A 288358-nucleotide genomic window follows, 5' to 3' on the forward strand; every position below is an offset into this window, starting at 1 on the left:
CACCCCAATCTCCTGGCAGACTGCTCATGTCAGCTGGCAACCCTACAAATAGACGCCCCAAAATCAAGCCCCCTGATATCATTGCCTCTGGAAACTGGTTTTCAGAGCTAGAGGTTCCATTTAGCCATCATGGACAGTACCATTAATAGAACTATCTTCTATGAATCTGTCTAATCCCATTTTAAAACCATTTAAACTAATGACCATTGCAACAGGAGTGAACAGCATCAGTTTTATTGTGTGAAAAAGTACCACTTACTATCTGTTCTAAATTTACAGTCCATTAACTTCACTGGGTATCCCAAAATTCCTGTTATCACAGAGGAGGGCATAACAGTTCACTCAAGCTAATCAAGTAATATTAATTACCTAGATGCCTATACACTTCAATAATGCAGTTGCTATAATGATATTCAGATGGATAGCATATCCAGTGGCTAAGGCAGGGTAAAGTAATACATATTCCTAAACTAGATAAATCCTTCAAAGGCCTTCAAAGAGTTTCCAGGGCTTTTTTTTTTACTCCCCCTAAGAGTTATGTGATAATTTTAATTGGATTTCTGAGCTGCTTGATAAGCAGGGGTCTTGTAAAAAGGCTGATCCAGGAGGGGATGCCATACAGACACTTAAGACGCCTGGAACAGAACATATGCTTGGGTCAGGAAAGGAAGGTAGCCCAGTTATTACTTGCTAATTGACAGCAGTTTATAGCACAAGCTGAGTACCAGATTGCTGCTGATAATGAACATATCTAACCATCAACATGGCCCCATTTGTGGAAACTTAAATCTGAGGATTGGGGCCATTTAGCAACACAATGCATTTTTCTGCAGATGTAAGATAGGGTCGTCGTCCCCGAGTCTTGCAAGTCCCATCTTACAAAAATATGTGTGTGTGTGTGTGGGGGGGGGGGAGTAATTCTCAAACAGACAAAGTACCCAAGCAGGAGTTGCCACCTAAATCACGGCACACCTGAACACAGAGCCTGCCAGCTCTGCAACCTCTTCTTCTCACTGATTGGTGAGTGAGCAGAGGAGGGGGGCTGGGAGCCACTGAGACCAGCCCTGCTACTGCCAGCTTTCCACTGTAGGTGGGAGCAGAGTACTGGGAGCCACTGTGCCCCTGCTGAGGTGATAGTGGCCATTTCTGCACTGCATAAATAAAACATCTTGAGGATGTTAAAAGAAGCATTTTGGGGAGGAACTCCACACAACTTTTCCCTGAAAATGTCCTCAGGACATTTTATTTCAGTTCAACCCAGGTTTTTTGGAAAATGCTAAATTAGTGATCTTTTCCCCCAAGTTGGGGTAAGATGTTTTCCTTGCCTGTGCAGATGAAGGAAACGTTTCATTTCTCCCACCCAATTTTAAAACTTTTACTTTCATTTTTGTCACAGCTCCTGCCTGCCATTTTCTCTCACTTGTGATTCATTTGGTGAAGATTTCCCCCAAAGGTTTCCTCTGTTTGCTGCTCATCAGCCTGCTATTTCCATGTGAAAAGTACATGAATAAAGTTAGTTTTGACTGCTGATTTGGTGCATGTCTCGTTTTTCCTTTATTGTTTTGTTTTGAGGGAGGTGTCTTTGAAGCTACAATGACACGATATGAGAACCTGCAATATGTGCATATTTTGAGTTGCCACAGCTTTGAATACACCTCCCTCATAACAAAACAAAAAAAGGATAAATGAGACAGGCACTGACTCAGCTGTCAAAACTAACTTTATTCATATACTTTTCACATGGAAATGGCAGATGGAAGAGCTACAAACAGAGGAAACCTCTGAGAGAAACCTTCACGAAATGGCGGTCGGCACAAATCACAAGCGGGAGAAAATCATGGGAGTGAGCTGTGGCGAAAATGAAACTAAGAGCTAGTGGCAGACCAAAACAAAAAAAAAGCCAAAACAGTTCTTTTTCAAATGTCTGCAAGACGTTTTATTTATGCTGTGCAGAAATGGCCAATGATGTAGGTCGGAGGAGGAGCAGGGGGAAAGATGCTGTTGCTCAACACCTCTTTGGTTGATCCCCCCCGGGCAATTAATTGTGTGATACTCCTCACTGACTGAGCGACGAACAGGGATTCATCCCGTTTCTGGCACTCATTCTCCCCCTTATCCTATGTCCCAGCAGAACATGCTTGAAAGTACAACTTTTTTTCTTAGCACGTTTTTGATCCAGTTTCGAGGGGAGGAACAGGGGTCCAGTCTTTGTTTAAAATTCCTGCCATGGAATGTGACGGAAATGTCTAGCAACCAATCAGTGCTCGGTGGGCGCTGAGAGAGGCGCGTGCAGCCTCTTCTGGGTTTCGATTTTGCTGTTGGCCTCGGCAAGCACGTGTGTGAGGAGACGTTAGCATAGGAGAATGAAAAACTGCTTAAACAATTAACCGTTCACCCTTCCAAACGAGCGAAAACTCGCTTAAACGTTTATCCTTGCAAACGAGCGAACCTCAGGTTGCAAGTAGCAGGGAAAAATTTCCTGCCCCAACACGGCACACCAGCCAATCAGGAGAGACCTGCAAAGGAGATTGCGTGGTAGTGGGTATTGCAAGATTTCTAGAATCCAAGATAGGCCTACATGTCTTTGCTGAATACATGCTGCGGTGGGAAGGTTGAAACCCCGATGAAAAGGTGCGGTTTCTTTACAAACTTGGTTTGATCTAGATAGAATTTCCCTGTGGGGAATCGATCTTTGTGAGCCAGGGGAAGAGGGATAGGTGGGCAGTCAGAGTAACAGAAAGGGGAATGGCTGAGCAGCCAAAGTGGGTGTGGTTGTGTGGGAAGGCAGAGGAAGAGAGAGAGACCAGAAGAGATTCTTCCCCCTTCCAATGCACATGAAGTGGGTTTCTGCTGGAGGGAATCAAATGATGCAGTTGGATGGGATACTGAGCTAGGGGAGAAGATAGGGTCCCCCCATGAGTCTTGCAAGTTCCATCTTGTTTAATTTAAATTTGGATCAGTAATTTCACCACATATCTGGGGTGAGGAAAGGGATTTGGGCTGCTTTCACACAGGGCTGCTAAAGCCTCCCCTGGCAAAATAGTAGTAGCAAACAGGGTAAGACCAGGTGGAAAAGTTGGTCACAGACAACCAGAAGTGGATTGCTAATTATGGCCACCAGGACATATCCTGGTGGGCTGATGGCCTTCCCCTATTGGGTTCACTCCAATGGCAATAAGGGCCTGTGTGGGAAGGCAACACCTGCCCTACCCATGCAAGGTGGCACCTGACCCTCTAAAGCCCGTATGGCCAGTGGAAGTGATGTCCACCCCTTTTAAGTCCATGTGGCAAAGAGGAGATGGTGCCTAGCCTAAGTGAAGCCTGCACAAACTGTGGGAAACAATGTCCAAGGCAGACGGTTTTTCCCTCCCTTCTGTTTTTAGGGGAGCTTGGCCAGGACAAGCTAGATGCAGGGTCATTTTCTAGGGCCATTTTCCCATCTCAGTTTACCCCCCCCACACACACACACAAACAAACATATACACACACCTGTCCCTTCAGTATATGCTGCCACCACCACACCCAGCTCCTGATCCTCCCCCTTCCCATGTGAAATCTGCACAAAAGCACACATGCAACAGCAATTTGGGTGTCCTTCTGTGGTTGGAACACCTCTGGTTTTTCCTTCCTTTTATCTGTTCTGCCATGCTACAGTATGGCTCAGCTAGTCAAAGAAAACAATCCCTTCAAAGGGCTGTTAGTGACAGAGGAAATTCAGAGCTTTGCTCCACTCCATAGAGGGGGTGGGTTGTTCAAACTTTCTGAAACTGCCTGCAACTATCCACAGTTCCCCCTTTGAGCTGGCTTTATTTTGAATTGGTTCAAAGGAAAAAAAATACGGAAGGCTGATGAATTAAGCAGAAATGGGGGACAATATACTTTGGATGCTCCTGTATATTTCCAGAGGGGGCCTGTGGGGAGGGGGCTTCCTGCTGTCCATATGAAGCAAAATTCCCAGGAGAAAGAAGTCATAACATCAAAGTTTTGCCCTGCAAAGGCCAAATTGGCAGTGTAGGGAATCTCTGCTGCACTAGTTCTCACGGGCATCGCTAGGAATTAATGTAGGGATTGTAGTGGAATTACAGAGTGGAATTACAGGGATTTTTCAAAATGAGCAGATGGGTAAGACCTCAGAATGAAGTGCAGGGTATTCAGAAAGCACTGGAGTTCTTAAGCACAGGGAAGACAAGAGCAGCAGAATCTTCTAGCAGCTGTAGCAATCTCTGTAAGGGGAAAAGGCAGATTCATATGACAGGCTTGGCTTTTCTTGCTGAACTGCCCTTCCCCTGAAGAGTAGGTTGTCTGAATCATTTGCTAAAAGAAAACGCTGGCTTCTAAGTCAGTATAAAATTACATGCAGCAAAATGATTCAGGTAATCTTTGACCTGAAGAGGGGATAAAATGCAGCTAAGTCCAGCTGGTCAAAGTAGTCAGTATATTTTCATAGTCAGTAGTCAGTATAGTCAGTAGCTCCAAAGCATTTATTTTTTTTAAATCTACATTTGTATGACATTGTTCCTGAAAGGACATGAAGGCAGCAATATATGTATTCTACCCTCCTTCATTTTATTTTTACAATAACCTTATGATAGGGTTAGGCTGAGAAGGTATACCGGTAACTGTCCTACAGTTATCCAGTTAGTTTCAGGGCTGAGAGGAGAATTTAAACCCAGGCCTCTCCCTATTCCTACTGTTACATTCCATCCACTGTTCACACTGGCCCTCAGTTCCTGCAGAGAAGTCTGTTGTGCTGCTTCACATTTTCAGAACTCTGCTCTCCAGGATCAGAATAGTTCTTGTCAGCAGTTGGGACCCTGTTCTTCCACATGCACTGATTTTACTTGTATGGGAAAAAAATTCTCTTCCTCTACAGATTCTCTTTCAATATCTTTTCTTAATTGAGAAGGCTGCTTTGTGTTCGGATATAAAGTATGAGGCATAAAAACCATACTATAGTCTTTTAACTTGAAGTTTGCCAGCTTGTATCCAGCCATAAAATTCATTCATTGGATTGACATTTCTATTGGAAGAAAGAGGGGGATTGGTGAATTCTACTAATCATTTCCTTCCCCTGCAGACCACCACTTTTTCTCCAATGCTGTGGGGGTGCCTGCTGACCTCTCCCCGGAACAAAATTCCAGGAAATTCAGCAAGTTGCAGCAGGAAAGAGAAACCATCAGAAAGTAGGAATGAGAAACTCTGCAAAAGCCACAGATGGTGGGGATATAAGCCGCTATATACGCTTCTGGGTGTCACCATTCAGGTATCTATACTGTTGAATCATTCTTCAGAAAGCTCAGAAGGACTTGCTTTGGTCTTCTGATATTCTGGCCAGGCTCTGATCTGTTCTATGCCTGTTTAGGTCCCGCTCTCACCTTGCACTGGTGGGATGGGAGCTCCTTCAGTGAATCACTTCTCCATCGTCAATGTTGCGTGACATCAGAATTCCCTGACTGGATCGCTAGATCCTTTATTAGGTTCTTTGCAAAAACACCTGCAAAGACGCCCCCACATGAATTCAGGCCATAGACTAGGGAAGAGTCGGGTTATTCTTTTCCATATCATTTGATGCAACAAAAATGGTCACCCACTTGTCCATTTCCAGGGAGGAAAGACAGGACTATGTGTACCCTACCAGGACTTAAAGCTCAGCGGTGGGGGCATTTTCTGATTGGGGAGAGAGCATGGGAGGAATAAACCTCTTCTGTGTTCTTATTCCATAACCTCCTCTCAAAAGCAGTTTCTTTTAATGATCAAGTCATACATCTGGAAGTTCATGCTGCACCACACATCGCTTGCCCCTGTCCCATTTTGGGGAAGAATGATGTTGGCATTGGTTGGGATCACAACAGGGGCTCTTCCCGAATGACTTGATGTTAACCTGCGGCATGTGAAGGAGCCGTTCTCCAGCAGCCTTCCCTTTGCAGGCGTCATGTAAGAAAGACGTTCAAGCTTCAAGAATATTGCCCCTTTCATTGCTACCTAACCATTCACATCCAGCAACTGTTCCAGACACCTCCAGGGCACCATTCCCCATGTTAAATCACTAGGAAAAGTCAAGTTGAAAAGCTGGTGTGTGTGTGTTCCTAAGTACTTTATGCATGAAGTTCCTGTTCCTTTCCAGTGCCTCCACTGTGTAAGGGTGTAATTCTTAATGCTAAATGTTCCGGCTTGCCAAAGGTCAGGCTCCTACAGAGCATGTCAGTTTCCGTAACAAAGAGTTGTCAGGGGATTAGCTGTGCTATGACAATTACACCCTAGCCTACAGACATGAGATTTTTTTCGCTCCCTGCTTACATGTAGATCTTTGAGAGAATACTATGAGGCATTTCTTGTCTGAGATTAAAAAGCCAATAGCTAGACTTGTGATAAGCCCACATAGCTATAAGACTAATGACTTCTCTTTATTGGGCTGTGGTTGAAGTCAAAAGGTCAAAGCTAGAGAACAAGCCTTCGGCAACTGTTGCAGCAAAGGCCCAAACAATGACAATTCAAGCAGGAAGGGTGACATGAGGAGTCCCTGTTCTTCTTTTGAATAAACACTTATGTAATACTGTTTGTACAGGCCACTTCTCAGAAGGATTTATAGCTTAACACTCAGGTTCCAGCTATATTGACCTGAAAATATTTCACCTGGGCTTGCTGAGATCTTTGTTGTGACCAGGAGAACCTATTTTGTTCAAATTTGCCTAATTGCATGCAAGGTGGGCTTGGGTTGACTTGGCAAAGTTTGCCTCATGCTGAGCAGTTTTGAGGCTGTGCAGTAGTTGCTTGGTTGTTGCAGCTTGTGGTTGCTTTTACCTAGTCAAAGAGATAAATCAGCTCAGATACCAGAGAAGAAGAGGTAACTACACGGGTTATGAAGATTCATTTGTTAAACTGACAGATGTATATAAATCAGGGGATCACCTGCAGTTCATCCCTTCTTTGCACCTGAACAGTAAGATGCCTCCATTCAATAACCATTAACAACACAGGCCATATTGCATTTCCTGCCACTTGTCATAGTCATTCACTTGCAGAAGGCTAGTTCCTACCTTTCCTAGACTCTCGGACCATGGTCAGTGGTACCCATTTTTTGCTCCCAGCTTGGGCCCAGGGCCGACATCAGCATATCCTGAGGTGCGGCAGCTGCTAGGGCCCAAGTCTTTTGGTTGGGCTCACTGCCACCAACCCTCCCCATCCACATACCTTGCTTCCTAACTACCCGTCCCCACCAGGTCACCAATGTTCTACTCCCTGTGCTTCCAGCTAAACATGAGGCCTAGCATTGTTGGGGAAGAGCATGCAAATGGTGCATGACAGTGGTGTTTGTGGCAGCTATGGTATCAGCATTCCCTAGTACCATCAGGCATAAGGCATGAAAGCAGTGTAGGGCACTGTGAGGGCAGGTGATGGGAAGGCTAGTTGACAGGGGAATTACACAGACAAGTGGGGACCACAGGTGCCAAACGGAGGGGTGACTGGCAGTAGACAGAGAGGGGTGCATGGAAATTCTCTTCCAAGCCTCATACAACCTGGAACTGGCCCTGCTTGGGCCACATTCCCTCAGACTGTCCTGGTAGTGCGCCTTGCTCCCTTTCCCAGGAGAACTGAGAAGAACATAAGCACTTCAGTCTACCAGCCACATATTTTTTTCTCCACTTTGCAACAGGTATGAGGTGATTATTGGCATATGAGGCATATGGAGGTGATTATTGTGTTCACGCTGCAGGAGGGGGAACTGGGGAAAGGGGTCTGGCATGAGAAAGAAGGATGAGGTGAGAAGAGAGTGTGGAAAGGAAATAAGGCTGGGGAAATAGCTCTTTCATGACTACTAGGCTAGGTGGTGGAACTGAGAGAACACAGAAGGGGGGAAAGCTGGAAATGAGGTAGTAGGGTGGTTCTTGGAATTCACTTCATATATTTAATCTGTTCTGGCTACAGTTGGAAATGTGAATGTAATTGAAAAGGTTGCATTTTAATTCCACATTTCTTTCAAAATGTCTTTTAAAGAAAAAAAAACGAGTCAGCCTTGTTGAGTAAGATGGATAGTCAGGGTATAGTTTGTGTTGCTTGTTAAAAAGAAAACCTTGTGAAAATATCAATAAAATTGAAGTAAGAAAGCAAATGATGATTTGGGGTGTTGGCAAATAAGGACCAATGCATTTTCATGCAGCCTGTAGACTGATTTTTTTTCCTTTAAAAAGGTGAATTTTCCCTTCAGTACTAAAATGCATACTATAATTTCTTCATTTTAAATTGTATTTTAAATAAATAGAAACCATACTACATTCTTATGGTAAAGTTTCCTTCCAATGAGGACTAGGTCATCAGAACTGAATATATGAGTTATTAGGATTTTGGTGGCAGGGGGAAAGTTACGTAAAATGGGGAAGGGACATTTCTCAAATGTTCCCCTACAGAGGGGGGAGGAATCTATATCCCTGAAGCTAACCATATGGTCAGACTTTTCCTCAATTGCATCTCTTCAGACAGAAGTTGGGAAATTATGTTTGAGTGGTCATTAAAAAAATATCCTGGCACATTTAAAAAATTGAGCCTTGCCTTTGACATGTTGGATTCCCCACCTATGCACTGGTTAGGAATTTTTTTAAATTTCTCACCTGCAGTTGGTTGTGATACCACCCATGATCAAGATTTACTTTATGGCTGTTTTTGCATGGTGAGCATGGAAAATATACCTGTGCGGCGGGAATTCCACACGGTTCCTGAAGCTGCACAGTGTCTCCCCCGGAGTTGCACCGCGATATTTACCTTAGCCTGGGATTTTCAAAAATCGCCAGTTTGGAGGTTTTTTTAAACAGTCCCAGTGTGACCTGGCTTGTGCCTATACCATGCAAAAACCAATCAGGAGTAGGACCAATCAGAACAATCACTTGGTCTATTTTCCTCAGTACAAGCTTTATTTTAAATCAATTAGCAGACCTATTCACTAGTTTTCTCCCTCTGACAGCAAAATCTTATTTTGAACCATTAAAAACACAAATCAATTTCTTCTATTCCCACAGCACATACACAAAAACACCAACCTGGAGCAGACCAAGTATATTTTCCTGCCCAGCTGCCTGATCTCCCCCGTGACGTCCATTCAAGCTGCCACTAAAAAACAACAGCCAATCAGAACGCGGGACACTGGGCATGCTTAGACATGCTTCTGAAGTAAATACAGAAGTCCAGCTCACGCAGAGTAAACTAGAGCATTTTCTAATGGTCCTAGATCTGCTCCTGGGCAGAAGCAGGGAGATGTGCATATGCAGAAACCGGGATAAAATAGCCCCAGTGTAAAGGATTCAATAGTGTTGATGGTGAAGTAACCTTTGAGTGTATCTCCATTGAAACCGGGCGATAAATACGCATCGGGCGGAGACTTTATCTCAAGGCTGAGATGAAGCCTCTGTCTCATGGGAGTTGCAGCGTGGGATGGGGTGACTGGTATTATAACCCCGTGCTTCTGGCGGAAGTGTCATTCCTGTTACCGCGCGGTACTTCTTGAGCTTCTAAGATGTCTTAATAAATGGACTTTTACCTCGTGCCTTTTATTTCTAAGGCCTATACCCCTTGCCATTGTGGCAGGAATCTTAATTCATCTATACTCCTGTGTAGTGGACCCCTTATTCATGGCGGAGAGGTTGAATGTTAAGGAAGGTGCGTAGCCCCAAAGAGGGCTCAATTCTTGATTTGGAGAAACCCGCAGGGAGAACGCCTCGCTGGTGGTTCTTCTTCCCCGCCCCTCGTGATCAGCACGAAGTCTTCTTTAATTCATGGAACGAGGGACGCGACGCATCTAATCTTGAGTCGCTTTTGGGGCGCCACCATGGATCGAAATACCAGGATCTGGATTCTACCCGCCATGTGGGATTTACAAACCTCAGATGCACCTGTCATGAGTGAGACGGGCTTGACCACCTTCGGCGCGGCAACCCAGGGAGTCCATTGAATCCATTCCTGGGACTCGCATTTGCGTGATGCTCCTAAAGAACCACCGTGGCACAGCATCAGCCCGCCCCAAAGACACCGGACTAAACCTGAATTGGGAGGGTATCCGCATCGCTTCCCAATCGGACTTCTGATCCTGGTCAGCGATCGCGACCTGAGGTGCCTCGGGAGCCACCGGTGGCGGGCGGCTAATGTTCCTCGATGCCTCGCTTCCAGACGACGAGGGAGTCCGGCGAAAGTTTTCCGCGCTCCCAGCCAGACCGGTTTCTCTCCCATCGGTGGCACTGGCGAGGAAGTGGGGATCATCGCGAAGCCTGCTGCATGAACCGCGGAACGCCAGTTATGGAGGAGGAGCTGGTACGTTGCAGCAAGAGCGCCAAAACCTGCAGAGGACCGGGAACAGCAACGCAAAGAAGTTCAGCTCGAAGTTGGACCGTACAAAGACGCTGCCTCCAACAATATGCCTAGAATCATCAGTTCATGATAAAGTCCTGAAACAGTCCAGACTGGATTTACAACGGTAACGCCAAAGCGTTTGTACTCTGGCGACGAAGTGAGTTTCACGAAGCCCTTAAACGGGACCTAACTGGCTAAATGGAACGGAAAAGTTGGTGCTTGCATATACCAGGATGCATTGGCTCGCAAGGAGAGGGATCTGGCTGGCGCTGGAAAGGAGCTAAGGGAGGCAGCAGACCGGAAGCCCCCGTTGGAGTCTATGTTGTTATTTTCGATGTCGGGCGCTTCAGGGGCCACGCATCGTCCTGCCACCCAAACGCCAGCGCACCGCCAGCTCTCGACTCGCTCCCCGCATAACAGCTGCCTGCCCAACCCGGGCCAACCCAACCACCTCAGCAGGCACCAAGAGCCGCCGAACGGGCTACTATCGCCTCGGAGCACCAGCCCTGCTTTGATGGGACCGCTCCAAACTTCCTACCATCTTACAACTCAAATGCCCACTTGGAAGACCATTATGATGATCTATACCGGTCTGAACGCGAAAATACGGGACATCGGCTCAGTCCTGATGGGCAGCAGTTTCCACTGGTTCGGGTGGACTGTTTTGGACGGTGGATGAGACTCTCGCGACAGTGCCCGCGATTCCTCCAAGCTTTAAGAGCCGCTGCCAAGATCCAGGCCGAGAATGAAGCTATCCGGCACTATCAAAACCATCCAGCAAGGCAACCGCCCGGGCTTTGCAGACTTGTCCTGAATTGCGGCGGGCGGCTGCTCGACTTCCCCTGAGTGGCCTGAACGCATGAAATGCTTAATACCTCTCGGATGCTGTGGACAGTAAGCCGTGGAACGGTGTTTCTAATTCGAAGTCTTCGCATCACATTATGATTGGATCCAGTTGGGGTCTCAAGTGGCGCCTCGCTTTGGAATATGCTCGGCCAAGGAGGCTCTAAAACCACTACTGTGTCCACCAAGTCAGTCATTCTACCGAAGTCCACACCTCCTCGACCGCCGCCGACTTGGGTTGTGTCTTTACTTCGCTGGCGGGCCAGGTCATCTAGCCGCCTTAACCGGTCCCAAGAAGCAAAACCAACGACCCAGCTCCGCCAAGAGACTACGGCTAAACCACCAATGAGTAATAGCCCAAATTTGGTCGCCCAAAGGCATCGGCGGCTGCACCAGAGGAGGGGTAGCTGCCGGTTTTCTTCGTTCCCATGTGGACATGTGGGCCACTCCTGACGCCGTGTGAGTGAAGGCAGCTACCCCATTACTGTTCGCTAATTTCTGGCCAAATCCCCTAAACACACGATTATAGCCGCCCCTTGTGGATTCCGTGCTGCCCCAACAATGCGCCCCAGGTGGCAGAGGAGCTGGGTCTGGACCGACCACTGGCTAAGCTTCCATACCATCCACCCAAATGGATTCTGCAGCCCCCTCGAAACGTACACCCTGCCCAGTTCAAAACACAGCCGCTCCTCCGCTGCCGACTCATTGGGAGAAAATTAGTTTCATTTCTTAAGCCAGTGGCCAAACACTCCATAGTTTCGCATGCCTTGCCGTTGTTACATGAACTAAAATCATTTGGAAAGACAGGATCCTAGAATTACCTCGACCCTCCCTGCGGTGAACACAAGTGAATGGGAAGAAAACCCAACGCCTCCTGACACACCCCCCCTCTCTGGCTTCCCAGTGATTGCTCCATTCTATTGGGTATCCCACCGCATATCGCTGATCTAGCCAGAGTTTTCAGAGCAGGGAATGTGATCAGTTGCCACCCCACAGAGACACTGACTGTAAAATTGTCATGACAACCAGGGGCGAACTACCCAAGGTAGAATCTAACAAGATGATTCCCAATGAGGAGAAGGGAACTGCGGCTCTTCTGGACAAGAACCTTGTCAAGGTTTCCACGGGCGGGCTACCAAACACACACACACGCTGTTCCTGCTTTGTTTGTCGTGTGAAAGATGGGTCTTTAAGGCTTTGCACAGATTATCTAGGTCTCAATGCGTTTCCTGTCCAATAAATATCTTGCCATTGATCAAGTGGACCTTTTAGATGCACTCGCAAAGGACGATTTTACCAAATTGGACTTGAGAGAAGCTTACTACAGAGTCAGAATTGCTGAAGGATAGGAACACCTGATCATGCTTAACACAAAGTTTGGACAGTTTGAATACTTAATAATGCCATTCGGTTAGCGTGGCCCCCGGGCTTTCTTAAGCGGCCCTTTATCAATGAAGTTCTCCATGATTTACTGTACAAGGGAGTTGTTGTATACTTAGATGACGTTTTAATTTACTTGCAAACAATAGAAGAGCATGAACTGCTGGTTCGAGAGGTGCTGAAACGCGTGCTTGACAACTCTCTTCGCACAAACCTCCAAATGCTGTTTTCATCAGACCTCCATTGACTATTTGCTACCGGATCTCACCGAGGGCTTTAAAATGGATCCTAAATTGACGCAGTCCTCCAATGGCCTGCCCCCACCAACCGCAAAGAACTCCAGGTCAGCTTTTGGTTTTGCTAATTTCTATCGATTTTATACCCCAATTTGCTGAACTGACTCTCCCTCTCACAGACCTCTTACGCATCTAAGCGTAAGGATCCACTGTCCGCCAAGCCCGCACCTTTCTGGTCTGAAAATGTCAAACAGCCTTTTTTGAACTACTAAAATTCATGCTACTCACCTAACCCATCCTAAAGCAATTCCCGGGACCGACTTCCCGCCAGGTTCACGTGGACGCTTCGACAAAGCACTTGGGGCAGCCCTGTTGCAGAAAAATAAAGATGGTAGACTGGTTCCGCGGTGCTTATTTATCAAAAAAATCTTCTGGTGCCGGTGCCTAACTGGACTGTGGGTGACAAAGCAGACTCGGCGCCATCAAAGCAGCACTTCCACTTTGCCACTGGCTGGAGGGGGGGCTAAACATCCTTTCAAGTTTGGTCGATCATAAAAAACCTGCAGCTCTTCACCAAGATGTCCGCAAAACAACTTCGCTGGGCCGCACTTCTTTCTCGCTTCTTTACAGTCCATTTTTCCCGGGAAATCCAACAAACTGGCTGATCGGCCTTCACAGCCAATTGGGAGGGGGGGTGGAGCTGCCTTTACTTGTGACATTCCCACGACTGTTCTTTCCCTCCCAGTTGGGGTTGGCTGTCACCGATCTCAACATCCACTTCTCCTCCGCCTCCCCATTCCCAGTCTCGCCTCCTTTCCCCAAGTGGAATTGGAGGAGGCGGCCGCACCAGCCTCCAGCCGTAAGGACTCCCACCGCGCTTGGAGAATGGAGTTTGGCGGAGGGGGGAATGTTGGCATCGCCTCCGCAGTTATAATTCTTGAAGTTTGCCACGATGCCCCGCTCGGCTGGGCATTTGGCTTGAAAACTCTCTACACTTGGCCCGCAGTCTTGGTGGCACGCGCAGCACATTGAGGCATACATTAAAGGCTGCTCGGTTTGTGCAGAAGCCAAACCATCTCCGGAAAGCCCTATGGACTATTGCAACCTTCTCCGTAGCTTCCTCGCCTTTGGGAAGTCATCTCCATGGATTTTCATTACAGATTTGCCCGAAAGTCATGGCAACACGGTTTTATGGGTGGTGGTAGATCATTCTCTAAGCAAGCCCATTTTATTCCATGTGCTTCATCCCTCTGTTCCTGCTGGTACGGCTGTTTATTCAACATGTTTATCAATCATTCCGCCTGCTAAGGTGGTGGTGGTCTCTCAGATCAGCGTCCCACCCATCTCCCGTTCTGGAAAGCGCTTTTGGGGTTGTTAAATGCCGCCTGCCGTCAGCCTACTAATGCTCAAAAGTGAGGCGAGATCTGAGAAAGTCTTAACAACCTTAGGGTTATATTTACGCAGCTACACCAACTACCACCAAGACAATTGGTGCGAAGCTATTCCTCATATGAGTACTTACAACAATGCGGTTCATAGTAGTACAAAGAAAACCCCTTTGAAATTGTGTCTGGTCGCCTTTCCGCCAAGGCTACAACCACCGCAGCTGCCCTTTGACCCCCCAGAATTTCTAACAATGGATCGCTAAAAGGACTCCTAAAAACTGTAAGCGATAAACACCAGCCGATTTCCCTCTGCGCAGGGGTTCTCTGGGTGTATTTATCTACAAAAATCTCAGAGACGCATAAATTTCTAAACCCCTGGCAAGAGATTTGTGGGACCCTTTCAAATTACTTCAAAGTGATTAATGATGTCACTGCTCCGCTTAGATTGCTCTAACTCTCTAGTAACATCCATCCTGTCTTCCATTCCAGCTTGTCGCAAGGAGGCTCCCGCCTCCGATGTTCTTTCGGCACGACTCAAATGAGAGGCCCCCACCGACTATTATTGATGGCCACAAGCACTAATACTGGATGCTATCCCTGACTTTAATTCCAAACGCTGTAATATTTAGTTTCTGGGTGGATATTCTCTGGGTATAATCAATGGGTCTATTCCTAAAACATTGAAGCTCCCACCCTTATTGTTGAAAGCTTTCCAATCGCGACCTTTTCCGCGACAAACCTGGGGAAGGGGTCTTTAGGGGAGGCAGAGTGTAAAGGATTCAATATGTTGATGGTGAAGTAACCTGAGTGCATTCCACAGCCCGGGCGATGTGGGCCAGGATGCACGGGCGGAGACTTTATCTCTCTGGGCGCTGGAGATGAAGCTCTGTCTCATGGGGAAGAGGGAGGGATGGGGTGACTGGTATTATAACCTGTGCTTCTGGCGGGAAGTGTCATTCCTGCCACTGCGTGTACTTGAGCTTTCTAAGATGTCTTAATAAATGGACTTTTACTCTCAAAGCCTTTTATTTCTGCGTCTATGGAATTCCTTACACCCAGTATATATTATCCCGGTTCAACCCCGGTGCAATTGTGCCATGCAAAAATGGCCTATGATCAGATATTTGTATTAAAATTGACCTTACTTCCAAATTCCAAGTAGGTGTTTATGATTATTTTTAAAAATCCATGAGATAACATGATGGATGGGTGTATAAAGAAACAGAGGTATGTGGGTTTTTTTAAAAAAAAACTTGCAGTCTGTTGGCCTCTTGTTAATGAGCTGCAATCTGTGAGCCTATTCACTGCTGATAGTAAGAACACTACTTTTAGTGTGAGATGCACTATTTATAAATGCTTTTAGCATGTGTGTTAATGGACTGCTTGTCAGCCTGAAAACTGCTGAGAGGTAATTTATTAATACTTAGCACATCCACATTTTGTGCTGAAGCCTAACTGACAGAGCTGCTACCACCACTCTTACTTGTTTATACCTCAATGGACAGGGATTTCTGAAAGGCTAAAAAGGGTCAGGAATTAACTCTCATTGGCCAGTGCCCATTTCTCTTGCTGTTTTCTATCCACACTACCTATTCCTTCTTTGTAACTGTAACCCAGAGGCGTAGCTAGGGAAAATGAAGCCCCGTGCAAAATCTGAGCCCCCCCCCCCCCCATGGGCGGCCACTGTGATGCTGGAATCCACCCCCAAACAGCATCACTTTCAATGGTGTTTAAACTAGGGAGCCCAGATTCTCCTTTTAAATCTACCTCAAAGGGAGAATCTGGGGGCTCCAGTTAAAACAACATTGAAAGTTATGCTGTTTTGGGGTAGATTATCCCCCATCCTAAAACAAAATCACTTTCAATGTTTAAACTGGGGACCTCAGATTCTCCTTTTAAATCCATGCTGAAGGGGGTGGATTTAAAAGGAGAATCTGGGGAAATCTGGGGGGTGCCTGCTGTCAGGGGTGCAATTGGTAAGCTAGCAGCACCACAATTTCTGAGAACATGCATCCAGATACTATGAATGATCTTAGCCAAAACAACAACAACAACATATCCCAGTCAAGGGGGCAAAGCATTCCATGGTTACTTACACAGAATATGCCTTCCTCTACAGTCTGCAGGCTCATTCTGCCAAGCCACAGTGTGAGAACCCAGATGGGCATAACATTGGTGACCTAATTTATAACATTAAATTTTCCTGAGTGTTTGAAGATGCTATTTACAATTCAATTGTTGTGATTTAAACAGAGAAGTTTACCCAATGTTAATTACTAATTGGGTTGCCAACTTTTTTACTCATCTTCCCTGTTAAAAGCTGACATGATACTTCTATTTATCCCGTTAAGATTCATCTTCTAATTTCTTCCTACAAAAGCATGGCAAGTTGTGTTTCTGGTCAGTTGCTAGCCTTCCCTTCCCCTTTCAATACTTCATCCTTTTAACTACAGCAGTGGTGGGATTCAAATCATTTAGCAAGCGTTTATTTACAAGCACCATTTTAACAACCGGTTCTGCCCAAGTGGTGCAAACCTGCTGGATCCCACCACTGAACTACAGTCTGAACATCTTGAAATCATTGTAGTGTTATTTTATTGTATTTTCGTCTCACCAAGATGATAAAACAAAAAGGTACTCATGTTTCTCACATCTTCTGTCATCTTCACAACAACCCTGTAGGGTGGGTTATCTTAACAATGATTAGAACCAAGCTCATCCAATGAGATTCAGGGCAAACAGGAGACTGAAAAACCCTTATCTACCCAGTCGTAGTCCTGGGCTCAAACCTGGTTCTTATTCTAGTATGTGTATTCTCGAAGCAAATGTAATTGCTCTGATCACCACTGTATCTGTTTAGAAATTTGGGGAATTACAAAAATGAAAAGTCTCTAAATAGTATTTCAAGGAAAGTAAAGGGGTGGGCTGACCTAAATATTTGAGTGCTTTTTTTTCTTTTAAAGATCTGCCTTCTAACTGTTTCAAAACAAATAAGCATTATTTCATAAGAAATAGAATATAGGAATAAAGCAAACTTTTTGTGCTAAGTACTTAAGAAAGACTGTCTCATCTGTCTGATCATCAAACATGATTTCGGCTTTGTGCACAAAACATCAAAGAAGGTTTGGGTAGCTTGCTTTGCAAAAGTATGTCAGAATACAGACTCTTATTTTTCATTGCAAAAGTGCTTCTGGTTGTAGAAAGAGAAGCTGCTCTAAATATATATTCTCTGTTCAATATTCTCTGTCCTATTTGTATGACTCTCATAGTATTTTAGTCTTTGTTGTAGGAAAATTTTCTGTAGAAAACCTACAACAGCTTGAAGAAGTACAAGGCCATGATTAAAAGATTTAACAGTGTTAAGTTTAGCACCATCCAAGTCTTCCCTTATCAGCTCTTCAATTAAAGATAGGGAGAGGCTGTCTTTACACTCTTAACCAGCTTTGTATTCTGCAAAGTTGGATCACTGTCATCCTAAAATGCTGAAATATAAACCACTACAGTTTCAACAATTATTTCTTAACTAAAGTGACTTGTTTAGGAAATTCCTACATCACCTCTCCAAAGAACCAGTTTGATGCAACTTACAACATAAAAACATCATGAAAACCCAGAGATTTCAATGAGCAGAGCTCCAAGCCTTTTCTCTCTCTCTCAAACTCTGGGAAGGGAGGGGTCAGGTTGGACCCATGGTATGGGGAAAGATGGTTAAAACCCTTCCCATATAAGCTGCTGTTTATTTATTTAAAACATTTAGTGGTCATTTTTTCCCTTGTGGAATATAAGGCAGCTCACAATATTAGCAAAACATAAAAAACACAGTAAAAATAATTATAAAAGTCATAATTAAAAAAACAACATTTAGGACCACCAATAATAAAAGATAAATCAAATGCAATCCTAAACAAAACTATCTTCAGTTGCTTCCAGGAGATCAACTATGAGGGACCATAATTGTGGGGCTGCCACGGAAAAGGCCCTCTCTCAAATACCCACCAAACACTTATTTAATTAGTGGGGCAATGAGGAGGGCATCTCCCTGCAATCATAATTTTCAGGCAGGAACATTTGGGAAAAGATGACCCTCCAGATATCCTGGCCCCAAACCATGTAGGGCTTTAAGGGGCAAAACCAACATGGGAGCATGTTGGTAGCCAGTGTAATTGCTGTAGTATCAGGAACACTTGTTCCCGACAGCTGGCCTTGACCAGCAATATAGCCACAGCATTGTGCACTAGCTGCAGTTTCTGATCACTCTTCAAAAGCACATGGCCATGGGGCAGAGCAAGAATCCCCCAATGCAATCTTCTGAGACTGCTCCCCCTCAGATAGAACTCAAACCACTGTAACATGGTGCCCATTTGTCCTAGTCCTGAGAGCCAGCTCAGAAGGATACTATGGTCAACAGCATCAAAGGCCACTGAGATAGCCTGCAGAATGAGCAGGGTCATATTCCCTTCAACAGTTCTTGAGAGAGGTCATCAACCGAGGTGACGAAAACAGTCTGCACCCAATCATTCCTTGAAGTCAGACTGAAATAGATTCAGAAAAGCAGTCTTGTTCCAAGAACCGTCTGAGCTGTTTTTCTGACCTCAGATGACTCCAAGGGGTCACAATGTATCCACCTTGGTTTGGGTTTCCAACTGTATTTTTGCTCCTCCCTCTAATCAGTGATGAGCACTAACAAGATCAACCTCTAACAGCTCTGGTTAAATGAATATCAAACCAGATAACTTTTCTTCCTGGGCAGGTGGTACAATCAGAATAGATAGTACTAGCGGGCCCAGCCACGCTCCGCTGTGGCTTTAGAGGGGGTGGGGGTTGGGACGGAGGAGGAAGGTGAGAGCCATACCAGGTTTTTCCCGCGGCTTGGCTGGGGACGCTCCTCCCTGGTCTCCCGGGGTTCGGCAGCAGGGGGTTTGTTGGCGCGAATGTGCATGCCGCGGCAAAGGCGGGCAAGCCACGCCCCCCCAGAACGGCGGGCCCTCATTGGCCCAGCGGAGGTCTGGGGAAATGGGCAGTTTACGGGGCTCAGGTGTGACCTGGTACTCCAGCGAAGGGCGCATTACCTGCTCGCCACGGGAAGGGACGTCGCATGAAAATTTGGGGGGCGATCCTTCCAGCCATTTCCGCGTTAGACCGTCACCAACAAACGGACGGTTAGCTTTTTATATATATAGTCTAGATAGACCAGTAGTTGGGCTAAGTTTAAAGCAGTTCTGTGACTATTATACGGCTGTGAAGTTAGTGTGAATGAATTTGGCCTGAGGGGATGGGAGACAGGGCCTATAACAAAGAAAGTTGAACATTCCTTGATGATAGTGAATGTTTCCTCAGTGGAGGATAATTTGTAGGTAATAATTTCCCAATGGCTATGTTCAAATGGAAGTCAGACATGAGGGCAAGGGCTGAAGCTTGTGCCTGACAAAACAGTACTTTGAGTTTTGGAATAGGGTAGAGAACAGATAAACATAGAATCATAGAGTGGGAAGCAACCACCAGGGTCACTTAGTCCAACTTCCTGCACAATGGAAATTCCCAATACCTCCTCCCTTCATCCCCAGAAGATGGCAAAAAACCTCTAGCATCCCTGGCCAATCTGGCCTGGAGGAAAATTGCTTCCAGGCTCCAAAGTGGTGATTGGCATTACCCTGTGTATGTAAGCAAGGGACATCAGAGTCAAGCTGTTACGCAACCCTTCCTGCCCTCCCTCTCATGATCTGCCTAAGTTCACAGAATCAGCATTGCTGTCAGATAGTCACCTAACCTCTGCTTAAAAACCTCCAAAGAAGAAGAGTCCACCATTTCTCAAGGAAGTCTCGGAACTGAGGAATGTCTTCCTAATATTTAGCCCAAAACACTGATGATTTAGTTTCAACCTGTTGGTTCTAGTTCTCATGCCTTCTGGGGCAAGAGAAAACAAATCCACAGCATGCTCTCAGCCTCTCAATCATCTCCTCTCCAGGCTAAACATACTGAGGTCGTTCAACCTGTCCTCATATGTCTTGATCTCCAGACCCCTCACCATCTTCATTGCCGTCCACTGGACATATTCCAGCTTGTCTACACCCTTCTTAAATTATGGTGCTCAAAGCTGATCACAATACTCTAGGCATCTAACCAGAGTTGGACACTATACTTCTGTTGATACAGCTCAAAATTACATTTGCCTTTATAGCTACCGTATCACACTACTGGCCCATGTTCAGTGCATAATCTACTCGGACTCCTAGATCATTTTCAGGTATTCTACTGCCAAGACAAGTCTCTCCCATCCTATCATTATGCATTTGATTTTTCCTATCTCAATGATACTTTACATTTATTTCTTTACGTTTATTTTTACTGTTTTAGCCCAGTTTTCCAGCTTGTTCCTGTATTCTATCTCTATCTTCTACCACGTTTACTCCTCCTCCCAATTTAGTATGTGTAAATTTAATAAGCAACCCATCTATTCCTTTATCCAATCATTTATACAAAAATGTTGAACAAGACAGTGCCCAGGACAGATCCCCGAGGGACCCCACTTGTCACTCTTCTCCAGAAAATGAGGAACCATTAACAAGCACGCTGAGTGTGATCTGTCAACCAGTTACAAATCCACCTAACAGTAGTAGGATCAAAACCACATTTTATTAACTTGTCAACAAGAACATTATGTGGAACCTTACCAAAAAGCCTTACTGAAATCAAAATAAACTATGCCCACAGCATTCCTCTGATCCAGCAAGGTAGTAACTTCCTCAAAAAAGGAGATAAGGTTAGTCTGACATGACTTGTCCTTGAGAAACCTGTGCTGGGACTTAGTAATCACAGCCATCCTTTCTAAATTCTCTAGGACTGACTGCTTGATGATTTTTTTCTAAAACTTTTCCAGGTATAGACATCAAACTTATGCATTGGCAGTTCTCCGGCTTCTTTCCCCCCTTCTTGAAGATGGGGACAATATTTCCCTGCCTCTAATCTTCTGGCACCTCACCTGTTCTCCAAGAATTCCTAACAATAATGGACAGAGGCTCAGGAATTACGTCTGTGAGTTCTTTTAGTACTCTTGGTTGCAATTCATCTGGCCTTGAGGACTTAGTTTCATTTGAAGAAACTAAGTGTTTATGTATTACCCCATGCCGATCCTAGGCTGCAATTCCCTTCCCTCCTCATGTGTTCTGTTCTTGCTATGTTGAGCACCATCTCTCTCACAAGAGAAGACTGGGGAAAAGTAGGAATTGAACAGTCCTGCCTCTCTTCATCACCTGTTACAATTTCACTTCCCTGTCTTTATAGTGGGCCTATCACGTTTCTATTCTTTTTCTTACTTCGAACATAACAACAGAACCCTTTTTTTGTTGTGTTTAGCATCTCTCGCTAGCCAAGCTCAAACTGAGCTTCAGCTTTTCTAACACTCTCCCTGCAAGCACTGGTTATTTGTTTATATCCATCCTTGATAAGGCTCTCCTTTCATTTCCTAAATGAATCTTTTCTATTTCTCAAGTCTTCAGAAAGTATATGAAGCCACCTTGGCTTCTTTAGGATCCTCCCATTTTTCCTTCTCGTAGAAATCATTTGTGATTGTGCCTTTAATAGTTCACTTTTAAGAAATTCTGCCCCCCCTCCCCCGAATTTCCCTCTTTTAAGTATTTCTGACCACGGCATTCTACCCCACTTAACTTTAAGTTTGTTAAAATTCACTTTCCTAAAGTCCAACCTATGCATCTGACTACATATAGCTTTTTCTTTCCTCAATATTCTAAATTCCAAAACTACATAGTCACTACTTCCTAGGTCAATCATTCCTCAGCTTTCTGGTACAGAGTTTCATTCTCTGTGGGGGTTTGATGTGGGGAGGATATGCTGCTCTGAGGTTTGTTTCTTCACTTTCCACCTATACTTGACTACCAAAATGTCACAAGACTCTAGTGTTTCCCCTTCAAAGAAAAGCAGACCAGGTAAGCATGACCACGGGCATTTTTTTACCTCATGAGAAAGCAGGAGTGCATGACAATACTGTTTGAGACATCAGCCCCAAAATGAAGTCTTCATGTTCCCAGTTTTATTTCCTAAAAGGAAAATTTAATATCATGAGGCAATACAAAATAACCGCATCTTCTTTTTAAAAATTTTTCCCTGCAGCATCATCTAGCAAGGCACATGAACTGGTTCTATGACAGTATTTAATCACATAGACGACTCTCATTTATACCAAAACAACAACAACAACGGGAAAAGCATGAGCAGCCCCATCGAAACTTCAGGTGGCTGGCTGCAGCACAATGACCGCACGCCCCCAACACATCAAAAACAAAATCTAAACTTTTATTTTTCCTAAACCACAATGTCACACAAACACAACTGATTCAGCCTTTTATAATGTGATTTTGAAGACATCAACGAAAACATTCAGAGAACAAGTCCACTTAAATTGAACTGCACTTTGGCCAGTAATTCACAAAGCAATATTATTATTTGTGGTCGCTACATTTTCCCAAGTTCCCTGGCATGCATAGAAATGTAAGGAAGGAGAGTTGAGGAAGTCTGTCTTTCACTCCACGCTGAACTTTGGAAACACTTTGCTCTTTCACTGTTTCTGAGTGCCTCCAGTCTGGTTAATCTCCCTCCCACATGCTCTGTGATTAAGGGAATAAACAAACTGTGCTGAATAATCAAGCACAAAACCTGCTCCAATCAATTGCAAATAAGAGATCCAAGAGATCCCTCCTGCTTCTGTTCTCTGTAATGTGATCTCTCATTTCATGCTGGGCAACCAGGGGCAGGTGGTTGCCAGAAAAAGATTGTGATTGCTGTTGGCCACTAAGCAACCATGCTTATCATCCACTGGTTACAGCTATTCATTTCATCCCTACATCTGTTAAAAGTATCTTGTGTGTGGGCTGCCATCCTGAAAGTCCGAAGCAGATTGACTTCTGTGGTTTTACTAACCAATTTAAAACCAACAAAGCACTGCTAGCTTTAAAAGATGTGGCTGTTAGGGCTTGTTTAACATTTTTCTTGCTTGAGCAACAGGTTGCTTCTCAGGCTGTATCTACACGATTGACTTCTTCAGTTAAATACCGGTAGTGGATTTGAGAAAGATCAGATTAGAGCTGGGAAAACCATGGGAGGTGTGTGAATGCACCATGATGTTGTTGTTGTTGTTATGATAATAATAATAATAACTAGCGGGCCCAGCCACGCGTTGCTGTGGCAATTGTTCTTCTCATCACAGTCCACAACCCACACAGATGTCCATGCAGGTCCAATGATCCCCAGCATAGCCTTTTGGGGTGTTCAAATGGAATCCTTCTTTCCCTGTTCAATGCACATGGGTATATGGTGCTGTCTTGTTTTTTTAGTATAAGGTAACCCTTCCCATTTCACAACTGAACTGTCCAGAGTGTAAATCCCGCTGTCCATGAGGCTGGTTGACATGCACAGTCCTGGCTTGGGTAAGGCAGAACTGGGGCAAGGAAGCTATCCCAGTCAGGCAGCAGAGGCAGGGTGGTGAGGCGCTCAGATCAAGGCCAGCTCTCTGGGTTCGTAAAGGGCCATGTGCAAAAGAAGTGGAGCCAGTAGTGCTGGTTCGCCCCCACCCCGCGGATTTTCTTAGAAGAAAAAGGCAAACTCCAGCTCGCTTTTAGTAAAAGAGAGCTGTGGCCAATATGGGTGAGGAAGTGGGTAAGTGGTGGTTGGATGTGACGGAGGGCAGAGTGAGGTGTGTGAGGATGAGCTGGATGTGTGTTGTGTGGTAGCAGTGGGTGAGGCACAGCGAATGAAAGTTACCTGCGTGTGAGGGGGGGAACCCCACCTGACGTCTCACACGGCAAAGTGTGTATGTGTTTCACTTCCACTCGTATTACCTAACAGTATTACCTATTTACTGTTTCCACTGCTCATCTCTGCCCATCTGCACGAACATTCTAAGCCCTCAGGCCACAGACAGACAGGCTGCACGAAAATTCTAAGGGTGACAGTTAAACAGAGGCAGCTTCGTGGCCTGGTGCGCCAGGAAAAAGACATTTTACCTGGCTCAGGTATGGACTTTTGGCAGTTTGAAGGTCCGAGTACCTGCCAGCAAATCAAAAATCAAAGAAAATCAAAGACAAGTTAGATAATGAAAAGACCCGGCTGTGGTTAACAACTGGAACTCTGAAAAAGGAAACTGAATCCCTGATTTTAGCCGCCCAAGAGCAAGCCATCAGAACAAATTCGATCAAGGCCAAAATCGAAAAATCCTCAGATGCAAAATGCAGATTGTGCAAAGAAGCTGATGAAACTGTAGATCATGTCCTCAGCTGCTGCAAAAAGATTGCCCAGACTGAGTACAAACAGAGACACAATTCAGTGGCCAAGATGATCCACTGGAATTTATGCAAGAATTACAACATAAGAACAGCTAAGAACTGGTGGGAACATTGTCCAGAGAAAGTAATGGAAAATGAGAAGGTCAAGATCCTGTGGAACTTTCAAATTCAAACAGACAAAGTGTTGAAACACAATACACCAGACATCACCGTGATTGAGGACAAGAAAGTTAACATCATCGACATAGCAGACCCCGGTGACAGCAGGGTCACTGAAAAAGAACACGAGAAGGTCACTAGATTTGAAAATCGAACTTCAGCGTCTATGGCAAAAACCAGCTGAGGTCGTCCCAGTGGTAATCGGCACGCTGGGCGCCATCCCAAAAACACTAGGGCAGCACTTGAAACATTTTCGAATTGACAAAATTAACATCTGTCAGATTCAGAAGGCAGCCCTGCTGGGATCCGCACAAATACTACACTGAAACATTACAACTTCCTAGGCTTCTGGGTGAGGCTCGAATTGTAATGAAGGCCAACGACCAGCTAAAAGATCTGGCAGCTGTGAAATCTACAATAATAATAATAATAATAATAATAATAATAATAATAATGATGATGATGATGATGATGATGATGATGATGATGATGATGATGATGATGATGATGATGATGATGATGATGGATCCACACGAATACTTCGTTGATACATTAAAACTTCCTAGGCCTCTGGGTGAGGCTCGAAATGTAGGTGTCAGGGTCTGTTCCCCCCGTTGTGTCTGACAGTGAGGATGATAGCCTGTCATGCCAGTCTTTTGACTCAGCAACTCCTAGCTGCAGTATCTCATTGGAGGATGAGGACCCAGCTGCGGCCACACCGGCCTCTGATGGCCTTACAGACCTAGGACCAGCTCAGCCAGCACCCCCAGAACAGGCCCGGAGTACACCTCCAGTCCCCCCAGCTTGCAGTCCTCCTAGTTCCCCAACCCAGCTAGAGCAGCGCCAGCAACGGCTGCGGCAGGACCTGACAGAGCGCCGGCGATCAGCTAGACTGGCTGCTCGCAGGATGTGAGTGCTCACAGACTCGGCTCCCTAAGCAAGATGTGTGTGCTCACAGACTTGGCTCCCTGAAGCTTGGCAATTAGTCCTACATGGGCTGGTTGCTGATTCATGCTTTTGCAGAGGACAGCAGCTCACATTTCTGGCTGCCCTGCTCTGACCCTTGTGTTAAACCTGACTTTGCGGACTTAGCTGAACCTTGAGTTACACCTGACCTTATGGACTTTGCTGAACTGTTTTTTGGGAACTGAGTTCGTGCAACCTTTGCTGCACCAATGGAGTGGTGAGCTTTTTGATTATTTTGTATCAGTAAAGCTGTGAGTGTTCCCTACACTTTGCCTCGTGCCTCCTTTGTGGACAGCCCATGACAGAAATGGCCAACAATCAGCTAAAACACTGGCAGCTGTGAAACCAACCAATAATAATAGTGTTCCTATAACTGGCTCTGAATTTTTTAGAAAGGGGAAAGAATAATGGTATGGTAAAGTTAAGTAATGATATGGTAAAGTTCAAGTTTGTGCCTTGTGATTTTCTAAAAGTTAAGGGGTGATTCCAAATACCTCAGCCAATTTTTTTAAAAAAGTAGACACGAATTGGAATAATATTATGGAGGGAAGCTCAGATGAGAATTTTTTTAAAAAGAAAGATTGAAAAAAGGTTTTAAAAGAAGCTTTTTTGATAAGCAAATGTGATATGCCTAATAAGGGTCAGTTGAAGTTGAAGATAAGCAAATGTAGATGGAAATAAGAATAAGAGCTATTGTGAAAGCACTGTAATGAAACCTAGTATAGAAACAAATCATTAGACATTTATGTAATAAGTTCTACATATAGATGTGAAATTTACAGCTTTTTAATTCTGTAATAAACTCTTTAAATTAAAAGAAAACCTTCTTAATAAACAAATTAAAAAGAATCTACAGTTTGTTTTGGTGGCAAGGGGATCTTATGGGAAAAGCAAATTTTGATTCCAGAGCAATAAAAATATTTACAGTCTTATGTCTGTGTGATCTTGCAGTGCTCCAGTTTGCACTACTCTGTGGTCTTGTTTCTCTAATGCTATTATTCATGAAGTGTTACACCCAGCTGGGGGTAGCTTTAAAAAGCCACACCATACGGTGAAAAAGATGCTTAAAAGGGGGTTGAGTAGGAGGGAGGGGATTGCAAGAGAGCTCAGCTGCTACTGCTGCTTCAGTGTATCCACAATACTGGGAGACAAAGTTGTCCATTTAGAGCTGACAGTTGGGAACTCCAACTGCCATGCTTTTTGTGCCTTGTGATTTTCTAAATGCATATTTGTATCTAATGCTGTTTGATTAATTTTTTAGGAGCTGCTCACAACAGGAACATGTGGCATAGGGTAACTGGTTAACTCAAGTCTAGTGTACTCCCTTGAGATTTATTGTGCAAATTTTGCTGTTCTCATATAGGTTACATGTATAAAAGTAATATGTGAACATGTTTTATACTGAAGGGAAAAAAACTGGTGAATAAGTATTGATGAAAGAAATAGAGGATTACATTTTGGAATGCTTCCCTATGTTAGAACTCCCTGAAATAGACAATAGTCAAGTGGGAGTGGGGAATCTTTCCATTTGCTGATATAGTTTTCAAATTGCATTGAGTTTCTATCCACGGGAATAATCATAGTTCATTTTTTTACCTGCATCCACAAGTGACACAATTCATTTTACCACTACAGGCCTCCTCCACCTGAATTCATTGTTTTACGTACATGAATCAGGCTCAAACAGTTATGACAGGAAAGAAGAGAAGAATTTTGGATTTAAACCCCACCTTTCTCTCCTGTAAGGAGACTCAAGGTGGCTTATGAGCTCCTTTCCCTTCCTCTCCCCACAACAGACACCTTGTGAGGTAGGTGGGGCTGAGAGAGTTCCAAAGTTAGTTTGATTAGCCTGAGGGTGTTTCCAGATAATTAGGAATCCAGCACTTATCAGTTCTACCAGCATGGCCAATTGGCCATGCTGACAGAGGCTGATGGGAATTGTAGTTCCTGAACATCTGGAGAGCCGCAGGTTCCCTACCCCTGGACTAGCCCAAGGTCACCCAGCAGGGATGTAGGAGTGCAGAAACACATCTGGTTCACCAGATAAGCCTCTGCCACTCAGGTGAAGGAGTGAGGAATCAAACCCAGTTCATAGAATGGTAGGTTCTCCCCCCTCCCACCGGGCAATTTATCAAGATTTAATAACCCATATGTTGTATATTCACACTGTTTTTTTACCTCAGAGTTGGCAAGCAGTATGGCATGTCTAACAGGCTGCCAGTTTTGACCTGCTACTCTGCAGATATGGAGCACTGAAACAAACAAATAAAAGGGGTCATATTAAAGAATTTTTAGATTGGACTGATTATCCTTTAATCACCATGGTCCAAAGTATGCTGAGAGATTTCTAACAGATTTAAAGCAGACAGATATTTGCAACATAGATATTATGCTTGTCTTAACTAGACTACAGAGCTGTATGGTCAACACAAGCACACATTTTAAAGGGCCTGGAAGCTGAGATGGGTCTGAGGAATTGTTCATTGTACATATTATACTTTAGTACTTTTAAAAACGTTGTATTTTGCATTGCATCTCAGCAAGGAAGCCAGATTATGAAATAAATTATCACAAGTAGAGAAGATTCTAAATGCACATTGACTGAATACCTGTGAATAGAGATTTATGAAAACTTCCTTTACAAGAATCTAAATCCACACTGGTTATCATGAGCACAAATTAGCTACTCCGTTGAACAAACTTTGCACATAGAGCAGCCGACTTTTAAACTGATCCCTCCCTCTAATATCAGCTGGATCTCCACAAATTATGGGGGATGTTATTTAGCTTCCTACCATGAAAAGTTTCAAGTCCCCATCACTGCATATTAAATCTGAATTAAACGGACCTGGAATCTATTTTTGCCTGGCCAGCTAAGCATCATATTTCTATTAGATTCTAATAGATTCTATTCTATTCTATTCTATTCTATTTGCACAGGGAATACAGGATTAACGGTTCATTGTGCCCATTTGTATGCAGTAAAGGCACTCCACTTGAGTATGGCTGCCTGATTTTTAACCACAAGTCTGTGCTTCTTTCCCAAAGGATGCAAACAGTAGATATACAGGATGGAGCTGGAGGATAGCTGCACTAAGGTTTCATCTACCCTACACCGCTGGAGCTTTGGCGAGCCGTCGAAGGACAGCCAGAGCTCGAGTGCAGCCCTCCTTCCCTCGCCTGCCTTCAGTACATCACTCCTTTTTAACCCTGTGATGATGATAACCTTGGGCAGGCATCCTTCGAGGGAGGCGGCGAAACCCGCAGAGACAGACTGTCAAGTGCTTCACAACGGTAGGATTACCAGGACAGAAGGACCCCGAGGGCGGGGAGATATGAGACAGCTATTCCATTGGCGAGGGCAAAGAAGGCGGCGACCTCAACCCTAATCGCCTCACACCCAAACTTCTCAGCTGTTCAAAAGGCTGGGAGGAAGAACCGCCGCTGCTCCTCCCACCCCCTCAGCCGGTCGTGTGCGCAGGCGCAGCAGCGCCCGGCGACTGTTGTATCCGGCCGGCGCCTTTTTCTCCTCCTCCCTCCCCCCTCCCCCTTTCCCCGTAGAAACCGCCGTTGCCGCCGCCGCCGCTCGCGCTGCTGTTCCCCCCTTTCCCCCTTCACCTGGCCGCGCCCCGATCGCAGGCTCGCCTCCTTTCCGTCCCCCCCTCTATGACGCGATGGCAGCGGCCAACTTCGGAAAGATCCAGATAGGGATTTATGTAGAAATCAAACGCAGCGATGGTGAGCGCGGGGGGAAGGGGGGGGGGAGTGTGGGATGGACGGACCCAACGGTTGTGAAGCGGTCGCGGGAACAGCCGCCGCCGCCGCCTCCTCTTCTCCTCGGCAATGGGGGAGGAGCCGGACTGGCCCCCCATTGTGCTCGCGGGGCTCGGCCGGGGGGGGGGGGTCCGGCGGGCCTGTGGCGTCAGCTGCGGTTGTTAAGGGGCTTTTTGTGTTGTGTCCAGTGAGGGTGTTACTGGCGGGGGGTGGGGGGAGACAAGGGCTGACAGACACCATCGCTGTTGCGGGGGAAGGTTGCTGGGTAGTGTAAGGAGGAAACGGTGAGGAGGGTGTGTGTGATGTTTTGTGGTGGGGTGGATGCAAGGCCGGTGGGGAAGGTGTGCAGCGTTATGGAAAGGAAATGGGGGGGATACTGAAAGGGTAGACAGGAGAACTGACAGGCAAGGGCACAGGAAGGAGGTGTGGAGATTTCTGTAGGGTGTATGGAACACGGGAGGCGGGAATCGATGGGGCTGAAGGGAGGGTGGGGAGAGAGGCCTCTGGGATAGGGATGGGGAGGCACGGCTGGAGATTGGTGTGTATGAGGCATGCAAAGTGGGAGCCTGTGGTGGGTTTCATTGATTTGAAAAGGGGCGACTGTTCATTCATTCCCCGGCCCAGCAGTCTTGCACTCCCGTCTGCTTCACCATAAGCCTGATGTACAAAATCAAAATTGCGATTCTCTTGAGGTGTGATGAAGCAGAGACACCACTTAAGCTTCAGCATCTCCCCCCCCCCCCCCCGCCACTATTGTACAGAAAATGTTGTCTGATGATGGTACACTGAGCAGAATTGAGAGGGATCCGTTTGGACACCCGGATGTGTTTGTATTGCTCCCTTTTTTGTAGGGATGCGATGCCTGTGTTTTTGGCTCTGTGTTTCCTGGCAGCAGCATGTGCGGCGCTTTCTATAGATGCAGATGAAGTTCGTAGGCGGGTAAGGCTTTTGAGCGATCATCCTTCAGAGCTGCGAATACAGCTGCGAATACAGCGTATATAGGAAGGGTTGCAAGCAGAGTGAATCGATGGGCCAGCCTCTCTGTTGCTCGGTGATGGGTGTTCGTTGTTGGTTTTGCTAATGGTGGGGTGGGGTCAGCTTGGGATTCATTCTGGAAAGGTACTTGGCCAGCAGTGCTGAATGTAGGAGGACATCAGATGTTTGTGTGGTAACCCTGGGGTTTCTAACACTGCTTAAAAGGAGGAAAAAGCACATCATATTGTTAGCTGTGCTTTTTCTTTTAGCTCTACCAATTGCATAGGTAAGGACCGGGTCTTTATTGCTGCTGCAAGTGCTCATAATGAAATTGGATGTATGTGTGTTCGGGGGAGGATTAGATTACTCAATTAATCTGTTGGATAATATAACTGGGTACATTTTTCTTATTTATTTAGTTGCAGAGTGACCCAGGTTGTTGAGAAAGGAAGAAATGTCTGCTTGTCTCAAATGATGGCTGGGAGATACTGGTGTTTTCTGACTGAACAGGAATCATTTCTACCTTGGTATTGTTGAATTGTGTTCTGCACCACTACCACCCTAACACTTTTCATTGCAAGCAACACTGTGGCCTTCCGTGCTACAGGAATAGTGCTACAGGAATACTGGAGGAAGGGGAGTCCCTGAATGAAAAATTGTTATTGAGAGATGCTGAAGGCTTTCTTGCTATTCACAAATAGTTTACAGCCTACATACAGATGTTATAGTTCAAGATATTAGTTTTAAGGTTTAACTGGGTATGTGTTTGATCGTGTAATTTGGGATATGGTCATTTATAAATGCATTGCTCCTTAGTGTAAAAATTGGTTTCTGACTGAACTGTAATGTGTATAGATCATTTTGTTTCTATTTGGTAGAACTAAGCAATTTTAAGGGTCTATAGTGGATGGAAGAATGGTCTGGTGAATAAAAACTTGTTCTGATTCACTATAAGGAAGCTTCTTGTAGCTTATATCTAGGGGTCTGTTATTTTGGCTTGTCTTGGAATGACTGAAGGGGAAACTTTCCCTTTTTTCATTAAAATCAAGGCATGATTATTTCCTGTACCACAGAGGTGAATGTAACAGCCTAGTGAGGAGGGTTTACATAGGAGAAATAGTAGGTGTTTTTGTATGTTGTAGTGATAGAACATAATGTTTGGATGCAGAAGGTCCCAGGTTTCATTTCTGGCAACTTCAGTGAAAAGGATAGGTTGAGTTTAAAGTGGAAGATTTCTGTCTGAGACACTGTAAAGCAGCTGCTAGAGTACACAGGACAGCTGTTGGTAGACCAGTGGTCAAACTGACTCGGTATATAATGCAGCTTCCTATGTTTCTAGTCACCCCTCTTTCCATACACAACAATGATGCTGCATCCAGCACAGGTTCAGACTGGCTTATTAAAAAACTATGGTGTCATGCGCTGGAGTCTTCCGCCTCAACTGATTATCCAGGTGTCAGTTGTCACTTCATAAATAAGCATGCAATTCCATGGTTTTATGATATGGCTACTGCAGGCTGCCATAAACAAGTTTGTTGTTCCCTTAGTAGGTTAATTCTAGAAAAAATGTTTGCTTAAAACATTTGTAAACCCATTTTAGTCTCATAACCGGGAATCAACCTGTGTAACTATAAAAACTGCGTAACTATAAAAACAGAATTCTGTATATATATATAGCTATCCCAAAAACAATCAGCCTAAAGAGCCAAAGGCTATTCTAAAAAGGTTTTGACTTGAAAAAGCAAGGGGGGTGGAAAGTTGCTTTCCTGTAGCACAGTTTTGTTCACACTGCTTAGGACCCAAGCCCATGTTATGGTTTTTTGAGTTCTGGCAAAGGTGCTGGTAAAATATGAATTGGATTATTATGAATTGGCATGTTTTTCAAAACTGAACTAACAGTGTACTGACTAATATAATTTCCAAGACTATAATATTTCTATCTGTTATAAGGTAATGTGAGATTGTTCGTCTGTGAAAACACATATCTGCCTAACAATTATTTTGATTCTTCCACAGTATCTGGAGTGTCTGGATTTTTGGTACACAGTGCTGTTTAGCACATTTTTAGAACTGCCATAATGTATTTATTTAGGTACTTTTATTGCTCTGTTCTCCACTTATTGTGGACTCCAAGTGGCTATTGCCACTCTCACCATTAGAAAAACACAAGTAGCAAATCTACCTGTTCTCAGCAGATGAGGGGCAGACAAGGTGGTAGGTGCTTTGCCTTTGATGGCAACAGTCTGTTCGCAACCCAAGAGGAATCTCCTTTATACTTCCAGAGGCTGGGGCAGAGCAATTGACAGCAGTTTTGCCGTTGGTGGCAAACAGCCGGCTCTCCCCAGGTTAACTTAGCAAACACTTGCTGAGGCTATCTTCTGCACAAAGTGTCATGTCTGTAGTTTTGATAGGTGAGTTTAGTATGGAACTGTATGTCCCTGATATGGGAGGATTAGTTAGCTTGGGTGGTGTGGGAGTACATGTTGGTATGGTGCTGTTAGAACTGTGTCAGCTTTTCAGTCTTTGGTTGTCAGTAGGATGTCTAATGTATGATATCACTAAATGGAGATGTTTATAAAATCTACAACATTGTCAAAACATTGACAATACTTAACACCAGTGATATGAAAACTATTTTAAAATGAAAATCAAATTCCAACAATATTGGGAGCAGAGTAATGACACAGAAAAGGTTGACTACTTAAACTCATTGAAGAGCTACATAACAGTTGATGTGATAATGAGCTATATTGAGTGATGGTTACAGAGAGAACTTTGAGGAGGTGCTTTGGGTGGAATTTGTGAGTCAAGGAAGTTAACATTTGTGCAAGGAAATATGGTGTTCGCAATTAGAATGTTACCTGACTGTTCTGTGGCAAAAGATAAGTGATGAGTAGAAGGCTAGACATACCAGTGATACCTTAGGAAATGCTTGGATCTATTAATCTCCAGTACTGCATGTGTTTGTAGAATAAGTATAATGTTCAAGACTGTGGGGTAAATGCATATTAAAGAGAAACATTCTTGGTTACATTGTGATAGCTTCTCATGGCTTTTGTGCACCTTTTGCTAAAGTATGTACATTCTTCATTAATTCAATAAAAATCAAACTACATGAGATGTGCCTGTTTTACTTCTTCTATTGGAGCATTTTTTTAATGAGGAAACTGGGTGTACACAGATATTTTGCTCTGCCTTGGCATCCTTCTATCAACACTGTTTTGAAGAACATCCATGTGATGTCTTTCTCTTTTTGTTTTGCTTTCCCCCCTGCCTCACTGATATTTCTCAAACCTAGTAGTATAATCCTTTTGGAAAGATCACAGTGAAAGCATCCATGAGAAGATGTTCATTTTTGCATGCCCATCTGCACTGGCTCCTTTTCCCTTTCCTCAGCCCCTATGGCTGCTGTTTTCTTCACCACATCAGAGAGCTTCTTCTGACTTAAAAACTATAGCTATCAGTAGTGTTTGACACCATAATGATCTCTTTCAGTAATATATTCGTTCCCAAGTGTTATATTACCATGTTAGCCTCCAGCTTTTTTTCTCAGAGTTATGAGGTAAAAGTGAAGGGCACACATGTCCCCTTATGAATCCACAAAATAAGTGTAGAGACTTTTGTTTTAAAAATGATGCTATAGTGACCTAACAATTTCATTTCTTAAAGTCCTCTAGAAGTTTAAGTCCTCTAGAAGCTCAGGGAAAGCTGTTATTTGAATGTGCTTGGTTGCCACATCACTGCAATTAAAGTTTATACTGGTAATTGTATTTATACTGGAGCAGCCATGGAGGGAAGGATTATTTATGTTATTTATAATCTGTCTTTCTCACTTACACAGGTTGAGTCGGTACAATCATGAATGAGACATTCAGTAAGCAATACAATAGGATTAGGATTATAGAACCAACCAAAGTCTAAAAACAGAAGTGAAGCAAAGCATAAGTATTAACATGAAACATTAAATGATGCAAAATTTCATAGCAAAATCCTAGCTTTAACAAGCTATACACAGTAGTATAGACCACAGTCCCTAATAATTTTAAGTATCTTTTTGAATCATTTAGTACAGTTCAAGTCTATTGTCTGCATAGAAATGCCCTTTTGAATAATTGAATAATTCAATTTTGCATAATTTGCAGAAAGCCTGGAGAAAGGGAGCTTTCCTGACCTCCACAGGCAGGCCATTCCACAGTGTGGGGGTTACATGGTTAATTTCACCCATTTGCAGGTTAGCACCTGCAGAAGACCTTGCTCAGATGAGCAAAGCTGTCATGGCAAAGTGTAGGGGGAAGGGTGTTCTCATAGGTATGGAGTCCAAGGCCATGAATTGAGCCCAAGAACTGATGGGCATCCAGTGAAGGGCCTTCAGAATGAGAGTGATAAGCATATTCCCTCTAACTCTTAATAATAGCTGAGCTGCTGCATTCTATAACAGCTGAAATTTCTGAATGGATTTTGAGGGAAGACCAATGTACTGTGCATTGTAGTAGTCTAACTTGTTATTGTGGTTTCGATCCAGGTGGCTAGATCAGCTGTATCAAGAGAAGGGACCATCTTTTGCCTAGGCTGAGTTGGAAGAAAGCATTTTAGCAAATGCATTAAATTGCTTCTCCAGTAATAAAGTTGGGTCCTGTAGTACCCCCAGATTCTTAACTGAGTCAGGAAGGGTCAGCTGAACTTCACTGAAAGTGGGCAGCACAATGCATATGCATCTCTTCCCCCTCCCACCTCAGAAATGGACAAAACAAATAACCAGCTACCCAAAATACTTCACGTGCCATGGAGCGAAATACATCTTAACATGACATCCCTTTGAGGATGCCAGCCATAGATGGGCAAACCGTAAGGACCTAAAACTACCAGACAAAACTTTATAACCTGGAAAATCCACAGCAGCCAATGCCATTGATAGTTTGCACTGGAAGTCAGCAGAAGTTAAAAGACTCATGGAGAATATCTCCCCTTCAACCATAACCAGGGAGCCTGATCCACCAGTCCTTTGCCTCAGTATGGCTGGTCTTTAGGAACTAAATAATATTTCTGAAGTTTCAGTCATGCCGCTGCATTTTGCAGATAGGACAAGTAGTTCAAGTGAAAATAGACTGTAATCTTGTATGAATATGAGTTTATTTTCTCTTAAGCTGTTTGTCCTATTTCATCACTTGTCTTACCTGCTTGAACCACTGACCTCTCATCATCCATTATGTGTAACTGCTAATTCTGTTGATTTATGATAGGATTCACACCTAACCTTTCTACTTCACTGGAGTGAAGGCTGAAGTCTTGTGTGTGTGTGTGTGGGGCGGGGGGAGCCCTGTGGAAATCTAAGGTATTTAGTTCAGGTAAAATATTTGCCTCCAAACAAGCAACAAGGAACATGTGCTGCTGAGTTTGCTGTGTCATTCTGAGCAAGTGTGCATACTCCTGCAGCGTCTTTTCTCTTTTGTACAAAGTGAAAAGAGAGCTGCAGAAGATGGGCAACATACTTAGCTCATGATATGGTATTTTAAAGGTGGGGGCCACTTATCCTGGTCATCTTTCTCTGGATGGGGGGAACTTCAGGCCATATGAGTAGCTTTGGAGAGCTGTATATGGCTGCTTCCCTTATTCATTTGCTTTGTCTCTTGCCTCTTGGCTAAACCAGTCACCTGCTTCATACATGGCCAACCAGACAAGACAAGGATCAAAAACCAGTGACTTGTGCCTATTGCAGACCTTTTTTGTATCGTTAAACAATAGTAAGTAGTTATTACAACAAAAAGTAGACACTCAATGAGAGATCTAATGCATATTAGAGTTTTGTACTGGAATCTGAGTGATCAAGGGTTAAATTGCCACTTAGCATGAAGCTTATTGGGAAACCTTGTTATCACTGCCTCTAAGTCTAACCTACTACATGTGGCTGTTGTGAAGATAAAATGGAGTAGAAGTGAACTATGTATGCTGCCTTGGACAGCTTGGGGGCTAGATAGGATAAAATGATATGGATAAATCTAACACTACAATTGCCTGTAAGCAGGATCGCTCTTGTGGAATCTATTCCTTTTTTATCCAAGGTAACTATAGTGACAGTTTATGTTTGCGTCTTTGTCTTCTGCTTCCTTGTCTATTCCCCTTGTTTTGAACAGTTTTGCTTCCTTTGTTTGTGCTGTGTAGTATTGCCCAATTCTGTACAGTTACTAGAAGTGTGCTGATAGTATCTGTAGCAAAAAAAAAAAAGCAACATACTGTATTGCAGCAAAAGTGTTTACTCAGAAGTTAGGGAAGTACCTGGGAGGGTAACATATATTAAACTTCAACCTTGGGGCTGCCTTTCAAGCACCCAATTATCTGGTTGCCTGTGATACAGGGAAATCTATATAGTTCACATGTGGAAGTTTCCTTGGCATGTAGAAAGTCCAAAGACTGGGCTACAGAATTTCTAGTTAAATGGATCGCTGATAGCAAGACTTAGATCTTCTACTAGAGACACAGAAGAGCCATTGCCATTCATTGTAAACAGTACTGGACTAGATTGAGCTTATAACCCTGTTCAGTATAAGGAAGCTTTATATATTAATGGTAAAAATGGTCATTGCACCACTTCATCTCACTGTGTTGGTACATAAATATGTCTTTAAAGAGCTGTTAGGTCCTGTGTTTTTTCCCTTTCAGCAAAAAAAAAAAAGGAATGGCTTGGTCCCATGCCTCCAAAATGTATTCTTTCATTAAGGCAACGTTTTGGAAGTTGTGCCCTAGAGCTCTTCTTTCTCTTTAACCTCTTTCCATAGAATTTCATACTCCTAAGACCAGAAGGAAGTAACAGCCCAGCATGTGGTTTTTGCAGTGCAATTCTATCTGATGCAAGATGGCTGAACCTGCTAATTGAGTGCTTTCTCAGATGTCTTCTGCCCTGCCTGGGGCTTTAACACAAAGCGTGGAAGAAAGGAGGGCCCTGCTTGCAATTTCTCTAATGTAGCCAAATATATAACACCATTGCCATAGCTGTCCTGTGGAACTTCATGCATTGTGTAGTAGTTTCTTGTCCTCTATACAGAGAGTTGGGGTGGAAGAGTGGCAGGGGATGGATAGAAGTAGAAGACCAGGCCTGCCATAACAGCAAGTGGAGCAGGAATAGCATCCACTTGCTCGATTTCCATGTCTCTTGGTCTTCTGCTGCTGTTGCAACCACCCCTGCTTTTCCTTGTCTACACAATGTACATCCTCCCAACGTAACTCCCACTTTAAAGGGGATTTTTTCTTTCTTTTTTCCACTCACACTATATTGATACAGTGTAGTTTGGTGTGGGAAAAGGCCTTTAAAGACTGAAAGTGCATTTTGTGAACACCTGTGAAATGAAGTAGTGAAACGGCCCTACCAGGGTTCAAAAGGACTCTATAGTAGGGTTGGATCCAGGCAACTTTTACGCTCAGTGTTGATGAATTCTGTCTCTCCTTGCAATTGCTATTCTATAAGGTCTGTGCAGGGTCTGTGATTGTCAGGATGACCTTTTAGTAGTCTTCCCATTTTCTCTAGTGGAAACTCCGGTTGGATCCAACTGTGTCACTTTCTAAAGTAGTAAAACTATTATGGTGAATGTTTAAGAAGCCTACAGTGCCCTGCGTTCCATAAAGAGTATTCAGTTTTAAATAACTATGTCTAGTCATAGAAATCTGATTGACTTAATGTTGACATCACTGTCACTAGGATGGACTATTTTCAGACAAAACGGTTTCAAAATTGCAACCCATAAGAACAAGCCTGCTGGATCAGACCAGAGTCCATCTAGTCCACCACTCTGCTACTCGCAGTGGCCCACCAGGTGCCTTTGGGAGTTCACATACAGGATGTGAAAGCAATGGCCTTCTGCTGCTGTTGCTCCCAAGCACCTGGTCTGCTGAGGCATTTGCAATCTGAGATCAAGGAGGATCAAGATTGGTAGCCATAGATCGACTTCTCCTCCATAAATCTGTCCAAGCCCTTTTTAAAGCTATCCAGGTTAGTGGCCATCACCACCTCCTGTGGCAGCATATTCCAAACACCAATCACACGTTGCGTGAAGAAATGTTTCCTTTTATTAATCCTAATTCTCCCCCCCAGCATTTTCAATGTATGCCCCCTGGTTCTAGTATTGTGGGAAAGAGAGAAACATTTCTCTCTGTCGACATTTTCTACCCCATGCATAATGTTGTAGACTTCAATCATATCCCCCCTCAGACGTCTCCTCTCCAAACTAAAGAGTCCCAAATGCTGCAGCCTCTCCTCATGAGGAAGGTGCTCCAATCCTTCAATCATCCTTGTTGCCCTTCTCTGCACTTTTTCTATCTCTTCGATATCATTTTTGAGATGTGGCAACCAGAACAGAACAGTGTACTCCAAGTGTGGTCGCACCACGGCTTTATATAAGGGCATGACAATCTTTGCAGTTTTATTATCAATTCCTTTCCTAATTATTCCCAGGGTGGGATAGTTAATTAATAGGGATGCAAACATCAGCAAACCATTGGGAACAAGTGAATTTTTGGATGTATTGTCAAAGGCTTTCATGGCCGAACTCAACTGGTTGTTGTGGGCTTTCTGGGCTGTGTGGCTGTGGTCTGGTAGATCTTGTTCCTAGTGTTTCGCCTGCATATGTGGCTAGCATCTTCAGAGGTGTATCACAGAGAGAAGAAATGTCTTGGACTCTCTGAAAACTATTTTTTGTTAAGTCTTTCTTGGAAAGCATTTGCCTTAGCACAATTAACTGAACAGTGTCAACAAAGATAATTGAAAATAACTGTTTAGAGAGGTTTAGACAGAATAACAAGCTGTGCAAGTATGTAATGACATAAAGAACTGACCAGTCTGTAAGAAAACATATTGTAGATAAAACCATCCAAGTGTATGAAAGCTGCCACTTGAAACTACTGCTGGAGTTTGTCTAGAAATATAGTTGCTAGATATACACTTTAAAATATCTGAGTCTTATACTGGAAAACTACCCCTTGGTATGACTAATATCAGACACTGTGATGCAACATTTTTTGTTTGTTTATGACTTTGCATTTTACTAAAGAGTGTCCACAGCTAGTAATTGGTGTTTGAAATCTTTTTTTCCTTTTGACTGCCAACTCTAAAATACATGTCTTCTTATAAGTAAGGTAGCTTATGAAAGAATCTGAATAATATTTAAAAAATGCCCTTAATAGCAGTAAAGCTCACTTTAAAATTAAACAAAATGGGCTTTAGACAGGGGGAAGAGCAGGTGTGCGAGGGACCAGCTCCCATACACAACCTCAGCCCCAGCCCCAGTCCCAATCAGACTTACCTGGGGCTGCTGTTCCTTGTCCTTGCCAGGTAGGTCTTGCTTTTTGTTTGGGGCAGTGGAAGGGTAATGGGGCAATGGGAAGACTGCTGGCAGGCCTGGCAGGGAGGGCGGGTTCTCGCCACTCTTGCTACCCCTGCCGCTGACCTGATTTTTTGTTTGGGGCTGGGGGAGGGTGCTGGCAGGCCCATAGGGGAGGGCAGTTTCCTGCTGTCCTCCCCACAGGGGCCAGCTTGCTCCTGGGTTGGGGGTAAGGTGGGCAGGGGACTGGTTGGAATGTGAGGGGCACACTTCCATTGGTTGGAGGTGAGTCGTTTACTGAGTCCAACTCTTAAGCAAAGTTATAGCAGTGAGAGTTACAGTACCTCTTTTCCTTGCCATTCCTTTGTTTTCAGTTTTGCTTTGTTGCATTTTGACACAGAAGCTGGAAACAAGGTTGTCAGCTTTTGGCACAGACCTGTAGTTGTTAAGAATATACACTGCAAATTGTTACATGTTTTTTTTTACAGGGATAGTATAATTGCTGCCCAGCTGTGGCTTGATTGTTGGACTTTACAGATTGCTTATGGCTGCATTCTGGCTGCCTTGGTGAAGTCATCTCTGATCCTCTTAGTATTCCCCCTTCTTTAAATGGTTTATGTCATTTGTAAGTTGGGAGGATAAGTTTTCCCAGGGCTTTCACTTGCTTGTCGACGTGGAACTGTGCTTATGGAAAAGTGGGTCTGGCTGTAGGGTTTGGGGTTTTTTTACTCTTTCAAGTTATGTTCACCACATTGAACACTATACTCTGGAAAATAATTGCTCAGTTTTCGATGTTTTCCTTTTTATAATTTAGATTGTCCTGCTTGCTCTGTGAGAAAAGGTGTTTGCCATTTATTATTTTTTAATGAAAAATTCATAGTTTTGTCAAAACTAAGATGGATAAGATGGATCGCTGGGAGGCCAAGGTATCAGCCAAATTGATACTTATTTTTGTATCTGCATTTCAGTGCTGAAACAGATCAAGATAATATCAATATTTTGCCTAGACATGTTTTAATCTGGCTTCTGTCCCGGTTTTGACATTGATATAGCTTTGCTTGCTGTGATAGGTGACCTGTGCTGTGAGATGGGGAGAGTACGGCTCTTTTGATTCCTCTGCCCTTCTCAGCAGCTTTTAATTGCTACTGCCCATAGTATAGTATCCTTCTAAATAGCCTGTCAAGAATGGTTATTGGTTTAACAGCCCAATCCCATGGGAGGTGCAAATGGCCTCTTGGAGCCGGCATGGGGTTTCACTGGTGCATTTGCCCTCCCTGCCGGCTAAGAGAGCCTGGCTTCCAGACCTGTGTCAAGGTCCAGGAAGATGTCAGCGCAGCTGGGCATGTTCCAGGGTGGAACCGACTTCAGGCAACTTTCACTGGGGTTTGTAGCTGGGAATGCCCCTGGTGTAGTCCTTGGACTTAAGTCCATTTTGTGCTATGGAGTGCTTTCAGGAGGCTGTGGAGTTTCCAACGTTTGCCACCTCCTAACACAGCCTGGAAGCTCTCTGGAGGAGGTGCAGTGGTGCAGCAGCAGTGCCATCTCCAGCCCACTGTAGGATTTTCAAGGCAAGAGACATTTGGAGGCTTTAGCCATGATTTGGAAATTAAAACTTGTACAGAATGTGGCAGCCAGGCTCCTCAAGGGGACTTTGAGCAGGGACTGGATTACGCTGGTCCTATATCATATGCACTGGCTGCCGATCGAGTACCGGGTCATGTTTAAAGTGTTGGTTTTGACCTTCAAAACTATTCACGGCCTTGGACCTGCATACCTGAGGGACTGCCTCTCCCCATATTGCCCCGTTAGACCCCTCCGCTCCTCGGAGGAGGACCTATTGGTGATCCTTGGCCCAAAGACAATCAGGCTGACCTCTACACGGGCCAGGGCATTTACGGCCCTGGCCTTCACCTGGTGGAACAGGCTCCCAAGGGAGATCAGGGCCCTGCGGGACTTGCAGAGTTTCTGCAGGGCCTGTAAGATGGACCTGTTCCGCCAGGCATTTGGCCAGCCTGGCTAAGTACATCTGCCACCATTCCATCTGGCCTCCTATGGGCGCAAGGATGGGGAGGGAGACGGAGTCCGACGCCATCTGATATTAATATGTATATGGTTCCTGTTTTAATTATTGGGGTACTGTGCTGGTTTTATTGTGTTTTAATGCTTTATTGTGGTTGTTCACCACACTGAGCCCTTTGGGGGAGGGCGGTCTATAAATGTAATAAATAAATAAATAAAATAAGAGATGGTTTGCCATTTCTTGGCCGGGGGGGGGGGGGTGTCACCCAGCAAGTTTTCATGGCAGAGTAGGGATTTGAACGTGAATTTCCCCAATCCTAGTGCAATACCTTAACCACTGCACCATGCTGTCTCTGCCAGATATTTTACATCACCTTTCCCCCCTGTCAAGTCAGTGCTGTCTTATGGCGATCCTGTGGGGTTTTGAAGGCAAGAGGCACTCAGAGGTGGTTTTCTGTTGCCTGCTTCTGCACTGCAACTCTGTATGTCCTTAGTGGTCTCCCATCCAAATACTAACCAGGGCCAAACCCTGCTTAACTTCTGAGATCTGATGAAATAAGTCTGGCCTGGGCCAGGTAGGTCAGAGTTTTGTATCTCTAGGGTATCTTATTCATTTTGAGAAAAGGCACTTCAGTCTGTTCTTGTGAGATCTGGACTCCCTCTGGTTGAGTACATTTGACTGGCTCCCTTACTGCATCTTTTTTGGTGCATGTTAGTTTTTTCTGTGCAACGGTTCTCTTAGGAGTTTTGTTTGTTCTTAATGTCAGAAATGTAACTTCTGATAAATATTTAAACTTCTATTCTGGTTGTGCAAAGAATCAATACGTTACTAATATATTTGAAACAGTAGAACATCAGATTAATTTTTTTCTCTTCCAAATAACTAAGACAACAGCCAATCATCTATTGTCTCTAAAGTTGCAAATGTATACTTCGTATATATTATTAAATTATATTTAAATCTTTATATCATTTAAAAACTCAATGATTAGTTCAAAATATCTGGGGTCTTTCAGCATTTTGGGGAGATACTTTTGACTCCTGTGCATCTGTGTCTTTCACTTATGTGCTTAACAAGATTTGTGTATGCGTAGATTTCTAGGCATACCCTTGATTTATCCCCTCCCAGCTTCCTATTCAGAAGTGACCCCCTTATCCAAGCTACTCTTAAATTCAAAATGTTCTGGGAGTTGGGGTGAGAATTTTAAGCTGTCACTTGTGCATGCATGATATTTTCCTTGGAGTTAACCAACCTTTTACTCTCAGATCTACAAATTACATTTGAAGGCTGAGAGAATTTGAAGCACAGGTTGTTTTGTGGAGCAGATGCTGGACAGGAAACCCCAGAAAAACAGTTGGAATTAGTGAGTGTAATATGCACATGCTACTTTGAATTATGTCTGCTACTTCAGAATATCAGGATGGACTGTTTAGGCGCAGAAATTCAGTACTACCTAATACCTATGAGTGTTGTAACTTATATTTTTATATTCATCTTGAAGTGGGCAGATAGATTATACCGGAACTGGATGTATCCTGGTCTGCAGCTGTGGAACAGTTGCTGCTTCTTTTATGGCGGGAAATAATACTTGAAACAAATAAAAATTGCCAGTTGTTGAATCTGCAAACTCTTTTACATTTGTTTTCTAATATCCTCTCACATGGCTTTTTGTATCCCAAAGTAGGTCATTATCCAGAAGGGATGCCTTCTCACTGTTTCAGTGTAGAATGCTTAATTCTGCCATTGTGTTATTGGCAGAGATAACATCTCTGACCAGAGTCCATCTAAGCAATGGAAGGAGCTGCATTAATTAGTGCCACATTGGTTCAGGAATAAGTGGATATTTGTTTCAGTATCTACAAAATAGAGGTTATTGACTGCTGTAAAGAAACTGGAAACTAATAAGAGGAAAGCAAGACTGACAGAGCAATACTAAGAACGCTTCCCGGGGAGTAAGCATATTGAATAGATAGGATTGTGAAAAGACGTGCTTAGAATGGCACTGTGAATTTCTTAAACTTCTTCTGAGTAAATCTGTGAGCCCCTAGAAGAGCGGAGAAAGAAATTTTTTACACAGAAGATTAATGCTTGACTGGGTGTTTTGGGTGTTGTCCTGCTGTTTTGTGTCTTCTAAAGAGGTTTGGCCTTGATCAGTCAGTACCTAAATTATATTTCTAAAAGGAGACATTACTAACACTGCTCTTTAAGTGAACTTCTTAAAGTATTGTTAGTTTTGAAAGACATTGCTAATAGCACTTCACTTTTTAGTAAGATTGAATTCTGCCAAGCGTTAGTCATTGTATAATACTGCATTATGAGGTTTTAATTATAAATGGGGAAAATAGTATACCCAGGTTTATTTAATGTTGCCATGTTGAAAATGCTGTACATAGTTTAATATTCGTTGCGTTCTATCTGACACTATGGCTGATTTGATGGTTGTTTTATTTTAATCTATGTTATTTGTAGTCCACCTTTCTCACAGAGACTCAAGGTGCATTAAGTACAATCAACAATGTGAAACATTCATTAAAAAGTGCATTTGGATTCTCCTGAGGGCGGAGTCCATCTCAGATGGGTGTTTCTCAACCTTCTGTTAGGGAGGCAGGTCTAAACTTTCAATTTCCTGTCCCAGGCTCCTCCTCTTCTTTGTCTCCAGATACTTTCCTGCCTAGCTAGGGAGAGCAGCTATAGCATTTGGCTCCGCTATTTCTCTTTACTACTTCTCTTTATATTCACAACCTCCTCTTAATTCTTAACTCTTATTTACTCTAGCACTCACACACACACTCTGTCACAGAGACAGATAGGCTTACTAGCCTAAGAGACCAGCTTCTCTACTCTCTGCTTTCCCGCCAAAATCGGAACCCAAGATGGCGGACGGCTCTTTTTCGCCCCCTAGGCAGCAGTTTGCCAAATCTGCTGCGGAGGCCACCAGATCCTCCGTCACCAAGGCACTCAATCTGGTGGGGGGTAAGAACCCTCCCCACAAGATCAGAGCCGGAGGGAAGCACAAGCTGACCGACGAAACCTCAGCAGCCGCGTCTCTTACCGCTCCCGTTTCAAATGCGGAGCTGAAGAAAAGACGCCTCGAGCAGCAGGGAATGCCGGCCCCTCACGAGCTTCAAGCTCCCAGAGCGAGGCATCGGCCGCTGCTCCTCCGTCCCCCCGAGCCTTCTCCGAGCCGGACTCAGAAGCCAACTACAGGCAAGAGATACCCGACCAGGAGGGGAGCGGGTTGGAAGTAGAGCCCAGGGAGGAGGAGGGGATGAACCATTTCAATCTCCAGGAGTACATGATCGCTGCCTCAGCTAAATTACCCCTCAAGGCTCTTTAATCGAGGCAGTAAGGGGAGCATTTTACAGATTCTTTCCTTCTTTCTGTAGCAGAAGGACGCTTCCTCCCCCCCTTCCAGAACTGCTACATCACTTGGCCAGAAAAACGCCCCATCCCCAGCAGCAGGGGCTCATTATTAGCTCTTCCCAGGAGAGGAGGGTTTTAGCCATGGGAGGAGCATGGAGAGAGCCAGAACAATTCTCATGATCAGGAAGAGCCCCCAAGCCTGAAACCCTATGCACCACTTTTACTAGATTTTTTCAAACTTGGAAGACCTCCCAATGCTTATAAATAAAACTAATATCTCTGCCCTGGATTCAAGAGGGATGAGGAAGGAGCCTAGGACCCCTCAGCCCCTCCACCTCCTCTCTAAACCCATCAGCAAGGGCTCCCCCAAGGGGAACAAAATTCTTTTCCTCCAACTGATTCTACAGCCATAATTACTTCCCCATACCAGGAATATTCTGAAAGAAAGATCAGGAAGGAGTGACAACAGCCTGGTGCCTCCAGGGGGACTCCCCATCCACTATTAAAAAAAGCTGTATCTAGTAACCCGAATATGTGGTGGAAGGGCCCCATTAGCTGATGCCCCGCAAGCAAGCCAGCACTCCAAAAGTCAGGCTGGCTTGGGTCTCTCCAAAGATGGTGATGGGCCTCCCATCACGGAGCTGCCATGGACAACGCTTCTGATGCTTCCTCTCTTTAAAAGGGTCCCTCAAGTGGGACAGCCACAGCTATGAAAGCACTAGCCCCATCAGCAGTAGTAGCACGCTATACTAGGGTCCCGGACAAACAGAGTACTGGATAGGGCTACCACCAGAAGCACTGCCCTAAGGGAAGGCATTCAAAGAATCCCCTCTCTGCTGAGTTTCCTTCCTGGCAGACTCCAACCCTAGATGCCTTTTACTCCTTTCAGCCAGGATCCATGGTCAGCCTTCTGTGGTAGCCATAGGCTTAAACAGCTGGCTGAGGGTGCATGGCAGGCAGACCCCATTCCAGGGTCTTGGTATCTAACTATTCCTTCCAAGGGGAAAATGCGCTTTGCAAGGAACTCCTCACTCAGGTAATTCTGCACCGAGATCGCAGAGACAAACAGAAAATAATGCCAAAAATTGTCAGGCCTGACCATACACAATTCCAAAGAAATACATCCAGGTCCCACCGCACTCTCCCAAGAGCACCAAGGGACCCTCCCCGCTCTAACTGAAGACCTAACAACTCCTTTCGTGGCGGGGGTTCCTTTCAAGCCCACAACTACTCTACCACAGCCCAGGCCCGACAAATTCGGGAAGTTTGACAAATCAGGAAGACAGTGACGCCATTCATCTCCCGGTAGGCGGCAGACTCTCATGCTTCCTCAACCAATGGAGAGGTGGGGATGTAGACAAGTGGTCACAAGAATTCATCTCAACAGGCTACTTGATAGAGTTTGCCTACATCCCAAAACCACGCTTCTTCACAACTACAAGCTGGCCAAAAACTCGCTACAAATTCTCGGCAACCAATTAGGGCAGTGCATCACCTGCTAGACATCAGGGCAATAGAGAGCCGGTCCCCTCAGCCGGAGAGAAGGTCTTCAGGCATATACTTCACACTTCTTCACCGCCCCTCAAAAAAAAGCAATGGGGACTGGAGGGCTTATTCTGGACCTGGAAAATACATCAATCGGTTATACATCAAACTCCGCTCACACTTCCACATGAATCCCTATGCAGCATCACAGAGGCACTCCTGGCTCAGGGGAGTTCCTTCTCTCTCTCGACCTAACAGAAGCTTATCTTCATATAATGATACAACACAGCACATCGCCAATTTCTAAGATTCACGTCGCAAAACAATCATCACTATCAATCTCCGAGCCTTTACCATTTGGACTCTCCACTGCACTCCAGAATTTTTTCTCAAAGATTCTGTTAGCACCAACTCACCCTCCTACGCTGAAGCTGGGAATTCACACTCCACCTCCTCATCCGGGACGGCGCATCCTGATCCGCTCACCACCCAGGGATCAGGCACTCAAGGACGTCCAGATGGTCACCCACACCCTAAAACAACACGGATTCTTGGTAAACATGGCCAAAAGCTGTTTGATTCCATCACAGGAAATGGAACACCTAGGAGCCACCATCTCCACTGCCAAAAACAGCCTGTTCCTTCCTTAGAAAGTGCTAAGATCCTTTCAATCCAGAGAAAACCTCTGCGCAGTCATCAATGCCAGAAAATCATCTCTCCTTCTGTCTCACAAGCCTACTAGGACAGTTCATCGCAGCAATGGACATGGTCCAACGGGTCTTCGACTCCACTACCACTTCTCAAATTTCTCAGCCTCTTCCTACTGGATTATCATGAGGAAGAAGGACCAAAAGATCCTCAGCGCATTCACCTCCTCACTAAAAACCAAACTCAAATATTGGACCTCACGAAAGAACCTGTCACAAGGAAAGACCTTCCTACTTCCCACTCGGCCTTACAAATCTTCTCAGATGCCAGCTTGAAGGGATGGGGAGCCACACTAAACAACAGCTTCGTCCAAGGGACCTGGAATCACAAGGAATCCTTACTACCCATTAACATTCTGGAAACTCGGGAAAGCAGTCCCTCCATGAAGCTCTCAAACACACTTCCAAACCTTCAATAAATACAAAACAAACATGTTCTAATCAGGACAGACAATGTGGCCACCAAACTCACCTGCATGTGAAAACAATCAGGGGATTCCTCGATCATCGGTGGTGATCCTCATCAAGCTAATCCACAAGAATCCTTTCAGTGGTCAGGAGAAAAACCTACTCTCCATAAAAGCAGACCACATACAAGGGAAGTTGGAACGTGACAAGCCGACTGGCTGAGCAGGTCAACAATTCAGGAAGCGGAATGGTCCCTCAACCAGGAAACGTTCCACCTCATAGCGCAATCCTTTGGAAGGCCAGGAAGCTCGCAATCGACCTATTCGCCACCGCTAAGGTATGGAAAACTCACTACTTTCTACCTCATTCATGTCAAGATACTTCCCATCCAAGGGCATTAGCAACAGACGGCATTGACAGCAATTCCATGGCTACCCAGCTTTTTCTGCTATATAATGCCTTCCCACTCATTCTCCCTCAGCTTCCCAGATTTCTTCAGGAGGGCAACACTGGAAACGAAAGCAAGATAGTGATACTGATAGCGCTCATTGGCCATAGGCTACCTCATGGTTTTCAGCCATAACCGAGATGTCACAGAAAGTCCGCTCATTATGGCTCCCACTGACCCCGGACCTCCTTCAGCAGGGACCAACTCGGCAGCATCCCAGCCCAGGATGGGGTTCATTAGCTGACCGCCTCTGGACATTGAACGAAGCATCTTTGGAACACCAAAGGTTCTTCTGACAAAATAACCAATACCCTTTCTGACTCCTCACGCCACCCTTCCACCAACAAAGAAATAAATACAATCGCGACATGGAAAAGCCTTCTACAGGTGGTCTTGACACAATAAGATAAATCCTCAAGCCCCATCCATAACAAACATCCTAGAGTTTCTTCTTCAGGATCGGTCTGGATTCAGGTCTTAAAAGCTCCACTCCTCAAGCAGACAGATCACCGCTGCACTAATCCACACAGTGTGGCTAACGTTTCAAGGGTACCAGCATCCAGACACACAGAGACATCATCAGGATTGGTCCCTCTCAACGGGCATATCAGCTACAACCCCCCCCTATACACAGGTTGTCCGCCTTTGGCTTTACACTACGCCTTAACCACTTCCTCACCATGTCACACTTTTTCGAAATGCCGGTGCAATCTATACATATAAGATAGACTCAGAATGAAGACACTTCTTTCTCGTCAGCTTCTAACATCAGCGCAAGATCGAGTGTCCTAACTCCTGTCACTCTCGCGGGTTAACATGAATCTATGCATTTTTCACTTCAGACAAGGTCGCATTCTCTGGCCTAACAGACCTCCCTCAATCCTTTCCTACCGGAGGCGGCCTCACCGCCAGCTTCAGGGCAAGAGATCGTGAGTCCCCAACTTTACGGTCATAATCCCAAACACTCCTCGGATAAGCTATGGTATAACCTTTCGAGATGTAAGACGCCAACCTCGCAGGCTACTTCATCATAAGGACCGAGAGCATTCATAAAACGTGAAAGCCTCTTTCTAATCAATGTCACTGAATCCCAAACATAGGATGTCCACAGATGTCCACAGCTGCCATATCAGCTCAACTCTTAAAAATTGCAATCAGTAGGAAGCTAACACAGGGCATCGAGCCTACCGGTCCCAACCGGAATCACAGCTTCCATTCAATAAGGTGCATGGCCACCAACGCAGCACTACTTTGCCACCAGGTCTCAGAAGAAGACATATGCAGAGCAGCTATCATCTGATCATCCCCTTCCTCATTCACCAGACATTATAGACTCCACTCGTGGTAATATCCGCAGTCAAAAGGTATATTCGACAGAGGGTCTTGGAACAACATCATGGGAGAATGACGGCCCCTCCCGATTTCGGGACACTGCTCTGGGAGGTCCCATCTGAGATGGACTCGGGCCTGTAAGAACGTGCTCCATTGGGCAATGCTTACCGTGAAGGGTCCCTCCTGTGGGCTAGGAGTCCATCTCTAACCCTCCCTCAGTCCGCCAGCCAATTCAACCTTGAAGTGTTCTAATCTCCCGGAAATTCCTTCCAACTCAGGTGCACGACACTACTACACATAATAATAACTCTCATGAGCATCAGAGGTACATCTACAAGATTGGTCCCTGAGGACCCTGTTATAGTTTCACTTACAGTATTTTGATACTACTTACACCTCAGTTATATGAGCACTGTTATTCGTTTCTTTCCTGTTCCTTACTTATTTCGCTATTCTTAGTTACTGCTTTGACAGTCGGTTCTGGAGACAAAGAGGAGGAGGAGCCTGGGACAGGAAATTGAAAGTTTAGACCTGCCTCCCTAACAGAAGGATGAGAAACACCCATCTGAGATGGACTCCTGGCCACAGGAGAAGGACCCTTCACGGTAAGTGCCCAATGGGCCGTTTTCGAAGTCTGGAGCCACCAAGAAGAACTGATGCATGGCATAAATATTAAAATGGCACATTAAGCTATACAAAAATTACTAAATAGGATCCTACTTACAGTAAGTTATACGTGGCAATATAGACTGCAGTCCTTAGTCATTTACCCAAATGAGTTTATGAACCCTATTGCCCATGCAGAAAAGCTCTCTTAAATAATTTTGCACAGCTTGTGCAAAGCTAGGGGAATAGGAGCTTTCTTGACTGCCTCAGTGAGGCTATTCCATGAAGGTGTGAGCCACAAGGGAGAAAGCTTGTGTGTGGGCAGTTGTTGTTTTTGCCCATTTGAGGGTTGGCATCCACCGAAGTCCCTGCTGACATGAGCAATGCTGTCATGACATTGCATAGGGGGAGAGGCAGTCTTGCAGACGTCAAGACGAAGGCCATGAAGGGCTTTGTATACAATAGCCAGTACCTTCAACTTAGCCCAAAAGCAAATGGGCAGCCAATCAGAGTTACCGGTACATGCATATTCCATCTAGCTCCTGATGCAACTGAACTGTGGCATTCTGTGCCAGCTGGAGTTTCTGAACTGATTTTGAGAGGACAGCAGTGTATGCTGCAGTACAGTAGTGCAGTCCAAACGTTACTATATCAAAAATCCAAATGGTCAGAACAGCCAAGTCAAGGTATGGGGGATACTGTACGAGCCAGGCTGAGTTAGTGGAAAGCCTTTTTTGCAGCTGCATTAACTTGCTTCTCCAGCAATAACACTGGATCCAGTACAACCCCAAGGCTCTTCACTGAGTCAGATAAGGGTCAGCTGAACTCCATCCAAAGTGGGAAGCACAAGGATATTTGAATCCTCCAACTTCCCAACCTGCATTACCTCTGTGTTTTCAGGGTTTAGTCTCAATTTGTTCACTTTTAGCCAGTTAATCACAGCAGTCAGGCTGCAATTTGGAACCTCCGCTGCATCAGTGGGAGATTTGTAAAAGGCAGTGGTTCTCAACCTTCCTAATGCCGCGACCCTTTAATACAGTTCCTCATATTGTGGTGACCCCCAGCCCTAACATTTATCCATTTTACAGATGGAGAACACTGATGCAGAGAGTCTTAGGCGACTCCTGTGAAAGGGTTGTTTGACCCCCAAAGGGGTCCTGACCCTAGGTTGAGAACCACCAACCCCAAAACTATGAATATTGAAAAGTTATGGTATTTTTCCTGTGTCTTTTTCCCCTCTGAAAATGCTTTAATATGTTTACACTTTGGTAATGTTCCTTTCTTGATTTTTGCTGGCCATCTTTTAAACTGAAGACATTGCAGTCAGACAGGCTTGTAAATACTTTGCTGCCTGGTTACCAGTAGTCGGATGAACCACTTTCTTGCAACCAGACAAAGAAGCTTTTGTAAACAAGAAAATACTTGGTTGTCACATCACTAATTATTAGCATAGGTATGTGTGTGGAGGTGGGTTAGTAAGTAGTCTGGGATTCTTTGCAATGCTCTACTTACAGGCTGGGATTCAAATAACATATTTTATTTCAGGGCAAGGGAACTGTTTACTCAGCCAGGACATTCTTCGTAGTTTCAAACCTGCAACTCCCAGCAAAGAAGTTGTTTTGAAACTGAACAACAACTTACCTTATCAGTTGTAGGAATTGTAGATGTGAGAGTAACAGTGACAACTCCAGCTGCTGATGTGGCTTCTGCATATGCACACATGTGTCTGCTTCGATTCTCCAAAATAGGCGTTAGCTTTTCTGTTGATTTCCATGTTTAAGGAGTTCTTTGTATTTAGATTGTTCACATGGAATTGTTTCCCAAATAGATACCTGTCTGGAGATTATGACATGCAAAACATCCTTTACTTGTGTAAGACTCAGCATGCATCACTTGTGCAATTAATTTTGTGATCTTCTGCTTACATATACCAGGATCCTCATTGAGGACAGCCCTTCAAAAGAATGAAGGACAAAATAGCTCTTAAATAAGAAATCACTTTATTGCTGTAACAAGATACAGAGTGGAAGCAAAACCAGCACAATGTGGCAGTACAATCAATGAGTGTCAAGTCTTTTATGTAATTACGTGAGCTATTGTTTGGTGGACGAAAGCCTGAAAAGGGTTGGGGGGGTGGGGGTGGAATTAAGTGGAGAAAGAAAACATGAGCCTTATCCTGAAGAGAAAAGATAAACAAGAGTCCAGTCCAGAAGCGGGTGTGGAAAAGCAGGTCTGGGGATGTCATTTTAGAGTTCAAAGGAAGGGAAAGCTCAGTGATTTCAGTCAAATGGGGGGTGGACAGAAAGTGAACCAGGCATAAGGTTTTCCTATGGATGTCTATCAACTGCTGATCTCATGGTATATTTTGAAATTCACTATTGGTCTCTGAGACAGCTTTCATTGGTAGCCCTTCTCTTGACACCCTACATTTAATATCAAAACTTTCTTATAGTGGGCAACAGGTATGGGGTAAAGTGATTATTCTTTGGGGTTTTTTGGGAAATGTAATTCATTATTACATAATAACATTTGTGATACATTTTTTTTAAAAAAAACTCAGTAGATCTACAAATGAAATAATAAGCATAGAAATAAATAATTTCAGGGGAAATTCTATAACTTGTTGATGGAGTGCTTTTGATTCCCTTCTAGGCCGAATACATGAAGCTATGGTAACATCTCTAAATGAAGATAATGAAAGTGTTACAGTTGAGTGGATTGAAAATGGTGACACTAAAGGAAAAGAGGTACAAATTACCATTTTATCAATCAAGAAAAGGCGTGTTTGAAAATACTAGGTTGAATCCAAAAGTGCCTTTGTGAAGTGAATAAATTTTTGCTTGCAGAGGCTGAGCTGGGGGTCATTGTTATAGAGTGTTTCTCTCATCCTCAGGAGAAGCTTTTAGTGTCTCAAAGGAGTTGCCGAAAATAGAGAGAGGCAGGATAAATCCAATACAGATCCAGTCTGTATTGGTTCTCATTGATCTAAGCCATAGTATAATGGATAATAAACATTTATGATGAATTGGGCAGTTATTTGAAAACATTAAATGAATTGTAGTGAAGCAAAGGCCATTAGATCAAAGTACTGCATTTGTGAAATCCTAGGAAAACCCCTTTGGTATTAGTGTCCCATTCTTACTTGAAGCTGCTAATTGATATAAGAAGTTCATGTGAAAAGAAATTTCCAAAATACACTTACCGTTTATACTCGTGTATAAGTTGACCTGCATATAAGTCGAGGCACCTAATTTTACCACAAAAAACTGGGAAAACTTATTGACTCGCGTATAAGTCGAGGGTGGGAAATGCAGCATCAATTGAGGCATCAGTAGGTTTTTGAATATTTTTGAATATTTATGAATATATTTATGAATATATTTATGAATATATTTATGAATATTTATTTCAAAGAAAAACAGTAAACTGGCTCTGTAAGTGGAAAAGAGGGTCAACAAGAACAATATGGTATCAACAATAACTTTAAAAGTATAAAAACCTTAGCTCAACCAGCAACCAAGCTAAAACACAAGAGTTAAAATCCTTCAAAACTGGATTCCTCATCATCATCTGTATGTCCAAATGTAACCCAACTCCTCTAGATTTTAAGAGTGGATATTATCAGAAATGAAAAATTTACTATTAGCTTCCATTGTAAACAATGGGGGATGGGGCATCCCTTTTGGGGGTTACAACAACTTTGGGATCCCCTCACCCAAACTTCACTCAAGCAAACCTGGCTGGTATCATAAAGCAGACACTTCCTTGATGAAGTCCCCAGCCAGGTTTGGTGTGAAGTTTGGTTCTAGAGGGTCCAAAGTTATGTGTACCCTCAAAAAGGGTAGCCCTCCCATCTATATCTAATAGCTCCCATTGAAAACAATGTGAGGAATGGGGAGCACCTCCTTTGGGGGGGGTCCACAACTTTGGGACCCCTGAACCAAACTTCTTTACTCAAACTTCTGGCTGGTATCACTCAGGAGAGTCTTCTTGAGGGTACTCTCCCGCAATTTTTGGTGCCTTTAGATTAAGGAATCCCATGCGGTTTCAGATAAACCAGGAATCCAGCAATTCCCTATCAGCTTCGTCAGCATGGCCAATTGGCCATGCTGGTAGGGGCTGATGGGAATTGTAGTTCCTGAACATCAGGAGAGCCGCAGGTTCCCTACCCCTGCTCTAGCATAAAAACTGTGCCCCCTGCTGGCCGGCAAAGTAAAAACACACAAAAATTTAATGACCCGCATATAAGTCGAGGGGAGCTTTTTCAGCATTAAAAATGTGCTGAAAAATTCAACTTATACATGAGTATATACGGTACTTTTGGCTTCTTTTAAAATTCAGTCTTTTAAAGTGAATATGCAGAAGAAATAAAGAGATAAATTTCACCCCAATGAGAAATTACATAATGTGAATCAACTATAAAATCTAAGAGATGTATTACATCTGGGTCTTGTCCAGTTCAGCTATTTTTTTAATGCGGACAGATGAAATAATTACAATTCTGTTATTGACTGAGGACACAAAAACAACATTGGCATTCAGCTTTTAAAATTTCAGTGGGCTTATTGGTTATTTAAAACAGAAACACAGCTAATAAGTATTGTCATATCTGATCCTTTTTTGTGCGTGTATGCAGATTGACTTGGAAAGTATATTTTCACTTAACCCGGATCTTGCTCCTGAAGATGATGATCCCAGCCCAGAGACCCCACCACCTCCAACTCCGTCAGCTAAAGTAAACAAAATTGTGAAGGTTAGTGCTATATAATCCAATATAATTTGACTGAATTTTTCATAGTTTGCTTCGCCTTTTAGCGTGTGACCTTTGTTTAAAAAAAGTTTGTTTGACCTTTTTCTGATAGAGTAATAAATATTAGAGGCTATTGCTTGGATATGGCCACTGATGAAAGGATATTTGTTACCCGAACTTCTGTTATTATGGCATCTTCTTTCCTTTTGCTGCGACCTCTAGGGAATGGGGAGTCTTTGGTACAGCAAGAGATGGTTGTTGGTGAATACTGGACCCTTTCTTCCATCTTCTTCAGAATCCAACCCAGTGTCAAGAGGATGGAGAAAAGTCCTATTTTACTGAATGCCATTTCAACATTGAAAAAGGCTAAAATGAACGTGTCATGACCTGGATGGCCCAGGCTAATTTGATCTCATCCATTCTCAGAAGCTAAGTAGGATCATGTGACGAAACCAAGCCTGGGAGGTCCACACTTGTTTCTGTAAGACCTGGGTTCTTTCTCCAAAGCTCCACACCAGCTGAGTTCTCAAGGATTTTATTGTGAAAAATTCAAATCAAAGAAAAAAATAAACTTCAGTTACAGAAATCTCTCAGCTAAACGTGTTCCTTTGAGATTCCTTTGACCTTCTCTCGGGAGCCCATGGCCCAGAGATGGTTCTCTGGCCAAATCCCAAGGTGGAATCTCTCAGCCTTTGTCTGTCATGGCTCAGGAAAACTCTGTTCCAGCCACGAGGTAATTTAGGCCTTTAAAATTTTACTCTGGTACATTTGCATTGGCTTTCCTGTTCTCCATCCGGAGATGAAAGCTACCCTTTTCACAGGCAGGTGTGATTTTGATACAGTAACAGAACCACTTCATCACAGATCAGTTCTAGTTAGTACATGGATGGGAGACCAGCAAGGAAGTCCACAACTGTTATGCAGAGGCAGGCAATGGCAAACCACCTCTGAGTGTCTCTGAAAACTCAAGTGGGGTCACCGAAAGTCGGTTGTGACTTGATGGCACTTTTCACCATTACCAAGTTGAACATAGATTGAAATAGCACCTTTTATTTGTAGCCTGTTAAGACATTTGGTTGTAAGAATTGTTCATTGTTTGTCTTGGATATGCAAATAAGACCCCTACTAAAGTTTAGCAGTGGTTCATTGTCAGATGGAGTATCTTTAGTGGAACATTTGAGTAGTGTCTGTTTTTTCTAATGTTGCCATGTTTATTCAGGTCTGATCTGTATCAAGACAGGATGACAATGTGTTGATATTATTAGTTGCACAGTAGGAAATGGAAAACTTCATGCTGATTATTTTGAATGCACAGTGCAGATGTTTCAGTGTGCATTGTAATAGATTTATTGCTAAAGTTTAAAAACGAAATGAATTTAAATGTCTTATTTAATGCATTTGTTTTGCAGAGCTACATGAACATATCAGTTGTTTAATTTGAGAAAAATATGATTTAGTGAAAGAGGGATATTGGTAGCCTTAAATTTCACACTCCTAGTGTAAAAATGTTAAACTTGAATCTCTGCTTAGGTTCTAGTTTGGGCTCTTTTGGGAGATTTGTGTTGATCAACATGGTTAGAAGGTGCTATTTCAGGCGTTATCACAATTTATTTCAAATTTAAGAATTTAAAAAAATGAGAATTTCTGAGTGTGGGAGGACATCTCACAGAGTACAAGTACAGAAAAGATGTTGATAATTTTTAACAATTTTTGTCTAATTGATATAAGAATAAATTTAAAGATTGATAAAGCTCCTTTCCAGCTCTTTGAGAGAGGTTTTTGCACAATGGTAACTTAAGAGTATCTCCTCTGCATTTTGGAACAGATCTATCCTTACAAACAGGTGATTGCAAGAAGTCATCTCAGGTTCTTAGGTGCTAGATTTGAGTCCAGGAGCACCTTAGAGCCCAACAAGATTTTTGGTGTCCAAGCTGTCAAGAGTCAAAGCTCCCTTTGTCATATACAAATAGGAACTTGTATCTGATTATTCTGTATCATACTACTTGCATCTGATAAAGGTAGTTTTGACTCTTGAAAGCTTATACCCCTCAAATCTTGTTGGTCTCTATGGTGCTTCTGAACTCAAATCTAACTCTGCTGTTGCTGACCAGCAAGACTACCCTCTGGTAGTATTTTCTGGCTGTTATGTGATGACTTTTATTCAGCCATTTGTCCATGGAAGGCACATGTTGTTTTCGGGCATTCTTCTCCTTTCCTGTAGTTCACCACGCCCCCCAGAAGACCATTGCTGGGCTTGTGGTCAGTGCAGGGGATTGGAGTGGGAAAGAGCTAGGCGGTGAAATCACCTCCTCCCTTCAGTTGAACTGCACCTGTGAAAAAGGTAGAGGAGCGATCTCACTTTCTTGCTCCTCCTCAATGCCGTTTCCATCCCATTCAACCTTGGGGAACGATTACTTGGAGGAGTTGCAGGAATGGGAAGGAGTACAGGAAAACTGCACCTTGTGCATGGATGGCTGAATATAGGCCAATATTTATTACACTAGAACAAAACCTATTTACCCTACCTCTTTCCAGTATTTTCATGTGTGTTGTTTTGACCAAAGATCTTGGATTTGGATTTGAGAAACAAAATTTGGGACAAAAAGAGCCGAGCTCTTCAACATGTAAGATGTAGTTTTATAACTGTAATGTAAATGGAAACCTGAGATAAAATGTTGCAAATGGTTCGAATTCATTCCTGAACTGCCCTTCTCTCCAAACAAATATGGTATTTTCCTTATAGGATTGAGCTGCTAAACTGTGAGATATAAAAAGCCAGTCACTGCTTCTGAAGTGGGGAAAATATAACCTGGGTCTTTGAACCCTCACACTGGCAGCCCCATCCAAACCCATAGATGGTGGGATGTAGCGTTGCTTTGGCGCTGCCCCGCTGCCTCCAGTAGGGCTTTCTGATGGCACAGGGAGCTTGGGAAACCCCCCAAACTCCCCCATCGCTGGAAAGCCCCATAGGATTTAAAGGACATACGCCATGCAACCGGTCCTAATGTCAACTCTGACCCCAGGAATGTCCTGGCCCGCCCCCCTCCCCCACTGGAATCCAAGCAAGATGCCAGCGCAACTCACTGTGGCCCAAACATCCAGGTTTGGAGGTGGCGGGGCTGTTAGACGGGTGGCTACCAGCATGTCTGCCCCCTCTGCTGGGGAAGGTAAATGCGCTGACTCAAGGCTGTGCCACTCCCTCAACCCCTTTCGCCACCCCCCCACTTTGGTTGGGGCTGTTAGATGCCTAAACTGGTGAGAAAAGGTGGTAGAGCTGAACATGATGAAGTATATAAAACTCTTTCTTTGTGTGGAAGGAATTCTAATAACCTTTTTAAACTTTCAGGGAAAGTCAAGTTGTTGAAGTATGTTCCTGTTGCCTATTTTTTTTCCTCTTAATGCTTTATTGGCAAGTTGATCTTTAGAGATCTTTAGAAAATCCCATATATATTTGCTCCTGTCGTGTCGAATAGATTAAAAGTATTCCAAATATGAATTGTGCTGATCTCGTATTTCCTCTTAGCTGTTCAAGGAGTATGTTTGCTAGTTTTTAATCTATTTTGTCTCTCTTTACAGCAAATAGCAGAGCAAATAACAAAGTACTGAACAAGTGCTATAAGCAAATTATAGAATGCCTTTTTTCCCTTTTAGAATCGGAGGACTGTAGTTCCTTCTAAAATTGAAGCTCCTACTAGAGACAACAGAGGTAAGTTTAAATTAGTTTATTTGCCAGTTTAGAATATTAAAAGGTAATAAATTCCGCTTTGTTAATTATGTAAAGTACACACGATGCGGGCAAATATTTTATTTTTTTCTTCCACTTTAGAAGCTAGTTGTGTATGCACTGCCTACTTTCCACATGCTACTAAGTGATTCATTTTCAGTTTTCCCCCCTTTCCTATTCATGCTACAGTAAACTGGAAAAGGTTCTCTGCAACTCCACAGTTGGGTTTTCCAAGAGAGGGCATGCTCGGAGTCTTCTCCCTCCCATTTTGCAGAGGAATAGCCTCTGTGTTCACTCTGATAGGCGGGACAAATTAATCTGAAATTCTTTTCCAAAGACTGTGATAGTGTCATTGTTCTGAACCTTCTCTGTGAAGTATTCGTATTAAAATGCTTCTAGCTTGGGAGAATGTGTGTTAAGTGCCGTTAAGTCTCTTCTGACTTACAGCAATATCAAGTATACTGGAACTGGGCATCAATTTTTTTATCTGTATGGACATTTTGTGTAATACCTGTACTGGTATGCAGATGGGGCCTAAGCAAGTCATAGGAGGTGCTCATGAAAGATATGAGAACCTCCAGCCAGCTTTCTTTGTAAATGCTTCTCTGCCAGCTGTATTCTGGTATTGTATTGGGGAACTGGACTGTCATAAAGCAAGATAGGATTTTGCAGTTCAGCTCACTTTGAAATGAATCCTGACTTTAATAAGAATGTGACACTGAGCCACGAATTTTCACATAAGGATGCTGATTTATGTATTTTAGTTTTAATACTGATTTGTCTCATGGTATGATTTCCTGATGTACCTCTTTTTATTGTTTGTTTTAAAAGTTAATGTAATAGTCTTGGCAGTATTGTGGTAGTTTACACAAACTTGAGAAACCAGGACATTTTTTGCTTTTCTGTTTTGGCTAGATTTTTAAGATATGTTTCTTTTTTTAAATTTCAGTGGTTGGTTCTGCACGTGCGCGACCTACTCAACTTCCTGAACAGTCTTCCTCTACACAACAGAATGGTATTGTTTCAGATATATCTCCAGTTCAAGCTGCAAAAAAGGAATTTGGACTCCCTTGTATGTAAATCACGTATCAAGGATTCATTCATTTTAGGCGTTACATGTATGCTCTCTTGGACAATTATATAATACATTAAGTAGTGACTAGTCTGTGCCAATGTTATGTCTTCATTGAGAAATCACAGTGTGATCGTCCTTCCATAGTCATGTTGGTAACAGAATATTTGTAAAATTTCAGCTATTCCAAAACTGTAGACTGAGAGTTAAAATTGACCTGACTTTCTAGTAGGTCAAGCCAAGAGAATCACATGTATTAAGTCAGCTTGTGTTTAAGGAACACTGTCCCTAAAATATGAGGTGTTAAATCTACAGTCACATTAGAACTGTTAAACCCAGTTTATGCTAAATTGCTCAGGAAATTAGTTAATGAAAGCAGATAAAATTTTTACTAAATAAATATGTACTTTTATGAACAGCAAAAACAAAATTACTTTTTTCCTCTTAAGCACGTAGAAAATCTAATTGTGTAAAAGAGGTTGAAAAACTACAAGAAAAACGTGAGAAAAGACGACTACAACAGCAGGAACTTCGAGAGAAACGAGCTCAGGTTTGTATTACGTCATTTGTAATTGTGCTTATATTTCAGATATTCATTTAATATTAAATATTCTCATTGTTTTCTAAAAATGTAAACTTGATGATGAGCTTTCTAAAAATACATAGATAAAACTTGAGCTATACTTTTGCTATCAAAGTTGTTATGTTTTAGAACCTGAGACAGAAGAAGTTATTCAAATAATTTTGCAAGCATCTGGGTTTTGTTTGGTTGAAGTTGTAGCAGTGTGCTCTGTTTAAAAAAAATAAAAATAAATTGCTAATCTTGTAATAAAATGAATCTTGTATTAATGAATTCTGGCACAAAGCAGATGCTGTAGTAGAACCAGCAGCATAATCTTGTTGGCAGGCTTGTGTATTATGTTTTCTAATCTAATGTGAGACTTGCAGTCTCCTACTGATGTAACGTTGGCACTAATGTAACGTGATAGTTGTACTGATAGTGCTAACCTTGGGGTTTTTTCCCCCCTCTGGTTGTCAAAGAGGAATGAAAATTCTTTTTTTTTCCAAAGAGTTGAACAGATTTCTATCCAGTAGCACCTTAAACTCCAACCAGATTTTGGGAAGTCGGAACTGTTGTGAGTCAGAGCTCATGTCATCAGATACAAGGGGCCATTGCCCAGTAGTAGATCATCTCCTTGGCATACAGAAGGTGCCAGGTTCAATCCCTGACATCTTAAGTTGAAAAGATGAGATAGTAGGTGATATCACAGACCTCTTCATGAGATACTGGAGCACTTCTTGCAGCCGGAGTAGACAATACTGACTTTGATGCACTGGTGACCTGATTCAGTATAATATAGCGTCATGTGTCCATGGGCCATTTGCATATTCAGATGGTGTGGAAAGTAAGGGGATCAAAGTTGTATATTGGAAAGTGGTCTGGGCTGGAGTAGAATGAATGATCCAAGCTGTAGTATTAGCAAGCGTGATTTGGGGTGTGTGCGTGCATGGGGGGGGGGAGTAAATGTCAACTGTAATAGAGATGTACAAGATCCCTTTGAGGTGGAAATTCTAAAATTACTTCTATTAAACTTGAGAAGAATTTATTATCATGCAAATATTTTATGTATGCCCGTTTTATTTCAAGCATATACAGTTGTACATGCAAGCCTTATAATAAATGTTGAGGAAAACTAAATGTTGAAATGTTGGCCACCATTTTTCCTTCCTTTCAGGATGTTGATGCTACAAACCCAAATTATGAAATTATGTATATGATTAGGGATTTCAGAGGAAGCCTGGATTATAGACCACTGACAACTGCAGATCCTGTAAGTTTTATTTTAGCACTTGTATGCTGCAAGAGTTTTGGAAGCTTAAACTAAGTTATAGGCACATATTTGATATCTTGAAAGAACTTGATTAAGCAAAGGAAGGAGGTCCTCATTTTCCATGGATTCCCCTCCACTCTGTAGAAACTCCATCTCACACTATATTTGGATGGCGTGGCAGGTGCAGATGACTGAAAAGGACAAGGAAAGCTGCATTCTGTGGGCAGAACTGCACTCACAGTTGTTGCCATCTAAGCCAGCATGTTGTGGCCAGACTTTGTGCACACTGATACTTATTACATGATTTGACACTACAGGACCTATCTTGTCCTGCCAGTTTTTAGAATGATCTGAAGTTGTTTGAGAACTATATCCTAATTGAAAAATCTGAGGCTCACTTTCAGATTGCCAGATTTTTTTTCTCTTTTTACTATTTGATAGTAAGAACTGTCAGTTACAGAAAGCATAATCAGAATTTACTTTGTCAATAACAGCTTTGTTGTTTCCATATAGAGGTATATTTGTTCTGTTGTTCAGTTAGTAATAATGTCTTAACCAAGAGTGTCAGTTCAGGTACTGCTCTGGGCTGCTTTTATCTCTCACGGGTAAAGCCTGCTTTCCTGAGCTGGGAACCCAGAGATCTCAGTCATGGTAACCTATGATCTCAGACTCTTCAGTGTACTTATATTAGTATAGTACAAGCTGACAGTGTGGGATTCTAGCTATTTTAAAAACAACAACAAGCCTATTGGTATCCAAAGTTACAAAATAGCCCTAGTTGTAATAAAGTTGCTGTTATGACATATACAGTGATATCAGGTGGCTGAATTATCCCGTGCACTCTAACCAGAAAACCCACATCACTGGTGAGAATTTGAAAACCATAAAGAATATGTTGCCACCCGGAGCTTAGTTTATGATGGTGAATTTCTTAAGCCCTGCAATATTCCAAGTGTGGTCTCATTTATATAAGGGCTGTATGGTAGCAGCAATTTTATTCTCTATTCCTTGTCTAATTATGGCTAGCATGGAATTTGCCTTTTCACGTGGAGTTCTGAGTTTGAGTTCCATCCCTAATAAAACCATAGTTTTGATGATTTATCCTCAAATACCTCAATCTGATCTTGCCCCCCCCCTCTTTAGAAGTTACATTTTCTTGTACATTTTTCTTCTACATTGTCTCTTGTGGAAATTTGGATTAATTTTGGTCCTACTTCAAAATAATTGCTGTTACAGTTTGCCAATTGGGTTAAAGTTTGGTTTATAATTTCTCACTTGATTGTCATTTTTTTTAAGATTGATGAACACAGGATATGTGTTTGTGTTCGAAAGCGACCACTCAATAAAAAAGGTATGTCTTTTAATATAGTGTGGGGGATGAGGGATAATCTTAATTTCATGTTGTGGAATATTTTCTCTGTTATCTGTAGCATAGATGATCAAGATAAATGGTAATAGGGTAGAACAACTGGAGGGAGGGCAGCTCTGCTGCAGCCAGGGACAGTGCAGCAACAGTGCTCCTGAGCTTCCTCCTAAGTGGTTTGCTGTGCTGTGGCCAGCTTCAGGACTGCAAAGTAGAAAAGCCAGTCTGTGGAGCTGTAATTGCAACATCAATGGCGGTGTCTAGGAGGTGGGCAGGGGCCCTGACAGACTGGACTGCTGCCATCCATCAGGAGGATGGAGAGATGGGAAAGGAGAGAGCCAGTGAAGCCAGCCCAGGGGTGAGGAAAGGCAGGATATGATCTCCCAGGCGGCATTTAACCCCCATCCCCTGAAAAAGATGAGGAGAGGGCCGGGGGATACTCCAAAACCAAGGGGAGAAACAATATCCCAGACATAGCCATCCTGACTTCCATTATAGTTAACCCCTCCAGAGCACTCCAGCCCTCCATGATAGTTAACCCCTCCTGGGAGGGACATGCCCTATTGCATGGTATTCAGCAGGCCCCGAAAGGAGCCATGTGGACATGAGGAGCCTGCTGCCAGGAAAAGGGTCTCCTATGTGCTCATAGGCAGCCCCCCTTCCCACCTGCACGTCTGATAGACTCCTTCCCTCCCAAGATGGCATTGGAGTTCTGGCATTCACATATGAATGGGTTCCTTCCCACCCCACATGTATTGGAATCAGACCTGTGGTACTTAAAGAGGTGTCTGAGCACAAAATGATGGCTTTAGGAGTATAAAACATGTGGTATTCTGTGAGATGGGATTCTGTGAGAGTTTAGTGCTGCAGGAGGGCAAAGAGCACTTTTTCAGAGCCTTACAGGAAGAGTTCCTTAACTCACAGAAGTTTAAAGTTCCTCAAAAGTAGCCTCTACCCTGGATGAAATACTCAAATTGCATTTGTTTGAAGCTTTCATCCAGATTTAGAGATAGAAGAGTCTCTTGCTGATACATAATAAATGTATTGGAATTATTTTGATTATCTGAATATGTTTTTGTAAGCTCTGCTGGCTAGAACTAGGAACCTTTTACTTGGACGTACCAATAAAATGTGGTTCTAGGGAAATAAACATTGCAGTGTTTTTCAAACAGGTTATCATACCTTTTTTTTAAAATTAATTTGAAACGTTTGTTCCTGCTTTTACCAAATCTCAGGATGACCTATATACAATTTTTAAAATAGCAACAGCCAATCAAAACTACAAAAGAAACCATTTGCTAAAATACAACTACTGCAACAGAACAGATCTTGATGATAAAAAGTCTTTAAAAATAGAGCGCTTTTTCATTCTCTCCAAATGCCAGGAGGGAGGTTGTGGTGGACTGCTGGAATGTTCCAAGTTCAGCTGATATGCCAAAAATAGGTTAAATGTTAATACCATTATTTTGTCTGAATTGTTTTGATTAAAACTGTAAATGCCTAACTGTGTGTAAATAACATTTCTAGCACCTGAATATTTAGAGACTCCTGATATCCCTGTGCTGTGTCATTAGATGAGGTATTAGTGTGATAAAGAGAAACATTGGAGCTGTAATGAAATTTTAGTGACGGAGAGATTACCCTGTAATTATGTAACTAGATGGTTACATAATGTCCCATTTGAGTGTCTTGTGAAGAGCAAAAGAATTGCAAAGCTGCTAAATGATCTGTTGAGAATTGCTTCACTAATTGTAGACTGCATTTTAAATTTAAGACATATTTGGCCTCGTTCCTGAAAAGCTGAAGATCTTTTTAAAGATATGTGGATATTATGGGTTGAAGTCACGCCTTTGATATTGTGCTACGTAAGGAAGCCACAGGGTGTACTTTCAACAATCTTTTTTTTTAAAAAAAAGCATGAATAACACAGAAGTTAGAGAGAGATACAGTTAGGGCCATTGTCCATAGACCTTTTGCTGTCATTAGCCTCTTTTTAAAATGTTGACAGTTCGTTAGTTTGGAAAACAAAATGAGTACTAAATCACAGCAAAATCTTAAAACTGGTTTTCAAAGGCTAGTGCTATGTATTCAGGTGGCAAACATGATACTTGTTAATTATTCACTATGGTTCTTGTGGCAGGTTCTCGAATGTTCTTCAGTACCTCCAGCAGTATTATTTTATATTTTTCCTTTCAAATGTGGCAGAGATGTTTATTTTCCCTGTAACACAGTTACCAAATACACTAAACATCACTTGCTTTCTTTAACTGGGTAGTTCGTGGTAGCAATTCAGAATCTGAACACTTGTTTTAAAGGAAAGATCTCTGTATGAGAGTGTAAACAACATGTTCAGTTCTACGCCTAAAGTGATTCCCCTCATTCCCAGAAATGGGGCACACAGACACATGTGACTGTACATACAAAGCACCTTTGTTTGCGCTTGGAAGATGGTCTTTGTGTATGTTATTGCTGATTCAGGCATTTGGAGTACAATTAACCATCACTATTGCGAATTAATACATGATGTGATGAAATCAAGCTAGATGCCTCTTATGTGACTGAAGACAAGTAATGTTCTTTAAGAGTGCAGAGATATATTATAGTGCTGTTCAGTTTATTGAAAGCTTTATAAATGTATATGTTCCCTGACCCTTTTCCTACAAGAGGACTATTCTATAAAACAGACTATTTCAATGCCTTTTGAAGGATCTATGACTAAGTTGTGACAATTATAGGGCCTTCAAAAGATATTGATATAGCCTATTTTATAGAATAGACTACTTTTAGTAAAAGGACCAGGGAACATATACATTTATAAAGCTTTCAGTAGGTTGAACGGCTCTATTGTAGTGTAATGGATAATAGTAGGCGCTCTAGCTACATTCGTACCTCACAACAAACTCTAATTAGATCGTTGAAGGCTTTCACGGCCTTCAACTGGTTGTGGTATGTTTTCTGGGCTGTTTGGCCATGGTCTGGTCTGGTGGATCTTGTTCCTAACGTTTTGCCTGCATCTGTGGCTGCCAGCCACAGAGGCAGGCGAAACGTTTGGAACAAGATCCACCAGACCACAGCCACACAGCCCAGAAAACCCACCCCAACCAGTCTAATTGGTATCTGGCATGATCACAGCTTGTTTGCTGTCCATTGCTGTACCACCTCCGTTTTCTTTTCTAGCCCACAGAGCATGATCAAAAACTTCCCCATCTGAATAAGCTCCATATTCAAATGCAAGTGCTTGAGCAGCATGCCAATTTGCCAGGGCACCTCTGCATTCCGTTATTATGGTAGATTAGAGCTTAATAAAACTGGTAAGTATTCAGTCAAGCTTGTGCACATTAGAGGAGGAAAGTGGGAGCCAGGGATGTGCATAAACCCACCAGATGTGCTGCAGTCATGCCTGGCGCCAACAAACCTCTGATAAATCAGAATTTATGTGATGGCTGAATGAAACCTGTGAATACTGGGCTAGATGCATTCTGTCGTAAATTGTTTCAGACTCTTTCTGTATCTTGGATGTGTATGTTTTGGATCATTGAAATTCATGTATCTTGAGCAGTAATGCTATTTTATTTCCTTTTTAGAAACTGTAATGAAAGACCTTGATGTAATAACAATCCCTAGCAAAGATGTTGTGATGGTACATGAACCTAAGCAAAAGGTAGATTTAACAAGGTACTTAGAAAACCAAACTTTCCGCTTTGACTATGCCTTCGATGACAGTGCTCCTAATGAAATGGTCTACAGGTATGTGTTTCACACTATCTGGCAGTAGTTTTGTGTCCTTGAACTTGTGCTGCTGTTTGTAACTTGAATACCTGGCGCCTGTGCATTTCTGTGGAGTGTGCTTGTTTGAATTCCCATTTACTGTTGCATATCTTGTTTTTCTCACTGTGTGTGTCCGTGTACATGCATTATTTTTTTATCCGTTTACATTGGCTATGTTGGCTGAGGCAAGTCAGCTGTCTTCCCTTAGTCTTCAGAATGTCCCAAACTTCCTCCAATATGACTTCTAAAAAGAAGGCTGTTTTCAGTCTCCCCAGAAGCATGACTGGAATAGACATGTCCTTGTGCTAGGATTCTTTGTGTTGATTCTCTGGTCTTTCTCAGTCGGCACAGAAAAGCTTTTGGTGTGAAGAATGACAGGTTATTGTCTGAACCCCAATTGATCTACCAGAAGTTCATGGCAGACCAAAGTTAGTTTGCTGCTTGGCTTTTGTATGGACCTCAGCAGAATCTCCAGATACCATCTCATGTTTTCTTTGCCATTGTCTAGGTGCTGGCAAATGGTCACAACATGCACAAGGCCTACTTGAGTGACTGCCTCTTCCGTTATAACCCCAGCAGACATTAAGATCTGAATTAAAAAGGCTGTTAACAATCCCTGGGCCACGTGAGGTCCAGTTGGCCTCGATGTGGGCCAGGGCCTTTTTGATTCTGGCCCCGACTTGGTGGAACAACCTCCCAGAGGAAATCAGGGCCCTGTGGACTTTCGCAGGGCCTGTAAAACAAAGCTGTTCCGCCAAGTATTTTGCTGAGGCCTGACCTAATATTACCATCTGCCCTATGGTTATGTATCATCTCTCTGTGGATGGATGGCTCTGGAGATGATCTTCTGCATTCAGGAATTTTAATTAGATTTTAATTTAATTGAATTATGAAATTTTTAGCTAGTGGGTTTAGTCACTGTACTCGATGTTAAATTATGGGTAGTCACCTTCAAGTCAGTTTTACTGCATTATTCCTTTTGTAAATTGCCTCGAGCCAATTTGGGAGGGACGATTAAGAACTTTGATAAATAAAATAAATATATAAAGCAGCTTGCTATTGGCTGGCTACAGTAAATAGATGGCAAACCCTGTGATAAGTCAAGCTTTGTTTAAAGTCATCTGGTTCCTGTTGCCTAAGACAATCAGCCCCCTGCCCACCATAGCTGCTTCACTGCATTCCCTGGCCCCTCTTTTTAATTGCAAAACAAAATAGATCATTTACAGTTTGCCCTCTTGCCATTTGCTGTTTTACAATATTTACTAATATTGAAAAGCCTGAGAAGACACACATGGTCGTGGCTAGCTTACTTGCTTACTTTTTCTCCTAGCACATAAAGGATGGTTTGAAGCGGGAGGGAAGCAGGGCGGTAGATGATATGCTTTTGACTATTTTGTGTGGGGTAATTTCTGTAGTGTGCGTCAGCAAACTGAATGAAAGCATGTGCTTAAGTGAGATTATTTGTCCCATTAGTTTTTAAATTTCCCTTTGGGAGATGATGGAAGCCACTCTGTCTTGCTGGTGAGTCATCACTAGGAGAGAAGGTGTGTCCAGCCAAAGCATAATAGCTACATTTTTCTTTTTCTCTGTCAACAACATTTTGTATTCAGATGTTAGAGCGGTTAACAAACTGGGATTTCTCAATTCAAGCATAGAAAGCATAGTTAGAACTGCGATGGTACTTTGGCTAATGCCCCACCATAATAATTTTGCCTAGATTTTCTTTAACTTTAGTCTAATTCACATATTGAAAATTTCTTTTGGTGCCTAAAACACCCTTTATCCCGAATTGTTTGGAAGGCAGAAAATGTGCTCGAACTGGTGCTGTGTGCAGTGCTGAATATAATTTGTGTCAAATTGCTCTGCTACTGTCTGTTTTCCTAACTTCAGTTGGCACTTTCCAAAATCACTTTGATCCTTTTAGTTAGTTTTTTTACTCACTGATGCTGACCTAGAAAAAATACTAAAGCTATCTTTGGGGGGAAAAATTCAAATCCTATTACAAAGAATAAATGTATAAAGGGAAATAAGCCAGATTCCCTTACGCCATCATTACAAATAGAGCTAAATGTTGACATGTAATGACTGTTTTTCTCGTTTAAGGTTTACCGCAAGGCCTTTAGTAGAAACCATATTTGAAAGAGGAATGGCGACGTGTTTTGCATATGGACAAACGGGCAGTGGAAAGACCCATGTAAGTGCTAAGTTATGCAGTCCTACCCAGACGCATTTTTGTTGCATCTTAACCAGTTAAGAAAGATCTTAATCTGTAGATATCATGCTGGTGTATTTGGGCATTATAAAGTGTAGTTTGCCTCCATCCTTCATTGTTTAGAAAATCTGTCCTTATGTCATTCAGAATGCTACTGTCACTTAAAAATTGCTTTTGGTCGTAGAAATGTAAGAAAGCAGATGTACTTATTAGTGTTCTATAGGGCTGTTATTTCAGAAGAGATGAGGGTCGTCTGATCATATGGAGTTTGTCTTCATGCTGTTCTTTGTATCTTATTGTTTTACCTTTAGACTATGGGTGGTGACTTTTCAGGAAAGAACCAAGACTGTTCTAAAGGAATTTATGCACTAGCAGGTAAATAATTTGTCTGATCATTGTGCAAGATATCATTGCTTCTGTATGGGTAGCAGTGGGTGAGAGATAGATAGCTCTTCTTGAATGGAGGTTGGCCATATGCTTCTCAGGTCAAAGGCCAGCACTCTTTCTCTCTATACTACTGGCTATATTAGCTGTTGCTACCGTCTTTTAAATCTCTTTATCAGCTTACTCCAAAATATGTTAATTCATAAATGCATGAAACCTGTGAATATATTAAACACATAAAACATGCATGTGTCAATGGTTCAGCAGTTGTGCATTTAAAGGTTTTTCTGCTGTTCAGTTTTGTATTTTTAATTTGTTCACAGCTAGAGATGTCTTTTTAATGTTGAAGAAACCAAACTATAAGAAACTAGAACTTCAAGTATATGCAACATTTTTTGAGATTTATAGTGGAAAGGTATGTGACATTTTTAATGAGAAGGAAATCACTAAGCATTCTGCATTTATCACCTTATTTACTTCTCTTTGCTGTCTTATTTGGCTGAATTGTCAGACAACAAATTTGATGTGCCAAACATCTCTAACTACACACATCTGTTCTCCCTCTCTTCCCCATACCGCTTCCATAAGGTCTTTGACTTATTGAACAGGAAGACCAAGCTAAGAGTTCTAGAAGATGGTAAACAGCAAGTCCAGGTGGTGGGATTGCATGAGCGAGAGGTTAAGTGTGTTGAAGATGTACTAAAACTTATTGAAATAGGCAACAGTTGCAGGTATTTCTATTTCTTTATTTTTTTGCTTTTTGCACTGTCAGCTGTAGTAAATAGAAACTTTCAATATTTTGACCCCCCCGCCCCCGCCCGCAATATACTGCTTTTCTGGAAGACAAAGTTTGAAGGAAAAACTTTTGGTTTTCCTCCAAAATGTCTATATAGAGTGATGTAATGGCTATTTCTCTTTACGTTAAGTGCTCTGTTCAGCTTAATATATTGGTAATTCCATGAAATGCTTGATCATGCCATATTGAAAAGCCAGCCTGTAGGTAAAGTTTAATACTAACATTCAGACTTTGCTTCTAATAGACACAAATGTTCTTATTCAAACTGTATTAAAACAAATAACGTTTTGGATCCCATAATAAACCATCAGCTAAAGATGTGGTATTATTGATCTTTCCGATGTTCTTCTCCCTCCTGTAACTGCCCCACTTGACCCTGGGAGAATCATGGGATCTAGGTGGATGAGTTGGGAGGGTAGAGTGGGAAGAGCTCAAAATCACCCTTCCTTCCTGTTCTGTCAGAAAAGCCAGCCTGTCTTATTGTTAGTTTATCTTTGGCTCTCCCAAGGTTGGGATAAGAATGTTTTTGATAGGGAAATGTGTGAAAAATTCTTGATTTTTATCTTCACATAGATTATGTCTGAAAAGCAAATAGTGCTGCAATACTGTGTAGAGTTATAAGAGTCTATTGAACTCCTTGGGCTTACAATGGAATTGACTCTGCATAGGACTGCAGCATAAATACCTTTGTTGACTTGTATTTTGATAAAGTCTAAAATATGCTTTAAGCTGTCTACAGAAATGATGGGCCTAGCCTTGATGAAAAAAGTTGAAGGTACTGTGACAGTAATTTATGACTCAGTGGCATTTCGTCTTGTTCTCTCCACTGGAACTCTTCCCTGAAGAACATCTGGTCAGACATCTGCAAATGCACATTCATCTCGGAGCCATGCAGTGTTTCAGATCATCCTCAGGAGAAAAGGAAAACTGCATGGTAAATTTTCATTGATTGACTTGGCTGGCAATGAAAGAGGAGCTGATACTTCCAGTGCAGATAGGCAAACACGACTGGAAGGTGCTGAAATTAACAAGAGCCTTTTAGCACTCAAGGTAAATAAAATGCCTTTATTATGTTAGAGCTAATGGAATCCCTGCAAGCATTCCAGTAAATGTTTATGGTTCTGTATGCTGTATTTTCACCTTTGATTTACTATAGATTCACATTTAAATGCCTGCCCATATAAAGTCGGTACACAATGTGATTTTGTTACAGTTGTATCCCTCCCATTTTCCAAGGAGCCCAGAGCAGTATATTAGCCTCACAACAGTCCTGTGAGTTAAGCTCTGGAGAAGGACTTACTCAGTGACCCACCCAGTGAGCTTCATAGCTGGGCTGAAATTGAAAGTGAGATTCCCAGTGCAGTATAGTGGTCAGTGTCAATTTAGGATCTGGGAGATCCAGTTTCAGATCCCCAGTCAGCCATGATGTTTGCCAGGTAACCTTGGGCCCATCACTGGGCCCATCTTTTTCTGTTGCCAACTTACCTCACAACATTGTCCCGAGGAGATAAAACGAAAGAGAGTATACAGCCCTGAACTCTTCGGGGGAAGGGTGAGATGAAAAATGTGCTAAAGAACATGTCCACGCTTAACATTCTAGCCACTCAACTATACTGATGATATAATTGCTGTTTGCCTAGAATCAAGATGTAATGTTGCCTTCTGCCTGTTTTAATATACTATTTGCAATGTATGTCACATAATACACTAGGCCAATTTGTCAGTCAAGTGTGGGAGGGAAGGTTTCTGGCCTCAGATGGTAGTCTCTATTCCTGTTGTTCCAGGTCTTGTCCGGACCCAGATCTTCATTCACTTCAACTGTCATTTGTCAACTATCTTCCTTTTGAATTGCAGTAGGATTTAGGTTCTCCTGTGCCCTTCTTTCCCTCTTCCCACCCCCTTAGGTTTATTTTGCTGTCTAGATGTTTAAGCCTCCACCCAGAAAATTGAACTTCTTTAATTCATTCAGTTCTTTTACTCACTTGGACAAGTCAGACACAAATATAAGGTTACAAGATTATACAGTCTTTTCTGCTTTAAGCTGGTGCTGCACACTGTGGCAAAATCGCAGCCTTGTTCAGTCAGTGGGAAGCTTGAAGCAAACAAGCTGGTTTAGGCCATCTGGGGCATGGAGAGCCTTACTTCTGCTTTTGCAAGCCTTGTGGATTTTTCTTTTATAAGACCGTTTAAAAGCTTAGGGGAGGCTAGATAGAACCCCTTAATAAGTAGAGATATTAATTCATATCTCAGTATTGGAAGTCCCATTCTTATGCAGTTTTTTCTGCTACCCCTCTCAATATTTTAGTCTAAATCTACTGCAGATAACTGGAAAGTGGGAATGGTCTTTTCTCTGTTTCTCTGGTTTATTTAATTTATTTATTGAAACCTTTGTTCTGCCTTTCCTTGTGGTTCAAGGTTCTTAGCGTCTGTTTTTTGGAAAGCTAGATAGATAGGAACATGTAGGGGAAAATCAGAACATGCATGTACAGGGAAGCTTTTGCTTCCATTGTGTTGATTCCTTCATGTTCTGATTCTGTCTTCTACACATTCCTCCAGGGTTGAGGGTGAGCCACCCCCACAGCTTGGAAGAAAGCTGGAAGGGCTTTCTTTGGGGATTTTGATGTGTAAAGATGCTGGCTATTGAGGTAACTAAATTGTCATCTGAGGAAGAGAAAGGGTATTGTCTGTGTTTTATTCGACTGTGTATATTTTGGTTGCTCACAACAGATGCAGGTGAGTAATTAGTAAATGCAGTGCATAATAACACGGTTGTCTTCAAACACTCATCTGACTTACCAGAGAAACAGAAACTAAACTGAATTAAATGCTGACTGGTAGATTGCAAGTAATGCATGACTTCATTATGAATTCTTTTCAAAAAGATGCAGCCTTCATACATGCTTCATATACCTACTTGAGATATACTCGTATAGTTATGTTGCTTTTGATAGTTCTGTATTGCTATCTTTCATTCTGCCTTTAAAAAAAGTCTAAGACCTTTTGGAGGAAGGTTCTTTATATCAGATCCAAGTTAACAACTGAATCCGGAATAAAGTATTACAGATGTTTCTTAGTAAAAACTGCACTTTCATCATTCTCAAGCGCAAACTTGTTCAAGTTGTGTTATTTGCTCTTAGAATAAATCCTGCTATAAATACTCATAATACTGAAATTTTTACATTTGGATTTATGTGCCTCGCCAGCACAAAGAGAAAAAGGATTAATTTAAGATTGAGGGTTTATTTGTACTTAACTGCAGTCAACTGTTGTGCTGTTGCTGTGCTGTGTTTGTCATCTTCTAAATGCCGTTAATTATATAGGAGGATTAATAGAAAGCAAGCAACTACAGATGTTCCCAATTACTATTTCAGGGAATAAGTAGGAGTGTTCTAACTGAACAATTTCATTTTCCTTTTACGGTTTCTGCCTTTTGAGTTCCTTGAATCCTGAGCTTGTTTCTGAAAGTCTTAAAGCTTTATTAGTAGAAGGGTTTGCATTGCATAGCATATGGTTTACATGACAAAAGATCCAAAGTTCAATTAATAGAGATATAAGATCCCCCCACCCCCCTGGCTTCTTTTTATTTTTTTTCTTTGTGCCTCATAAGTAGAGGACTTTGCTGGGTTGACCTCAGGCTGTATGGCCTCCTGGTAAACAGGTGTTAACTAGAGGCTGAAAAGGAAGTTTGTAAAAACCAGCCCAGACTTGGTAGGAGTTGTTGTGCAGCTAAAAACAATCCATACAGTGTTAAAAAGGTACAGGTACTTCTTGTGGTTCTTTCAGTTGTATGTGCCAAAAGAGGACTCTTATTTGGATGGGCCTGGCTTTGCTTGTGCAGTCCAAAGGATGGGCCCAGCAAGAGAATGAGGGGTATCCAGAAACCATGGACAGAGCACACAGCTCCCCAAGAGAATAGGGTTCGAGGGAAAAGTCAGTAATGGCATTAAAGTATTTAAAATTGGTTACTGTATTCTTAAGTATTGGGTGTGTTCAGCCAGTGAAGAGGGAGAAGGCTGTTTCAAGTCATATATTTTTCTGCCATTTCATAAGCATTGTCCCCTTCAAGCATTTGGTTTTCCTGTTAATCCTAGTCTGGACTGGACTGGATTTGTACTCAACTAAACAAATTACTGAAGTGTTAGGGGGACTCCCATTTCACAGTTTCTAGAGGCAAAGGTGTCTGGACAATTTCATAAGGCAGCTACTATATTTGAGTTTACCAAAGGATTATTCGGTAATTATTTCAGTTCTGTACAAGTGGAACTAAACTATAGTATTACCTGTATTGTCAAAGGCTTTCACGGACGGAATCACTGGGGTACTGTGTGGTTTCCGGGCTGTATGGCCGTGTTCTAGCAGCATTCTCTCCTGATGCCAGCCACAGATGCAGGCGAAAAGTCAGGAGAGAATGCTGCTAGAACATGGCCATACAGCCCAGAAACCACACAGCACCCTATAGTATTACCCATTACTATGTGTGGGTGTGAAAGTTAGACAATGAAGAAAGCTGAAAGGAAGAAAGTGGATTCATTTGTAATGTGGTGTTGCATGAGAGTATTACAGATACTACGGATCTCCAAAAAGACAAACAAGTAGGCTCTAGATCAAATCAAGGCTGAACTTTCCTTAGAAAGCTGAAATGACCAGACTAAGCCTATCGTACTTTCATCACTATGGTCCTTTCCACACGGGCCAAAAACGGCGGCCTGGGGATGGCAAAAACGCTGTCCCCAGGCCGCCGTTCGCACAGGCGGCGCTGCTGAAACGCAGCAGCGCCGACCTGGCTCCCCTTCCCCTCCCTCAGGGCGGCGTCAGGCTGCCCTCAAAAACACCCGTTTAAAGGGTAGTTTTTGAGTAAACAGCGTGTTCGGTAGCCGGTGCAAACAGCACCGCCCGGGAATACGCTGTTTCCGTCCCTCTCCCACTTACCTCGCCGGCTGTAGGTCGCCCTGCTGTCCTCCTAAGACCCTCCCTCGCTGTCCTCCGACCCCTGGAGGTCGGAGGCTGGCGTCAGCGGAGCTTAGGAGCCAACTGGCGATGACAACGGCAGATGGGAAAGACGAGAAAACTCTCGTCTTGAGCCGCCTCTCCTGCGCCGGCCTCTGCTGGGGCCGCTCGCATGCTTGCGTGCGAACGGCCTCCACCCCCACGCCGGCAGAATTCTTGCCAGTGTGAGGGCGCATAGAGGCCCGTGCAGAAAGGGCCTATGAGAAAACAAGAGTCACTGGAAAAGACAGTCATCTTAGGAAACACTGAAGGCAGCAAGAAAAGAGGAAGATCCAACATTCGATGAATTGACTCCATAAAGGAAGTCGTGGCCTTCAATTTGCAAGAGCAAGGTTAAGATAGGACATTTTGGAGAACATAAATTCATACCATAAGTCAGAAGTGACTTGACAAAACTTGACAAAACTTCACACACATGTGCACACACACAGACACAAGTGGAATAAGATTGACTTTCTAATACTCACCCAGCATGGTTGTGGTAGAGTGTGACGTTAATCTCTTTTTATAAGCATTCTTATACATGCTGAAGCTTGTTGTCTAAGGCCTTCTTCTGCGTTTATGGTATGAGCTTAAATAGCCACACTGGTCTGCTATAAATAAAAATATGGATGAGGCTTGGATTCAGCAATGCACAAGTGCATACTTGTGCAACACCCAATGCTTTCCACTGTGTATATTATAGCGTCCAGAAAAGGGTTGTACAACTGCTTCTGCAAGTGGAAATACAAATGGGGATACAAACAGCTACTGTCATTCTTTTTCTTGTGTTTCTGTTTGTGCAGGAGCTCTAGCACAAATGGAAATTTTGCACTGGATCCAATGCAGGAAGTGTAATATAAGAACTCGGGGATCCTCTTCAGGTGGAAAGGCAGCATAAAAATGTTTATGAAAGATATATGAAAATTTTATCAAAGCTATATATATAGCTTTCAAGTCACAACTGACTTATGGAGATTCCTGGTGGGGTTTTCAAGGCAAGAGACATTTAGAGGTGGTTTGCCATTGTTTGCCTCCATGTCATGACCCTGGTACTCTGTGGATGTCGGCCATCCAAATACTTGCCAGGGTTGATCCAGCTTAGCTTCTGAGATCTGATGAGATCAGGCTAGCCTGGGCTATTAGGATCCACTAAAAAGTGCAAACCAGTTATCTGGCTTTTTAGTTTCAAAGAACTTACCGTTAGGCTTGATCTTAAAGAAGAAGAGATGGAATATGGAAGAGGAAAAAGATGGGGCTGGTTGAAGACATGAGTGTCGCTTTGCCCAGTATATATTAGCTGTAAGATGGCAATTCCATAATCTCTCTGCTGACTTCATTGAGTGAGTTTGCACAGTGTAAGATATCAAAGATTGCTCCAGAGTGCACTAGGCTAGGAAGCAGTGGTTGTTCACTCCTCAAAAAATAGAGAAGCTTGCTGTTGTCCATCTATCTGTCTACTGCTTATTGAGATTTTTGGATCTGTTAATTTTTTTGCATTAGCCAAAAGTAATACAGAATTGAAAAGTATTTTTTGGAAATCAGAATGTGCATAAACTGAGCTGTCGGACTGATGTCTTCATCACATTTATAGTATCTTGAAAATAGCCTCTTGAACATAATTTACTGTCTTGTACTTCAGATTTCCCTGAAGTTTAGTATGCTTGCTGGCCCTGTAACTTACATCACTGCTTGCAATGAGCCTTCACATTTTGGAAAGCTTGGAAAGTGTGAGTCACTGGAGTGCTAACAGGGAGTATTACATTATTGTGCAGATTCTAGGGTAGGCTCCATCTCTTACTTGCAGTCATCGGGGCTCACAAGTGCGCACAGAGCTCTCTGTGGTCACCAACACCCAAATTATAGCCTCCATGTATGTTGTTAATGCTGTGGTATGAGTGCATGTTCTATCACAGGTCACAAGAACATTCAGGGCAATCCTGCGCATTTCTACTTAGAAGTATGACTCTCTGTGTTCAATGAGTGCACAAAGAAGCAAACCCCTGGTAGCTATCATCGTGTGTCACTGAAATATTCAGATAATCTTGACCCACTGCCAGTGTGGTGTGGTATTAGAGCCTCAGCCTGTTTCCGCATGGGTGGAAGAAGTGGCTGGCCACTGGCATAGTCACTGCATGGTCTCATGCGGGTAGTCCTGAAGCCACCATGGGCTGCAGGGGCAGCTCCACTCGGAGCCGCCTCCAGTTTTTTTTATTTACCTTTTCTCCCTGCAAAGCTCTGGCCGAAGGAAGGGACAGCGTGGGCGTGTCCCTCCTGCCTTCTGGAGCTTCGCAGGGAGAAAAGGTAGGTAAACAAAACAAACCATCAGTGCCTAAAAGTGGTGCCCTCATGCCGGTGCGCTTTGCACAGCGCTGGCAGTAAGATGCTGTTTTCCAAAAGACTCGCTCATTGAGTGAGTCAAGAAAGCAGTGTTTTCCCCCCATTTTTGGGGGGAAAGCACGGCGCTGCTGTTCTGTAGCAGCGGCAGCCATGCGAACAGCGCCACCGGGACGGTGTTTTTGCTGTTCCTGAGGTGCCGTTGTTGGCCCATGCGGAAACTGCCTCAGACTAGGATTTGGGAATCTCAGATTTAAATCCCCACTTTACCAAGGAAGATTAATGAGTGACTTTGGACCATTCAAGCACTAATCCTACCCTATCGCCCAGGGTAGTTCTGAGAATAAAATGGAGGAGAGGAGAACTGTGTACACTACTTTGGGCGCCCATTGGAGAAAAAGTTGAAGGATAAATATAAATAATAATTTGTGTTTTATTTCCATATTAGCCTTAAAGTCCTTTAGAAGGACTGCTGACAATTGATTTTTTTGGTGGTGTTGGGGGGGTTAAGGTTGGGGGGGAATCCTTTTGATGGACAGGAGATACTAGTGTGTGTTAGTTCATGTCTTGTACACTTATGCAAAAAATTAGCCCAGCGGCTTTTCTTCTTAAATCTAGTGTTTCAGCTAATCTGAAGATCCCTTTTTGGCAGACCTTTTAGAAGTGTCTGCAATAGCAAACAATGTCACATTAAGTGCTGTCCTTCAGTCTGCGGCTTTAGCGACTTGTGTAATGCTGTGGGGCAATGTGCTGCAAAAGGCATGAAGAACAGTAGCAATTAAAAGTATTTACCCATCGCTCCATGTTTCCAGTAGACTCGGGTGGTAATGTTACGTTCAAGCTTAAAGTCTGGAGCTCTTGAAACAGCACCGGCAGTATGATAGCCTTGAGGTTTAATGTCAGATGTGTATTTTCTTAATGAGATATAATGAAAGCTGACTTGCAGTATTTTCGTATTAGCTTACAGGAAAACAGCCTGTCATCTAGTATTTGTTTTTCTCCCTCCCCCCTTCCCCCCCCCCTTGTATTAAAATATTTTTAATACAATGCTCTGGTCCTGAGGATGGAAAAGCATAAACCTGTTTTTTCTTGCAGGAGTGCATCAGAGCCTTAGGCCGAAATAAACCTCACACTCCATTCAGAGCAAGTAAACTTACTCAGGTCCTAAGAGATTCATTCATAGGAGAAAACTCTCGCACCTGTATGGTAAGTTTGTTAAGCATGTTGCAATTCTTCGTACTGTTGTAAACACGGCCTGTTGGGGATCTGCTCTGCAGGGACAGAAGTCTCATAGTTCTTCACAACCAAACCTCTTAAGTAAATTCTCTCAGGCTTATTTATCTGACCTTCAGCTGTCATCTGTAAACTTGAATTTAAAAATCAGAAGAGGTTCATATATTCAGTATGATACATTGTTTTTTTGGTCAGTTTGAAGGTGGTTCCAGGTGTCTTGGTACATTATTATCAAATTTCAGTGTGGTTGTGAAAACTAGTCACTAGAGTGACAGAGGTGCCCTCTGTAGAAAAATGTATATATATACTGCTTAGATATCAGACGCTTTATGTTGTGTTCTGATCTGTGTTCTATCTGTCAGGCTTCAGTGACCCAGTTGATTGTTGAGATACTTGAAAAATTAATATTAACTTTGAAATGAAGGAATTAGACTACAAGAATAGCTTGCAGCTGCAGGATGGTGTCAAGATTATTTCAAAAATTATTGTTTCAAAAGTATGTGAGACTGTAGTGGACAGTGAACTTAGAAAGTTATTATTTTGAACACACGTAGTCACTTTTATTGAGCCAGACTGCTGATTTATTGAGGCCAATATTCACATACTTACTATCTGGACGGTTTAACTGGAGGAGCTGGCAATTGAGCCTGGGATCTTTTCATGCAAAGCAGGTGCTCAAGCTACTGAGCCACAGTTGTATCCTCATGAGTGCTCAAATGTTACAGATGGAGTTTGCTTGCTATGTTAGATATTGCACTGGCTGCCATGTTGAGATTTGACCATACATCTTACCTGTTTTTACATATATCTATTTTTGATATTGTCGTGCCCTATTGCATTGACGAAGAGCTGCGTGGTGTAGTGGTTAAGTGCTTGCCCTGCCACTCACATGGTCAGGAGTTGGAGCCGCCTGTGGGTCAGATATCCTGGCAGCTGGCTCATGGTTAACTCAGCCATCCATCCATTCTTGGTCGGTAAATGAGTACCTAGCTCATAGCTAGGGGGTAAAGAATAGCTGGGGAAAGCAATGGAGGCTTGCCTATAAAATCACTGCTCGCAGTGATACCCCAGGGTCGGACACAACTAAAAGGGAAACTTTACCTTTTATTGCATTGACAAATTTAAATGTTTTTGACAATATTAGTATAATTGCCCAATCTTCATTATATTCTGATGAATGTTTATATTTAATATTTTAGTGTGCTCCAAAATGTGATTTCACCTAATACACATCACTTGGCTACAGAGCGCTTGCTGGTATTTAAAAATATTGTTTTGGGCATACTTTTCTGAAGGTAACTGTTATTCCTCTTAAATAAAATAACTTGCTGTCTTCTGGCACGTTTCCCTTCCAGATCGCTACTATTTCTCCAGGGATGGCATCTTGTGAAAACACTCTGAACACACTAAGATATGCAAACAGGTATCTGAAGCTTCTGTTTTTAGATTCTATTGTTGGGATTTGTAGTGTTTCCTTTTGTTACATTTTGTTCCTTCAGAGTTGACTGTCTTGACACTTGTTTACATGCCTGGGAAATTCACATTTGAAGGTGGATCCAACCATTTTTCTTGCTCTTACATTTGGATGCACTTTAAAATGAAACTGAAAGAATGTAAACCACCCTCACAGTATTTGTGTAGATTTGCGGTTTGTTTAGTAACATGAAGCTGATTCTCTTGGGCTTCCTTTTTACTTACACTTGCTGACTATGAAGATGACCCTGATGTGCTCTCCATTTCACATTACACCCAAATACTTTTGGTCAGATTTCAGGTTTGGGGTGGGGAGCGGGTGGAGACTTTGGCTTTAAAACTAATGAAGTGTGGTGAATCGGCAAGTGAGCAACTGCAGCTGCCCTCTAAGGGTGCTGATACAATGAAAGAGTATGCTGAAATATTTAGCATGCTGTTCCGTAAGACAGCAGTGAACATTTGACCTTCACAGCCTGTTTTGAACCATCACTTCTAATAAATGTGTTGCATGTTTGCCTGTAAATCAATCATCAGATGATTTACCGTACCAGAAAATATTTGTTGCTGTGGATGGGCCGCTATCATTCTGGACATATTTGTTGTGATGCTTTGCCAAAAACTCTTGATCTTATGCTGAAATATGGACTCCTTTGGCATAGTGCGCAATTGTCTGGTATGTCGGTGTTCTTAGATTTTGCATAGTGTATCACAGCACTTCTGTTAGAACATCCACAGTATTCATGTTCAGTGTACCACCTTCTGAGTTCTTAGATATAGCTAGTAGGTAGTTAAAGTGTTCAATTACATGTTTGTCATACTTATAATTAAAGGGACCATTGAAATCTAGGCAATAGAGGTGGCTAAATAGACAGTGATTTGTTTCAATTTCTGAAGCTGTTCAAGAGAGTTCTAAATTCCAAGATGTCAGTGTGGTCTAGTAATGAGAAGGTTGAAACTATTGGCATTCCACCCACCCCATTGATCCATTGGTACCTGAATTATAATGGGTTCTCTTAGACCAAATGGGTTGAACTCGTTTGTTATGGGGGCCTGATATGACAAATGTGACTTGGTCGGGCCAGGGCCAGGGGGTGGGAATTGCTGCCTCAGCTGGCCCCAGCATGACACTGGGTGCGTGTGTGTTTATGTGTGTGTGCCTGGACTAGTGAGCCACAGTGAGGTGGGGTGGTTGTCTTGAGTGGGTTTATCGGGCCCACAACCCAGCTGAGCCAAACCCACCAGTGGGCTCACCAGGCCAGATTGAGAGTGCGTGTGGTTTTCCCACAGCTGGTTTGTGGGCCTGATAAACCCCCTCAAGTGGCTGACTCTGGCCCCTGGCCTGCATGATTGACACTGCTGTCTTAAGCAGGTCGAGAAGATGGTTATTAAAAGGCGGTTTGTTAAGTACTTCGGCACTAACAAAAGGGCTATGCAAATTACTAACTGAAATAAAACTGTGATGCTTACTGTCTTTACAAGAACACTTTCTTTTAATTTGCTGCTGTATCTTGCTGCTGCAGAGTAAAGGAATTTGGAATTAGTCCTTCGGACATTCCCTTCTCACAGGGTAGTGGCAGTCGCTCTGATCTCTCTCCTTCCTATGAGTATGACGACTTTTCTCCTTCAATCACCAGGTCTACTTCATTCTTTACATGGGATCTTTATTTTGAGGGGTTTTCCTCTTTTCTCCAGCTATGTAATTTTACAGACAAACCTTCACCTGCTCTCCCAGCCTTTCTAGTCATCACCTCCTTTTTTGTTTCCATTCTGTTTGACAGGTGGTGACACTGCATGGCCTGCAATCATCTTCCCAATTCATCTTTTTTTTTCCTTTTCAAGCATTTCATGCCCAGGCGTGTCGTTTCCCTTCATATATATATATATATATATATGTAAGAAGTGGTGATGTTACCTTTGTAATACTGACACTTCTGCATCAGAATAATTGCAGTTATGTATTGGTTCATTTTTTTAAAAATGCTCATGCAACAATTTATGATTCCAACACTTGCATGTCTGTAAAGTTCAGTTGTGTGATCCAGAATCTTGTGATTGGCTCCGTCAGAGTGCGTATGTGCATGAGGCTGACATCATCACTCTCATTTATGAGTTTTTCTTTGCCCTGAATGAAATGAAACGTTACTAATTTTTAAATGAACACTTGTTTTACAACACTAGAGTAAAGGAACTGACGGTTGATCCCACTGCTGCTGGTGATATCCGTCCAATCATGCATCACACTCCAAATCAGATTGATGACTTGGAGGCACAGTGGGGTGTTGGGAGCTCACCTCAAAGAGATGATCTTAAACTACTTTGTGAACAAAATGTGAGTATCTCACATACCACTGCAGAAACTCTGGCCAGTTACTTACTGATAAAACCATTTGTTCTGCAATAAAGGAAGCCTGGGGTTTGTAATAAATCAATGATCAATTCATGTCATCTGCCATCTTGGCTACCTTATTATTTACTTCTGTCTGCAAATGACTTTGAGAAAGTAGCACTGATCTTACTGTGTATTCTTAGAAAGTTTCACAGTTAACTTTTGGGAGTGGCAACATGGAAGGGGGGGACAAGGGGAAAGGCATGGATGTCAGTGCCAGGGAGTGGGAAAGGTGGAGCTAGGAAGGCTGGCCATGGACAGGGGGAACATGTGCTCACTGGCAAAACTGTTCTCACTGGCAATTCTGGCAGCAAAGCAAATTAAAAGTCACACTGTGAGTAGTTTCACTTGCCGCGGAGAGAATAGAAAGTGAAAGCAGGGCTCCAGGAAATATGTCTGTACAATAAATCTTGCCATGATGGACATTTGCCTCCATCAAGCACAGGTACCTTGTGCATAATCGGCCCAAGTGGGATATTTTTGAATTTTGGGTTGTGTCATTAGCATATGTGCGTGCACTGTCCACAATATACCCTACAAATCTCTTTGAAAAATTCCAAATCTTAACTATATCACAAGGCCCAGACATTTGTCCTACCACCTGTTCCTCTAAAAAATATTATATCTTAAGGATAACGAAGGAAGTGTTTCAATATATTTTCAAAACCTATCTCTGTCCCTGCATTTAGAACTCCTAAACAGAACTTTCTAAGAAACTTTCTTTCTAGGAAGGAAGGTACCAAGTCCACCTTGAATAGGCAGATCAGTTTGGGCCAGGGAGACTATGGTCCTGGTGTGCATCACAGTGCTTTTGATCCCTTAGCTGTTATCTCAGCGCCTCTGCATCAGCTTGTACTTTTAGGCTGTGTTACAAAATATTGGTCAGTATTTCAGTAGGAATTTCATCTGCCTTTAGGCAACAGAACTGCTTTTCCCCCCAGGAATGCAGTGCGGTGCTCTTTCAACAGGATGTCCACGTTGGTTTAAAATGACCCTTTTAATCAGACAAAAATTACCAAGCGAAAATGCTGCTTTGTTTAGCCTAGTTTAGGAAAGATCACACCCAGGAGGAGCATCTCTCTTTCCGACTCTTTAATTTACTTGTTCTGTGTGCTCTGCAGTTGAGAAACACGTATTTTTTTTATATTGTAAATATAGTTAATTTTAAAACTAAATGGGTCTTTATCATTTCAGACTATATGAAAGCCATATATTGTATAGCCACGTGGCATAGGAATTGTCTTGTTGGATCAGATCAAAAAGTTTTTGCAGAACAAAGCTTGTATGCCTCCAAGTTGGAAGCAGCCTATTCAGAATACAGTCTCCTCTGAACAGAGAGTGCATTTACGCTGATTATGTAGTTCATTTTTTAATTGATCAATTAGTTCCTCAGTACAGTTTTCCTTCTAATTATGTCTCAAAAAGGAGTTAGCCTGTATAATTCTAGAGTTTCATTGGAGTATGTTTTTTGTTTGTTTTGAAAGGAGGAAGAAGTTTCTCCTCAGTTGTTCACTTTTCATGAAGCTGTGTCACAAATGGTGGAAATGGAAGAACAAGTAGTAGAAGACCACAGAGTTGTCTTCCAGGTAAATGTTATGTGAAAGGCAAGCAGTTCTGCCGGGGAAAAAAGTTACAACTTGCATAGAACACGGAGCTCTTAGCCACCTGATTATGGCATTGTGAGTTCTGAAATTGCTCATGGCACTCATGCAGCATTCTACATGATATGCCTACTGAATTGGTTTGTGTGCATTGCACAACTATGGTTTATTTTAACTGGGGGCTAACTTTTGTAAGCAGGATTTAGTTTGCAGGCAATAATGGAATCCTGACTTGTATCTGCAAATCCTTTTTCAGTGCCTTGACACCCCCCCCCCACAAGGTAGCAGCGGATATTGTGCACCTCCCTTTCCTCACATGCCCCATATAGTTTGTATTTCCCTGCAACCACTCAGCAATCACATACTTAAGTGTATTTACAGACAGAGTCCCAGCTCCATCAAAGGCAGTATTTCCACACATATGAGTGAATTTCATTATATCAAACTTACTAAATAAAACAAGCAAATAACAAATAAACGTGACTGTGAATGCTAACTTGGTGGGTAAAAAGCGAGGTCTCCATAGTCCCTTGTTTCACCCCTATGTGATTTTAGAGGGAGTTCTTAAGACTGGCCAAGGAGGGACCACAGTTAAGTTCTCAAGACTAATTGTGGTTTATAAAACAATTTCAGAACCTGGTATAAACTAGCAGTAGTCAGTGTTATGGCCTGCATTTGGAGGAACAACTAGTTATGTTTTTTAACTTGCCCTGCTTGCAGTATGGAGGGCTTTGCCTTTCTTATTTTCCTAGTCTTCATTTGAATGCCAATTTTGCTTATTCCTGAACAGCAACAAAAGTTCAACTTTTTATGCCCAGTACTTTGTCTTCGTACATCTGTATCTCTTCCTCATTGCTTTCATCTTATTAGGAATCAATTAGATGGTTAGAAGATGAAAAGGCTCTCCTGGAAATGACGGAAGAAGTAGACTATGATGTGGATTCATATGCTACACAACTTGAAGCAATCCTAGAACAAAAAATTTACATTTTGACTGAGCTTCGAGGTAGATATGTTTGTTTGAGAAAGCTTTCTTGTACACCTGAGAATTTGACAAAAATAGGTAGCTTCTTTAAAGAAGGGATGGTAATTCGGGTAGAAATTCTGTTGTATCTTCCCTCAATATTTCAGCACATTTGATAAGAAAGTATAGGGTTGTGTTAGACAACCATATAATGGCAGATAAACATCTGGGGAACTGTTAGTATTTCAGTCCCCCACATCCTGCATGATTATGCATCTTCCAATAGGTCCTTTTTCCATTTTCATACATGCCACACCTTCCTTGCTTACATCTCCTTAGCATCTCCAAGGTAACTCACTTGTGGCCTGTGTTCAGTGGTGGGATTCAAATAATTTAACAACTGGTTGTTTACAAGCACCATTTTAACAACCGGTTCTGCCGAAGTGGTGCGAACCTGCTGAATCCCACCACTCCCTGTGTTGTGTATTTATGCACATAAAAGACTTCCTGGAGACATAGATGTAGGAATGACAGTGAAACAAGTAACTAATTTTTTATTTTCTTGGCTTCTTAAAGATAAAGTGAAATCCTTCCGCACAGCACTGCAAGAGGAGGAGCAGGCCAGTAAACAGATCAATCAGAAGAGACCACGTGCCCTTTGAAGCACACCTCTGCTGCTAAAGAATGCCTGAGCCTTCCTCGCTGGTACCACGCGGTTGTATTCGGGAACGAGGCTGCAAGAAGTCAAACTACTTGAACGATCTCAAACTTTTGAAGTGTCTGTGGAAATGTCCTGTTTCTCTTTCCCCTGGCCGACATTTCAGTTGTGCGGAACGCTCCCAAGGTGCCTGCAGAATGCTTCTCTCCCAGACAGCACAAGCCAGGCAGGTTTCGGAGCTGGGATGCACTTTTTGTTTCAATTGTTTTAACTTCCTCAAATTGTGAATCTTTTTATGTTTAGGAAAAAATTTTTTGCCAATTTTTTTTAAAATAATGAAGTAAAATGGTGGACTTGTAAAAACTTCACAGTATTTTGTTTCACTTATGTCAAGTTTTGTTGCAAAGAGCAGCTGTGCAGTTTTTGTATGTGCATGCATGCCCATCTCATCAGTGATTGTACAGACCTCCTCCTCTACTAGACAGCTGTGCTCACTTCCTCCCAATCTGTGCCTTGACCAAGGCGACTTGACCCTAGACGTCCTCTCTAAAGCACAGCCTTAATAAACAACACTCCTTATTTGTCAATGTAAATTACGTTTATTGTGTGTACATTTTAGTGTGTAGGAATATTTTTTTTCTTGTGACTAGTTCTTCATTTCACAGTTTGTGCCATATCATTGACCTGGAATTAAAAAGCTGTCTGGACTGACAGCAAGCCATTCTGCTTTACCCTGTAAAAATCTGGAATCATGATTTATTACAATACCTTAAAGAGTTTAACACTTTCTTTGTAAAAGACAGAACTATAAATTAGTGGATGTATAATAAAAGGTAACTGCTTATGAAGGAGAGTTGTATCTTAGGATAATAGATATACAGTACGTGTGCTAGTATGATGATGTCAGAATTCAAGTGCAATCTGATCTCTACATATGGATAAGAGAGGTGTCGAATAAGTGAGATACCCCAATAACCCCTTCTGATGCATGAGAGTTTACATGTGCATTAACTGTAGTTTGCAGGTAGTTAGTACTGTTGCTTTAAAAGAAGGTAGCCAATGCATATTTTCCCTTTGTATGGTGCCATCAGCTGAAAAGTGGGGTGAATTTGTACCATTTGAGGATTTGCACAGTAATCTCCACTAAAGTTGTCTGATGTATGAAGAAATTCCACAAAGATGCCTGAAAGCTTCATAAATGGCATTGCGTATCCAGCACTTTGTGAGATGGTGGCACTTCCAATTATTTTTGCAAATTTATTGGAAATCTACCCTTTTTAATGTATTTTTTGCCAGATGAATTTCAGAGCTCTCTAGGAGTTCTCCCTATTTCCAAGATAGATTCCAGGTGCTCATATGAAACAACCACCATTCCTTAGAACTGTTTCACATTTTGTTTCTGGAACATAAGCCCGTGTGTGCTAGGGCTAAGGGAAATAAAGGGAAAGCAGTGAGAAGAGAGCATGAATGAGTCCGAATTTCTCAGTATTCAACATAACTCCCATAGGAAGGTAGGCTGTGAAAGCCCCTTGTCATGCCATGGGGACAAAGCACCCATCTGTAAACATGGAACCTGAAACAGCAATGTAGATTTTACACCATGTGTTTAATAAATTTACCTATGAAATATAAATTAGAAATGAGAATGTTACTTTGTGCAACTCAGCGTAAAATGTTGTTTTCTAGATGCATCTACCTCAACTGAAATGTCTATTTAGGTATTTTAGGACAGATGTATGGGTGTCGAAGGCTTTCACGGCTGGATTCAACTCGTTCTGGTGGGTTTTTCAGGCTGTGTGGCCGTGGTCTGGTGGATCTTGTTCCTAACGTTTCACCTGCATCTGTGTCTGGCACAGCAGACTTCCTTCTGTGATACACCTCTGAAGATGCCAGTCACAGATGCAGGCAAAACGTTAGGAATAAGATCCAGTGATGGCGAACCTTTTTGAGACAGAGTGCCCAAATTGCAACCCAAAACCCACTTATTTATCGCAAAGTGCCAACACGGTAATTTAACCTGAATACTGAGGTTTTAGTTTAGAAAAAATGGTTGGCTCGGAGGTGTGCGTTACTCAGGAGTAAGCTTGGTGGTAGACGGTGGCTTTGCTTTGAAGCAACCATGCAACTCTTCCGACAGGTGAATCGCGATCCTAGGAGGGTTTACTCAGAAGCAAGCCCCATTGCCAGCAACCGAGCTTACTCCCAGGTAAAGGGGGTTTAACAGCGCTTATCAGGGTTACCTACACTGCTTCCCCAAAACTAGGTCTTATGTTTAATGCTAATAATCGAGCCCAGCGGCCCAGGCCAGCCTAGATGTGTGTGTGGGGGGGAGGAACTCTGTTTGCTCGTGCCCACAGAGAGGGCTCTGAGTGCCACCTTTGGCACCCGTGCCATAGGTTTGCCACCACTGCACCAGACCATGGCCACACAGCCCAGAAAACCCACCAGAACCAGATGTATGGGTGACTTATCCATTAAGAAATGATGATGCTATCCAGATTGACTGCATCCCAGAGTAATTATTTCTGTGAAAATAGTAGCTGATTTGGGATAGTTGGAAAGTAGAGAAAACTAGAAAATGAGTCTTAAAAAATGCATATGCTACTATAAGAGATTACTTAGAGCAGTAGGCTCCAGGACAGATATTGATTTATTTCTATCTTGCTTAAATACAGTTCTGTATTGAAAGGGCACTACATTTGATCAGTGGATACAGTGAGTGTGCGTATGGTGGTGAGCAGTCTCTTCCTTGGGAATGAACAGTTCCCCCAGAACAGCTATTTCATGAGTAAATGCACTTTACCAAAGAATTATTGTCTTGCTTATATGTTGCCTATTAATGGTAAGAATTCTTGTTCCTTTGGCATTTCATCATAATGGGGGAAGCACCCATAATGAGAGCTGTTTCCTGAAATGGGAACGAAATGCTTCTACTTGTGTTATGCTTTCATGAAAAGCAAGGATAGGTGACTTCTCTGAGCATTTTAATGGCCACGGTGCCCTACCATAATACCATATATACTCGCGTATAAGTCGACCTGCATATAAGTTGAGGCACCCAATTTTACCTTAAAAAACTGGGAAATTTTATTGACTCGCATATAAGTCGAGGGTGGGAAAGGTCCATCAGGAGGCAGGGTGCTGAGCCAGTAAAGGAGCCATAGCTGGAGGAAAGGAGTGCCCCAGAAGCCTTTGGGAGGCTTTTTAAGGAGGGGTGAGGCAGTTGTGTGCGGGTCTGGGGAGAGGGAAACTGGCTGAAGGCAAGAGAAAGCGAAGCAGAGAATGCCTCCTCCCCCTCACTAACTCACGCTTTCTTTCTTGCAGGCTCTAAGTCTAAGGGTTGGTTTGCTGCCGCTCAGGGCAGCCTGTCTCTCTGGTTTTCTTAAAAGGGCAATGCTCCAGCCCTTTTAAGAAAACCTTAGAGACAGGCTACCCCGAGTGGCAGCTTTCCTGAAGCCAACCTTTAGACTTAAAGCCTGCAAGAAAGAAAGCGTGAGTTAGTGAGAGGGAAGAGGCTTCGCGACTCGCGAGTAAGTGCTGCGGCTCTGCGGAGGGACCCATCTATAAGTTGAGGGGGGCATTTTTCAGCCTAAAAAAAGGGCTGAAAAACTCGACTTATACGCAAGTATATACGGTAAGTACAGCTTCTGTTGAATAACTGAAATCTACACCTGTGAAGCAGTCACAAGAGTATCCTTGCCTTGGAGTCTGAATCCAATTTTATTTAATTCTGCATCTTAACTGACCATAGTATGCCTGGACCTCTGGCATTATAGGTAAGAAATTCCATCAAATGGAAAAGAAAAAGTTTTGGCTGCACTTAACATCAGGGTCAAGCATGTTTCTTCCTGTAGGTGGCTCACAAAAACCCAGTATATACAATAAATCATACTAATGAGATTCTAAATAGTTCAGCGGCAAGTGCTTGTTTCCATAATTATCCGTTCTGCTTTGACTGGCTAGAACTACTCATGCCCAAGTTATGTGGAATTATTATTGCCCATTTTTATGTAGGCACTGACCCCTGCTAAAATCTCCCTCTCTTCTCCCTTATAGAAAAGGAATACGGGCTGGATGTCCCTGCGGCATCATATCTTAGCTGTTAGAGGGGAGGGGTAGGAACGTAGCATATACGACTGAGATTTATAACCTGTTGCATCTTGCCCTCTCATTTGATATTATATATGTGATTCCTCTATAATTTTAGAAGTAGCAATCTGAACTACAACTTCAGTCTTTCCCTCATGCAGGTTTAATTAATCAGTTAATTTCTTTCCTGCACCATTACTTAGATAAGAAAGATTCCCATACACTTTTTCTAAAGTTACTTGAAAGATATCCAGTATTGAACTGTCTTTCAATAGATACCATGGCTTCTTTCGTGAAGCACAAACTGTCAGGGTCAATGGAATATTCAGGGTTGGTGAATTATGGTTGGTGTCAGCAAAAACAGAATTTCTTAATTACTATACATCATAGCAATCTTGTAAAAATCCAACACAGAGAAGGCTCCGCCTTTGTAACTCTTGTTCTTAACTCTTAAGTTGATCACAACTGATTTATTCCATTGCTTTCAATAGGATTTAAGAACAAGTATATACACAAAAGGTTTCACAAAGGTACAGGGAGAAGGAACCTAGACAATGAACTATTTAGTTATATTTCAATGTTTTGGTGCAAAACAGAATCAATGAACAGCCTTTGTACCTGAACTGCATCTTCAGAGCACATTTTAAACAATGATTCGGCAAGGTTTAAAGTTTTATGCTGAAAGGGGTTTTTTATATCTTTATTTAAAACCAGATACAGCTTGAAAACCTCATATAATATAGTTCTCTCATTATAATACACAAAAGGAAATACATAGACTATGTATACTGATTAACAAAAAATCTGAAGGCCTCATTAAGTGAGAAAATCCATGAAATCTTTGGTAAGGGAATTGGGCTTGAAAGCAACAGGGCTGGCACTCTTGTTCACTGCTAAAGACCTCCATAACTGTATTAAGAATCCACGTGTTAGCTTTAGCTGGAAGCAGGAAGCAGTATGACAAAAGTCTGTCATCCAAGGTTAGTGGTTACATTCTTCTCCACACTAACTGGCCATTTTCTCTTCCATTGGCTGATGATTCTATGCCAGCCCAGGTTAGCTTACATTCAAGACGGGTGAAATTCCAATACCATATTTATATACATAGATCAGTTCATTCCAGCAAAAGTAATTTTCCTTTCCTTTATGAGAAGTGGATACCTTGTTCATTGAAGCCATGCAGAAGTCTGGGGAAAAAAATCAGCTTTAAAGATAAGGTGGGGGGGGGGGGGGGCTGTCCCTTCAAGTATCTCTCAGTCACTTTCATCTCTTAGCTTTCTGTGTTGGAGTATGAAAACAGGCATTTTTCTTTGAAAAAAAATCCAAATGGCTCCTCTTTGCTTTCAATACTGCAAACAGATAACCTTAAACCACCTACTGTACAGCCTCACTGCAGAGCTACCATCAGTACTGGGTCATTGGCTAGAGCTGTCAGCCTCACTAAACTATACTGTTTTGCAAAAGTTGGTACTGAGAAAATTTAAGCTACTTAGGAAGCTCTTGTCAACATGAACAGAAGGAAGGAACCACTCCCATTTTGTCTTGTGTGTTTACAGGCTGCAAGGGACTCCTTTCCTGCATGGAATGCTGTGCAACCCAATTCTGTGGGCCCATCTAAGTGGCTGCAATGCTGGCACAAGCTGGGCAGCATCCTATATACAGCCAGCAGCATAAAGACTAGCATGAGAGGGGGCAGAGGCACGTAATGCCTCTGACAGACTTCCCAGCAAGAGTAATTCATTTCCAACAATCATGGAGCTGCACCTTTAGAACAACGCCAGCTGTAACATACCTCAGCAAGGTATCTCTACAACAATGCTGAACTGCTGTAAATCATAGGTGCTGTCTCCTTCTGATCATGTTGTTGCATCATGGCAACAGTCACAAGAGCTGCCCAAGTACAGATCCTTCTAGAGAGTGTAATCATGATTGTGCTGGTGACACTGTACCACCTCATCTCTTACAGATGCTAGTTGGGAAGAGGCATACAGAAAAACAAACAAACCCAACAGCTCTTTTCTCCCTCTGGAGTACTGTCCACAAGTCATTAATGAAATCAATAGAACTATTTTGCTTTCTGTGAAAAGCGTATTGTGCAAGATCTTTCTCCAAATAAACCCTGGCTGCATCTACACATCACTGGATAGCATGTTATTGCTGCAGTAAAGCAGTCAATACAGAAGCAATGATTCCTACAGCAAAAGAAAGTACTATATCATATAGCAATATTCCACAATGTGTGAATGCAGCCCCTAATAATTATAGATTCAAAAAATTAATAGTTGAAAGCTCTCTTAAAAGCTGTATCTAATCATAGTTGTCCCAGATGAGCCCTGGGTAGCTTTACAGCTATTTTTTGACTGGACTCCATACATCATCATGCACTAATTCATAACATCATTGTAAATTTCGTTGTGCGTGCACAATGACAATAAAATGCTTATGCTTATGCTAACAGCACCTCCATGTGTGCAACAATACGTGGAAATAAATCTCAGGTTTATCAATTCTCACATATTATAGGGTTGGAACTAGGAGGAGCAGCTACCAGCTGGAGTAGATAGTACTGAGCTACAGGAATTGATGCATATAAAGGTCCCTTTGCAAACTCACACTGCATGTAATTCCAGGACCCAAGGATGTAAATTCACATGTACCACTTGGTGTGGAAGAAAACCAGTGGACATATTGCAGGAACTTCGTGTACACATTTTTGCATCTGAGCATATTATGGGCCAACAATTAAAACACGGGCTGTATGTGAACCAACCAAAACTACCCTCTCCAACATTATACATACCCTAGGGCAGGGGTCTTCAACCTGCAGCTCTCCAGATGTTCATGGACTACAATTCCCATCAGCCCCTGCCACCATGGCCATGGTGGCAGGGGCTGATGAGAATTGTAGTCCATGAACATCTGGAGAGCTGCAGGTTGAAGTCCCCTGCCCTAGGCAGAGCATCCTACCAAAGAATATGGCCAAAGCCAACAACGGACAGCGGCTGCAGCTATAGCACACAAATGTTCTCATCTGTTTTTGCTTCCATGATTTTGGAAGTTAAGCTTCTCTTTAACATACATCCAAAGTAATCAAGCATTTAAAAAAATGCTTGTTTTTACCTGATGAAGTCATCTATATCCATTACCCGGGCACGTTTTTCTGAGTAGCCAGTGTCGTGTAAGATGCATTGTATTAGATTTCCAATACTGAAATCTTTAGGAATTTCCTGTCAGCATAAAGCAAAAAAGCGAAAACAAAATAAAACAAACATACCAAAAAACCTCACCTTACTCATGTGGTGTACGATGTTAAAAACAGGAAAACACTGATGCTTCCTTAAACATTTGTTTCACCACTATCCCTTCCCAAGAGAAACTTTAAAATGTTTACCAAGTTATTCTGTGAGCAGTGAATTTGGTAATTCTGTTCCAGCAGTCGCTTCACAGCATTTGAGCTGAAGTAAAATTAACAAAAAAGAGAGCAAAGGTTATATGTAACATAGACCTACACAGACCTTCTTCCCCCACCCCGCACACAGGTGTAAAAGTGGAATTCTTCAAGTGATCTGAATGAGTTCCACTTGACGTCTCTGCCAAAACTGTAAAGGCAAGAAAAGAAATCCACTGGAAATAAGACCACCATCCTGTTCACCAATCAACTCATTGCCTAATCTTTTGTCTATCATTAGTAACAGTTATAGCCCTGACTCAGATGGCCTATGCTAGCCTGATACCATCAGATCTCCAAAGCTAAGTAAGGTTGGCTCCAATTAGTACTTGGTGGCAGATCACAAACAAAGTCCAGGGCTGCTACACAGAGGCAGGCAATGATCAGCCATCTCAGTTCATCTCTTTCCTTGGAAACAGTATGGGACCACTGTATGTACAAAAGTACTAGAATGTCTCATGCCAAACCAGAGTGGCTTGCGTATTTGTACACACTATATCCCAGTTCTCCTGCAAGAAAGTCCTCGATTCAGAGGGAACTGGCTAAGTACAGTATCTAAAAGACAAAGGAGATGATGGTAACAATGTAACAAGATTCTTCATTTGCTTTTGGGAAAAGAACAGTGCCTTTGCTCTCTGTCTTCACTCCAAAAGGAACTGAAGATATGGAAAAGCAGCTAGACAGCAGCAGTCATGCAAGAACAGCCTGGAACCAGGCATCTGCAACTACTCCCGAGTCTATAATTTTGTAAGAAACCTCAATAGCTTCTTAGTTTGACTTGCATCTCTGGGCAGAGGCTCAACCCCTTTGTCTCAGCCATGCTTGGTGTGCAGAATTAGATGATCACCAGTCCGATTCACTGTCTTCTTCCATCCTCTTTTCCTAATTCATCACAAGAATCGGAGCCATCTCCCCAAAAACTTCACAAAGTACTTGGTCCGTGGTGTGCACATGCACCCAGGTCCTTAAATATCCAAGAAATTACACTCGCCTTAGCCCATCTGCGGTAGTCAGCATAACAAACAACGTAGCTTACAGAAAAAGGTAAAAGTAAGGAAACTCTGACTTACTTAAAAACTGCTGAGAGAGTTTTGTTTTTCCTGACAAAGACTATTCTCAGTAGACCGTCCCACTCCTAAAATATATGTAAATAAATGTAAGAAGCACTCCTAAAAGTTAAGTAAAGCATTTACCTCATCCAGCCCCTTGCTTCCCAGCAAATATCCCCATATGCAACCTGTTATTCTGGGTCTCCTGTCCATTCCCTCTCTGTTTCTCTTTCAGTTTCATCGCTCCTCCTTTCCCCTTCAGGCTCTTCCTAAACTGTTGCTTCCTCAGCCCAAAACTTATCCATGTGTTTGTTTTCTTCTTCTCCCAGATGACAAAGAACTCCCCTGCTAATAGGAGATCCTACTCCATGGAAAGCCCTGCTCAGTTTTTAGTTTCCACCCCCAATAATCAGGAACACAGCTTCAGACACCATTCTTGAAAGCCAACAAGACATACTTTTGCTCACATTTATGCCCCAAATTTGCCCCTAACTTGGACATCCCCAAGCTAGCCTGATCTTGTCAGATCTCAGAAGTTAAGCAGAGTTGGCTCCGGCAGATATTTGGATGGGGCATCTCCAAGGAATACCAGGATTGTGATGCAGAGACAGGCAATGGCAAACCACCTCTGAAGGTCTCTTGCCTTGAAAACCCTATGGCATTGCCATCAGTCAGCAGTGACTTGCCCCAGATTTAGGACCATATCTATTTCTTCTGTCCAGTTGGACTTTTATAAAACCCATGAAAGGTATAGCCAATGAAAAGTACACGTTGACTCTCCTACACGATGATGCAAACTGTTAAGAGCTTACTGTCAAACCTCAGGGCTTTAATCAGGCTGGAGTTTTAGAATTTTAGAAAAAAAAATTAGACTGGATTCCACATAGAATTTTCATGGACACAATGGAGTAAGCACTCTCATCCATGCAGCACTCCAAAATGCTCCCTAAAATGCTGCTCATGGACAATGAGAATTGCAGATAACACCCTCCATGGAAATTTTAGCTACAGTCCAAGCCATTATTCCATAGCCTGATTTTTTTTAGAAAATAAAGGCTAACTTTGCTTGTTGGACCATTCCCTAAACTACTGTACTGTCTTGAGCAGTGGTTCTCAACCTTCCTAATGCCGCGACCCTTTAATACAGTTCCTCATGTTGTGGTGACCCCCAACCATAAAATTATTTGCGTCTCGGTTCCTAAGACCATCGGAAATATGTGTTTTCTGATGGTCTTAGGCGACCCCTGTGAAAGGGCCATTCGACCCCCAAAGGGGTCGCGATCGACAGGTTGAGAACCGCTGGTCTTGAGGAAGGCACAATTTCCAGCCCTCATTTAAAACTTAATAAACAGTACCTGATTCTTGATGTTATGATGGTATAAAGTGCTGGTCAGCCCCAATTGCTATATATATTTATACTCATCATATGAAGAATATATACAACAGTCTCACACATGGGAGGTGAGTATGCACTCTAACAGTATCAGTGGTTTCCATACATTTTATATCAATATGCAAGACTCGCACCTGGAAGTTGATGGGGGGTGGTGGATTCTTTGGTTCTATCCGTACAACACTCGATTCAACTTTGGGTGGTGGCTTAAAGTTATTCCTTCCAACCTGTTGTCATGATACAGTTAAGATAAAGAATTATTTGAATTCCTCCCAAGCCTCCGATCTGGATTTCCACATATCCATCTTAGCTATCCACTGTTCCACTTACTTTCATGAGATGATCAACACGGGCTAATAGCTGAGTATTAACAGAAAGCCTGCAATACTGAGGAGAGCCTGGCCTGGCAATCAGACGATCAGCAAATTCTTTCTGAAACATAAGCACTGCACACCTGGAAATTCAAAAAGAATGAACACAAACACTAAGTCATACCACATTTACATTAGGGACTTACCTAGAAAAGACAAATGGCTAAGGATTGTTATTTGTATTGTGTAAATGTAGATGAGAGGCAGTTAATGGATGCTGGCAAGTAGTATCCCGCAGTGTTCAGCAAAGCTGGAAACTTTACTCCAACTCAAGAGTCTCTTCTGCCAGAGAAGGAGTAGTTTAGCTCAAGAAAGGTTTCTGATTTTTCTGACTGGATGGCATCATACATGACACTAATAGTAATATTTTTTAAAAGGCCAAAGCAACAAACAAATTTAAAACACAAGAAATAAAAACAAAGGCCCTTTCCGCATGGGCCAAAAACGACGGCCTGGGGGCGGTAAAAACGCCGCCCCCAGGCCGCTGTTACCTGGTAGCTGCTGCTGCAACGCTCCCCCTCCCCCAGGGTTGTTTAAAGGGTTGTTGTTGAGGAAAGCGTCTTTCCGGCGGGCCTTGATGCGAACAGCGCCTGCGAGCGAGATATGTTCCCCCTTCCCTTTCCCCTGTACCTCTCGTGTCCCCGTCCTGCTGGCCTCCTAAGTTCCTCCCTCGCTGTCCTCCGACCCCTGGAGGTCGGAGGGCAGCGCGTGAGGCTGGAGGAGGCCAGACAGGGCTACAACAAAAGAAGGAAGAGGCGGCTCCATGCGGAGCCGCCTGCCGCCTGCCGGCCTCTCCAGAGACAGTCCGCATGCCTGCATGCGAACGGCCTCCGCCTCCACGCCGGCGGAATTCCTGCTGGCGTGGAGGCGCCCTTACGGCCGTGCGGAAACGGCCAATGAAAAACCACAATAAAAGCAGCAGTAAAACTATTTGTTTCCCAACACCTGGCAGAATAACTACGTCTGAACCCATGACTGGGAAGGAACCAAAGATGACACCAAATGAGCTAGCACACCATTTAGTAGGCCTGGGAGGCTGAATTTCTCTTATATCTACTCTGAAAGGGAGGGGGACTTAGGACAGCAAGAAGATTAACTTCTACTCTCAAGCTCAACTCAGTGACACTGCTCGAGGGTTCATTTAAGACAGAGAAGAGTATATCTTCTGGTACAGTACAGTTAATTTAAGACATTCATTTCCACAGTGTGACAATGGCTTTTGGGTTTTTAAAAAACGGATTAAACTAAATAATGGGAAACTTACCCAACGCCTTACAGCACCATCCTAAGCAGTTACACCCTTCTAAATCCACTGAAATCAATGAGCTTAGAAGGGTGTTGCTCTGCTTGGGACTCCACCACAACATTTCTGCATGGCTCAACACTCTACAGTTTACAGCAGATGCAGAATGGGAGAGGCAAAATGCAATAGGATCAACTCTATGCAAAAGGATCAACATTGAAAGTCACTCCACTTAATAGAGACGTGGATGAATATTAAGAGGTAGCAGGCACCATGAAATACAATAAAAGCTCCACAGAACCCCCACAGAGTATCCTTCTAAATGGACTTTGAACGTCACCTCTAAATTTATTCATGCATTACACTCAAATCTGTTTGTGATGGACACATGATAAAGACATACTCAATTTACTGTGTTTTTCAGGTGTCACTCAATTTGCCTCTCTGCTTGAGGATGCTATTAGTGGTTTGCATGTGTTAGTCACCCACAAAGTATTTGCACTGACAATGCAATCCTAAGCAGGTCTACTTAGAATCCTAGCAAAGGCTATTCAATAACAGTTACTCCCAGGAAAGAGGTTTTAATTGCAAATGTTCAGCTTGAAATACTATCTATTTTCTAGCTGAATGCCAATATTCCAATTTAGCAACTACTTGTAAAATGAAAATACACTATACATTGCCATCTTCGTACCTGAAGAAAGGCCGATGCAGCAACAGCTTAAAAATAAAAGGTGAAGAAATCTGAAAAAAGAACAAGTGTAATGGTTACTCAGAGCATGTACTAGTGCAAGACAAAAGGTGCATGTACTTTTCATTCCAATAGGACTGTTTTGAACTTACTTGATAAGGCAAGTTAGCCACACAAGCATCAAAGAAGGGCAGATCAGATTTCAATACATCTCCAATCTTTATTTCAAGCTTGCTGGCCAAAGGTCTGGAACAAAAATACTATTATCTCCTGAACTCAATTCCAGGACAGTTTATGCCCTAAAAAATACAGTGGTGCTCTTTTCACTTACGTGCCCTGGATTCTCTTCTGGAGTTCACCAACCAGCTTTACATCAAGTTCACAAGCAATGACCTGAAAGAGAATAACATATAATTAATTTGTATATGGTTCAGTGAAGTGATTTAAAGTCAGTGCAGATGTGAAGCACTTATAGGCCATGCTCTTCTTTTTAAAAACTCAGAAGGTGGTTTATAGCTATATAAGAATTCACATACATATGGCCTTCAAGTTGGTTGTACAAAAGCTTATTGGTTACAGTTAGGTCAGATTGATAGCCTGTGTGTCCTAAATTGGGAGAAGGGGGATTAGGCTCAGAAACATATTCTCTAAAGTGAACAGTTGTGTAGTCCAATCCTGTCTGTTGCTTAGTAAAGGATTGCAGGGGCAATCATGTGGTTGTATAGGAAATGGCCTTGAAGCATTTCATAAAGAAATGCACCCCTCCCCTCAACCCTTTAAATTGAAAAGAGGTGACTTGCTGAAGTTTAATTGGCTGGTGCAGGGAGGAGGAGAGGAAAAGAAGAATGTACTGAGAAATGCAGGCCCTCATTTGTGTATTCACTGAGCCCAACTAACCTTTCTCCATAGGCGTAGAAAGACTGGCTACACTGCATTGCTCTCGCCAGAATGCTTAGCTTGTATGCAAGCCCACAGGCAGTGTTTATTCTTTCTAATGAAGTCACTATACTGCACTTAACTTAGTATTCAGAATGATTATATCCCGGTCTTCAACAGCATGAACATTTAGATGTGCATTCAATCCCTGCCTGCTGTTCCTGATTCAGAAAACAACGTATGCCAGAAAACTCCTGCTGTGCCTGGATTTTCTTAGCTAAGTCTCTGGGCTGGATGTGGTCAAATCCTTCTTCATCTCTTTTGCAAAAATTCATTAAACACCAAAACTGACAACAGCATTCTTCAGCTCTCAGATTCAGTATTCTATGCCCAAAAGAGTGCTCTTGGTTAGGGGAAGGATAGAGGAGGAGGGAAAGGAACAAAAAGAGGGGAAAAGCAGGAGTAGCGAGAAACATCTCAAGATCAAAGATGAGGAGGAGCCTAGATCGGCATAAAAATCACAATGCAAAAGAACATGCGAGAGAGATTAAATGCTTAGGTTTCCACAGTGTCTTAGTCTTTCTTGATGAGGTGTTTCTGCATATTTCTCTGAGAGGATTGCTGATGGGAGAGCATTTAATCTAGTAAGCATACAAGTTGATCATAACTGAGGTGAGGTTAGATTATAAAAATATGAGGCTAGGGTCCCCAAACCAGGGATGATACCAAAGAGATTAATGGGAACAGGTTTTACTTGGTGATGCACAAAGGTTTTGTCTCTCAATGTCTAGAGTTCTTTGCTTTAGTAATCAGTAGGCATATGTTTCCTGTGACATTAAAAGAGCATCTCAGGAAATGCCAATTGATTGCATGTGTTGTTGATTAAATCTAACTACTTAGATAAAGAATGGTCAGAAAGCATGAGGGACACATAACTAGGAGGGTCCAATCTAAAGTGGAAGCACAACCAGAATTTGGAAACCAGGCTTTTGTCTCTAAAATTCCTTGACCAGTTTGTATAAGATATGCGGAAACAAGCTGAAGCACTACTATGGGAAGGGATGGAGAAGAAGGAGTAGGGATGCTTTCACTCAGTACTCCTGTCCTCCCATTTTGTCAACCACTGTTTCAGTAATTTTACTCTCTTCCTAATTCTTTAAAGTGTAAACTCCCCCTACCTGACCCAGAAGAGAGAGAGAGAGAGAAGCAAAAATTCACCTTTTTTACTTTTTCTAACATTTTCACTGTCATGTTCCCAGTGCCAGGACCAACTTCTAGAACAACATCTGTTGGACGCAATGCAGCCTAAAAATTAACATATACAAATTCATGCTATAAAATACTATGCAATATATGTATTTATTATGCAGCATTAGGGGTTATGGTAAAATGGAATTATGATAAGGATTAATCTAGGAAATATGCCCAAACAGAAAGAAAATTAGAATCAACAGCTGGCACCTCACTTTCTATATGTAGCACAGCAACTCCCCAATGCTAAAGTGACAAGTGCTTTCAAAATAATGTTTTTATTACTAAGCTTTGTATTCATGAGACAGGCAAGGATGATATTTTCCATTTATTTGCCATCTGCTACATTTTTGTCTCTCAAAATCTTGTGTTAACTAGCCGAAAGCTAATCAGTGTGTTGCATATAAACCATTCTACTCCCTTTTAAGTGAATAAATATTTTTGAAGTTATTATCTCATACCTTTTCTACAATGCTGTTCACAATGAGGGGATTTTTCAAAATATGTTGTCCAAGTCCAGTGTTGAACCGGATGCCTAGAGGAAACACAAAATCATAATATAACAAAACTACATTCCTAAGACTTATGAAATGCTTCCTTGAGAAAAAAATCCCACTAAAATCAGGGAGACTTTCTCCCAAATTGACATGTACAGGACTGGGCTATCAGACTGTCTAATATCATGTGTGGCTTTTCAATGAGTTCTTTAAGCATGGGATGATAGTCTTGCCTAATGTGCCCTAGTTAGGCTCTCAGAATCAGCCGTATGGTTATTGTGGGTTTTCCAGGCTGCATGACCATGGTCTAATAGGTTTTGCTCCTACCATTTCACTTGCATCTATGACTAGCATCTTCAGGAGCCTGTCATTGTGGGATGTGTTTCCCTCAATAACTCAGTATGGAGTGATTTGTCTCTGCAATGACTGCTGTATGGAATCAGATGTTTTAGCAGCCAGGTTTACCACCTTCTCCTTCCATCCATTCCCTTCTCCTAATTCATCACAAGAACCAAACAGCAAGACTTCAGCTGGTGCACTTTTCCCATTGCTGAGTCTTAAGGTGTAACACCTACTCCTTAAGGTAATGGCCTGGGATGGAAGTGGAGCAGCAGGGAAAGGTGGCAAAAGGAGCTGAAGGGAGATTAGAAAGAGCATCGCTTCAGCTACATAGAGACTATGGCTCCTTCCAAACATGCAGAATAGTGCACTTTCAATCCACTTTTACAAAAAGCAGATTTTGTTATTCCGCACAGTAAAATCCAGGTGCAAAGTGCATTGAAAGTAGACTGAAAGTGCATTATTCTGCCTGTGTGGAAGGGGCCCACCTATGATAGTCTATTGCACTGAGAAAAAGAAACAAAAATTGTTTGAGATGTGAAAGCACTGAACAATCAAAAGTGGCAGCAGCAGACCCCCGCTGACACCCCCCAAAACCCCAGGTCTCCAGATTTCAAGCTAATAGTGTTCCTGTGATGGAAGTTTTCAGCCATCAGATCACTCAAGAGGGACCTCAGTTTGACTTAGTGCGACCTGCTGAAGCCTTCATACGTCTGGGGAAAAATCTGTTTCTCTGATACTATAGGACAGTGATGGCGAACCTTTTCGAGACGGAGTGCCCAAATTGCAACCCAAAACCCACTTATTTATCACAAAGTGCCAACATGGCAATTTAACCTTAATACTGAGGTTTTAGTTTAGAAAAAACAGTTGGCTCTGAGAGTAACTCGGGAGTAAGATTGGTGGTAGTCGGTGGCTTTGCTTTGAAGCAACCATGCAACTCTTCCAACGGGTGAATCACGACCCTCGGAGGGTTTACTCAGAAGCAAGCCCCATTGCCAGCAACCGAGCTTACTCCCAGGTAAAGGATTGCGCTTTAGTTCTTCCCATGAAAATCAGTGGGGTTTAACAGCACCTACACTGCTTCCCCAAAACTAGGTCTTAGGTTTAGTGCTAATAATTGAACCAAGCGGCCCAGACCACCCTAGATGGGGGGGGGGGGGGGACTCTGTTTGCGTGTGCCCACAGACAGAGCTCTGAGTGCCACCTCTGGCACCCGTGCCATAGGTTCGGCACCACTGCTATAGGATTTCCTCTTGATTTACCTACGGTTGAGAACTGCGGCAGCGGCTAAAATTCATGCAGGTCAAACTTGGGACAAGGTGGAAGGCGGAAAGGAGTCAGGGCTTCTAAAGCCTACACACAGTTTTGTGCCATTTTGATTAACCCTAATAACAAGCGTTACAAGGGTCGTGCTTGGTTTTCTGATTCCACATCAGCATGGCGCTACACAACTTTTGCCAGAGCCAGGGACTACCCGTTCTCACCCTGTGATCTCCCCTCGCTACACATTAAAGACCCACCTGGTCCTGATCCTTTCGTTTCGCGGCGCTGCTGCCGCGACTGGAGTTTCGTCTTCACCTTCGGCATGATAATAACCGGTGGACCAAAAACACGTTTTCCGAACAACCAGAGATCCTCTGCGAAGAAGCAGCCGGGGTGATAAAAATCACTGGCTGCCGAGGGAGGTCGGGAGGTGTAGTTTCCTTTACCATTGCATCCAATGCAGAGAAAATGTTTTGCGACTTCAACTCCCATAAAGCACTTCTTTAAAAATGCATTTTTCCTCGTGATTCTAACTCTTGCGCAGTAGGAAGTAGTCACACAGGCGCGGCTTGCTGGATTGAATGGTCGCCTGCGCACTCGCCATCAGGAACTGGGTCGAAGCTCCATAGACCCAGAGGAGAGGGTGAAAGGACGCGCAGACTAAACATCCGATTCAAAAGAAAAACCGCTGTTGTCTACAATACCCCAAAGACACCAAGCGGCGCCTTTCTTTTGACATTTGTATTGTGAAAACATCATCATTTGCATTGACTCAAAGTTGTTGCATTTAAAGTGCTGAGCGAGATGTAATTTAGAACGATCTAATCTGGAGAGCCGGGTTTGATTCGCTACTTCTCCACCTGCGCGGCGGACTCTGGACCAAATTTGTTTCTCCACTCCTATATTCCTGCTGGGTGACCGGGGGCTCACCTGGAACTCTCTCAGCCACACACACTAAACAAGGTGCCTGTTGTGGGAGAGGAGGAGTTGTTAGCCACTTTGGGACGCCTTACAGGAGATAAACGCAAGGTATAAATCCAGTCGCTTATTTTTTTCTCTCTCTGTGCCAGTGTAAAGGCGGCTGGCTACCAATCTTGATCCTCCTTGATCTGAGGTTGCAAATACCTCAGCAGACCAGCTGCTCGGGAGCAGCAGCAGTAGAAAGCCATTGATTTCACATCCTGCATGTGAGCTCCCAAAGGCCACTGCGAGGAGCAGAGTGCTGGACTAGATGGGCTCTGGTCTGATCCAGCAGGCTTGTTCTTATGTTCTTAAAGGCGAGCACATGGTGCTTTCCACCAATGCTGCTTGCGAACTGGGTGGCCAGGGAGAATGCGGAGGCAGTACAAGGGCTTCTAGGGAAACAGAACATCAGAGTCCAGGGGTACCTTAAAGACTAACGTCATTTATTTCGACGTGAGCTTTCCCGACGGACTCGAATGAATGTAAAGCTTTGACAAATTAGATCAGCAGTTAGACACACAAACACACCAATTGATCTCAGTGGGCTTTACAGAGACTCGTATTTCACCGAAGTTTTCTCCAGCGAGGCATGCTTCATCTCCCGTTTAGGCTTGAGATGCCCGGAGAAAAAAAGCAGGCCACCTTCACTCTCCCCCTTCCACCACCCCCCCGTTGCCAGGGCAACCAAAAACATTCTGAAGCATCGCGGCCAGGGGGGTCGGATAGGAGGTTGACAAAAGTGAGTCGCGGTGACGTCACTCGATGGCGCCGCGTTGCCCTGCCAGGGTGCGCTCGTCCCGACTAGTGGCGCGAGCTTCGGAATAAGTGTGGCGCGCGTGCGCGAGAGACGGTCACCGCGCGAGGAAAGGCTCCGACCCTCAACAGTGAGTGCCAGGGAGAGAAAGCAGAGCCGGGCAGCGAGCGCGGGGATGGCCGAGGGAGGAGGGGTGGCAACAACCGAGCGGTCTTTGCTTTTGTTTTGAACAAGCTGGGAATAAACTGTCGGTCTTTCGCCTCCTTTGGGGAGGGGTCGCAAAGACTGGACATCTGCTTAAAGATGGAGGTCTGTGTGTGGTTGTGCCGATGAGATTTGTGAAAAGTGGCTGGTCACACTGGAGGGGGTTGCGTGATTCGGATCCAGGCTGGGTGTGAGGAGTGGGGTGGCCGTGGCAGGCACAGTCTTGTGGCTTATCAGCCCAGAGTTCCCCACCCCCGATTTATGTTCTCATCACACACGCAACCATAAGTTGCCTCTGGTACCTGTGTGTTTCTAAGCAAGTAAATGTATGGATGCATTAGACCAGCGGTGGCGAACCTATGGCACGGGTGCCAGAGGTGGCACTCAGAGTCCTCTCTGTGGGCACGCACAAACAGAATCACCCCCCACCCACCACACACATCTGGGCTGGCCTGGGCCACTGGGCTCAATCATTAGCATTAAATCTAAGATCTAATTTTGGGGAAGCAGTGTAGGTAACCCTGTTAAGTGCTGTTAAACCCCACAGATGTTCATGCGAAGAACTAAAGTGTGATCCTTTACCTGGGAGTAAGCTCAGTTGCTGGCAATGGGGCTTGCTTCTGAGTAAACCCTCCTAGGGTTGTGATTCATCCGTTGGGAGAGTTGACGGTTTCTTCAAAGCAAAGCCACCAACAATCACCAAGCTTGCTCCTGAGTAATGCACGCCTCTGAGCCAACCCTTTTTTTAAACTAAAACCTCAGTATTCAGGTTAAATTGCCATGCTGGCACTTTGCAATAAATAAGTGGGTTTTGGGGTGTCAGTTTGGGCACTCGGTCTTGAAAAGGTTTGCCACCACTGCATTAGACCTTAAAAATAACACTGACACGAGCATTCGTGTCTTTCTCTAGTGTTTCCATATGGCATGAGGAAAAAGTTGTCATGGAGCCAGCTTTTTTTTTGTTCTTGGACAGTCACACTGACCAACTCCCTCCCACTTACAGTTTTGTTCAACTGTGCCAACAACCACAACACAAAATCACATGTTCCTGAAACACGTATGCATCTCCTACGACACACTACTACACCAACCTAAGCCCTATCAATATTTTCTTCCCATTTGTACCCTGACAAAAGTTCTAAGTACAATCCCACAAAGGTCTTCTCACCCTAGATCTTTTGTTCTATATTCTTAACTACTGTTTTCAAAACAGAGATAAAACCGGAACCTTTTAACTTTTTCTTGTTCTTTGCAATTCATATTGCATTTTGTCTCCTGATAAATGCAAAAGCCCGGAAGTTGGATTTGAGCCATTTACAGCCACACAGGGGATATTGCTAATACAGCAAAAGAGTCATATCTTCTGTGTATGAATATTCCAATACATTTTGTTTAAAGAGTTTTGGGATATTCCAATTTAGAGGCTTGAGTTGCACATCAGCTCCATCACTTAAAGCACATGAAATGATGTATTTCCCTTTATTTCATTCAATCTAAAAGAAGCATGTAGGTTGCTACTTGCTTTTTGGTGTTTGCATTGCTATCTGTTAGTTCCTAAAAGTTTAAACCAACCTTATTTCTCTCTGCTGCAGAGGACATTAAGACTAGTATGTCATTTTCAAGGGCCTTCTGTTGTCAGAACACTTTTAGCATGATTCCTCTTTTTTTGCATTTTTCATGTAGAAGACGCTTTTTGGGGAAAGATTGTCCAGTTTGGTAAATGTGATTATGTGCTGAGAGAAAAATGTACCTACTCTTAACAGTTAGCTGACTTATAACCCACATGACAGTTTTTCCCTTCAAAAATTAATTTGCTGTTACGATGCGTTCAAGATATAATCCATCTATGGATACAAAAACATACTAGAGATTGCCTCATCCAGTTCTGTTGTTTATCAGCCTTTCATTGAGTCATGGGCTCATTCCGCACATGCAGAATAATGCACTTTCAAACTGCTTTCAGTGCTCTTTGAAGCTGTGCGGAATAGCAAAATCCCCTTCAAACAGTTGTGAAAGTGGTTTGAAAATGCATTATTTTGGGTGTGTGGAAGGGCCATTGAGACCCTAATTATGTGTCTTCTCAAACTGGTCATATACTAGGAATTCCATGCTGAAATTTAATTTTCAGATGTGTGTGGGCCTGATTTGTGTTCGGACCATGGTGTTTGGGAAGAGCAAAATCCACTTCTGTGCCATTTTCCTGACCTGAAACATCCTGCAGAGCTGCTGCTTGCCCTGTTTGGAAACACAGTTTCCCCACCAGGTCAAACAATGGCTATCCTGTGGCCCTTTGAGGTTGATAAGAGGGTGCGAGGGGAAGGCTTTAGTACCAGTGTTCATACAATTTGGTCCCAGACCAGTATCAGACCCCCATATGCCCGAGAGCCATGACTTGCATGGCCTAGGTGAGCAGGATCTTGGAAGCTAAGCAGGGTCAGCCCTGGTTAGGAGACTGCCAAGGAAATCCAGGGTTGCTGTGGAAAGGCAACTGATGGCAACCCACCTCTGCATGTCTTTTGCCTTGAAAACCTTCTGGAGTCACCATAGGTCAGCTAAGTGCACACATATGCCTGAGAATGAAATTTCAGGGCAGCCATCTCCCCCTGCCACTTTTTTTAAACAATAGGCTGTTTATTATTACAGTTGTATAACAATCTAGCAAACTCCCTGAATTTCTAGGTTTTTTAAAAAGTAACTCTCTAGCACTTTTCATCACATAAATTGACTTTTCCACTTATGAAAGGGGTCACAGACTCAGCTTTCATTTTAAAAAAAGTAACTGTAGGGAGCTGTATAGATATATAACATAATGATTCTCAACTGCTAACTGAAAACTAAAGAAAACTGGAAAAGAGTCTGGTGTCAGGCGGAATGGCTGCTGCTGGGCAATGGGACAGGGGAAGTATGGGGGAGGTTGCCACCCTTGATACTATTCTGTATCTGCAGCCTCTGCAGCAATAGGGAAACTACACAAGCCCATTCCCATGTGGAGAACATTGCCATAGCATTCCATTAGCTCTGGCTGTAGAGGGATTGCATGTATTGTAGTTGGTCTCCTTGTCCAAATCCAGCTGTATTGACAATACCAACTAGCATACATTTGAGTGAGACTAGTTATTTCAGGACTAGCTCATTGCAGCTGTGGGGAATAGTAACTGTCTGTTGATACATCAGAAAGGATATTGTTTTGTTGAAGGCTTTCTTGGCCAGAATCAGTTCTGGTGTGAGTTTTTCGGTCTGTGTGGCTGTGATCTGGTAGTTTTAGCTCCTAACATTTTGCCTGCATCTATGGGATGACTGTCAAGGATGGACAGAAGACAGGGTGCAGCTGATAGGTATTTACTGCAGGTTAAACACAGGTCAGAAATGTCTCTTAAGGCACCTGACAAGGCACTGGTTAGAGTTCAGTCTGAGAACCAGTAAGCAAGCTCACCAGTTCACTAGGTTGTCATAATCCAAAACACAAATTCAAAACACAGGTCCAGGGGACAAAGTCCAAGGGTCGTTAGGAAAGCAGGCTTTTCTGAGCAATCCATGGAACTGAAGCAGAGTAGCTGTCAAGGTGACAAATTGCCTTCTGCAAAAAACGCAACGGCTGTGAGCTGTCTCTTATCAGCGTGAGGGTGGAAATGCTGCAGGAATGTTGCTTCAGGGAGCTGGTCCTGCTAGTAACTTACAAATGCTGAGCAGCCAGTCGAGCTGATCGTCAACGCTCAGCTAATTCAAGGCGTAACCATTGGCGACTCTGTTCTGAAGGGGTGGGTGAACCGGGAAGACTGCTTGAGGTGCTGAGGGTGGATTCTGAGAAAGTCCTAACTTCGAGGGCCCCGCAGAGAACTCTGGATCAACAGCTGGTTCATCTTCTGATGAACAGCTGCTCTCACGCCTCCACTCTTGAAACATTCTTTCGCTGTCAGTGGGGGGATTAACAGGGGTGTGTGGTAGGCTGCTGTCATCTTCGCTGTCCGATATAGAGGGAGAACCGATCATGACACTGTTAATTATAGTTTACCAATTCAGATACCACAGCAATTGTGGTTGGCACATATTACACCAGACATCACCGTGATCGCGGACAAGAAAGTGACCATCATCAACATAGCAGTACCTGGTGACAGCAGGGTCATTGAAAAGGAACATGAGAAGGTCACTAGATACTATGATTTGAAAAGTGAGCTTCAGCGTCTATGGCACAAACCAGCTGAGGTCGTCCCAGTGGTAATCGGCACCCTGGGCACCATCCCGAAAACAGTAGGGCAGCACTTGAAACATCTTCAAATTGATAAAATTAACATCTGTCAAATTCAGAAGGGAGCCCTTCTGGGATTTGCACAAATACTACGCTGATACATTACAACTTCCTAGACCTCTGGGAGAGCCTCGAATTGTAATGAAAGGCCAACAACCATCTAAACATCTGGCAGCTGTGAAATCTACCATAACAACAACAAAACAACAACAACAATAATTTAAAAGCTTCCAAGCCAAAAGGTGCTTCTCCATTAAAATTTCAAAGGCCAACAGTTTTCCTTGTATCTCTCTGACACCAAACAAGACTCACAGATCTTTTATAGACTAAGAGTAAAGGAATTACTTGATGGTTATTGTGTTAACAGCTAGGGAGATAAATTTAAGGTGATGGGTATAGTGTAAAGTTAGATAGCCAAATTCAGTAATTTTATCTTGTGTTGTGGGTCAGTTCCATAGCCACATTCTTTTGCTTCCAGTTCTTTTAATCATGGTTCAGAATCATCCGAAGAGAGTAATAATATATAATAAATTATGAATTTATATAATGACTGAAGCCAGATTATTTTCTAATATTTTAAGTAGAAGCTGAATCTTTACAGAAAGGAACCTCTAGATATTTGAGAGAATTTACAAGGTTTTTTTCTGTGATTGAAATGTTTTTCTATTTTATGCATTTCAATCTTGGTAGGGCACTTTCGTTTACTGCCTAATTTTATTTTTTAATTATACTAAAATTACTTTCCCTTTAATTTGACAGTTGTATTTTAGCAATCATTCTAATGATTTGTTGTTTTCTTTAATCTGGTTTCCTTAATCAGATACAGTCCTTATAATTTACACTTAAAAGAGAAGAACTTTTTATACCAAACTTGTGTTTTATGGAAAATAATTAGAATTTTCCATTCAGCTGAACTACTTCTTGTATGTTGGAGTCGATCCCTAAAGAATACAGAGATGCCTGGAAAATTCTTGTCTTCTCTATGTCTAATGGTTAAGTTGCACAGTCCAGATTTTAAACAGGTACAGCATTTGTGGAGAAATTGCTTATGTAAAAGGAATCTATTACTTTTAAAAATTGGAATAGGAAAACAAATAAAAACGTGAAAAATATAAAATCCCTTACATAAGCTGTATTGCTTGTGGTTGAAATAGCATTCATGTTTGGCTCTGTGTATTGTGCCTTAGATAACACAACCTTTCAGGAGATTGGTTATATGAAAAACTCTAGCAGTATGTTGTTGTCAAGTAGTTTTATGTTTTACATTCTTACTGTATTTTAAATTCTTGTGTGCTATTGTTAGCCACCTGGGATGTTTCTTATGAGACATAAACATTAGATCACAAACTTGTTTCGTCTCTTTGGCCATCAGTTTTCTTAGGGGGTCAAAGATGAATGAGGAACAGTGCTTCAACCCATAAGTCATCACACATCCCATGTTTTCTATACCTCTTTAGACTGGCAAAAATCCAAATGAGATCCCTCTGGGAGCCAAATATAGCATAGGGCAGGAGTCCCCAATCTTTTGAGCCCCCAGGCACCTTTGGAATTCTGACATAGAACGGTGGGCACAATCACAAAATGGCTGCTTCAGGAGGACCACAGGATGTCAGGGAGTGGGTTTGTGCATAATTCAAATAGTGAGAATTCAATATTTGAGGCAGAAACTCTGTTTAACAGGATATCTTTTAATCTGCACAGCCAATCAGAAACCCTGGTGGGCAAATGCTCCACCTAGTCACACCCACTTTCTAAAAGTACTTGGTGGGCACCAGGAAAGTTGTTGGCAAGCACCATGGCTGCCACGGGCTCTGTATTGGGGACCCCTAGTGTAGCAGCTTCCATTCACTGGCATAGGGGCTTCCATTCACTTGTGTTGCCTTTGCAATATGTTACTTTTAACTGGCTGGGTCTCTTTTACTTCCAGTTCTTGAGGTTCCTTCTCATTCTGGAGTAGCAAGTGTATGATAACACATTAGTAGATACTCTGAAGGACTGCCTGTCCCTGTGTGAACAAGTGTGGCTGCTTTGTTAGTAGCAGTGTTTTCTGTCTCATCCTTCTAGTGTTAGGGGCATGATAACTTTTCAACTTCAACCCTCATTTTATGGGACACCCTCTTTGTACACTTGACAGCGCCCTCCTTGCTGATGATTTTCCGGTAAGACTGTCAGTCCAAATATTTTAGGAGGATATTTGGGTATTCATGGAAAGGCAGCAATTGGTATATTTACACCGAAAGCTGATTTATAAATTTTGTGGCTGGCCTCTAGCTTAATTTTACCTTTGTTGTTTAAATTCTGTGTCGTTAATTGCAGTGGGTTCCAAATTTGTGGGAGAAAAGTCACCCTATGTTTATTTTATTTATATTTTAGTTATTTAATTGAATTTATGTATTGCCCTCCCCCAAGGGGCTCAGGGCAGTTCACAACAAAATGTTAGATAAATAAACTCACTTTTGTATCCATGTCTGATGAGAATGTGTGGGCATCCTAGACTCATGCCTGAGGGAATAGGGCAGTGATGGCGAACCTTTTCGAGACTGAGTGCCCAAATTGCAATCCAAAACCTACTTATTTATCACAAAGTGCCAACACGGCAATTTAACCTGAATACTGAGGTTTTAGTTTAGAAAAAAACGGTTGGCTCCGAGGTGTACGTTACGCAGGAGTAAGCTTGGAGGTAATCAGTGGCTTTGCTTTGAAGCAACCGTGCAACGCTTTGAATGGGTGAATCATGATCCTAAGAGGGTTTACTCAGAAGCAAGCCCCATTGCCAGCAACCGAGCTTACTCCCAAGTAAAGGATCGTGCTTTAGTTCTTTGCATGAAAATCAGTGGGGTTTAACAGCGCTTAACAGGGTTACCTACATTTCTTCCCCAAAAGTAGGTCTCATAATCGAGCCCAGCGGCCCAGGCCAATGTATATGTGTGTGTGTGAGGGGCACTCTGTTTGCACGTGCTCACAGAGAGGGCTTTGAGTGCCACCTCTGGCACCTGTGCCATAGGTTCGCCACCACTGGAATAGGGCCTCTTTCTGTCATCCCGCACCAAAATAGCCCCATGTGAGCAAATAGCCTTCTTCCCACCTCCCAACTCTCCTTTACTGCTTGCCTAGGGAGCTGCTAGCTTAGTCTTCCGCAATGGCCAAAACAAATTAATTCCAATTCTGTCAAAAGGGCTCCCACACTAGTAATGAATCCTTAATTAACAGGGAATTTAGAAGGAATGTTAGACACAGATAAGGTGAAAACCAGTACTTTTAAAAATGGGCAAGTAATCTTTCATAAGGATTAGTAAATCTTAAGCAGTCAAAAGAACCTTACAATAAATGATAACTAAAGAGCAAGTTACATTATCACCCAAACAAGCTACACTTCTCCGGCAGGGAAGGAGAAGGCCAAGATGAGAGAGAAAGAGTTTTATAGTACCAGTCTTGGTTGTCCAAATGTTCAGGCATCAAGTAAATCTAGATGGAGAAGGAGATATAGATACTGCATACCAAAAAGGCATCTACAGCTGCACAAACACAAGTTGTTTGAGCCAACTGCAACCACATTTTGGTGAAGAATTCTGCTACCACTTACAGCACAAGCAGCAGAGACACAAAAGGTCTATTTTCTGTATGTGCATGGGGAAAGGGGAAGGACCTGGTTTCTGTCCTAACTGCAAAGAAAGGAGAGAGGAATCCTGGGAATACAGTGGTACCTCGGTTATTGTTGACTTTGGTTTTTGTCAGTTTCGGTTTTCGTCAACTTTTTCTTGGCAAAATTTGTTTCGGTTTTCATTGATTGCCTCGGTTTTCGTCGCTCCCTCCCTCCCATTTCAGGGGAAGTCACCCAAGTGAAAGGAAGGTTCCCCCCTCCTTCCTTTTGCTCCATCTGCCTCCCGGCTGGGGTTCGAGGAAGCCCAGCCAGCTGGGAGGCAGAAGGGGTGTCACTGCCCAAATAAGGAGCTCCCTCTGCCTCTCGGCTGGCTGGGGTTTGAGGAAGCCCAGCCGGGAGGCAGAGGGAGCTTCTTATTTGGGCAGTGACTCCCCCTGATGTCACTGCCCAAATAAGGAGCTCCCTCTGCCTCCCGGCTGGAATTCAGGAATCCAATTAATCCATTCCAGGCACTTTTTGGAGTGCCTCGAACGGATTAATTGGATTTACATTGATTCCTATGGGAAATGTTGCCTCGGTTTTCATCGATTCCTTTCTGACAAATTATCGACGAAAACCGAGGTACCACTGTAGTTCCAAATAAGGTAAAAGAGGGAAGAGTGCTAAGCAGGGAACAAGTGTTTCCGAGGACAGCTTGAGCCTGAGCAAAGTAATGGGTTTGGTGGACAATTCTAAAGTTGAGAAACGAGACTAATGAATCAAACCCAAATGTGGACCTGTGGCCTATGACAAGGTAATGGAAACACTTGATTTCAAAAGGGTCTGCGAGTTGCTATAAGGATTATAACAGAGCCCAATTAATGATCTGAATGCTAGAGGGCTTTCCAGGCAACTTCCTGGGATACCTGTTCCATTCCAGGTAGCTTGATTGAATCCACTGTGACTCCGCTTCTTCTGCCATTGCTCTGCTTTTTGTTGTGTGCTTGCCAGATATTTGTTTTTTCTAATGCATGTCTCAGCACTAAAATGGAAGCCACATGAACATAAGCGGGGGGGGGGGGGGGCTGTTGGGTAACAGACCGGTAACATATGAGCTGTTTCTTCTTTTTGCCTTTGCTTGCAGACATGATATGTTATGGGGTAAAAATGGGACTCTCACTGGTTTTATTTTGCACCCTTTTGACCTGTAAAGTTTGAAGCAACCCTCCCTTTAAATATATTTCCATTATTATGATAGCAAAATATTAAAATGGTAAAGACTGGTGCTATTAAATCATCTGTACCAGTTAGTCTGCAAAAAGCCCACAAAAAGTGACTGTTCTATGAATCTTTTATCAGTGTACTTGCCCACACATAGCAGTATTAGTTATTTTTGTACTAATGAGTGGAAAGAAACAGAGCCTACTCTTTTTCAAAACCGTTTCTGCCTGATTTGCCAGGAAGTGATGTTAATTGGTATGGTGACTGGGGTGAATAGCTGTTTGCCTGACTAATATTTATAAATCGGAAGGTTTCATTTTAGCTACGGAAAACAGGGTTGTCAGCTGGAGCTAGGGAAATTGCTGGAGATTTGGGGGTGGTACCTGGGCAGGTGGAGTTTGAGAAAGGGATGAAGTTATGATGTGGGGATGTGGCATAATTGATCCTGCTCTGCAGGGGTGGCCAACCTATGGCACTCTAGATGTTCGAGGACTACAATTCCCATCAGCCCCTGCCAGCATGGCCAATTGGCCATGCTGGCAGGGGTTAATAGGAATTGTAGTCCACGAACATCTGGAGCGCCATAGGTTGGCCACCCCTGCCAAGGGGAACTAATTTCTGTAATCTGGACATCAGTTGTAATTCTGGAAAAATGCAGACCACACCTTGAGGTTAGTAACTCTAATCAAAAAGCCCATGCTTGCTATAACATTACAGCTATTTTTGTAATTATGTCTTCTGTGCACTTGTCAATGACTGTTGCAGGGCGTGGAAATGTAGAGTGTGTTGTGTTTTTGTTTGATGTCAGTTCTGGCAGCGGGAGCCTCTATCTAGAAGAGTTTAAGTTTTGGGTGACTTCTTGAATGACTTTTTGCTCTTCAGTCTTTCTGTGCCATGCCATATTGGTCCAACAGAGGCAATAATTTTTGAATTGTTTATTACAATAAGATATTTTTCTCCAGCTGTGTTCTGCAGTAGAAATCACCTAAAAGTCTGAAGATCAGTAAAAGGCGAAGTTGTCAGATAACAAGCAATAGTGTCTTGTCGGCTAGCCAAATAATGTATATCCTTATACTAATACTTATCTCTGCAAATATCTTTGTCAGATTTTCATGGATCTCAATAGTGCCAGTAGTATTGTGCTTCAGGTCTTGACTCAAGCCACCAGTCAAGATACTGCTGTTCTGAAACCAGCCGAGGAACAATTGAAACAGTGGGAGACGCAACCAGGTTTCTATTCGGTATTGTTGGTAAGGTACTGCCGTGAAATGCGGTTGTTTTTCTCCAATCTTTTCAACATTTTTCATATCCACTATCTTGCTGGTATGAACAACAATGGATGTATTGCTCAGCTCCTTGGATATATTTTCTAAAAAAGATGATTATGTTCACTGATGTTGAAAATCAGGGTGAATTTGATTTAAATCGCCTCAATTTATAACACAGTTTAAATCACTAGTCAATAAGACTTGATTTAAATAATGGTTTTCTACATAAAGACTCATTCTATAATCTTAATATTTACAATCAGATGAAGGTTTCCTTTTTTGAATAATAACTTTTCAGATTAGCTTTGCAGTTATATCAAAACAGTTACTGATTTGGCTACACTGTTTGAAATACATAGATAGTTTACCGCACAATAATTTCATAAGTATCTGGCTTCTATTTCATTGAGGCCACCAGGCACTTGCATGTCGTTGTTGCAGTGTTTGCATTTTGCATGCCTGCCTACTTTACCCACAGGTAGAAAAAGCCATGAAAAGGTTACCAAACTGGGTCTCTTCTCTGATTAGACTCTTCCAAAGACTTTGAGTCTGTGAAAAGTGAGAATGAGCCCAAGAGGTACTGGCATTTATAATTGTTTCAGATATTCTGCCTCATTAGTTAATTGGTAGGGATTTCAAAATTGCTAATGTTTAGTCTGAAAATAGCGTATGTGCATGCTTTGAACTGTACTTTGAATAGTATAGTTCAGTCAATAACCTTTGAAGCTCTGAATATGCCTATTTCATTATAGTGGCCAGCAGTAAGCAAGTCAGGACAGACATAGGCAGAATACGCTTTATGAGTTCTGTCTTTTCACACTTGAAACAGTCTCAGTACCATTTCAGAAGAGCTGATGTAGTGTGCTGCATCATCTTCCCTGCATGTTAAAAGTTACTTGATGTTTCAAAGGCTCACAGATCAGGGGATATTCTTTTCTTTTTCTGTTTTATTCTTCCCACAGTAATTTAAAGGAAAGAAATGAATTTTAATTGGAATTAAATAACAAAGTTCTTACAACTTGGAAATGTTTTTCTAGCCATTCCAATCAAGGAGAATGGCCCCAAGGGATGTTTATGCTAATTCATTTAACTGAATGAGAATTTGACATGGAACACAATTTATCATGAAAAGAAGTTTCAATAGATGTTTTATTGATGTGGCTAGACAGATGACATGTAACATCAATATAAAATTAGAATTATACATGCCATTGCCTGTGTAGCATATAAGAATACTAATGCCAAAACTTTTGCTGTTTTTAACTGAGTTAATTTTCTATGTGTAGGCTGATGAAATGGTAATGGTGATTTCACCAGGCTTGACTTCAAGATATATATATATATGCATGCTGAATTCTATACTTTCTTTACAGACTATTTTCACAAATCACACCTTGGATGTGAATGTGCGGTGGTTAGCGGTGCTTTACTTCAAAAATGGAATTGACCGGTATTGGAGACGAGTAGCACCACAGTAAGGAAGGAATTTCCTGTCTCTTTTTTTTATAGTAGAATGTTTTTACAGGCTTCTGGCTATCTGCAAAATATTAACTTCCTGACAAGGAGTGCGGAAAGAGTGTCTTATACATGATAAGCAACCTGCAAGAGCTTGCCTGTAAGGAAGTGGAAATTCCATCCCCCCCCCACCCCTGTAGTCCTTGTTTCCTCCTGTCTTGTTCTCATGAAGAAGAGCTGAGGATAAGAACATAAGAACAAGCCAGCTAGATCAGACCAGAGTCCATCTAGTCCATCACTCTGCTACTCGCAGTGGCCCACCAGGTGCCTTTGGGAGCTCACATGCAAGATGTGAAATCAATAGCCTTCTGCGGCTGTTGCTCCCGAGCACCTGGTCTGCTAAGGCATTTGCAACCTCAGATTAAGGAGGATCAAGATTGGTAGCCATAGATCGACTTCTCCTCCATAAATCTGTCCAAGCCCCTTTTAAAGCTATCCAGGTGGCATAATGTGATGAATTCAGATCCACATCTCCTTAGTGAGTTGGCCAGTAATGGGTTTGGGGGCTTAAGAGCTATCGGCTGGACTGGAGGCTTACAGCAGACTGCTTGCCTTGGGTGCCTTCTTCCCTGTGTGGTGCGAGGCGGGGGCAGTGGGGGGAGTAGACTGGGAGCAGAGAGTGAGCACAACTGTGTTTTTGCCTTAAATCATTTTGTCATGCAAATGCACACCCATCACTGTCATTCAGCCAGTGGGAGGGCGTTTCTTCCCAAAGATTGTTTGGTGCTTCCTTGCTTGTCTTCTTTTACCAACAGCAGCAATCAAAGTTGCCCCTGCCGTCTTATCACCCTCCTGGCTGTTGTTGCCAATCTGTTACCCTTCCCTCCTCAGCCCCGACTATGCCCCAAACATGGCAGAACAAAGTCTTCAGATATTGCTCTGCAAGATTTAATTTTTCTTTAACTTTGGCCCTTTCCGCACGGGCCAAAAACGGCGGCCTGGGGACGGCAAAAACGCCTGGCTCCCCTTTCCCTCCCTCAGGGCGGCGTCAGGCCACCCTCAAAAACACCCGTTTAAAGGGTAGTTTTTGAGTAAACAGCGTGTTCCCGGCTGCGCGGTGCGAACAGCATCGCCGGGAACACGCTGTTTCCCCGTCCTTCTCCCACTTACCTCGTCGCCGTCGTCGCCCTGCTGTCCTCCTAAGACCCTCCCTCGCTGTCCTCCGACCCCTGGAGGTTGGAGGGCAGTGTGGGCGGGGCTTAGGAGGCCAGCAGGGCGACGACAGCGACGAGGTAAGTGGGAGAGGGACGGGGAAGAGGCGGCTCTCCTGCGCCGGCCTCTGCTGGGGCCGCTTGCACGTGTGGACATCTTGCAAATGCTTCCTTTTGGTGGCTTATCCTATTCACTCCTTGTTGCTTCTGTAACATATAGACAGTCACTAAGTAGCTCTTTACATGACATTGGGCATACCTGTGCCATTCTTCTTTTGCCATGTCTGTCTGAAAGCCAAATCGAACATGACCCATGAGTTTTTTTAATGTCCTCTTGCTTTTTGTTCTTCTTCAAATAGTTGGCACACAGTGTGGGGGCCTGATTTTGATCATCACTGCAGTACAAGGGATGATGAGGTTTTAAACACCGCCCTCTGCTGTTTTCCTAACCTGAATGGGTCCTAGTGTGCTACTGTTTGATGGTATTTTTTCTCAGCAGTGCAAATATTTATCTCTGAAGGGTTTTTCAGATAAAGAAAAACAGTGTTTCAGGATGGGAAAGACTTAATCTCCCTAATCTCCTTCCCACATGCCATGATTCTGATTTATAATGGTCTCTGCACACCTGCAGGCTGATGTGGAGGCGATTTCTGTCAGAGGTGGGATTATGTTGCCTTGATCCTTTGTCATTCTTATCAGCTAGGTTATTCTTGTGTCTGTCAACAGTAATGGAATTTCTGTTTCATGGATCACTGACAATTCATTAACTTTTCCTGTTTATCTTTATACATGTTTTATGTGCCACTTTTCTTGAATTTCTTACAGCTTATAGTTGACAAGTTTTATAGGCTTAAATCTAAATGATTTCACACCCTGTGTGGCAGTGTCTTATATCTTTGGATGTGTGATTTGTTAACTCATCTCTAAAATGCTTGTGTAGTCCGTAAAATATCAATGTAAATGAACATGGCAAGTTCTTCTGAACATTTGTGCACTTATTCAAATGTGTATATTATCTGTTCTATAGTTTTCCTGGTTCATATGTTCATTAATAGTAGTTAATGTTTCCATAGCACATTTAAAGGGGTTAGCGGGAAAAAGTAATAATTGACATTAAATCATTAGCATCATTGAATGGAGCAATTAATCAGCATTCATTGCTAAAGAGAAGTTTCTAAGTTGTGAACAGTTTCCTGAAAGAGTGATTGTGGAGGAAAAGGTCTGATTACTTCAACCATCCAGTAGGTGTCAGTACTGCACAACAGGAATAGCTTCCAAAGGCCTTTTTCAATTCTTATTGTCCAATCTTTCTAAAGTATTTTTGAAATCAGTGTACTCTGAATGTTCTTTTAATATGTATTCATCTTTTTCAGTTTTTATCATGTTGGGCATTTTCTCAGATAGCAAAATGTTCCAAATGCCTAACAAGGGTCCAAGTCTTCTTCAACAAATATGCTTAATGTATTTTGAAGAGTTTTTGTTAATGCTAAATTTAAGATTACCTTGACTAATACTTAAATTGATAAATTGCTTGCAAGCTTTGTCTATCTTCCAGAAAACATGAAGGGAGAGCCAAACTGAGTAGAGCTTCGTCTTTTCTAGTATCATCTGTTTGCTTTCTTCCATATTGCAAGCTGCTTTTAAAACTTCCATACAGGGTTTGTTGGATGCAGCTGTTGCTTGGGAGAGAAGCATGTAGGTTCACACTCTTACCTGTATCCCTTGATCAATTCAGCTTTTTATCAGCTTCAGTGCTCTTATGGCTTATTGTAAAATTTCTCAGCCAGCTTTTCTTTGCTGACATAAATCTGGAATGCAAACCAAAACTCAGGCATTCTTCCCTTTATAATCTCCATTTATGTCATATATCTTTTTTTTTAGAGTTTCAGCCTATACTTAATTTCCCAAATTTATGCTGTTAACCTTATTGCTGAGTCGAGTTTGATGAATTTCATTTTCTAAGTTCACAAAAATGGGGGTAATATCAAATCAAATCAAAAAGATTTGAAGCAAAAAATTATTGCACTACCGTTGTGGGTCTGATATTTTGGCTCCAATCCTAAGGGCACTTCCTTGAGAGTAAGCCCTGATGACTGAAATGGGAGTTATTTCTGAGCAGACTTGCATGTGGCATTGCTCCTGTGGTTTGTCTTCATTTCACTATCACCTGCGTGATTTGCTCTGTAGTTGAATGTGGCCAGGAATTAGTCCTGCCAAGCACAGAAAACTCTCAGCTATGTTGATTTTAGGAAACGAAAAGTTCAAATTCTTGTGTATTTCTAATGTTCATCTTTATTCATTAATATATGTCTGTGTTTGACCAGTGCTCTTTCTGAAGAGGAGAAATCTACATTGCGTGCAGGGCTTATTGCAAACTTCAATGAGCCAATAAATCAGGTTAGTAATGATATAAAAGAGTAGTAATTCTTTCCCAAAGTGTTTTTTTGAATTTCCTTAAATTCAAAATAGAATGGATTTGATTTTTGAAAAAAAAAGTATATATTTGGAGAAATATTTTATCTTTGCTCATATAAGCAGAATATTCCTGATGATCGCTTACTTTGATCAAACATAACTGCACATCTGGAGATTCTTAAAGCAAATTTCTTTTCACTTTTCCTTTCTTAAATTTTCTGTAGAATTTCTTTCAAGGAGAACCTGTAGAAATTTACCAGGAAAACATCCAGCCTGCTTTATCAATTCATGACAGTATCTGAGAAGGTGGTTGTTTCAGGGTACATTCATAGGAGGATAAACTGCTAGCAGTAGAATTTTTAAGCAGTCACAACCTTCCAAGACTGTTGGATTTAGGAAGGTTCAATAGTTTAGGATTACACAACAAATTCCAGGGAAGTTCTTTGCTCCTACTGCATGATTTTTTAAATGAATTAATCAGCTCAGTAAAACTTTGTTAAATGTTAGTTGATGTTTCAATAGACAATTGAGGTTGTTAAAACTGAAATCGGTGGGTTTAATCATCCTTCTCTTTTAGATTTTTGACATGACTTTAAAATATATGTCTGCTGTTTTAACTCTGGGTGTCCATTGGTTGTCTTTATAGATTGCTACACAGATTTCAGTCCTAATAGCAAAAGTTGCTCGACTGGATTGCCCTAGGCAGTGGCCAGAACTAATTCCCATCCTTGTAGAATCTGTTAAAATCCAGGATGATCTTCGCCAACACAGAGCTTTGCTTACTTTCTATCACGTTACAAAGACTTTGTCATCAAAACGGCTTGCTGCAGACAGAAAACTTTTCTATGATGTAAGTATCACTTGCAGTAGAACACCTTTTAAGACAAATTAATTTCTTGTGTTGGGCATGTAGTTTTGGTGTTTCTGGTTTCCACAGTTTAGAACAGGGTAGCTAACAATAGTATTGGAAACATGAAATGCAGCTTTGTCAGTGATGTTTCTTTTTGAAAGTATTTTTTTAGCCTTTCTTTGAAAATGGTTGGTTGACAAAATGTTTGACGATATTCTCTTTTGCAAAACAAAATCAATAAAGTGAGTGAATGTTGTCCAGTACTATTATAATGTCTTCTGCTCTCTTAAACATGAGTAAAAGACTAGCTGTGCACCATGACTTTTCATGTATCTTCTTCCTTCCCAGAAAATTCCCCTGTCCCTTCTTCATTCAGCATTATACATGATGTAGAATTATGTCTTCAGGGAGCTTGATGCTAACCATAGCTAGCTTCAAACCAGTGTTTGAAATCTACTTCAGAATCTTGTTCCAGACTCTAGTTAAGGGTAATGATGAGTAACTTTAAAGTCTCCTGGTAGCACCACTGTTGATACTGAACAAGGAGCGGGAGAGAAATCTCTTGAGCCCACTGGGCACTCCTGATTTTTACTCATGATAAGATAAATTTTGTAGGAAGGTACATTTCTTTCAGGCCCTTTCCGCACAGGCCATAAACGGCGGCTTGGGGACGGCAAAAACGCCGTCCCCAGGCCGCCCGCGTTAGCGCGCAGCTGCGTCAGCCGCCCGCCTCTTGCACCGGGCCGCTTCATCCCGACGCCGGCGTTTCCCCAGTGCGCTCGGAAGCGCACTTGTTGGGAAACGCCGGCTGGAAGCCACTGCTGTGTGAATGGCAGCGGCTTCCCCGGCCACCCCTCGCTCCCTGTACTTACCTTGTCCCCGGGCCTCCGGCGCGTCGCCGAGGCCTGGGAACACGACTCCCTGCCCTGCGCCGCTGGAGCAGGCGCGCAGGGCCAGGGGGGGCGTGTCCCCAGGCCTCAGCGACGCACCGGAGGCCCGGGGACACGCCGGGTCGGCCGGGCTCCGGCACTCTGCAGCGCCGGCTGCCTGGCTCTTTCTAGGACCGTCTGTGCGGACGGTCCTAGCGTCGTTGGGTCGGCATCGAGTACGCCGACCTGGCCGCTTCCGCATTTGTGCGGAAACGGGCATAGTGTCAGGCCAGATGTGCTTAGAGTTTACTTATTTTGTGTAGTAGAACTCACTTTTTCTGCGTACTAGGTTCCAAAGAATTATTCATTCCCAGTGTGGAATTTCGGTTTGCAGGATAAGAGCAAAACAGAGCTTGCATGTTTGGATGACATAAACCTGAAAATAAGTTTGTCTCCAAACCTAGGTGCAGGAGTGTGTGAGTGAGTCCTCTTGTACTTGGCAAACCAGAAGGGTTTCCCTATTTGGAACATGGTCTGAACTTTGTTCTTTACTCTCAGAAGCTCACTGGTGAAGATACGAAGAGCGTAAGAACAAACTATGGTGAAGTAAGGAAGGATAAGGAAGTGCATGAGCCCAAGCTATGGTTAACGCATAGTTTCACATCTTAGGCCCCTTCTGCATATGCAGAATAATACACTTTCAATGCACTTTGCAGCTGGATTTTACTGTGTGGAATAGCAAAATCCACTTGCAAACAATTGTGAAAGTAGATTGAAAGTGCATTTTTCTGCATGTGCGGAAGGGGCCTCAGTTTGCAACCTGTTCTCAACTGTGGTTTAGGAATTTAGTTGTAACACTTAACTTAAGTCATCTGCATTGGGCTTTACTAAAGCAAATGAATTTTAAAATCTGCTCTATTTTATCTTCATTTCCTGCAAACACATTTTATTTTATGTTATCAGTTAAAATGCAAATATCCTTCCGACAATACTGTTTTGGAACAGCTGTGTGTGTGTGTGGGGGGGGGGGGGGTTAAATTTGTCTTAAAGTATTATGGAATAAATTTTTGTTTTGATGAACATAATGTCAAAAAGCCCTTTCCCCACAGTAAGTTTTTCAGTACAAAAAATGCAGAGTCTGGAGCATGATGTGTAAGATAGCAGATGGGATTTTGCTCACATGGTCATAGGGATGGGGGTAGGAGTATCTTTGATATATAGCACATTCTTGGGTTTTTTTGTGTGGAATGGATAAAATTAATTTATTTTCTGGAGAACGTAATTGTGTTTTAAGACATAAATGGGATTATGTCTGAGAAATACTGGCAGAATACTTGTAAATTAACAGCCATCTGCCTCCATTCTGCCATGCTTTGCTGTAATTTAAATAATTTTTTTAGCGGGGGGAGTTTAATTAGTTTACATTTTGCTTAGCTTTGTATCTGTCATCAAAATAGTGTTAACAAACAGTCTGGTGCAATTTTCATACCTGGAATGGTTTTCAGGTTGCCTGAGAATGTGATGTAGTATTTGTGTCATTTTATTAATCACTGCTGTGCTTTTCACAGTGCAGCATCTTGGCTGAGGTCTAAACTATTTATTCAGTTATACCTCACCTTTCTCCTCAGTGGTGACTCCAAATAGTTTGCAATGTCCTTCTCTCTTCCCTTATATTCTCACAACAACCCTACAAGATTGGTTAGGCTGAGTGTCCATAACTGGCCCAAGATGTCACCCAGCAAGTTTCCCTGGCAGGGTGAGGATTCAAACCTGAGTTTTCTAGATCATAATTCAACACACTTAACCACTACACCGGCTCCTGCATGTTGCCTCTACCACCTGATCTCTATGGGGACTTTCAGCAGAAAGCTGGTTGTAATTTTTGAATCAAATTACAAGTTTTGCCGGGCCCTATTTCGATTGGGACCATGGTGTAGGAGGGTGAAACAGCTCCACAGGCAGGGAGAAGCCTCTCCTCCCCCACCCCCCACATTGAGGTCCCAATCTGAATTAGGTTCCTACAGTACTTCTGAATTAAATTTTCACAGGGAACTTGCAGCTAGCGTCTTGGTGAAGTTCTCCATTAAGATTATTGATAGATGTAATGTGTAGTTTGGCCATGATCTTCCAACATTTTATCCCAGTCCTGTGTATATTAGAGTGTGAGTTGTGCAGTGGTATAGTCCTATGCAGACTTTCTACAATCTAAGCCTATTGACTTGAGTAGGATCATAGTGGAGTAACTCTACACAAGACTGCAGTAAAAGTCATTTTGCTCTGCAAAGTGTTCAGTTCAAAATTCACGTCTGTTAACGTTTTATATAATCATGTTGCGGAGAAGGCACATTTGTTTTCAGTGTCAGGCTAGCTGTGCTCAAATTATATTTGTTTTAGAATTCAAATGTTCTTCTCTTTTGATTTGGGAACCAAATAAATATTTCCAGATGACTGTAAAATGGTTCTTTGCATTGGTCCACCCACTGTCCCTAACCGCTGTGGTTGAAATATTGGAAGAGAGCCTGCATGGTATTAGATCCGTAGTCTGCTATCAAAACCTAATGAGGAGAGCCTGTTTAATTTTAATGCTGGTGTAAATCTAGTTCTTAATTGGAGGCTTTTCGGGAAAGGAAGCATGAGCAGGAAAGAGTTGAGAGAAGGATCCTGAATCTAATAGCATGATTCCTAATCTTTTTTTAGAGATAAGGAGCCTTCAGCTGCCCAATCAATATCATATTGAAGTTGTTCGGAGTATATATGTGATATTTTGATTATGGATAACATTTTAAAATACTTCCTTTTTTATTTGACATGATAGTGTTCTTTATTTGTGAAGACATCTACCTTATTACATCTGATGTTTGCATTGTACTTTGTTTCTTAGATGATTTTTGAAATCACTATAAGAAGCTTTCTGTTGGTGCTGTGTACAGAGAGTGCTATTACAATGTTAGGCTTTAAATGACAGATAATGACAGTAGAAAGTGACACCCCCCGCCCCCATATTTTAGGAATTCCGATTGTTTAAATTAGGTGGAATTCCTTTTTATCCTAAATGTGTGTTGAATACCATGAAAGTATATTAAAGAAACTAACAATGAATTGGGTTTTGCAGCTAAGCTGTAAATACAATTCAGTCTAATCTGTAGTCTAGTCTTAATGCAAATCAGGAATATAAAAGTACATCTTATCAAGAACATTTCTAATAATTTTCATAGAATAAAGCAAAAGCCTTGGCTCTTAATTAGTAAATTAAATGATTTTTTCCAATAACAGGTCCCTCTTGCCAATTTTAAACACGATTTGAAACACAGTTTCAAGAGCAACTCTACGGCATAAGGAAGAATTATGTGTTCTCAGAGTCTGCTTGGATTCCAAAAACAGGTTGCATGATAGCCTTTGGATCCTAGCCTCTGACTTTGGGTGGGTAATGCCCCGCCCTTCCATAGTATCTCATATTTCATTGTAAAATATACAATTAAACTAGGTTAAAAAAACCCCATGAAGCTAATTTTATGACTCAGGCAGGCTTGAAGAAAAATTCCCCCTTCCCCTTTCAAACTTCTTTTGAAGCTTAAGGGCCTTTCAGCCTTTCCTCATTGGTGCTCGATGAGTAAATTATTTCTTTTCTCTTTTTTAAATTGCAGCTGGCTTCTGGAATTTATAGCTTTACTTGTTCACTGTGGAATCACCATACAGATACTTTCCTCCAGCAGATCTGTACTGCAGATGAAACCGCTATTAGCAATTCGTTAGAGAGAACTCTGTTATCATTGAAAGGTAATTAATGGAATGTGTTAAGTTGGTGTACAACTGTAGATATAGACAGCAAAATGGCACTCAGATATTGCTGCTCAGAATTAAAGCTGCTTGTCCTTAGAGCAGGCAGGGGCTGATGGGATTTGTAGTCCATGAACATCTGGAGAGCCGCAGGTTGCAGACCCCTGCCTTAGAAAGTTCAATGTACAGTCATTAAAATCCTCAAGAGCATCTTTAGTTTTCCATGTGCAGTTTGCTTGCTGATAAACAGGGAATGCAAAATAGTGATGTGCTTCTTTTTGGCAATTAGAGCTTTTCTTCAACATATAGCCTCAAAATATACATTGATTTTACATTGATTTACTTAATGACTTTAAATAGTATCCTGTACACCAGTGGTTCCCTACCTTTTTTCACTCACATACTCCCTGGCAACCCATTTCCCTGAAATTGTACCCCCGTGTTAGCAAAATGTTTGTAATTAGTGCAGTTGCTGTTATCTTAAATTTACATGTTGTCACTGCAAAGAAATGACCCAATAATGAGATTAAAAGCAATGGAATAATTAGATGAACAAACAATGCATGCATATTTACACTCAGAACTCAAAAGATAAAATGAGCTCAAGTTAATATTTAGTTAACATAAACACTAAACTGCTTATACAGTAAATGTTTTACATGTATTTACTTAAAATCTTTAATATGTTTTGATATTTATAAAAACACAACAAATGTTCAGTGCTACCCTGAAACTTGTTTTGAAAAACACAGTAAATGTTCAATGCCACTCTGAAGCTCGTTTTGAGGCACTTAGTTGTTTATCAAAATCAGGTTCAACTGATGCAACATGCAGCTTTAAATCTGGTATGCAGGGCAATGTTCCCCCTTCCATTTTGTTCATTCCACACCACCACAAGGCAGGTTAGGCTATGAGACAGGAGACTGGACTCCTGAATCCTAGTCTGACACTTTAATAACCACCTCACAAAATTGCCTTCATTAGACACTTTAAAACAGAATTAGAATCATTGTATCATGATCTCCCAAGATTCAAATCATGACATGTAAATCATGTTGTTTTGATTGCATGCCTAGTGCTACAATAGCAGATTGGCGATCCTTTACTCAGAATTGGTAATGGCCATGCAGCAGCTGCTTTTTAACGCAGCAGAATGCTCATCTCTATTTACAAGAGGTTGTATTAAGGACAACCTTTCCCTTTTGAGTTTTCCAAAAAAAATTTGTTAACTTCAGTGTAAAGGCAGACGAGCCCTCTCCCAGTGCCTGCAAGCACCCAGTGCTGGCCAGCACCCTGCGGCTCCCATCCAGTTTGCAAAGTCCCCCCCCCCCCCCAAACAGGCACCAAGTCCACAGTGTATTCCTTTGAATCGATACCTCGCCCTCTCACTTCTTCTGGACTACTACCTAGCAGGAATCTACAATGCAACTTATCCCCTCCCCCTTCATCTCTACAATATTCAGATGTACTCTCCTCAACCCTATCTTCCTTTTTGAGATCTTCCTGCTGAAAAAATATGGTGGAAATGATGCCAAGCTCAGACATGCGCTGTCAATGCTTTTTTAAACATAAAAGTTAGCTCTGGAAGTTAGCTTTGAAATTAATTCTCTGTGCATCTGCAAAGCCCATCAGCTTGAATACACAAATGGTCACCTGGTGAACATCAGTTACAGGTAAATAACCAGCTTATTATGAGGCAGTAACATTCTTTCATGTTTTCAGTGCTTCGTAAATTGACTGTTCATGGCTTTGTGGAGCCTCATCGAAATGTAGAAGTCATGGTAAGCAACAGACTTTATTTTTTGTAATTACCTTTTAAAAATACTGTGGTTAAATATCTTTGGAATTAAGAACTGAGACTGTGACAATTCTTGTTGCTAATACATATGGAAAAATTTTCTCGGATGAAAGGGGAAATGCTGATGCTGCTTAGAGCACAAATGTTTGGAAGACTGAACAAGCATGTTTAGAACCAGGGTAGTATATTTGCTGTACAGGTATACAGTTAATCCATCAGCCAGCGTGGACCTTGTAGGCCCCACCCCCCACGCTATGTGTTATTGTGGGCTGTTTGCTCACCCATTATTTTGGCATATCCCATACCAATGTTTGAATGTGTAGCTGTAATTAGGCTGGGAGTACTGTTAGATTTTGCACACTAATGCCTTTTTAGCACCATCTATACTGTACTCTTTTCAATTTAGTTTTTAAGTTATGTGTTGTTCATTGTTGTTACTCACCCTGAGCCTTGTTGTGCAGGGAGAGGGCAGGCTATAAATATAAGTATAAATAAATGATTAAATAAGACATTAACAATCAATATCCAAAAGGGATATGATTACTGGGGTCACTATATAGGCTTGTTAAAATTTAAAGGTAACTTTATATTGAACTGTTGAAATTTAAATTAATTATATTAATGCCTGCTTGAATTTTTCCTTATAATGTAACTAGTTTTAAAATTAGGAAAGTTGACATTGGGTTTTCATTAACATAGTAGGCATTGCAATCTTTAAATATTTTAAATTGAAATGACAGTTGCATCTGCTTCCATATTGAACTGCTCGATTTTGTCCTGTTCTTTAGTTACTTCCTACTTGTCTGACCCACTATTCTCTTTCAACTACCTCTCTGGGACATTTCCACTTCGCTGCTTCTGCAGTGCCACATGTTCCCCTTTCCTCCTTTATGTGCTTCCTGCCCTTAATAAGCTGATGAAATGACTGTTGCTTTATTTGGAAAATATAGCTCAATGTAGAACAGATAATCATGCCTGTTATCCTTTAAATGTTATTCTCACATCTTCTAGGGATTTCTACATGCAGTATTTGAGCGGTTAAAACAGTTTTTGGAGTGCAGTAAGTATTAGAATGCTTATTTCACCTTTGGCATTATATCTTAAATCCTAGCAAAAGTCTGAGCTGTATCTACAGTAGTAAAACATATCTTGGTTTCTGTTGCCAAATGCTTCCTAACAAAAGAACTAGAAACTCTTATTGTTTACAATATCATTTGTTCACAAACATTCCATCTGTATATACTGCAGGAAAAATAATGCATATCTCTTAGAGCATATCTCTGAAAGATAACCAAGAGGAGTTGTTCTATTTCACATAATCTCCTGGTGTCTTTCTCTACTCAGACACAACTGCATTGTGTTATTTTTCTGTTTAATGTGAACATCTTCCAGTTTCTTCATTTATGTTTCAGAATACATTTCTATGTCTGGAATTGTTTGCCGTTGCTTGCAATTGTTTCTTGAACAGCATAATGATAGTTTAAATTACCTTTTTTATCATTTATAGGATGAGTAGAACACAAGTTACTCCCAGTTTTTCAAAATACTTCCATATCTGTAACAGAATCTTTGGGGTGGGTCCATTAATCTCTGATCATTCTGCTACCTCTGTGCATTCATTGGGATCTTTAATCCAATCTCCTATTTTCTATTCCTTAAAAAAAAGAAACTGAGACCTAGAGCCCCATTCGAAGTATGGGGGGGAATTCGCTTTTGGGAGTGGCACACAGCAATTGCCTGTGGATTTGCCCTCCCTGGGGCACTTATCTCAGTGCTGGAACACGGCACCAAACACGGTGCCAGCATCCCAGTGCCAACATTGCCATATTAAGGGTGGACTGGGGCTAGGGTATGAGCCAACATTTGTCAGCTCCCTCCTAGTCTTTGCTGGCATTCCATTGGTAGGCCACAGTCTGGACTTAAGCCAGCCTTCTCACTGGTGTAAGTCCATTGTGGCCGAATGAGGCTTCTCCAAGGCAGGGAGGTGATAGCACTTTATGACCCTCCCCATGTCGCCAGGAAGTTTTTTGGGGAGTGACAAGACAGCACCACATTTGTGCCACAGTCCACCACCTCCAGTGTAGATGGGGCTGCTCGTTCACACATGCACTAGGATAAGGTGGAAATAAAGTGATATACTCCTGATAGAAGGGACTGTGTGAGTTCCGAATGAGGGTGATGGACATATTTTTAAATGTTTCCCTATGTAAAAAACTTGTTTTGTATGGGAAACAGCACACCAGTCACTTCTAGGACTTTTTATCCATGCTATGCTAGTTTTTTTTTGTTGAATGGTTGTTTTTTTTTAAGTGAGGGGTATTAAATTTTTCTTTAAAAAATGATTTTTAATTTGTAGTTTTCCTTTCTCTCTGAGACTTGAGGCAGATTATAGCTAAAATTAATGCAGTAAGAATGGTAGAACCAACACAATTAGCGAACATGCTAATGCGGAGAGTGAAGCAAAGTTCAGACTTCAAGTGACCTTTATTAGGTATACTCACAAGAAATAAAGTACAAAGCAAAGCAAAAAATCCGCATGATGCTTAAATAAAACCTGGACAAATCACAGAGGTCCAGGAACAAAGAGGTGATCAAGCTTCCAGAGGTCCAGGAACAAAGAGGTGATCAAGCTTTATCTTGATCACCTCTAACAACAAACAGTGATTTTTCCAGTTATCCCACAATCACTATTTATATGCTCAGAACAACCTATTTTTTCCCCTAGTGCCGGGGCAAGTAGGGAAAGTCTAGGTAACGCATACCTCGGACAACAATACATAATGTGCTCAAGGGTCTCCACCCTATCCTGACAATAAGTACAAGTTCTAACATGGAGTGGGATGTTCAATTGTTGACTCTTGAGAACGGTAGAGGGGAACACATTACATCACGCTCAAATAATGATCCATCTCTTCCTGGTCTCTGGTAGTTGGGATAAACATTTAGCTGTCAAGCTAATTTTAGCACGGATTCCAAAGTGTGAAGGAGAACTCAGCTGCACTCAGCAATAACTGGTATTTCTGGTCTAATAACCTTTTTTCAAGGATTGCCATATTTCATTTTCAGAGTGCGTATAAAAGGATTCTCAGAGACCTGGAGAAGATATTTTGCCCTCTATAATTTTCCACCAGTCAGAAGAATGCTGTTCAAAATGGCTAAATAGGTGAAATTGTCAAAGGCAAAACCAGAATTTTAATGTAACCATCCAAGCTCTGGTTTCCAATAAATGCTGTCCTGATTCGAGAGACAGGACAGCATATGGAACACAATGGGGTACCCCAAAAATCTTGTAAAGAGATGTGGATTGAACTCTCTCTACAGATTTATTCCAGACACCAATCCAATGGGGAACTTGGTAAAGGAGTTGATGGTACACCTTTGTATTGAAAACTTTAAAATGATTCATGTCCTTTAGAAAAAAAACGCACGACCACATCAAGAGTATTCTGACACCCCCTAATAGCTGCCTCTCTATGCTTCGCCCAATCTGCTGTAAAATGGAAGTGAATTCCCAAGTATTTAAATGTCTTAAGTTGTTCCAGGCCAAGTGTTGGGATTAAACCTGCTTGAGACAACCATTACTTTTGATTTAGCTGTATTTATTTGAAGCAGGTTGTTGGCTCAGTATTCGTTACACTTGTTCGAAAGACATTTTAAACCAGCCTTAGATCTTGACAGAAGAACTACATCACCTGCATAAAGCAGAATTGGTAATTCAGCATTCCCTAAACTGGGGCAATGAGAGTTGACTTCCTTAAGAGTGGGAGCTAAATCGTTTAAAAACAGATTAAATAGAACTGGGGTCAGAATGCATCCCTGTTTAACACCTTTTTCATCTGAAATTTTAGGAGTAAGAAAGCCAGTGGCACTTAATCTGGCAGGTGGTGTTACTGTAAAGGGATTTAATAAGTAAAAGGAGCCTGATTTCAATACCCGTTTTATCTAGTTTATTCCAAAGCAACTCCTTATCAACAGAGTCAATATGCTGCCAGGAAGTGGTGATTTCCACTAACCTGGATAGCTTTAAAAAGGACTTGGATAGATTTATGGAGGAGAAGTCAATCCATGGCTGCCAATCTTGATCCACCTTGATCTTAGATTGCAAATGCCTTAGCAAACCAGGTGCTCGGGAGCAGCAGCAGAAGGACATTGTTTTCACATCCTGCATGTGAGCTCCCAAAGCCATCTGGTGGGCCACTGTGAATAGCAGAGTGCTGGACTAGATGGACTGGTCTGATCCAGCAGGCTCTTTCTTATGTTCTTAATGTAGTCTTACCTGTTCAAAATCCAATTTGTTCTGGACCCATAATCCTTCTTTGTTCCATCCAATCAACAAGTCTATTTAAAAGGTGTTTTGCATATAATTTTCCAGAAACGGAAAGAAGGCTTATAGAGTGAAGCTATATTAAAAGTTTAGAGTGCAATGGAGTGAAACATTATATTACATACTAACAGAGTAATGTGTAATGGTAGCTCAGTATTATCATCTCCATGCTGTAGATGGGGCATGAAGCTGAAAGAGAGCAGCTTGTCTAAGGTGAGCTAGTGAATTCATGGCAGATGCAAGTTTCAGAATAGGCTCTTCAGTAACTGTGTGGAATATTTAAAATTAATTTTTCCATCTTCGCCAGGTCAGGCAACTGGTACCCTATTAGTCCCACCCCAACCTTGCTACAGTGATCCATGCAATGATTGGATTACTGGAACTCACTCCATGCAGGGCTGCTCTTGATCCTGACTTGGAAGCTCCAGCTGGTCCAAAATGCGGCCATGTGGGTCCTGACTGGGACACCAAGGAGGGCCCATATTCGGCCAGTGCTCTATAAGCTGCATTGGCTCCAGGTGAAGTACTGAATCCATTTCAAGGTTCTAGTTCTACTATTTAAAGCCCTTAACAGTCTGGGACCAGCGTAACTGCAAGACTGTCTCTCCCAATATATCCCCCAGAGAGCTTTATGCCCTTTTAATACCATCCTACTGATGGTTCCTGGCCCCAAAATATATAGCTGTCCTCAACTTTTCAGGCTTGGCTCCACTGTGGAATGCTCTGAATGCTCTGTGAAATGTGACCAGGGCCCTTCAGGACTTATCTCAGTTCCGCAGGGCCTGCAAGATCAAGCTATTCTGCCTGGCCTATAGTTGAGGGTAGCGAGGAGTGATAGGTCTATTTTGGCTGGCCTTCCTTTGTCCCCTTTTTTTCTTTTTTTATTAAATTGGGGGCGGGGTAAGTTGATCTACCCTTGGTTAAGTTTTTAGCACCATCTGTATTTTGTTTGTTGGATTATCTCTTTTATATTGTTTTATACAGTATTTTAGGTAATTGTGTCATATAAGTACGTTGTGAGCCGCTCTGAGCCCATTTTGACTGGAGAGAGCAGGTTATTAAATCAATACTAATAACAATAGTAATAGAAAGTGATCATTGTCGACATAGCGGTACCTGGTGACAGCAGGGTTGTTGAAAAAGAACATGAGAAGGTCAGTAAATACTTTGGGCAAGGTCTCCTGGGAAGTGTAGTTCCCACCAGGCCATTTTCAACCTCAAGTGAACAGGCCACTTTTCCGGCCTGCACTTTCAGGCTGAACTAAGGTAAGTGCGGGGAGGCTCTGCAGGGGGAGGATTTTCCGCCTCACTCCCCCAGATGTGCGCCCGGTGCAATGCACGCAGCCCTCCCCCCATCCCCTGGTAGCTACATCTCTGATAAATACCATGATTTGAAAATTGAACTTCAGAGATTATGGCACAAACCATCTGAAGTCGTCCCAGTGGTAATTGGCACCCTTGGTGCCATTCTGAAAACACTGTGGCAGCATGAAACATCTTCAAATTGACAAAATTAACATCTGTCAGATTTAGAAAGTAGCCCTGGTGGGATTTGCTGGAGTACTATGCCGATACATTACAACTTCCTAGGTTTTTGGGAGAGGCTCGAATTGTAATGAAAGGCCAACAACCAGCTAAAGAACTGGCAGCTGTGATATCAAACATAATAATAAAAAATACTGTGTCCATCATGTTTCTCCTGTGTGTGTTTAATTTGTCATGGTGCAGCATCTGTGCATCTAAACATATGCATTGGGAGACTAATATGAAATAGTTTTAATTGTGAATACTTTAAAGTAAAACTTAATACAGTTGGAATTAATATATTAATATTATTTTTATTTACTAGGCAGAAGTACAGAAGTGGTTAATGTCTGCAGAGATCGTCTAGAAAAAACTATAATTCTTTTTACTAAAGTGGTAAGTTTCAGTAGTTACTAAAGTTATTGAAACTCAATTATGCTACTTGGGATAGTTGTTTGTAGTATAAAATGATGCCACAATTTTACATCACTCTGTTCAGGCACATGAGGTGAGCAAACACTAAAGGAAAAGGCCTGAGGGGGAAACATTTACATCCTCCATTCACCAGGCAGGACAGGAAGAAAATCTCCCCCCCCCCCCCAATTCGGGCCTTGCTTATCTGTTCACCTTCACATATTTGCAGTGATTATTCAGCTCTGTTACCAAGTACACTTAATGTGTAATCTTGTGTTACCCAAACTGGACCCAGAGAGAGAGAGAGAGAAAGAGAAAAGAAGGGAATTGGCTGGCTACTGGGGTTCCAGATGGATAAACAAGGGTCTTTTATCTATGTACCAAGTTTTTATTTTAGATCGACATCCAGGAGAGAGACACAACAGATGTTCCTCAACAAATAAAATTCATTCACTAATAACCATGAGTGAGCTACTGATAAACCACTCTAAACTACAGAAGAAGTTATGCAAAAGAAATTAGTAGATCAAGGGGCACTAGAAATGGCTATCTCTGAAGATATGTTTTTCTGTTTTAATTATCCTCTTGTCTTCCTCTCACTTTTAGCTTTTAGACTTCTTGGACCAACATCCTTTTTCATTCACCCCTCTGATTCAGAGATCATTGGAATTTGCCGTCAGCTATGTTTTCACAGAAGCTGGTGAAGGAGTAGTGTTTGAGCGGTTTATTGTCCAGTGCATGAATTTAATTAAGATGATTGTCAAAAACTATGCTTATAAGCCATCCAAAAACGTGGAAGGTAATTCGGCTCTTCCCCAGTTATAACTTATGTTTGGAATGCTTGTATACTATTGGCTGATGTCTAAGTATTTATTTGTTTAAATATTTGTTGCAGACAGCAGCCCTGAAACGCTTGAAGCTCATAAAATAAAGGCATCTTTCTTCACATATCCAACATTAACAGAGATTTGCAGGCGATTGGTCACTCACTATTTTCTTTTAACTGAGGAAGAACTGACAATGTGGGAAGAGGATCCAGAAGGCTTCAGTAAGGAACTATTCATTATCAAAGACTTTTTTTCTAAAGCAGGGTGTACTCATTTTCTGGAATATCTAGAAATAATGTGCAAGTTAACAACTGGCATAATCATTAAATAATTATTAATAACTAATACATAATTTTAATGTACCAGGATGACAAGTTTTCAGTTAAACTGTGAGCATTTTCGCTCAAATTCGTGAATCACTAGTTACAACAGTATTAAAATATTGAATATTTATGATGTAAAATCTGTCACCTTGTATGTATGTTACAGCTGTGGAAGAGACAGGAGGAGATTCTTGGAAATACAGTCTGAGGGTAAGTAACCATATCTAATTTAAATAGATATCCCTACTCGGGGGAGGAAAATGAACTTATTTCTGACTGTTAAGCACATTTTAGAATGAGATCCAAACACGTACTTAGCTGGGCTGTTACAACCTTCTCTTACACTGGCAAAGGCATTCAACTCCTGGTAAGCTCCAGGCACACCAGGAGCCTGGACATTATGCAGCACAAAGGATATGCCTCTGCCATCTTCAACCATTTTTTTCTAGTTGGGAAATTTTGCCCCTCTTTTCAGCAGTTCCAAAACAGGAGGAGAAATGGCCTGTAATAAGTTATCCATGCCAGTAACGATGTCATCTTCCCAATATTCTTGGGATTTAAAGCAGAAGAAGGGAACAAGAGGGTAGTCTTCGTCAGCACAACAGAATTCTTTTTGTTTTAAAAAACTGTGTTCTGTGTTAAGTTGCTAGAACATGGTATCTGTATAAAACATGAGAAATAGCATAGCATGTTTAGTATTGAAGAGAAACTCTGTTGAAATCCTGTATCAGGAACTTGTTCATGTCAAAAAGGCAAAGCACAAACAAATCTGTGATTTGGGTGCTGTGTGGTTTCCGGGCTGTATGGCCGTGTTCTAGCAGCATTCTCTCCTGACGTTTCGCCTGCATCTGAGGCTGGCATCTTCAGAGGATCTGTGATTGAAGCCATGTGCTTCTGTGTGTGTATGTACACGTGACAGCATTCAGGCTTCCGTAGTTTCCCTTTCCAGTTTCAGTTCTACTGTATGTTTACAACCATGTCTTCACACTTTGCATTGTCTGCCACTATTAAGTTTCACGTGAAACAGTGCTAATGCAAGAAGAAAGTTGGTTACAGAAAGCTCAGAAATGCTGGATGACAAGAGGGGACCTGCGATACTCACTGGGCGGGGGGGGGGGGGGGGTCCCCACATCATCAGTGCTGCCACACCCAGATCCCTCTTTGCCAGCTTGGGTGGGAGGCAGCAAGAACTGCTGTGCCTCCTCACTCGATTCCCTGGGAACTTGCTTGGTGACAGGGGGATAGCGAGAACTCATCCCCTCCCCACCCTTGACTGAAAGCTCAGCAGGCAGTTCAGCAGGCTTTCTAGCTCAGTGGGAGGTGGGGGATTGAAAAGACTCCTACATATCCCATCATCTTTCTTCCTTTCTAGCTCAGTGGGGTAGCATGAGACTCGCAGAAGGGGGAATCCCATCTCTCCCTCTCCATTGCCAGGTTTGCACATCTCTAGACTCCACCATCTACTTCCGGGCTTGGACCCAGTGGCAGTATTGTCTGGGAGCTCATATTAGCCCGGAGTGGCTCCCAATGGCTGTCACCAGTCTAACCAGGCCCAGAATTCTCCCAGCACCTGCCACTGCCCCAGCCAGGCCCAAAGCGATTTCCAGAAGCCACTATTGCAGCTGGAGCAGTTTTGTCTTAATTGCAGAATCACAGTAACTGGAGGAGGGGATTTAAACCCTCCAGTATATTTTTTGTTAACATTTCAGATTTTTCTGCAAACTTGGGGGATTCCTCATAAATGGGGGTCACATGTTATTATTAGATATATAGACTTGTGAGATTCAGAATGGGTTTTGTTCAGTGGCAGACCATCTGCTTTGTATACAGAAAGTCCCAGGGTCAGTCGTTTGCATCTCCAGTTAAGAGGATCAAGGTATATGTGATGTGGTAGACCTCCACCTGAGACCTTCAAGCTGCTTCCAGTCAGAACAGACAGTACTGACCTTGAGAAACCAATGGCAGCTTCGTGCTGCTAGGCATATCGATGGTTTTTTTTTGGTCTTTAAAACTGGCTTCCTAAATCTGTTTATGTTTTCTATTGTGAACAGTTCAATCTTTCTTTCAGCCCTGCACAGAAGTGCTCTTTATTGATATTTTCCATGAATATAATCAAACCCTTACACCAGTTCTTCTAGACATGGTTCACAGTCTACAAGGTACGTTTTAATTTTAAAATTATATATGCATAATGGTGACTTAATCCTCCGTTGCCACTTCTCACACTTTCTAGGCTGCAGAAATGCCTGGGGGAGAGATACTCAGATACTGAAACGTCTACAGCTTTTTACCACCTCTCACTGGAGCTTCCCTGTACAAAGTCTCTCTTCCTCTTCTTAAAGATGAAAGAATCTGTCATGCTTCATCTTTATGTGCAACAATCAAAGGAAGCGTTACTGCTTTCACCATGTCAAGCTTTTGGTGGAATTCAAGGCTAGCTATATTGGTTTATGAGAGGACTAAGAGATCTCTGTTCCACTGCTGTTGGCTGAGTCCAAGGCTACAAGCTCCAGATTCAACTAGAGTAGTACTTGCCTAGGTTCATGTCTCCTACCCACCACGTGTGCCACGTATAGGGTCACTGCTACCCTCCTCTTGCTACCACCAACATGTAAATCAAGGTCTGACAGCAGAATATTTATTTAATTTGATTTGTGTGCCTCCCTCCCCACAAGGTCTCAGAGCGGCTTACAGTATAAGTGAAATAAGGTTGCTAATTGTGGGATAAAAGTTGGACTATGTGCTTTCTTTTTGACTCATGGAGGGGTGGGTGGGGGTTTCAAAGGATTAGAAGGATTAGAAGTTCTGAAAGAAGGATTTGCCAAGCTAGTGTTGTCTGTGAGCAAAATCTAGGTCTCACAGACTACAATAAGGATTAGCTTCACATTATGTCTGAAGTGAGCCAGAATCCTGTTCTGAGACTTGCTGAGTTGTCTCACCCTGGAAAGGAGCTTTTCCGTAAAAAATAAACAAAAATCCCATGATTCCCTTAGTCGTTTAGTGAAGATTATTATCTTTGGCCAAGTTGTAGATGACATCATATACTGGTGACATAGATAGAATAGGATGTTCAACCTTGTGTTCTATCTCAGTTGTTAAATTGAGTTGAATCATAACGAAACATAAGAACTAGTTGCCTATCTCTCACCTTCCCTCACCAGCCTCTGACTTCTGCAAAATTGATGGTAGGGGGGTTGAGGCAAGACTTTTACCCCTATGACATGGGGGTAGGCTGCAATAAAGAGCTGGAATTTGGAAGAATTAATTTCCCTTACTTTTCTGTTGGTGAAGGTTCCACTAGTACAGGGGTAGGGAACCTGCGGCTCTCCAGATGTTCAGGAACTACAATTCCCATCAGCCCCTACCAGCATGGCCAATTGGCCATGCTGACAGAGGCTGATGGGAATTGTAGTTCCTGAACATCTGGAGAGCCGCAGGTTCCCTACCCCTGCACTAGTAGAATATAAAAATTGGGGCAAATTTTCCAGCCAGACTACAAGGGTCTGTGATCCCTAGCACCAGCTTTTCAGTGTCATGCAGAAAGAGAGCAGCGTATATTTGATCTTAGGCATTTTTTTTGGTAATCAAGTATACATTAGTAAGAGATACTAGAACTTGTTCCAAATAAGCTTGGTGTTCCTGATTTCTTTCTGAATGGAGGATATTCAAGATGGGTTGTTCCTTGATGGGGAAAGAAGGCAGTCTTAGAATGAATGAAGTAGTCCCACTGTGTTTCAGTGTCTTGTTTTTTTCTTAGAAGCAACTTCACTGTAGTACCAGTAACAGTAAGAGCTTCCAGTGCAGAGTTAGACCTTCTGTGTAACCCATTTCCTACCACCTGGTCTGTAAAAATAAATATCATACTTTTTTTTCTGAATTACGTTTTGCATTCCAATGTTTTGCTTTTTTATTTTTTATTTCAGGTTCCACTAACATAGATGATACCCAAACCCTGCTGATTAAAGATGCTGGTAAAATTATTATTTTTTATTCTTTATTAACAAATTCTGACTGCTTGTTTTCTGACATTTTCTATTAATTGGCATAATTTGATGTTCTGAGATTCTGAGAAATAGTACCCAAAGAACTCTGCTGGAATAATTCATTAAAGTAGCTTAGCCACAAATGCTAGAGATTAAAGAAATGGTCACTGATTGGTCAAATGGTTTAAAAAGCAATTGATATAAATGGTGACTAGCTATGATGGTTATATAGACTCTACATATTTAGAAACCTTCGTATTTCTGAGTCATCAGGCAGACTAGCTTTGATAATCTAAGGCTGCACTAGATAGACCATGATCATGTTTAGTGTTAATTCTTCCATTTTCTTTCACAAACTGAAGATTACTTACTGTTCAATTTATGTATGATACTGTATAGTAAATAAAATTTCTGTTGAACAGAGGCATTTCACCGAGTTTTGAATTAAGTAAATTTAAAAAAAAGAAATAAAATTTGCATCTCCCCCCTGCCTTGCAGTGTATAATGCAGTTGGACTGGCAGCGTATGAACTGTTTGACAGTGTGGATTTTGATCAGTGGTTTAAAAGTCAGCTACTAGCAGAATTGCAAGTGACTCATGACAGGTAAATCAACTAACATGACTTACATCTTGGCTTTTGAAATATTTAGTAATGTTTGGCAGTACGATTCAGAACAGGTTGAGTCTAAAAACCCCCCATAAAATCTTCATTTTTAAATTAAAATTCTGAATTCAGCAAATGCAGATTTAATGCTGATACTAATAGTGCTTTCTTCCTCCAAAGGAAGATTGGAGACATTTTTTTGGAGGACATCTTTTAAAATAAGAGATGTGCAAGTTGGGAGTTGAATAGAACTCTTCAGGCTGCTTATCCCCTGACTCTGGAGTCTGGATGTGACATTAAAAATTGCCACAATATCTTCCTTGGCTGCTTTTGCGTCCATGAGAGAGAGAGAGAGAGAGAGAGAGAGAGAGAGAGAGAGAGAGAGAGAGAGAGAGTGTGTGTGTGTGTCCCCAATTCAATAATTTGCAGTGGGCTATATTCAGTTCTGGGTTCTTCATTGTGCAAAGTGGGCAGTTGCCCAGGGTGCCCCCTTGTGGGGGGCGCAAAAACTGCACGTTTGTGGGATTTGTTGTATTTTCAGTGCTTTTCCGTTTTTGGCCTGCAGAGGGCGCAGTTTTTAATCTAGCAGCACCAAAATTTCAGGGATTTTTCAGTAGACTCTCCTGATGATATCAACCAGGTTTGGGGAGGTTTGGTTTAGGGAGTCCAAAGTTATGGACTCTCAAAGGGAGTGCCCCCATTGTTTCCAATGGGAGCTAATAGGAGATGGGGGCTATACCTTTGAGAGTCCATAACTTTGGACCCCCTGAAGCAAACTTCACCAACCCGGGTGGTATCATCAGTAGGGTCTCACGAAGATACTCTGAAATTTTGGTGCTGCTATCTTAATAATTGCACCCCTGACAGCAGGCACCCTCTAAATTTCCCCAGATTTTCCTTTTAAATCCATCCCCTTCCTGCCAATGCTTGTTTTCTTTCTTTCTTTCTTTCTTTTATTCTCTCAATGCCTAATAAAGGTTGTTGTTATTATTATTAGCAGTAGTAGTATTTGTATTATTAGTATTATTAAGTCTACCCCCTTCAGCATGGATTTAAAGGGAGAATCTGAGGTCCCCAGTTTAAACATTGAAAGTGATACTGTTTCAGGGTGGGGGATAATCCACCCCAAAACAGCATCACTTTCAATGTTGTTTAAACTGGGGACCCCAGATTCTCCCTTTCAGATGGATTTAAAAGGCGAATCTGGGCTCCCTAGTTTAAACACCATTGAAAATAATGCTGTTTGGGGGTGGATTCCAGCATCACTTATTTAAACTAGGGAGTCCAGATTCTCCTTTTAAATGCACCTTAAAGGGAGAATCTGAGGTCCCCAGTTTAAATAATATTGAAAGTGATGCTGTTTCCCCCAATTGGGGGGACTGGATACAACACCATAACATGTTTTCATAGCAGTAATAAAACATTTTGAAAGCATTTTGAAAATGTTTTCCAAAAAATATTTCTGCTGTGTGGCATGGCCCATTGCTGTGTTCAGATTTGTGAGTTGGGGCATGTTCTATAATGTGACAGTGACTTTGAAACGACCTGGTGGAAAAAATCATTGTTTGGTCATGGTGGGAGAAGGTGGCCACCCACGGGGGGTGGGGGATCAAACTCAGGTTTTGCCCAGGGCTCCAGTTTGCCTAGGTATGCCACTAGTTCAATGGCCTGCATCCATTATTTGCTATACCCCTAAATATATGTTTACCACTTCAGATTAAGTCTGACTGGTAGAAGCAGACGTTCATGCCATAAAGGTTGAGATTTTGATTAACTGGAAGTGCTTTGTGCATTATTCAGATCCCAAAGTACCTTGCATGAATGATACACTGTTATAATGGGAAAACAAACTTGATATCTCAAAAGACTTGACCAATTATTATAAAATTGTCTAAGGTCTTTGTTGTAGAGCTTTTGCAGATATTTAATGTTTCTTTTGAGTCTGAAGCTATTACAAATTTATCTACCAGGTCTCGCACATGGAATATTTACAATGGCCTAAACTTAAACAAGCAGAATTTTTCTCTCTGAAATAATTATGGAGGCTTTTGTTATGTTCTTGTATAGAAATTGATATGTGGAATTTATTTCTGCTGAATTTTCAGCTGTTTCTGGGGCCAAGGACACAGTATGGAGATGAGTAGCTAGAATTGCTTTAAAGATGTTTGCATATATGGTTAGAAACTAGATTCATTAAAACGTGCTGGGGATATTGGGATTTAAACTGTTGCATTCAATACAATTTTAATAGCCCTGTCCTCAAACAATCATTGTTTCCCTTTTAAAGGTATAAGCCAATACGTCGACGAGTAATCTGGCTAATTGGACAATGGATTTCTGTGAAATTCAAGTCTGATTTAAGGCCTATGTTATATGAGGCAATCCGTAATTTGCTTCAAGACCAAGACCTGGTGGTAGGTATATGTTTCATTCTCTTCAAAGACCCTGGAGAACCACTGCCAATCAGAGTGGACTGTAATGACCTTAATAGACCAATCAACTGACTTAGTATAAAGTAACCTCATGCCTTCTAAATTTTCTTATCATATGCACACTTTAGTTACAGTTAGCTTCCAAATCAATTCACACCAATCACACTCCAGTTCAGACCACACCAATCACATCAATCACACTCCAGTTCAGATGACAACTTAAATTAAGCGCAAATAGTTCCATAGGAGGCCATTCTTACTGTGAGGGGGAACCTTGACTAGAGTAGATCCAGGCCCAGTGGAGGGCTGCATTTATTTGAGAGATTTTTGGTGAGTGTATGTGTGCAAACTCACATGTGTATGTACACAAAGACACATACATTTTCTTTTCGCCAACGTCACCTCCTGTCCTTTTATTTGATTTCTGGGCACATTATCATTTGTGTAGATCTCTCAAAATAATTTCCAAATTAGAGAAACAGCATTTACTGGCCCATGCATCTTTTAGACAGTCATAATCTTTTTAGAAATTGGTCATTGACAATAATGACAAGACCAGTACTAAATAGAGCAATAGAACTGTATTCATGTCTTGGGGAAGATATTAATTGCTTTTTAGGTGAACCTCTTTGGAGGTTTTTTGCTTAGGGTTTTGCTTAGGCTCTAGTAGACCATGTACACTGTTTGCACTGCATAAAACAACAATAATAACAATAAATCGAGAACGTAGAGTTGCGTTCTACAAATCTAAACTATAACAATGCTCCCTTCTTTACTGCAATTCCTCATGGTGTTTGTCTACTACAAGATTTACATGGCTGAACTTTTCGGAGATTTGGGTACTTTAGGGGGATTTTTTTTTCTGCTTACGGTTAGTAGGATACGGCCCTTCCTCTTTCTTCTTTGGCACTCAACTTGCTCTTTGAAGAAGTCTGTGACTATTTTTTCCTGGAGGTATTGTTTCTCCTTTCTAAAGAATGTGTCCTTTAACTCACGCTGTTGGAGTCCATTGCTCATCAAATACAGTGTTTTTCTGCTTCACCAGTACACAGATAGCTTGCCTGTAAAACCTACTGTCCACAAGAGAGGACAACTTTTCTAATACATGCAAGTGACATGCAAGTGATCTTGGGAGAAAGGAGGATTTTCCCAGCCATATTTGGGCTTGATCAAATGAGTTTCATCTGAAGTATTTACTCTGGTTGTTCAGAATTCAAATGAGATTATGTGAGCTTGAGTTGTAATGGGAGATTTAGTTGGGAATGATCACAATGTTGCAGTTCACTACAATAAGTTGAGGAAGTGGTCAACCACCAATAGAGCTACTGGAATCAACAATCTATGTGTCATAGACCGAACAATTAAATATCATATTCTAACAGTATACATCAAAGCATGAAAGTAATGAAACACTTTACAAAACCTCAAGTACATTACATGCACAAGAATGTATAAATCAGTATTTGATGGACATATTGTATGCATACATTGTATCTCCTTAGGTAAGGCATATTAAGAATGAAAGATCTTTCAGAAGAGAACTTGTCCATTATTAAAATGCACCCAAACAATGATGGATTAAGACACTTTGTTTGGGCAGCTAGTTCTTTCTGCATGGTCTTCATATTTTCAAAGGTCTTCATATAAGTTTTCATATATACCATATACTATCTACTACTTTGTATACCTCAGTACCTTGATCTGTCTGTGACAACAATAGTTAACTCTTCTTTGTTTTTTAAAATAGGGTAAAATATTACCATTTCATGATTGGCATCAAATAACATTTATAAAATTAGTGATCATGCAGCTGAAGCTGCTGAGTAGATAGTTCTGCTTGACAGATAGTTCAGATAGAAGGGGGGAAATCCTTGAAAAGGGCTAAAAAATTAGTAAATGAGATAAGACGCACAATCGCGGGGCATATCAGTCAGAAGGAAGGCCATATTATATTGAATAAATTCAGCCATAGGCTTATTGAACAAGGTTAATTTTTTCTGTCTTTTCTTAGCTACAGTATAATTAATAGCAAGTAGGTACCAAATAAAAATAACAAACTTCTGCTTTATCCTCAGATTCAAAAGTTGAATGCTTGTTTCTGTTTCAGAGAGAAGCCTCTCATGCATATCTCATAAATGTTATTAATTTTAGGTTAATTAAAATACGATATATGAGATTTATATGTCAAGGTGAAATCAGAGTAGAAAGATGATGAAAGGTATCTGGGAAGATATTTAAGAGGTTATATGTCAAAAGGACAGTCTAAACAAGTTCTTAGCATGAGAGATGATATTCTGATTAAAATGTCCATGTTATTTAAACCAATTCTTTTGTGTGCCTCTACTAGGGAAAAGTAAGCCCCAAGAGAAATTTAAGTTTTTTTGTATTAGAAGGGATATTAATTTGGGGTGTGTGTATGTGTGCAGAATACAGCATGCTTGACAAAGTTTTTCACTTCAAGGCACTTCAAGTTTTTTTCTTTCTTTCAGGTTCGTATTGAGACAGCTACTACTCTGAAACTGAATATCCTTTTCTCATATTGGAAGTATTCTGATCTTATTCATCATTGAAAATATTTTGATTGTCTGCTTCAAAATACTCATTATTGTGCTCTGGAATAGCAGAGATTTCAGTTTTTCTTAACTGCATGTCACCTGTGGATGACTTTGAGTTTCGGACAGACCAGTTTTTACCAGTAAGTATTTTCCTTTGTGCATGCAGATGCATAATTCAGGAACAGTGAAAGGAAGGAACAGTGAAAGGGAGGAGTGTGCGGGCATATTTTAACTTCAAATGCGGTCTCATCGTTTGTTTAATGTTCCTTTTTTTCTGGATTTTAATGCTCATAATTCTGGTGCTATGGCACTTAGCATGGCATTTACTTCCTGAAAAGCACTTAATTCAGAAGCAAGCAATATGGTTACAATTAAAGTAATGCCTCCTCTTGGATTTACCAGTGATTTTTTAAATTGAGTGAAATTTGAAGTTCCTTAAAGCTTCACTTATTGAGTACCATTGACTTGATCATCAATTTAATGCATTTATTGAAAGAGTAGGGATGGAAATCAAATATTTTTGGAGTCAGTTATAAAACGTGTTGTTCTCAGAGACGTATTGTCCTCCTGCTGCAAACCACATTATGAATGCGTGACTAAGTTGCAATGGTACATTCTTAGCAGGGCTGGGACTTGGGCTGTGGAGACATTTCCTTGTCTCAGAAGTCATTTTTTCTCTTGAAAGTTTTGATTTATAACATGCTACTCGACAACAAAGAGGAATTTTGTAACTGTGGATGACTGATAAATATTTTCAAGACAGCAAAATGAGCACCATGAAAGCTTCTTCAATGAATCAAGTCATTTCCAGTTCCGTTGTATTTCATCTGATTTAAAACTTAAGAGCAGTAAGTTAAGAAGGGGAAAGCACAGAAAGGAAGGGTAGAGAAAAGGGAGTTCAGGAGAAGAAAGGACAGGAAGTTGAGGATAAAGAAGGAAAAGAGAGCTGCAAAACAGCTCACATGCTGCCTAGGAAGAGGAAGAAATTAAGTGCAGTTAGTATTAGATATGTAATGAAACTTTGTATGTTCTGGAGCTTCGATCCATGGCATTGTAGATTACACAACAAAAGAGCTGCCAGGGCCTGTATTTCACAAGATCTCTCTGTTAACATTTGTATTCCTGGTGGCCTCATTAACACAAGTTTCCGTTGTGTTTTTTTGGCAGTATTTGGAATCCATGTTTACTCTGCTCTTTCAGCTACTTCAAGAAGTTAGAGAATGTGACACAAAGATGCATGTTCTTCATGTTCTCTCTTGTGTGATTGAAAGAGTCAATATGCAGGTAACGAAATCGCCCATTATACTTTTATTTTCACAGGACCCCAGAACCTGGGTTCAGTTGGTGACATGATCTATATAATGGCAATAGAAGCTCCTTTTCTTGGTGCTACACAATTGTATCATTTTGTCAGTTTTTATGATGTGTTTAATCATTTACATGCCAATTACCAGAATTTTTTTCTCAAGTGGTATTTGTGTGATTCTTCCTCAACATGCCAAGAGGAAAAACTGTTGCTTTCTACATACAATATTGCATACATTGATTTCACATAAAGGGAAGAAGCATGGTAGCTCCATCTCTGTCTGTATACAGTTGCTAGCATGTAAGCAGGGAATCTAGACACATTCATTCATTCATTCATTCATTCATTCATTCATTCATTCATTCATTCATTCATTCATTCATTCATTTATTTATTTATTAGATTTCTGTATCGCCCCATCCCCGAAGGGCTCTGGGCGATGTACAGCATGTCAGAAAACAGTATAAAACAGTTAAAACATTAAAACATTAAAAGCAGCGGTGAACCATAATAATGAAATACAATAATTATACAACAAGTCGCAATAAGATGGAATATAAGTGGCGTCCAGTATTCCAATGTTGAACTTCCCTCTTCCCTAGAAGGAAGAAGGGGGAGGAGTGGTTGGTCCCCTTGGATGGTAAGCGGCCCAGATGTCAAGGGGAGGGGGGCACAATCAGCGGCTGGTTTCTCCAAAGGCCCGGCGGAACAGCTCCGTCTTGCAGGCCCTGCGGAACTCACTAAGGTCCCACAGGGCCCAGACAGCTGGGGGGAGAGCGTTCCACCAGGCTGGGGCCAGAGCCGTAAAGGCCCTGGCCCGCGTGGAGACCAGCCGCATCGCCGAAGGGCCAGGGACCACTAGTAAATTGGCCCCAGTTGATCAGAGAGGCCGTACAGGGACATATGGGGTGATGCGGTCTCGAAGATACGACGTTCAAACTATCTCTGTTATGTTGTCTGTCTTATATGTATAGCGATTCTGCACTTACTACCCATGTGCACTTTGAGATGGATCTAGAGTAACTTGGTAATTTCCACAAATTTCCCCTTCCTGCTGTAGACCTGAGAAGCCACCAGAACCTGGGCCTCATTCCCCTGGGGGGGATGCCATTTTTTTTCTACAGTCCCAAAGAACAGTCAGCATACCAGAAATATATAGAATGGTGTTTAATTGCGTAGCATTTTTGCGGTGCCAGTTCTAGAGGTTCAATCACCACTTTGTAGCCTGGCCAGTTCACTTCTCGTTCCCTTCACCTGCTCCCATCTAACTGTTGGGGCTCATTTCCAGCCTCTTTGAGCTCCTGACTTTGCCGCTACCCTTTCTGCAGAGTAAAGCCCTGGTTGTGCCAATTTGCCTGTGCCAGGTAGGAAACATTCCTTCTGGCTTCCTCCTTAACAAAAAATAGTTCCTTTCAATCCTCCAGAAAGTTTAGCTCTCTCCATCCTGCAAAGGCTTCCAGCCTGCCAGCTCAGAGATTCTTCATAGCTTGCAACTGGTGGTCTTTCTCACCTCCTTCAGCTGGGCCTTTTATCTGTCTTTTCCTGGCCACTGCTAGTTCGTGTTTCTCTGCTTCTACTCTCAAACAAGCCCCTCCTCTTGAGGAGATCTTTACTCGAGAGGTGTCCTTTGCTTCACAGGGAGCTAAAGCTGCTGGGCTTTCCTTCTGGCTGTCCTCCCTTGCTGTTGCTGACTCGCTTGGCACTCTCCTCAAGTCTGCAACTGGGCTGCTATCTTCCTTAGGGCTGTGCCTCCACTCCATGCCTTCTCCCCAAGGGGTCAGGTCCATCACACATCTTCCCTTAAGGTTCCCTACTCTGGAGAAACAATATTTCCTAAATGTCAATGGGTTGCAGTGGGAGGGAAGAAAATTCTATTCTGCTGATAGAAAATGTAATCTGGATCCAACTCAAGGTGAGCACATTTTCATTCAGGCACTTCATGACTGCAAACCCTGTTACCAGACTGACCCATGGTTGGGGTGTGTGTGTCTGTTTTAAGACAGTAGTTCCTCTACCCATTTTGCAAACCCTTTGGGGCCCCTAGCAGTGCAGTGCCAAAAAAAAATAGCAATCCCATTCTTTGCATTGGCTAGTGTGCCCACAAGGACATAGCAAAAACTTTTCTGAACTTGCCCTCACCCATACCAGACTTGTATCACACCCTTTTTGAAGGGATAAAGTGAAAACAATACCCCTGCCCTGGAGAACTTTCCCATCTCCAGCCCTGGACCATGCACCCTTCAAAGACAAAGAGCTTGTTAATTTTTTTGTGCCAAGTGTTCCTGCCAGTATTGTCTTAACCCAATGCTTCTTCCTCTGACTAATCTCTCTTAACAACCACCTTATTTGCATTATCATTGCCCTACATCTGTAATTCAATCAGCTACCTTTCAGGCACTCCCAAACTTGACCCTTCAAGCTAATGATTCAACCTATTAGATTAACAACGCAACACTTAAAATTTCGTCCATGAAATAGCTCTACCTGTCCTTCTTCGCCACCTCCTTGTCGAGTCATAGGTTCTTAAGTAGATTCCTTTCAGATTTCTTGGTATTCTGACAAAATTTGGATGTGCTTTTCCTGATAACTTTTTCCTGATCTTTTACCAGTATCTAGTTATGTGTAAGAAAGTTGTCAGAAACAAAGTTGTAAGAAACAAAGCTATTCTGCCCTGAGAATACACTTATAACAGAAGGCACCAGGATGCCTTACAAAAGTATATCACTTATTTGTAGGAGAACTCAGTAAAACATCTGTGATTTGTAAATACAAAATCACGATGTAGCTTGAAGGATGAAAATTCTTTATTCTTGGATTGGTCATTATAAAAGCCGATGTTTAGTTTAATTTTAGAAGCTGTTTTTTTTAAAACAGTGTAACTTTTATATTCCTTACAGATACGACCATATGTTGGATGTTTGGTTCAGTATTTACCTCTACTTTGGAAACAAAGTGAAGAACACAATATGCTTAGATGCGCTATCCTCACTACCTTAACTCATCTTGTCCAGGTACAATATCTGCATCTTTTCTTTTGGAGTTAGCTTGTGTACTGTCAGTATTCTGGTAAACATTTAGAAATGTCAAAACTGGAAGGGCAAGTTTAAAATCAAACTTCATAGTTCCATGATAGGAATGCTCTGATTCTTACAAGGAGTTCCTGAACGCTTACATTTCCTCATTGACTGTAATCTGAGCATAAAGAAAAGTGAACAAGAATGTTTGCTGGTGTAGGAGCTCCTGGTCATGGAACTGTAGACTTCAAGGATTGATCTCTACTTCACATTACAGCAAGACAACAGAATTGACAACTGCAGCAGTAGTGACTGAAATACCCAAATGCTGAGGAAAGGATTGGTTCATTGAGGCAGCAATGGTAACCAATGATCTTATTGACTATTGAGGCAGCATCATATTTCCTGCCTTGTATCTCAGAAACCACTGCTGTGAAGGAACAGATTGAAAATGTATCAGCTCCTTCAGTTTGGGTGAGTAGCTCCACCCAAGAGAAACTTCCCATTCTTAGATATTGGGCTGTTGCTCAGCAGCCACTTCTGTGGCACATATTTTTTCCCATAATATCTACCTCTAGTAAATCCTAGAATCATAGAGTTGGAAGAGACCACAAGGCCCATCACCCATGCAGGAATACACAGTCAAACCACTACAGACAGAGGGCCATCACATAGGTCCAGGAACAAAGAGGTGATCAAGCTTCCATTATGACTTTATCTTGATCACCTCTACCAAAATCAGTGATTTTTCCAATTATCCCACAATCACTATTATTCAGCAGGTGTATAGTCTTTATATATGCTCAGAACAACCTATTTTCCCCCTAGTGCTGGGGCAAGTCGGGCAAGTCTAGGTAACGTGTACCTTGGACAAGAATACATAATGTGCTCAAGAGACTCCACCCTACCCTGACAATATGCACAAGTTCGGTCTTGGAGAGGGATGTTCAACTGTCTACACTTGAGAACGGTAGAGGGGAATACATTACATCTAGCTTGAGTAATGATCCATCTCTTCCTGATCTCTGGTAGTTGGGATAAATATTTAGCTGTCAAGCTAATTTTAGGATAGATTCCAAAGATGAACAAGATGTCTTAGCTGCACTCAGCAACAACTGGTATTCCTGGTTTAATAACCTCCTTTTCAAGGATTTCCATATTTCATTTGCAGAGTGCATATAGAAGGATTCTAAGGGGAGACCTAGGGAAGGTATTTTGGCCTCTTTAATTTTCCACCAATCAGAAGAATGCAGTTCAAAAAGGGCTAAATAGGTGAAACTGTCAGCCTCAGAGTTAAAGCAAAGGGGAGACCAGAATTTTAATGTAGCCATCTAAGTTCTGGTTTCCAACAAATGCTGTCCTGATTCGAGACACAGGATACCATATGGAACACAATGGGGTACCCCAAAAATCTTGTGAAGAAATTTGGATTGAATTCTCTCTACAGATGTATTCCAGGCGCCAATCCAAAGTGGAACTCCATAAAGGAGTTGATGGAACACCTTTGCATTGAAAATTTTTTTTAAGCTGCTGATATGACTTCATGTCCTTTAGAGAAAAAAACCCGCACAACCACATCAACAGTATTCTGACACCCCCTAATAGCTGCCTCTCTATGCTTCGCCCAATCTGCTCTAAAATGGAAGTGAATCCCCAAGTATTTAAATGTCTTAAGTTGTTCCAGGCCAAGTGTTGGGATTAAACCTGCTTGAGACAACCATTACTTTTGATTTAGCTGTATTTATTTGAAGCAGGTTGGCTCAGTATTCGTTACACTTATTCGAAAGACATTTTAAACCAGCCTTGGATCTTGACAGAAGAACTACATCATCTGCATAAAGCAGAATTGGTAATTGGGCACTCCCCAAACTGGGGCAATGAGAGTTGACTTCCTTAAGAGTGGGAGTTAAATAATTTAAAAACAGATTAAAGGCCAGAACGCATCCCTGTTTAACACCTTTTACATCTGAAATTTTAGGAATAAGCAACCAGTAAACATGCACTTAATCTGGCAAGTGGTGTTACTGGAAAGGGATTTAATAAGTAAAAGGAGTCTGATTTCTATACCCATTTTATCTAATTTATTCCAAAGCAACTCCTTATCAACAAAGTCAAAAGCTCCTCTCAGATCTAAGAGAGTAGTTTCTCCCTACATATTCTAGTTATTTGAATTCCTCTTTTGTGATTTTCCCTTCTTCCATTTTTTGTACATGTCCCGTTTAAATCTTAGCTCAGTTGAAAGTTCTTTAGACATTCATCCTGTTTCTCCTCCTCTTTGGAACTGTTTGAAATTTGTGTCTTCCAGGTTTCACGTTTAAGAACCTCCCACCCATTATGCACCCCCTTCTCTTTTAATATTCTTTACCATAGAATCCTGCCCAGTAGTTTCCTAAGTTTACTGAAATCAGCTTTCTTAAAGTTTAGAATGTTTGTATGACTATGCTTGGCATCCCCTTCCCACTGTATAACAAACTCCAGGATAATGTGGTCACTCCAGTGGCGTAGCGCTGGGTGGGGGGGAGCGGCAGTGGGTGTTCAATGCACCGGGTGTGCAATGCACCCTGGGGGCATGGAGGGGCCATTCCGGGGCGGGGTGAGGGCATGGCAGGGGTGTAGGGTGCACATGTGCCCCAGGTGCAGTTCCCCCTCACTCCGCCCCGGGTCACTCCCACCTAAGGATCCTATCACTTCCACACCATTACACAGATCATCATTGTTAGTTTCAAGCCGATCTAAAATAGCCGATCTTCTTGTTAACTGTTCTGCTTTCTGGACCATGCAATTGTTTGCAAGGAATTTGTTGGACCTTAAAGTCTTAGCAGAGTTTGACTTCCAACAAATATCGGGATAACTGAAATCTGCCATTGCTACTACTTCTCTTGTTTGTGAAAGTTTTGTCATCCTCTCCAGGAAGGCATCATTGAAGTCGTCAATCTGGCTTGAGTGTTTGTAATAGACCCCCACAATGAAATCACTGTTGTCTCTCTCCCCCTTAATTTCTACCCAGATGCTCTCAACCTGGCTTCTAGAATTTAAGTCATGGGGTGACTCACAGGTGTAATCATCCCTGACGTATAATGCTACTCCTTCTCCTTTCCTTGTGAGGGTATTTCTCTGAAATGGGTTATACCCCTCAATTGTTACATTCCAATTATGAGAGTCATCCCACCAGGTTTCAGTGATGCCTATTACATCATATTTTCTTTGTTATGTTAAGGATTCAGGTAAGAACATATAATAGAGTAAGTTCCTTACAAGAAAGGGAATCATTTATGTGTAGGTGTGTATTTGTTTTTGAAGTGCTGTGATGGTGGGGATTATTTAAAGTGATGAAAAGAAGGTGACATTTTGAAGCCATGAAAAAACCCTTTTCTAGAAAAAAAGTTCACAAAAATGGAAACATATCTAATATTTCACTTTCTTATGAAATGTAAACTGTTTATAAGTTATAATTTTATAACTTATAACTTTTATAGCTTACTTAAACTGTAAGTTATAATTTTTCATAATTTATGAGATTTAGACATGGAAACTTGTGTTCTTCAAGCTTGTGTTCTACAAGCAAAACTGCAAATATACCCAATAGTATAAAGCGAGAGAGATGCAAAATCCTTCACCTTATGATACCGTACTATATGTATCCTAATTTTTGCCATCTGAAAGGTAGGAGAAAATTTTGTAGTAAACAATAGTACAGCAAGGAGCTCTAAAAATCTCACGGCACAAGTCAAGTGGGACTTAAGAACATAAGAACTAGCCTGCTGGATCAGACCAGAGTCCAGCACTCTGCTACTGGCAGTGGCCCACCAGGTGCCTTTGGGAGCTCATGTGCAGGAGGTGAAAGCAATGGCCTTCTGCTGCTGCTGCTCCTGAGCGCCTGGTCTGCTAAGGCATTTGCAATCTGAGATCAAGGAGGATCAAGATTGATAGCCATAGATCGACTTCTCCATAAATCTGTCCAAGCCCTTTTTAAAGCTATCCAGGTTAGTGGCCATCACCACCTTGACATCAGACAAACATTCAAGGCAGGACAGAGCAGCTGGTGTCCCTCATCCCTGGCTAGAGCTTTCTCCTCTCTGGCAAAAGCTGCCGGCCACAGCTTTTATAGTGCCCCAGGCTGAGCAGCTGCTCTCCCTCAGCCTCTCTATCCTCTTATAGCATCATACACATTATAGCAGATTAAATGGAAAATTAGTCACATTTAAACAATAACTTTGAGGCGATGTCATCAATTGAACATCAGCTTTCAAAAGATCTTTGGTTCAATCCGCAAAATCAGCCACTTATTTATTTATTTAATGCCCTTCCCTGGAAGGCCCATGGCAGTTTACAATAGCAAAAAAAATCCAATAAATACTTTAAAACCACGCATATAGAAATATCATTTAAAACCAAAAAATAATCAGCAAGAACTCTCACAGATTTTCATTCTAATTTAATACATGGGTCCCTTCTACTATTACTATCCCATTATTCAATTTGATATAAATGGCACCCCAGCAGAGGGAGGGGGAGAGCTATTTTGTTGTGTCACCATCACTGCCTTAACCGTATGCCCCAATCTTAAGCCTTGTCTTTTCTTAAACCTTGGAGTGCTGCCTGCTGCCAGTGCTGTAGTATAGATTTTTTATGGGATGGGTTCGGTGACTGAGCAACTATCCGGCTGTTCCATTCCATGCATTGTTTCAAGCAAGCCGGACATGTAATGGGAGGGTTTTGAACCCATGAACCCCCCCCCCCCTTACCTACGTCCCTGGGCCAGTTAGAGTAACCAGTACTGACCACTATGGTCTAAGTCAGCTTTGTGTGATCCATGATCAAATGACAAGATCTAATCCATCCTTGCAAATATGTTGTCACTGTATACAATATATACAGGAATGTTCTTAATTGTTTTACCTTTTCTGGGCCATCACTTTCTGAGTCCTCTAATAACTCACCCTTGAAATTCTCCAGCAATAGGTGTGAAACCTGGAACAGATAATATATCATAAAAGATATAAGGAAAGCCCTTGAGCTCACATAGCATCTTCCCTTATGACTCATTCACGTTATTCTGTTTTCAAGAATTGCAGTTTACATTGGAGGTGTTTCTTAGCAGATTCTGTGGTTTTCTGGCAAGCATATGCCTTTGCAGCTCAGGGAAAGCTGAACGTCAGTTTTGCCCCTTGTAAGAGGAAGAATCCTGAACATGTTCAAAGGCATTACTTTTCTTTTTATCATTACCTTAATTTTTCCAAGTTTCCCTCAGTGAACCAGAAGAGTGCATTTTAAGAAGAAAGCAAATGTGATGCATTGTAGTAACTTTTGTTCCTCGAGATAATATTCTCTTGACTCTCAGAATATACCTATTGTTCCTTATCTCAGAGTCTAATATCCTGCACAGGGAAAAAAATAAAATAATGACTGCTTAGTATAGGTTTATACATTTTAAAGCACTTGTTAATTTGACCCCTTTAGGTTTGATATAAAATCACAGTATAGAGTTGTGGGTATTCCCTTGTAAAGAGTGAACATCATCCAACCAGTCTTTTCCCTAACTAGACTTGGATCTTTAGAGTATTACATCAAATCCCAGAGATTCCAGGTTTAGATCCCTATGCGACTGCATCTTCAGCAAGAACTACTTATTTTGTTTATTTTTAGTTACTCGTCTGCTTTTTATAGTGCTTAGTTGCAGTGTTCTGTTCTGAAACCTTTCAAATTGTAATAATGTGTTATCACTTTGTAAAAGAAGTAGCGGCAAATATTTATGCGTTTCGTTATTTCTTTAGGGCTTAGGAGCAGATAGCAAGAACCTTTATCCTTTCCTCCTCCCAGTTATTCAGTTAAGCACCGATGTTTCCCAGCCCCCGCATGTATATCTTCTCGAAGATGGATTAGAATTGTGGTAAGCTTGCTTCCTTTTGTGTCACTTTCCAGAGGAAAAGCAGTGTTGTTGTTGTCGTTTTTTTTAAAAAAATGGTTTATAAAATTCATATGGTGAGTCAACCATGTTCAGTTACTCAATTAGCATTGCTGCTGTTTCCAGTGAATGAGGTCTAATTTTTAGAGTCAAGCAGAGGAGAGATTAGTTTCCTTACACGGCTTTAAAAATAAGTCTTTGATGTATTGTTGGCATATTGAAATAGGTTAAGGAGCCAGACTAAGTTTAATGCCCCTGCGAAGAATCTTGAATGGATGTTATGGCTCTTGTTTTTGCTCCAGAATAATAGACTGATGTTAATCTTGGGCTGTATACATTTTTCATTCCATTTAGGACAGTGGTTCTCAACCTTCCTAATGCTGCGATCCTTTAATACAGGTCTTCATGTTGTGGTGACCCCCAACCCTAACATTTATCCATTTTACAGATGGAGAACACTGATGCAGAGAGTCTTAGGCGACCCCTGTGAAAAGGTCGTTTGACCCCCAAAGTGGTGGCGACCAGAGGTGGGATCCAACCAGTTCTCACCACTTCTCTAGAAGTGGTTACTAATTTTTTTCTGAGTGCCGAGAAGGGGTTACTAAAGCAACCTCCCTGCCCAATAGGGACTGGAGGTGCATGTGTTCGGCTGCACCACTGTTTGAATCCCACCACCATCGGAACCTGTTATTAAAATTTTTGGATCCCACCACTGGTCGCAACCCACAGGTTGAGAACCACTGACTTAGGAGAATAAGTAGGAAGTTTTGTGCTGTTCCTGCCATCCAGCATATTGATTTAATATAATCATTCCGGATCTCATATGTGGATCTATTAATTTTTTTAGAATAGCATAATGCATAATTTCAGCTTTGTACCTTATCTTTCCATTAAATAACTAGTGTTAGGGGCATGACTGTTTTATGGATCAGGAACTCCTGAACAGTATCTTCAAAAGGTTTTGCCTCAGTTTCCCTAAGATAAGCATTGCTATGTCAGTCCAGGATAGCCTGAGATGAATGACGGAGACCTTATTAAGAATTTCTTGAACCAGTGGCCTGTGAACCACACCTGGGAAAGGTATATCCATTCTAGTTGTCATATCTGCAATAGCTTATATGCCAGCAAAAATGACATTTTTAGTGAAAAGGTGGGAAATCAATCACTGCAGTTGAACATTACATATCCATAGTTTCAAGTTGTTGAACAGAGCCAAGGTATTAAGATTTTAGTTAAGCAAGACAGAACTATGTTGAAGTGAGAGAATAATACCTTAAGAAAAGAAGAGTGAATATGAGGGAGAAAAGAAAAAATGCAGGAAAAGTCTATGAGACATTTAAACTCCATTCATTATCGGACTGCATCCGGTATATTAATTGGCAATATGATAGTGCTTCACTATGGTGCTATTTTTTACCCATCTTCTGCTTACTACTTCAGATTTTATAGGTGATTTTAAAATATAAATATATAAACATCTAAAAATGTTAACCTGTTCAAAATATTGTTTTTAATAAATATGAATGCCAAATTTGGAAACAATTGACCTTGAAAGATTATTACAGTAGAATGCTCTGATTTAATAACTTTTGTTGATTTTAGCAAGTTTTACCAATTGCCCTTATTATTTAGATTAAAGATAAAGGATTGTGGACTGACACTACTATATTTTTTCCACTAGGCTCGTAACATTAGAGAACAGTCCCTGCCTTACTCCAGAACTGCTACGAATTTTTCAGAACATGTCTGCTCTTCTTGGTGAGTGTCAGTATTCTGTGTATGAACTGAAAAGCTATGTTTTGGGTTTATGACTAACCGTATATACTCGTGTATAAGTCGACCCGCATATAAGTCGAGGCACCTAATTTTACCACAAAAAACTGGGAAAACTTATTGACTCGCGTATAAGTCGAGGGTGGGAAATGCAGCAACTACTGGTAAATTTCAAAAATAAAAATAGATACCAATAAAATTACACTAATTGAGGCATCAGTAGGTTAAATGTTTTTGAATATTTATTTCAAAGAAAAACAGTAAACTAGCTCTGTAAGTGGGAAAGGGTGTCAACAAAAACAATATGGTCTCAACAATAAATTTTAAAGTACAAAAACCTTAGCTCAACCAGCAACCAAGCTAAAACACAAGAGTTAAAATCCTTCAAAACTGGATTTTTGGTCAGGGGAGGAATGTTTATGTTAGCAGTAACAACATTTCGGAAAATCTTTAGGAGACCCTCCTGATGATACCACCCAGGTTTGGTGAAGTTTGGTTCAGGGGGTCCAAAGTTATAGACTCTCAAAAGGGTAGCCCCATCTACTATTAGCTCCCATTGGAAACAATGGGGGATGGGGGCACCCACTTTGGGGATCCATAACTTTGGACCCCCTAAACCAAACATCACCAAACCTGGCTGGTATCAGCAAGAGATTATCCTGATGATACCACCAGGGTTTGGTGACGTTTGGTTCAAAATGTAGCCCCATCTACTATAAGCTCCCATTGGAAACAATGGGGGATGGGGCACCCTCTTTGGGGGTCCATAACTTTGGACCCCTTGAACCAAACTTTACCAAACCTGGCTGGTATCATTAGGAGTGTCACCTGATGATATCCTGAAATTTTGGTGCCATTAGCCTAAAAACTGCACCCCCTGGCGGCCGACAAAGTAAAAACCCTGAAATATTTATTAAAATACAGCTGACTTGTGTATAAGTCAAGGGGGACCTTTTCAGCACAAAAAATGTGCTGAAAAACTCGACTCATACATGAGTATATACAGAGAAGTGGTCTGCTGATCCTTACCTTGTTCATCTGTGTAACTCAGGAAAAACATTGTGATAAAATCTGTCAGTACTGGAAAAAGCTGGTGTGTTTTCAGTAACTTAAATAACTTGTGTTTGTCTTCCACATGTATGTTGAGTATTCATCCTAGTGATCTAAAAAAAGGAGCTTCAATCCAGAGAAAAGTTAGAAGAGCTTAAATTTCATTTGAAGTAGTTTAAATGTAAGGTGCTTAGTTGTAGATGCTATAACAATAATGTTTGGATTACAGATTAATGTTTGGATTACAGACTATTTTGTATTTTAAAAAAGGAGACAAATCAATGCACTTCAGGATTTTTATTTTTCAGTTCAAAGATAAAAATTGCCACATATTTATTTTTTTTATTGACCACAAATAATTTTCTTGAAAATGTTGCAAAGTACTTATGTCTTTTACTGGTATCTATATCCTGCCATTATAGTAGCTGCAGTCCAGTTCCCTATTTGCTTAGCTTCAACAAGGTTGCTATATTATTTGAGCACATGAATTTGCATTATGCTGACTATTGTTTCATTAACTTGGTATTGTTCACTGTAAATGGCAATTGCTGCCAGGTGAGGGGAGGGACTGTGACTCAGTGGCAGAGCATCTGATTGGCATTCAGAAGGTCCAAGTTCCAACTCCTGGCATCTCAGTTAAAAGGATTGGGTTGCAGATGGTATGAAAGACTTCTGCCTGAGACCCTGGAGAGCCAGTTTGATCAAACAGTACTGACTTTGATGGACTGCCTGTCTGATTTGCTGTAAAGCAAGCTTCATGTCTTCAAGGAAAGGCCTTTCTCAGCACTAGCCACCTAAGAACCTTTTAACTAAAGATACCATGGATTGAAACTGGAGTTTTCTGCATGCAAAGTATGTGTTCTGCCATTGAGCCGCAGCCGCTCTCTGAAAATACAGAGCATCTTCTTTTCAACTATGACACTGTAAACCTTCCTCATCTGCTTTGTCCCATCTCTATTTCTGCAGATGTAACTGGTGGCTTTTTTGGTAAGGCTGTCCATATAACCAGGGGAGGGCACGCAGGCAGATACTTTGAGAAACTTTGGCATCCTCAGAAATATGACAAGAGTCTAGGCTTGACAGTAAAGATGGTTTTATATGGAATAACTTACAGTTGTTGGGAATATGTAGAAAATTAATTGTGTCCAGACCCAGCACCTGTACCTGGCCTGGTCAGGACTCAACTTGTCTAGATGCAAATGAATGGAGTACCCTTCCAAGAGTCAAAGAGGCCATGAGAGGAGTAAGCCTGGGATCCACCTGGCCAAAGCAACACCATTGGGAAGAGAGTTGCTTGCAGAGATGACCCAACTGAGAGAGGGTAGTAATACTATCACCATTGTTTCTAAGTTATTTGGCCAGTTTGTATTTAGTTGGTTTGGAGTATACTTGCTGTACTCAATAGTTACATTTGTTTTAGCTGGCAAGATCTTCGTTTAAATTAGTTGCATGCTGTCACTGCATCGTCTCATTCTGTTGTTTCTGTGCTGTTATTTAAACTCTCAGTACTGTAGACATTGTTATACCTGTAGTGAAGTGCACAAGAACAATGTGTTTGATCATCAACAAGCTGACTTTCTTATGAATATCTGAGACATACAATTTATGTCAGTATTACTTCTGATTTTAGCTAGATCATATACAAGTTAAAAATTCATAACATTTCATTCCTAGCTGTCTGGTTTGAATAAGATGACAGTTCCTTAATTAAAGGAGTGACATATTGCCAGAGAGGTGCAAACCATTGTGTGAATGTGTTAAATATACTGAAATGTTTGGCAAAGACTTCTTAATAGCATTCTTGAGGATCAAGGTGTTTTTTGGAAGGTAGGGGGGTACTAAGAGCAGTTAGTTCAGTAAAGGCATTTATTGTTCCTCAGTTCTCCACAGCAGAGTATCTGTAGAGAGCTGGTGTGGTGCAGTGGTTAAGAGTGGCAGACTCTTATCTGGTGAGCTGGATTTGTTTTTCCACTCCTACGCATGAAGCTTGCTGGGTGACCTTGGGCTACTCATAGTTCTCTCTCATCAGCCCCACCTACCTCACAAGATGTCTGATGTGAGGAGGGGAAGGGATGTGACAGAAAACAGATTGCTGTGACATACTTTTCCCATTTCATGAATGCTTGAAGTATTTGTGTTGATGTAAAAAAATAAACAACCCTCTTTCATGACAAAAGCAGACCTGTTCTCTTTTTAGATCACTTCCTTCAAAGTTCCAAGTGATGGCCAGTGCTGATTTTATAACTGACAGTCCAGAGCTTTCACAGTGTTTCTTGCCAAGTGGGGAAGCACATGGCAGTGACAGCATCATTCCTGATTTCCTTACCTGTCAGATGCAGGCAGTGTTGAGATGAAGATGATGTCTTAGCTGTTAGTTTGTTTTTAACTGACTAAAAGTATCCTAATCTCCATGCAACATCAAATCAATTTAAAAACAAAGTACAAATCTATATGAATTCTATATCAAATAATTTATTTGGTACATCTTTATTCCTCTGTACTTTTAATAAACCTTAACCACACAGATTATTCTGGGACAGGTCGTGTTCGACTCTGCACATTTAATCAAAATGTAGTCCTTTAATTCCACTGTTCTCTTGTTCTCTCACACAAACCCGGGCGGATCAGTAACGTGGCATCTAGTGTGGTTGGCAGTTGAACAACAGTTCCATTGCCCAGTAGTAAAAAGGACTAATTATTGGCTTAGTTAAAGTTCCTGAAAGGAACTTGACATCCAAAACCCACTGAACCAATGAGTGTGATCTTGTTAAATATTTTGCAAGTAAATCCAATAGGGTGTTTGTTTGTTCTCTCAATTTTTGACATACAATAACTTATTGTTGTATTAAACTTTGATGTCAAATATAGATGTTTTCAGAAAGATCATAAACATATTTTTTTTCAAATAGACAAAATTTGTACCATAGGATGCAGTGAGAAGGAAGGGGTCCTCAAATGTACAGCCAACCCCAGGGGTCCTTAGTTTTACAAAGTCCTCAATAAACATATGGATATGAAATTATTTCATTCTTTGCTGCAAATAGAAGAGCAGAATCAGTTGTGAATTAGCTGTAGAGGTGGATGATTTACAGCTTTGTCTACTCAGTGTACTCCAGGGTAGTATACTTTATACTGCAATAGAGCACATTCTATGCTTTAAAAAACATTTTCTGTTAAGATTAGTGGAATTCTTTGGCATTCTTTGGCATATATAAGCAAAGATACAGATATTTCTGACTGTGTGTGATCTAATTGACAGCCCTTTCCCTCTGATGCTAGTTTCTGGGGTCCCATACTTCCTAGCCTATCTTTTCTGAGATCAGAGCTAGACACAAACTAAAACAGAACAGAATAGCAGTCATGGATTCGCAGCATGTCAAATGCCCCAGCATCAAAATCTCCCTTTCCATAGAATTGCCAAATGCACACAGTTTTTCTTTTGAAGTTGTACTAGCTGTGCGTACTAGCTTGTCAGTTCCAGTTGACCACTTTCTTTAGGTTATTAATGAGACTTTTAGATGTATAATTACATCAAATGGTATCCAGTAAACATGCCTGCCTTGTTGAAATTTCTTTTAAAGCTCTACTTGGATGGGTGGCCAAGATAGTTTTAAGAATATTTCTAGTGTCATTGGTCTCTCATTGAAGGAGCTGTCTATAAAAGTTCTGTGACTCTGATTTCAACTTGCACACTGCTTTCCAACATTGAAGTTAGATGCTTATAACGACATTTGCAAATTAACTCTACCTGGATGAACTTGGCTGCCATAGAATAGTTTGTTAATTGGGTCACTTGAATCAGTAGCTTACAACCACCAGGAAACAGCTGAGCTCAGCAGCCACCTGCTGCCAGGTTTGGCTGTATGGGACTGTTTTGTTAGGATTAACACATGCACACCCACCCAAACAGTAGTGCAACTCATGTCTACTTTCCAGTGGTGGCTGATGAAACGAGCAGTTTTGCAGTGGTGCTGTTTATGCACTATGGTGGCATATTAGAACTAAAAATAATTGATAACACATAAGATAATTTTAGCATAAGGCTATTGAACTATGCTAATTAGAGCATGAGCGAGAAACAGACTCCTTTTCAGCTTTCTGAAATGTAGCTGCAAGTGTAGCATTATGACCTTTCTTTTACAGTGCAATTTGTACCGTGAAAGGATAGAGGTATTTGCATGATCTTTTACCTGGTACCTCAAAGCCTGAATGCTAGAGTAGGTGTGTGTATATACATACTTTTTGAGATTTTTGATGAATTTTAGAATGTAACAATCAGTTGTTCCAAGTACAAGCTTCTGGATTTGTAATTTTTTGTATGAATATAAATCATGCATGAGTAAGGGTTTCTAGAATAATTGTAAGACCAAAACTTGACATAAAAATGGTGTGTAAAATGTCTTCCATCACCATGTTTATTAATAGTGTGTTAGCTTGTGGCAAAGCCCTTGACATTTTCTAATTTTTATTTTTGTAGAGTTAAGTTCAGAAAACCTCAGAACCTGCTTTAAGATCATCAATGGCTATATCTTCTTATCTCCTTCAGAATTTCTTCAGGTATGTGTTAGGTTCGTTATGATACATTCTGTGAAATCTGGGAAGCACTCCTTGCACCAGCCAACTCTATATTAAGGCAGGGCGGTCAGCAGAGTTCTAGTTTTTAAGATAATTTTCAAAGTGAGATGAACTGTGGTTTGGAGCTCTCTTTCATTCTGAGAGTATGTGATTATGGTAATGGTGTGAGATTGCATGGCTGAGGGTGATAATAGTAACCCAGTATGCATACTGATAACTTTTAATTCACATATATACACTTTAACAATAATGGGGTAGAGATTGCCAATCATACTTCTAAGGCAGCAGGTCCTTAGGCAGCAGGTCCTGCTTCATGCTACTTTTTAATAAGATATTGATCATCTCTTGATCCCGGAACAAAAAAAAAATCATGCGGTGCCTAGAACTGCCAGCAGGGGGACTATCTGCAGACACTTTCCCAACATTTTTATTTCTCTCCCATCCCAGGGTTAAGATATAGGTGGTGTATCTATAACTACCTCTATGTCATGTTATATCCAGCCATGTATTTAGCGGGTTTAGCTGACATGCTGGTAGCATTTATTAGACTACTTAAAATATATTGTGTGCCTGAGGCTGTGGGATTGAAAGCAAGTAAATCTGTATTTTAAAGGCAGCCTTCCCAAACCCAACACTGTTCATTCCATCAAAGTGGTTTCTTATTGAATATTAGAATAGTGGAAAGTTGATAGACCTTCTATTGTGCATAAATTTAGCAAAGCTCTACACATACAATAGTGAAAATAGTTGCTGTTACTTCAAATCATAACTGTACAAGATACCAATATTGATACTCCTTAAATACAATCTTGGAAATCACTTTACATATCTTCTGTTTTCTCAGTAATTATTCATATAGCATTCAAGTGGTTTAATTGATTCTTATCCTAATGTGAGGAAAGATAAACCAACCGTCTCATTTCTCTTTTGAAGAAATCTCACGAAAGGGAGAGAAAAGGACATTAATCCTATCACAGTGTCCCAAGTATTTCAGCCCAGTTGCATAGAAATAGTTAATTCTTGGTAGAGATTTTTTTTGGCCCAGACATATCTGACCAATATCAGAAGGAAAAAAACACACACAAGATCATTTTCTTAAAGTAGTAACAAATCAGATTAGAAACAGTATTTGCCCCTGTTAAGTGTAAAAGCTACAGTGATAGATGTTCCTTTATTCGAGGGGGTTCATATTTTTTCTCTTGCGTCCAGTGACTCCAGACTACATATCAGTCTTGAAAAATAGCAGTGTAGAATCAATATTTTTATGGTGTGGCTGGTGAAATGTCTTTTATTGCTTACATCAGTTCTATAAATGTAAAATTCTGTTTGTGCTGCATACTGAAGAAAATGGCACAGGAAAGGATGACAAAAATGTCGCTTCCAATTTCTAGCTTGCTATGCGGAAGAACTTAGAGATTGTTTATAAAACTAAGTTTGATGTCTCATTAAAATTGAAAAATACCATGTACAGCTCATTGGGACAGTACAGTATGCATTTCTGTTGACTGAGTTGTGTTTTCGGTATTAATTTAAATGTCGGACTTGTTGTCCCCAAACCATTATTAGTTACTTGTAGTTTAACAAGTACTAAAGTGTGAATGGAACTGGTTTCAAAAATATGCATTTTGTGTGTTTTGATCTGGGCTACTTTTAATGTTAGGTCAACGCAACTGAACTCTGCAAATCATTTTGCGAGATCTTAAAAGACATAACCACTGAGGGTCAAGTTCAAGTATTAAAGGTATTGTACGTTTACATATGGTTAATGCTGCTTGTACTTTGCATCCAGAAAAAATTGATTTTGTTAGTAAGAATTAGATTTTAATGGTGTTCATTGTTGTGGGTTACAATGTCCTTATGATGTTTTAAATTTTCTTTCCTTATTTAGGAATTTCCATCCTAATTGAGTTTCTTTTTTAAAACCTAGCAAAATAAAGTCAGTGACAGAAATTTTCAATAAAATTAAAAGTTAAAAGCCCTATCACAAAGATCAATAAGTTATATAAAAAGTATTATATGCTAAATGCTAAAACAATAAGCAGTTTTAGAATGAAAACCAACTAGGAAACAGTGCCACAGTGTATAACCAGGGTAAATATTACGCAGCTAGCCATCAGTGGGGGCCTGGAAAGAGAAAAATGTCTTCTCTTGTCTGAAAAACAGATGACAAATAATTGTGCGGAGGAAATTCTCTACTGCAGGGCAGTTTCGTATGGGTGAGTTTGTTGAAAAAAATATATAAATAGGTAAGACTTGCACTCTATTGAATATCTGTCAGAGTGTTCTCTATTAAGCATACAGTTGTGTGCTTTCTCTTTCCATCTTTCAAAATGTCACATAGGGACCATTTAAAGAAGATAGTATTCAATAATACAGCTACAGACAATCCTCAGTTCTGCACTTGAATTTGAAAAACTAGAGCAAAGGGAAGACAGACTCTTGATGTCTGCCGGTGCTAAGGAAGAGAGGAAAGAAAGGAATTTAATGAAATTGAATGGCGGGGCAGGGGGAGGGGGCATGTTGCATCATATACAAAAGTAGAAATGAAAAGAACTGATAATGAAGACTTGCTTGCAAAGAAGAGATAGAAGGTAGTTTAAGGGAAGAAGGAAAGAGAAATGATAGAAACGGAATAGGGTTGGGTATATAAGCTGGGTGAGGGGTATTAATTGTGATATGAGTTCTGTTTATGAGATACCAAATTTTGTAGTAAAGCAGATTCCATGTATGTGTAGTAAGCAGAAATGTTTGGTCCAGATGACTCTACAGAAGCTATTTATCGTATAAACTCGTGTATAAGCTGACTCGTGCATAAGCCGAGGCACCTTATTTTACTACCAAAACCTGGGAAAACGTATTGACTCATGTATAAGCCGAAGGTGGGAAGCCGGGAGGCAGAGGGAGCTCCTTATTTGGGCAGTGACTCCCCTGATGTCATTGCCCAAATAAGGAGCTCCCTCCACCTCCTGGCTGGGTTTGAGGAAGCCCAGACAGCCGGGAGGTGGAGGGAGCTCCTTATTTGGGCAATGACATCAGGGGGAGTCACTGCCCAAATAAGGAGCTTCCTCCACCTCCGGGCAGGCTGGGCTTCCTCAAACCCAGCCAGGTGGTGGAGGGAGCTCCTTATTTGGGCAATGACATCAGGGGGAGTCACTGCCCAAATAAGGAGCTCCCTCTGCCTCCCGGGGTTTGAGGAATCCTAGCCAGAATTCCCCTTCACCCTCCGAGGAGGGCAGCAACAAGCGGCTTGTGCAGTCGCAGGGAGGTTGCCCCGGCCATGCCCCCAGCCTCGGCAGAGGCCTGAAGAGCCGGCTGGTAAGCAGTGACTCGTGTATAAGCCGAGGGGGCATTTTTCAGCCTTAAAACAGGGCTGAAAAACCCGGCTTATACACGAGTATATATGGTAACTGAAAATACAGAATTCTTTTCACAGAATGTGTAAATGTAGTGATTGTATCCTAGAAACTGTTGCCACTTCAGCCTGCTTGAGACAAAACAGGTATTGCTGAAGGCTTTCTGTTGCTGGGGGATCTAAATTTGCAAGCCTTTTTAGTGTATGCGTTCTCTGGAAAACCAGAAGAAGATGATGTACAAATTAATATAGATATTGGAAAAAAGAAAGCATTGTTTGCAAAACTGATAGTTTTACCATGGTCTTTTACCATGATTGTTTTTAAGTCTTTGTTGTGATGTGCATTATTAATAATAAATGGAATTTAACATAATTATTCAGGTTAAAGTCTTCAAGCAAGTAAATTTTTCTAAAAGCAGTGACAACAGTCATTACATTCATAGATTTTTTTCCCTATGGAATTCAGGTTTTGTGTTATTCACTGTAAAACTGGAAGGAAATAATAATTTCTTTCTCATATATAATTGTAACCCACTGAACAACCATATCAAATAATCTATAAAACTAATGTAGCCCAGTTCAAAAGCTCACATTGAAAACACTTTGTTAAAACATCTCCTCAATCCCTCCCATTTCCTTTCTACTTAATTTTCTTCCCTTTTCTATCCTTTTTTTTTTCTCCCGAGCCACTATGAATGGAGTTGTGGATATGGTCTTGTTAGCCCTCCCTTTAGGCTGTTGCTGACATGAATTTTATACAATTTTAACGTACCAATTGTGTTTTTATGTTGTTCGGTGCTCTGAGCCGACATGGGGAAGGCTGTTTTATAAATATAATAATAATAATCCCTGCAGATTATGCATGTGTAAAAAGAAAAGTTTCAGACTGCTCTGAAGACAGTGAAGAGGCTGTCCTCCTCACTGCTGTATGAATTCCAAAAACTAAAAGCTTCAAGCAAAACAAAATTAAAAAAAAAAGTTTGGTTAGACTCCGCAGGCATGTGAAGCTCTTACCTTTCAAGTATATAGGTCTCGTACTATGAAATATTAATACTAGCACCTGGAATTGAATCTGTTATCAAATTGCATCGCAGTTACACAGCTTGAGCGTACTCCTGGTTCCCAGTCAGTCAAAGGCATGCAATAAAGTTTGGAGGTTACTGATCTATGGATCAGCATGGCAAGATATGTTGTTTTTACATAGACACTTGGAACAAGATGGCAACAATAACAAAGTGTTTATCAAAATTTAGGTCTTGATACAGGAAAATCCCAAATTTCCTTCCTTAGGTCAGTAGATATCATAACATAACAATTGATTTTAGTGTCCTCTGATATCATCTGACTATCATTATCTCCTCCAACTTGTCTGGATTCAGCTTCTGTTTTTCCATTGCCATCGTCTTAAAATTGTGAAAAAACTGATCAACCCTGCAGGTAGCAGCTCCTTGTTGCTTTGTTAAAATAACGCAGGGTTGAGTATTATCAGCATATTGCGAGCAACAGACTTATTCAGGAAATGCAAATAGATATTGAACAAAATTGGAGAAAATATTAATAACTGATAACTTTTGTTTTAAACATTTGTAACTCAGGTGGGTAGGTAGCATTCTTAGTTAAAAGTCCAGTAGGATTAAAAAAATCTTCACCTGATGCCAGAACGACAACAGATCTAGTGCTCAGTGAGCATCCAAGAAGAGGGTGTTCAGAAGCTCTGTGTTCCCAGCCACCAATCTTGAAAGAGGCAGAAAGACATAGAAGGGCTTCAGATGGTGATATTGGTGAACTCAGGAGGAATGGTTTCCAAAGACCACCTCCTGCAGTCTTCTACAAAGGAAGGAGCAAAACCACTGGAAGGCTAGCCCTATGATATCCTCCTAATGTTCCATGTGGTGTAATAGTATATCATCCACCATGTTGAAAGCAACAGGTTGTTCTAATAACATTAATATAGAGACATTGCCTCTCTCCATCTCCTGACTTGGGCCGTTTCTGCAGGGCCAGAGGCAGCAGCTTCCCACCGGCTTAAATTAAGCTGGTGGAGCATTGGGACCATTTGCACAGTCTCATGTGGGCAGTCCCGATGCTGCCGCTGCCCGCAGGGAGCCACCCAGGGTGTGAGGAAGACACCCTGGGGGTTGGAGGGCAGCGTGAGCGTGTCTTTCCAGCTGTCCGGAGCTGCACAGGAAGCAAAGGTAAGTGTCTTCTTCACACCAGAGTGGCCAAAAGTTCACACTGCGCCGGCTGGAAGATGGCGCTTTTGGAAAAACTTGCTCCAGATGCAGCAGCGCCAGCTGTGGAAACAGCACCCCAGGAATGGTGTTTTTTCCCATCCCTAGGGCGCTGTTTTTTTGGCCGTGCGAAAAAGGCCATAGAAATTGAGTTTTTAGGGTTGTCTCTGTCCCATAGCCCAGATTGAAGTCAGATTTAAAGGGGTCAAGGAAAAAGAGATTTTAAGTTATAAAAGCCTGGAGTTGCTGAGCTACTACGTGCCCCATCGCCTTTCCTCAATATAGAAGCTTTGAAATGGGTCTGAAATTGACCAGATCCTCCTCGTTATCCTTGACTTCTTCAGTAAGGGGTAGATTGCAACCGCTTTGAGAGCGGAGGGAAATTCATTCTCTTTTAGAGGTTTCAATTATTTCATCTAGTGCCTTCTCTCATTCGTGATGACAGGATTTTACAAGTCACAATCCAATTTGCACGTGGTCGCCTTCATAGTACAGTGTAACCTGTCTATCTCTGAACCATCAGTATGAAACAATCCATACCATCACGACCCAAGAACATCACACGCACACATACCTCCACATAGCTTCTGAATTTGCAATTAAACACATTTCTAAGTACTGAAAATCAGACTTTGTGTGCACACTGGTGTTTGGCTGCACTGTTTTTCTAGACCTGAACGGTTAGGTTTACTGTATATACTCGCATATAAGTTGAATTTTTCAGCACATTTTTTGTGCTGAAAAAGCCCCCCTCGACTTATACGCGAGTCAGGTGTATTTAAAAAAAATTTTTTTAGGGTTTTTACTTTGTCAGCCGCCAGGGGGCACAGTTTTTAGGCTAGCAGCACCAAAATTTCAGGGATTTTTCAAGAGACTCTCCTGATGATACCACCCAAGTTTGGTAAAGTTTGGTTCAGCGGGTCCAAATGGGAGCTAATAGTAGATGGGGCTGCATTTTCTATTTTTTATTTATTTATTTTCAGATTTATATACCACCCAACCCCCGAAGGGTCTTTGGACCCCCTGAACCAAACTTCACCAAACCTGGGTGGTATCATCAGGAGGGTCTCCTAAAGATTCTCTGAAATGTTGTTACTGCTAACATAAACATTCCTCCCCTGACCAAAAATCCAGTTTTGAAGGATTTTAACTCTTGTGTTTTAGCTTGGTTGCTGATTGAGCTAAGGTTTTTGTACTTTTAAAGTTGTTGTTGAGACCATATTGTTTTTGTTGACCCTCTTTTCTATTTACAGAGCTAGTTTACTGTTTTTCTTTGAAATAAATATTCAAAAACATTTAACCTACTGATGCCTCAATTAATGTAATTTTATTGGTATCTATTTTTATTTTTGAAATTTACCAGTAGCTGCTGCATTTCCCACCCTCAACTTATACGCGAGTCAATAAGTTTTCCCAGTTTTTTGTGGTAAAATTAGGTGCCTCGACTTATATGCTGGTCGACTTATACACGAATATATATGGTATATGCAGTTTGTATATAAAGCACAGTAGGGAAAAAGACTAATAATTTCTTCAAGGAAATCTGTCACGTGAATCAGATTTATACTGAGAAGTATGCAAGCTAGTAGATTACGAACAGTCCCATCCATTAGGCCGGGTGCCCGGCTATGATGACACAGCCACCCTGCCACGCTGCTCCAAGGAGGCTTCCCAGCAGCTTGGGAAGGCTGAAAATGCAAAAAAGCCTCCCTGCTGTCCAGAAGCCATTATTGGGCTTAATGCCCTTGCACCTTTGCAGTGGCGTAAGTCCAAAGCCATGGCCACCACCGCAGCGAGGGCAGTGGCCAGGTGGAAGCCAACTAGCCTCGGCTTCTACCCTGGACCATTCCTGCTGTGCTGATGGCAGGGGTACAGGGACGCTAGCACAGTATTCAGCATCACATTACACTTCAAGAGTGGGCCGCCACTGTTGTCCACCAGCGAATTCACCCCTCTGTAGATGGGGCTGTAAATTCTCTATTAGTTAGATGCATATTGCAAGATTTGTGTGGAAGTGTCTTTATAAATGAATAAAAAGCAGTAGGCTTGCTTGATTTTCCTTCCTAAAGTAGTATAGACTAATGGAACTATAAAGACCAATTTGGTTGATGGTTAAATTGTGTTTTTGGTCTGGTAATCATTACCTCTGCTGAAGTCCACTGGTCTTCGTTTCTTTGCCAGTTACAATAGAGTGCAATACAGCATATGTAAATGTACAATGAAGCTTTCTAAGCAGAGTCCCAGGGAAACATGTGCGAGGGTATATGTAATGATGGTAGCAAAAGTTCTATTTTTAAAGAAAAACAGGTACATTAAATAAAGCCATTGTCTTAAGTACTTTTCAGATAAAGCCTGTCTTCTTATTTTCAGGTGGTAGAAAATGTTCTCAAAGTGAATCCAGTATTGGGCCCTGACCTATTTCAGCCTCTTCTGCCATCGGTGTTTCGTGGAATTATAAGTGGAGAAGTAAGAGTTCTTTAATCCTATTATGTTCCCTTGTTACATATTTTTATCCACATTGTTTTTTAAAAAAATATTTAAGTATAGAACAATAGGGTGTCATCAAATATATTTCTGATAAACATTATTTACGTCCACTTTTCTTCTGTTGTATATAATCATTTGCCAAAATCTTTTTTTTACTCAATTTTTTTTTTACTCAATTCACCAAGTGAATTTAGGACTGACTGTAATGAATTTTGAAATGTCAGTTTCTAACTTGATACTTCAGCTGCAGTGCTACTCTGGACAGCAATGAAATGTTCCTGACACTTGAGATATCAATAGATTTCGTATCCAATACACTGAACACAAGTAGCATAGAGTTAATTCAGGGTTGGATACTGTGATCTTTGAGTGTGAGAATATTCTTCTGTTTCCCCTTGCTATCCCTGGCCGAATCTTTTACCATCCTACCACTGTCCTTGTCTTCATGGACCCAAGAGGAAGTGGGGATCTGGTGTGTGTGTGTGTGTGTGTGTATTTGAGAGACAGAGAGAGAAGGGGAGGGGGAGGGAGGGGGGGCTTCCGCCTACTTGTAGAGCAGGTAGGTTCCTGCCATCACTGAAACATATCTACCCTTCAGCTTTCCTCTGAGTGATCTGAGTCACAGAAAGGGTGCTGCCTGTGTGTGCATAAGCGGTTACTCGCTTCCCTCTTGTCAGCCTGCTATCTCTGTAAGCCATTCTAGGTGGTGTCTGCATTCACAGGTGGCATCTGCATGCACATTCTGTAGGCAATAGTAGGGGAATCTTTTCTCATCTGCTAATGCAGCATTTGGCATAAGAAGATCCTTATTCAGCTATAAACTGAATGGAGTCCTTCCAGTATGACTCTGTGTTTGTACATCTTAGAAATTTTGTGCATGTTAGAAAATTGCCTTCTGCTTACCTACAGAGAGAAATTTTGTCTGGATGTCAATTCTCAGAAGGAAGCTCCCCATAACTTAATATTTTTGCTTTGACCATGCTTATAGACACACTTGATGGAGGTAAACAACATAAGAGGAACGGCATAGTTTGTTCTCCATTGTGTTGCTCTGTTGCTTTTTTCTCTTTGTGTTATTGCAGTTGCTATGTTGTTCTTACCAGTTTTGAACTGGGGGTTGAAGGATTGCAGGTTCAGTCTGGTGAATGCATGCATGTATGTGTACGTCTTTGACACATTTCTGCTAAAAAACTCTCAGCATTTTATGTATGTAAATGATGTCAAGTCGTAGCCAACATATGGTGACCCTGACCAAGGGGCTTTCAAGGCAAATCAGAACCAGAGGCTATTTGTCATTGTCTTCCTCTGCAGAGTCCAAGCCATTTCCACACGAGCGGATAACAACGCCCCAGAGGTGGTAAAAACACCGTCTCTGGGGAGGTGTTCACACAACTGGTGCCTCGCCAACTCCAAGTGGCGTGAAGACCCCTTTTTTGAACCTCGCTCCCTGAGCTAGGTTTTTTGAAAGTGGCGTCTTCCACCCGCTGCCATGTGAACGGCAGTGGGTGGAAGCCGCCATTTACCCCAAATGGCTCCTTACCTTCTCCTGTCTTTTGGCGCTCTGTGGAGGCGAGGGGACACGCCTCCTGGCCTCTGTCGCTGCAGCCGTCGCTCTGGCCATCGGGGGCATGTCCCCTGGCCTCCACAGAGCACCGGAAGACAGGAGAAGGTAAGGAGCTGTTTGGGGACGGCGTAGCCTGTGCGAAGGCTGCGCCGTTGGCGCCGCACCCAGCAGGACTGTCTGTGCGAACGGTCTTGGGGGGTCCATCGGCATAAACTATGCCAATGCACCCCCGCTCAGCTGGCAGTGCGGAAACGGCCCTAGATGGAAGACTTTTCTTCTATCTAAGCACAGATCCTGCTTAGCTTCTGAGATCTAACAAGATTGGGCTATACCATACCATTGCACATCCCCCTGGCCAATCTTATGAAATAGCTATTCAAAGCCCTCCTGTGTTCAACTTTCCTCCTTTCTCCCCATGAGTCATATGATCTTTCTTCTATAGTCTTTTTTACCAGTCTGAAAAATTGCATCATAATGCTATCAGTTATCTCTCACAACTCTTTAAGCCCATGAAAGTTGATCACGTTAGTAGCATGGCACTCCTTCTTTCTGGTTTCAAGAGTTGTGCAGAAAAGTGTCATGCAGCGCTGCTTTGCACAGTTCTTACACTTATGCACAAAGAGCACTGACAGAAAGCATCATGTGAGTCAGCCCAAGCAATTGTTTCGTGCTCAGGCAGGCAGTTATCCATGTTTCTTGAATTCCCTGGATCCTACATCTTCATCATTCATTGTAATACCAATGTTGAAACCTCTTATGTTTTATTTTTTTTAATCAGGAATACTTTTGTTCTTGTTTTAGATACAGGAAGCTACTACTGATTTTAACCAAATAATCTGTATGTTAAAAGTTGTATTTTGCCGTGCGGGGAGTCTGAATGCTCATTAATAGAAAGTATGTTCTCAGGATCCCTACTTTCACATCCATATTATATTGTAAATTAGATATTTTCTGATGGTTGCTGAGAAGGGGTTCTTCATCCTTTAGGAAGTATTTCCCCGGGAATGCTTGCATTGGAGTTCAAAGAGGTTTTAGCCCTGATAGGAAGAACTTTGTGGAAAATGATAAATAACTTTCTCATCTTCCTTACCCACCCCCAGCTGACGTTTGAAAAACAGGAAATCCCAATTCTCATTGAGTGGTGTTTATTATTTTTATGTCATAGAGCCAAGGTGAAGTCTTTACAAAAATGCACTAGATTTCTTGTCTGAAATTTCATGTTAAATAATGTAACTTTTTTTTTCATTATCCACTTAGGTTTTGAAATGGAGCAATACCATCATTTCTTGTTTTTAGAGTGTTGAAGGGCTTTAGTTCTGGTCTCCCTAATTATTTCATAGCCCTTTTGTATTTCAGCTTTTCTTGCTTCAAACTACTGGCATAGCCAGTAGCTGATAATGCGAAGTGCTAAAATAACATAATTTAACACATGGAGCCATCATTTTTTTCCACCCTGTCATGACACTTCACTGTACTGTTCCATAACATCTTTGTACTGAAGAGTGTTACCTCTGAGAATAGCAGCAATGGCCTGTTTGGTACAGGATTAATAGCTCTTTTTTTAAGTCACAAAAAGTCTAGTGGATTAGATAGGAATAGTTTTGCTGAAGCTTTTAGTTAGATTATCTAGATTTCCAGAAAAGAAACACAAGAGTATAATGCACGTTTAGGTGGTAACTTGTCGTTTACTCACATAAAGCAGTAATGTAAGTTATTTCCTTCTGCAAACTCATTTGTTTTTCTTAGCTTATGATTTTGTCTTCTCCCAGCCAGTGGTGCTGTTGTATAAATATTGTACTCTGGGAGTGAATTGAGTACTTGCCTTTGCATGGAATTTGAAATTTCAGAATGCGCTTTTCATAATCCTGCACACTGTATGAGACACAAACTTGCTAAAGATTATGATTTTGCCTTCCAATCCAATAACACCTTTCCATGAAAGCTGATGAAGTAGTATGTTGAATAATAACCCAATGTATCATGTGTTGCTGCTGATTTTGTCAGCCATTTTTTAAAGTATATGTGAGACAGAGCTAATAAAAATCACTGTTAAGTGATTTTTCCCATTCATGGATCTTCTTAAGCATGTAACAACAGATCACGCACAGTATATAGGCAAAATGACTAGGTATATTTAGGACTTTGCTCTGCTATATTAAACTATCCTTGGATATTCTGTAAGCTTACATCTGAGTGTATTTTGTGTATTGTGGATAACTGTGGAACAGCCATGTCCAATCAAACCAATTGTAGTGCCTTTGTGGTAGGATGGTTTTCTTCATCTCAAATCTGTAATGCTGTCTGAGCTTTCATATACGATAGCTGGGCATGGAGATTCCCTGCCAAATAGAATGGAATTGGCTGGCTGCCTAGCCTTACAAGGCATAGTTTTTATTTTTACATTTACTTTACATTCCTTTACATTGTACCTTAGAATTATTTTAAACAACTCCGAAAGCTGGCTTGCTGAAAATTGGTCACGATTTTGTCGAATAGTGACCATGGCTGGATTCAACTGATTGTTGTTGGTTTTCCAGGCTGTGTGGCTGTGGTCTGGTAGATCTTGTTCCTAATGTTTCGCCTGCATCTATGGCCGGCAGCTTCAGAGGTCTATCACAGAGAGAACACACTTCTCTCTGTGATACACCTCTGAAGATGCCAGCCACAGATGCATGTGAAACATTAGGAACAAGATCTACCAGACCACGGCCACAAAGCCTGGAAAACCCACAACAACCAGTGGTCACTATTTGCTTAAAACAGGAATTGTTCTGACTATGACTGATGCTTGAATATTTAGAGCTATTCAATGTCTTATTTTCTTGAATGTATAGAATCACTGTCAATTTTGTATTTTTATTATGCTTATATTTTCCACCTGATTAAAAAAAAAATCTCAGTTGAATTGTTTTCATTTTCAGAGGTACCCAGTTGTCATGTCGTCTTACCTGGGAATCATCGGCAGAGTCTTGTTACAAAATAAAAGTTTTTTCTTGTTGCTTCTGAACCAGATGGCCTGTGAATTTGGGCAAGAGGTAAGATTTCATGTTGAGTTATTTGGATTTCTAGTACATTTTGTTTATTTAAAATATTTATGTCTCGTACTCTCAGCAGATACAGGCGAGTTGGCCTGAAGCAGCTGAACAAAAATTAAGTCCAGTGGCACTTTTAAAATCAACAACGTTTTATTTTTAACTAGCGGTACCCGACCACGAGTTGCTGTGGGTTATTGTGGTGAAATGGGAAAGGAACAGTAGCAGCAAATCAATTGCAGAGGCCAGCAGTACGTGCTCATGGAAACACGGAGGGTGATACTGTGTGATGTCATTGATGTGTGTGACCGCATTCCTTGGGGGGGAATGGAAAGGTGCCCCTCCCACACATCTAGGCTGGATGGTCACGATCCTTTGCCTGGGAGTAAGTTTGGTTGGTGGCAATGGGTGTCGCTTCTGAGTAAACCCTCTGAGGGGCGCGACTCAGCCATTCAAAGTATGTCATGGTTGCTTTACCGAGCTTACTCCTGAGTAACGCGTGCCTGGTTTTCTGAACTGTAACTGCAGAATTCAGGAAATCTAGGCTGGCTGGTCCCTCCCTCCCATCCCTTGCATGCCACCCTTCACTCTCTTCCCTCCCTCATTTCTCTTCCCTTGAATGGCACCTCTCCCCCTCCCTCCCTTCCCTCTCCCTTGGCTAGGGTGGGTGGGTCATATCCAGATGCTGGGGCCCCTCCTTCCCCTCCCTTGCATGTCACCCCTCACTCTCTCCCCTCCATCACTTCTCTTCCCTTGCATGCCTCCCCCTCCGTCCCTTCCCTCTGCCTCCCTCCAACTGTCTTTTACATTCAAGCTTGTTCAATATGGGTGTGGCATATGGGTGAGGAAGTAATTAAGTGGAGGTTGGATGTGAGGGAGGGCAGAGTGAGGAGTGTGAGGATGAGCTGAATGTGTATGAGAGTATGTGTGTTGTGTGGTAGTAGTGGGTGAGGCACAGAGAGTGAATGGTACCTGCGTGTCAGGGGGGAACCCACCTGACGTCTCACATGGCAACGTGTGTATGTGTTTCACTTCCACTCGAGTTATTACCTATGTACTGTTTTCACTGCTCATATCTGGCCATCTGAGCGAACATTCTAAGGGCACAAACATTCTAAGGGTGACAGTTACACACAGACAGCTTCATGTCCTTCACCATGGAGCGCCAGGAAAAAGGCGTTTTACTTGGGCCAGGTGTGAAATTTCAGGTTTGTGAACAACTAAAAACACTCTCGCCTGGCTGACTACAGTGGCTGGGAATTTTCAGAGGAATTCGCCCAGCAGTTCCTGTGCTAGACCATCAGGAACAAACTCACGGTTGGCTTTTTATATATATAGATTTAGACTTTCATGTATATCTGAAGAAATGTGTATGTGCACAAAAGCTTATAACAAGAATAAAACATTGTTGGTCTTAAAGGTGTTACTGGACAAACTTTTTTCTCAGCAAACTGTATGTAAACAACAAAGATTCTGTCATTCTGGTGGCACTAATTTTGTGAGCAGAATGTTTTGTGTGCACTTTGTTTGGAAAACTAGAAGTGTGAGTTAATTAGCCATTTTAAATTCAGGTTTACATTTGGAGGTAGTTTCTGTTCAAATTATCTTGTTTCCTAGAATGAATCTCTTCCCCCTTCACCCCATTTTATGTCTGCAGTAGTTATGTACATGCAGTTGCTAGCTCATTATCACTTTATGCACCTTCTGTCCTGGAGAAAATGAGGTGTTCAAAATACGTTCATGGAATATATCGCTATGAAGCTAAATGCCTTCAGCTCATAGAAATGAAAATGTTGCGCTTCTTATTGGTACCAGTTTAACAGTTCAGTTCAGAACTGATGAGTGAGTGGGGACGGGACTGCTATGGCACTTCCCTGCCCCCCTCCAAAAGGCTTTCCTGCAGCGTGGGAAGCCCTAAAAAGTTATTTTTTAAGGCAAAAATCCCCCTAGAGGGGAATAGAGATTGCTACAATCTCTGCCAGTGGCTACTCCAGTGCATGGGGGCCAATTGTGCTCTGGAATCCAACTAAGGTCAGCCACACACCCCCAGAACACACCCGGCCACGCCGGCACAGCATTCTGCACCAGCGGACTTGGGAGACTGAGGACACTTCTGGGTCGGACACTGCAGAGCCGCACCATGCCCAGGTAAGTTGCCCTCTGCCGGCATATTTGCCCCTTGTGCCAGCAGAAAGGGCATTTCTGCCATCGGAAGGGTGAGCTGGCTCCAGAGGGTAATACACACCCACACTCCCAATTGGGCTGCCCATGTTTGAGGGGCAAGAAATCAGGCTATTTTTGATTTAAGCAGCCTTGCTCAGTGTGTAGGCTGGCATTCACAGAGCCCCTGTGTACATACAGAGATATTGTTGAAGGCTTTCACGGCCGGATTCAACTGGTTGTAGCGGGTTTTCCAGGCTGTGTGGCTGTGGTCTGGTGGATCTTGTTCCTAACATTTCATCTGCATCTGTGGCTGTCATCTTCAGAGGTGTATCACAGACTTCCCTCTGCCAGCCACAGATGCAGGTGAAACGTTAGGAACAAGATCCACCAGACCACGGCCACACAGCCCAGAAAACCCACCACATACAGAGATGTGCTCAGAGTTTTTCATTTCTGGCGACAGTTACTTATACTTCATGGATTCATGTTCTAGAGAAACCCTTGCTTCCAAAGGGAATGTTTTTCAGGGACATAAGTTGCTGTGCAGCAGGGGGCAGCCGAAAAGCCCCTGCGTGCATAAGGAATGGTAAGCAGAGATCAGTGCTTCACTTAAGGATATGTTTGAGTGGCTTTTTGTTTACTAAATACATGGATACTAACAATAATAATGTAAATTTCTGCAGACATATATAATAAAGTCTGTGAGTTGAAGCCGATAAACCGCAAACTCTGCTTGTGAAATTGATCTTTACTTCCTTTCCCTTCTTGCTATAGTCCTCTGATCTCACTAAAAAGCTGCTCTTGAAAGTTTGAAACTCCTCTGGAACTGCATACTGTGTGGAAAGTATCCATAGAAATACTTTCCAATCATCCATAGGAATCTATAGAAAGAGGGAAAATATTCTGCTCACACAAGGGGAGAGTTGGGTCCCATCCTACATTGGCACGTTCCCTCTTGTAGTAGCATTGAGCTGAATCTATAAAGAGATGTTAGAATAATAGTGATGTTTATTATCATGGCACACACGCCAGTAGAATTCTGCATTATATGTACATATGCATCTTTTCTAGTTATGTGAGTGTATATTCCTGTCCTTGAGAAGTTAGAATGTTCTGCAGAATTTGGCACAGTAACAGGAACTTCCATCTGAGAAGGTTTACGTTCTATCTCATCACAATACTGTAAAAATAGCTACCTGGTCTGATTACATTGCTTACTTTCAACCACATTCTCTTTTTCCAGCCAGACCTGCTTCTTGGTCATGTGATTGAAATGTGGGTTGACCGCATGGATAATATAACTCAGCCAGAAAGAAAAAAACTTTCAGCTTTGGCACTGCTTTCTCTTCTACCATCCGATAACAGGTGAGAAAACGTGAGCAGGGATCCACAGAACCATGTCACAGACAACTTTCATTGGTGGCATCTCAGTCGATCCTAATAAAAGTTAAATTACACTGTTGCTGCTAAGGCTTGTCGAAGTCAATGAACTTTAAATAGTTAAATGTTTTGTCGAAGGCTTTCACGGCCGGAATCACTGGGGTGCTGTGTGATTTCCGGGCTGTATGGCTGTGTTCTAGCAGCATTCTCTCCTGACGTTTCGCCTGCATCTGTGGCTGGCATCTTCAGAGGAGATCCTCTGAAGATGCCAGCCACAGATGCAGGCGAAACGTCAGGAGAGAATGCTGCTAGAACACGGCCATACAGCCCGGAAACCACACAGCACCCCATTTAAATAGTTAATTGTGCAATTATTTTACATATTAGTAAAATGTTGACCACGGATGTGAGAAATTAATTACATTTATTGACTTCAGTAAAAGTTTTGAAACTAGACATTTCTGAATAGGTTAAAATCCCCCAGTTCACTGTTGAGGAATTGTTTCTCATTGTTGACATGTATAACTGGAGCAGTCATTTCTTCCGTTCTCTGTGTGCCTTTCTTCATCCATTTTATCCCATCAATCACTCAAACTCTTCCATCTGACTCTTGTTTATACTTCAAAGATATATAGATGAAAAATGCTTTCTTGAGATGGAAATATTTATTTTTTTGTCTTTCATATGTTCTGTATGAACTGTGATGTTCCCGTAATTTAAATAACAGTTTGGATTTGGGGTTATTGCCATGTCTAAATGCAGGGATGGATGAATATTCTTTTCCTTCCTGAGTATAATTGCTTTTACCAGTTTTAAATCATTATGTGCATCCTATTATTTGTTTGTTTGATTCATTTATACCCCGCCTTTTTCCCCAGGGGAGACACAAAGTGGCTTACATCACTTTTTTTTCTTCTCCATTTCATTCTGACAACAACCCTATGAGGTAGATTATGCTGAGAGAGTTTGAGGGGCACAAGTTGGGATTTAAACCTGAGTCTACCAGATAATTAGTCTCACATTCTCAACCACTGCATCACACTGGCTCTCCATTATATTATATTCTACTTAGCTTGTACATTCCTTATTCTACCCAATAATTTAAACTGAATGCATACTATATCAGTACTGTGTGAAGACAAACACATTTAGCTGAACTTTAGAGGAATGAATTGCAGAGATTTCCCTTCTAGCAGTACTTCAGAACTGCAGATAAAATGACTTCCTGTCTCTCAGTTTCCTGTATCCATGGTAACTTTATTTTAACCAGTCATGTGGATGAGCCAATGGGAAGAGTAGTGTTTCCTGTAGGAACATTTGCGGAACCTGTGGCAAAATGTGAGAAACTGGAATGTTGTCTTGAAAGTTCTTAAAATAATGTACTTTAGAATGGCACTAGCAATTCCAGTGAGCTGCAGAACTACAATTTTAACTGACAAAAGGAGCGTCGTATTCTAGGTGAGAGCAATTTTTAAAATATTTTAAGCTGTGGAACAAGCAGATATTAAAAAATAAGAAGCTATTAATTGAAGGAAATAGAGGTTGCTAAATATAAACAGCACTGTTAGCTTTTTGAATTTAAGTAAGATGAACCATTTAAAATAGTTTCTATTACTGAAAGCTGCTACTTTGATTTGAATTTTAATTCTTGAATTAGTTTTCAGCCATGTTAGAAAATACTGTAATTTTACCATTACTTACAAGTTACTTCATTTTAGTTACTGGATATGAAATAATTGGTGTGATGAAATAAATTAGGTTGTATGAAGCAGTAGCATTAATAGTCCATAAATAGTAGTAGTAGTAATAGTAGTAGTAGTATTAATAGTAAAAAAAAGCAGAAATAACATTAAAATTGCATGCTATTAAAAACAAATGAAAACTGAGAATTTTGAAATAAATCATTTTTAACTTTTTTCTGATAGCACAGTTAGAGATGATTGGGAGAATCACAGTCCAGGAAATGGGTCGACTTCACCACTTTGGATTGTTTCGGCATATTCTTAACTGTCTTCTTTTGCTGCTCATCCAGGAGGAAATGCTTTGTTGTCCTTCTGTTTGCCAGTACTGTACAGGCAGACAAGCTGACTGCCATAATTCTGGCCTTTCTTCTGTTCCAAAGAATTTCTCCCAAAGTACTGTATTCCTATATCTAAGTGGGAATAATATAACTTGTATAAATCCTAATGAACTGATTGGGCTTCATCATCTTGCCGTTCTACACTTGGATCATTCTGGAATTTTAAACGTACATCCAAAAGCATTTTCTGAATGTCAGAAACTGCAGTACCTACATATGTATAAGAATCGGATTAAGCATTTGGATCCTGGGACATTTGAAGGACTTCCAAATCTTCGTTCTTTATACCTACAAAATAACGAAATTGCGTTTGTTCCTAGAGGATTATTTGGTGATCTCACTTCAGTACAGTACCTAATGCTTCAAAGCAATCGCATCAGCATCCTGGGTAGCGACACTTTCCTTGGAATGATTAATCTTCGGATTCTTAACCTAGCCAACAATAAAATTTCACGGATATCAACTTCAGTGTTTCATCACCTTGACAGCCTTACGTATTTGTACCTTGATGGTAACAATTTAACGTGTGTGCCGTCAAATGCTTTTGTAGCACTGAGCAATCTTGTAAAACTTTCCTTGTCACATAACCCTATTGGATCAATACCTCCTTTTGCATTTAAAGGGCTTAACAAGCTCAAATACCTCTCCTTAAAAAGAGCCAGCATAAACATAATTGAGGCAAATGGATTTGGGGGGTTAAATCATCTTAAAATGTTAATTTTGAGCAGTAATAATTTAGAGAATGTCAATTCCAGTACCTTTGCATTGTTGAGTAATTTAATGTTTTTGCAACTTGACAGAAATAAAATAATCAATATTGCAGTTGATGCATTTGCAAAAATGGGGTCATCTTTGAAGATGCTGAATCTGGCATTTAATAATCTTACAGATATTCAGCCAGGACTGCTCCGGCCTTTGGTTTCATTAACTCACTTACAAGCAAAGTACAATAGTTGGAATTGTAGTTGCAGATTACTTGGACTAATTACTTGGCTAGCGTCATCTTCAGTCTCTGTAAATATTCATTGCCAATATCCTTCCAATTTGCATAGAAGACATTTGAATTACATTAAAAGGGGTTTGTTTCCACGCTGTTTCAACCGTTCAACTTCACCAGAAACACTCAAGAATATCAAACCAACAGGTATCCATCAGAACACCACTACTTTATTGATGGCATGGAATAAAAACTCCTCAAGCAGTACAGTTTACAAACATTTAAAGAACATAGACACAGAAATAGTGACTTTATGGACAGAAATACCTACCACATCTGCTAGTCAGCATCTCCACAAAGAACGTTCGGCTGGGAAGCTCAGACTGGCAGCTACAGTGTTTTCATTGTTAACTATGAAGATACCAGCACAAATTATACCTGTTAATTTTACCCTGGAAGAAAACAGATCATTGCCTCCAGAAACTGATTCTGAATCATTTAAAACCTCTCTAATCTGTACACAGCAAGTAGAGAAACTAACTCGGGCTTTTGACATTTTACTAACCTTTTTTATTTTGGCTTGCGCTGTTATTGTCTTTTTGATCTACAAAATGATTCAGTTTAGACAGAAACTCAAAATGCAAGAGAGCTCTGACAGTGGAATAGAATACTATGGTTTTTATCAGGCTGGTAGATACCACGTAACCGATCCACTTCAGTCTGTGCCACAGAATCCACTGGGAAGTTCAGAACTGGACAACATTCAGCCTCCTAAAACAACTGTAGTTGAAAGTCAAGCACAGGTCATCTTATTTGAACACTCATCTTTATAGTGTGTTCATAATGTAGGATCTATGATGCTGCTTGTGTAAAAGCAAAGAAAGCAACTTTGTACATTTTATAAATAATAGTTCAGCTTATAATTAAGACTTTTTTTCAAATAATGCCATTATTTGCTGTCACTTTTATTCACATTTCTGTATGAATCTTAAGATTTTGTTTTGAAAGCCTATTTTGTTCTATTTGCCAGCGGACAATCCTTCATTCATAACTCTTGAATTTCAGCGTTCAGCGTTCTACCTATATCAGATGTTAAACCGTTGCCTCCAAAGATTTCAGCCTTTTCAAATATTCATTAGTATTAATAATTCAAAGAAACAATATCAGACAACTTGCGAACGAATAAGTAAAACTGATTAGAGCTAGCAGCATCATGAAACAGAATTACATGTAGAAAAAAATTGTTGTACTGAGGGAGAGATTGTGAGCTAATATCAGCATTGCAGTGCTGTTACCAGTAGAGTACAAGACTTTTGGTTCTACTCTGTCCCCTTTTCCAGTATTTGCCAAACACCTTTGTACCCTGATAGTCTGGAGATAAAACCAGAAACAGCCAGTCATGGGGAGGGGAGGAGCAGAGGCGAAATGAGCTGTTTAATAGACGTTTGAACCAGGCAGCCTTTAAAGGCACTTTAATGAAGGTAGAGATTTTTCTGTCTTCAGCCGCTGTTGTGACACACACTGGTATATGGATCTCATACATAGCCTTTCTTGGTGATTGCAAAACTATTGTGGCAGGCTGAGGCCTGCCTTTTAAAGGCTCTACAGGTCCACCTGAAAGATTACGAAACCTGTGTCTGGCTAATACCAGAGTCTGCCTGACTCCTTATTTCACTCTTTTTATTATATTTATGGATGGAAATAAATACATACACATTTCAGTTGTATAAAGTTTCTGAAACTTTCCAGTTTACTTCCCTGCTTTAAATAAACCTTTTTCTTGTTTTGTTCAATCTCTAGTCTCCTCCTTGGTATTAAGTGTAGAAAAGTTTATAATCGGGTTTACCAAGGCAGAGAGGACAGTACCTTCGGAGCATCATTTACTAGCAGTGTCTAGAAGCAACTATTGCCAAATATGCACTGTCAGGCTTGTAAATGAACACTGCTTTGGCCTCTTTCACAGGTATGCTTGGGAGTGGTATGAGGATGTGTGACAGTTCTCAGTTGCTTTCTACCATCATGAGGACAGGGGCACTATGTGAAATTTTCCCCACCCAAAAAAGTTTAGTGTTTGCTCCTCCCACTGTGCATGCCTATTAGAATTAATTGAAGCATCAAAATACTGCTGAAAAAATGACTTACTTAGACTTAGTTCCGCCTGTGCAACTGGGCACATTGGGCAACAAGCGTTCTCCAACTATTTCAGTTGGCTGCGAGGAGTTCAACTTCGTCCCATGAGATGCGAGCCACGTTTAGGACTTTGAAGGTTGACGCTAATGACCATATGTATATTTAGAGTTTCTTTCCAGTGTACGAACTGTGTATTCTGTATCACATATTTAGTCATATATGATGCTAATTGAAGTAAGAATGCGCAAGAGAACTTTACCATCTATTTAAAAAAATTCTGCAGTTTTCTCTAATATCAAACAATTTTAACAGTTTTTAATATATTGGACACCACCTTCTTGACACCATCATTTTGTGTTTAGTCCATTTTAAATAGACTTTGCCCCTACAGGGTTATTTCACTACTAAGAGGGGTGATAAATGTCTGCAGTAGTTGAATAGATATCATCCCTTCACCCTCCTCCCTCCAAAAAAGGAGGTTGACCTAAGTTTATGACTCTGGTGATAATAAAATACGTGGATGTGTAGGTGACATGAATGTTTGCAATGTGTTTGGCAAAAACTTGTTTCAGAAAAACTAAAGGAAGAGCTCTTGTATTGCTAACTTTAGTTCTTTTTCCCCCCAGAGCCTTTTACTACTTGATATAACCAGATATCACTGTTATAGGATTTAAGTGTGATGGTAAAGACTTGACAAGTTGGTGATTACTCTGTGACCAGTAACAGACCACAGTATATTGAGATGGGAGCAGGAAAAAAAACTATTTGAATTACCATGTCATTTGCAAAATCTGTCTTTATTTGATCACTAGGCTCCTACTCAAAGATGATTATGTAAAGGTCAGAGGACAGAAAATAATTACGTTTTCTACCTGAAAATCTCCATATTGTTCAAAAGGCTACTACCCCAATCTGTCAGCATCTTCATAATAAGAATAATTTAAATCATAGAATTAGATAGAAGAAACATATAAAAAGCTAATGGTGTGCTATAAGCACTACATATCAATACATCATTGGGCCAGTTAATGAACCCTCAGAGCAGAAGGGGTGAGCGACACTCATTACAGTCACAGCTACGATGATCTCTCAGTTCATACATAGCGGTAAAATTCGTCTATCAAATATTAACAAAAGGAATTTTACTGAGATATATCAAACTTCTTGTTTCTAGAGGTGGCAGTCCTGAATTCTGAAGAAGAGAGATTCATTTTAAACATGTTTACGTTACAGTATCTTGTTACTATATATAAAATAACTCATAGAAACCAGTGTATTCCTTTACCGATCAATTTAAAATATTACTGCGAGTGATGTGTTTTCCTTCTTTTAATGAGCCACAACTGAAACATCATCATAACTAGTAAGCAGTTCAGTCCAAAAGCCATCCACGAGCTGGGTGCCTGGCCACTGCCCCCGAAGTGGCTTCCCAGTGATGTGGGAAAGTCAAAAAGCCTCCCCACTGCCAAGAAGCCTCAATGGGCTGCACTGGACTTACGCCAGCCAAAAGTCTGGCTTAAGTGCAGAGTGCAGACACCGGCAAAAGCTGGGAGGAATCCAACTAATGTTGGCTCCTCCCCTGACCCACCCTCACTACAGTGGTGAGTGCACGTATAGACTGCTTTCCCTGGTTACGTAGTAAACTGTACTAGATTGTGAAGCCATGCTTTTCTATGCAGGTGTAGAAATACTCTACACCAAGTATCCTGGCAATGGATTGTCCAAGAAACTCTTCATATAGTTGAGAAAAATCATATGATAACTGATGCTTGACATTACACTAGAGCAGCGGTTCTCAACCTGTGGGTCGCGACCCCTTTGGGGGTCGAACAGCCCTTTCACAAGGGTCGCCTAAGACTCTCGGCATCAGTGTTCTCCATCTGTAAAATGGATAAATGTTAGGGTTGGGGGTCACCACCACATGAGGAACTGTATTAAAGGGTCGTGGCATTAGGAAGGTTGAGAACCTCACTAGGGAATGCAGGAAGTAATTGTGATAAAGCTGAAGAGGAGCAGAAAAACAATGTTGTAGCTCCATTTATACAAAGCAAGTTGTGGACCGGTGTCTGAGATCTAGATCAACTGACCACTCCTATCATTTACATTTGCCATCACATGAAAGGTGCCTAATACTTTTTCAGTTGTCATGTTCACAAAAGTTGGATGTGCCACGAATGCCTGTGTAGTTCTGCACCCCTGGTCTCCTTCTGCAGCAGGTCTTCCTCTGTGACTCTCCACTAATCATCATTAAGACAGTTCTCCAAAAACAGAGAGGAAAAAATAGATTAGTGAAAAGTAATACTTTTCATTTGCACCACATTTTAAACATGTTTATGTTATAATAATTAAAAACAGGGAGGTTGCCGACCTCCCAGGTTAATTGAAACATACTATTCATAGCTGCTGCTTTTTAGATAAGCTTTTAAAATACTAGTGTTTTTCTTTGAATGGTATTGTATGTTTATATTGCACAACTTTGGTGAAACTTCAGAACATAGAAAGCTGGAGAGGCTCACCTTTCATGCTACTCTGGGTGGAGTGGCTGGTTCCGATATATCAACTGTATATTAGTTTCAGGTACAAGAATGCATGTGTCAATTTAATCATAAAATAAGGCAGAAATTAATCACTGCATAGTATAAGTTCAGTAATTAAAAAAATTAGTATCCAACAAGAGGGATAAGGTCTTAGAAAGTTACCTGTGTGCATCTTCCCCTGGATCCAGCTTGCAGGTGTATGGTTCCCAATGCTCATCTGATTCTTTGAACTGTTTGCTCATTCTTTTAATGGGGTATGCATGTGCAATTTAACTGCTGTTAAATCTAATAGAATGAATCCAAAAAGAGACTGATGGCCCAATCCAAGGGGGGGGGGGGCATCCACCCATAGGAACAGTCCATGGCCGCTTCAGTGGATTTGCCTTCCCTAAGGCACTTACCCCAGCAGAAGGATGAAATCCCCAGCATGCAGCCACCATTGCTCTCCCTGCTGGTGTGACACAGCACAGGACATTGTGGCAGCGTCCCCGCAATGCCGACACAGCAGGGGCAGTCCAGGGGCGTGGTTGGGGCTGTTTGCCACCTTACGCCAGTGATAGTTAGTTTAGACTTCAGACACCGAAAAGATGGCATAAGTCTATAGAGCCCCATAGAGGCTTCTCAGCAGAAGAGAGCTCTTTCTTTTTCAAGTCTCCCCACACTGTCAGTAAGCCTCTCTAGGAGCGGAGGGGCAACACAGCTGCAGCCTGGTGCCTGGACACTTGGATAGGGTTGTGAATCTCGGCCCATTCCTGTAGTCTATGATTGATAATGTCAAAGATGACTACACCAAATATGATTTGCAGATAGGTACTTACATCCTATTACTGTGGATATGAATCAACATCAACCTTTCATTTGCATGTGTGTGTTTCATTTGCCGGTAGAAAACAACAAATGTGGATTTGTTTTCAGGAGCTACTAGTCTATGTCTACTTTCAACCTATAGATTGGAAATCTCAGATAAATTCATGAACCCCTATAAAGCTGCCACTTAAAAAATTCTTTTGCTGTATTTTGGAAGGATGTACTGATCGGGCACATATGTAGAGAACAAGGGTACCACACTTCCTGCCTCTCATTTGAATGACATTCTGAGAGGAAGGTCAGTTAGCTATGGAGAGGATTGCTTTCTAGTACAGGCAGGTGTGGAAACTCTGGTTCTTCATCTTCTGGTCACACCACTGTGATGTCATGTGATTTCCTGTCATGGCCTTGCAGCCCTTACTGCTACCTGGGGTTAAAAGGTGGGTCTAGCATCTAGCAAAGCTGAAGGTTCCTGATTGAGGGCATTTTCTGCTTTTGGGAAGACAGCCTATCAATATTATGCACTAAGTTCTCCCCTAAGACTGCTAAGCAGACTTCCAGTTTATCTAGTTGAGCAAAACTGTTCTGCTCTTTTTCAGTGTTATCCAAGATAAATTCTGTGGTATCATAAACATTTCAGTAGAAGGACTGCATGATGTCATGACTGAAGATACTGAAACAAGGACATTCAAGGAGTAAGTAAAAGACTAAATTATTCTGTGATTACTGCAGGTGCTATGATGCCAAAGCTATCTGGTCAGCACTGCTAAATTCATAAACGTCAGTCCCACAGTAAACGGACAAGTATGTTTGATATTTTTCTATACTGTCAAATATGAATAGCTTGCAGCAGTTTAAAGCCCTGGTGGAGGTTGACTCATAATGGCAAATAAGGTGTTGTATATTCAGGTCTTTCAAAGTATATAAACAGACACACATGTCTAAGCAGATGTGAGACTTCACAAATGTGAAAGAAATAAGGATGTGCATAGGTGTCAGTGTTTGTAAAACTTGCTTGACATCTGATCAAATGAAATTAATCTTGAATATAACTGTTGAAATATGCTAGGAACGGCAAACAAAAAAACCCAGTCTGAAGTATTGATTTAAATATTCATTTTACCTAGACAAGCTATCTTCTTTCTGCTCTGCACATGTGCACATGGACACGCATGCAAAAATAGCATTGAGGCTGCTTTTTAGAGTCATAGTATTTGTGTGTCATTGTGTGTACTGTACTTGATTGACCACTTGTCTGATCCAGCAGGGCTCTTCTTATTTTCTAATACTGCTAGAGAAGTAATCTGTGTTGCATGTGTGGCTCATTGATTTAACATGAAATTACAACCCAGGACACAGAAAGTCAGAGCAGTAGGCAGTGAAAAGTACAGCAACATACTCATTGTCTTCTGCTGAATTGGTTACCATGGTGTATGACTATCATTTGTGATGCAAAATAATTTAGGATTAAATTGAAAATAGAAATAAGAAGAAAGCAGTATGGGAAAGAATTCTTTCTGTTTGCCCTTCCCCCTGCCGATTCCTGTATGTACTTCATGTGCCAGCAGGATTTGACTTCTCCTTGTTTCAACTCCTGTAAAAAATTGTTGCTCTTTGTGAAATCTCAAAATCTCAAAAACAAACCTGACCCAGAACTCAGTATATATACTTCCATTTATGGCATACTACAAGTACAGTTCTGTTAAATTAAATTGTTAAATTAAATCTGTTAAATTAATTGTATTGACATGTAATATACTGTCACAGGTTTGTTTGTTTGTTTGGATTATGCTTTCCAGTTGAAAAATATTTATATTTATGTCCTTAGTTGCATGCTGATGTCCATTTCTGAAGAGCCCAAAGTGACAGAAGAAGAGGAGCCTCCCACAGAACAGGATAAAAGGAAAAAGTTGGTATGTTTGGGGCCAGCGCTTAAATTTCAAAAGTTATAATTTAATGAACACTAAAATAGCTATTTATTGTTCAGTTCCATTACCGTACCATTGCCATAAGCATCATTACTGAAACATCAGCTCCAAAGGAAAAAAGGTTAAAAAAAACACACCTTGAAATACCATTAGGAAAAAAAGTAAGAAAATAAATGGGAAATAATAGGCTATACCATAGAATTTAGGGATCTGTATTTTTTTGCCTTTGAATACTTATCCCATTTCAGTCTGCTTCTGAAAGTACTGTGTTTTTCAAAAATAGTTTGCCATCTGAAGTAGAATGATGCTGCTTGATAAACGTAAATTGAAAACCCCTTTGGACATCAGAAGGTCTTGAGTCCAGACTTGAAACACAACTCTAGAATACTATCAGCCTGGTGTTACATTTCCTATCAACCCATCTTCTTTTGTAGAATTCCATTTCTAAGCGGAAGTATGTAAGATTTCATGGTAATGCCACCGTCCTTTCTATCTAGAGAAGTTACCAGTGTTGTTTGCTGCTCTTTTAATGATTTCATCTAACTTGTATATTTGGACCTAGCTCTCCCCTGGCCTACAACACTAATTGCTAAACCACATTGGGTCTTAAAATGCTGTATTATAATGCATTACCTGAGAACACTTTCTGGCACATTAAAGAATTTATTCCTCACAAAACAAGCTAACATGCTGAAAATGTCTTAATTTTCTCAGTGGTAGTGTTGAAACCAGAGAACATTTCTGGTCACTCCTATCTCAGAAAGGACATGAAGAGAATGTAGAAATGGCATGACTGTTGTATGAAACAGAGCTTAGCAAAGTTCATATTCCTTTCTAAAACATATTAGGAAGTTAATCTTAGCTTTTAGACAAACCTGAAAGCAATCTGCTTGTTGGGTGTGAAGGTCACACAGATCACAAGTCATACAAATAGACTGACAACTTCTGGCAAGAGTTGGTGAATTCATGGTGTATGAATGTTGACGCTGGTACAGCTGCAATTTGATCAGTGGCCCCACCAAATAAATGGACTGGAACTCTATTACATCATTTGTCAATTATACATCAACAATTACCCATTTCTTTTTTTTAATATAAAATTGTTTGGCCATCATTACCTCTGATAGTGTTCTTCATTGCCAAATGTCTGATGACTTATGTTTCCTAGTGGCTCAATATCTTAAAATACTATTGCTTGTAGATTTCTTCAAATGCAGTAATTAATAACAAGTATGATGAACTAATTTAGGAGTCTGTATTTAAAGACTGCCACTCTTCACTGAAGTGCATACAGTTCTAGATTCTGTAATCACCCACTGTGGCACAGATATCAATATTATAATTATACAAAATACAGGGATTAAAAGTGTACATTAAATCTAAAAAAGGTGAGTCATAATATAGAAATAAATTTTGCCTGTTCTGTAGTTCAGATATATTTAGAACTGGTAATGCTTTAATATCAAACCTTATAAATGGCATATAAGCATTAAGCACTAGATATCACTGGATACTCAATTTGACAGAATAAAAAGAAGCAGCAATTGAGGCAAAACAGAATATATCTGGATATGTAGGGTAGAATTGATGAGATAGAACAAATAATATGTTTTTCTTGTATGAAAGAAATATTGTGCAAACTAATGACCAAGATTTTTAATAGAAATAAATTATTTTTCTGTTTATGAAGGACTCTGAATTAAAAACTGAAGTGAGCTTAGTTCATTATTTATGAACATTTCAAATTTTCATATGAGAGCTTTAAAACTGGTAGTTTTAAAACATCAATACCTGGGGTATTTGTTTCTGTGTATATGTGTGTATGCACATAGTTGGAGTTCATAAATGTGTAAGGTCCTCCTCATTCGCTCTAATATTAAGAACTTCATCTGCTTACTAAACTGTCACCTTTAGAGTTTAAAATGGAATCCACGTGGCTATGGGCCTCAATATATGCTTACATACTACTGTTATCAAGAGAATGTAGCAGAGAACTGAATTGCAACCTTAAGTGATAAATAAAAGGGTATCAGAGTTTGAGAGAAAGGTGGGATTAAAATTTTGGTTCCGGTGGAGGGACCATACTAATAATATAGTCAACCCTTTAGAAATTGAATTATTGATTGCCATGCCCTTGTTTTTTCATTTTTCTCGTTAGCTCTCCTCACTTTCAAGTTCATCTTCAACTTTCATGTTGAAATGTACTATCAGGCTTCAGCAAAGAGATTTACGTTTTTTAAAATTCTGCTTCCAATTTAATAATCAAGGTAAAACAAAGGGTTCTTGATCAAAGGGGACATTTGTCATCTAGTCAACAGTTGACAATGCAGCTTTTCCCACAGGTGGATTTTTGAAATGTACTCTTACTGAGTGCCAGTGTCAGGTAGAAGCGGAGGAGAGCTTGGAACAAGTTCCATCAAACATGAAAGCACACTTTCATGCTGATTTATGTGAGAGAGTGGTCTTCTTAGCTGCCATAGTGTTTTTTCAGGTAGTGTCCAACTGAGCTATTCGGAGTTTTCAAAGGGGTTTTGACCAGGCCTTGATGTCAAGATGTGGTAAAAAACAGAGACTCACATTAACATGTTTGCTAAACCATTCACAGATAAACCTGTTCAGGTGTATCACTTGCATGAACACCACTGGGTTGTTGTTGTTTTTTGGTGCCATTTAAGAACATTATCAGAACACAGTTTAGTAATGTCACGTTCCCTTTTCTAGATTACATCTACTTTGTTTAACCAGTGTACAGAAATTGCATAACTCCCAGACTGGACTAGAAAGAATGATATTGGCTATCAGTTGTTTTCCTTCACAGTTCAAAGTACTTGTTGTAATGGACAGGAGGCTGTTATGCCCTTAAAAGATAAAACAGCCAATGAGCTGTTTTGCACATGAGCCTATGGGAGTGCTGCTTTCAGAGGAGGGATAAAATGTGTGAGGGAAGCATAGAGTTAGCCCATACTAATCTGCCTCAGCAAAGATCAGACAGTTGAAAGGGTAGCTCTGCCTGGTAGTGTTGCAGAGTTTACCTCTGGAAAAGGATGCAATAGCCGGTCATGAGACCTGTCTCTGGGGCTGAGTGGACCAGGTACCATTTAGTCTGACTCTTGGGAAAGGGCAGACTGGTGTAGGTAGAAGCCTGTATATGTGTGAAATGAGCCAACCTGGTGGCTTGCCAGTAAAAGCCCCTTCTCCTAGGTTTCTACGCCTTCTAGGTTTCTACCCACCTAATCTCAGAAACTGGGGCACCCGAAGTAGGACCTCCATGGGTGACTGTAATGGTTGGGCAGGTTCATAAAGGGTTAGGCCGTGATGAAACTGTTAAATTAAGGCACCATGACCAAATATTTTACCAGGGATTTTTCCCAGTTTTGTTGATTTGCATGATTGATATTAGGGATATTTGCATATGTAGCAGGTGTGTGTGTGTGGGTGCTGTTTACTTTCTCCTGTTGACTAGGGATAAATTTAGCTGCTTAACGGCCTCTCTTAAGTCTGCGTTGTGGTTGCATAATCACTTTAATTGTGTTGCAGTTTTTTATATATTAACTATTATGTGAGCCATCTCAAGATTTTTTTTTAATGAAGAATGCAGCAATAAAATATTTGAAATATATAAAACTACTTTTACCATTTGTCAAAAGTATCATGTTAAGGGTAATATGATTCAGACTTCTTATTGTGAGATTTGGCGTGAAAATATTTTAACTGTTGTCTGATACCAGTCTCAGAGATGCATCATGCTCTCTTTGCAAGATTATTATGATCTGAACATAATTTTTTCTAATATATATATATTTAATTGATTTTAGATAACCGTTTTCAAAGACAATATAAGCTGTCAGTTACTGTAATACACTGTTGCTCAGCAAGATTGCTTTAATAGCAGCAACAATGTGACTAGACCTGGAATGTGGGTTGGCCTTGTGCTTCAGCTGGAATATCTATTCAGAAAACTGCAGAATGAAATGACTAAAAAGTCTATTACTTTTGTTAATCTTATACCATTATATGTTAAACTTTGGTAAAGAGTGCCTCCTACTGACCAAGAGAAAAATAAGCACAAATCATCAGAGCAAAAGCGACAAGGACTCACCCCCCGCCCCCAGAAGTTAAGCTCAATCTTTCCCCCTTGTATATATGTGGTATTTACTGAGCCAGTTATAGCTTGGATGTGCCTCTTTTGAGAGTTCTCTTACTGATTTTGATTAGTGACCTTTGAGACAGATAACAGGCATAAATGTTGGTAAAGATATCTTTGGTTTTGAGTTTGGTTTTGAGACCAGCAGTGGCGTAGTGGTTAAGAGCAGGTGCACTCTAATCTGGAGAACCGGGTTTGATATCCCGCTCTGCCACTTGAGTTGTGGAGGCTTACCTGGGGAACTAGGTTAATCTGTGCGCTCTTAACACAAGCCAGCTGGGTGACCTTGGTCTAGTCACAGTTCTTCAGAGCTCTTTCAGCCCCACCCACCTCACAGGGTGTTAGTTGTGGGAGGGGGAGGGAAAGGAGATTGTCAGCCCCTTTGACTCTCTTTACAAGAGAGAAAGGGGGGATATAAATCCAACTCTTCTTCAATTCAAATATACGGAAAACCAAAAAGTATTCACCTTTATGGAGAAATGGCAGGTCAAACTGCAACAAACTTTTTAGAAGGGGAAAATAAGTGCACAGTCTTGCAGGTACCGCAGGTAACTCAGTAGATAAATAATCAGTTGCTTCAGAATTGCCTGAACACATTTTTTATTTTTAGTTGGTGATTACTCATCTCCTCCATCTCCTCCTTTTTTATAATTGCACAATTGTTGAACTCAGAGGATAGAAGCAAGAAAGCTGCATCAGAGCTGATTGTGATAGCATTTGATATCAACCTGTGACTTTTCCTTAAAGTTGAAGAGCAACTGATTGAAATGGGTCTTCATCTTGCTACTAAACCCTGATACCATTAAGCATTTGCACCATCCTTGAATTTTCCCTTATAAAATGCTTGAATTGCTCTTCATTCACTGTCCTTGAGAAACTGTCTAACTTATAGTTAGAAATAAAGCATACATGAGGGCCATCCAGCAAAGTTGCAACACTTTGATTAGTGGGCAAGCAGCTTCTTGAGTAAGCAGACTTCTTTGCTTCTTTGTACTTCAAGAACATCTACCTTGATGTCTGCACCCACGTTCTGTAAATTGCTTTATAAGATAAGGAGTTAGCTGACCATTTCATATTGTTTATGACAAGATAAATAGATACTTGGCCCATTTAGCAAAAGCTGTTTTTGACGGGAGTTTCATATTGTCCCCTTTTGTTACAGTATCTAGATTTTTGTCTTGTGTTTACTACAATATTCACTCCTGGTTGTTGCAAGGCATTGCTTGATAACAAATATGGCACGCTCATTATGAAATGTTGATGGTGTCGCCACTTGAGAATGTCTATCAGTTATTTGGTAAAATAGATGAAAACAATAGCTGAATTCAGATTGGGGAAAGAGTGAGGGAAATGTATGTCAGTAACTGTGCAGGGTTTACATCACCGAATGGCATCTCTGTGGTATATGCCGCTTGCTTTCTCTAGCAGCTTCACTGCACAGCAGCAACAGAACTACCCAAACTGAAAACAGTATTCCATCTTTCAACAGCAATACTTGAAAGTGAATCACATGCTGTGTGGTCAGGGAAACCTTGTAGACAAAACATCACAGGGATTAAAGTGAGGAAGCAGGCCTAAGTTAAAATTCCCTTTCCTTCTGTCGATGTTTTTTTCTGTTGTGTGTGACTCCTCACTGCAGTGCCTTGTTTCCTGATCCCCACAGTATTACAGTTTCAGGCATCACTAGATTATACTGAGAAAGGCAAAGACCTGTTTCCTTGGGCATGTTGCAGTCATGGTTGGTAGGATCCAACCTCAACATCTAAAAATGAGGTCTCAAAAAAAGTTGTGGAGCCCCATGGCGCAGAGCGGTAAGCTGCAAGTTACACTTAAAAGCCAACGGTAACAGAAACAATAGAGTAATATTAGCATTCAGGTAAACATCTCTGTTTCCAAAAGAATGACAAAATAGCATCTTTTCTCCTATGAACAAAAAGAAGCAAGAGACGGTCCCTATTCTGGCCTCATAAAAAAGCATGTTCCATAGCTTAGGAGCAGCAGTGGCGTAGTGGTTAAGAGCAGGTGCATTCTAATCTGGAGGAACCGGGTTTGATTCTCCGCTCTGCCGCTTGAGCTGTGGAGGCTTATCTGGGGAATTCAGATTAGCCTGTGCACTCCCACACACGGCAGCTGGGTGACCTTGGGCTAGTCACGGCTTTTCGGAGCTCTCTCAGCCCCACCCACCTCACAGGGTGTTTGTTGTGAGCGGGGGAAGGGAAAGGAGATTGTAAACCCCTTTGAGGAGCCCCAATAGAAAAAGTACTACTCTTAGTCGGCAGCAAGTTGGAAGTGGTGACTTCTGAAACAGGGCATGGTTGGCTGAGGCTATAAGAGTAAAGGGAGCTGGGAAGAGGAGGGATTGTCTTTGGTTCCATGTGTCAGATGATAGTATACATTTCAGCATATATGCATTTTCTGTTGTTGCATAACTAGAAAGTACAGGCATACTAGCTTGAAGTGGTGGTGTACCCTGATTATAATGTATTTTTTTTAAAAAAGAAAATCGAACTATAACTTAATAAACTGAAAAAATATTAATTATTAATGTTGTTCTATAACATTCTCTGTCCTTTATTACTTTTTCTCTGTATTTCTTAAGCTCTTGAGATTGTTTGAACTCAGTGAGTAAATATTCCTGCCTTTAAGGCATTTTTAGATCAATCTAAATTCCAAAATTAGTTAGTCTCTTGGTAGTGACCTTAATTCCACAAAGCCAAATGTGTATCATTACTCAAACTAAACAGCAATAGCAGTTCTTGCCATTAAACTCGTTCTTGTTTTCAGAAAGATGTCTCAAACGAAGTCTTCAGGCATTAGTATAGTAGCAGCTTTTTCCAAAGAAGATGCAACAACTCAAGTAATGTAATATATAGATGGTGTTGATTGTCTGATATCTCTATGCCAACCTCTGCAATTGACTCATAATTAGGATGCATGCCTTTACTTGGGGTTGAATTGAACCAGCTTATTCTGTGGTAAGAAGAAACAGGTGCTGTATGGCCAAAACCATATTATATGGGACCAAGACTGTAGTTTTAAAAAAAAAAAGGAATTGAGCAAGATTGAGTGGAAATGGTGGCTTGATCCAGCTCATGATCAGCCATGATTATGTGGTGAGTTTGACACAGCTTCTATTTAAAGATCGTTAATTTTTTTTTATTCCAGGACAATCCCACCCCCCCTTGAAATTCACCTATTTCTGCAGGGTAACTTTCCAGAGACTGTCAAACACATGAACAAATGGGTTGGACAGCCACACAAGACACCTGGGAATGTCAGATTATTAACATCTATTATGTACTAAGTGATTAGAAAGTACTAAATAGTAAGTGAGGATACCTGTTTTTATTGCCAGTAGCCTTTTCTGAGTTACCTATCCCTTTTCCACCAAGACTTATTTGACTGGAGTAATATAGTTTGGGACTAAATTTTAGGCACAAGAGTCTAAAATACCCATGCGCAGCGAGTGTTTTTCTTGATCCAATATAAAAGGCAACTTGAAAGTAAAAGTGAAATTTCATATAACTATCTGAACTATCTATCAGATTTGTGCCCAGCTCTTCTTCCAGAGTTCTCAGGATGGCCTACCTTGTTTTTTCTTCCATTTTATTTTCAAAAAAGTGCTGTGAGGCAACCTAGCCTGAGAGGGTTACCCAGTTAGCTGCATGGTCAAGAAGGCCCAAGCATTATCAACCTGTAATACAAACTCCTTTCACCATTCCACCTCATGTATTCAGTCTTCTGAATTTTGAAAGAGAAGCTTCCATTTTGATTCTGAAATTATATCTTGGCCTAAATTGTGACTTTTCATCCGTCCGTCCGTCCGTCCGTCCTCCCTCCCCCACCCCCACCCCCCATCGGCAACACACACTCTTACTTACCTGATATTTTTGTTTAATGTAAAATCCAGTATGAGGCAGAGTCTGACAGAATAGTTTTGTAATATTTTGATTGGCCTGCCAATGTTTAGATTTTTAAACTTTATTTTTCTGACCCTTTCAATTCCAGAATCATGTATTACCTCCCCAAAGTCAATTTATCTGGCAAGTTCACACTCAATAGAGAGCATAGCTAGGTAGCTTAATTTCTTACCCCTTAGTATTCGGGCAATTTTGGATGAGTTCTGTCTTGCTGAAACTTCTTTCAGCCTCTGCTATGGTTACTGGAGGCATGTTAAAAGTCTGTAAGGCTATGGTTACTTTAGTGAAAATTATTTATTGTTGATCTTCATTCATAAGGTAAGGGGTTAATTCATACACTTTGCCAAAAGTAGACTTGAAAGTGTGTAGCTACACAGCATTTCCTGGAAGAGTTCAGAGCAGGGCAACAAAGATGTATTTGGGGAATATGAAAGCATGTCTGCACAGGATATTGAATTTTTGTAACATCTAAGCAAATGTCTCTTGTCATAGATTGTTACCAGTACTGGTTTTATGTGGAGCAGCAACAAATAGAAATATTTTTCTGTAAGATATATATAGTAAAAGTCCTAAAATCGGATCAGGTTCAAGGTGCTTGTTTTGCCATTTAAGGCCATGAGCTGTCTTGGACCACATACCTGCGGGACTGCCTCTCCCCATATTTCCCCTCTAGACTCCTCTGCTCATCGGTGGGGGGGGAGGGACTTACTGGTGGTTCCTGGCCCGAGACAGGTTCGGCTGGCCGCTACCAGGGCCAAGGCTTTTTCAGCCCTGGCCCCCACCTGGTGGAATGAGCTCCCAGGGCCCTGTGGGACATCTGTGAGTTCTGCAGGGCCCTGTGGGACATCTGTGAGTTCCGCAGGGCCTCCAGGCTTTTATATCGTGCCAGCCAGCCTGAATGGAACATCGCTGCCTCCCATGGGTGTCAGGCTAGGGTTTTATCGCCATCTGTTTTATTGTATTATTGTGAAAGTTTTAAATGATACCGTTCATGCTGGTATTGTTTTTATATTGTCTGATTGTTGTGGTTTTATTGATGTTTGCTGCCCTGAGCCCTGTGGGAAGGGTGGGAAATAAATTGAAAGATGGATGGATGGATGGATGGATGGATGGATGGATGGATGGATGGATGGATGGATGGATGGATGGATGGATGGATGGATGGATGGATGGATGGATGGATGGATGGATGGATGGATGGATGGATGGATGGATGGATGGATGGATGGATGGATGGATGGATGGATGGGTGGGTGGGTGGGTGGGAGGGGGGGAGGGAGGGAGGGAGGGAGGGAGGAAGGAAGGAAGGAAGTAAGGAAGCAAGCAAGGAAGGAAGGAAGGAAGGAAGTTGTTATTTTAGGGATTCTGATTCTTAATTATTGAGCCTATGGTTTAGTCCAGGGGTCTGCAACCAATTTGGCCATGCTGGCAGGGGCTGATGGGAATTGTAGTCCATTAACATCTGGAGAGCCGCAGGTTGCAGACCCCTGGTTTAGTCTGTTTTCAGTAACGAGCAACCATGGTATTTTCTTTATGCATGTGTATCAGGGGAAAAAATCTCCCTCTCCACAAATCTCATACTGGTATCCTTAGGGAAACCATTCACCATATCAGGATCAGTAGACAAATACAGTCTTTTAACTGGAGAAAAATGATAACCGTTGCAAGATTCTGGACACATATCCTTGTAATCCCAGCCTGTTAATTTACATGTTGAATTTGGTTTTTTTGTGTAATGTTTAGATTGCATTGGGATATAATACATCTAGCTCAACTGTTCAGTTCAAAAGGTACTACCACCCATAATCTTTCTGCGAGACTTTTATAATTAGAAAACTGCTAAGGGTGGATAAACTAATTTGACAGAATAAGTGATTTTTTTATTGTTGCCTAGAGAGATTAGATACTATTAATAAGATGACAGTTTCTGTACAAGCTGAAGTCTGAATACAGCGTGATCCCTTTATAGGCCTTTGTTCAGGCTACAATACTGTGACAGGCATTCAACATTAATTTGCTGAAGTAATACATAATGTTTTACTGAACAAAATTTAAAATTTAGTTAGCTGTATTTTCTCATTTACCTTCCATATTCTTCTAGGGTTATTTTTAAACAGATCTTTTTCTGTCTTTTAAAAGCAAATTAGTGAGATGTTCTCCCACTGATAGAGGACATCTTATGGGTGATCCCCACCATCCATTTGGGGAGGCAGGAAATGATCTTTTTGTCCTTCCTGTTTGTGGGGAGACCACTCAGCTTCCTTCAGTTGTTTTCCTGCCTAGCCAGGGAAGAGCAGCTTCAAGATTGCTTGCACTAATTTACTACTAAACTTCCTTCCTTTCCTTAACCCTTGCCTATCTATGTAGCTATATATGTATCTTTCTACTACTCCTATCTGCATCTAGTCTTCCTTTCCCCCTTGTCTCTTTTTTCTTTTCCCCAACTCATGAGGAAAATAGCGATCTCAAAAGTGGCTAGACGGCATCTTCTTGAAAGGTGCTTTGCAAAGGTGTCTGAGGATATCAGGTCAAAAGAAGACATCTTCCTTTCAGAGGATTATTTGGATGCTCCTCTGACAGCTGATCCCTCTGCTGACCCGAGGAGCACATTCCTGAAGGCTTCTTCCAGTATGGTCAAACCTTTAGGCAGCAAAATGCCTTGCCCTCCAATACCCAGATGCCTCATTTTGTCACCCAATATTTTCACCTGTCAGCCATTGCCACAGATGTACTGATATCCCTTGGCCACAGGAACTCATGTATGCCTTTCCCCCCAGGCTGCATATAGCCAAGCTATTACGCAAGGTCCAGGATGCACAAGCTGATGTGACTGTTGTAGCTCATTATTGGCCGCCATGTCCATGGTTCTCAACTCTGCTCCAGATGTTAATGCAGCCACCTCTATGACTACTGTTAGTAGGGACATGCTACAGCAGGGGCCATTCTCCACCCAAATCCTCCAAACTGAACTTAACCACATGGAGATTGAAAGGAGGACCGTAATTCAAGTGAGGCAGTCACCAACACCATGCTGGCTTTCAAAAGAAAGTCTACCACCAGAATCTGTCATTTGACATGGAAGACCTACGTTAGGTGGTCCAGATGGAAGAAATTGAATTCTCTTCTCCCAGATGTATCTACCATTTTAGCCTTCCTTCAAGAAGACTTTCAATCGAGCCTGCGATCAGCCACTCTCAGGAGGCAAATGGCAGCGATGTCTACAGTTATTCCATGCTTAGTTAGCCCAATAAGCCAGCATCCACACATAATCAAGTTTCTAAGAGAGGCCAAGGCTATGGACCAACCAACGGTTCATAGATTTCCAATGTAGAAGTTGAACGTGGTCCTCAACACACTTACCAATCAACCCTTCGAACCTCTACAATCAGTCTCAAGGAAGTTCTTGAAGCTAAAGACTATCTTTCTAGTTGAAATAATATCAGTACATCTGATTTCCGAACTCAGTGCTCTATTGGTCCATCCAAACATGTGTGTGTTCCATAAGTACAAGGTTGTTCTGCACAAGGTAGCATCCTTCCAGCCAAAAATTGACTCAAAGTTCCATGGGCAACAGGAGATATGTCTGCTTTCATTCTGCCCTCAACCTAAACATTCAAAAGAGGTGCTATAGCACACTTTGGATGTGAGGAGTGCATCAAAAATATACATCCCCAGAATACAGTCCATCAGGAAAACCAATTTGATGTTCATTGACATTTCTCCACCAAACCTGGGCAATAATATATCCAGGAATACCATCATCAAATGCCTCAACTCATTCATAGCTTAGGCTTATGGCCCTCAAATCTCGAAGTTCCATGCAGCAATTCAGCACACTCATTGCGAAGTGCACCAACCCATGCCACTCTGAACAAGAATGCTTCAGTCAAAGAGATCTGTAACACTGCCATATAATTTTCAATTTCAACTTTTGTAAGATATTATAAAATTGACACCTACAGCTCATCAAATGCAGCCTTTGGTTAGAGGGTTTTGTAGCGTATACATGAACTTGACCAATGATGACCCACCCTCTTTGGGGACACTGCTATGGAAGGTCCTGTGAGATGTCCTCCACTCAGTGGGAGAACAACCGTTGGAAGCTTCCCGTGAATGATCCTTCTTCTCTGAGCTAAGAAAGACATCATGCCCCTCCAAAGTCATCATTGGTAACCTTAAGGCAGCCTCTTCTCTAATTCTGCTCTCATGATTAGTTAGTTCAAGTTATGTTTAGTTACTGTTTGAATTGTTTGAGACTGCTATCCGAAGTATCCAAACTGAGGGAAAATGAGTGGTCTCTCTGCAATCAGGAAGGAGAAACAGATCATTTCCTGCCTCCCCAATTGTATGGTCAGAAAAACCCACAAGATGTCCTCCTTCGCTCAGAGGAGAAGGACCATTCACGGGAAGCTTCCAGTGGTTGTTTTCTATCAAATAGCACAGGTGAGAGGGGAAGGTTGAATTCTTCCCTCCTCTGCAACTCTTCAACAATGGAACGTTCACCTTTAGTCAAATAGAAAATAGTGAAAACAGGAATGGAGAAAAGATCTTATCTCAGACCTTTCCGTTTACTGCAGTGATTCTTTCTAGACTTTTATGAGCCATTTATGAGCCAAAAGTCTTTCTAAACTTTTATGAGCCATATCTTTTACTTGTATATTTGGGTTGTCAGTAATTAGTAGCAATTATTACAAAGAATGTGGAGGCTGGAGAAGAGAAATTGATATTGATGAAGTTTGTTGTGATCAATGAATGACATTTTAATTTCTAAAATGGGGATTTGCTTCTGTGATTTAAATACTGTTTTTACAGTGAAAGTAAGTATATGACACAGTCATGATGAGGGCCTCCTTGTTCAGTGACTTCCCAGGAATACCACTGCTCCGGAGCAGTGCTGAAGGGAAACCGGCCTTTGGAGACAGTGACAGTAACAAAGGCATTAGGGCTGCTCCTACTGTTTTACGTAAATCAGCTTTCGCAAGAAACTCCACCGGAAAGTGAATAAAGTTTCACAGTTTTATTAAGGGACAATGGGGGTACACAAGCAAACAATAATCAAAGCAGCAGAACGTGCACACAGCCCTAGAATATAAGCAGTTTTGAATGGATAGACCTGGAATAGATGAAAGAATTGGTGAAGTAAGGGTTATAGTCACCTGATCTTAGAACAGAATTGTCTGATGAACAGAACCAAGCAACCCGCACTTAGCTGTGGAAGATCAATGCATTGTGGAACAATACCACAAATAGAGAGGTATCCAGAGATATTGAACAATGGCTACTGGACAAGGGGGCTTCTTATAGGGAAAAAGAGATCCTGAGGGTTATGCAGAGTGAGCCTTAATCTCAGGAGCCTTAATCTCAGGAGCAGCAGTGGCGTAGGAGGTTAAGAGCTCGTGTATCTAATCTGGAGGAACCGGTTTGATTCCCAGCTCTGCCGCCTGAGCTATGGAGGCTTATCTGGGGAATTCAGATTAGCCTATACACTCCCACACACGCCAGCTGGGTGACCTTGGGCTAGTCACAGCTTCTCGGAGCTCTCTCAGCCCCACCTACCTTACAGGGTGTTTGTTGTGAGGGGGGAAGGGCAAGGAGTTTGTAAGCCCCTTTGAGTCTCCTGCAGGAGAGAAAGGGGGGATATAAATCCAAACTCTTCTTCTTCTTCCCAGGACAAAAAGAAATCCTGCCTTTCCAGGGAAAGACAAGAGACAAACACCAACCCTAATGGTTGGGTCATTAATGGGTTGAGACATTAGCTTGATATTCCATGCTCCAGAGTGCTTGCAAGGGGAAGGTAGCTGATTAAATTATAGCTATGGTGTATCCATAGAACAATGGTAATGCAAATGAGGTGGTTGTTAAAGGTAGTAGTCAGAGGAAGAAGCATTGGGTTAGGACAACAGTGGGTGGCAAGCACATTAACACATCCATTGTCTTCAGAGGAATGTATGGTCCATGGCTGCTGATGGGAATGCTTTCCAGGTCAGGGGTATTGTGTTCATGTGAATTCTTCAGAAGGGGTGTCAGAAACACATTATGCAAGGCTGATTTGGAGGGGGCAAGTCCAAACAAAGTTCTTGACTGTGACAGAAGACCATTCAGTGTGAAGTCTTTGCTTAATCTCACCTTTTCCCACCAGTTCTTGTCCTCAAGTGTCACATGGCTAATGAGAAACTAAACTGAATCTTTTTCCTTATTTTGAAAAACGAATACAGACATGAAAGTATTTTAGCAGTTTACTTTTTTTTTTAATGGGTTGGTGTTGATGCGAAAGGTTAATTTTAATTGATGAAGTAGCAAGATCCGTCTTTGAAAGAGTTCGACTGCTGGATGGTGTGCTTGGGGGTAAGAACTATGAAAAACAAAAGCTTTTTTTAATAACAGCAAAGATTATAAAATGAGTCATGGTTGCAGAGTTTTCCCACCGTTTTCATTATTATTTACTGTTCTTATCTGTCTTTTGCAGCTTGCACTGAAGGATCCCGTTCACTCTGTGTCACTGCAGCAGTTTGTATATGAGAAGCTAAAGGCACAGCAGGAGCTACTGGGAGACCTAGGTTTTCAGGCACTCATGGAAACCGTGGATGCAGAAATAGTCACCCAACTGCAAGATTTCTTACAGGGCTTTTGAGGAAACCGGTTTTCAGTTCCTCTTTCTTCACTTCCACTTTTAATCTATCTAAAAAAACCCAGCTTTAAACAAAAGAGAGAGAGAAAAAATTTCTGTTGAAATTTAAGAACAGAGGCTGTGGAAGTGGATCCCCCCCCCCCCCCCGGGAAGACAAGATTGAAATAATAACTATAAATTATCTCATTAGTTTTACTTTCCTGTCTCACCAGGTTGTAATTTATATATGGAATGAACTTTTGCATAACAGAGATTCTATGAAAGCAGCGGTTTCATTTACTGTTAGTAAAATGTCTCCGCTTTGATCTCAACAGTCATGTGCTCTTAATACTCGCAGAATGGTGGCCATGGAGTTTCTTCCACCAGGATAGGAAGTTGCTGAAATTGCTGTTTACTCTTAAAACTGTATTAAAATTTAAGACATTTAAAAGAACAGGGAAGCATTTCATTGGCAAAGCATGTGTAGATGTTACTGTCCCCAATGAAGCAACGTACATAGCATAAATATAGTGATACAAATGGTCAAAAGTGTTAGCATTTCCTCTATGGAGAGCTAAAATATGTCTTCTGTGTGAAAAAGCAACTGATGAAGTTATCCAAATTTTAAAATTATTGTGTTGATCCCTGTAAGAAAAAAGATTTTGGTAAGTTTCCTTGTTTTATCTGTCCGAAAATATTTTTGATTTAAAATGTAGCATGTAGACCCAGCGATGCATTTTGGTCTATGTGAGATGCAAATTTACACTTGATTTCCTTCTCCTAGCTTGGCAGTATGCACTTGTAGAGAAAAGGGATGAAGCAGTATGCAATTTCTGTTGTAGAAAAAAATGTCCCCTACAAAGGCTTAAGGATGAGAAGGGATGTTTACCAAAGTTATATGATTCTAAACAATGGAAAGGATGCTCTCCAAATTAAATATTTGACGAACTTAATCTGGGGAAGGGAAATTGATTGGAAAGAATTCTGGGATCCTGTGTCTTCATAGAACTGCATTCATGTCTCTTCCATTCCCCCACTCGGTCTGGTTCTCTTGGTCCTTCACCTCCTATTTTAAGGAGTGGCTCTTTTCTTTTTGGACAAGGCTTCCTTTGTCTTCTCTTGTAAGAAATCTATTTTTTTAAAAGAAAACCGTTGACAACACACTAACAAAATGTTAGTGTAATATTTGTGCAGAAAACTGTCAGTTGTGTGTAAGTAAAGGGGAACAAAGATCTCCTTGCAAACTATATACTGTAAACTGTATTGCAGTATCCAGAAATTCTGATGCTTCCAAACAACAAAACAGTAAAATTTTGATTAAATTTTCCACCTGCTATCCTGTATTTTTCTTATTTTGTATAGTATTCTCAGACTGAACAAAAATGTAATCAGTAATTCTGGAGCAATACCTCTTTTAACATGCTTGCTGTTGCTTCTACAAAGAACATCTTAGTGAATTTTAAGTAGTAATATTGCCGTACACAGAGCATTCCAGTGACCTTGGATTTCTTTGCGTTCAGAGAGTCAAGATCCAAAAGGGCTTAGCATGAAAGAACCAAAATATCTTACTTTTTAAGTCAAATGCATTTAAATGGAGCAAAATTAGGACATTTTTGTATAGTGTACAGCTTGATACCTGATTGAATTTTGACTACTAGTTGTGACTAAATTTTGGGATACAGGCCATATTGAGATAGTTGAGTTTATATCCTACCTTTCCACTTTGCTAAATGTGGCATCTTCCTCTGTAGAAGCTTGCCGGAGGAAGGCTTAGGCTGATTCCGCATGGGCTAAAAACAGCGGTGTGAAAACAGTGTGAAAACAGTATAAACCCTTTTACACTGTTTTAAACCCTTTTACACCATTTTCACACCGTTTTCACACTGCTGTTTTTGGCCCATGCGGAATCAGCCTTAGGCTCCATACTTAACTGAGCATTGTGAAGGGGTACAAACTCACAAAAAATATATGAAACTGCCTTATTTCAGAACATTGGTTTATCAAGATCAGTATTATCTGCTCTATCAGTGGCAGTCTGGGGTCTCAGAAGTCTTTCACAACTTCTACTACCTTATCCTTTTAAGTAGAGATGAAAAGGATTAAGCCTGGAACCTTCTGCATGCCGTGCATGTGCTTTTCCACTCAGCCACAGCCCCTCTCCCTAGAACAGCGGTTCTCAACCTGTGGGTCGCGACCCCTTCGGGGGTCGAAAGACCCTTTCAGAGGGGTCGCCTAAGACTCTCTGCATCAGTGTTCTCCATCTGTAAAATGGATAAATGTTAGGGCTGGGGGTCACTACAACATGAGGAACTGAATAAAGGGTCACGGCTTTAGGAAGGTTGAGAACCACTGCCCTAGGATCAAGGCCATTGGTCCATCTAGCTCACTATTGCCTACTCTGATGTGCAGTGGTTCTCCAGGGTCTTTGGGTAGAAGTCTTTCAGAATCGCCTACTACCCTGTCCTCTTAACTGGAAATGATTGAGACGAATGAGAGACCTGCGTGCAAAGTGATACTGTATCACAACTCCTCTGAGGGGCTGGTGTGTTATGGCTATAGTGTTGGACTGGGACCTTATTTTGCCATCAAGGTCTGCCTGTTTTCACAAGATGGTTGTTGTGAGGATTAAGTGGAAGAAGGCAAAACAATGTGAAAAACCAGATCAAGGAAAAAAGTGGGATTTTTTTTAAAAAAAGGTCAATAAGCCATTATCCATACATGAATGTTGTCTTCGATGCACAGGAAAAGCTAAACATAGTTGCAAGCATGGCTCTGTTTTCCCAAATTTGTCTTGATTTTTTGGTAGCAGAAACTTTGTTTATCCAAGCCCACATTGACCCTCCTTTTAAATTAACAAATGTCCAAAAGGATAATCAGTGGCAGCGTCTCACTCCCTGAGGAAATTAGCCAGACTTGTACTCTTCCCTTTCAGTTGATTTACTTTTTAAAGCTAAGCTCAGCAGAACTCCTTGGAGTGTGCCTGTTGCTGAATTCTTGAATAAAATACAACACTCAGGAGTTTCTGCTTTCTTGGTAGTCTTAATAAGATTAGAGGCAATTTTGTGTGTGTATCCTGCCATTCATCAAAGGTGGTTGGTTGATTTGTACCTCTCCAAAGTCCATATAAATTCTCTTAATGTTTACTACAGTCTCCTCTTTCTTAAAAGGCAGAAGATAATGAGGTAGCTGTTTGAAATAATGGAACAGCGAATGATCCGCTGCTCTTCCACATTATTGGGAGGTGTGAATGATAGATTTCCAGTGCTGATAGATTTCCAGTACTGAATGTTAGATTTCCAGTACTGTATCACTACAGGTACTACAACTAAATAGCATTGGGCTTAATGTTCAACAAAGAAATTATACAACCATACAAATTTTCTCCAGAGGGTTTAAAAAAAGAAAAGAAAGAGCCCTGGAAAAATCCCTGGAAAGGTTCTATATATACTGTCCCTGGAGCCCCAAATAGCAGTATGATGGCCAAAACAATTTCCAAGCATGCCTCATTTATCTATGTACTTATCCTAATGGTAGGTTTGTGCTTGTAAAAACAACATTTCAAAACGGTTATTTGCAGTCAGCTCACCATGTGCCTCACATGTGAATCAATCTGCCGTCCCTGCCGGTCTCTCCCAAATAGCTAACCCAATTTAAGGAGAGAGCAGCTTGCACCTCTATGCATATTGATAATAGAGAGCTGTAAAAGCAGATAGTTCACCACTTGTTCCCTGTGTAGGAGGGGTTCTCTACTGGCATGTGTCTGAAGGCATACGATTCAGGTTTTTTGTTTGAAACTAATGAGGTCTGGCTCATCTTGGAGCTACTTGAAGAAAGAGTGAAGTTTGGGAATAACGCATATGTTAGTTAAAAATATAGCCCCTGCTCCCTCCCCTGAAAATGATTCTTCCCCTAAACAAGGCAGTGTAATAGCAGAAGCGAAGTGGGAAATGAGCTGATTAGAAATTCTCTTGAAATGAGACATATTTAAATTCTGGCCACCCAAAATAGCAAACTGACTGGTTTGCTATTATTTGCAGTACATTCCAGATTCTTTAATTTTTCACTGAAGTCATTCTCATTAACAAGCAGACTTTCTTTACACTGTTTGTTTGATTCCACAATTCATATAGAGAATGAGTCCTAAAGTTGATATCCCAATAAATCCATCTGAATTAATAAGCCACTTTGCTGTTGAATAAAAATGTGATTTCCCCCTCTTTTGCATTTAATTTTAGCATAAAATGTGACTGTTATACGTGATGTTCCCTCTAATGGTACATGAGGTTCCAGCTTAGTACCAGCAGTAACAGACCTTTCTGTTCTCCTGCAGTGCTCTTTGTTTTGATCCATCTATTTTTTTATGATTAGACAACTTTTCTGGACAACAAAATGTGTCCACCTCATCTGCATAAACAGTTCTGTAATCTCCCTGAGACAAAGCAGATTTTTTGCATGCAGGTCCTTAATACAATCCCTGGCAGGCCCAATCAAGGATTTATTGCGAGAGCAAAGGAAACTGACTCCAGAAGCAAGAATGGAGATAGGCCTTTTGCCCAAAACCTTGGGGAGCTGCAGCCAGCCATATTGGACTTAGATGGACTTTTTCATGCTAGGACATTTCTAGATTTTGTGATCATTTATTTATTTACTTACTTCATTTATACCTCACTTTCCTTCCCAAAGACTGTAAACATTCTCCCCTTTCCCATTCTCACAACAATCCTGTGAGGTAAAATACTGGCCCAAGGCTACCCTGTGAGGTAAAATACTGGCCCAAAGGTTTTCATGGCAGAGGAAATGTTCAAATCTGGGTGTCCCAGATCAACAGTCAAACTGCTATACCACACTTTTTGTCATGCTGTTTTGATTGAAAAATTACAGTTTCAGATGTGGGTTCTCTCTGTTCACAATGACACTATAAGGAATTTACTCTTTCTAATGCCAGAGGCTGGGAATTGGCTCAGTTACCTAGAAATGGAAAAAAAACTGCTGTACAGGTGGGGTGGGGGGACTCGCAGAAACTTGCACATAAGTAATTTGAAGGGTCTGCTGGGAAACACACCGGCAGCAATATTCTGCTTTTCAGAACTGGAGCTCAGTTAGGAACTGGTCTCCTGGAAGCTCTGGTTTTAAAAATAGAGAAGAGTAAAGAAGAGGAGACACCTGAAACAACGAGCAGTGCAAGATTTCAAGTCAACACTATACTTTCTTCAACCTGTCTGTTTAGCAGTGGGAGTTCAGCAGATCTCCTTTGCTATTTAGGTACTCAGTTAAAGGCTGAAGTAGATGCTACCCCAACAAGTGAAGATTACCAAGTCCACTTTTGCTAAGACAGAGAAATGCAAGAATTGGAGGCAGTTTAAGAAAGAGGTTCTTCAAGGGCTGATCCATGTGGAGTGCATTACAGTAGTCTGGTCTTGAAATTACCGTATAATAGATGCCTGCAACCAGATTGACTGAGTCAACATCTTCCAGTGTGCCTCTGTCTTGTCATCATCCAGTTTCAACTTGTTCATTCTTTGCTGCTTAACCACAGCAGTCGAGCAGTGGCTCATGATCTCTACTGCATCATCCAGTTAGGTAGACTAGCATATTGATGACATCCATTCCGAAATCATATGGGCTTGATATAGAGATTGAATAATATAGGGGGCTGCTAAATATAGTAGAAGCATTAAAGAGGCATGGCCATTGTGTATGTTCAGAAGGAGATTATCAACTATAAAGAAACCTGTGCAATTTCTGTCCCTTAGCCAAATTGATTGAAGCCCAGAGTAGATGAATCATCCAGGAAGACCATTTTTCAGCAGCTTTCTCAATTACCCAGAAAGGACAAATCAGAGATAGGGTGATAATTGGCCACCTTGTCCTTCTGGGTTTTTCCCCCCCTTTAAGTAGAGGATGAAGCTTGCAAAGATGGAAATTTAACTAAACATTTATATTTGAGAATGGAAGAAGACAACGTGAGACTGTATACACTTGCAATATAATTTTGAGATTAATATATATAAACACTTTCTTTGATCTGCAAGTATCTTTAGATGTCTGTAGGAATTATGGACCTCGTGCATTATATGGCCTGAAGTAGGTTCGCAATAGGGATGTGTGTTTGTTCCAGAAAGAATCCCATTCCAGAATGACCCATTCTGCTTCAGAGCCACAACGGAGAGACCTCTAAATGGAACTCCCCATTGAAACACTCCAAAGCAAAGTAAAACCATTTGAAGCACCTGGAGATACTTCAGATGGCTAGGGGTGTTTTTTGGCCTTCCCTGGCATTGGTCTAACTGCCTGCAGCCTTGTCTTCCATATAAGGATGGTGGTTTCCAAGTATTTCGGGAGAAAAATATGGCAAGAGACAATATGATTGATAGTTTTGAGTTGTCAGTGAAGCACATAGCTGCTGAACCATGCTGTTACTTTCTTAGCTTCCAACCAGTGTAATTGCTGTGAATGATGTATAGAAGTGTGGTAATATATGTGCCTTGGACTAATTGCTTTCTATGCCCTGTGTGAGTTCTCTCTTGGAATGAATGTTTGCAAGTGTGTTCATTAAATCTTTCCCATTGCATTGTTTCTAATTAATAGTGAGTTCTTTAGGAATCCCTGCACCTATCTTTCTGAAATTTTGCAGAGGATTATCCTAGTGTCCATTTGTCATTTCCTGGGACTGATGCCTGTTTAGTAAAAAAAAAAAAAAAGACAATAATTGTGCAGATTGGTTACAAAAACAAATGGCAGGGCCAGCAAATACCTCTTGAAATGATTAAATTCAGTGTCTTAAAACAACCCTCCAGGATCAATTCTGACACAATTTTGCAGGCATTGTTCCCTCATAAAGAGCTTCAGTACATTCAAATTTCATCTGATTCTGTTACGACAAATTAAAAATTGCTTTTTGAAGAGAATGAGAAATTATTATTATTTTTAAACGAACCAAAGTTTAATCAAATCCATTGCCCAAGTAGGACATAAAACAAAGCAGGCTGTTGAAGTGAACCAGTGAAATGAATCCATCAACCAGTGAAATGAATCAAGCCACCAGACAACCAACGAATAAGTTGGCAACCTCCCCAGGGTGATGTTGACTGAGGCTTTGCTCATACATTCAAAGATTCCTCATTGGTTAAGTAAAGACCAATTTATTTGTGGGCAGAAAAGTATTTTTCCCCCCACTGCAAATGTCACAAAGTATTTCTTCCAGTAACTGAGGAAAGAAGAGGGAATTGTCTTGTGAATCTGGTAGACCAGTCAAAATAACTTACAGCATAAATTTAAGACTGCAGAAAACAGCAAAATATCAGCACAAAATACCGGCTGGGATTATTGAGGAGAGGCCACCAGCATGGGACAGAAGACTTATTGTCTTGCCAGATAAAAGAAATTATTCCCCAGAGCATGTGACAGTTGCAGATCAGTCATGCTCCTCCACAATTCTAAATGTGTTATTGCCCCCCAAATAGCCTGTTTTTCAGCTTTAGCTGCTGGTAAGAGCACACACTGCATCATTGTCCTGAACAATTGGTCTCACAGTTGGGAGATCTGCAGTGCTGTATTTGCTTTTCATGTGCTATCAATGACCTTGTTTTATTGTATAGTAAGATAAGGTCCTGAGGTAGCTCCTGACATGGCCTGTGGCAGTTTGGGCTGCTAATGAGGTCAGTACAAGATTTGTTCATGAGGACCATCACCCTGTGCTCACTAGCTTGAGTCACTGTCTGTTCATTGGATACTTGCACTGAGTTCTGAACTCCAGCCATATCTGCATTTTAATACTTATTAGCACGAACCAGTGCCCTTTTTGTGTGCATGAAATAGGTGCCTGTACTCATATATAAGGTTGCACTGATTGCCACCAATTCCCCCCTGGCTGGGGAGAACATCTCTCCCAAAAGCTGCTGGTATTCAACATTGGTGAGTGCCACCACAGCAAAGCCCTGCCAAGAGCCACTCAAACCTATCTATACATCAAAAGCATTTCCATACACAGTGGAGGCTTACCAATTGTACCTTGCAGCCCCTTATTGACAACAGGAGGAGGCCTGGCCCAGTAGATCAGTAATGCTGCCAGCAACAGGCCAATGTTACTTCTGGTGTACACTGGAAGTGGTGTCATTGCATCATCCACAACATGGGACACTCAGTATTCAGGCAAAAGCTCTATAGTAGAAACCGTTTTTACCATTGAGTTTATATCCAAATACCAGAGCGTCCTGCATATCTGGCAATGCAGTGATGGCACTTCCGGTGTGTGCCAGCAGTGCTGTTGCTGCAGTGCTGCAGTGCTGTTGCTGTGTTGCAGCAATGTTGAGCAAGGTTTCCCCACGAAGATAAAAAATTTTCCCACACGCCAGCTGATCTGTGGTGATTCAGGGCTTAGGATCCCAGCTCCCAGTAGAGTCTTGGCAGCCCAGTCTTACATTAAAACAAATGCTGCTGTAGAAAATCTCCTGATTTTACAGTGGGTTTTTGCAATGGCATATCTAGGGAGGACAGAGAGAACAGACAACCCAGGCACCACTTTCAAGTGTCTCATGGGGGATACATTCATCTGGTTCCCACCAGGAGCAGCAAGGCACCCTTCCACTTGGTCCAGCAGCAACCAGCCTAGCCCTCCCCAGGAGCAAGCCCAGCACCCAGGACAGGTCAGTAGTGGCAGCAAGGTGCCCTCCTGCTCAGCCCAGCAGCAGTCCCCTCCTCCCCCAGAACCAAGCAGGGCTTGACAAGGCAGAGGGAGGTCAGGTTGGGAGATACTTGGAGGGGGTCAGTGGGAAGTCTGCCCATTGCATTGACTCGAAGAGCCCAAGCAAGCAAGCACCAGGGGTTGGCATGCAGCTCCATGATCACTGTTGCAACCACTTCCTATTCCTCTGCAAAGGCCATGCTGCTGGTGCCCAGGCTCAACTTGTTGGCTGTGGTGCTGTATCACCAGCAATTTGAGGGGGAGCTGGATGAGGCCGGCTGCAACGAGGTGTCTTCCAGGCAATCCAGTTGTTACGGCCCTGATCACCCCCCACATATTATTACAACATATTTTCTTCAAAAATCATATTGGCAGAAGCCAGTTGTCACACTTCTCTGTGTAGGTAGCAGCATGTCCACTTGGCAGCAAGCCAAAGGTCAAAGTTTTGCTTCACAAAATCTAATCAAGGGGATGAGTTACTCCAGCATAACCTGGAGGTCTCATTTTGTTTGTGGGCATGATCTTGATTACCACACTTTGCTAAAATATTGTAAGACAAAAGAATATGGAAAGCCACCTTGGTATCAGATGCTGCATTTCACTATCTCTTCTAGAAACCATGTCAGCAACAGATGGTTGCTTCTCTGCATTTCCTCCACCTACTGTTATGACTCTCCTAAACCACTGACCCTGTCCTAATCAAATGTCTCAGCTAAATCTGAATAACCTGGGCAGTGTCTCTACAGAGTTAATCTGCATGAAACCTTACAGCGTTTCCTCGTTTAGCTAAACAAAGCAATTGGCCCTATTGTCCCGGACGTAGTAATAGGTGAGCTGATTAATTAGATCAGCACCCCAAACCCAGCACAGATGTGTAGAAACAAAACTTAGTGCAATTGGTCCCTTTTCCCGCCAAGAGAACAATCTACCTTATAAAAGCCTGGTTCACCTGCAACACCTTGCTCATTGCTAACTTGAACCTCCCTTGGTCCTGTTGGTGTGAGACACGATATATTGTCTTCTACTGGGTTTCTGTGCTGGTGTGGAATCCCTGCCTTCTACTACTTCGTGTGCTCCTTAAGATCGTTATGTAACGTATCACCCTGCTGCTTCCCAACTCCCTCTCTAACCTCCCACCTACTTTTCCAACCTTTCTATATATTAGGAACTTTTATGTATGTGCTCTTACACCTTGCTGTATGTATGCTTTTGAAACCAAATTTATATAAATATTTTAAAACTCAATTTGGACTCTTGTATTACTCTGCGGAACGCTCCTTGACATCCATTCCCCGTATACATAGTCTAAAAGATCCCCTCTTAGCCGCCTCTCGCATTGTCAAGTTGAGTATTTTCCCCTTTGCTATTTTAAAACATATGTGTGCTGTTACACTCTTAGCAGCTGGTGGAGATTCCTTAGTAATAAGTTCATAACCCCTGTTAAGCTAGGTTAACACAGTGCACCAATACTGCCTGCCGTAGAATGCAAGGCTGGTGAACACCATGGCCCATATCTGGTTGCAGGACTGACTGTAGAGTGGTGTGCTCTTGCTGCAGGGTCTCGCTCAGTGGTGGGATCCAAAAATTTTAATAACAGGTTCCGATGGTGGTGGGATTCAAACAGTGGCGCTGCCGCACACACGCACCTCCAGTCCCTATTGGGCAGGGAGGTTGCTTTAGTAACCCCTTCTCGGCACTCAGAAAACATTAGTAACCACTTCTAGAGAAGTGGTGAGAACTGGTTGGATCCCACCTCTGGTCTCGCTGTACACAATGCCTGGTTGCACAGGGTGCTGCACTCACCCAATAAATGATTCCTCTTCAGGACTGTAGCTGAGTCCCACAAAGAAAATGGCAACTTTGGGTGAAAGTTTGAATAGCATGCCATCTGTGTTTCCACCCCACCTTTGTTCTCTTATGGTACTACTGATCCCAAATCTCCAGGCATTTTCTGAAGTAGACTTTGCAACTCTGTAGACTTTGCAACTCTGTCATCTTGGTAGTGCTGTATGCATGAAAATCTGGCAGACTGAGCGAGGGAAGCATTTGTAGGCCTCTTCAAACATTGTATTTTAATTTAATTGCTACAGCAGACAGAATAAGCAACTGGCAAATATATAAACTTTTGCATTTCAGTTTAAAGTCCAATCAAACAACAGGTGCAGACCAAAACTGATTTGATTTTTTTCTTGCTTAAAAGTCAGCAGAGAGAAAAACTGCCTTTCTCCTCACTGCTGTCTCATCAATAAATACAACAGAGCTATAAATAGGAAATCTCTCAAGAGACAGACTGGACTTAATAATTTGTCCCCAGTAAGCAGTTTACATGAGTTTTAGAGCTGTGTCCTACTTCTGGATCTTTTGCCTAGCCCACCCTCTGAACCCTCTGCATTTCACAAGATAGAACTTTTTGTAATAAAATTAAGTGACAAAACCTCATTGCAGTCCTTTGTGTAATGGACCAACTTGGATTGTCCCACCCACGTGCTAAATTCTTCAGTAGGGTTGCTAACTCTTCTCTGGCAAATGCCAGAGTGTCATCTATATCAATGAGAAAATATCAGGAATGCTCAGGTTGGGTCATGTTATACTCATTGGCAGCAGTCATCGAAGCTGACTATTTGCTATACTGTCTGCATTTGAACCAATTGTATGTGTTGGGTAGGGCTGTGGTTCAGTGCCAGAGAATGATCTTTGCATGTTGAAGGTCCCAGGTTCAATTTTCAGGCAAAAGAACTGGGTAGTATGGAATGGGAAAGAACTCTACCTTGGTAGAAGGCAGTTTCATGCTTACCTGTATGTGTTGTACTACAGAACAAGCTGGCAAACACGAGGTTACATATTGCTTTGTGACAGCTGTCTCTCTCCGCATTTGCGGTGCCACTGGATCCAACTGAAATATTGTTGAAAATGTTTGACATTTTTAAGTGGAAACTTACTACTTTGGTGTCTTGGTGTCTCTTACAACGGCATTATTTAGTACCATCAATGACTGCTTCACTGTCCTGATCCAAACCACTTTGTATATGCATGTTCTCAGAAGATCTTGTGGGAACTGTAGTCCTCCCTTTTTATATATATGAAGTCCTCCCCTATGTATGTGTGTGTGTGTGTGTATGTGTGTGTGTGTGTATGTGTGTGTGTATGTGTATGTATATGTATATGTGCGTATGTATATATGTATGTATATATATGCGTGTGTGTATGCATATGTATATTTATATGCGTGTGTGTATATATACATACACATACACACATATACATACATACATGCATGCATGCATGCATGCATGTATGTATGTATATGTGTGTGTGTGTATGTATGTATGTATGTATGTATGTATGTATGTATGTATGTATGTATGTATATGTATTGTGTGTGTGTGTGTGTGTGTTGTGTTTGGGTTATATATATAAAAACATGATAAAACAGATTCATTTCAGGGCTTGATGTACTTGCCTTACAGAATTCCTGTCCTGGCACCTAGTACCTGCATTGACTATTAAAAGGGAAAGCAGCATAAGTTTGTGTCAGTGTCTCAAATGGGGGTTATGTAAACAATGTATATGACTGTGCAGGCAAAAAGGGAGAGGTGAACTGTAAGTGATTCTGTGCTCAACAAATAAGTCACTTTAATGATGTGATGACCTTTGGGGATATGTGCTACCTCCAGGGAGCTAGAAGATCTAGTTCTCCAACTGCTCAAGCCCAAAAGGAACTGCAAGCTGCAATGTTTACCTTATTTACAAAGCACGACCTTACAACATAAACAGCTACTAATAGATGCAATGCTGCTTGGCATGGCATCTGAGGTGAATGTTGAAAATCAAAGTGACCTAGCAATTCTGTACTTTATGGAAGACAAGAGAACTTATGTGTAAATGATGAGTTTTATCAAGATAACTTTGACTGGCAATTGTGTTCTCAGTGAAGTTCTCGGCATGCCTGATGTTTGCTTCCCTGTATCTGTGCTCCATTTAAAAGACATCTACTAAGTGTCAAGGTAGATAAGGATTTCAAAAGAGTTCTAAATGGTAAAAGTCATGGAGAGAAGGGCTGAGATTCAGTGGAGTAGATCCAGCCATTCTCTAAAGAACCTTCCTCCAGCTTAAGGAGTTTTCCTCCAATATAAGTGGCTCTTCTTCTAACAGAAGCACCATTTAAATTGGAGGAAGGCTTCTTAGGTTGTATAATAGTTTCACACTTTGCTCAGTGGAGTGGTAGGTATGTGTAGGAGCCGCGCTTGTTCTTGCACGATTTTCCCCACGGTGCCAATAGCAAATAAGGCATTGTGGAATGGAGAGCAGGAAATTGTATAAGAGAAAAATGGCAACACTTTTCCTCCAACATGACAGCCCTGAAGTGGACCTGTCCTTCTGTAACATTTAACTTTTGAAAGATGTGGGAGACCCCAGTTGTGGTTCATCCAGGTCACATCTACTTTGTTTCTACAATTGAGTTTGACTTTCAAGCTCCTCCAGGTAAAGGTCCAGTGCATCAAACTGGGGTGGGGGATGGGAGAAGTGCCCTGGTAGCTTTTTCTCCATGACACTCTGAAGATACCACTGATGGGGATCAGGATTATTAAGAAGAGCCCATTGCAGCCTTTGAGCAACATAGGATTCTATCAGAACAGTAAGAATGTTTTTCACCGCAGTAACATAACTAGTTCCAGTCCTTCACTTTAGCTGTCACATGGAAGCAACTGGACCTGCTGCCTACTAAGAGCTGTCACAATATATATGGCTGTCCTTCAGGTGGATCAATGACCTTCATTCTATGGACAGGTGTTGTAATGGTCCTGCCCTAAGTAGGTGTTCAAAAACTCTAAGCCATTGACACATGCCGCTTCTAAAAAGAATTTAATGTCTTCACTGCCAAACATAAGTGTTTCTATTGACTTTCAAATGGTAGCCATAACTTCAGAAGTAGCTCCTAGATATGTACTGTGACTTGAAATACTAAAAGGAACTGTACCCTTTGCAAAATTGAAGAACATAAGTCTTGCCAACATGAGTTTCATAGAAATGTAAAAACAAGATTCCATTAATTCAGGTAAATTAATTCAATTAGGTTTGTTAAGGTCTAAGGCAGGGGTCGGGAACCCGCGGCTCGCGAGCCGCAAATGGCTCTTTCGAGCTTGTGGTGTGGCTCCCGGCCCCTTCCTGGGGAGAGTGGGGAATCCCCCCCCTTTGCAAAGAGGGGGAGAAAAAAGCGGCGGCCGGCGGGTATCCATCCGTCGTTTGGGAGAAAGGGAGGGGGTGGCCTGGGCGCCGGTCTCCCTGCCCTGTCCCCGGCTGCTCTGGAGGGCGTTTGGCCTGCTCGATGGTGGCGGCGGCTTCTGCAGCCCGCCTTCCCTCCATGCCATGGTGGGAAAGAGACTGCAGAAGCCGCCGCCGCCGCCCATCGAGCATGCCAAACGCCCCCCAGAGCAGCCGGGGGCAGGGCAGGTGCAAGGCAGCCTTCATGGCTGCGATTATTCGTGGGGCGGGTGTGTCCAGGGAGGGAGGGAGGGGGTGACCTGGGTGCCGGTCTCCCTGCCCTGTCCCCGGCTGCTCTGGGAGACGTTTGGCCCGCCCAAGGGGCAGCGGCGGCTTCTGCAGCCTCTTTCCCGCCATGGCAGAGCTGGGGAACTCTCAGCTCTGCCATGGAGGGAAGGCGGGCTGCAGAAGCCGCCGCCGTCGTCGAGCAGGCCAACCGACCTCCAGAGCAGCCGGGGGCAGGGCAGGTACAGGGCAGCCTTCATGGCTGCGATCATTCGTGCGGGGGGGGGCGACCTGGGAAGGAGGGAGGGGGTGACCTGGGCGCCGGTCTCCCTGCCCTGTCCCCGGCTGCTCTGGGGGGGCGTTTGGCCCGCCCGAGGGGCAGTGGCGGCTTCTGCAGCCTCTTTCCCGCCATGGCAGAGCTGGGGAACTCTCAGCTCTGCCATGGAGGGAACGCGGGCTGCAGAAGCCACCGCCGTCGTCGAGCAGACCAAACGCCCTCCAGAGCAGCCGGGGGCAGGGCAGGTACAGGGCAGCCTTCATGGCTGCGATCATTCGCGCGGGGGGGGGGCGACCTGGGAGGGAGGGAGGGGGTGACCTGGGCGCCGGTCTCCCTGCCCTGTCCCCGGCTGCTCTGGGGGGGGGGGCGTTTGGCCCGCCCGAGGGGCAGCGGCGGCTTCTGCAGCCTCTTTCCCGCCATGGCAGAACTGGGGAACTCTCAGCTCTGCCATGGAGGGGAGGAGGGCTGCAGAAGCCGCCGCTGCCCGTCGAGCAGGCCAAACACCCCCAGAGCACCCAGGGGACAGGGCAGGTACAGGGCAGCCTTCTTGGCTGGGATTCGTGGGGGGGGGGTATCCGTCCGCCGTTTGGGATGGCAGGGGGTCGCGTGTTTTTTTGTTAATTTTTAGTTATTTTCTTTTAAAAGTTCAAAATGTTAAAAATGTGTTCTTTACATAAATAAAAAATATTTTTCTCTGTAGCACTTCGTGGATTTCATAAGCAACACACTATAATTGTTTTATATATAAAGAGTAAAGGTAAATAACCAAAATACACAGTGTTACCTTCATTTTAAATGTCAAAAAGTATTTGCGGCTCTATGTGTTTTCTTTTCCGTGGAAAATGGGTCCAAATGGCTCTTTGAGCGTAAAAGGTTCCCTACCCCTGGTCTAAGGGAAGAAATTGCAATTTATTTAATTATGCATATTGTTGACTATTACACACTATTCATGGATAGTTATCTACCTACCTACCTACATACACACATCTTTATTGCCATAAAAATATAATACTTTATATTTATAAAAATGGAACCATGCGTTTGTTGCTTCGAGAATAACCCCACACCTGCTGGCCCAAACACTCTGAAAATTTCACAGACACTTACTCATTCCCCCGACTGTGTTCTTATGTACCTCCAGCTGTCAGACAACACACCTGAGCCCGGTAAAACATCTTTTTCCTTGCGCACCAGGTCATGAAGCTGCCTGTGTGTAACTGTCACCCTTGGAATGTTCGTGCCCTTAGAATGTTCGCTCAGATGGCCAGATATGAGCAGTGAAAACAGTACATAGGCAATAACTCGAGTGGATGTGAAACACATACACACATTGCGGTGTGAGACATCAGGTGGGGTTCCCCCCTCACACGCAGGTACCTTTCACTCTCTGTGCCTCACCCACTATTACTACACAACACACCTACTCTCATACACATTCAGCAGAGGGAGAGGGAAGGAATGGAAGGGGAGGCATGCAAGGGAACAGAAGTTAGGGAGGGGAGAGAGTGAGGGGTGGCATGCAAGGGAGGGGAGGGAGGGAGGGAGGGGGTCCAGCATCTGGATATGACCCACCCACTCTAGCAAAGGGAAAGGGGAGGGAGGTAGGGGGAGGGGTGCCATGCAAGGGAAGAGAAGTGAGGGTGGATGAGGTCATGCACATCAATGACATCACACAGTATCAGCCTGCGCATTTCCATGAGCACGTACTGCTGGCCTCTGCAATTGATTTGCTGCTATTGTTCCTTTCCCATTTCACCACAATAAGCCACAGCAACCTGTGGCCAGGCCCTGCTAGTAATAATTAAAAGGAGAGACAGTTGATTAACATTAAAAAATAAAATAGAATAGAATAGAAAACAAAATTAAATAAATACCTCTATTATATATTTCACAACACCTAAACTTGTTCCTGACACTTGTTCCTGACAACGCAAAGATTTATAGCACCCTGTGAAAACTAACTATCCTCTCATGCAGATCTGTGGAACGACTATTTAATTTTTAAAAAGGATGTCAAAGCTGCAACATCGGAGTTGACTCTCAGTGCAAGTGTAGGGTTTAGGAACTTAGCCTGAATCCCAGCATAAAATGAGCCGAAGAATAAAATATGTTGTGCTGCGTATATGACAACAATACAGCATCATCTGCATATAGTAGAATGGGTATATGGATTGAACCTAAACTTGGGCTGTGACTACTTCCAAAGGAAATGGAACTAAGTCGTTTAAAAAAGAGATTAATTTTTTTTAAAAGCTGGAACACTGCCCTGCTTAACTCTTTTATTAATAGCTATCTTTCCAGTGAGTTCATGGATAGTTTATGAATCACTGGCTTCAGCAATCAGTGTTGCAACACACTGTTTAAGTTGCAGTACCGGCTACTCAAACATTTGTTCACTTCTGCCTCTCCTTGCTGGTTTGCTTTTTATTTGCCTTGTTGCCCATTGTGGAATCTGTGCCAGCTGTACCCATGACATAAGGCTTCCCACCTATTTTATAAGTATCTTACAATGATCATGCTGAATTAACATGTCATTTGTTAAAGCAACATTTCATACAGTGCTGTGACTAGATTTGCCTCGAGCACCTTTCAAATTAATAGTATGATATTTGCCTGGACATTTTAATAATAGTTATCCAGAATGATGGACAGTACAATAAAGTTTCCAATAAAATCCAGTCAGAAATATGAAAACATTTGACATAAAATAGTTCCTAACAGGACACCTGTATTTCATGTAATGCCTCGTGAAACTTAAGTGAAACATGATAATCCTCCAATGCCATCTAAGGACAGATGCTGAATATAAAGAAATAATCCTGAACGGAAAGACTTTCTTTACAATACCTAGATCCTCTCAGGAGGCCCAGTTTTTAGTCCTTTATCTGCCTACGTTCATACCATCTCAGACAGTACTGAATTTATAATACAGTTTTGGCTAATGGTATCATAACTAATTTGGTTTCTAATCAGTAAAAATTACCTATATGTGTCCATGTGCTCTGTATTTTTCCCATCCTCACCACCACATCTGATGTCGTTCTGGCTTGTGTTTGGTTGTTCTTGGCATAAATCTTTCTCTCTCTGACATTGCTCTACTTAGTTACTTAGTACATATTTATTTCTTTTTTCCGTCAAGGAACTCTGAGCAGTATACATGGTTCTCCTTCATTTTACTCTCTCAGCAATCTGATGAAAATACGGACTGATATAAGATTACGCTAACTTTCCTGGCTGAGGGCCAAACTAGATGCAATGGGAGTCGGCGAGTTTACCCAAGGACACACTGCCATTTTTTGAGAGTGAGTTCCCACCAGCATTGTGAGAACCTGATTCTGGTTAAAAACACCACAGCAGAGAGAGAGGAGGGAATTTTGCTTCTCCCTGTACTATGTTTACAACCTGAAACAGTCTTGATGCATTATTTGCCCATATACACCCCTGAGCCATTTAGGGTTGGAAAAAGGTGGGGGAAGGCAGGAGACCCTCCTCCTTCTGCACGGCAGCAGTGCTGACCAGAATCAAGCCATCATAATGCAGTTTAGAGGAGTTCCCAAGTGGGAACTCACTATCTAAGATGACAATATGTCCTTGGAATGTCTCATTTAGTTTCGCTCTGAGTGGGGATTTGAAGTTTGGTTTCTAACAACTTAGTCCAACATTATACCTCTCTAACCTATATTCCTGCCCCTTCAAAGACTAAAATTCTTCAGAGTACCAGGGAACTAAATGAAAGTAGTGCAGAAGAAAGGAAGCTTGGGAGCAGTCATGCCTATCACTTGTGTGGCATCCTGGTTCCAGAAACCTAGATTTCCTCAATCCAGCAGGACACTTACCAGAGTTATTGGAAAAATATTCAAATACATTAATCTCTTTCGGTAGACCATTGTAATTTATCTCCCAATAAATAATGACTGAAACAGCTTGGCTGAAGGTGGTTGAATGACTGCCTCTATCCATATCAATCTCAACAAGCAACAGATGAGGTATTATTATAAGGAATGGAAGTTAATTTGTAGGGACTCATTTCTTCATTTATGCTCCCCAGTGTGGACCCTATGTGAGTTTCATCTTTATCCTCATCTCTATTTTATCCTCTTAACAAAACTATGGAACAGCAACTTTTTGAACCTGGGTTTTCAGATCCTAGTACAGCATCCAACCACTAAACCTTACTGGTTCTTCATGGAAAGGCCTTTTCAATTGCTACCCTGGGCTATAGACGTCTGTCCTCCAGAAGGTAAGATTGGAGCTTTTTTTTAATTCTAAAAGGCCCTTGAATTGTCTTAGTAGTTGCTGTTTTTCTTGTGGTGGTTTTAGTTCAATATTTGGTGATATTTTAACTTTTTTTGTGATTATATGTTGCATTTATATATTGACAGTCGCTTGTGTTCCTTGACTGGAGGTGGAAAGATAATAAAAATATCTTTATAAATAAATACAAAATAATCTGAAGCCAAGGCCTAGTTGGACAAATAAGACATTTTTGTCCACCCAAAAAGTTCAGCTACAGAATCTGTTCATTCTCAAAGTGAGTGCTTGAGTATACTGGTGGAGGTATTATAAAGTATTTGGTTTGCGGGGGTGGGGGTGGCCACTTGATTAATGTTTTGAGTGGAAGGATTAGTAGAAGAGACAAATAATATCTTTGACTTGGGAACTCAAAAGAGGAGAATTTAAAACAAAGATCTATTGGCAAAAAAATTTTAAGCTCGGAGTATATCCCAAGGGATTGGTTGGCCTGCTCCATAACAAAGTGAGGAATGAGTCGTCACTCATGAATGCCCCAACATTTCATAGAACTCGATATCACTGCAAAAGCAAGCATCCATCTGAGTATTTACCTTTTGATAAAGCAACCTGTGACAAATCAAGTAATTTGCATACATATATGAAATCTACAAAGAAATATTTTGCATGATTATTCAACTATTTCTACTATTCAAAGACATGGCATAGTGATGAGGATGTGCTTGAATAATCTTGGGAATTAAAGTTATAGGTCATGACAGGGAGACTACGGACGAAACAATAGAAAAGTTAAATGGGCTTTTGAAAATCTATAATGGTGCTGCCTAAAACGATCAAGCTAGTGCTTTGGACCTGGAATTTTGAAATAGGCATATTTGATTAATTTGCTCAGAACTGATCATACATTCATAGACCACAATACAGATGGTCAAAGGCTGTGGCTTCATCACTGCAGCCTCTCCCTAGTTATTTCAGTTGGTTAAGAGATAATCTTCACGTGTTTCAATGGATTAATTATGTTTATAATTACACCACTATATTTTTTGAGAAAATGGCACACCATGATAAAAGCATATTTTTTCAAAGTAGATTGGAAGACTTTGGTTTAATAGGCAATTAAACAGCAGAACCTCATGAGCCAGCAGAAATATCCAATGGCAAAAAACCACACCTTGAGATGGAGGAAAGGGATTTTGTTTGTTTGTTTGATTTGTATTCTGCCCTTTCCCCACAGGGCTCAGGTTGGGTCACAACATAAAACGTAACATTTAATTAATTTAAAAAATATTACATCACTATAAAAACAGTTAAAACCAATTTAAATACAATATTAATATAATATTAAGCACCCAAACTAATAGATTAAAATGGATGACAATTAACCCCTTTTCATCTTTCCTCCCTTCTCCTCCCTGCCCCCCAGAGGCCGAAGAGGTGATCTATAAAACTCAATCCAGCTGGCTCGATGAAAAGGCCAGGTGGAATAGCCATGCAGTGGCGTACAGCCCAGGGGGACACTAAGGGCAGCTGGCCCCTTTGTGTGATGGCTGAGACTGGCCATCTGCTTCTGCCACAGGCAGCCTCGTGGGCCTGTCCAGCCTGGGTTGTGGCTGGTTCGGCCATGCCCCTCCTACCCTCGGGGAGGCTGGTGCTGTTCCTGGTGCCAGTGGCTCCTCTGTCCCCTGGGGAGGGGCCACCTGATCACCATCTCAGCAGCAAGCCTTTATTGGCATAGATCAGTGTTTCCCAACCTTTTCGAGGTCAGGGTACCCTTGACCTCACTCTTCATATCTCACGGTACCCCTGCCGCCACCCTCCACCTTCCCCTCCCATTGCCCCTGCTTGCCACACCCCCACCTTCCCCTCCCAGGGTGAAGGGTAGCACTGGGGGTGGTGGTGGCTGCTGACCTTGTGGCAGGCCCTGCCCCATGGGTCAGCTCCATGTTTTTGCTGGCGCTGGTGGGAGACACCACAAAATGAGGGGAGGGGCAGTAGTGTTGCCGCGGTACCCCTGGGACATGCTCACGGCACTCCAGGATACCAGGGAACCCTGGTTGAAAATGGCTGGCATAGATGGTACACCTGACAATCTGCAGCATTCCTTCGACCTGGAGGTGAGTTGGAGTCCAGGAGGGGCACCTCTATGCTAGCAGTGAATAATCTTGAGTGACAGGGGACAACACCAGCACACGCATGTCCAGTGTCTCTCTCTGCACCTTCAGCAGAGGTGTATTTAGGAAAAATAAACCCCAGGACAAAATCTAGGGAAAATGGAGCAGGGTGTGTGAAAACTCAAATTTTGCCCTGAGCTCCATTTTTCCTAGATGTGCCTCTGCAGCCATGTCTTAGAGGCCTGCGGAATTGCCACAACTTTTGGTTTTCCATCATCTAGTGAATTGTTTCATCCATTAGTAAAGTATCTTGAGTTTCAGAAATGCTGTCTGGCCGTTCGCTTGCAAGTGGCTGCAACTCAGGATTTTTCAAAAGATTCATGGATAGTGCGCTTCTCAAAAAAAACCAGTTTGGGGGAAATAACATGGGGCAGGCTCCTTTTAGGGGCAGGATCCCTGTGAAGTTCCCCCCAAAACATTTTTTTAACCATCCTTAACCCATGTTTATTGGCCTGAGCAGACAGGCCTCAGATCCTAGTCCAGCACTGTAATCAGTACACCACTGTGACTCTGCAAGGATTCAGGAAAGAGAAGGTATTGTGATTAGGCAATGAGATAGAATGTAGGGGGAAAAATTAAGTGGCCATATAGGCATCTGAACATAGACCAATTCCTAATTTATTTTAAAATAAACTAAAACAGAGAAAGCTATTAAGTGAAGAAATCTTTTTTTCCCTTTTACCTCCTAATATCCCTTTTGCAGTATTTGTGAATACACTTGCCTGTTTGATTATTTCTATTAATACAATCTGAACCATCTCTGACGTGCAGATATATGCTCTCGGATTCTTGGTTCACATGCCGTTAAGGCATTGCTTATAAGCAATTGGGATTCCAATTCAGAATGGAGGCTCGTCTCCAGCAGTGTGCTTCTTGGTTCCTCTCCTGCAATTTCTGGGCTGTGGCTTTTCAATGTGACATACTGGAGGATTATAAATGATTTCCCAGTGATTTTGCATCTCTCTTCATTGCTGGATCAAGTTAATTGACTAATTAAGTTGAGCACATTTTTAAAAAAAAAACTATTGATGCAGTGGGGATGACTGAATAGCTGCCACATGTAGCACAGAATTTAAGACTACCAGCTTTAGTTTGGAGAGTTATTATGCTTTTGTCAGTGTTGAAGGACAACTGTTTTCTGTGTGCTTGAAGAAATAGCATTCATCCTTTTGCAAATATTAATGAGCTAAGCATTCGTTGTCAAGCCCCTGAAAGAAAATACATCTTATTAATAATTATTGATGACCTTCTAAAGAGGGCAGTGGATATCATGCCAAAGAATTCCCCAGCCAGGAATGTGTTTGTGTGCGCATGTTTATAAGGGGAATCCACATACTACAGAGAAAAACCAAGAAAGAGACAACCAGCAGTGGTGGGATTCAGTCAATTCGCACCACTTCCGCAGAACCGGTTGTTAAAAGGGTGCTTGTAAACAATCAGTTGTTAAATTATTTGAATCCCCATCACCAGAACCGGTTGTTAAATTATTTTAATCCCACCACTGACAACCAGTATCCTTTTCTCTCCTTTGCACACATGCTACACTCTGGGAAACAGATTACAGAATTGGATCGATGTGTAAGCTAAGTAAACTACAGGTAAAACCATCAGATTAGATGCAGAAGAAAAGGGCTGTCAAGTCACAGCTAACTTATGGCAACACTTTTCAAAGCAAGAAATGTTCAGAGATAGGCTTCCATCGAAGTACTAAGAAAGGCTGTTTAGTTTCACATGAGATTGGACTAGCCTGGAACATCCAATTAGGAAGGACCCCTAAATACAAAAAAGGAATCTAACTTCTTCATTCTTCAATTACTATATTTGGGACGAAACAGATTTCCACTAATCACGTTTAAGGGAATGCTTCAAGAAGTTGGAAGAAGGAAGGAATCAAAGCCACAAATCAAGGTTCAAGACAGAGAGAACAGGTAGGCAACAGGCTATGAATTTCCCAAGCCATGAGTCAGTTTCTAAGGGTTGATAATGAGCCAGATCAGCAGTGCACCTTTGTGTGGAAGCAGAATATGCACTAGGAACCCCAATATCCTTTTAAAAAGTGCACTATTTTGTTATCCGAATTGGTCTGGTCTGTTTCTTTAAGTAGTATGGGAAAATTTTGGAAATAGAAAGAAGTGTGAGACACCAGTAGGGGATCTCACCAGGGTATACAGAGGTTGGTTTCCTAAGAAATTCACTCAAAACCAGAATTGAAGCAAAAAGGGTACAATTTTATCAAGGGATCAAAAATAATAAAAATACGCTCCCAAGCACCCAGAATTTAAGAAGCCTAGAAAATGAGACAAGAGACAGTGGTAATAGATGAGGGTACTGGGAGTGTGATATTTTACAAATTCCACATTAGTACTGTATTTACATTTCCTAGAGTGTATAAATTGTTCCCAAAAACTGGAGCTGGGTGGGAATACACAGCTTGTAAGAGAGGTAGCTCACAAATACCATTTAAAAGTTGTCTTCACATGGTATGGTGTCACTAGGAACCATCTTCCCAGATGTGTGATGTCTACTCTGACTCCATCTTGGCTAAATTCACTTTGGCAGCCATTATAGGAGCTAGCAATGGCATAGATCAAGGCTCTCCTCATATGCTAGTGAGCTGACAGAACTTTGGGTAGGAGACTGATTCAGTGATGGGACATCTGCATGTCTACCCGTCATCACAAAGACTTTTACCCACCTTGATCTACAAGTGTAGATTTAACATTAAGGACACAGATACTCTCTAGGACCACAACTAGTGGTTTGTGCCATAAGCTCTGAGATCTTGGTATTTTGTCATTTTTTCTTTTCCTTCAACCCTGCTGTCAGCTAGTATTGATATATCAATTATCCATACTTTTTTCCTTTTCAACCACTGTTATGTCTGGTATATTATGTGCCAATACAATACCTGTTTGTATTTGAAGAAACTGAACATGTAGTGCTTTTCTTTCCCAGCTTTCTGTTTGTGTTTATATTACTTTATTGTGATATTCATGATCTGTTTCTTGTGCTTTCAGTAAGTTCTGGTTCTTAATTTGCATCAGCACATGTTCTTGACTGTATTTTATATAATCAGCTAAAGTATGTTTTTCTTTTCCTATAGTTTGTTTCACTTGCAGTAATCCTCTGCCTCCAGGGTAGATATAATCTATCAATGTCAACCCAAGACTGTAATGCATAGTGAATAGTCATGAGTTTTCTTGTTTTTCAAGACTATCCAATTCACCTTGTTTCCAGTTAATAACTCCAGCACTGTATCATATAACAGGCATAGCTTTCTTTAAATCCTTCTGTTTCCCACTTCTTCTTATGGCTATTCTCTGGTGCAGAATTGTCACTCACCAGAGCTTTGGCTCTCTTTCACATTTTCTTTCTCTCTTTTCATGCAGCTCTCCATATACACATCCTTCTGAACAAAACAATTTAACTTTTCTTTTGTTGGAATACCTGTTCAATTCCTCAGCCCCTTTATTTCCCTCAAAAAATGTAAACCTTTGGCAATGTGCATATTTGTGTTCCACCTCACAGTAAGCATACCTTTTCTTTTCTGTAGACTTTCTTTCATGTAGACTTTCTGTAGACATTCTTTCATGTAGACTTTTCTTTTCTGTAGACTTTCTTTCATTTTTTTGTCTTTTCCAAAGCTATGGTGGGGCAGAGCAGAGAAGCTGTGCAGTTTCCAAATGCTGTCAGAACATGTCTTTTCCTATTGCTTTGCTTCTCCCCATGGAGTAAAACAGCTAAGAAGGAGGTATGATTCGTTATCTGGATTTTGTTGGTCTTTCTTGCCTTACCCAGCTCACCTAACAGCAGTTTTCCCTGCTCTTCAGGCCATTTCAGAATGATCAGAAGAGCTTTTTTTTGTTTTTTTAATGCTGCAGGTCTATCACTGAAGCAAGGGATCCTGAGTAGTGGCAGAAGAAGAGTTTGGATTTATACCCCACCTTTCTCTCCTGTATGGAGACTCAAGGTGGCTTGCAAGCTTCTTTCCCTTCCTCTCCCCACAACAGACACCTTGTGAGGTAGGTGGGGCTGAGAGAATTCTGTAACTAGCCCAAGGTCACCCAGCAGGAATGTAGGAGTGTGGAAACACATCTGGTTCACCAAATTAACTTCTGCCACTCAGATGGAGGAGTGGGAAATCAAACCTGGTTCTCTAGATTAGAATCCACCTGCTCTTAACCAGTAGCCCACACTGGTAAAATTTACATTATTTATAGACTTACTGATAGACTGACAATGCCAGAAAAAAAGGGGAGGAGGCAACCCCCCCCCCCAATTGAGTTTGATGGAAAAACACAAGGCATGCACAATTTATTTTTGCCCCTGTTGGTCGGCCTGGAGTACTTTAAATATGAAGGAAATAACCCTTTTAAAATGCAGATAGTATAGGCAAAAGGACTCTGCTAGATTGGGACATTTATTGGGAATATAATGTAACACGCTGTTCCTTCTTTATTATCTGTGTGATGTAGTTTTGGTCCTACTGGGTGGAGTTCTTAGTTTCACTTTCTAGTTCTTGTATGTTAGCTAATGCTGATGGATGTAAGAGGTGCCTTCCTTGCAAATAAAAGCTGTTGTTTTGGACCAGGTTGTCTCTGATGAATGAACCTGAGAACAATTGCATCAGTAAGTACTCCAGCCCAAGGATAGACACTATAAAGGACACTACAGCTTGGGACACTTCTGCTGGATTGTAAGCTCTTGTGCAAGCAGAAAACCACAGGAAAACTCAAATGGACAGTGTGTAATGGGTAAATCCTTTGACTGTTTTTTTCTTTCTGTCTCTTTGGAGTTGTAGTTTAATTTATTATAATTTTTAAAATCAAAGCAACCAGGAAACCTTGAAAAACCAAGGGTAAAAATTCCAGCCAGAGAGCCTTCTCCAAAACTCCATGGCTCATGTGACAGCACAAGATTAACAAGTTATGTCTGGTGTTTAGTCAAGTCCCAAACACTTTCATCCTTGCCTAATCTCTCAGTGGGATACAAATCCTCATCCTGGCAAGAAAAGTCTGATCATGGTGTCCTTTTAAGCACCATTTCAATCTTCCCCATTAGAAATGAGTGTTATGCTTGGTTTGAGAACTGTCAACATGCAAACTCAATGTGCTGTAATGTTTAATGTCGGATCAAGATTGAGGAGACCAAAGTTCTATCCATCCCTTGCCTTGAAGTTCTCCCAATGACCTTGAAATATGTCTGCCAGGCCTCCTATTATCCAGATATCCAGTCTGGCAACTCGTGAACCACCTGCCCACTCAACAGGGTGGTGCGAGAAAAATTGCAGAGACAATCACCCTTGCTCTAACAGTGCAATGTCACTTCTGGCACAAACCTAGAAATCTGTTCAATGCTCTAGGATTCCACTGAAAAACTATGGTAACCATAGGATTTTGTGAAATCCTACAGTGTTATCCTGACACAATGCTAGAACTTTTTGGTTTACGCTAGAAGTGATGTTGTATTTTTAGGATGCCAGTGATTACATTTCCCCTCCCACCCCCCATAAATCTGTTGTCTGTTGCCAATGCTTGACGGGCAACCCTCTTTTAAGACAATCAGCCTGAGCTAGCTTGGAGGGTTGTTTTGAGGATAAACTGAAGGAGGTAATTATGTAAACTGAAAGAAGTAATTGTGCTCAGGAAATTGTACTCAGGAAATTCAGGCTAAACGCAGATACATACGTTGCACACTGAGTTACCTCTGTTACATCCTTTGCTCCTGAACATCTTATGGTAATTGGTATCATTTGAAGAAAAACCAAGTGTAGAGAAAGTGCTGACTAGCCACCTCTCAAATGTGGGTCAGGATTCTGGTGAGCACAAAAACTCAGAGGCAAAAAAAATTGAATAAAATATTTTTTTTAAGGTTTATTGAACACAACCTATACTCAATGAACAAGATAACAGAAAAAAAATAGCTAAAGGTTAAAACAACAACATAAAACAATGGTCGCGTAACTTTTTAAAGCAAACAGCAAGCAAAGAGCGAGACAAAAAGCATTGCTGATAAAACCGGCTGGCAGAGCTTAACAGCTTCAAAATACCTGAGATGGCAGGCAGGAAAACAAGGATATGCTCAGATGAGTAGAGAGTAAGTAATAAGAATAAAAACAAAGATAGATAGATGTGAGAGTGTTGAAGGCAGTGGTGGGATCCAAAAATTTTAGTAACAGGTTCCCATGGTGGTGGGATTCAAACTGTGGCGTAGCGCCAATGGGGCTGGGCAGGGCATGATGGCGGTGTGGCCGGGCATTCAGGGGGCGGGGTATTCCTGGGAGGGGCTGTGGCAAGGACGCAGCCGCTGCGCCGGTCCTTGGGTGGGAAACGAATGCACACAGGCGCAGGCTGCCACGCACGCCGGTGCACCTCCTGCTAGACTGCTTCAAGTTCTGCGTGCTACTGCTGAGAGGAGGGGCGTGACTAAGGCAAAAATCCCATGGCAAAATCACCAATTAGTAGCCCCCTCTTGGCACACACAAATAATTAGTAACCTACTCTCGGGAACCTGTGAGAACCTGCCGGATCCCACCTCTGGTTGAAGGGCAATTATGCAAAATTACTGGTCAGATGGCATAAACAGACCAATCATACTCTTACACTAATTAGTAAGTCAGCATAGTGTAAAGACATGGTTGCTACCAGGTGCAAATGTTTGAAAGAGATTGTTAACATCCTAATTGGAAAGGAAATAATTTTCAGCTGGGGTGTGACCTTTAGCTGAAACAGCTACTAACAACTTGGGAGAAAATTAAAGTAAAAAAGACAATTTCTCCACACCAAGCAACTAACATCAAGATGTTACATAATTACCTGCATGAACTATTTAATTCATTATTTATTAATGCTGTATTTTTCTCTCCAACAGAGACCCCAAGAAGCTCACAACATCGTTTTCCACCCCTCCACTTTGTTCTATATCTGCATCTATATTTTGGAATATCCCAGGAGCAGCCAATTCCCCCTTGGGAACCAATCTCTACAATCTGGAAGTCAGTTGTAATTCTAGGAAATATCCAGATTCCGACTGGTGGTTGGTAAGCCTACTTGCAAGACAGGTGGGCTGGTAAAACTGTCAGATTTAGAAGATTTAGCAAACTTTGGATCTTCATAGCAAAAATTAGTTGTCTCTTTAAGGACACCCTGAAAGGAAGGACATTGGAAACTCTTGTTTTGTTGTCTGATAAAGGCTCGTGGGTGTCTTGAAAAATTACCATCTCTGGATCATTAAGCTTGATGATCTACGCCCTTACTATAATACAAATCTCTTTAAGTTTCTTCATGGTTTAATGCTTTTAATGGAGGTCATGGATATACTGGAGCTGGCTGTGTTAATAAAAGCAAGGAAGAAAACTGTATTTTTTATTTAAGCGTCAGTGTGTGTAAGCTTTCTGGCAATATGAAAGATAATGTTTCTAAGAATACATTACTAGGATTGAAGACTTCCATTTGTGTTAATGATGCCACTATTATAGATACAAATTTGCAATTTTGAAATAATGTGCTTATGTACAAAATAATATGCTTATGCAGAGGTGGGCATTGTCACATATCGTGTGGCTCGTTTCCAGGGAGGCTGGAGGTGGATTGGGTCCTTGTTTCCGGCAATGCTATCTCACTTTGCTATGGGGTAGGGAGGCAGGAAGGGGCAGCAACAACCTGAGCACGGCAGTTGGAGGCAGAAGTGTTCAAGCCCCCTAGCAAAGCACTGTAGTGTAGTTAGAGGCAAGGATGTGCATAGCAGGAGACATTCAGGTAGCATTTTTTGAGAGGCAGCGTGCACCCGACTGAGTGCAAACATCAGCTGAGCCTGAACTCAGCTCTGCTGTCTGTAGATTCACCCCAAATTCAGCAGCCTGCAGCTCAGCCTCCTCTATAGCTTATTAACATCACAGCCCTTCTCAGTTTGCAGCAGATGCGACCACAACAATATAAGTTTCTCATCTTATCCTCCACCTTCACAACATACCCCTCCTTCCAAGGGTACCTATGTTTCCAGGGACTTAAAACAGGTAATTTTAGCTCATTCTCCCACCCCTTTTAACTGACACATAGCGGCTGTCAACATTCTATCCCTTCTGAAGCATATTCAAGCTGTGTGCGAGGCGGGGGGAAGCATTTTTGTTTGAGTTAATTTAGGAAATCATATTATTCCATCCATCTACCATGGAAATCAATAGGTTCTCAAATGGCTTCACACTTAGGTTGGATCAACGAATAATACATCTGTTGTTATTATTTTGCAAAAAAAAAGATATGTGGAGGATGAAATCCACAATGGGGGGGGGGGCAGATCATTCTGCCTTGGCTGAACAGTATTCTAATTCACTTTTCTGAGTGGGAATCTTGCACTTCCATGACAACATTCTGTATTTAAGTGGGCAGAGGTTACCTTATTTTAGGGTTTTTTGTTTAATCCCCTCTCCCCTCCCCCCAAGTCTTTGCCCCAAAGCAGTAATCTGAGCCAGAGATGGGCACTTGAGTTTGTATCCTGTGATTGCTTTGTATTACAAATGCCAAAATAAGAATTAAAAGGCTGGTATTATATTTAAAGGATCAAGACTTTAAAGGATTTTTGGCATTAGACACCACTTCTTCCAACTATAGGAGCAGAATCCTGTTTATTTTAGTTGTAACAAACTAACCTTAGCTTTCCTTCTAGAAAGTTTCTCACATTTAATATTAATAATCACACGGACGAATAATTATTGTTATATTTGTTTCTTAATATTTATATAAATGGTTTGTAACAAAATGTGCATGTAACAATAACAAATATTCGCTCATGTCTTCTGGCTCTCAAACATCTGAAGTTTATTCTATGTAGCTCTTACATTAAGCAAGTTTGGCAACCTCTGTGCTTATGTGTAGAATAAGGGTGTTTAATAAATATCAGCTCACTAGCATTCTTTGTTGATCTAAGATGTGATAAAGAAGGGTTACTGATCTTTTTTTATGAATGCTCAAACACTTACATTTCTAGTTTTATTTGGCTGCTGGCATTAGGTTGATTAATGTCTCTCGGGAGACTATCCCATTCCTCTGCTCCTGAAAATAGGTTTTCTAATATCACAGGTTCCTGAGTACATTCCAAGCAGTATATCTGCCCATAGAAATTCTCCTTACTGAAACAGAAGTGTATGCATTGAGCCTGACTTGACCAGTTCTTTAGCAAAATTGCTGGATTAAACTCTTTAAGGCCATGGCTGTTTATTTCAAAACCAGAAACCTATCGGTAATCCTTTTTTTGTGAGATCTCTTAAAATGCTGTCCAGGGATAAGAACTTGGTCCAGGTAGTTTCAAAAACACCATCAGCCTACAAAACCGAGGGACTTGATCCTACAAATCTGATCAACGTACTGAAATACCTTTAAAAACAACTGGAACTCTGACTGTTCAACCCTTCTGAATGCTCAGCTTGTGCTATTCCATTCCGTTAAACACTTTATAATATGAAAAACAAAAGGATGGTTTGGGGCTACAAAAGCCTGATCCAGATATGCATTATCATATGTCTTTTTGTAGGGTGAGGGAAGAGGTATGCCTCCTTTTCCTCACCATCTAGTGCTGTGTACAGATGCTGTACATGGGAGGGAGTGGTTGGCAGTAGTAAAGCCTCTGCTTTGCATTCAGGAGGCCCCGGGTTCAATCCCTGGCATTTCCAGTTAAAAATATCAGTGAGTAAGTGATGTGAATCCACCTGAGACTCAGGAGAGTTGCTGCAGGTCAGATTAGACAGCACTGACCTTGACAAATTAATAAAACAGTGTCAAGCTCCAGTTTTGGTAAGCTAGTTTTCAACTACAGTCTAACATACCATGAACTTGACATCAGGACACAAGGAAAGACAGGATAGAAACATTTTAAGAAGTACAGCAAGTAAATAAAAAGAAGAACCCTGTTGGATCAGACTAGAAGTCCATGTAGCCCAGCACCCTATTTTACACTTGGTGCATGGATGTATGCATATGTCTCTTCCTTCTGTCATGTTCTTCAGAGACATATGCATACACACATGCAACTGTTTCATGGACTAGGCATGAGTGAGATATAATCGGGCATTTTAATTATCAAAGATAATTATCAAAGGGGTTACCAAAGTAGATATTGAAGAAGAGTTAATTTTTTATCCTCTCAGGCTTGATGACCTGAGAGCAAGAGTTATGGGCAAAAGGGGAGCTGACAGAAGTCAGTCTCAGGGAATCAGGAGAGGGACTTTGGGAGAGCCAAAGGGAGGCTTCGTGGCAGGAACCACAACTTGTGACAGAACAGTGGGCCATGGTGAAAGAGGAAGAGGTTAAGAAAAATTGAAAAATTAGATTATAGCTACCAACCCTGAAGCACAGGTGCTGTCTCCTTAGTGCTGGGGGTAGATTAGATGAAAAAACCTGGATGGAAGTGTATGACTGCATCTCAGATCCTATATACTTCATTTCCTATTCTTGAAAGACTTGTGTATCTTCTGATAGTGGAGCCACATTACATTGTCTTATTTGCTAGTGTTAGGATTCACAAAACTTATTTTATCTACCAATGTTTATTTGGGACAAAACTAACTCTAATTTGACATTTTGATGATATCCCGATTAACACAAAAAACAATGTAATATCTGTTTACAGATAGGTTGTGACCCAGTAGATTAATTTTTACCCTTATAATTAAGAAGTAAACCAATTTGATCTCTTTAAGATATTAGAAGTCCATTCATAATGCACAGTTTGGTATATTTATCCTCCATGAGATTCAGGTATAAGCAGAAGATTTAAAGAGATGGGAATGGAAAATTCCTTCAGCAGTACCATATATTATATAGGCAGAGATTTTAAGTTTGCACTGCACTTGCTAAGTCTGCTTTTTGAAGTTTTATCTGCTCCCAATTTGTCCTAAAGGCTATAATTTATAGCAAATTGTGGCTCCACAGTCAAAGCCAATGTGTGATATGATGACTGTTTGGAAGATTAATAATAATAATAATGCCTCTGTAACCCATGGCTTGACATATTTCATTTTTAAAAAGTTATTTCAAGATATCAAAATAAGGTGGTGGGGGTGGGGGTGGTTAGGCCAAATAGCTTTTTTGTTTTTGTTTTTTTGCTTTTTTACTGATAAAATAAAAAGCTAAATTCACCTGGGGCTGAAAAAAGCCAACGTTTGACTTTTGGGGGTTTTTAAGATCTCCCTCCCCTCCTACGTAGGCTGGGTGGAGGGAGAGAGACATCTCTTTGCCGTGCTGAGGGTCAGCCAGATCTTGCATGTGCTGCTGAGGTAGCTCATTACTGCATGCAGGATCTATCCTCCAATGATGCTTTCTAAGCCCTCCAGGGCTTGGAAAGCGCTGGCAGGGCTGTTCCCCACCTCCTTGCTGTTTCTCAAGCCCCTGAGGTCTTGGGAAGTGGTGGGGGGAAGGGGGGCAATTGAAAAAAATGGTTTTGTTAACCTGGATGTTTCCAGTAATAGTCAAATAAAGCCATACCAAAAAATTCAAAGTTAAAAAAATGCAAACCCAAAATGTATCGATAATTTCAATCAGTGTTCATACCTAATTAAAATACATAGTTGGTGCCAGATTGTGGCCACTTTCACAAGAGATGTGATTTCAAGAGAGTCTTAACAAGAAGACCAAGTTAAGAAGACCAAACTGTACCATGTACCACCCATGGGGATGGGGGGAGGGTCAAATGACCCTGGGCACACCGGCAGGGGGGGGGGGCGCAAAATCTGCAGGCAAGCAAGTTCTCTACTCTACCACCATTTGAGTGCAATCAGTTGCCAAAGCTGTATTGCCATCATCTCTGTCATACAGGTCAGTGTTATGAATGTTTAAATGATAGTATTTTTTTAAAAAAAGATGTTTTCATGATGACAAGAAAGGTAATAAGCAGTCAACAACACACAGCTTTAACATTACATCTGTTGACAGGAACATGTGCATCTACTCTAAATTTTACATTAAAGAGCCAGATTTCTAACACTGACAGCCAAACTAGATGTTCTTTGGCAGAACTAGGTCTTGGAACTCAACTCCCAACTGACCAATTGCAAGGACACAGAGTGACATATATTTTCTGCAATGAAATGGTAGGAGGGTCATTCTTCACCCCAGCCCACTGCTCTCTGCTTGCAACACCTCCTCAATCTGTTTTTCACAAAGCGGAAACATGCAATAGGAACCTTGTCTGAGTAGAAATTGGCCATTGGAGAATTCTATGGACAAGCATGTAATGGCAGAGGAATCATAAAGGACTTCCCGTTATTTGTCACATCTTTGGAAGCATGGGAGCTTCTCTTGACAAGCCGTGTGCACATTAAAGAGTTGATGGCCAGCCAGTGGGATGCCAGGGGGTGCAAGAAGGATGGGTAGCAAATATTTGTCAAAATTTATTTGGTAGTGGCTGTGCCCATAGAACTCAATTGTAGCCCAGGTATGTGACTTGCATCTGTTTGCATTCTTTCCCTTAAGTTCTTTCATGCACAAAGATCTGCAATTTGTGTCTAGAACATACAAAGCTGCCTTCTGCTGCGTCTGGGTCTACACACAGTACCTCCAGCTGTTAGTACAGGATGTGAATAGCCTTACTATTCTCGTGCAAAAGGATGGCCTTCAGCAAGATGGGGGTGTGGTAATATTGCTGTCCCACACTGTAGATTCCTTAAGTGTGGATTTGTTACTGTTAAAATTTTTCTTTTTCCGAGATGTGCTTCTGATGCAAAGTTATCCTCATCACCATCTACTAATTGTAGGAATTTATTGCTTTTACTTCTAAAAAGGAGTGTGAACTGAGAATTAATGATTCACTGATAGAATTATCATTCCTTTTTAAAAAACGTTAAACACCAGTACTTACAGTCGTCACCTCATTAGTGCCTGCATTTTAGCTCCACTACAGTTTGCAACACATTGTCATTAGCTTGATAATTTTGATTTTTAAGTACAGAGTTTTGAAATCACTATATTACAGCAACTGTACTACATTGCAGGTAGATAGAGGCTGTATTGCTGAATATACATACTTGGAGATCTACTTGGAAGTAAGTCCCATTTTATTCAATGGGCTTACTCCCAGGAAACAGTTCTTAGATTACAACCTCAATGGGACTGACTAAGTTACAAAATTAAGCCTACCGTCTTCCTATTTACTTTAATAGGGAGGTGACTCCTTTACTGTAATCAGTGGGAGTTTAGAGTGCCTTTGGTTTGCCTAGATTAAAGGTGTCAAACTCATGGCCCTCCAGATGTTATGGACTACTGTCCCCATCATACCTTGCCAGCATAGATTATGTCTGAGGTTGCTAGCTGGCCAGGAAAAAGTAATGTCCAGTCCCTTTGCAGAGGTTTAACTAATGGAAAAGAACAGTGGAGGTTTTTCATGGTATTATTTGAAATAACATCACTTGGTATTTGCTGCAGACCCAACTGACATTAAAGTGACTGCTAGAGGAGCAATGAAGTAGTTGGTAACTCTATGTCAACTGAAGCATCACCTACTGACTTTTAAAGATCAAGCTGTTGTTAAAGGCAGAAGACAAGGCTGAACTCTGGTTTTTTCCCCCTGATTATTTGGAACCCTGCATTGGAGCAGTGAGTTTAAAATCAGAATGCTAAAGGGGCTTTTAAAAAGTTGTGGACCACAGTATTAAAGGAAAGGCGCTTCTGTTTCCATAAGAATTGGGCGGAGGAGAATTTCCATTGATTCTTCCACTCCCTTTTGTATTTAATCTATGAAACATTTTTTAAAAAATGTAGAACTTTGCCTTGAATATTGGCCATGCCGCCTCATCCAAGGGAGGCACATTGTTCCGATGCTGGAAGTCAAACATTGTTGTGCCTCTTTGGCTTTGCCAAACCTATTGAGGTGTAGCTAGAGCAGGCTTGTGCTCCTGTGCATGCGCTGCTCAAGGCCCAGCCTTCCCAGAACCCTGCTGCCATCTTGCTTCCTGGGTCTTGGCAACCAGGAGGATGGAGCCCGGTGGGGCCTGTTGCGAGAAGGCACCACCACCCAAGGCCCAAGACCTGCCTGGCAGGGAGAAGGCCAACTGCAGGTGGGGGTGGGCTCCTCGCAGGGCTCCTGACCTAAGCCAGAAAGAGATGGGGACCAGGGGACTTGGGCCAGCGTGGCAACGAGCCAGGCAAGGGGAATCTGCCACCCCAATGGAGTCCGGGGCAAGAAATGAGTTTTTTGCCAGGCAGGGGGGAAACAGTGGGGGAGGGGAACTCATTTCTTGCCCCGGGCTCCATTTTGTGTTGATTTGCCACTGCTGAAAATGCCAGAACAGGTACTCAAACCTGGGTTTCTGAGGTCCACACTTGCTGACCAGAAGAACATTCATTACTAGGTTTTCAGTCCCAATATCTCATGGTGGAGTAAAAAAGCTCCTTTATGTGGTTTAACCCAATTTAACCTGTGTAGTAGATCTTATGCATGTCTTGCTAAAGTTCAGAGATGAACAGCTTAAAATGTGCATTGTCTGTTACCTGTTAAGAGGACTGAATATGTTCTACATGTAAATATCTTTGAATAAACCTGAAACGTTTTTGTGAGATATGCCATATGACTTAATTATTTAGAAGTAGAAGCATGGTAATTCTGTACAGACATATAATGGGCTGCTCTCCATTGCAATAAACTGCCCTCTTAATAAAAAAAATTCTAGCCCGACAAAAAAATTCTGGCTATGGGTTTGCTTTAACTTCATATCAATCTACTCTCTCACTCCTTTCCATCTCTGAGACCATATTAGGATTTGGCTCCATTTCTAATCTCCCTGTGTTTTCTACCTATTTCTTTGGGCAGTTCTACACTTCATTCAGTTCTACAGCTTTCTGAGTGGACTGACTGGTGCGTCGCACCCCCACCCCACCCCACCCCCTTGGCACAACGCCACTCATTAAACTAGTCTAGGACCTAGCTAAATATGGGTTGAAACCACTATGAAGCTCACAGCCTAACCCACTGCACTGGCTTGTGGTGAGGACAAAATGGGAAGAGGGTATATGATGAGGGAACTTTGATTCTCAAAAGCTCTTATCCCAAAAATCTTAGCGCTGTGTAACAGTTAAAATGTTGTGGGACGCACCAGGACTGACTGACTGACTCTTTCAATTTCAGCACTGACTGACTGACTGACTGACTGACTGACTCTCAGTTTAGCACAGACTTTCCAGAGTCAACCAATCACTTCACTCTCTCATACCCCCTTTACCTTTTTCCTTCTACAACTTACCTCTGATTTTAAAGAAACACACCCACAACATTTTAACTGTTACACAGCGCTAAGATTTTTGGGATAAGAGCTTTTGAGAATCAAAGTTCCCTCATCATATACCCTCTTCCCATTTTGTCCTCACCACAAGCCAGTGCAGTGGGTTAGGCTGTGAGCTTCATAGTGGTTTCAACCCATATTTAGCTAGGTCCTAGACTAGTTTAATGAGTGGCGTTGTGCCAAGGGGGTGGGGTGGGGTGGGGGTGCGACGCACCAGGCATTTGCCGGGGCATGGTGGGAACCTTCTGGGGGCATGGTGGGGCGTTCTGGGGTGTGGTGGGGCAGGCGGGGGTGTGGTAGGGCGGGCAGGGGTGTGGCAAGGGTGTGGAGTGCATGTTTGCCCCGGGTGCAGTTTCCCCTTGCTTCAGCCCTGACTCTAATCAGTATACTACACTGCCTCTCCATTTAGCTGTAAGTTTTCAAAATTCCCTTTCCTCCTTGCTGAAAATCTGACAGGGTGACTTACCTCCTGTAAACATTGTTTAGTAAACAGTGAAAAAAATGTTTCTGAACATTTGATCTGATTTTCTGCAAGCCTAGCAAAGATAAAAGGACAAAGTGTGTCAGGCAGTGGTGGCTTTTCCTGTCATGAGGATGCTTTTTACTTGTTGAATAATGCTCTTTGTTTTTTGAACTTCAAAGTCACGGTTTGCCTTCAAGACTACTGTATTATCAGCTGCCGAAATGGAACTGGCTTAGGTGACTATTTCATTATGATAGTGCTAATCTCTCTGGCCTTCTGTTTCTAGAATATTAAACGGCAGTTCTCGTATTTGCCAAACATCATTTCATTATTCATTGGAGAAAAGTGAAATTGCTGTTGCTGTGTTGAAAACAACTATTTCTAATTTTCTTTTACATCAGCGAATAGACTCTACAAGAAGTGGTAGGAAGCAAGCAACGTGCATGGACACAGGTACATCAGATTTTTTTTAAAAACCAAACTAAAACAATGATTTTAAACAGTGAGCTTAAACAATGAGCGAAAGGGGGAAAGAATTCACAAAGACCTGCTGGGGAAGAGTGTTTGGTGTATTTTGTAGGCCAGTGATGGTGAACCTTTTCGAGATTGAGTGCCCAAATTGCAACCCAAAACCCACTTATTTATCGCAAAGTGCCAACACGGCAATTTAACTTGAAAACTGAGGTTTTAGTTTAGAAAAAACGGTTGGCTCCAAGGCATGCGTTACTCAGGAGTAAGTTTGGTGGTAGTCGGTGGCTTTGCTTTGAAGCAACCGTGCAACTCTTCCAACGGGTGAATCACGACTCTAGGAGCGTTTACTCAGAAGCAAACCCCATTGCCAGCAACGAGCTTACTCCCAGGTAAAGGATCACTCTTTAGTTCTTTGCATGAAAATCAGTGGGGTTTAATAGCGTTTAACAGGGTTACCTACATTGCTTCCCCAAAACTAGGTCTTAGGTTTAATGCTAATAATTGAGCCCAGCAGTTCCAGACCAGCCTAGATGTGTGTGTGTGGGGGGGGGCACTCTGTTTGCATGTGCCCACAGAGGGGGTTCTGAGTGCCACTGGCACCTGTGCCATAGGTTCGCCACCACTGTTGTAGGCTATCACTCAAAATTTTGCACCTGCTGCTGCAAGCTCTGGTTTTCTGTAATCTAAGAGTAAGCTAATGTTGAAATCTCTGTACATTCTGCTAAGCAATGGGGTGATAATCTTTGTGTGGACATCCAGGTAAAGGTGCAGCATAGAAGAATATAGTCCATTGTCCTTATTTCTCCATCATTCCAAGGACAGACCCTGTTGGCGAAGGGAATTTTCCTATTGCACCCATCTAAAATCGTGGATGGGAGGGCAGCATATCTTGCAAGCGTAAAAGTCCTCATTTGACTATGCACCTCTAATGGTGACAAGCAGGCAGCCAATTTTAATATATAATCTGTATTGATAGAAGACAAAAAAAGGAAGGCACCTTCTCGATGTAAGTCTGCCACTCAATATCCAAAATACTTTGTTTTAAAGTCTGCTTTGCCATGTCATATCCCATAGATAATAGCTGATGAGGTGAGAAGCCCAGAACCACTAGTTTATTCAAGGTTGTCTTTAGCCACAGGGATTGAAAGGCATCAGAAAGGAGCCTTATGGAAAGAATCAGGCCTTGTGGAAAATGGCAGATCTTAAGCCAATAGTTTATGGAAGTAAAACATACCTAGGCTTCGACCAGCTTGGTCTTCACTCGTTGCATAGCATTTGATACACATCTGGGAATTTGTAACAGTGTCCTTAAAAGCTGCAATTGAACTCACTCCAATAATGAAGGTGGTGGACTGAAGGGTTCCATATAAAAGTTGAGCAAGAACTTTAGCTTGAAATAATTTTAGAGCTCCAGTTAGATTGTTAGAGACACATGACAGGTTGCTTAAAAGCTCTCTAGTTACATGCGAACTTTCGAGGCTGCCTTATTCTGAATCAGACCGTTGGTAGTAAGGTCAGAACTTTCTATTCAAACTGGCAGCTGCTTTCCAGAACCTAAAGAAGAACTCTTGCATAAACTTTAGCGCCAATTTAAAAAAATTGGTAAATTTCCAGTTCAGTTTTTTTAAACCCAGAAATTATTGGGTTTAAAGCCTAATAAAGCCTAATCCATATCCATCAACTTTATTCGACTATTGCTGACAATATTCAGGTAAAAAAACCCAACCCCACAATTTTTAAGTACTCCCCCTTCACAACCAATTTCCAAGACCTCGGGAGCTTGGGAAATGGTGGGGTGAGAACTGTCCCTAGTGGGCCATTCCAAGCTCCAGTGGTCTTGGAAAGCATGTGCGAGGGGAAGACTCTGCATATCCTGCATGCAAGATTTGGCTGATCCACCCCACTCTGATGCTGTTCAAGTCCCACAGAATTTGAAGAGCATGGGAATGGGGAAGATCTTGTGTGCCTGGCTGAGCTAAGCCGGCCTGACATGCAAGATCTCTCTAATCTCTCCCGCCCCCCCGCCTCTTGCAGTCCTGCAAAGCTGGAAGAGCATGGAAGAGCACCCCTCCCTCCCTCCCCACCCTCCCTCCCCTTCCCTTGCATGACACCCCTCCCCCTCCCTTCCCTCCATTAGGGTGTGTGGGCCATGTCCAGATGCGGGGCTCCCTCCTCTCTCCCCTCCCTTGCATGCCACCCCTCCCTCCCTCCCAATTCCTCCCTCACTCCTCTTCCCTTGCATGGCACCCCATACTGTCAGGAAGTTCATCCTAATGTTTTGGTGGATTTTCTGGTGGATGTTTTGTGCCTTGAGTTTTTCCTAGCAGCTCAGAATCACTGAGACTGCCATGGGGCTGTGCAGGGAAGAGAGAGGGGATCAGGATCAGGAGAGGGTAGATCAGGATCTATTTCTTCCTCCCTCCTCTGCTGGCTTCCAAGAGGAGGAAGAGAAAGCAAAAAAAATGGAATGTTATTTGGCTTTTTCGACCCCAGGTGTATTTGACTTTTTGAATACACCTGGTTTTTTTGTCATTAAAAGACACCCTCCCCCCCAATTTTTCTTTGATTTAGGTTTACTGAATGACCAAGTCTGGTCTTACACATTACCTGTCACCCAATCTGGAACTGTCTGTATACCTAGCAGATGTTCTACTACTGAGCATCTAAAACTCCCTATCATGGAAATAACCTGAGCCTGAATGTTCTGATTTTATTCATGTTCGCCACTTCAATTCCCATCCTCCTTGATGGTCCATTTTGAAATACCTAACATTATTGTCTGGTTAGTTATGGCTGCCACAAGCAGAACTTTGTGTTCCATTGCAAATAGGGAGCGGAGTCCGGTTCCCATTGTTTTCGGCTCTGGAATTTTAATGGTCATCCTGAAGTTGGTGGTCTATTTTGAAACTCTTAGCTTTATTTTTTTTTGATGAGTTATGCCTGCCAAAAATTGCCAGATGGACATCTAGATCCTTTTATTACAATTTCTTGATAACTGCAAGCCAAGTGATTTTTTTTTTGTTATGACCCTTGGTTGGGATCAAGGTCATATGGGAATCTCAGACAGAATCTTTTTCTGGGGGGTCCTCTGGTGGGCCTCAGCAGCTCTGCTTGCTGCAGCTTTTCCTTTCCCATTCTAGGTAACAGCATCCTATAAGAAAAAAAATTATCTGCAGTAGGCACTGGTCATGAAGACCTGGCTGGAACTTTAAACAGATCTGAGAAGTTCACAAACCCTTCCATTAGATGCCGAGTTAGCAAATCTGGTTCAGGCGTTTAAATTGTCAAAACGCAAACTAACTCAAAGTTAAGCAGCTCCTGCTCTTTGTGGCTGTCTGACATGGTAATTTTATCTTTTCATGACCTCTTTAGAATTTTGAGAGAGCACCTGACTACCAAGTGTGAAAACATGGGAATATGAAAATAACGTACTGCTTAATTTAGCTCATGTTTATGCAAATAACATTCTGAACAGGGAATTGGACAATAAATTGTATATTTTCATATTTAATTGCTTTTGAACATTATTTTTCTTCTAATATGAACTTCCTTGAGGGTCCATGACAGGAGGGAAAAGTGGCATGTAATTTAAATAAACTAATTTTGATATCTGAATGGTTTATGTGAATTGCTGTGTTCTTTTCTTTTTTAAAACGATCTTTGGTCAGAACTAAAGACTGAAAGGTATCATTCTGGCTACTGAAGGCAGGAATTACTCAATTTTGTTTTAAATCTTCATTTTAAGCTTTAGTTCTGTATGAAATATATATTTTTATGACTATTGACTGTAGACTCAACCTCAGCTGGTCTCAAGTTGCAGTTTCCAGTTGTGCTTATTCAGCTGTTACAACTACATCTACTGCAACAGAGATTTGTGTGACAACTCAATTGCTCAGTGGAATGGTTTGATTCCTGATTTATCTAGATTATGAATGAGCTTGGGAAAGGAGTCTCATGGGTTACACTTCACTTAGATGGTATTCAGTTCTGCCTGGGGGAATGACTAACAGTTTTATCTAATTATCCAATTAAGATGGATACTGTATTGTCGAAGGCTTTCACGGCTGGAATCACTGGGGTGTTGTGTGGTTTCTGGGCTGTATGGCTGTGTTCTAGTAGCATTTTCTCCTGATGTTTCACCTGCATCTGTGGCTGGCATCTTCAGAGGATCCTCTGAATGTTTACAGAGCTGAGTAGAGCAGCTTTCTGCATTTGGCAGACAGTGATTTTATTGATGTTAAGTTGTTGCAAGTACTACCCCAGGGATTTTGGGACATCACCCAATGCGCCAAACACCACTGGGATCGCTGCTGCTGGTTTGTGCCATAGACACTGCAGTTCAATTTTAAAATCTTGATATTTTGTAATTTTTTCTAGTTGTTTTTCTTCAACCCAGATGTCATTGGGTATTGCAACATCAATAATCCACACTTTGTTGTTCTTGATGATGGTAATGTCTGGTGTGTTGTGTGCCAGTACTTTATCTGTTTGAATTCTAAAGTCCCATAGTATTTTGGCTTGCTGATTTTCGATCACTTTTTCGGTGTTATGTTCCCACCAGTTCTTGGCTGTGGGAAAACCATAATTTTTACATAAATTCCAATGAATCATTTTGGCAACTGAATTATGCCGCAATTTATAATCAGTCTGCACAATCTTCTTGCATGAGCTGAGTATGTGATCCAGTTTCATCCACTTCAGATCATCATCATCATCATCATCATCATCATCATCATCATCATCATCATCATCATCATCATCATCATCATCATCATCATTGTAGATTTCACAGCTGCCAGATCTTTATCTGGTTGTCTGCCTTCATTATAATTTGAGCGTCACCCAGAGGCCTAGGAAGTTGTAATGTATCGGCGTAGTATTCATGCAAATCCCAGCAGGGCTGCCTTCTGAATTTGACAGATGTTAATTTTGTCAATTTGAAGATGTTTCAAGTGCTGCCCTAGTGTTTGTTGTTGTTGTTATTTAGGTTGATATGTTGCCCCTCCCCTCATGAACTTGGAGCAGCTTCCAACAATAAAACCATAAGTACAATTTAAAAACATATACCTAAAACAAAATCTGGATGGCAACAGTAATGCTCTTTTGAGGAGATGAGCTAAATAGCCCATAGGATGGAATAACATCAAGCTGGAAATGGGGTGGGCAGGGGGAGGTCAGATGGAATAGCCATAGTTACCTCAAACATATGACTGATGGAACAGCTCTGTAACAGATTCTGCAGGGCCCAGGTCTCATTGAACAGAGCATTCCACCAGGTTGGGGCCAAGGCCAAAAAAGCCTTGGTCCCAGTTGAAGCTAGCCAGACCTCTCTGGGAGGCGTGTGGCATCATGTCACTTCCAGTAAAAAATGTAAGTGACAAAGGATAGTTGGAGGAATTGCAGAAACTCGATGGTGTTATTTGGTGCTGCTCACAACAGCGTGGTTATTTTTTTATTTTTCTCCTACCCTTGCTCAGAGCAGTGGTGGGCAACAGGGGCGAGTGGGACATCTCCACCACCACAAGGGGAATGGGACCCCTAGTAACATGATAAGTTGTGCAAAGTACAAGTAAGACCACTAGGTTTTTTCTTAATGCATTGAGTGAAATGAGTACCTATGCAGATCTCCTACATAAATAGGCTACCGATTCACCTCACTGGAGAGATTTCCCTGTAACTGCTGCCTTATGACCTGGGTCACTCAGCCTTGAAACTCTTGCTGGGTTTCTCGGGACTTCATGCAGTTCTACAGCTGCCACTATCCTGTGTGTCTAGCTACGGTTTTAGAGCTTAACATTTTTATTTCCTCTGCCTCCCAAGAAAAAGCAGGATTTCAACCTATTTATATAATAAACTGCCTTCTTTCCAAAAAGAGTCTTCTATTTGACAGGAGAGAAAAAAAATATAATATACAATGTGGCTGTTCATTTTATTTCATATTATTTACACTAGCATTTATTGGGCAATGCGTTCTAACCTCTGCTTAACTTTGGCTGTGGATTTAATATCCTCTTACCTCAGAAGTTTTCCCCATAGCCTACAATATGTCAGCAAAGTTGAAAGACATTACTTTAACTTAAAAAAAAAGAAACCGTAGAACACTTTGTACAAAATAGCTCTTTGGGGATTGGAGTCCTTGCTGCCTGTCTTCAGCCTGAAGTGTTACAAGTCCTTGAATACAAAAACACTAATATTCTTAATGCTTGAGCACCAGTGGGTGTCGCTGTAATAGTAATTATGTCAAGGCTGGAGTAAGCCTTGATAAACGGGTTATTATTGTCATCTGGCAAGGCTCCTGATGCTGCCTCTCAAAGCTGCCATCTGCAGATTTCCCTTTGCCTGAAAGAACAAGTTGGGATGCAGCTAATACTTGAAAAACAGCCACACAGGCATGAAAAGGAGACTAACCCCTTCTAGAATACTCTGGAGCAAATAACTCTGAAGATGCCAAATCTTTCTGCTTTCCAGAGTCATGGATGTCATGTTGTTAGAATTGTCAACTGATTTAACCAGCAGTTCTGCCTAGAATTGCTGACTCTGGGTTTGGAAATACCTGGAGATTTGAGGGTGGAGCCTGGGAGAGTGAAATTTTTTTTGCGGGGTAGGGACCTCAGTATAATGCCATGCAGTTCTTTTGGATGTGCAAATTTGATGTGCTACCCATCTTACAAGAACATCTCTGTGTGCTTTCACCATTTGTATGTTTGCATTTTTATTATTTTATTTTTCTTAATAAAACTTGTTAAACTTTGACAAAGTTTTCCTGTGGATTTCTTGCAGAAACCCACCTCCATGAAAGTTGACAGCAAACATCTCAAGCTTACCCAGCCTCTCATTAAGCAAGTTGTTTTCTGATGCTTTAGAGCTAGGAGAAGGAGTAATGGATTCAAAGCGCAGGAAAAGAGATTCCCTAAACATTATGAAGGATTTGCTGACAGTAAGGGCTGTTACCCAGTGGAATACGTAGCCTCAGAGGATGGTAGAGTCTCCTTCTTTGGAGGTTTTTAAACAGAGGCTAGATGGCCATTTGTCTGCCCTCAGTAATTCCTTATGCTAAGAGGGGCAGACTCTATCATTTTGTGTAACATCTTATAGAATCATAGACTCACTGAGGTGGAAGAGACCACAAGGGCCATCAAGTCCAACCCCCTGCCATGCAGGAATACACAATCAAAACACGCTTGACAAATGGCCATCTAGCCATCTGTTTACAATCCTCTAAAGAAGGAGACTCCACCATCCTCTGAGGCTGTGTATTCCACTGGGGAAAAGCCCTTACTGTCAGGAAGTTCTTCATAATGTTTAGGGGAATCTCTTTTCCTGCACCTTGAATCCATTTCTCCTTCTCCTAGCGATAAAGCATCAGAAAACAACCTTACTCCATCTTTAACGTGACATCCCTTCAACATGACATGGCCATCATGTCACTTCTTAACTTTCTCTTCTCCAGATTAAATGTACCGAACTCCTAAAATACTCCTCATAGGGCATGGAATCCATACTTCTTACCATTTTGGCTGCCTTCCTCTGGACCCATTCTAGCTTGTCAATATCTTGATCTAGACACTGTACTCCTATTTATTCAGCCCAGAATTGCATTGGCTTTCTTGACTACTGCATCACACTGTTGAATCATCTTCAGTTTGTGGTCTACTAAGACTCCCAGATCCCTTTTACATGTTGTCAAGCCAAGTGTCACCCATCCCATATCTGTGCATAAGTGTGGTATCCTACATTTATCTCTGTTGAAATTCATTTTGTTAGCTATGTCCCAGCTCTCTAATCTGTACAGGTCATTTTGAATTCTGACCTTGTCCTCTAAAGTATTAGCTACCTCTACTAATTTGGTAACATCTGCAAACTTGATTAACATGCCCTCTATTCCATCATCCAAGTCATTGATAAAAAACATTGAATAGCACTGGGCCCAGGACAGAACCTTGTGGCACCCCACTAGTCACTTCTTTCTAAAATGATGAGCCATTGGTGAACATCCTTTGGGTTTGGTCAACCAATTACAAATCCATCTAACAGTAGCATTGTCTAGCCCTCGTTTTACTAGCTTGCTTGCAATAATTTCATGGTCTTACTCTAGGGAAAATGGAGCCCAGGGCAAAATCTTAGTGCCCCTTCCCCCCCCCCCCCGGGGCCTCTATTTTTCCTAGATACACTTCTGGAAATTGCTTTAATTTTTTTATCACTCTCTGGAAGCACCAGGCTCTTAATCCAGGGTGGAGTGAGCTTAATGTAACAGTTTATTTTGTTTTTCCCACCCTTCCCCATACCCTGCAGCCTCAAGACAGCTTTCCAGCAGCATGGGAAGCAAAAACTGGAGAAAAACCCACCTCACTGTTCCAAAGTTCTAACCTCCAGATCAGACACATCAAATACCGTATCTGCCCCCAGGAACACCCCAACCTGCCCTCCCATGCTGGCATCTGATTGGGGTGCCAACACAGCCTCATCCTGGTACAGGCTTTGGGGTTTTGTGGTGGGAAGCTGAGAAGCAGGCAGCCACTGGCACATCTGCTTCCTGTGTTGGGGTAACTACCCTAAGAAAGGCAAATGCACCAGTACAAGGCTGCACCACTTCTGAAAGCCCCTTTGATCCTTCCCTGGATGGGGCTGCTAATTGTTTAATAGTATGCCCTGTGTTAGTGATTACAGCTAGTGATGCTTCAACCCTAACTTGGTCAGCTCATGTCCTGTTTAACTTGGTCAGCTTATGTGCTGTTTGTCAGTTGATCATCAACTGTTTTTGTTTTGACTATGGACCCATTTGTATTTGGCTATTCCCTGATATTATTTCTAACTACTTGTAGGGAAGCATACTCAAGGGGACTTCTCTCTCTTTCATATTTGAGTAAATAACTCCAGTAGATTTGATTATTTCTTCTTATGCAAGTTACTCATTCAAAGCGTGTGCGCGTGCATGTGGAGGTGGTGAACGATGACATTAAGAAATCAGAATTAATGAAATTTTGTCCCCAAAGACACACAGTTTATATGTGTTTATTGCACTTTAACGTTCACAAAGACAAATCGGTTCCAAGGGATGCAATGCAGACACAAACAAATGTGTCAGCTGTAATTTGGGGGAGGGGAAATGAATGAGCCTGCTGAGGGAGAATCCTACTGTGGTTTCCTCCCCCAATATTTCTTGATGCATAGCTAGATAAGACTGAGCATCTCTTTGTCACTCATTGGCACAGGAAATAAAATCTGGAAGGCTGGCAATGTGGCAAAAAGACAAAGAGAAGAGATCAAGCACCGGAGAAATCAGGGAGGTACAGTGAAAGATGATTTGACAAAATAGCCTTTTATTTCTGTGCTCGTTATACCTCGAGGGCCATTTCTCTTTGTGACACTGAACATTAGTTATCCAGTATTACAGACTGTAGCGGACGATCAAGCTGATTCAGACATAAGCATCTGTTAATGCTAAGGAAAAGATGAAGCTGACCTCAATCATCAGGAAAGTTCAGTAATGGCCAGTTGTAAATGTTAAAGGGGGAAAGGAAACAAGCCTATACTAGAAGCATCCACAATTAATAATCTGGAGTGAAGCATTGTACAAACCCTTAGCTTATTTTACAGTGTTCTGCTGGAGAATTGTTTCTAATGATGTTATTGGCTTTCCTTTAAAAATACATTTGAGCTGAGGAAGCAGAAAAAACTGTCTAAGGCCAAGCTTCGCGATGGGCCAAAACGGGCGGCCTGGGCGATAAAATGCCGCCTCTAGGTCGCCAAGTGCAGACAGGCGGCGCTGCTGGAAACGCAGCAGCTCTACCTGGCTGCTCTTCCTCCCTCAGGGCGGCATCAGATCACTTCTAAAACAACCTTTTAAAGGGTTGTTTTTGAGGGAACAGCGCCTTCCGGCGGTGCGGTGCTAACAGCACCGCCTGGAACATACGCTGTTTCTTTCCTATCCAGCCATTACTTTACACGTGCTGGCCTGCTGGCTCAAGCTCTCCTCACTGTCCTCCGACCCCTGGAGGTCAGAGGGCAGCGTGGGCGGGGCTTCGGAGGCCAGCAGGCCGACGACGGGGACAAGGTGAGTGGGAAAGGGAAGGGGGCAGAGGCGGCTCCATGCGGAGCCGCCTGTCGTCCGCCGGCCTCTCCTGAGGCTGCCCGCACGCTTGCGGACCGGCCTCCGCCCCCATGCCGGCAGAATTCTTGCCGGTGTGGGGGCGCCTGGGGGGCCGTGCGGAAACGGCCTAAGTAAATAAGTAAAATGAAGAGGACAACTATAAGCTACCCTCTTAGTATTAGGAGGGCCCACAATACAGCTGCCAGCACACATTTTTTGGGGGGATCCACATGTACTGGATCCAGTCTCTTTTATCTCCACAAGCTTTGCCTATTGTGGGTTTTCCGGGCTGTGGGGCTGTGGTCTGGTAGTTATTGATCCTAATGTTTCACTCACATCTGTGGCTGGAGCCATGTCACGGTGAGATAAGTTGCTCTACCAGACCAGGGCCACACTGCCCAGAAAACGGCTCATTCTGCACATGCAGAATAATGCACTTTCAAACTGCTTTCAGTGCTCTTTGAAGCTGTGCGGAATGGCAAAAACCACTTGCAAACAGTTGTGAAAGTGGTTTGAAAACACATTATTTTGCGTGTGCGGAAGGGACCTATGCAAAGTTGGCCCAGATTGGTTCCTGGGAGAAGGACTTCCACGGAAGAAGTCCAAGGTTGCCACACAGAGGCAGGCAATGGCAAACCACCTCTGGTAGTCCCTTGCAGGATCAACATTAAAGGTGCCAGATCTGGGCTGGGAAATTCCTGGAGATGTATCCCCTTTTGCTATCATCACATATAGAATGGCAAATCTTGTTTCTGCAGTAAGTAAAGTAACTTTCACCCACCATTTTAACAAGCAGTCAAATGTCTCCAGAGTTTATTCTGGCAGCCTGATTTCATGATTAATATATGTAAGATTTAAGTACAAATTAAGGATGATTTCTACTTTGGTTTCCCAGCCTCCATGTTGTTAATCAGCCTCATTCTCAAGCTCTTGTTCGACCTTTTAACAACTTTGAAACTGGGAGGGTAATTTCATTACTGAAGAAATGTTGCCATGCCGAGAATCTAATAGCTAAGAGCACTTCGGTTGGCAGGAGGGCTTTGAATGTTCTTTAAAGTTGTGTTGTGGCTTTGAAGATATTTCATTTCTCTTTATTTAAAGAACTAGTTTATGAAATATTGCCTCTATGCTCTCCTGCGCTTGCTGGCTCTGACCAGTTTTGAGAACCTACACACTGCAGCCTTTATTGGTTTTAAAATAATGTTTCAGAACTTTTTATTCTTATTTGCCCGGGGGTTCTGGAGTTTAAAATATGTGTTGTTGTGGAGAAGAAGGATGATTCTGCTGTGTTTTATCTTTCCCTTCACAACCAATAGCCCTTTTCAGACATTCATTAAGGCGTTCACTGTCTGAACTGTCGTAGAGTAGAGCCATATCACATTGGTCCCATTGACGAAATGTCCATATATTCAGATGAGTGTCTGCAGTAAACCCCTATCTGTCTACAAATCAATATGTATGCCTGGCTGTTTCAGGCAATTTGGAATACTGCAAAAAGAAGGATCCCAGTCTATGTGTGCACATTTGCTGTATATGAAGATAGTTTCAGGTAGGTATCGACATTGGCTATGCAGCAGAAGATGTAGATTTTTCAGTAGCACCCTAGAGACCAGCAAGATTTCCAGGGTCCAATGAAGGGAGCTTTGACTCTCAAAAGCTTATATTCTAGAAATCTTGTTGATCTCTAAGGAGCTACTAGACATGAAGGAATTGTTGACTAACTACATACATTTAGCTTATCACATAGATGTCAGGATTCAGCCCAACAGATACTGTCTCATTCTCTTCTGCATGTTTAGGGAATGCACAGACAAAACCTGAGGAGGGTAATTTGCATATGTATGAGTTTGGTCACTTTTGACTAAATTGCAGAAGTGGATTTCACAAGCTGTGACCAATGGCCCTTTCTGCACAAACCTTTTTAAATGTTTTGAAGCAGGAAAAACTCCATGGAGTTCTGCATTGTTTTTTTACCTCCTTTGGTCCCCAAAATGTTTCATTTGCAGTCTCAAAACATTTTAAATGAATGCCCTTTTAAAACGATTCTTTAGTTGAAACATTTTCAAAACAGGTTCAGTGGCCTGTGAGATTTCTTTAAGATGTTTCCCATGTCTCTCCACCTTCCCTTAGCTTGCTCCTCAGTGCCATTTTGTCAAATCACTCTCTGTTTCTTCTCACCTGTTTTGGGCACAGTCTCTTCAGTTTTTGGGGCTTAATCTTCGATGCTTGGAGTATACAAAGTGCAGAGAATCACAGCATGAGTCTGTGAAGCATAGAAGCACCATTTGTCAACAAACTAAAAAAAGGGGGGGGATCACAAAATGGTGGCCAGGAATAGTTTTGAGGGGGTGAGTGCAACCATACCTCATGGTAAAGGGGGGAATTGAAAACATTTTCAAAATGTTTTCAGGGATTTGTGAGGAAAGGGCCTTCTCATGCCTTCGAGTATGTGACTGACTCTTACTCCAAATAAAATAGATTTGTGACTCTGACCTATTATGGGTCTGGTTGGTTGTATTATGATTTTGTAGGCTTTGATATGTATGGATACACTTCAGACTGCAAGTAAAGAATTATGGAGGCTCACACTTCAGAATGCTCCATCATGTTAAAATCTCCTTGCAAACAAAAACAAAACATAGTGAGAAAGAGAGGGTGTAGACCAGGGGTAGGGAACCTGCGGCTCTCCAGATGTTCAGGAACTACAATTCCCATCAGCCTCTGTCAGCATGGCCAATTGGCCATGGAGAGCCGCAGGTTCCCTACCCCTGGTGTAGACTGATGTATTGTCAAAACCTTTCACACTGGAATCAATAGACTGTTGTAGGTATTCTGGACTGTGTGGCCATGGTCTGGTAGTTTTTGCTCCTAATGTTAGGCATAAAACCTACCAGACCATGGCCACATAGCCCAGAAAACCACAACAGCCAAGATATATGATCTTTCACTTATGATGGATGTCCATTTGTAAAGTAAAAGAGCATTCAAAGCTGGAATCCACCATCTGCTGCTTCACGTGATATAGTTTATTCTGCCATGCAACACACCACCCTACATTTCCTTGCATGTGTGAAACAGGCAATACTTTGAAATAAACATATAGGGCTATGCTGTTGGAATCCTGTGCCTTTCCACCTTTGATTGAAGAACAAGATTCCCCTTCTGCTCACTGTCTTTGATCCAAGAACCATTTTGCCACACTTATTGATAGGATTTGGTCTTTAATGTGAGCTAAAATGTCACTTTCAAGACCTAAAAAATTGTATTTTAGGAAACACATTTTCGAGTTTCTTATTACAAGGTATTATTGACCCTTTTCAAGACCCCTTTTTTCAGGAATTGCATTGTATTCCTGAATGTAGTAGAAGTCTATAGTAGAATGTAGTAGAAATCTGTATGGAACACATTCAACTAAATCTTGCTGAATATTAGTTATTAAAGCTATGTATGCTTGTACGAGTGCTGTTCCTTCTTCCCTTTCCATCCAAGAACATTAAGTGATAAAGAAGTTGTAATTTGGCTGGATGGGATGTCAGTTTAGGCCTTTATATAATGAAGGCAGAGACGTGTTTCTGCCACTTAAGATCTAAGTCATAGCTCGGGTCATTATATTTAATTACTTTAATCTATTCTTAAATGTTCCCTGTAGTTATTTCTCAGTGACAGGCATCCCTCCATGTCCTCCCAAAGATATCTACTTCAGAGTTGTATCATTACATGTGGTAGACATACTAAAAATAACTTATGATTTTGCCCCACACTCACCTGAATCCACTCCTGACCTCCTCCATTTGTCATATTTTCATCTTACCCTTTTGATGTCCCCCAACTCTTACTTTCTCCTCCACAAAACCCTGTGAGAGAGATTATTTTGAAAGAGGTAACTGCTCCACTTGATGGCTGGCAATCCTATTTTCATGACTGAGCAAGAATTTGAATTCTGGCCTCCCATGTTCTAGTCCTGTCTTCTTTGTAAGGCCACTCAGTGCTGTGATTGATGTGAAGTAAGTTCTAGGAAAATTGTAGTAGAACTGTTCATATGGTAGCAGAACAGGTCATACAATTTGTTGCCAAGTTGTAGTGACCACTGGCAAAGATAGGTACCATTTTGCCATATTGCCCATCACTAGAGTGAGAAGGCTCAGTCTAGATCAGGGGTCGGGAACCTTTTAGACTCAAAGAGCCATTTGGGCCCATTTTCCCCGGAAAAGAAAATTCATGGAGCCGCACCCTGGGGGGGGGGATTCCACTTCCTTCTCTCCCCCCCCCTCTGTGGGGGGGGCGGACGGAGGCGCGGAGGCCGCTTTTTTCTCTGGGGGGGAGGCAGCGGAGGCTGTTGTTTCGACTCTGCTGCTTCTGTTGCTGCTTCGGCTGGTTTCACTTTCACCGCTGTTGCGGCTCCTTCCCCCTCCCTTCTTCGACCTGTCAAAAAATCCCCTGCGTTGCCAACTCCAGGGCTGAGCTGTTTCGGGGATTTTTGGGCGAACGGCTGGTGCTGGCTTTTTTCTGGCCACTTTCTTCTCTTCCCCCCTGGGGGGGGCGGTGGCGGCGCGGAGGCCGCTCTCTCCCCTGGGGGCGGCAGCACGGAGGCCGCTTTTTTCTGGGGCTGGAGCCGCTTCTGGCGGCGCGCTGGAGGCCGCCTCGGGGGGCGGCGGCGGCGGGGAGGCCGCTTTCTTCTCTCCCCCCCGTCGGGACGGCGGCACGGCGGCAGTCTCTGCGCGGGGGAAGGGGGCGGAATCCCACGCTGCCCAGGAAGGGGTGTGGAGCCGCACCACAGGCTCTAAAGAGCCGTTTGCGGCTCGCGAGCCGCAGGTTCCCGACCCCTGGTCTAGATTATGTTGGTTATTGTAGGGGATTGTAGATAGCTTTGAAACTACCAGGGTTGGTATTGTCTCTTTGACTGGCAGTAGCTTTACAGGATCTCAAACAAAGGTTTTTTCCTGTATCCCACTATCCAAGCTTTTTAACTGAAAATTCTGGGGATTGAATTTGAGACCTTCTACATAAAGTGAATGCTGTATCTCTGAACTGCAGCCTCTCCTCTAATCTTATAATGGGCCAATCCAGACCATAGAGGTGGCTGAAGATGGCACTACTGCTACCTCACCCCCACCTCCTCCAGAGGACTTTCCAGAGGCACACGGAAGAAGAAGACAGCAAAAATGCTCCCCATCTCTGGAAAGCCCTCAATTGGGCCAATGGACTTATGCCATACAAAAGGGTGGGCACGCAAAAGAGTTGCATAAGTCCAGGGCTGTGACTGTGGCACAACTAGCTGCAAACCCTGGGTGGGAGCCACCCCCCATGCCATCATCTATTTTGGATGCCAGGGCTGCTCCACTACAGCTTGGAATTGCAGCTTTTCTGAAGGTGGTGCATTTGCTCCTTGTAGTTGTCTGGTGTAGTGTAATGCTTTAAGCTTTGAACTAGGACGAAAGAGATTTGGTCTCAGCTCAGTCTGACTCTTTCTTGGCTATCTTCGACAGTCCCACTTTCAGCCTAGCCCACTATACAAGATTGTTGTTAGAATAAAAGGTAGGGGAGAGCAATGCATGTCACCATCCAGAGCTTTTTGAACAAAGAACATGATTAAAGGTTTTGCCCTTCGGGGATTGGGCGGTATAGAAATTGAAATAATAATAATAATAATAATTTTGTTGATAGATTACCAAGGCAAGGGCAAATGAGAAATTGTCTGTAGTCATTTTTCCTTTTTCAGGATTTTACCAGGATGTCTGACTAATTTAGGGGCAGAGTTCTAGACACCTTCAAGAGGGCAGTTTTTTATATATGAATTTATTTATTTATTTAATTGGATTTATATCCTGCCATATCCCCGTTAGGGGCTCAAAGCAGGTTACAATATAAAACCAGTATTACACATACAACCATAATTAATAAAGCATCAATCCAATATTGCACAATTAAAACAATACAGTTTAGGTAAGAAAACAAGAAAAACAGCATTCAGTAAAAAAAAATTGATAGATGTTAAAAAACGATGGCACTAGTTTTTGATCCATAATCCCCACCGTCAGCTCTTTCCCCCTCTTCCCACTCCCCCGGTAATGCTGGTAATGGTCTGTTTAAAAAAAATGTAAGAAAAAAGTTATTAAACACATGTGAAGAACTGAGTTTATTGTTTAACCATCTGTTGTCGTCTACTTGTAACACAATTAATTCTCCGCTAATTTGCTTAGCTATGTGTGAAGCTTAAATTTAATTATATCCTAGGGTCTGGAAACTTGCTTTAGCTGATGTGGAGGGGGTGGTAATGCATTCTGAAATCGACAGACTTTTCAGACATGTAAGAGGCAAAAGGAAGGAAAGCTTGTATGCAGGATTACAACAGTTTGTGAGCTACAAAGTTATACTTGACTACTGACATTGTAAGGCAAGGAAAAGTCTTGAAAGAAAAATTACTCATACTAAAAGCAACCACTTACAGTGTCATCCTGAAAAGGTTTACTCAAAATCCTACTCAAGTCTCTTCAATGAGGCTTACTTCTAGGAAATTGTTCTAAGGATTACACCAAATCATAGGAGATCAAATTATTGGTGATCACAAAAAATCACCTTTATTGTTCAGTCTCATTTTGGGGGTACTTAGAAGATTGGCAGTGAATTATGTATCCTTCTGAAAAAATGGTGCATATAATTGTGAAAGAAAACCATATTTTGCATTCACCCTAACAAAGTTGTATACGTTTAGAAAGTAAATCTATAGATTACAAATCTGGGACTGCTGCAGAAAATGGCAGTTGAAGGTGTATTTTATTTCTTATATAACAGGCAGTCCAGTTTAGCCCACATTCAGGTACAATGATTCTTTGCATCTCCCTGACAGCAACAGCCAGTGATGGTGTGGGTGTGAGGAAATGTGCAACATGGTAGCATCAGGACAGAAAGTAAGTTTTAGCAAGAGTATGGCACGAGGTAACTTTATATGGGGATGCAATTTTCTGGTAATGTTACCTTCTGCCTGTACTTATGAAATCCTTGGCCAGTAACTCAGTATTCCTTATGAAACCTCGCAGGTAGGTTGCGCTGAGGTAGAGCTCATGTCTTTTTGCTACTTTGTCCTTTTTGAGAATGGTTGATATAGGCCAGGATGAGGTCACTGAGTACATCACCCCACCTGGATCACCCAGAGTGGCATAGTGGTTAAGAGTTGTGGTCTCTTAACTGGTGGACCAGATTTGTTTTCCCAGTCCTACACATGAACCTGCTGGGAGACTTTGGGCCAAGTCACAGTTCCTCACAAGATTACTGTTGTGGGGAGGGGAAGGGAAGCAGTTTGTAAGCTGCTTTGAGACTTTTTACGGCTCTGAAAAGCAGGGTATAAACTCTTCCTCAATGCATGAGGTGCAGAAAATAGGGCAAACTTTTTCTCCCTTTCCCATAGTACTAGAATTCGGGACAACTGGTGAATTTGATGGGCAATAGGTACAGGAAAGTCAACAGGAAATATTTCTTTATTCAGCATTAATCAAATTGTGGAATTTGCTGCCAGTAGATTTAGTAATGGCCACAAACATAGATGGTTTTAGAAGAGCATTGAATAAATTAATCAATGTCTACAGCCATGGTGAGTAAAGGGACCTTCTATAGTCAGACATAGAAAACTTCTAAAACCTGTTGCTAGGAGGCAGCATCAGAGAAGGCCTTGGCCTCTATGCTTCATTTATCAGCACTCCAGGGTTGGATCCAGCAGGGCTCTTCCTATGATCTTATGATTCACTCCACCTAACCTTCCCCAAAGGGTTTATTAATTTATGGCTTGATGACTTCCTTTTAAGTAATGTTTCTGCAATGTAAAAATACTGGTTAACAAAGATTGGTGGTAGCAGGTCCTTGCAATAAATGAATGAAGCAGCCCAAACTCCACCAAAGTAACCTGTCTACATCTGTTCAACTAAAGTCCCCCTCTGCTCATCATGGATCATTCAGTGCCTTAAGTGATCTTGCTGCTTGATTAATAATGTACATGTTGATACAGTCTATGTATAGTCTAACTCTAGAGGGAGCTGTAGTTTATCTGTTCTTCAGATGAGAGCGTGCTGAATGCTTCTCTTACTTTCCCCTTCTTTCTGTCCTGTTTCTTGTTTGCCTCCAGATGCTTTTATCTCTGCTGATAGAAGGCCTACTATCAGATCATGTTTCTTGCAATTCTCTTGCAGTGAACTTGACAGGATGCAACTAACTACTCTGCTTGTGTGGAAATGGCTCTGCTAATTAACTCAGCTAATACTTATAATTTATACTAACAAATTACAGACACTGAAATGAAAACACAGACACTGAGGCTGCGCTATGGCATCCTGGTGCATACCAGAGACGTAGCAAAGGGGAGAAAGCGCCTAGTGCACTGGTGTGTCCTCTGCCCCTGTCCCGCCCTGGAACGCCCCCGTCCCACCCCAGAATGCCCCTGTCCCACCCCGGAACACCCCTGTCCCACCCCCGGAAAGCCCTCGCCACACCCTCACAGGGGCATGTGCCCGGTGCGTTGCGACCCCCATCCCCTTGGAGCTACGCCTGTGGTGCGTACTAGTTTGTAAACAATGGTTTAGTTAAACTTCAGTTGTGTGATGTTTAACTGAGGGCTGCCCAGTGAACGGTATTTTATTGGAGGATGCTAAATTGGAATTCAAAGTCACAGGCCTGTTGACTGTGGTAGTTTAATATGAAGCTGTGTTGTGTTGTTACACCTAAATGAAGAAATCCCCATTTATTCATTAGCAGAATATCCCATCTTAGCCTTCTGGATATATAGAGAGAATCACAACCAAAAATCTTTCTTTTACAACTACATGAAACGTTTAGTGGTACTTTTTAAGACAACCCCCCCCCCCCCGCTTCTTCCCTTTGTCTTTTTTCAGCCCTTATCATGCAGGAATCTGCTCCAGAGATTTCAGTCTATCTCAAGTAGAAATTTAACAGGTAGCAAAATGACAAGAGAAAAAAAAACAGGGGCTGCAAAAGATTGATTTTGTTTTAGGGTAGAGTTTAGGGGATGCACTGAAGTGGAAATTGGCAAGCCACCCTGGTGTAATGGTTAAGAGTAGCAGACTCTAATTTGGAGAACTGGGTTTGATTCCCCATTTATGCATATGAAGCCTGATGGGTGATCTTGGGCCAGTCACAATTCTCTCTGAACTCTCTCAGCTCCACCTACTTCATAAGGTGCCTGTTGTAAGGAGAGGAAGGGAATGTGATTGTCAGCCACTTTGAAACATCTTAAGATAGAAAAAGATTTGGTATAAAAAAACCCTCCTCTTCTTCTTCAAATATTCTGTGATATTCTGTCTCTCAGTGGCATCAACTCAGATTTTGCCCAGTTAATTGACTGTCCAGACAAGTCTCCATAGGTATTAAGCATAATCATTAATACAGGAATGAAAGGCCATGGTTCTGAAATAATAAAAGATTATCTGCATAAAGAATTATTTGAAATTCCAAGGAGTTATGCACAAAGTCATGATTATTATTATTTTGTCTACTGGCACAAACCAGAGGTTTTAGACATAAATCAAAAATAAGAGAAGAAAGAGGGCAGCCCTGTCTATTATGTTTCTTAAAGGGAAATGGGGTGGGAAAAATGTCATTAGCCATCATCCTGGATCTGGGAGATGAATAAAAAAATTCTAATTCACTTCCAGAATTCACATGGAAAACCAAATTTTGTCAGAGTAGCAAAGATTAATTTCCAGGTATATTTTGTCAAAAGCTTTTTCAGTATCAAGTGAGAGAATGGCAACATGAGTAGATCTCCTACTGTTTAAAGCTATCCCATCAGTGACTAGCCTAAGATTATCAGAGTCTTGCCTATATCTCATATAAATCCTACCTGGTCTGTGGACCAAAGTGGTAACAACCTTTTAAAGTCTTTTAGCAAGGTCCCCTTATAATCTTTGGAAAAAACAGGCCAAAATGCAAATGTGGTAAAATTTAGAAAAATTACACTCTCTCTCTCTCTCTCTCTCTCTCTCTCTCACACACACACACACACACACAGAGAGAGAGAGAGAGAGAATCAAATGAAAGGACATATTATTCTAACAAGGTTTTGACTACAGAAGAGGATTAGGCATAACATGCACATGTTCTTTAACAGAACACTAGAGTAACAAAGCTTGTGTCTGATAAGCTTGATTGACAACCTGTCGAATGGAGAGTGGGAATGTAAATGTGCTAAGGGAGGCTCAAGGCAAGACATGATGTGCTTGCTTACCTCAAACTTGTTTGCTGTGTACATCAACTGATAGCTGCAGAGATCTTCCCCTTAATGGTTTTCTCTTCATTTTATAAGTCTCCTAATACACTACAGTCTATCTGGCCCCGTATGGGCAGTTTAGCCATGCCTGAAGCTCCTTGTGTCACCTATTTTAACTTGCTGGACTTTCTAAAATGGGACAGTCTGAAATTTGCTCAAGAAGCTAAATGTAAATAATGGGAAATACCCTTGCTCACATAAAACAGAGCATTTGTGGATCCCTCAGAGACCCCAGCAAATCCTCTTCCATTATTTTTAATTAAAAGAATTCCCCTGCTGCACCGTCATCCTTCTCTCTTATTAAAACAAACATTGGTTGTGCCAGTCAGAATCTTGCTTCTGCATCATCACAAACAGTGCTTATCTAAATCACTTTGCTTCCCTACCTGAATATTATTAAATATATAATATAAAGAAGCTGTTTACTTCTTCCATTTGCCCTTGAAGTCTCGAAACTGTCTCCATTCCAGTAACAATGTTTTGGCACATCCAGGGCTTTTTATGTTGTAGTACTCACCAGTACACAGTACTGACACCTTTTTTTGGTAACTCATCCAAATCCTGAGTACCAACACTTTAAAAAAATGTTGACAGAGATAAATGTTTCTCTCTTTCTCACAATACTAGAACCAGGGGGCATACATTGAAAATGCTGGGGGGTGGGGGGGGGTGGGAAGAATTAGGACTAATAAAAGGAAACATTTCTTCACACAATGCATGATTGGTGTTTGGAATATGCTGCCACAGGAGGTGGTGATGGCCACTAACCTGGATAGCTTTCAAAGGGGCTTGGACAGATTTATGGAGGAGAAGTCGATTTATGGCTACCAATCTTGATCCTCCTTAATCTGAGATTGCAAATACCTTAGCAGACCAGGTGCTTGGGAGCAGCAGCAGCAGAAGGCCATTGCTTTCCCATCCTGCATGTGAGCTCCCAAAGGCATCTGGTGAACCACTGCTAGTAGCAGAGTGCTGGACTAGATAGACTCTGGTTTGTTCCAGCATGCTCTTTCTTATGTTCTTATGTTCTTATAAACTCTGTCCCCCTTAAAAAAACACAACTGAGCACATATAACTGCAAATAGGGAGCATGAAATCTTATTGTCTCACAGAGCAGTGGTAGAGCTGATCTCTGACTTTTTAGTATTTTTGTCTGAATGGAAAGTGAACCCTTTTCCTTATTGCAGTGATTTCAAAATGGTAGGTCGGAGCTGGATTGCAAAGGTGATAGCAGTGAAAATCGAAGACATTGTTCTCTCAAATGTACTTCAGATGTTTAATTTCAAGATCAATATTGAAAAGTAACCAATGAACCAACGACAAAAACACAGATTCTCATATCATCTTTAGGATCAACAAGTCAAAATGTGGCAACATTGAGAAACCTTTTCATTCTATCAGGACACTATGCTGCTTCCCTGAAAGCCACTGTTTGTTGTGAAAGGGGCATTACGGGAAGACTCCAATGAGAAATGTCTGAATTGGAATTTATCGACAGGTTCAGCTATGTGAATCGGACTTAAAAGACAGATGACACCTTACTTAGATTCTACAGGGTTTACACTACATAATAAGATTTGCAGACTGTAATATCACCACTCTGCAGTTACAGCTGTCAAGGGGGTTCATTGTGATTGTTTTCCCTTGAATATTGCATTAAATTACACCTCTTGCATTCATGGTCTTTGACCTTACTGCTCATATTCACTCTCATCTATTTGACTGCTAACTGAACATTCACTTCATGAATCTGATGTAGTTGGCTCTAGCCTAGTGATATTTATCTTATAATAACTTGGTGTTGGTTTACTCTGAAAACTTCCTATCAATTTAGGGTAATTTGGGAAGGATACATCCTGCTGGGCCATTATAGAAAGGGATTAATTCTTTTGAAGCTAGTGTTTTGTTTTAGACTAATGCTTGTGTGTACATGTGGACTTTAATGCAGCAGCAGTGATATAATGGAATGTGGACAGCTGAGAAAATCACAGACAGAGATGCTCAGTCAGACTTTTGCCCTGTAATGAGAGATTTCCTCCACGCATCCAATTAGAAGATCTGAACTAAACTTTTTTCTAAGTCCTTGACTCTATGGGTCCCTCTGCACTGTGGGTTTCAACCTTAGTTTGACGTAGGTCCGACATGGGTACTCCGCACAGCTGTAGCGTTCGACTTGTGTCTATCTCGGCTCCCCCCCTCACTGTTAAATTTTTGAGCTTGACTGGGAGGTACAACTTCCTGGCGAACTCGGGTTGCACTGAAGCCAAAGCCGGCGGAGTGCGGAATCTCCCTCACTTCGACTGTGCCAGCCAGCCAATCACAGTGCAGTATTTCGGCCATGCGCAGAATGGAAGACTCATGGTGGCAGCGAGAAGTGCGCCTTAAAAAAATCCTCCCATGTAGCTCCTATGTCGGTAAACGAAAAGAAAGGGACTTGCACTCACATTTCCCACCATAGAACGGCAGCCAATTGGGAATGAGGAGCGGAAGACGCGAGGAGGTAATCCTGCCCTCTGAACTCGGCTCCGGAGACACGAGTCAGCTGCTGTGCAGAGTAACAGAGGAGTCGAGCTCAGGTAACGATTTCCGAAGACACGAGTCAAACCCTAGTTGCCTCTGCTGTGCGGAGGGGCCCAGCGACTACTAAGCAGCATTCTTCAGGATTTATCCATTAAAAGGTTATTATCAATAATCTTTAATTCTGATAATACAGAAGATAGGGGTGACTCAGTTCTTTGACATGAAACCAGCAAATCAGACAGAGAACCTGTAGAAACTTTTTATTGATATAAATAATTTTTCTCTTTGTTGAGCACGACAAAAAACACAGACATGGAAAAATGAACCTTCCAATTCTGTGAAGATAAATGCAAAAATCATCAAACTTTCTCCCCCCCCCCCCACATCGAGTCACAGTTGACTTATGGCAACCGCATAGTGTCAAGAGAAGAATCCTTTGGAGGGCTCTCCGTTTCCCTCCCCAAACCTCACATCCCCGATGCTCTACCCAAAGATCTACAGGAATTTTCCAATCTGGGGCTGGCAACCTTAAGAGGATCTGATCTTTGTAGCTGAGAGATCTGGAGGTTGGTAACCCTAGAAGGAGAGAAGAAAGCAGGAAAGGGGGAGACAATGGGGGCTTTCAGGAAAGGGAAAGAGGCAGTAGTGGGGGAGGGGGAAATGAGATGCCTCCCACAAGACAAGTCCTTGTGGGTTCCCACTTGTCATTCTCTAAATCTGTGCTATCATAATCATGTGAATATTATGAGATAACTGAATGATTCATAACAAAAGATAAGAAAATGTAAGTGCAATAAGCCAATCAGCGTGTGTATATAGCAAGATAAGAAGGCCAATCTCAGCTCTTAACTTCTATTTTAAAAGTAATTAATCTAACTTTTCTATAATTGTTTCATTTAACTGTCCAAGAGGAAGATAACTTTAAGCAAAGAGAGTTCATTGACAGTTGAAAAGTGCCTGAGCTCTTTTTTAACTTGCACACTCAGCAACAGTAGGTTAGTGATGTTGTAGCTATCGCTACACCCACGCGAAGAAGTGAATGTGCTCAGATCTACAATCTTCTAACCTCTCTTTTTTTATTTCCTCTCCTTTTCTATTCCCATCAATGAAACTGCTGCTGCAGAAGATATCATGTGAAGATTTTAATATAGATGGACGAGGGCTTAATTTATTGTAAAGCTGGAAAGGCTTTGCTTATTTAATTTGGCTCTCTTTCTTAATCAGTGAATCAGAGGACTGGGTGTGCTTTAGAAGGGGAGCAGGGCCAACCATTTTTTTTGGCAACAATTATATTGCCTTGTCCTTGTTCAGTTTAATGGCTATTCGCTGATTACCCAACCTGCCCAGTTTCTGAATTCTGGAACTGGAAAATGGGTAACGTATCAGTCAGTTCATACTCTTCCTTTCTGTTTCAAGGTTACCACTTTGAGCCATAGGGTCTCTTGCCTTTGCATTGATAGTTATTATGCTTGTCTGAGGATTATTTATTTATTTATTTATTTATTTCATTTTTAAACCGCCCTCCCCCGAAGGTGTACATCAACATAATAATACAAATATAAAACAATCTATAACAACTTTAAATTAATAGAATTTAAACAGTTTAAAATTTACAATTTACAGATGGCGACTTATCCCAACCCCATTCCCGCCCACGGGAGACCAAGATGGTATGGGGGTCAGATGGTCATCCCGGCTGGCCAAAAGCCTGGTGGAACAGGTCCGTTTTACAGGCCCTGCGGAAACTCTGAAGGTCCCGCAGGGCCCTGGTCTCCTTAGGGAGCCTGTTCCACTAGGTAGGGGCCAGGGCAGTAAAAACCCTGGCCCTTGTTGAGGCCAGCCGGATCTTTTTTGGGCCAGGGATTTCCAGCAACCGCTCCTCCGTAGAGCGGAGGGCCTTAGTAGGGCAGTACAGGGAGATGCGATCCCTCAGATATGTAGGCCCAATGCCGCTTAAAGGTTAAGACCAGCACTTTGAAGATGGCCCGGAACTCGATGGGCAGCCAGTGTAGATGGTATAGGACCGGAGTAATCCAGTCCCAAGTAGCTGTTCCTGTAAGTAGTCTGGCTGCCGCATGTTGAACAAGTTTCAATTTCCGGATCACCGACAGAGGCAGGCCAGCGTAGAGCGCGTTACAATAATCCAGCCTAGAGGTGACTGTTGCATGGATCACTGTGGCCAGGTCAGAACGGGACAGATACGGGGCTAATTGTCTCGCCTGTCTCAGATGGTAAAAAGCGGTTCGGGCAGTTTGAGTGACCTGGCCCTCCATTGATAATGTCGGGTCCAAAGCCATGCCCAAGCTCTTAACAGTCGAGGTTAGATGTAAGACCTCGCCGTTTAGCGACGGCAAGCAAAAGTCCACCGGTCTCTCCCCTCGTCCCAACCACAGGACCTCCGTCTTTGCAGGGTTTAGCTTCAACCGACTTGCTTTCAACCACCCAGCTGCGGCTTCTAAACAGCACTGGAGAGCTCCAGGGGCCGCAGACGGGCTGCCCTCCATCGTGAACAACAACACGAAGCTGGGTGTCATCGGGCGCATTGATAGCACCGCAGCCCGAAACTCCGGACTAAACTTGCCAGGGGCGATGTAGATATTAAAAAGCATCGGGAGAGGATCGCCCCCTGCGGCACCCAATATTCAATGGGGTAGGCCCTGGAGTTCTCACCCCCCGATGTCACCTGCAGTCCCCGGTCTCGGAGAAATGAGGCCAGCCAATCCAAGGCTGACCCGCAGACCCCGATATCAGCGAGGCGGTGGACCAAAAGGTCGTGATCTACCACGTCGAATGCTGCGGTGAGATCCAACAACACCAGCAGCGCCGACCCACCTCTGTCCAAGTGAAGCCGGAGTTCGTCCACAACGGCAACCAGCACCGTCTCGGTCCCATGGCCAGCACGGAAACCGGACTGGAAGGGATCCAACACATGTGCTTCATCCAGAAATCGCTGGAGCTGCTCCGCCACCGCTCGCTCAATTACCTTGCCCAGGAATGGTAGATTAGAAACTGGGCAGTAATTGGCCGGATCCTCAGGATCTAACAGCGGTCTTTTCAGGAGCGGGCGGACCACTGCCTCTTTAAGCCGACCCGGGAAAGCTCCTTGCTCAAGAGAGCTGTTGATAATATCCAACAGGTGGCTCCGAAGCACCTCCCCACTGGCTTTCACCAGCCAGGAAGGGCACGGGTCAAAAGAACATGTGGTAGACCGTACAGCTGCCAGTGTTCTGTCAACATCTGATGGGTTAAGTCGGTCGAAGTGGTCCAGACGAGGACCCAAAGACGGCCAAGGGGCCTCTAGTTCACTTATTGTATCAACTGTCGCGGGTAGGGTTTGGCGAAGAGCCAACACTTTGTCCGTGAAGTAGCTCGCAAATGTCTCACAGTTTACAGCCAATTTCTCTAATTTGGGAGCCAATCACCTTTAGACTGACAATGATTTGGGGTTTAGAAAATGTTGGAATTATTTAGCTAACAAAGTCCGAAACAACAGATGACCAACTTATTTAACAGATGGCCATTAGCTATCTTCTTCAAAAATCAAGTTTCATGAGAACATGAAAAATTGTTTGGTTATTCCTTTTGTGTTCATTGATGTTGTAAATTTAAGATGTGCTAAATATTCACATTTTAAACATACAATGTTTTTATGCAAAACTTCCTTTTTTTAGTATTTTACATTTTGAAATTGCCCATCTTCTGGGGGGATATTTTTTTCTTTTAAAATGTGTTCAATAGCAGATCTTCAGCCTAAATCACAGAAGTGTTTAGCGTAGTCATAATGAACATTGTTGACAGGTGATGGCATACATGTTGAAGGATGACTAAGTGGCACTCCAAGAGGATTGCCACAGATTGAGTGAGTAGGCAACTATTGGCAAATGAAGTGCAGTGTACATTAGTAAGGTAATGCACACTGGAAGAAAAAATCTAACTTCGAATATGTGCTAATGAGGTCTGAACTTACTTAGACTGAGAGGGAAAGATTGATGAATTAGAACTTCTGAGTCAGTTTCATCCTGTTCTTTTGGAACTCTGTTCAGGTAATAGTTTGCACTCTCTAGGTACCACATTAGAGAGACTGTGTTATCACCAATTGCTGCTGTTGTGAGTGATCATTGTGGCCATCGTTTATACATTAAGCTTAGAACAGGAATGTCACAGGTGATCTTGCTGTTCATTTTTTTCTCTCAGTATATCTGTGATGTGAAATGAAGATTACATTTTATACATTTGATAAAATGGGCACTAGCGAATGAACACAAACCTTATGACCGAATTAATTATTTCATGTTACCACAACATTATCTGTTGTTGCGGCACAAGTTTCCATTTTGGATGTTACTTGGAGTGAGTCCATCCCTGCCCCTGGATTGGGCTGCCTCCCCAGAAGACATTTAACCCCAAAAGCAGTGGTGGGATTCAACAGTTTTAGTAACAGGTTCCGAAGGTGGTGGGATTCAAACAGTGGCATAGCACCAATGGGGTTTACAATTGTTAACATATTACAAACATATCTAATTGTCTATCTCTCTCAACCCCCCAACTAAAACATCCTATATTGCCTCCCTCCTTCCTATATTTCCCTCCCTCCCTACTTTCTATTTCCCCTTCAGATTCCTATAACTACTTTATCTATTCCACTTGAAAGAAAACTAAGAGAGGGAGAGATTCAAAATCCTTAATCTAAAAGAGTAGTTTAAACTCCGCTCTTTCCAATATAAATTTCAAGGGGAAAAAAAGAAAATGAAAAATCTTTACCTATAATACTTTCCCAACCTTTATACCAATGGACAAAAAAATAGAATTACTATATATTGTATTACTTCATACAGTTCAAACACACGTGGGGGGTGTGCCATGGGGGGCAGGGGCCGCAGGGGGCCCTGGGGGGGCGATTTTGCATCCCCCACTTGACGAGATTTGTTCTACCCAGGAACAGAGATTACCCTTTTGTCCCTAGTGGAGTTAATCATTAATAACTGGTTCTCTGAACTGAGAAAATTTTAGTAACCGGTTCTACCAGTTCTACCGAATAGGTGCGAATAGGCTGCATCCCACCTCTGCCCAAAAGCTTCATTTACAATATACATTAGAGAGGAAGACACAATAGAAGATGGAGAAGGGATGGTAAGGGATGAGGTTAATGTAAATAAAATATGTTTTACATACCTGTATTCGGTAAATTAAGGGTACCGGTATATGGATATACCCTTTCTTGTCTCTTTTGATTTCTTATGTTGTCATTATTATGAGCTTTTTCCTTGTGCTCATTTTCTTTAGTAGTTTTCTTGTTTCTACAAATTCTTCTATGCCTTTATTATACCATCGTACAGTTTATAAGCCATTTTATATGCCATCTGCATGCAGTTGCAAAAAAATGCAATTATGTGAATTTTTGTGAGAACAATTTGGCATAGCAAAACTGAAATGAAAACTGAAATGAAATGGATTTGCATAAGGGAGTAGTGAAATCAAAATGGAGATTTTCTGTTTGAAATGGCAGGTCTGCAGAATTCAATAACATGCCAACAGTGCGCAGCAGAATTCACACAGTCCTTGGACTCAACTCATACCAGAAGGATGCCGAGAAATCTTGTTCAAATTCACATGCAGTGAATTTTGTTCACTGACAAATTTTTGTGTTTTTATTAATCCAATTGTTATAAATGTTTTGATTCTTTATTCTGATTTTATTAGTTTCTGTTAATCCCAATGGGGAAAACATGTTTGTCTGCACCTTTTTTTTGCCTTCCACCCAATTGAAATGAAATTGTCAAGGGTTGTGCCCCTCTTCCATGGAATCCTCTATGCCAGATTTCAGGTGGATTAAAAAATGCCTTCCATTTCTCATTGTAAATTTATTGCAGTCCAAGCCCATTGACTTCAATGGGTTTAGACTGCAGTAAAACTCTACATGGTATTGTATTGTCAATTTTTTGAGAACAAGCACAGGGAGGCATTTAGCAAAACAAGAGACAAACAGGAGAACAGAGTAGACACAGAGATACATTCAGTGCCCCAAGAAATGGAGGCATAACAGTTATCATCCTAAGCAGCATTATTACCCTTCTAAGGCTATTGACTTCAATGGACTTAAAAGGGCATAACTCTGCTCAAGTTTCCACTATGCAGAAACTACAAAGCAGTAACATGCAAATCACACAACAGAGGTCCCATTAAAGCACACTCTCTCCGTGAAAGAATACTCAGCAAGGCACGGAAAAAAAGCTAATGCTCCATGACTGATAGGAAATTCAGAAAGTACCCCTGGGTAGAGCAACAATTAGTGGAAATCCTCTTTGGCTGGATGCTGTGTGGTCAATGTGCCTGTAAGTCACTTCCATTTTTGCTGACACAGTTCCCAAAACTACACAGAATAAGATCAAAGAACAAAACTATAAATCTACAATATCATTTGCTTTAAAGCCATCCATATCCATAGTGCACAACCAAGAAATCACCAAAAAGCCATCCAAAGCAACAGTTTTACAACCTTTTCCAAAAAGAAAGGAAAGGAACTACATTTCTCCATTTCACTGCTGAGCTGGATCAATCACAGAGGACAGGTCACCATAGATCGAGCCTCATTCTGGGAAAACAAAGAATCAGGACTGCTAGTGGGAACAGTGGGTCCACATTGGGAAAGATAACTTGGCAGAGCCACTTTTTGACCTAGAACTCCAAGTTGGCAGAGAGCAACAAATGGGAGAAGACCACCAATTTAGCAGGAGTCTGTCATTTCCTCCTAGATCCTATTGCTGTCACTATATGCAAGTTAGCTACACCAGTGATGGCGAACCTATGGCACGGGTGCCAGAGGTGGCACTCAGAGCCCTCTCTGTGGGCACACACACACAGAGTTCATCATGTGGGGGGCGAAAAATCACTCCCCCCCACACATCTAGGCTGGCCTGGGCCTCTGAGCACGATGTGCGCACACCGTGGTGAGCAGGGAGGACTTAGCTGGTGGGTCTGATGCCTGTGGGTGACTGCTGCCCGAGGAGGAGGGGCGCAGAGGAGGCAGAGATGCTAGAGAGGCACAGAGCGGTGCTCGCAGGACTTGCTAGAGACTAGAGCAGGCTGGCCCCTGCTCAAGCGGGTGGGGCGTAGGAAGAGGGAGCCAACCAGTTTTTTCTAAACTAAAACCTCAGCATTCAGATTAAATTGCTGGGTTGGCACTTTGCGATAAATAAGTGGGTTTTGGGTTGCAATTTGGGCACTCGGTCTCAAAAAGGTTCACCATCACTGGGCTACACGGAACATCTTCAGTATTGGAGCAAGGTGATGAACCCTTTAATCTTTATACACTACCACTTGAGTCCTGAATGGGTACATCTGCAAAATACTTTCGTGCCAGTGGGGCTGTCATGAGTGGAAATGAGTGCTATCAAGGCTACACTCTTTGGAATGGGATCATGGGAGGAAGATACATAGTGATGGACTTCATTGAGTTATTCCTGTTTGGGGTTGAAACCAGCTGCTTAAACAGAGTCCAGAAACAAATATGCATTGCAGAGGAAACAATATTCAGGGGAAGAAAATCTGGATTTTTTTCTTTTTGTCCATGAGCATAAAGTGTAAAAGCTCAAAATAATGGAAAGCAATAGGATTTGACCTTACATTTAAAAGGTTCCCTGCAGGTTTCCAATTAGATGAGGATTTGAGATCAATAACTGAGTGTACTCAAGTACCTCAATATTACCCAGGGAATGTATTGCTGAAAGTGATTTATTTTACTTCTCTGAATGTAATGGGAATCATCAATAAAAGCCGCATTATTAGGACAGCCAGTCACGAAACTATAAAAATATCTGTCCTCTTTGTATGAAAGCACCCACAACAAATTCTTTAGCAATTATATATACATTTTTATTCAAACCACCCTTTCATAAAGCTGTGTTTAACTGTCACAGTATTTTTGTTTCTATAAAAAAATTTGCCTGACAGAAAGTTGAATCTTATGGAGTAGGTGACTAGCATAGCACAGCACAGAATCATGTCTGTAATGATAGCAATCAATCAATAGACTATCTATGGCACGACTAGCTCAGACTCAATTGGATGTATATTGAGGGTCAAAATCTTTACTGAATTTTACACAATTGGGCTTAATCCCAGGAAACATTTTGTAGGATTGCAGCCTTGTGATCCAATGTCTGTAGAACAGATTTATAGGATTCAATCTAATATTTTGTTCACAAGTGGGAGGCATATTGGGATTCAAAGAGATCCCTTTGCCAGGTATCTACAGATTCTGCTCCCTAGCTGCAGTCCTGTATACCCTACCTGGAGATCTCACAGAATTACTACAGATCTCCAGATGAAGGCTATGGCTGCTTGGAAGAGTGGACTCCATGGGTTTATACCCCACTTAAGGCCCTAACCTCCCCAAATCCTGCCCTTCCAGTCTTTATCTCCAAAATCTCCAGGAGTTTCTTAACCCAGAGTTGGCAATCCTACTCAGCAGTGGCTTTGAGAGAAAGGGGGTGAAGGCATGAAAACCCCATTATCTGGTTGGAGCTTTGCTTATGGCCATCTGGATCATATCACTACAGTTCCATCCAGAGCCAGAGAGCACTGACTGAAATGCATTATTCTTTTAAAGCAGATTCATTCTGCAGCAGTAGATGCCATAACCAAAGAAGCTGGATAAATTGGGCTCACACAAACAAGGCAATATTTCTTCACCTTTGGCTGCTGACAGAATCACTTGAACCTGGTATAGACTTTGGGCTGACTTTTACCTCATAACTGTACTAATTCTCAGACATTACCCTTCTCATAAGAATGATCACAGACACACTTTATACACATTTGACAAACTCGAGATAGGTTTTTAAGTTGCTTCTTCACAGGCAAAATCTTCAAAGGAAGTTTGAAACTACTTGATTTGAAGTCACCAGCTTTTTCTATTCAATTCTGGTTTAATCAGAACAATGGATTTCTTTCCTACTATGGGAGTTAAATTAGAACACATACTTATGGCAGATAATGTTATCATAGAGCCTGCTGTTGCAAATGAGTTAGTACTTTTATTTTAATTTTGGCTCATTCCGCACATGCAGAATAACACACTTTCAAACTGCTTTCAATGCTCTTTGAAGCTGTGCAGAATGGCAAAATCCACTTGCAAACAGTTGTGAAAGTGGTTTGAAAACGCATTATTTTGCATGTGCGGAAGGGGCCTTAGTGTACATTTGGGACCCATAAAGAAATGTCACAGATTTTTGCTGTCCTTGCATTTCATGGCTTTTTAGCCCAACTGTTATGGTTTGGGTTTTTTTGTATGTGTGTGCTGAGTAGCGCACGCTGAGTAGCACACTTCATGCATTGGACAGAATAGGTTCCAGTTCACTGAAGCTTATGAGAGAATAAATACATAACTTTATGGTAGCACAAGACTCTTTGATGTATTTCCTGTAACAGACTAATATGGCTACCCCTTTGAAAAATAAATGTTATTGAACTCATAGTAGGCTTTGCCTTACTTTTTAGGAAATATATTACCTGAAAAGTCCCAGGGCTGCTGATAAATTCATGATCTCTAAGAGATTAACAAATGACTTTTTATACATGATCAACTCATGATATTGCTATTTAACTTGGGTCATTGCTTGGCTTATTCATGCAGTACCTAGAAAAATGGAGCCTAAATGCTTTTGGGGACTTTGGGCCTCCTGAAAATGCAATTAATACATAATGTAATGTAGCCAACATGACTATACGAGAAACAAACCTTTTGCAAAAATACTAGTTATCTAACAGAGATGTTTGTTCCAGTCCAGCAAGGGCAGAGAAGTATTTCTTCCCTTGTGGAATCAGAATCTGTGCTTGCAGATAGGAAGTCAGTACACATCCAAATAAGTATCCAGAATGCAATGTGTATTTGGACATGAGAGGTCAGATCCAGCTTGCATTCACACTACATTATATTAGAGATGGTATGCATTTTGAAAATTGTTTAAATGCAGATGGGAATGTACACCCATAGCAAGTGTTCTCTGGTTGGGCACATAAGGTTGTAGCTGATTCCATACAGTTGGCTCTGCCTCCTTTTGTGGCCATTTCATAGTTGGCTCTCTTCTGTGGCAGCCATTTAGTGGTTTTTCACTCACCATTTCAGAATTCCACAAGGATCCAAGAAAATACACGTAGGATCAGCCCAAGGATTGGATCAAGTCCAGCAGTCTGTTCACACAGTGGCTAACCAGGTTCTTCTAGTAAGTCCATAAGCAAGACAACTGCGGCCACATTATTCTCCCTGTGTTCCACAGTCCCTAATAGGCATGCTCCTTTGTTATTGAAGAATAGATATGCATCATAACAAGTATCCATTTTGACTAGTAGCCCTAGATAACCCTATCTTTCATGAACATTTCATTAACTATGCAAAGATGCCCTCAGACTTAAAACATTGGGCTCCCCTATTCTAAAAATGTATTTTGCATTCAGCACCATCATTTATGGTATTCTTTTGAACTGAGAAGGCTGAGGTCTGGAGGCACTGTAATAAAGTGCTTCTATTTCTGTCTCACTCGGGAGTTTCAGAAGATGGGATTGAAGGTTTATTGTTCCTCTGGGTGGGTTCCCCATGAGTTCATACTCTGCCTTCTACTGTATAATGTCCATCTTCATGAAACCATTAATGGATGGTCAGCCTGTGCTTTTGAAGGACTTGTCATAAATATGCTGATGGCATCCATATCTGTTTCTTTTGCTCTGAAGTAAGTGTGGAAGTTTCATCCGTGAATAACTGTCCAGAGTTGGGAATGGATGAAAATGAATGCATTGAAGATTACTGAGATAAATGGCATTGCCTAGGGTGAGGAGACTTAGGACTCCTGAAGTGGTGGAAATGGTTACCATGTATGGGATCACATTTCCCCCCCAAAAGCAGGTCCATAGTTTTGTAGTGCAGATGGAGCTGGTCTTCTTTTGAATGTAGATGAGGCAAAGTATATCATACCGGTGGACTGCATCTTCTTTAGCTGATCACCAACTACAGCCTTTTACAGAAAGCTGCAACTATGCCCTGAAACTTCCTGACGAAACTACTGTAATGTGTTTTCTGTGGGGTTTTCTGCGGACCTCATAATTGTCCAGAATCTTCCATTGAATTCTAAAGTTAGGGAACATATAATATGAGTTTTGTATGACTTCTCTAGTTGACTATAAGTTTCTGGACTATATATAAGAGGCTTGTTCTTACCTTTAAGGCCTCTTATGCTCTGAATCATAGGCCCTTTCTGCACGGGCCATATACAGTGCCCTGGGGACGGCAAAAACGCCGTCCCCAGGGAGCAGTTCACACAGGCGGCACTGCTAAAACACAGCAGCCCCGACCTGGCTCCCCTCCCCCACCCCCAGGGTGGCGTCAGGCCGCCTCCAAAAACCTCCCTCCTGGAGGGAAGTTTTTGGGAAAACAGTGCATTCCTGCCAGCGCGGTGCGAACCGCACCGCTGGGAACACACTGTTTTCCCTGTCCCTCTCCCACTCACCTCGTCGCCTTCGTCGCTCTACTGGACTGCTGAGACCCTCCCTCGCTGGCCTCCAACCCCTAGAGCCGTGTGGAGCTGCCTCTCCCATGCTGGCCTCTGCGGGGGCCGCTTGCACGCTCCTGTGCGAATGGCCCCCACCCCTCCACCAGCAGAATTCCTGCCGGTGGAGGAGCGCCCTTTCCGCAGTGCGGAAAGGACCTGCAATACAGTGGGGAAGCACACCTCCTCATTCTCTAAAATAAAATAGTGAGAATTTTTGGGTTGTTCTGCTATTGCAGTATCTGATAGGATAGTGGCAAAATGAATGTTTCTGTATTGACTCTTTTGAAATGTCTAGATCTGTGAATCTTGCCCATAAAATCTTAACTATTTTTGTACCAAATGTACTTTTCTTTGGTGTTAATAATTCTTTTTTTCTGTGATATATTTTTATTTGTCTTTAGGGGAGTTTTAGCCTTAATAACTGAGTTTGATTATATATAATTAATACTATTCCTAACTTTGAGAATCATTATATTTAAAAATGGGCTATAAATTGATTAAATAAATACATAAATAATAACTAAAAAAAATATCTGGCAAGAATACAGCATGCTGTGTACTTCTTCACTGATTATAGGAAAGCTATCTTACAAGTCACCCAGGGAGAAAAGGGAGAAATTAAATCTGAGGTTAATGGTTTATGTGTGGAAACTATATATGTGAGACAAAAAGCATTACTTCAGGAGAAGAGTGGAATTTTTTTAAAAATGTGGATGGAGGTTAATATCCAATTTAGGAAATTCATTTCCAAGCTCTTTTGCAATACCTTAGGCTGCATGCTGAACAACTCAGGTTAAGATCATTTCTGTCATTGAGAAATGAGTTTCGAAAGCCAGCGGCAGCTCCAGCACCAGCAAAGAATATTGAGATGAGGGGGGCAAAGAAAGAGCGAATTGGATTCTTGAAGGATCAAGAGTTACTGTTACCTCACTTATTAAACCTTCTCAGAAACATCTCTATATTTCACATTAATGTCCCAGTCCTAAACATGAGAGACGTAGGTGACTCATTTCAATAAGGTTTTCCTTCAGTAAGTTTGCTGATTGCTTATGGCTCTGCAGACATTTTCAAAAGATCCATTTTGCCTGTTTGTGTTCCCACATCCCAGAGAAAATGAGTGTTGCCAGTCAAAATGGCTCTTTTCTCCCACTTGCTGACTGGTGGAGCTCTGGTCAATTTTGGAAGTGCATCCACTATTTTGTGTGCTGCTGTGGAGATTGTCCTGCCTCTGCCATTTGGTGAAGGTTTTCCATGGAGGTTTCCTTTGCTTGCAGTCCACTGCGCATGGTTTCGATGTAAAAAGTAGATGAATAAGGTTTGTTTTGCCTAGCGATCCCATGCACATGCCATTTCCTCTTTTTTTGTTTTAATGTCTACGAAGCTACAGTGACACAAAGGTGTGCATACTGCAGCTTCTCTAATCGTGATGGAGAAAGAACTAAATCAGGAGGGATGCCAGAAGTGCTGCCCTTGCAGGCCAGGGACATGCCAAAGGGATTCCCCTCCCCACTCCCCAGCCCCCACTTACTGGCATTGCTCCCACCCAGCAAGAGCTGACTCCACCAAGGAACAGCAGCAGTAGCAAGCACCATCTGCCCCACTTTGCCTCACTGCAGAGGCTCACCTCCTGCTTGAGGCTGCTCCTCATGTACCTTCCCATGGTGGCACCCAGTGGAGCATGCCCTCCTTGCTTAACATAAGGGTTGAATTCTGTCTGCCTCCCTAGCCTGTTGTCCCTGAGGAGAAACCCACTTCATCCTGGCATGTTGGCACTGGTCATGAGAGGCTTGCTGCTTGGAGGGGAGGGAGGGGGCAGCCAGCCGCAAGTGCTTCCTCTGACCATTCCAAGTGGTTCCTGGGACTCAGTCTCCCCCCCTTTATGCCAGTGACTTCCTGGGTTCCAATGAAGTACTTCTGTGTACTCATTTTGGGTTCCAAAACAGAGACCAAAAGAATGAGGAACAGTTCAAACAACTTTAATCGAAGGAGCAATTCCAACAGGTTGATGCGAGCACCCTCAACTAAGCGAAACACCTACTTGAACTTGTGACCTTAGGAAAGGACTTCAATCAACACACTAGACGAATATAAGGGAATATCTTGAAAGTATAAGTTCTACCACAACATCCTGGACAGGTATCTTGCTTTGGAAAAAAAGTGGGGGATGATAAACACATTGGTGGGCACCATGGCGCCTATAGGTACCATGTTAGAGAACACTGAGCTGGGGCAACATTTAAATAATCAAAAACATGTACAGGAGACAAATGTGCTCCTGGGAGAGGAGGGGCTATGTCTGAGTAGTGCTTTGCAAGTTTCAATCCCAGGCATCTCCAGTTAAAGATAATCAGGCAGTGGATGATGTGAAGGACATCTGTCTATCCTGCACAGGCCATTTAGACAAGTGTGGGCCCAGTAAAAATGCTGTTGTTGGGGAGAAGATTGCACAGCTACCGCTGCTGCAGCGCAGCAGCAGCTACATTCCCCCCTCCCCCACAATGGCGTTTTTCGGACTCTGAGTGAGTCTTTTGGAAAACGTCAGCTTCCATCCTCCGCTTTTGTTATTAAAACTTACCCCCTCTTCCTGCGTTGCTCCTGTGCAGAAATGGCCTAAGACTCTGCAGAGCCACAGCAAGTCTGAATAGACAGTAATGACTTCGATGGAGTGATGATCTAATTCAGTATAATGTAGCTTCATGTGTGGGGATCCTGACAATACAATTGCCACCCCATCAATCCCATCATTATATCTGTATTAGGAAACCAAGATTCAGTATTATCTAAACATTTTGCCAGAAGACAGTTCATGCCATCAATATAAAATAGCCAAAGTAGCTCTCAGATCATACAAGTTCTGCTGCATTACTTAGAAAATAGATTAATTTAATCCACAGTAAGTGGAGTTGTTATACAAGTGCTGCAATATTTAGTTTGTTGATTTTTTTTCTTGATAAATAAGCCCAAATAAGTAAATCTATATTAATTGTTCACCCCAAATCAACAGATAAGGCATTTTCTTTCTAGAACAAAAAATATTAAGATTAAATTGTCGCAAGCTGTGATATTATGCAACGGTGCACCCTGGGTACCCAAATATTTGAAATGGAATTAACTTCACCTGTGAATTTTTAATCACTTTTCACATTTTGATAGAGAAAAACTAAATATGATTTGAATGCATTTTAATTACTGTGAATATTAAAACTCCATCCGTGTCTGCAGAGGCTTTCTTTGGATTGAAAGAATGTGATAGCAAACAAAGAAATCCCCAGAAACAAAAAACCTTGCTGCAGAATAAGATGCTTGACAAAGGAGCTTTAATTGACACAGTGGATGAGGTACAAATATGGAGACTTTATTCCCCTGTGTTTGTAGAAGTCTTGTTGTAATTCGCTGTATTTGTCATCAGTGAACTTTGGGGCAGATTGCTTTAGGGCAGAGCAACCATGTTCAAGTTGTTCTACAGCAATTTTGTAGCCCTGTGATTCAGCAATATACGGAGGGCCTCTTTCTCACTGTAGCTGATGGCACATCAGTCATATCAGAGAAATGAGCTGGCCAAGATAAGCGAAGACTCACATTTTGTTCTGTAATTGCACCCGTCTACGATTTTTTTCCATATAGTGCTTGTAAATAAGAAGTTCATCATCAAGGAGAGATGTCTCAGATTTTATATTTCATTTTCATGAAACAACAAGAAGAACCTAAAAACCACTTTGCTGGATCTGGTCAAGATCCATCTCACACAGCATTCTGATCCCAAGAGGACCAAAATAGCAACTTACCTATCCCTAGGCAGTTTCCAAAGGAAATATCTTAAAATGCAAGCATAGCAAACATATCGGGAAACAACCAATAAGGTACAATAGTTACAGTATTGGATTAGGACTGGGAGGACCCAAATTCAAGTCCCCACTCAGCCACAAAGCTCAATAGGAATCCTAGGCCAGTCTTAGCCCAATTTTGTAGGGCTGCCAGTTTTGTCTGGACTGGGAAATTCCTGGAAATGGAGCCTGGGAAGGGCAGAGTTTGGGGGGAGAAGGAAGTTCCACTGACACATGATACCATAGACTCTATCCTCCAATGCTGGTTACAAATGTCCAGTGGAAGAGTTTCTTTTGATCTTTTTTTCTAAAAATGTAGTGGTATTGTGTGATAGATGAAAATGTTGCTTTTACATATGCCAAAGAGGTGTTACTTTTATAAAGTATACACGGGACAATGACAATGATTGCCTTATAAGTTATAAAAGAAGGTAGCTTTAGGTGTTTTCATAAGGTGTAAGATTATATTGAGTTATCTACACACATAAACATATTTAGTGCACAAATATGGGATTTAGAAGTCACAAAGAATATACCCTTCACAGAATCACAAGATTTAGTAGGTGAACTCTGAATATAAAGTCCATGTATAGTATCTACACTTGAATAAAGCCTGTTAAGTTGGATGGAATTCAAAGAGAGATGGGAGTATGATGCTTAGTATATTCCATTTGACCTGTGTATTTCTTATCATATCCCAATTAAAAGCACACCTGCTTTAAAATAATGAGCTAGCAGAAGAAGAAAGGTCAAGGGTTAGAGGGGAATAATAGGTGATGTGGTGATGTAGTAGTTTATAATCATGTTTGTATATTTGAATGCTTTTATATTGTAGCTAAATAATGAAACTTAAAGAATATGTTAATCACTCATGTTCAATATATGTATCCTAATGCTTCATGTGTAATGAATCCTGCTATAAATGTTATTCGCTCGTTTTAGAGTGTAAAATAGCTAAAAACAGCTTGCTTCTCTAGATCCTAATCAGTAGGTGCTGTGAGCAGAAACTCCCATTCAGAAGCTTCTTAAGGCCTCTAGCTAAAGTCTTTTTCTAAGATGCTACAGAAGCCTGGTTTCAATAGTCATAAACAGTAATAGAACATGAGTTCTTGTGCCAAACAGACACCTGCTGATAAGAGGAATTTTACTTAAGCCCAGGATGGAGTGTCTTCAAAGCAGAAGTGGGTCCAGGAAGACCTAGGTTCTTGTGCCAAGAGGTGCGCGCTTGTAGGCGGGTAAGATCCTGTGCCAAGGTAGAAGGCCGTTGGATGAGGGGGTAAGATATGATGGTGTCTTCACAGTAAGATAAGGGAACCAAAGACGTGGCAGGTGCATGGATATATATCATGAAGACACTAACGAAGGGTTGACAACTAAGGACCAAATATTAATTACAGGAAATGACCATATAGAGATGTATTAATTGGAGAAGATACCACCTGGTATATGCCATAGTATGCCTCGATGAATTGTAATAGCCAATGGAGAAGTGAGGGAGGGATTGGGTGGTCCTGAAAAAGTATTATAAACTGTTGTAGAACAAAGGAAGGGTGTGCCTACTACTGGGTGGACACCCGATCTTGCAAGACCGTAAACCAATAAAAGCTTTGTTACCTGCTTCACCAATTTTGTCCAGATTATTTTGAGGGTCCTTGGACCCACGTTTCTAACAGATGGTGCATTGGCCGGGAATCCAGTCATTGTGGACATCTGGGGCCAGCAACTGAGAGAGGAAGACGCGTCCTGCTGAAGTTTAGCAGTCCTCAACTCAGCGCTGGGGCCTGATGCTGCGCACTGACCAGATCTCTTGAGGCCATGGACTTGGTGAACCAGCCATAGGAAAGGTGGTAGTGGGCACACCACCAGAGCAACACATATGCACAGTCCAAGGTAAGAAATCAGATACAGGTATATTCCAGGTATTACCTTGGTGGGGGTCTATAGGGGCGGCAGAAGTGTATCCATGGTGAGCTACCTTATGGTTATACACTATGGGGAGTGGGATGTCTGTAGCTAAAGAGGAGGAGGAAAGGAGGGAGGGAAGAATCTTTTGCCTTTAGACATACCTGCTGGGAGCCCATTAGAATGCATGCTAAAATCCTGGGAGGATTGTATTACTAGTACTAGAGATAAAGATAAGAAGAAATGATACAATATTGTTGTTCTGAATGGCCAAAGGAGGAAAAGCAAAGAGCAAGGCTCATGATGACCATATTAGATGAGATAGTTCAGAAGGAGGAGAATAGAAAAGAAGAACAGCAAAGGGATGAGAAGGGGATAGCAAGGGTGGTAGGCAGGAAGAGCAAGGGGGCCCAGGGGAAGAGGAATAAGTAGGAGCCCAAATCCAGGGCCAGGAGGGAAGGAATGGAGCCCAGTTCAGATGAATATGGGCAGGTTGGACATTTCAAGATCACAAAAAGTAGGTAGAGGGAGCAGTTTCTCCAAGATGCAGCAGGAAGCTGAGTTTAAGGAGAGAGAATCTGTTTGCCTCAGGACAGACAGAGGTAGAAGAGTGAGGCTAGTGTTGGCTCAAAGGAGCAGATAGCAGAATTTGTGGGTGAACCAGAGAGGTTTCTGAAGGAGGTAGTGACCCAGATCACTAATCCAAGGAGGGAGGCGGAAAAAGAGAGATGCAAGGAAGGGAGAGAAGAGAGAGAGAAGGACGGGGAAAAAAGCAAGAAAGAGCTACCAGGAAGGGAAGGAGGTATGGAAGACAGGTTTACATCAAGACATTAATGTAGTAAATAAGTCTGAGGTCAGAGGGACCAAGAAGGCTTATTGTTTTAAAGGTATGGATTAAATAGGAAGTTCCATTGAGAAGGGAACCTATAAACCTAGCAATTATAGTTTAATAATTTAAGGTATAAAATTAGAGGTTTAGATGGCTAGCCATGAGTGCAAAAAGATTATTGTATTTAAAGTTTTATTTTGTAAGTTCAGCTAATTTACAGGGATCTTTTATTTTAGGAAAATAATAATTTTTTATGAAAAAAGATTAAAACAGGCTATTTTAAGTAAAAAAATACTTTTAGAGCAATATTTTTAAAGTAGGAAAGAGAAAAAAACCTGTGGCTTGAGAGAGGCTTTTAGCTGCATGCAGGATTAGGGAAAAAGGAGAAAGGGGAGCTGGAGCTGCTCCCATACAAGAGAGTGTGAAAGTTAATGTTTAAGAGAAAAGCACAAGGGGTTTTTAGTTTAAGAAATGTAGAAAAACAAGAAAGGTAAAATTAACCTCCTCTATAATTTTGGAAAACATCAGTGTGTAGAATTGAAGAAGAGAAGAGGGAGGGTGAGAGTAGTTTGGATAACAGGGAAAAATAATGTGGGGAGTTAAAATGTTAAATATTAATTAAGAAAAGTATAAATGTCTTTTAAGTTAACAAAGAAAGTGTAGTTTAAAGTAAATGGAAGCTAAATTACATAAGAGAGGGAGTTAAGTTAGGCAGTTTCCTTAATGTAATGAGATGTTTTAGCAATATAGCAAAAAGAATGCATAATAGTTTTGAGGAATTTTAAAGAATAAACCTAGTATTTTTCAAGTGATGTAGCTGAGTATCCAGCTTCCAAAGAGCTAAAAAATTGTTCAGACAGAGTTTAGTATCAGGGGCTGAGGTTTTTAATAGCTGTAAGAAAGAAAGGAAAAATTGGAACACATGTTTGCATCTTTTAAAATTTAAAAATTTCAAACTTCAATGGAAAAGTAAAGCCTCCAGAAACCAACGCAGTATTTCTTGGTAGGCTCTGTTTCCAAATTGCAAAGGGAGTAAAAGGCAATCTGGTTCAAGCAATTAGTTTCCTTATTTAAGTTGTGTGTATGTTAAAACAGGGCAAAGAATTACAGAGGGATTGGAGCACTCTCCTTAAAAGGAGAAGCTGCAGTTTTGAGATTTTTGTAGTTCAGAGGGGGATGCATAAGAGGGAATGTGATTTAAAATTTTTTTTTATAAAACTATGCATGGAATAGAAAATGTTGACAGAGAGAAATTGTTCTCTCTTTCTTGTGTTACTAAAAACAGGGATACGTTGAAACAGAGGGGGATTAGGATTAATGAAAGGAAACAATTCATCACACAATGTGTGATTGATGTTTAAAATATACTGGCATGGGAGGTGGTGATAGCCTGTTTAGTTTTGAAAGGGGCTTGGACAGATTTATGGAGGAGAAGTCCATTTATGGCTACCAATCTTGGTCCTCCTTAGTCTGAGATTGCAAATACCTTGGCGGACCAGGTGCTTAAGAGCAAAAGTGGCAGCAGAAGGCCCTTGCTTTCACATCTTGCATGTAAGCTCCCAAAGGCACCTGGTGGGCCACTGTAAGTAGCAAAGTGCTGGACTAAATAGACTTTAGTCTAATCCAGCAAGTTTTTTTAATGTTCTTATGTTTTATGTTATAAGTGTATTGTATTTTAGAAGAATTACAGAGGGAGAGAAAAGAAAGGGGGCTGGTGAAGTACTGCCAAATTGGATTTAAGTTATGTAGTATTAATCCAGCTGGCAATGATAAGTGTGATTATTATAATGGGCAAGAGTGAATAAGAAAAGTTATTCAGGATTTTATTAAATTGAAAAACAAGTTAATGTAGTCTAGCATTGGGTCTCCCTAATGAGAAAAAGCTCTTCAACTCACGAGTGAATGTTCATAAGGGAAAGAAAGCGGGAGTGTTAACCCAAAAGTAAAAGAGGAGGGAGTGGAATGCTTCACTGCATTTCTTTAAAAAAAAAAACTTGGACTCTGTGGCCATGGGTTTGCCCCGGTGTGTGCAAGTTTCTGCAGCCATGGCTCACATGGCCCAAGAGGCACGGAAATTGACTTTGAGAGAGGGGTTTGGATGTTACTACCCCACATCAAGTGAAAACACTGTTGATACAAACTGCTAAGAGATTTATGACAGGTGCACAGTGTGGGGCCAGAGCCGCTTCTCTGGTCCTACACAGCAAGATTAGTTTTAAGAAAAACTAAGAAATAAAAGCAAGGCATCTGATATTAGAAAAACAAACAGACAGTTTACTTAGCAGAATATAGCAAGTTACAGAATGTGAACACTCCCCAGTGCCCTCGAGTGATAGACCCAGAATTCAGAACGTTACAGAATACAGATAAGTTACAGAAGGTGACCTCTCCCTAAGGAGAGGCTTATCATCTGTTTAGAATGTTACAGGAGATGACCTCTCCCGAAGGAGCGGCCTTGGTGCTCTCAAGCGAGATGCACCCCCAGTAGAGGAAGAGTCTTAATTCTTATAGATGCAGAAATAAAGACGTCACATAATCCTTCCCCTTACATTTCCCGTGCTTCAAGCATATGTGTTCAAACTCCATTGGCTTAGAACTGGTCACATGAAGACAGCCTATATTTCTACGTATATTCTGTAATTCAAACGCTGCTAGCTGTTAACGCATGGCCTCTATGCATATACAAAGAACTGCCATAAAAGCTAGCCTCTCCTCCAAGAAAAACCCGTTGTGGCCAAGTTTGGCTCTCAGAGAGAGCTATGTCCTCAAGGTATGCAGGACATTCTTTTGGATCATAAAACCTCTCTGTTCAATTCCGCAGCATGAAATGTTAAAACATGATTCTAACAATTATACAATGATTCTAAGACAATAGAATTATAGTGAAATTCTAATACATGTAAATATGAATCACTCATTATCATTTATGTGTTCATTTCACTATATAGAAAAACCACTTTGTAATTTAACTAATCACATTGGTTTAGCTAGTTCTAACCCAAAAACCTAACCAAGAAAACAAGGTCATATAAAATGCATCTTGTCTTCTGTCACGTAGGCCCTCAGTGCCAAGATACCAAAGATGTTATCTTGCTGGCCTGCATATTCACTGAGAAACCTGGCTTCTGACCTGTTGCTAAAATGCAAGCTTTTGCTGGTCACTTACACAGAAGCTCCATTTTGATTCATTGCAATCTCTGGTTCATTTGGATTAATCTTCCTTGATTAAACAATTTTATACACATTCTGATCCGTTCCCACACCAGTTGCTCGAAAATGAGGCTGATACTGGAGCATCTTTAAAACAAAGGGGCAGATAGAAGCTGAAATTGAGCATAATTGTTTAAAGTTGACATGCTATCAGATCAAAAATAAGATGGGACCTCAAAGAAAATCCCATAAAAGGGGCAGTTAATTTGTATATAAATGGTTTCTCAAAAAAAAATTGAAAATAATGTAATGAATATGCAGTCTACAAGAGACTAAAGTTCTTGAGCAGGATTCCTTTTGCCTTGATTAGTCAGTGTGAATTATATGCACTGTGGAGGGCATTGCTGTTGGGAAAAATGGGAATGTGAACATTTGTACAAATATGTATTGTATGAATTTTGGAAAAATTATGGGAGGCAGAAGAGGTGCTTCTTAAAATTGAAAAGAAGATCTTTGGCACATAAGTAGTTAAAGTTTGAAAGTTTTAACGTTTCCAGGCAGATGGCAGTAATATATATAGATATCAAGAGATATTAAACAAGTAACTCTGAAATTTAAAGAGAATCAATTGGCTTAACCAGGTGAAAAAGGAAACTACTCTGGAATTGGGTGTGGCATTGTAAGTAAGTTGGTACAGCAGTAGCCTGTTTGGTGCCGCATAGGGTAAGCCACTAGGCTTGTTAGAAAACAACAATAAATGTTTTTGATGGAGTTTTATAATGAGAAATAGGGAAGATAATTGTGTAAGAATTATAAAAGTTGTGAGTAAAGGGAAACAGAATTGGTGTTTTTGTAGAAAAAGGAATTTGTAAAAAAAAAAGAAGTGTGTTTTTATAAAATGTATTAAATATATGTAGCTCTTTAAAAGTAATATAAGGGAAAAGATTCAAGGAGTATGTAGTTATAAACTATATGTAATTAAGAAGTTGGGGAAAAGTAGAAATTGGAATGTGGTTAAGCAAAGCCTTAGCCAGAGAGGTGTTGTAGTTTATCTATGAGGAAGCAAATGTTATGGTCACAATGATTAAGTAAAACCTGGCCATAGAAACAAGTTTGCCTTGGATAAAAGTCTTTCTTTTAGCTTATTCAGAATTCAAATATAACCGAGAAGGGGATTAGATTTTTTTTGTCTTTTAAGTATTGTATGGCATCCTTAGATGAAATGTCATCTTACCATATGAGGGGGTAATCCCTAAAATCAAAGATTGTTTATTAGAAAATGTGCTGCTGGTCTGGCCTTTGTTTTTGTTTTGTTTTTATGACAGAAGGCTCTGGCTACATCAGACCCACTGCTCAAGTTTCCAGTCCATAAGTTTCTGCCTGAACACTGGGTCCTTTGACGGAGACATCAGTAAGGATAGAGCGTGGCTGGACACATCATATATGGGTCAAGGTCTCATTGCCTCTTGAGCCTCAGTGGACTGCTGTTGCCACTGTGAATGACTTTAAAAGAAGAAATCAACACACACTGAACTTTGAACTTTGATGTTTGAACTCGTAGCTTTTTGCAAAGACAGTTATAACTATTTTTAAGAAGACAACTTTACAACTTTACCTGGACATTAAAGAAGAGACTCTAGAACTTTATCCTTCAAATTGAAACCCCCCCTTGCAATTTCCTTATGATCCTGATTTATAAGGTAAAAGGACCTTTATGTGTTTTTTTTTTATGTAAGTGGTGCTATATAGTACATGCATTATATTAGTGATGTGGGAGTTAGCTTCCCTGGTATAGGCAGGATGACACAATAATGAGTTCCATAAAATTGTAAGGTTAATATTATCAGTGGCAAATGTTCAAAATGTTGGGTATGCTCCAGAGAGCCTTTTTCTGCTTAAGAGTTGATTTGGGTGGCTTATTGATTGAATTTCCTCTCTGTGGTTGAAAAATGTCTTTTTGTTTATTTTAAATGGTGATAGTAATGGGCTATTATATGTATTTGTATGCAATGTTCATCACCTTTGAGCAGTTGTGCACATGCTACACATGACAAGGTTTAATGGCTCTGGTCACAGAAAAGCACACTTATTTTAGAGGAGCACTAAGTCAATGCAGAGAAAGTTTAACATTTACACAAATGATACAAACAATTCTCAGGTTATACAGTTTGATGTATAAAATTTAATAAATTGTGGAAGCCTTAACAACCAGAGGCTATTAAGTGCAGAAGAGAAAGAGATGTATTTAGGTAGCGATTGCCCTGCTTGAAGTCATAAATAAAGCTTACAATTCTATTCACATGAACCATATGGAATAAAGAAATAAGGTTTAGGATGTGAAACAGACCTTTGAGATAAAGACAGGATATGGAAATACAAATGCCTGGGTTGAATAAGTAAAGTACACAGTAATAAATTTAAATAAAAGTAATTGCTATGCTTGTGACACAGGGTGGCCTAAAGCACAGGTAGTGCCATTTCCCCTAGGTTGGAACACTGACCACAGTGGGATGTACTGTATGCTGGCCTTATTCCAAGAGGAAAGTACTTGGGGAAATAAAACCTGTAAGTCACTATCCTTGTTGTTCCCGGTCCTGAAACCAGAGGACATAAGAATTCCTCCAGCATTCTCTACTGATACTGGTAATCATACGGCCTGTCTCTCACCACGGGACGAAGGATTGACCAATCAAGTAGGAGAACTGGGGAGCTGTGCGAAGACTTTGGATGTGACCGGAAAAGGGGATGGTGGAAACTAATCAAATCTGCAAAAAGCTAGAGCAGATGTATAATGGTATTGGGGGGGGGGGGGAATTCTTAGGCCAACCCTACCAGTTAATTTGTCTGGTATCTGTGCAGTCGTAAACAATGCTAGCCAGATTGGAAACTAGATGGGGAAATGTGAGTCCTCAGTGAAAAGCAACAGAATGATAAAAAGAAAAGTAGGGATTGTGATAGATGAAAATGTTGCTTTTACATATGCCAAAGAGGTGTTACTTTTATAAAGTATACACGGGACAATGACAATGATTGCCTTATAAGTTATAAAAGAAGGTAGCTTTAGGTGTTTTCATAAGGTGTAAGATTATATTGAGTTATCTACACACATAAACATATTTAGTGCACAAATATGGGATTTAGAAGTCACAAAGAATATACCCTTCACAGAATCACAAGATTTAGTAGGTGAACTCTGAATATAAAGTCCATGTATAGTATCTACACTTGAATAAAGCCTGTTAAGTTGGATGGAATTCAAAGAGAGATGGGAGTATGATGCTTAGTATATTCCATTTGACCTGTGTATTTCTTATCATATCCCAATTAAAAGCACACCTGCTTTAAAATAATGAGCTAGCAGAAGAAGAAAGGTCAAGGGTTAGAGGGGAATAATAGGTGATGTGGTGATGTAGTAGTTTATAATCATGTTTGTATATTTGAATGCTTTTATATTGTAGCTAAATAATGAAACTTAAAGAATATGTTAATCACTCATGTTCAATATATGTATCCTAATGCTTCATGTGTAATGAATCCTGCTATAAAAGTTATTCTCTCAGTTTAAAGTGTAAAATAGCTAAAACAGCTTGCTTCTCTAGATCCTAATCAGTAGGTGCTATTAAGCAGAAACTCCATTCAGAAGCTTCTTAAAGCCTCTAGCTAAAGTCTTTTTCTAAGATGCTTCTGAAGCCTGGTTTCAATAGTCATAAACAGTAATTGAACACTAGTTCTTGTGCCAAACAGACACCTGCTGATAAGAGGCCCCTAGCAAGCTTGGGATGGTGTCTTCAAAGCAGGGGAGTGGGTCAGGAAGACCTAGGTTCTTGTGCCAAGAGGTACCCGCTTATAGGAAGCTAAGATCCTGTGCCAAGGTAGAAGGCCTTTGGATGAAGGGGTAAAATATGATGGTGTCTTCACAGTAAGATAAGGGAACCAAAGGCGTGGCAGGTGCATGGATATATATCATGAAGACACTAACGAAGGGTTGACAACTAAGAACCAAATATTAATTACAGGAAATGACCATATAGAGATGTATTAATTGGAGAAGATACCACCTGGTATATGACATAGTATGCCTAGATGAATTGTAATAGGCTATGGCCCTCATCTCCTAGCCAATGGAGAAATGAGGGAGGGATTGGGTGGTCCTGAAAAAGTATTATAAACTGTTGTAGAACAAAGGAAGGGTGTGCCTACTACTGGGTGGACACCCGATCTTGCAAGACCGTAAACCAATAAAAGCTTTGTTACCTGCTTCACCAATTTTGTCCAGATTATTTTGAGGGTCCTTGGACCCACGTTTCTAACATATTGTAACCTACTTATCCTTGGCCACATCAATCTCCATTGGAGACCTAGGAAATAATATATGACAGCACCCTGTGGCTTAACAAACAAATATGAAATTACTTGAATAAATCAAAAAACCTTTAATCTTTAACACAACTTTCTATCATTTAAGGATAAATAACAGTGAACATATAGTGAACATATATGTATATATATGCAGCACAACTCAATTGAACAAAATCTTCAGTGCTTTTAAAGAAAAAAGCT

General features: G+C 41.7%; 4 protein-coding genes across 10 annotated transcripts; 3 read left to right on the top strand and 1 right to left on the bottom strand.

The window, feature by feature from the left end:
• The first annotated feature begins 29112 nt into the window (after window positions 1-29112).
• Window positions 29113-87197, top strand: KIF2A (kinesin family member 2A). Of its 6 annotated transcripts, XM_048503004.1 has the most exons (22): window positions 29120-29337; window positions 30768-30875; window positions 52678-52772; window positions 54662-54778; window positions 58427-58481; window positions 59449-59571; window positions 60021-60121; window positions 61308-61403; window positions 62700-62754; window positions 66351-66513; window positions 68638-68728; window positions 69058-69121; window positions 69454-69545; window positions 69719-69861; window positions 70772-70976; window positions 78345-78455; window positions 79838-79905; window positions 81476-81589; window positions 82134-82284; window positions 83826-83927; window positions 84813-84948; window positions 85483-87197. In XM_048503004.1, exons 3-22 carry the CDS (start codon window positions 52695-52697, stop codon window positions 85566-85568), a joined length of 2151 nt encoding a protein of 716 aa, XP_048358961.1. In that variant the 5' UTR covers window positions 29120-29337; window positions 30768-30875; window positions 52678-52694; the 3' UTR covers window positions 85569-87197. The 6 variants fall into 6 exon arrangements, with proteins under 6 accessions (XP_048358958.1, XP_048358959.1, XP_048358960.1 ...); XM_048503001.1 differs by lacking the exon at window positions 30768-30875 and having other exon boundaries at window positions 29113-29337; XM_048503002.1 differs by lacking the exon at window positions 30768-30875 and having other exon boundaries at window positions 29113-29337; window positions 81476-81559.
• Window positions 87198-90317: 3120 nt separating this feature from the next.
• DIMT1 (DIM1 rRNA methyltransferase and ribosome maturation factor) lies at window positions 90318-102495 on the bottom strand. The gene is made up of 12 exons (XM_048504660.1): window positions 102335-102495; window positions 100437-100510; window positions 99943-100029; window positions 98180-98241; window positions 98001-98094; window positions 97852-97901; window positions 95874-95997; window positions 95678-95770; window positions 94172-94236; window positions 93045-93108; window positions 92774-92880; window positions 90318-90840 (listed from the first exon to the last, which is right to left on the bottom strand). Exons 1-12 carry the CDS (start codon window positions 102399-102401, stop codon window positions 90798-90800), a joined length of 930 nt encoding a protein of 309 aa, XP_048360617.1. The 5' UTR covers window positions 102402-102495; the 3' UTR covers window positions 90318-90797.
• A 1311-nt stretch (window positions 102496-103806) lies between these two features.
• Window positions 103807-203926, top strand: IPO11 (importin 11). Its single transcript, XM_048503974.1, has 30 exons — window positions 103807-103924; window positions 114155-114298; window positions 115690-115790; window positions 119307-119379; window positions 120044-120247; window positions 124761-124893; window positions 126616-126674; window positions 127703-127751; window positions 132865-132935; window positions 133560-133752; window positions 133849-134001; window positions 134270-134313; window positions 136172-136262; window positions 138027-138074; window positions 138585-138690; window positions 140978-141104; window positions 143612-143645; window positions 143777-143817; window positions 144845-144961; window positions 147881-147994; window positions 153772-153887; window positions 155584-155660; window positions 161203-161282; window positions 162961-163041; window positions 169254-169349; window positions 173856-173969; window positions 177373-177494; window positions 186600-186695; window positions 187829-187913; window positions 202459-203926. Exons 2-30 carry the CDS (start codon window positions 114161-114163, stop codon window positions 202621-202623), a joined length of 2928 nt encoding a protein of 975 aa, XP_048359931.1. The 5' UTR covers window positions 103807-103924; window positions 114155-114160; the 3' UTR covers window positions 202624-203926.
• On the top strand, window positions 178837-182899 carry LRRC70 (leucine rich repeat containing 70). Of its 2 annotated transcripts, none has more exons than XM_048503975.1 (2): window positions 178837-178967; window positions 179435-182899. In XM_048503975.1, exon 2 carries the CDS (start codon window positions 179446-179448, stop codon window positions 181357-181359), a length of 1914 nt encoding a protein of 637 aa, XP_048359932.1. In that variant the 5' UTR covers window positions 178837-178967; window positions 179435-179445; the 3' UTR covers window positions 181360-182899. The 2 variants fall into 2 exon arrangements, with proteins under 2 accessions (XP_048359932.1, XP_048359933.1); XM_048503976.1 differs by having other exon boundaries at window positions 179440-182899.
• Window positions 203927-288358: the final 84432 nt, after the last annotated feature.

Source organism: Sphaerodactylus townsendi, linkage group LG07 (genome assembly GCF_021028975.2).
Source record: "Sphaerodactylus townsendi isolate TG3544 linkage group LG07, MPM_Stown_v2.3, whole genome shotgun sequence".
NCBI classification, from domain to species: Eukaryota; Metazoa; Chordata; class Lepidosauria; order Squamata; family Sphaerodactylidae; genus Sphaerodactylus; species Sphaerodactylus townsendi.

Coding starts and splice junctions, on each gene's coding strand:
- IPO11 (XM_048503974.1), top strand. CDS start 114,161: ATGGATCTCAATAGTGCCAGTAGTATTGTGCTTCAGGTCTTGACTCAA. Junction 161,283..162,960: donor CTCCTTCAGAATTTCTTCAG/GTATGTGTTAGG, acceptor TTTTAATGTTAG/GTCAACGCAACTGAACTCTG. Junction 173,970..177,372: donor CCTGTGAATTTGGGCAAGAG/GTAAGATTTCAT, acceptor CTCTTTTTCCAG/CCAGACCTGCTTCTTGGTCA.
- DIMT1 (XM_048504660.1), bottom strand. CDS start 102,401: ATGCCGAAGGTGAAGACGAAACTCCAGTCGCGGCAGCAGCGCCGCGAA. Junction 98,095..98,179: donor CAGAAGAGAATCCAGGGCAC/GTAAGTGAAAAG, acceptor TTTTTGTTCCAG/ACCTTTGGCCAGCAAGCTTG. Junction 97,902..98,000: donor TGGCTAACTTGCCTTATCAA/GTAAGTTCAAAA, acceptor TTCTTTTTTCAG/ATTTCTTCACCTTTTATTTT.
- LRRC70 (XM_048503975.1), top strand. CDS start 179,446: ATGATTGGGAGAATCACAGTCCAGGAAATGGGTCGACTTCACCACTTT.
- KIF2A (XM_048503001.1), top strand. CDS start 29,274: ATGGCAGCGGCCAACTTCGGAAAGATCCAGATAGGGATTTATGTAGAA. Junction 70,977..78,344: donor AGAGCCTTTTAGCACTCAAG/GTAAATAAAATG, acceptor TTTTTCTTGCAG/GAGTGCATCAGAGCCTTAGG. Junction 79,906..81,475: donor ACACTAAGATATGCAAACAG/GTATCTGAAGCT, acceptor TTGCTGCTGCAG/AGTAAAGGAATTTGGAATTA.